The 271,573-nt window shown below is 43.1% G+C and overlaps 5 protein-coding genes across 10 annotated transcripts; 4 read left to right on the top strand and 1 right to left on the bottom strand.

Moving 5' to 3' along the window:
• The first annotated feature begins 28,146 nt into the window (after positions 1-28,146).
• Positions 28,147-114,067, top strand: AIFM3 (apoptosis inducing factor mitochondria associated 3). 4 transcript variants are annotated; one of them, XM_066603171.1, is made up of 21 exons: positions 28,147-28,380; positions 58,157-58,371; positions 62,045-62,255; positions 62,568-62,677; positions 66,045-66,154; positions 70,103-70,147; positions 72,452-72,548; positions 72,636-72,748; positions 76,533-76,619; positions 76,774-76,865; positions 80,504-80,634; positions 82,524-82,639; positions 89,276-89,347; positions 90,640-90,703; positions 93,952-94,028; positions 95,400-95,517; positions 96,364-96,462; positions 98,329-98,404; positions 99,423-99,482; positions 105,610-105,714; positions 111,916-114,067. In XM_066603171.1, exons 2-21 carry the CDS (start codon positions 58,341-58,343, stop codon positions 111,953-111,955), a joined length of 1,854 nt encoding a protein of 617 aa, XP_066459268.1. In that variant the 5' UTR covers positions 28,147-28,380; positions 58,157-58,340; the 3' UTR covers positions 111,956-114,067. The 4 variants fall into 4 exon arrangements, with proteins under 4 accessions (XP_066459268.1, XP_066459267.1, XP_066459270.1 ...); XM_066603170.1 differs by having other exon boundaries at positions 62,042-62,255; XM_066603173.1 differs by lacking the exon at positions 111,916-114,067 and adding an exon at positions 102,399-102,452 and having other exon boundaries at positions 62,042-62,255; positions 105,610-105,693.
• A 1,981-nt stretch (positions 114,068-116,048) lies between these two features.
• Positions 116,049-127,032, top strand: LOC136627783 (selenoprotein M-like). 2 transcript variants are annotated; one of them, XR_010792823.1, is made up of 4 exons: positions 116,049-116,468; positions 121,903-121,979; positions 122,573-122,651; positions 126,342-127,032. XR_010792823.1 is itself a non-coding variant. In XM_066603169.1 (4 exons), the coding sequence occupies exons 1-4, from the start codon at positions 118,539-118,541 to the stop codon at positions 126,483-126,485; spliced, it is 420 nt and encodes a 139-aa protein (XP_066459266.1). In that variant the 5' UTR covers positions 116,953-118,538; the 3' UTR covers positions 126,486-127,032. The 2 variants fall into 2 exon arrangements, 1 of the variants encoding a protein (XP_066459266.1); XM_066603169.1 differs by lacking the exon at positions 116,049-116,468 and adding an exon at positions 116,953-118,658.
• Positions 127,033-130,643: 3,611 nt separating this feature from the next.
• On the top strand, positions 130,644-137,162 carry LOC136628810 (transmembrane protein 17B-like). Its single transcript, XM_066604905.1, has 4 exons — positions 130,644-130,761; positions 132,381-132,484; positions 135,622-135,735; positions 136,854-137,162. The coding sequence occupies exons 1-4, from the start codon at positions 130,644-130,646 to the stop codon at positions 137,160-137,162; spliced, it is 645 nt and encodes a 214-aa protein (XP_066461002.1).
• A 23,124-nt stretch (positions 137,163-160,286) lies between these two features.
• LYRM7 (LYR motif containing 7) lies at positions 160,287-167,798 on the bottom strand. 2 transcript variants are annotated; one of them, XM_066601913.1, is made up of 5 exons: positions 167,728-167,798; positions 163,825-163,897; positions 162,319-162,389; positions 160,956-161,037; positions 160,287-160,580 (listed from the first exon to the last, which is right to left on the bottom strand). In XM_066601913.1, exons 1-5 carry the CDS (start codon positions 167,743-167,745, stop codon positions 160,516-160,518), a joined length of 309 nt encoding a protein of 102 aa, XP_066458010.1. In that variant the 5' UTR covers positions 167,746-167,798; the 3' UTR covers positions 160,287-160,515. The 2 variants fall into 2 exon arrangements, with proteins under 2 accessions (XP_066458010.1, XP_066458009.1); XM_066601912.1 differs by lacking the exon at positions 167,728-167,798 and adding an exon at positions 164,003-164,089.
• Positions 167,799-167,954: 156 nt separating this feature from the next.
• Positions 167,955-179,563, top strand: HINT1 (histidine triad nucleotide binding protein 1). The gene is made up of 3 exons (XM_066603168.1): positions 167,955-168,114; positions 177,659-177,763; positions 179,246-179,563. The coding sequence occupies exons 1-3, from the start codon at positions 167,956-167,958 to the stop codon at positions 179,408-179,410; spliced, it is 429 nt and encodes a 142-aa protein (XP_066459265.1). The 5' UTR covers position 167,955; the 3' UTR covers positions 179,411-179,563.
• The last annotated feature ends 92,010 nt before the right edge of the window (positions 179,564-271,573 follow it).

Below are 271,573 nucleotides of genomic sequence, written 5' to 3'. Positions count from 1 at the left end.
CTTTTGCTTTTTTTCCACGTTTTAATTTTTTTTTTTTACATTTTTTTGTGTCCCTGTAGTAGACTTGAACCATAAAAGCTTTGATCTCTATACTTCTGTACTGCAGTGCATTATTGCTCACAATAGCGATCACAGGCCACAGAGTGCCAATGACATGACATAGAAAGCGACTTCCCTTTGTGAACCCTTTACATGCCTCAATGTACATTGATCGCAGCTTGTAAGGGGTTAAGAGCGTGGATCGATGTTCTCATCGATCCGCGCTGTTGCCGCGGGAGGCTGGCTGGCTGCTAGTCACTGTTGACTTCCACTGCTGGATGGCATGGGCTAACTTATGAGCCAACCATATTGGGGTTGGCTGAGATGCTGAATGGCAGTAGTAATGTGGTTGGCAGTGACGCGACCCGTGCACACACGGTCCGCGGGCGATACTCTTCTGACGTTACGTCCGGCCGAGCGCTCATACGGAGGTATAGCGGAACGCTAAGTGGAGCGGTCCAACACATGGATCCAGTCCAGGTTTTTACTTTAATGTTTATGCACTGACAAGTCTGTTTTTTGTGTGTCCATGTCAGCTCTTTGTGTCATGTGTGTTGTGTTAATCGCTGATTAATGAGCTGGAGGAGTGTCCTCCCTATCAGTCTTCACTATAAAATGTATGTGTTAATGGCAATGTATCAGGCTTGAGAAAGACTTGGAACAAGTCAAAACGTCGCCATTTTTTATGGAGCAATAAAAAATGTTTTTCTACTATTTCTACACCGCTGATGCTGCCGCCTTTCTTGTATATCATTGCTTATGCCTGGGGTTAGGTTCATGACCCCATAGGTGGCTGGGCATACTCTTGCTGAAACCTCTGCACAAATGTGCATGTATTAGGTGTGCTGCGGGACTACTCTACAATTTTTAACTTATGAGCCAACGTCATCCACAGGATGTAAATTGACGTCCTGTTGTCTGTGTGTTAAGTGCCATCCACCCAGGATGTAAACTTACATTCTGTGGTTTTAAGGGGTTTAAAGACTGCTACAGCCTCATAATTATTCAACCCCCTGAAAAGAAACCCTCATAAGAGCACACATTTGCAAATCAGGTATTGTCTCAAGCACACCTGATGCAACTAATCAAGGGCTTCACTAGTTGCATCAGGTGTGCTTAAGATAAAATACCTGGACTGTCTAGGGCTTTTTTGACTGTATCGTTTGATTGCATGTTAGAAATACTCAAGACAGTGGTTCAGAAAGTTAAGAGGACATTGCCTTGTACAAGCAAGGAAAAGTATAGAAAAAGGTCGCACATGCACTGAATGTTTCTAAAGATACAGTTGGAAGCATAGTTTGCAAGTTCAAAGTTGAAGGAACACTGGCTACATTTCCTGGATGTGACAGAAGGAGAAAGCCATCACCAGCTGCCATAAGATTGCTGAGAAGGCAGGTAATCAAAAACTGTCTAATGACTACAAAAGACTTGCAGCAATATTTGGTGGCAGCAGGTGCTGGGGTTTCCATTCGCACAGTAATACACATACTAAATGCTGAAGCTCTTCATGCCAGAACTCTAAGACATACAATTCGACTGACCCAAAAGCACAAGAAAGTCAGCTTCAATATTCATGAAACCATATAAATAAGACACAGAAATTATTTTCCTTAGAGCAATGAAAGAAAACTGTAATGTTTTGAGCCTTTTGATCAGCAGTATATCTGGAGTAGAAAGAATGAAGCATACTCTGAAGAGAAGACCCTGCTTACAGTGTAGCATGGTGATGGCTTGGTGATACTTTAGGGCTGCTTTTCTTCCTCTGGCATTGGAAACCTGAAGTGTGCGGATAACAAGATGGATTCAGTTACGTATCAGGAAATCCTAGGACTTTCCAACAGGACAATAATTCCAAGCATCCCTGAAAGCCCACCAAAGCTTAGATTCAGAAGAAGTCATGAAAAATTCCGGAGTGGCCTTCACAATTGACTGACTTGGGTCCCATAGAAAACCTTTGGCGGGATTTGAAGAAGACGGTTGCAGTATGCCTAAGAATATTGGTTAACTGGAGGTCATTGCACATGAGGAATGGGCTAAGATTCCCTAGGAACACTACCAGAGGCTGGCGTTTGGCTGTTCATTACATGCAGCAGGTCATAACAGCAAAAGGGTGGTCTACTAAGTTCTAAAGACTTATCATGAAAGGGTTGAATAATTCTGAGACTGCAGTAGTCCTTAAAAGTGGCATTTTGTGTTGAATTCGGAAAAATCACTTGTTATATTAGTTGTGTTGAGCCACTTAAATTGTTCTTGTGTATTTTCTGCAAACAGCTGAAAGTTTGCAAGTTTGGCAAATAAATCTAATTTACAATTGGGATTGAATAATTTTGATTGTAAGTATTGTCAAGTACCTACACTGCATTCAGGGAACAGATTTTTAACACAATTTGTACGTAATCTACTTTTAAAAATTCCAGTTCGTGTTTCAATTTCAGAATCTCAGACCTGTTTGCAATTCTGGAAAACAAAAGTATACCCAGACAGATTAACCATCTGATTCTGTTCGTGCAGACACCTTAAGAAATTGTTAGGAATTTGTACAGCCCTTTAATCAGTGGAATTAGATTCTGACCTATGAATAAAACCATTCACATTTTCTGCTGTTCCATGCTTAAACGTTTCCCATTGTTATATAAGGAAGGCATTCATTACAGTAAACTGAACTCTTGAGGTTAACAGTCCCTTATTGAACACGGCTTGGTTGAGTGTAGTATATAAATAAAGTATGGCACTAATTAGGTGATACTTGATGACATGGTAAGAATAAGGCCATTCACGAAAGCCAAACCCTTATCTAACACACCATCTGTTAAATAGGTACATGATCTACATAATAGTCCACGGAACGTTGATCAATCACATTAGCATGCAGCATAATATCTTGGTATAGCAACAAATCTCAAAGGTTATTTTTTTTTTACTTTAAGATTGTCAACTCTTCTCATTGGGAAGTAAGCATAAAATGTAACTTTTAATAAAATTACTCAGAAAGTATAACCATAAATACATCATTAGTAAAAAAAAAATATTTAAAGGGATTAGGTCACCAAGGTAATGAAGTTTGACTTGCTGCTGAGCTCTGGGTCACGGAGGCGGGTCGTGCCATCTTGTCCCTGCCTGCATCATGAAGACTGACAGTTCTCTCTTCTGTTGTGTATAAGGAGAGTGCTGTCACTGGCATGCTGTGGGCGGGGGGAGGCCAGGGCGGCTCGCCTCTGTGATTCAGAGTCCGCTCTAAGTCAAACTTCATGAAACTAGTGACTGAATCCCTTTTAATTCTACAAAATAAGCAGCTCCAAACATCCAGGACCATATATAGAGTGTTTTAGGTCTTAAGCGAAAATATGCCCCTTTATATGTGTATATGATTTACCCGCTTAATACGGAGTGAATAGAACCCATTGATTTCAATGGGTTTATTCACATGTGCATATTTTTCACATGATTTTTGGTCACATAAAAAAAAAAAACACAGCCTGTGCTATTTTGGTTCATATTACGGACCAAAATAGCCCAATAATATGAATGGGAATCTGCAAATATACTTTTAAATTCAGTCAGACTCCAAAATAATATCAAATATTATATGTACAATATTATTGACTTTCATATTACCTCAATAATGTTACTGAACAAAACTCACTATACCAACATTACCAATAGTAGTACTATATATAGGCCAAATAATACCGTCACACCATGATCACATAGTGGCTAATACCATCATGCTGTTACTAAATAAAGGCCACTACAAAGATCAGTATTACCAATAATACTGTGTGAAGACTGAATAATACCCAAGATGATGACCATATAATACCACCATACCGTTACTGAATAAAAATCACTAGAAAGATCAGTATTAACAATAATAACACTATATGAATGTCAAATAACACACAAAGACTGTGACCACATAATATCACCATAGCATTACTGAAAAATACTATAGAAAGGCCAACCTTACCCCCATATAGTGGTAGATACCAGCTCTACTCAGGTTCTCTACAGACCTTAAGTGATTATAGTATCATTATATCTAGTGACCACAGGTGTCATCTTCTCTGTTTAGAGTTGTTCACTTTTTCCATCCAGTCCAGTTCGCCATGACAACTTCTCTTGATGGCAGCATCAGAATTTGACATACATTTTTGGCTACTTTCCTTTTTTAATACTCTCCCTACATTTTCCACACATCTACAAATTCTCCCCATCCATAGTGTCTCAGACATATGTAGTGCCCCACACAGTAATAGTATCCTCCCTTTTGCGTTCCCTGTACGTCCCACACAGGAAGTGCCGCTTTTAGTGCCCCCATACAGTAATAGTACCCCCTCATGCTGCAACAAAGTCATAATGCCCCCTTATGCATGCACTGAGGCATAATGAACTCTTTTGTGCTTCCACTCAAAAATAATGCCCCTTTTCATGCCCTATTGAATAATAAAGTCCCGTTTCATGCTCCCACTGTATAATAATGCCCTTTTTCATACTCCGACTGAGTAATTATACCCCCTTTCATGCCCCTGCAGTCTCAGTGGCTAGCAGGCTGCCAAGCAGACCCAGCAGCCCAGGGTTCCCTGAGATGTGGGCTTTGGCTGTTGTTACTACCCTGCCTTACATATTTCACTATTGTATTTTTTTCTTAAATGTGTCAACTCTCCCCATTTCTATTCATATCAGCAGATATCTTATGCCATTTTTTTCAATTTTTCTGCCATGTGCCCCCTAGTCAAAAAGATTACATCAGAGTAGCCGCAAGGCTAAGATTATACACGTGCTCCCACTTAATCACCTGCACTCACTTTATCACTTCCTCTGAAGCCACAGATTTCACATATAAAACCACTGTGCAATGTCCCATTGGCCAAGACACGTAAACATGCACAATCTTACGGGATTTTCACAGCTGTGTGAAAGCAACCTAGGCTCAGTTCAGATTTCTGTTTCTAGGTTTCTGTCCTGGGTTCCATCTGAAATGTTGGAAACATTTGCATGTTTTTGGCAGTCCATTTTTTATTTCTTACAGTGGAAGCCTATAGATAACATATCCCACTATATGCCTATACAGTGAGATACATGACCTCATGTCTTCTCCACTTTAGACACACTTTCATTTTCTTCTCCATTCAGCCCAGACCAAATTCACAGTTTCATGCCTAGAAATCTTTGCCGCCTCACTTGTGCATCTCTCCCCACCCTTTAATACTGCGATCCTGCTCTTACTACCAATATTGTGCACCCGTTACTGTACAGTGCCCTAAATACTATATGTCAGATATAGTGCCTGAACACATGGATAAAGATGAAAGCAGAGACATAACTGCAAGATGATGGGTCCCTAACCAAACTACAAGATGTAATTCAGACCCCAAACCAGGCCCCAAGAATACCGACCAGATCCCTAAATAGATGCAGACACCAAAGCAGAAATGAAAATAAATTCAGAGCCCAGATCAGAAAGAGAAAAATAGACCTCATACCTTTCTACTTACCACTTGCACACACCTTACACAGACTATGTATAACACACCAGTATCCCACAGCTCCCCACGTGCCTTCTGTGTTATCCCCATACCACTAACAACTCAGCCAGCTACTACCGTGTTTCCCCAAAAATAAGACAGTGTCTTATATTAATTTTTGTTCAAAAAGGTTTAACTTTTTTACATGTATAGCTGCCTGGACACTATTTAAATTGACCTTTTTAATTAACTGTTAGCAGGGCTTAATTTTGGAGTAGGGCTTATATTTCAAGCATCCTCAAAAAGCCTGAAAAATCATTTTGCATCCTCAAGAATTCTGGTAAATCATGCTATGTCTTATTTTCAAGGGATGTCTTATTTTCAGGGAAACAGGTATGTTAAAAATGTGAGATTTTAGGATCTTTTTGAATTATAAAAATTCTTCAAAACATGTTTAACATAAAAATTGGATTTATACAAGAGGTTCTTTTTCTGATGGCACATTCCCTCTAAAGGGATTGCCTCATCGCATTAGGACAACAGTAGAACTAGCTGAGAAGAAAACAAATTCTCCCTGTTGGATTAGCTGTGAAGTTGCTGTTTGGGATACCAAAACATGTTTGCCTTGAGGTTTCAGCAGACTTGCTGGGAAATCCTTCCAGTCACTGTTGTTTTTGGGGATAATGTTGTACCGTATGAAAAAGCACCACAAACAATAGGAATACTGTAACCTTTTCCTTTTACAATCATTTATTTATGCTCAGCAAGAGCGGTCAGCACTCTAGAAATAGTATTTTTTTTATTACTGAAGGTCAGGAGATATAAATGTTACAGAAGTCTCCGCTTCAGACAAAACATAGCTTGTGGGATTTGCTTGATATCTTACTCAAAGTTGCTGAAAGCATCAAAAACAGAGGAAACGCAAATAATAAATCTTATTAAGTTCTGACTATGGACAGCTTTATACGGGTGAGAAAATCCCGCAGGATTTGTGTGTTGTGAGACGCACATATCTTGTATGAATATGAAACCTATTCTTTTGATTGGGGTCATACATATAAGCGATGTTTTCCAGTATCGCACCACGATGCGGGAAACAAATCGCAGCACGTCCTATCTTTGAGCGTGCTCTTGCACCACATCTCCCATTGATTTCAATGTGGCTGACAGCAGCATAGGACCGCGTGCGATCCTATGGAAGGTTTTCCCATTGAAAACAATGGGAGAAACTCCGTGATCCTCCGCCGTTGCAAACAGCCATGCCGGAGGATCGCTACTTCCCCCGAAGGGATGCAAGGTAGTTTTGAGATAAAAACGCCTGACATTCGCTGGGAAATCAAATGTTAGGTGCAGTTAGCCTATTGGTGGTATATTTCAATTGCTGAAAGATACATTTTTCTTTGTATCCTGATGCTTGAGTGTATTTAAAAGGAACAATAGTCAGTGTAATTGCTGGTTCACATCAGCACTTTTGGGTTTCATTTGTCTATTCCAATATGGAGCAGGAAAGCGGCACCCAGTGTTTGAATGGAACCATCATATGATGGAACCGAATGGCACAGAACGGACCCCTTTGACTTTATTGGGGTTCATTTAGTTTCCCGGAAGAGGTTCCATCATTTTACAGGATGAAATAGCACAGCATGCACTATTTCATCCTGTTTTTCAACAAACTTCAGCAATGGAGGTGAATGAGCCCAAATACAGATATAGAGCGGTGTCTCTATTCTAGAGCTAATGCCATTTAGGTTGAGAACAGCATTAATGTAGCATGTACAATTGTGTCTAAATAAGGCCTTAGGCCTGCAGCCAGGCTTGGTCTGGTCCACGGGGAAACAGGTGAATCCGCTGGTGGGCTCCGAGCCAGGAGTGGTCTCTAGCTGTCACACAGCACGGTACACTCTCTGCACTACATACAGTAGAACATCTCAGTCTATATGCCCATGTAACTGGCTAGTTCATCTATTTATATAGGCTGACTGAGATGAAATGTAACCAATTCATGTAAACAAACCCACAACATAAGGATAAAAGAGCGAACAATAAGTAGATATGATTTACTCAAGAAGGGGATCTCCTGTCCTCAATACTCCCTTAGTATGAAAGCCTGCAACTAATAGGTGAGGAAACGTTCAAAAGTTTTTTAATGAATAAATCACAGGCAAGCAATGGTAAGGAAGGTGCACATAGCTTAAATAAAATGCATGCAACGCGTTTCGGGGTGAAAAATACCCATTTTTCAAGCATAATTAATGCAAACAGAAGTACCTGCTTAAATACAGGGCTAGATGTAGTTCATTTACATGATAGTTGAATAGAAGGACTGTTCCAGGGACAGTCAGGTGTTGCGGCCGGCCTACATTTTCGGTCTGGCTGCTAACAGCAGGTGAATCCCTTTTCAGTTCATGTATATCCACATTTGTACGCTTTCCAAAGTGCTGTCCCTAATTACTGTTTTTTGAGATGAGATGTAGGTATACTTACAGACCAGTCAGTGTCCTCCACTCCTGGGTCCCATCTCTTCAATGACGCTGTAAGAGCCTCCTTCACCAATCATTTTCCTGCTCCTCGTGGCTTGACGCTGCATGAGCATGTATGTCTGACTCACTAGCCCAAGACAAGAGGCAGGTAGCAGGCACTGAGAGGGTCCTCAGGACAGAAATTGTGCAAAGCAAGGGCCATGCAGCAGGCTACTACTGAAAAAGTATGTGCCCCTGTAGTGGCCCAGTACATCAATTCCTGGCCCCCTCCATAAATGTGATACATGTAATGTCTTGTGTTGGTACACTGTGCAAAAGTGTCTTGTCATTCTGTTATGTGTATTGCAAAGCTGCAGCAAGTGAGGAGTTAAAGGGGTTGTCCCGCGAAACAAAGTTGGGGTATACACTTCTGTATGGCCATATTAATGCACTTTGTAATGTACATTGTGCATTAATTATGAGCCATACAGAAGTTATTCACTTACCTGTTCCGTTGCTAGCGTCCCCGTCTCCATGGTGCCGTCTAATTTTCAGCGTCTAATCGCCCGATTAGACGCGCTTGCGCAGTCCGGTCTTCTCCGTGTTGAATGGGGCTGCTCGTGCTGGAGAGCTGCTCGTAGCTCCGCCCCGTCACGTGTGCCGATTCCAGCCAATCAGGAGGCTGGAATCGGCAATGGACCGCACAGAAGACCTGCGGTCCACCGAGGGTGAAGATCCCGGCGGCCATCTTCGCAAGGTAGGTAAGAAGTCACCGGAGCACGGGGATTCGGGTAAGTACTATCCGTTTTTTTTTTTCAACACATGCATCGGGTTTGTCTCGCGCCGAACGGGGGGGGGGCTATTGAAAAAAAAAAAACCCCGTTTCGGCGCGGGACAACCCCTTTAAGTGTTTGCATGAGCCCGAGAGATGCTAGCAATGTATCAATTTGTCTTGTCACGTGGTGTGAGTGAGAATATAAATAAGAGTTTGTGAGAGCGGATAAAGGTCTTCTGTTCTTCTGGGTTCCTGAGAGAGAGTGCCAGCCACATGGGGGTACCTTCAACTCCCATGTGGTGAAGAATGGAGGAGGAAGAGCAGTTCTTGACTACCTGTGTGACAACAACTGTGGCAGAGTGAGTCCCTTGAAAAGAGAGAGAGGGAGCGTGAGCAAGAGAAGGTGCATACAGCCAGGCATAGTGCAGAAGTACTCAGGGATTATTTTTCCTATGCGGCCGTCCTGAAGTCTGGGATCACTGCGTAGAGGTACACCCATTTGTTTTCACATCCGGCCGTCCTGAAGTCTGGGATCACCAGGTGGAGGTACTCTCAAGTATGCTTCTTTACCTGCACTGCCAATTTTATGTAAATTGTACCATCATCTGGAACTTGTGTTCAGTAAAGTTTTGCCAGGCCCTGACCGTTCCCAAGGACCTGAGGTACGTTACTTTTGACTGCAGCTCCATTATTTACTGCCGAGAGTCATACAGTGGGTAATGCAATGGTGGCGTCACCCGTGACCTCTGCTATCCCTGTCCTCCAGTTTATTGGGCATATCTATCCTAGGGGTGTCCGGAAGAGGCCCAGCACTGCTTTGGCTGAGGCTATGTGTTTCCCTACGGGAGGGAGCCTGGTAAGTGCCACCGTGACAAGTGACCACTCTCCCCTCCCAGCCCAACGTGTGCCTTGTGTCTGGGGTCCCCCTACGGGATGCTGCACCCCCTCTTTTACTAAGTAATTAAAATAAATTCATTTTCAAATTCCTGTTCTTCTTTCTACCTCCATAAGGAGCTATAACTCCCAGCATACCCTGATAGCTGCAGACCGTCAGGACCTTCTGGGAACTGTAATTTTCCCTGCAGATTGCGTCCCTCAAGGAACTTTTGAAATCCACGTTGACTTTCAGTTTTACTGCAGTTGGTCGCAGTTTTCAAATTGATTATTACCAATTAATAATTATTAATACCCATATGATTTGGCAGGGGAAACGTCTGTTCACGTGCAAAACTATGCAGACATTAAATATATATTTAAATAGTGTTCTGTTATAAAACTGCATCTCAGCCCAGTTTTCAACATTGTGGCTATAACATATGGTATAATCCTATATAGCATTTGCCATAAATGCCACCTCTGGGATCCACACCTATCAGGGAAACGGTAGTCCGCCAATTCCCAACCTCTACATTCTCCATAAACTTCAATGGAAACCTGGCCACATGAAAACAGAGCCATCTTTCCATTGAAGTGTATGGAGAATGTGGCAGCCAGGAATAGGCAAACAGGGGTCAGGTAATATTTTACAAGTAGTCGACACTGGGCTCCCAGAATGTATTCTACTGGTGGTCCTTTGGCACCTTAGATGGTACATATAATAAGTAATGCTGCATAAACGATGGACGATGAGCTGATCGCTCAGTGTAAATAGGAGCCGTTCAGTACTGAACGACCGCTATGTTAAGTCAATGGAGAGGGGTGGGGGAGAGCGAGGAGAGAAATCTCCTGCAGCCTCCCCGCCCCCCTGCTGGCCACTCTGTGAGCAGGCCAGTGATACTAGCTCCCGTGCAACAGCACAGGAGCAAGTGTATGCGGGGACGAGTGTCGGGCGTCCCGTCTAAATGGGCCCTTAGAGGTGTCTTGTGGTCAACAAGCTCTACACAAGCAGACAAAGGGATTCACTAAACACAAGTAGTCTCTGAGAGCCTTTTTATAGGCCAAGGGTGGAACCACTTTTATTGCCTCAGGTTGCAAGACCGTTCATCTAATCTCGCCACAACTGTAATCATTTGCATATCTGTCTGAGATGTTACCGCATGCCGAGTTTTGCAGCAAGATGACATCTCCTCCTAGGTGCTTGATTTTTTTTTTACAAGGAATGTATTTCAGACCTTCATTATGAGCAATTCCTGAATATACTGCAGCTGTTTCACATATTGTTTACTTCACTAGGAAGCTATACAAATCCAGAACTGGTGTTCTGCAGGGGAATAGCTATGGGGATAGGGAGGCATGGTAGCTGTGGTGGGAGGCAGCATTGGTGGCACCAAGAACATGACTCAGTAATAACATTTTAATAGTAGCAGTGATACATATTCTTTTGTCAGGTGAATCACTTTGCGTAATAGAAGAGGCACAGCTGCCGCCCAGCCACTAGCCCAAGCTGATGGTTTGGTTATTGAACTATAAGACTGTATTTACATGGGTGAGTGCGATATCGGTCCAAGACACTTGGATTAATATCACACTTGTAAGCCTATGATTTTTTCTGTGATTGCAATGCGTTTTGCAGGAAAAAATGCATTGTATTGCTGTACTTGCAATTTTCACACACATTTTTTCCATGTAAGTGTGATGCAATTTTTTTTTTGGGCCTTTCAATGAAAATAATGGGTTCATCGCCCCAAAATAAGACATGCTACGGTTTTTTGATCTTGCTCTATCGGTGTGAGTGGAAAATCACTCATGTAAATGAACCCATTTAAATCAATGGGTTATTTCCCCTTTAGAGTTCCATCCATATCACCACTGGACGGAACTTACACGGGGGGGGGGGGGGGGGGGGGAATTTGTGTAAATATACCCTACATTGGTCAACTATAATTGTATTTGAGTTTTCATGTATTACTTTACCATTACTGAGCTATACATATAGTTTGGTGACCCTTTCCATAAAGTAATAAATGTTTACCCTGGGTGAAAGAAATCTAAGCCTTGCCCTCACTTCTGGCACCATCAGTATTATATGGTCTATGTCTTCTATGAATAGATGGACTGTTGCTGTGTACCAATGGGAATCATCTACTATCCATTTACAGAATAAAGCTTCCATAAATGAATGTTATATCTTCGCTATATCTTTCTGATTGCCGCAGGACAGAAATTGCAGACAATTGGATTTCTTTGTTGATGCTAATATTTGGTTCAAACTAACTTAAGGTCCATTTACACGCAATGATTACCTTTCAAAATGCGTTCAAACAATGGCTTTTGAGTGATAATCGTTGTGTGTAAATGCTCCCATCTTTCACTCTTTGGCTGAACGATGATATTTCCATCTTTCAGCCGAAGAGAGATAGCAGAGACCGCACACTGTGTTCTCCATGAGAGCAGCTGATTACATTGTATTCAGTTGACAGCCCCTGGCAGCCCATGCAAATACAATGCAGTGGAGGGCACAGTCCAGACCACATGCTTGGATTAGCAAACAGCAGCTTGAGGCTCATTTGCATACAAATGAAGCTGATAAAGTGCTAATGGGCATTAGTGCCCATTAGTACTTTATGCAAAATAATCATTAGAATTGTCAGTCTTTCAATCATTTGAAAGATTGACTTTACGTGTAAATGAACATTTAGAGACACTTACAGTCGCTTATCTCCAGTGTCACCGAGCTTTGATATGAACTCACCAACTGCATCCAAAAGCTCTGAGCATAAGTGACATTTATAATGTATGTCAGTCTTTAAATTGTCATAAGTAAAAGGTAATGTCTGTTTTATTATCCAAACTGTGCATGTGCTTTACAAATGTGCAGACTACCGTAAGTATATGGGTAAAAGGTGATTGAAAAGATCAGGAAAATCAAGTTTTTCAAAGTAAGAAAAAACATAATGGGAGCGGAATGCTGGGGGGTATGGGTAAAATGTCCAGCGCAAAGTTGTGCCATTATATGTTTTCATTGCTGAGATTAAAGGGAACCTGTCATGAACTGTAGGCATCATAAATATGTTATGGTGCTTATAGTTTAGGTGAAGTGGAATCCAGGGAGCTGTATCTCATATTCACCGATCCTCCATTTCTGCAATGTCCCTTGTTGAAGTGAACGCATGTACTGCCAGCGTGACTCTTTTTCAGAAGGCTGTGCATGCTCGCATAGAGATGAACGGGAATGCGCACACACAAAGCCTTCTGAAAAGAGTCACACTGGCTAAGAGCATGCTGACCAACAGCAGACACCGCAGGAGCGGGGGACTGGGTGAGCATGAGATACAGCTCCTCGGAGATCCCCCTCATCTAACGTGTGAGCACTGTGGCACATTCAGCATAGGTTTTGGCTTATATTCCTAGTCATTGTTAAAAGGTCTGTTAAAAGGTCCCACACTGAGTTGCAGAAATGTTGCCTTCTAATAGGTGGCACTGTAAAGGCATTGTTCTATATTTTAATTTGCATAAATTTCCCAGAGCAGCATGTATAGCCTTATAAATCTCTTCACATCTACTAGGTGCTCTCCCTAAAGAGAAACTTTACCCCCTGTCCAGTATAGGTGTAATGGTATATTAAAGGGACATATCTTCCTGCTGCTGCTCTTAAAAGCATATGTACATACAGTACCGTGTAAAGTTTTAGGCAGTTGTGAAAAATGTTGCAAAGCAAAGCCCCATTTACACGCAAAGATGATCGCTCAAAATTCGTTCAAAAGATAGGATGATTGACAGTTTGAGTGATCATTTTGCATAAGCTGCTAATGGGCACTAATGCCCAGTAGCAGCTTATTACCTTCATTTGCATGTCAATGAGCCTCCCTGAGCTGTATGCTGAGAACAGCAGGTGATCTATTATACCATACAACGCCTTTGTTCTGCCATGGGACTGCAGCTGAATTACAATGTTATCAGGGCTCCCATGGAGAATCACAGGGTGTGGTCCTTGCTATCAACTCTCTGGCCAAATGATGGATTTTAACCCCTTAATGACGCGGCCTTTTTTCTTTTACCATTTTCGTTTTTTCCTCCCCCCTTTAAAAAAATCGTAACTCCTTTATTTATCCATCGACGTCACTGTATGAGGGCTTGTTTTTTGCGGGACGAGTTGCATTTTTCAATGGTGCTATTTAAAGTACCATATAATGTACTGAAAAACTTTTAAAAAATTCTAAGTGGAGTAAAATGAAAAAAAAAATGACATTTTGCCATTTTTTAGTGCATCTTGTTTCTACAGCGCACAAACGGCAACAATAACGACATGATAACTTTATTCTATGGGTCGGTACGATTACTACGATACCAAACTTGTATAGTTTATTTTTTACTATACTCCTCTTTTTTTTTTTCAAAGACATTAAGTTTTTTTCAATTATGTTCTGCCGTCATTTTGTGCACGCGATAACTTTTTTATTTTTCCGTCGACGTAGTTGAGCAAGGTCTCATTTTTTGCGTAATGTCCTGTAGTTTCTTATAGTACCAATTTGGAATACATATGACTTTTTGATCGCTTTTTATTGCGGTTTTTCTGGGAGACAGGGTAACTAAAAAAGTGCATTCCTGGCGTTCTTTATTTTTTTTTTCGGATTCCGTTCACCATGTGGGAAAAATAATGCGCTACTTTGATAGTTCGGACTTTTACGGACGCAGCGATACCAAATACATATTTTTAGGTTCAAATAAATTTTATTGAATACAACTTTGTCATGGTTATTTGCTTATATCTTAATCAATTAACAGAAAAGAGGAAAACTTAACAAAGCAGTTCTGTTAACTTCTACTTAGGCAGTTGTAAATATGGGGGATAGAGAGGAAATAGAGAAGGAGGAAGACTGAGCAGATGAGACGTTGAATCATGTAGATTGTGGTTCGTTCCCGGCCGCTCCCTCCCTATGATGATGACTAAGGTTCGGAATTGGGTAATCAACCCGGACCTAGTCTAAATACTCAATAAACCTTTTCCTTTCTTCCAATTGTAATTACTTAACTTAACTTTTCTTATTCTAAGACGTACATAGGAGAAGGGGTGGTGAGGGGGGGGGGGGAAGAGGGGTGGGTGAGGGGAGTGGAGACTCGGTACTTATAGACAGGCGAGACTGTAGCGATTGTTGTCTCGGTACTCGTCAGGGTAGTGGCCGATCAATCAATCGTTCCTTGTTCAATCCAATATTTAAGGGCGTCTGATCCCCTAAAGGCGACCCACGACTGCCACGTCTTATAGTAGATTTCCCACAGTTTTGGCTCGTCTGCTCCCAGCTCGTCAAATCTCATGAGAGTGTGGAGCTCTTCCACCCACATACCTCTAGTCAGGGCAGTCGTGGTGCGCCAGAGTCTTGAGATGAGTCTTTTCACTGCGATAATAAAGTGTTTTAGTAAACTTGTCTTAGCCATTCTCGTAGCACCTGGGAACAGGGAGAGCAGGGCAAATTTAGGGGTCATAGTCACGTCTGAGCGACTGATATGATTATACAGGGTTGTCACTTCCTTCCAGAGGTCGGCCACTAGGTGGCACTCCCACCAGATGTGTATCATTGTACCTCTGCTCCCTCTGCATCGCCAGCATGCCGGGGAGGACTGGGGGAAAATTCTCTGTAATTGGTCTGGGGTCCTATACCACCTTGAGACTATCTTGTAGTTAAGGTCCTGTACTTTGCCTGCTGTGGAAATCTTATATGTAAGGGCCCATATTTTGCTCCAGTCTTCCTCGGTGAGGTTTTCACCCAGTTCCCTTTCCCAAGCCTCTTTATATTTCAGGGCCTCATCCTCCGTCTCCCGACTCAGCAACATTTTGTAGATCCTAGATATCATATGTCTCTGGTTTTGGTCTGACATGCAGAGTTGCTCGAACTCCGTGAGAGGTGCCGTCAGATTCACTCCCGGCCTCAGTGAGCCCACAAAGCCCCTCAGCTGAAGATATTGGAGCCATGATCCTGGCCGTGGGGTGTTCTGGCCCCCGATCTCGGTCAAGGGTTTCAGTCCCGACTGTGTTACTACATCTCTCAGCCTTGGGATTGGGTCAGTAGGGAGGGATAGTAGTCCCTTTTGTCTTGTGGCTATTTTGAATAGAGGGTTTGCTAAGAGAGGTGTTAAAGGACCTGGTACTGTGACTAATCCTAGTCGGGGCGCGAAGCTCGCCCATGTGGTGAATAATTGGAGGCTGAAGGGGGGGATGTTGGGGATGGACTTGACCCATTTAGGGGGAATCCAGGGTGCTCCGTATATCCCGTCTACTTCACCTGAATGCTCTATATCAACCCAGAGCCTGGTATCCCGTCCCTTGATGAGGTCTAGGGCACAATTTGCTATGTTGGCCTTGTGGTATAAAGAAAAGTCTGGCAGGCCCAGTCCTCCCCTTTCTTTGTCTCTAGTCAAGAGTAAATGTCGCAATCGTGGTTTTTTGCCCCTCCAAATGAAGTTTGTGATTATTGATCTGATTTTTAGGAAGAAAGATCTCGGGAGTCCTATTGGGATGGTTTGGCAGAGGTATAGGAATTTGGGCAATATATCCATTTTAATCGCATTGATTCGTCCATTCCACGAAATGTATAAGGGATTCCATTTACCCAGGGTTCTTTCCAGGTTCTCGACAAAGGGAATGAAGTTTAGTTTATAGGCCTGGGAGGAGTCCGCTGAGATGTTGGTTCCCAGGTATTTTATATGTGAGTTGGCCCACCGAAAGGGGAGCGCTGCCTCCAGTTGGGAGACCTCGGCCTGCGGGAGTGAGACGTTCAGGGCTTCAGATTTTTGGGCGTTGATTTTGTAATTGTTTATTCTCCCAAATTTTTCGAATTCTTTAAGGAGCACTGGCATGCCGACTCTGGGATTGGATAAATAAAGTAGCAGATCATCTGCAAATAGTGCCATTTTGTGTTCTGAAGTGTTTATCTTGAATCCTTTTATCGAGTCGTTGCTTCTGATCGAATTGGCTAAAGCCTCCATAGTTAAGATATATAAGAAGGGGGAGAGGGGGCACCCCTGTCTCGTTCCATTACTCACTTTGAAGGGGTCAGACAGTGCCCCGTTCACTCTAATTCTAGCTGTGGGGTCTTGATACAGCGCCATGACCCACTGGAGCATTCGAGGGCCCATTCCAATTTTTTTAAGTGTGGCAGAGAGGAAGGTCCAACTCACCCTGTCAAATGCCTTCTCGGCGTCAATTGCCAGAAGGCACAGCGGGGTATTGGTGGATTTGGCTCTGGCTATCAAGGACAGTGTCTTAATGGTGTTGTCCCTTGCCTCTCTGCCTGGTACGAAGCCCATTTGCTCCAGGTGGATCAGCCTGGGTATTAGATTCTGTAGCCTGTTTGCTATTAATTTAGCAAACATCTTGACGTCTACATTTATTAATGAAGTTGGTCTATAGCTCCCGCAGGCCGAGGGGTCCTTCCCTGGTTTGAGAATGATTGAGATGTGCGCCTGTAGTGCCTGTTTGGGAAACGGGTGTCCTCTATTTACTGTGTTGAAAGCGTCTAATGCTATTGGGGCTAGTTCTTCCATGAACAGTTTATAAAACCTGGCCGTGTACCCGTCTGGTCCTGGGCTTTTGTTTGTCTTTAGATTTTGGATTATGGCAGTCAATTCTTGTGGAGTAAAATCTTGTTCTAGTTCCTCTGCCTCCGTTGACGTCAGGCTCTTTGGGGCATGTGCTAGTAGATATGCTTCTATCTCCTCCTCCCGGGGAGAGGAGGCAGAAGGGGGCTCTGTCGGGATGTTGTAAAGTTTGTTGTAATAAGATTTGAATTCTTCCAGTATATCTTTGGTGCTGTGGGCCATGTGTCCTTTAGATGATTGAATTTTGGAGATATAAGTAAGTGGCAATCTGGGGTGGAGAGTTCTGGCTAGGTGGCTTCCGCATTTATCTCCATATTCAAAGGACCCCTTCCTGAGCTTATCTCTGGAGGTCAGGGAGCGCTGATCTACAATTCCCAGTATTTGTTGACGTATTGACGAAATCTCTGATCTCAGGACTTCGCTTTGCTGTCTTTTATTTGCGCTTTCCCTGTCCCTCAGAGAGGCTAATAGTCCCGTCAGAGTCGCTGATCTCTCTTTTTTAATTCTTGTTCCATGAGAGATTAATACCCCTCTCAAGATGCATTTTAGTGTTTCCCATTTTATTGGAGCCGGAGTCTGATCGGTTTGATGAACCTCTTTGAATGTTTCTATTGCATTCCTGATTGCCACGGTGCATAGTGGGTCTCTTAGGAGATTGTCATTAAGTCTCCAGGACTGGATTCTTGGAGTGGTTCCCCATCCTGCTAAGCCTCCCAGAACCGGAGCATGGTCTGACCACAATATGTCTCCGTGTGAACATGAAGGATATCTATCTAAAAGGCTGTGTGAGATCAGTAAGTAGTCTATCCTGCTATAGGAATTGTGGGCTGCTGAGTGGAAGGTGAAATCTCGGTCCTCTGGATGCAATATTCTCCAGAGATCCACAAGCTGTAGTGTGTCTAATTTTTTCTTAAGTGTCCTAAGTGCTGTTCGGGAGACGGAGGACTTACCCGATGAGGTGTCCATGGTGGGATCCATGACCAGGTTGAGATCGCCTCCCAGGATGATTTCCGATCCATCCGCAAATTTGGCGAGGATGTTTAACACTCTCAGTGCTTGGGATACCTGGTTCTGGTTAGGAAGATAAATATTTGCAAATGTGATTACTTTACCCAGAATTTCAACCTTGAGGAAAATATATCTACCTCCTTCATCGGTCAGTGAGTCAATTTGCTGGTTCTGTAGAGTTCTGTGTAAAGCTATGGAGCCCCCCCCCCCGCCTTTCTCAGGGGGTCGGGGCTGTGCAGCCACGTGGTGTAGAATGAGGAGGAGCAGGCCGGCACACAGCCCACCTTGAAATGGGTTTCTTGTAATAAAGCCACCATCACCTTTTTTTTGTGGAGATGGTAGAGGAGCTGCCTTCTCTTCTGTGGGCTGTTCAACCCTTTAGTGTTGAGTGAACAAAATGTTAGATTCGCCATTTGGAGTCCATTGCAAGAATAGGTGTGTGCCTTTGTCTCCCCTCGATCGGGTTGTTAAGGGGGAAGGGGGACACATGAGGGAAGGAGGAGGATAGGAAACACATAAGGGGATAACGCTTAACTGGGGTACAAACAAAAACTGTTAGGGTGACCCTGCTGGTCCCCTTCAACTAAAAGCCTGCCTAGTTTAGGCAGAGATCGGCAGCTTTAATTAGCTGTCGGCCCTATGTGGGAGAGTGGAAGCCAAGGAGGGGTAAGCTCCTCCCGCTTGCCAACCCCTAGAGGTTCCTTCCCCCTTTCAAAAGGAAAAAAGGCCCAGGACTGGTGGTAATAGGAGTAGATGTTCCCAGACCCGGCTGGGTCTAACTTTGCCCCCCCTCTAATTGGATCTGATGGCGCATTCCGCTAGCGGGGTGATGATTATGAGAGAGAGAAGGGGGGGGGGGTAACCAATGGGTGAGAGAGGATTAGGTTGAAGTAAAGTTAAATCACAGGGTGAGTTAGGATAGATATATTATCCGTCGGATCATTCCGGGGGTTCGCTTCTGGTGTCGATTCTTTCTCCCTGTTGCAGTTCTTTGCGGCGACGTCTGGATTTTGCGGGTGCTGGTTGCCATGTGTTCCTTGGGGGCATCACCGGTAGGGTGCACGGGGTGGGCCAGTCCGGTAACCGGACCGGGGGTAGCTCTAGGGTGCCCAGGAAGTTTGGTAGGTCTCCCAATCCTCTGAATGTTGTAGATTTGCCATTTTTGGATGCATGTAGTTGGAAGGGGAACCCCCAACGATAGGGTATTCCCCTGTCCTGCAGCAGCGTCAGTAGGGGTTTTAAGGCTTTCCGCAGCTGGAGGGTCCTACGAGAGAGGTCTGGGAGAATATGGATCGGTGTTCCCTTAAAGGTCAGTTCTTTAATGGCACGGGTTTTTTGTAATATTAAATCTTTGTCCTTGTAGAAATGGATTCGACAGACCACATCCCTTGGTCTGCCAGGATCCGCGGGTTTCGGGCCTAGTGATCTGTGGATTCTATCAATTTCCAGCATGGTAGATTCGGGTCTTTTCAGGATATTGTTGAAGAAAGACTGGGCCCAGGATTCGAGTTGGGATGGTTCTATTTCCTCTGTGAGACCTCTTATGCGCAAGTTATTTCTTCGGTGGCGATTCTCCAAATCATCTATGTGGGTATAGAGGTCTAGAATCTGCTGGGAGTGTAGGTGGAGTTCTTGATTATGGGACTCGAGGGTCTCTGTAGTCTTCTCCTGGGCCTCCTCCACTGCCTCTACTCTTTGGCCAATCTGTCGAATCTCAAATTGGAGGGACTCCATGTCTTTCTTGCGGGCGGTTTCCAGTTGCTGAAATTGGGCGTCGATATGGTTCTGTGTTGGTAAGGCTCTGAGGTGCTTTTTCCAGTCCCAGCTCTCTTCCTGTGTCAGCGTGGGAAACTCTTCGGGATTCCTCGGGGTGGGGCATCTGGCCTCGGTTGAATGTCTCTCTATATCGCTAGAGTGTTTATGGCTGGGTTGCCTTGAGGTCAACTCCTGTGTTGAGAGTGCATGACTTGCGGACGCAGTTGTGCTCTGGGTGTCAGGTTGTCTGGGTCTTCTTTGGCTCGGGGTTCTTTGAGGCTGCGGGTCGTCCCAGGTTGACTGGGTTACTGTGGCCCCTTTTGCGTCTGTGTATGGGCCTCTTGAGGAGCCCTTGAGGGCACTTCTGGTGCTTTGCTGTGGTTCGGGGGAGCTTTGTGACTCTGGTGAGCTGCGTGATGGGGGGGAACCGCGATTTGGCGGTGGTGTTGAGCCGCTCTGGGGGGGTGAGCATTGAGAGAGTTCTCCCTCTAGATCTGGGGGTTGCAGGGGGCCTGGACTGATGTGGGCTCCTCCAGTTCCCTTATTACTGGTGGGGACTGAGCCTGTTGCCCTTTGTGGGTTGGGGGCCCCCTTATGCATGGGGGTCTGTATTTGGGTGCAGTCCTGGAGCGTGCTCCCTCCTGGCTCCTGTGTCCCTATGGGGCTCGGGGGGGGGGGGAGACTGCGGGGGGCCGCTGGGGCTCTGATGGTTTTAGCCCCTGTAGGTGATGAGGCACCCCCCTCCCAAATACATATTTTTAATTTATTATTTAGATTTTTTTATTATAGATATGGCAAAAGAGGGGTGATTTAAACTTTTACAACTTTTTTTTTTTCAATTAAAAAAAACTTTATTGATTTTTTTTATTACATTACTTTGAAGTCCCCCTGGGGGACTTTAAGATGCGCTGCTTTGATCGCTCCTGCAGTATGACGTAATGCTATAGCATTACGTCATACTGCTTTTTGACAGGCAGTCTATCAAGCCACCCCACGGGGATCGCTATATAGGCAGTCTGTTAAGGCAGCCCTGGGGCCTTTCATTACACTCATGACACCCGCACGGCTCCCCCGATCTCACCGCGGGGGGGGGGGGAGGCCGTGCGGGACCCCCGAACATCGGGGGATTTAAATGCCGTTGTCAGAATTGACAGCGGCATTTAAATGGTTAATAGCCGCGATCGGCCGCGTGGCTATTGCCTGCGGGTGTCAGCTGTTATAAACAGCTGACGCCCGCACTGTATGAAGAGAGGTAGCCACGCAACCTCTCTTCATACATGCCCCGCGGCTCCATGACGTACCGGTACGTCATTGGTCGTTAAGGGGTTAAACTCAACTAAAAATCATCGTTCGGACAAAAAGCAAACAATGGTAGCATTTACATGCAACGATTATCGCTCAAAATACATCATTTGAGCGAATTTTGAGCAATAATCGTTGTGTGTAAGTGGGGCTTAAGAATGCTTTAAAAAATGAATGAACAAAAGAGAAATCTAAATCCAATTAATATTTGGTGTGACCACCCTTTAACTTCAAAACAGCATTCTTTTGGGGTACTTTTGCAACTGCAAAGTGGTTTTTCAAACATCTTGCAGAACCAACCACAGATCTGTGGATGTCGGCTGCTCAAATCCCAGACAGACTCGATGATGATGAGATTAGGGCTCTGTTGGGTCCATATCATCACTTCCAGGACTCCTTGTTCTTCTTTACACTGAAGATAGTTCTTGGTGACATTGTCTTTATGTTTTAGGCTGCTGTCCTGCTGCAAAATAAGTTTGGAGCCAGATGCCTTTTAATAAAAAACCCAAACATCTTACTTTACAGCATTTTGCCACAACTGCCTAAAACCTTTGCAGAGTACTATATATACAAATATACACAATAGATTGTATATAATCTTACCTAGATATTATAGAAAATTGGAATAATTCTGATTAAAGACCAAAGAGAAAAAAAACATTTGTTACAGCTTTATATCAAGGTGACAGATTAAGGCAGAGCAGTGTGAAAACTAGAAGCTTTCATAATGACCCAGTGATCATTGCTTGAGTTCCTTCTCTTTTAGATTAGGGCATTAGTCCTGTGATTCGATGCAGATTAGAAATTGCTATCCCACATCCGAATTATATGCTGTTATAAAAGGTCTAACAAAATCAATCAAAATTGGATCTGTTGGCAATTAGGAGAGATTACAGGAGGAATAAGGGTCAAGGAAATGATTAACGGGAAGAATGGGGGTTATAACTGCTGGCTAAACAACTTTTGGCTAGTAGTTATCTAATATCTATTGTTATAAGCAGATCTGTTTTAATGGTCAGGCAATTCAACATCAGATCTTGAGGTAAAAATACATCCCCTCTGCTGCATTTGCAAATTTGCAAGTTACAGATTCCGTTGTAACGTTGAGGTGTTGAGTAGCAGCTCGGCCTTTCTTCTTCATAGTCTTGTGAGTGTGCTTGCTAATGGGTGGGGGAATCAGTGGCATGAACTATACTTTTCTATATCTAGCCATGCATTAGTATAGTAACTCAGTTACTTGAAGAACAAGTCTTGAATATTCAGTTCAGCATTTAAAGGGATTGTCCAGTTGTAAACTATTAGTGGACTATCCTTAGGATAAGTCATCAATAGTAGATCAGCGAGGGTCCATCTCTTGGGACCCCCAATAATCAGCTGCCCGCCAGGCTGGTGCACTCGTGTACTAAGCAAATTTCTGCAGGAAGCAGACAACTCTGTTCTTACAGTAGTGGTCAGGCTTGGTATTGCAGGCAAAATTCCTGTTGAAGTAATAGTAAGTCCTTGGTCCTGGTTTTCCATTTCCCGTTGTCCTGAGCATTTATGTAGATATAGAACATGGGGATAATCTTAAAATAATTATAACTTTAGGAGAGGACAAACATAATGGCTATTTGGGATGAAAGCAGTATTATACTTTTTCTAAATGAATATTTTAATTCATTTTTATGCATCATTTTTTTCTGAATGTACCTCACCATTGAGATCATCTGTGGTCTCTGGCAGTTGTATAGAGACACATAGAAATGAATACCGTTTTCTCTGTAGGGATGTTCCTGTATGAATGAGAAGATAAAGAGACACTCATAAATTAATCAGCAGTTTGGCTTTTAGCATATAATGTAGTGCTTTCTTTGAAGGGGCAGTTTTAGTTAAGATTTGTATTAGCTTCCAATTGAAAGAGGATATTGAAAATTAAACAAATTATCATCATAGATGAATCTTAAAACATTTTAATTCATCATAAAAAATGTCACCTTCATAGTGAACATAAATTAAGACTAAACATGAACTCAGATCATTATTTATTCAGCATACAAGGAGTTTTTAAAAGGTCAAAAAATAATGAAGTAACATAAAAGCAAGCAAGAAAAAGAAGAATCTACTCCTATGTCCGAGCCAGATGCCCAAAACACCTAGTCTGGATCAGATCTAAGAGTTGTCCAGAAGGACGGATATAGCTATAACTCTGAGAACAAAACGATTAATAATGAAACTAAGCAATGGGGAAAAGGCTGTCCCCAGATGGTAAAGGGGGTTACAATTGATAGATGAAAATATTAATAGTCACAACAGCACAAAGTAACAGATGTACTATACCAAATAATTAGAATTAACCCCTTATCCATGTCAGAGATGGCATCCAGAGGACATGGACTGGACCAAGACTCCACCATAAAAAGGAATAACCAACACCCTCTGAGAGGAGAGGCTGGAATATGTATACTACTATAATGGTTGATTGGCTGATGCATCTACATTTCAGGTCCTATCAAAAAACTGTAAACATTACAAAATCAACCTTAAAGTGACTTTCTGGTTCCAGGATAAAATCCTGTCCCAGGACCTGAGGGAGTGGGGGATATATTGCCTTCACTTGTTCTTCTTTGCCATCTTTCTGATCTGGCACTTCCAGGTCCCATTTTTGGCCATCTGCAATCTTCAGACTACCTAATTCCCATAGTTCATTGGTAGAGTTTGACAACCAATGCACTATACATGCTCTCTTGATTGACCAGCACTGCTCATATTATCAGTGCTTGCCAATCAGAGAGTAGTGCACAGTGTGTATTTGCTAGATGGAAAATTGCGGCGGATGTTTTGATCGTCCGAAACCTGAGACTGGAATCAGTGGTTTGGACAGACAGTAGAAAAGAGCAAATGCAGGTAATATATCCCCAACCTCTACAGTCCCAGAACAGAAATTTGTGCCAAAATCAAAAGGTCACTTTAAAGAGATAAATGTACCCTAAACTGGAGCTGTCATTGCTGAAAACTTTAATACCTCTTTGTTAAAAATGTACCCGAATTATAGGCAGACGCGCAACCCCACCTCCTAATCAGCTAATATTGGCTACCAAGTGGCCATCTTTTCTGCAAAGGAACTTTAATATTACGTTGTTTGAAATCCATGATGCATTACTTGCATGGGCTGAGTGGTTCACTGCTAAAAAGGTGTGTGTGTGTGGAGGGATGGGGGTCTCATGTATAGACTGCAGTTTTCCTTATTTAACATGTCAAAAGGGGCTATATTATCCAGAATCCTTCCATATTTCATGTTATTTCCCAACAGTTACAATAGGCTATCGTTGCTCACAAATCTCAACCTACTTAGAAACATTCATGTCTACTGCAAGAAAGAATGTCACAAGTAGCCTATCAGCTATGTGCAGTATGAATGATTATTGCCCTTGGCCAGATATGAGAGATTACAGTGTGTCAATCTAAGTAAAGGTATACAGAATAAATCATGCACTTCTTTATGACTCCAGGTATATAACCGGTCCTACTTGTACTGGGGCAAAAGTGGGACATACTGTATACTGAAGTTAAAAGTTATGCAAGATAGTCCAGTTTAGTAGCACACGTACAGTATATGGATGTTTTACATACCCTATTAAAAGTTCAATTTCTGTGGCATAAAAATGGTAATAAATTATCTTCTCATGGGTTTAGTAACTCGACAGCCAAAAGACCCAGATAAGTACGTGTTTTAACCTAAATGTTACAGACAGTAGAATGTGATGAATAGACTTGATAATCTCTACAGGAAATCCTTCTTTAGAAACTAAACATTCGATTTCTAAATAGAGGAAACTCAGAAGACTACAGTATTTGTCAGTGTTGTAAATGGAAGACTACAGCAGCCCCACTTTGTAGAAAAACAGCCACTTAACATAATAACCTTGTATTCACCTTGTCTGAAATTCTGATTATATTAAGCAGAACATTGTCATTTTAGACTTGTTCAAATATTATGTTACAGAATACCAATCATTTCTTTATGTCATTTGTAAATACATTTGGAATGTACAAAGACTTGTAATATGACATTCAATATAAATATGAAGAACTCTCTCCCTCCTTAGGTTTTGCTCACATCATAAGATACCTATACCTTAGAGGTAACAGTGTATATTGACAGTATTCTCTGACATATACCTTCAAGTATACTTCCAATGAATGGCTGTGCACTGCCTGTGATTGGCTGAGCGCTCAGCCAATCAGCACAGCCCTTTCAGGAGGCATGGATTTTTAAATCCCCGACTGCTGAAATAGCTTCACAGCAGTGTCGGGGAGCCAGGCAGAGAGGTGAGTATATAATTTGTTTTTTCATCACTTAGGGATGTTTTTTAGGGAAGGGTTTTTTTTTTCAAGCCCTTCCCTGAAAATTATTGCTTTCAATTGGGCCGAAGCGGCACCTACCCCATTGAAAGCAATGGTATAGCATCCTGTACTTCTGCCACCTCTCACATCACAGAAAAAAACATTGCTAGTGGGTAGGCACCCTAAATGTTCAGAAATATACCTATTGTAAAACACTAAATAGAAGACGCAAAGTTTGGGGGGATGCAGCTGCAGTATTGCCTAAATAACCCACAGCCTATAAGTATATTGTCAGGAGCCTGAACTGTGATCTCCTCTATTGTAACTGTGTGACAGGAGCTGTGTAATCATCATCAGTAACTGTAACAACAGTGCATGTCTTCCCCCTCAACACAGTTGCTGTGGTAGATTCATGCAACATCATCACACCGACTGAGAAATTGACTAGAAAACGAACACAGAACTTCAAGCCGATCTGAGCTGATCAAAACTAAGGTTACATGGCCATCTGAGGAAAAGAGAAAGAGGGAGTTTCAGACAGAAAGGAACAACTGAACAAAATAACACTACCCATATATACGGGGGGGGGGGGGGGGGTTAGTTGCATAAAGAATGGATAAAAAAAATAGCCCTTTCACTTTCAAGCATAGTTTTTCGTTCGCTTCTACACAAAGCAATGGTTGTTCATTAGTTGTTTACTGACGTATCGTTCATAGAGGGGATCTGGATGCAAATTTGTTCACAAGTCGTTCAAATATGAATGAGTGTGGCTTTACACCTGATGACTTTTGATCAACCAGCGACTATTTTTTTGGTAAGCTGAGATGACTAGCGACTTGTTGCTCATCAGCCCGTTGTTGGACATGTTTACACCAAACCACTACAGTTTAAATTCCCTCTGTTGAGCGATTACTTGGCCGGTTATGATCTCTTGTAAGAGTATCAGTTTCAGTGTACACAAAAAACTCTTATATCACACCAGCGTGGAGAAAGAAAATGTAAATTTATAGAAACCAGCAGAAGAGAGAAAAAAGTCCAAAATATCGTATTTGAACATATTTATGCCTACACATCTTATATACACATGCAGCTTAGCGAGGGCTCCTTCACACTGACGAGAAAATCGGGCGATTTTCTCAAGATGCGAGAGTGAATGAAAACACATGATGAGGAAACCAATGATTTTTAATTGTTTCATTCTCATTTGTGATGTTTTTACTCCCGCGATGCTGTGTGGAAAAAAAAGAAAATTGCAGCATCTCCTATCTCTTTGTGATATCGCCCATTGTACTTAATGGGAGAACATCGCGATCCCCTGCCGTAGCTGTGAAAGCCACGCAGAGGGATTCCTTCAGCCCCGCAGGGATGTGAGGCGGTCGCATCCAGGGGTTTCCACATGTTTACAATGGGGCGGCAACAGCAGCACTAGCCTCATTGAAAACAATGGGAGAACATCTCGATCTCCTGCCGCGGCTGTGACAACTTTGGCGCGAATGAAGGGAACCCCCACAGGGATGCGAGGCTGTTTCCATGTGAAAACGCCTGGCATCCAGGGGATTTCAGAAGGATTGCGAGTACGATATCGGGGCCATGGATCACGTCCCAATATCGCCCTCGCTAGTGTGTAAGAGCCCTGACTGTGAATTTTTTACGAAAAGAAAGTTATTAGAGATGAGCGAGCCTACTCGCTAAAGGCAATTGCTAGGGCGAGCATTGCCTTTAGCGAGTACCTGCCTGCTCGTGACGAAAGGTTCGAGTGCCCGGTCGGGGGGAGCGGTGAGTAGCGGCTGTCAGCAGGAGGGAGCGGGGGGGGGGGGGGAGAGAGAGATCTCCCCTCCGTTCCGCCCCGCCGCTCCCCGCCCGCCGCTGGCACCCGAACCTTTTCTCTCGAGCGGGCAGGTGCTCGCTAAGGGCAATGCTCACTCGAGCAATTGCCTTTCGCGAGTATACTCGCTCATCTCTAAAAGTTATGCCTTAAAAAGGCAAATGTCCTTTGTATCTCCTGCCCTGACATTACAGAGCAGATATATAGTATTTCCTTCACTGCAAACAACTGATTGCAGGAGTTCCCAGAAGTTAGACTTCTACTTCTATTGCGAGCCCCCAACAGAGCGTGGTTGGAAATTTTTACTTTCTGATTAGATGTTCCCTAACCGCTTTCTTAAGTATATCCGCTTATAATAGGAGTAGTGAACTATTTCTAATACTTAACAGAAAACATGCAATTGTAATAACTATATTACACAATGTGACGGCTCTATCGGCATTATACCCACATGTATTATGTCCAATGCATATCCAGTGTTGACACTGATGTGACATGATACATTTCCAGTTTATATGCAGGTAATCATTGATCAGCACTTCAGGTGAACTGTCTTAGACCAGTCTCCTTCCCTTTGATGAGTGACACCAGGTTTATTACTCTAGGAATGTCTTCCCTTGGCAGTAGGGTTGGCTCAGGCGATGGGATAGACGGGGTGGGAGGGGGCAGAGTGTTTGACAATTCTTGCTGTGCTTGCATCCTGACTTACTTCATCAATACTGCATGCAGCTGTAGGGAGCTGCCTGTGTTCTCTGCTGCAAACCCAGGACTAGCAGTTCTCTCTTTCTTCTTCAGCTAGCCCCTACAAAATTACTTACCCTCCACCCATCATCATCATCAAAGACATAATGCAATGCAATGTAAAGATTTTGCAGCCCTGGTAATGCCAGGCTCTGAATGGTTTAAAGGAACCAGGAGAAGCTTTAACTCTGACATGTCATTCTGTCTTCTGAGGTAAGTGGCTTCCAATTTTACCATCATCTCAGCTAACTTGTAAAGTAGATAGATAGAGCAGCTAGGCTGCGGACTGATTTATATATATATACAGGGCTGCACACTTTCTATTGCAGTGCAGCTTTGGAGTTTGACAGAATGCAGGTGCATGCCATAATAGGTGTCTCTGGGCTGTGCTGCATCCAGTATGAGGACCAATACATTTCAGATCTGATATAATGCGTTCTTCACAAAGCTTTGGAAATACCCAATATGTGTAGTTCTACTACCGGTATAAGAAGCCTGAATGTTAAATCATGTATAGACAATTATCAGTCTTTTGATATCATGCCGGTTTTATAGCACGTAATATGCAGGGAATACATCAATTCTGAATGCCTTTCTTAGAATATTCTTATTATGTAACATTTTAGCACAGCAGGTAGAACAGTCTGTAGAGGCAATACCTATTGCACATGAAATAAAGCAGTGTTTGTCAGATATAGCAGAGCTGAGTTAGGGCACGTTCAAATGAGCGTTTTTACGTAACGTATTTTTTACGTGCATAATACGCAGTGAATAGAACCCGTTAATTTCAATGGGTTTGTTCACCGCTGTGTATTTTCTTACGCAACTTTTAGTTTTGTGGAAATAAAACGCAGTTGGTGTCCTATCTTGGTGTGTATTAAGCACCGTAACAGAATAGACTGCGTAAATATAAAAGCTGCAATGGAATTTTGTTTTCATGCTCGACTGATCTACACGACCATCTAAGGCATTGGTGTCCAATGCATTCGGTCACACGGGCGAATATACAGCACGTAAAAACGTTGCACCGAAAAAGATGGAACATACAAAAAAAAGGGAGGGGGACACATTTTAGCAGCATCCAATGCTGCGAAAAGTTACAGGTGCCTCTATGTAGGCATTAAAAGGCATTTCTAGGATTTATGCCGAGCGAGGGCTTTCCAGGGTGTGACGAATATTTTTCCTAAGAATATCGCACCCGGTCGTGTAGATGGACGAGAAAACAATTAAACACTGGACTTGATCACTGAAAATCATCTATTCATGCAAATTTACAGCGCGGACGAGAGAACGCAAAAATGCATACGCTCGTGTGAAAGAGCTTTAAAGATGTAGCCATAATTGTAATAAGCCATCTAAGTGATGATAATTGTTGCATCTAAAACAATGTCTTCTGATTGCTCAGAGTAAATATACAACTTATTCAGGTTTCTCGTTCATTAGTACCAAATGCTACAATCATAGCTTTTAATTATCTAGCGGACAAGAGAAAATGCATATGTAGTGTAATATACATGACATATATTTGCAGCAGTGCGAACGAATTTCCAATGAAAAGCTTCCCGTTGTTACAGATCTTGCAATGGATGCCCCTTTAATGGTCAGAGGCTTATAGTAAAGACAAACTGCAAATCTGGAAATTGTCCTGTCTGTGGCCAACTTAAAGGGTATTGCCATCTGAGACTTACATGGCATATCAACTTGATGAGCCATAAAAGTCTGTTAGATGGGGATACCGCCTCTGGGACCCGCATCGATCTCTAATTCTAGCCCCACTGGTCCAATTTGCCTGAGTGGTGACCAGGTATGGTCATGACTTGTGAAATGGGTTTTGTGAGTGGGTTTTGCTACGCTATATCTGTTACTAGCATAGGAGTGAATGGGAGTTATGCAAACAGCATAGCACAGCAAGCTACACTTTTTCCATAACTCGGAATCTGCAGAAATAGAGTAGCTCACCATTGTTACTCTGTCTGTGAAAATCCCACTGACTTCTATGGAAGTTACAGAAACAGCAGAGTGAAGCCCACTCACCAGTCTCTATAAGTCCTTACCACCCCCTGCCACCACATTCAGTCGGGTTGGGGGCAATAGGAATCAGAACTAGAGAAAGTTGTGGTTTCTAGAGTTAAGACCCGTATCTAATAGACTCTAATGGCATAAGAAAGTCTCAGGTTGAAATACCTTTTTAAGACTTTCAGTTTGATCCCTTCTAATTACAAAGTAAAATGAAATTATATTTGCTATGTAATTGCCAAGAGAATCCCCATGTAATTAGACTACAGCCATGCTATTAATTTGAAAATAAAAAAGTTAAAGGGGTTGTCCCGCGGCAGCAAGTGGGGTTAAGCACTTCTATATGGCCATATTAATGCACTTTGTAATATACATCGTGCATTAAATATGAGCCATACAGAAGTGATATACTCACCTTCCCTGCGCTGGCGTCCCCGTCTCCAATGTGCCGTCTAATTTCAGCGTCTAATCACCCGATTAGACGCACTTGCGCAGAAGGGTCTTCTCCCTTCTGGTCGGTCCGGGCACGAGCGGCATTCTGGCTCCGCCCCCTTCTACGCGTCATCGCGTAGCTCCGCCCCGTCACGTGTGCCGATTCCAGACAATCAGGAGGCTGGAATCGGCAATGGACCGCACAGAGCCCACGGTGCACCATGGGAGAAGACCCGCGGTGCATCGTGGGTGAAGATCCCGGTGGCCATCTTGGAGGAAAAGAAGGAAGAAGTTGCAGACAGGGGATTTGGGTAAGTAAAATTTTTTTTTTAATTTCAACATATCCCTTGGGTTTGTCCTGCGCTGAACGGGGGGCCTATGCAAAAAAAACCCGTTTCGGCGCGGGACAACCCCTTTAAGTTAAACTATTTTGTAACATTAGTATTTTGGTCATGAATGGTATTAAGTTTCTTTATTTTGTTTGTTTTTTCTTACTGAACTACTTCCCATCATCCTTCCATCATGTGAATAATCTCCAACATCCACTGAAAAGTTATGGTGTCAGGAAAAAATCCAAGATAAAATGAGATATTTACAGTATATCTGTGGATTTGTAAATGTAGAAAATAACTATGTTGAAATTTCTAAGCTGGCACCAACAAGTGTTTGGTGGATTGGTAATTATCAGTAATTTAAATGCCCAATCCTTAATGATAATCATCATGTCAGTGATCCTAAACTGAATGGAACAAATGAAAAAGCTTTCTGATTGAATGTTAGGGGCGCCTGTACACTCTGCAGCCAACCCACAGTTACATCCTTCAGATTACCACTAATTGCCTGACTACTCCACTGGAAACCATGGCAAACCAAAATACAGCCCAGCAATAATCTCAACGATGTTACTGTGGATCAACCATAGCATGTACCGCCACTCTAATGTTTAACCTGCTATCATATGGATAAAAGCAAACAATCCCATTCTACTGCCAATTTAACAAAATATCACTTGGTCTTTTCATTGATTGTTATGAAAAATACACTGGGGTAGAACTATACACAAAACATTTGGCTTTAGAAGTGTATGGGAAAACTCTTAGGCCTCATGTCCACGGGCAAAGGAAGAATTAAAATCCACAGCGGATTTTAATTCTTCTCCTGTACGCGGATCCACATCCCATAGGGATGCATTGACCACCCGCGGGTAGATAAATACCCGCGGATGGTCAATAAAAGTGATTTTAAAAAAAATGAAGCATGAAAAAATCTGGACCATGCTCCATTTTCGTGCGGGTCTCCCGCGGGGACGGCTCCCGCGGGCTTCTATTGAAGCCTATGGAAGGCGTCAGGATCCGCGGGAGACAAAAATAGGAATTTACTCACCCGCTCCGGTTCTTCCCTTCGCCTCGGCTCCATCTTCTCTCCGTCGCGGCCGGATCTTTTTTCTTCGGGCCGGCGCATGCGCGGGGCACGTCACTGACATCATCCTGCGCATCCGCCGGGCCGAAGAAAGAAGATCCGGCTGCGACGCAGAGAAAATGATGCCGCGGCGAAGGGAAGATCCGGAGCGGGCGAGAGGTGAGTTTATTCTTCTTTTTATGCCTCATGTCCGCGGGGCAGGAGGGACCTGCTACGGATTCTCCATGGAGAATCCGCAGCGGGCCTGATTTTCCCCGTGGACATGAGGCCTTAGGGGCATATCCACGTGGAGCAGAATATATCTATTGTGGATGGCATCACAAATTCCATGATAAAACTGGAGCAAAATCTTCATGTTGTACGGGTGGATATTGTTGAGGATTTGCCGGAGATATCACCCTATGTATTGGAAGGATAAAATCCGCAGAAAGAATCGCCGTGCTGCCGATTTAAATTTACGCATGTATATTTTTCCGAAGAGTCTGGACGACATTTGTTAAACTCTTGTGCATTTGGCTGCTGTTGCATTACATTGCAGATTTTCTGCCCGCAAATTTGGACAAAGAATCCACAGCATTTCTGCTATATGTGGATGTAGCCTAATGCTAGCAAAAAATGTGCCACATTAGACAGAGCAACTTAAGGCCCTTTTACATGTTACGATTATTGCTTAAACCAGTGGTTCTCAACCTTTTTCAGCCCAATGCCCCCAAGCCTTACTAGTTTAAACCCAGTCAAAGTTTACCTTGTTTACAAATTTAAAAGTATAAATTAAAATATCAAATACAGATTAGCATTAATTGTGAAAACATGTCTCTAAAAATGACCAAAGAAGTATTTAAGTCAGCTAAATTTGATCTGCTAAAATGTAGGTGATAAATATTTTAAAACAGGTTAATTGTGGATGCAATAACAAATAGATTTTATTGCAGAAGATTTTTTTCTGGGGGGAAGCAAGCAATTATACCGTCTTTAATTCTCATTCGATAGAAACGTACAACGTATAAAGGAAATGCAAAATACAGCTTAATCATTAATGGTCGGAAGACTAATTAAAATGCAAGAACAATGAAATTCGACTAATAATAATAATAATAATAATAATGTTTGCACAATCCATGTGTGTCAATAATGGCTGCCTTGGGCCTGATGAGCGGACGCCAATTTCGCGATATCTGGTTCTAGCTTCATCAACCACAGTCTCAAGTCACTCCTTACACATATCTGAAGTTTGTTTCTCGCTTTTGTCAGGAGCTGCTGAACCGCACTGAAGCCCCTCCCCACTAAGTACGTAGATGGAAAAGCTAACACGAGCAACTTAACTTTCTGCCACTGAATAGGATAGGAATTGTTCACTTTCACCCAAAAACATTTATAGCCACATTGTTGGAAACGTGCTTGGGCTTCGCTATCATGTTTCAAGTCGATCAACTGCTCTTGTAATCTGGGAGGAAATTCTCCTGTGTCTGATGAAAATGGATTGAGTACCCACGTTGGTATTTCAAGGCTATATAGATCATGAATCCTAGTTTTCATGTCTTCTTTGGCTTGTTTGAGGTGTGAGCAAAAAACATCTAAGTCTGCATCTTGAATTTTGTCTCTGTCTTCGCATGCAATTTCTTGAAGACTCGGAAACTGACAGAGCTTGTGTCAACTCAGGTTATTGGTATGAAGGTCCAGTTTGGCAGTGAAGGAAGAAATGATACCTTTAGCTTTAATGAAATTCATTTAGTCTCCTTGTAGCTTTGTGTTGAACTCATTGAGTTTGTCAAATATGTCTGCGAGATAGGCAACGTCAAGACGTCGTAGTTCGATTGCATCACAAAGGCTTGGGTCAATCGGCCGAGGAAACTTGACTACTGTGTCAAAAAGTACGTAGAGCACTTTCCTCTTGACAGCCACCTCACTTCGGTGTGTTGGAGTAGACGTTTGAACTCTTCGTCATAGTCTTGACAGAGCTTGCGGAAAAGACGTTCGTTCAAAGAGTGCGCTTTTATTTTGTTAACAGCATTAATTACATAGCGAAAACGAGGCACAAGGAAAGCTGTCCTTTTGTAGAAGGGATGAATAGTATTTCAAGTATTTATTTAAATATTGACGGCATTTCTTCTTCTCAGCCATTTTTATAAAGTATGCTTCAAGAATGCACTGCATATCATATTTACACGCAACGGTTATTGCTCAAAGTTCGTTCAAACGATGGCATATGACCGATCATCATTGCGTGTAAATACTACCATCGCTCACTCTTCGGCTGAACAATGATTTTAAGGTGAGCTTAAAATCCATTGTTCAGCCAGAGAGAAGATAACAGGGACCGCACGCTGTGTTCTGCACAGGAGTCTGAGATTTTATTGTATTCAGCTGACAGCCCATGCAAGAACAAAGGAGCTGTGTGCAGAGCTCAGACTACATGCTAAGTTCTGCAAACAGCTCTTGGGGGCCCTTTTACACGCAAATGAAGCTGTTAACGTGTTAATGGCGTGTGTTCGTGCGAGAGATTATCTGCCCAGCAGATTCCATTGTCTCTCTCCTATGTATGACTTTCATAACTCCATGACTCCGCTACAGATCAATCTCACTGGATAACCTAAAGAACAACCTAACCCGCTGTATTCCATAATGCCTCTGATTGGCTGGAACTTTCAATTGTGTGGATTTCTGGGAGTTGTAGTTTATATTAGTGTCTGAAAAGATACTTGGCGTCCACTAAGACTACAACTCCCAGAGACCCACACAAGTGAAAGTTTGAAGCAGTTCCAACCAATCATCAGCATTATGAAATAGAGCAGGTTAGGTTGTGCTGTAGGTTATCCAGTGTTATAAAGTGTGATTGATCTGTAGTGGAGTCATGGAGTTATAAAAGTCATACATTATATGATAGAGGTGCGCAGGCTGAACACAACTCCCATTACATGTAGGTGATTCATATGGAAATAATTACTTCAGTTTTCATCGGTTTCAGATTTTACCGATTGTTTTCGGATTTATTATCGACGAAAACCGAGGTATCACTACAAATTTTTAGAAAACTGTAGTTACTAGATTTTAAAAAATCAACAAAGCAAGCACAAAACGCCCCCCTGCCACCCCTTTTCGTTCCACTGCCCCCTTGAGAAGTGAAAACACCCCCACCCCCAGGGGGCAATAACGCTTATGTTGAGAACCATTGGTTTAAAAAAACACACAACTGAACGAACTGACGACATTTTTGAATACAATTACTCGCACCTAATAATCTATATTTTTCCTCATTAGCTGAAGGCACATTTACACGCAACGGTTATTGCTCAAAGTTCGTTCAAACGATGGCATATGACCTATCATCATTGCATGTAAATGCTACCATCACTCACTCTTCAGCTGAACAATGATTTTTAAGGTGAGCTTAAAATCTATCGTTCAGCCAGAGAAAAGATAACAGGGACCGCACGCTGTGTTCTGCACAGGAGTCTGAGATTTTATTGTATTCAGCTGACAGCCCATGCAAGAACAAAGGAGATGTGTGCAGAGCTCAGACTACATGTTAAGTTCTGCAAACAGCTCTTGGAGGCCCTTTTACACGCAAATGAAGCTGATAAAGTGTTAATGGCGTGTGTTCATGCGAGAGATTATCTGGCCTGGCCAGCAGATTCCATTGTCTCTCTCCTATGCATACACATTGAGTACTTTGTCTTCTTCCAGCATGACTAAACACTGCACTCACGTATGTAACAAAACCATCCTTAAGGACCATTTACACTGGACGAACGTCGGGCAAATGATGCCCCACATTTGTCCCCGCATATACTCGCTCCCATGCTGTTACACAGGAGCGAGTATTGCTAGCTTGCTCACAAAGCGGCCAGCAGGGGGCCATGGCGTCTTGAGGGGAGTTCCAGCTCTCCCCAGCTACACTGTCTCCCTGCACCTGACGGCATATATGCCGAGCCCGTGCATCACATGGTAGCGTATATTGGCCAGCCGAGAAAACGCTGGCTGATATACGCTCGTGTGAATAAGCCCCTGGGAGGGGAGAAATAGAACACAGAGAAAGAGGCAATGTAAATAAAATAAAATTAAATCTTCTTAGGCTAGCAATATACTGCTTTTGTGCCCTTAGCCTAAGATATACACTGCTAAAAACTCATGTTTTCATAGGCCCCCTATTCACTACACAAAAGAAAGCTCATTTGACCTCGGTTTTGGCGGTATGCACTGGCGTACCATTTTTTCTACTGTATGCGAATGCCCAGCAAACTGTGCTTTCTTATTCAAAGGCACACTACAAAAAACATGTAAACCATGTGATATTATTTATTTTGTACACAATGAATCCCTATGGGTGACTAGTGCCACTATATGGTCTCCGTTGGGCATATACAATCTGAGCGTAAACACCTGATACGCTTTGCTACAATGTGTACAGAGCCTTATTATTTAAAATACATTTTTAGTTGCTATTAAAAATATAACCAGCACAATTTAGGTTATTATTATAAAATGACCCAAGGGAAAAATTGACTGATAACCATGTTATTAACCAGCGCTGCAACATTATATAATGCATTAGGGTACCGCCACACACAGCATTTCTGGAATGGCAGTCAAGACGCAGCCAATATCTCCTGGTCGTTGTAGTTCAATAATAATTTACCTGGTAATCTCTTGTTTATTGTTAAGGTGCTACTACATGAAGACTATCAGCAGCCGCTAGCACCTGCATTTTCCCGACAATTGCCAGGCAGTTCAGGTGCTGCCCATCAATTAGTGCTATTAACAAGTTGCTCACAGGTGCCGCCTGGCAATTGTCGGGAAGATAGGAGCGCTAGTGGCTACATTAACGATGAACACAGAGTTACAACTTTAATTATTAGTGAGCTACAGTGGCTGGGAGCTTTTGGCAATATCTGAGCATGTTGGGGAATTGAAAAGTCCCAGGATTCTCCTAAATCTGTGCAATAGGCATTGTATTGCAATATTGTAAATCTTCAGTTCTTCACTTGCAAATAAGTGAGTATGGCCTTAGGAAGTTTCTGTTTTTGCATATTTTTTCTTGCCTTTTCCCTCCACATTGTTTTTCTTTTAGTCTCTCTTTTTTTCCTTCTTTTTCTCTTTTTTGTGTGTGCCTGTGTGTATGTGGAGGGGGGGGGGGGGGGATTAGCCTCAGGCTAGGGGCACCCCTGTCTGCTCCCATACCCTTTGACGGTTTGTTCCTGCTGCAATCATTGTCGGTGCACAGGATATTGCGTCTCCATGGGCTCTTAGGTCATGATGCGGATTCCGAGTCAGTTTTTTTTGAGATTCTGAGAAAGGAAGTCAGGACTGAACATATCCAGTACCGTTTGACAAAAGATTTCTTCTTTGCTTACAAGCTACCATTGGCCTGCACTGCTCAGTAATATTTACTAGTGGTGCTATTGCCCTATGAAATGACATGCTACCAGTAGGGTTCATGTTTCAACCATCCTCAAGAAACCTGAAAAATCATGCTGCATCCTGAAAAATCATGCTTGTTCTTATTTTTGGGAAAACAGGGGTATTCCAGGCCTTGAGAATTGTCAGGGCTGTGGCTAGGAATGTCAAAACATTCTATAGCAGTAAGGTTAACCTTTTCTGGGACTCTATAGTTGTAAGAGAGTTGTGAATTCTTCCCAAGTTGCCCTTCTTTACATATTTCCAAGCTCAATTAGAACTCGAAAGATAGGACTTTTAAGACATTGCTTGACTGCAGCAAGAGTGGTCAACCCTAGAACTTCATTCAGACACTCATGTTGAGTTGTCTAGTCTCATTAGGATGAAGGCGTTCACCAGTAAATATTATGACAACAATGATAACTTTGTGATGGTGGCAGAGTCCTGGATAAGCTTTCAGAACTCGTCTTGTAAGGCTTTCTTGGTGGCAGGTACCATGTGCTGTCCTTGTGTTTGATGAGCTATGGATTCTGTGTGGCACAAAATGTGTTGGTATAAACCAGTCTGCTGTTTGCACAGTAGTACCGCTTTGATTTCCTTCTGTGACTCTGCTATGATGTTTTTCAAAAGTACATTTAAGGCCTCAGTCACACGGGTGCATCGGCACCCGTACACCGGCGCCGATGCGCCCGTGTGACTGTCAGTGAGAAGACGGGCGTACCTGAAGCGCTGGAGGAAAGAACACATGACGGGCATGTGCATGAGGCCTAATTGTTATTTCACGAATAAACTAGTCTTCAAAAATAATTACACTCAAGCACTGGATTTTGACATGAATAAAAGGTCCTCCTAAAGGAAGATAGGCGACTGTAAGTAGTATCTGGCAGGTGTCGAGCTCACTCGAGTGTGCATGTTCATTGGGAGGTCAGAGGAGAGCTATGTCCTGATAACTATCTTACATGTGTGGCCAGCTTAAGAGTATGTTCACATGAGGCGGAAATGCTGAGGAATCTTCACAGCAGAAGATTCCATGTCAAATTCCGCAGCACTTCCGCATCCAAAATGGAGTCAAAATTCGCACCATTCATTTCAGCAGATATAGTGATGCGGAAGTGGCATCCATCACCTGACTAGCGTCACTGTGCTCACTAGCGATCACTGGGTGACAAAAGAAAAGCTGCCCTAATAGCACAAAAAATTGAGAGGTGAGGATGATCCATGATTTGACTGGTATGCACATGATTTGACTGGAGTTCCAACCAGTACCGTATTGAACTTCTTTGTGGAAAACTGGAACATCGGGTCAGGAAATATGAACAGCGTCCTTCTTCTTTAAGAAAACTCTCCAGACATTTGAAAGTATGCCACGGAAAGTATCTGATTACATTAGGGCCAAAGGAGCCCCCACTAATTATTAACATATATAAATAAATACTACTTTTAATTTTTGCTCAGGTGCCAAATTACTTTTGGTAGGATAGTGTATTTTTGGCAGATCCATCCATCTTTGATGGAATTTGCTGACTATATACTTGAAATAACTGTCAGCCGAAGACTCATTCCACCAATAGTTATATTTCTTGACTCCCCAATAACATGGGGGGACAGGCAGAGAGGAATACTCCTCTGTCACACACATCTGGCAAGTGGCCTTTACACTGTAGTAACAGGAGATTGGGCATGTTGAAATCCTACATGAGATCCATCTTTCCATTGACCTCTTCCCCTACACTTTTTTTATAGTTGCCTGATACAAACAAAATTGGCAAGTTCAGCTAACATCTATCTAATGTGTATGGCAAGCCATAGACATTTGAGTGTCTGATCTGGATCTGACAACAAATCTCAACAAAATCACTGTAGCAGGACGAACACCTGATGATAAATTCAAACTATTCACTGTAGGGTTCGAGAAGAAAACTAAAATATAACTTTTAATAAATAATATATTAAAAAGGAACTTGAATCTCAAGTTTCCAAATGGACACACAAAAAAAAACATAAACCAGTTGCTTCTTCAGTAGGTAATCCCCACAAGGCTAGTATAATGAGGGATACCGTATCACCTGAAGAGCAGAAAAGAGGGCTCATATCAAGTAAAAGACCATTTTGCGGTCTTTTACTTGATATGAGCCCTCTTTTCTGCTCTTCAGGTGATACGGTATCCCTCATTATACTAGCCTTGTGGGGATTACCTACTGAAGAAGCAACTGGTTTATGTTTTTTGTTTTTTTGTGTGTGTCCCTTTGGAAACTTGAGATTCAAGTTCCTTTTTAATATATTATTTATTAAAAGTTATATTTTAGTTTTCTTCTCGAACCCTACAGTGAATAGTGACAGCAAATCTCATATTTATGATCAACTTTAAGGTGCTCTTGCACTTTAGATTAAATGGGATTGGATGACATTCTTTTAAGCATGGGACCATTTGACTCTTCTCCAACAGCAGATGTCAGAAAAAGAATTATCAGGAATGTTGATTTTCTATATACCCAATCCTTTGCGATATCCTCCTACTAGAGAGCTCTGGAGATGACAAGGGTGTCTGACAATGGGTTATTCCACTCTTTCCATTGAAATAAGTATGCATACTTGGTTGAAAATAGTGTGCATGCTTATTGGGGAGTTGGAAGAAATTACTGTCAGCCAGCCCACAGTTATTTAATATGTTTAGGCTCCCAACAGGGATGAAAAATATTTATGGTGGGAATAAGAACAAATAAAATATATTGAGTCCGTTCCAAAGCATAGAGCTCACAAAACATTTCTAGGTTTTCCCAGTGATTTCCAAGCAGTAAGTAAAAGTTTGTTCTTCTAACTCTCCCACATACAGTACATACTACATATATATTGCGAGAGGGAAATGCTCTTTGGGCATACAGTATATGCAGCTATATTCCTAGATGTTTCCAAGAAAGATCTTACACTGGACACTTGGCTATGTTATTGATTACGGATTGTGGATTCACTGAACCAACCAACCAAGCCTAGACCAGTCCTGGAGTGGTTGACAGCTGACTCCTCAGATACAGGGACTGTTGGCAGGAAAAGCGAGACTAATCCTTGCCTGCAGGGGGAATGGCAGACTCCTACCTGCAAGCAAGGCAATCGCCCTGATAAGGGCGGCCCTGCGCTGGAACCTCAGGTCTGACTATACCTGATGGGGTAGCAAACACAGGGACTGGCAGCAGACAAAGGAGCACACAGACGCAGGACAGAGCAAGGACAAACTATAAACAGGAATGTGAACTGACAAAAACAAACGCACAGACAGATGCAGATCTCAGACAGCATAAATAGAATCCGGACACACTGAGGAATACAGACAGAACTTAGGCTGCATACACAAAACACAGAGAGCGGGACAGAACTGAGACAGCACAAACAGAACTCAGAGAGCAAAGCAGAACTAAGCAACACAGACAGAATCTGGACACAAACTCAGGAATACAGACAGAACTTAGACAGAAAAAGGTGACCAAAGAAAGCTGAGTGTAAGAAGACACACCAATTCTGAGGCCCAGAGGAAGCTCAGCTTAAATAGAGGAGTAAAGCCTGTTTAACCCAACAGGTGAGCTGAGAGCCAGAGAACTGGATAACCCTCTCAGTGCTGGACGAAAGCAGGCAGGGAGAGCAGAGTGATGGTTGCAGCTGCCCAGAACCACATCAGGGAGGCAGACACGAGTAGCGACCTTACAGGCTGTCTATTGATCACACTAATCTCATCATGTGAAACATTTTCCGGCTCTCTATTTCATTCTTGGTGTTGAAAAAAATCTCTTCACCTCAATGCAGAAATGCAGTTATTGTCCTGCTGTGATACTGGTCACACATGGGACAAATATCTCCTGGGTAAATGTGATAAACAGGAATACCTGCCTTTAAGACCAGCTACAAAGAAAACAGCAGAAATACCGGCTTAAGGGTTACTTTCAAAGAATATACAGATGTAAGGGGTGTAAAGCAGATAGACTGCCTCTGGGGGAAAAAACAACAGAGGGAAGATGTACAGGAGCCTTTACTTGTTGATTGATGAACTTTCCCACGGATTCTCTTGTATAAAGCCGTCATATCTAAAAACAAGCTTTTAAGAGGTCATGTGGTCACGAATAGCAAGTAAAGCTGCTAAAGTCCTCCCTGGCATGCTGCATTTCCAATTGTGTGCTTCAGTTTGCAAGAATATACATAGGTTTAGTTGGAAACAAAAGATGGTGTATCTGGCTCCTTGGATGACTGTCACAGGTGACAGTGGTAGAACATGTTTTCTCAGATCGCGATAGTCCCACTTCCTAAGCTTAACAGCTTGGCATTTACCAAGATTTGTCTGTTGCTCTTACATACCTACATTATTTCAAGTTGATAACCCCCCTGAGAATGGTTCTAAACCCAATAGAAAGAACGTTTGATACAATAGGCATGGCTGTACTTGTTGTCCAGGTTTGGAGGGGTGGCCCCAGTTACAGTCAGATAATTATTTATTTGAGCACATCACTCCTTTTGCAGACCCCTGCCTCTTGCTAGATTGAGAAGGTGGAGCAGGGTCTGTGCCGCAGGCTACAGGCACTGCCAGAGAGGGAGAAAAGAACCCGCAGGTAGACTTCTCCACCCTCCACTTTTCTTGTCTCACCGAAGCAGGTGGATGTTGTGTGATGATGCGGTGGTGACAGATGGAGGTGGTGGCAGTTCATTGCAGCAAAATAAGCAGAAAATATTACTTACATCACATCACTCCACAGGAGGGTTCAGTACTAGAGATGAGTGAGCATACTCGATAAGGCAAACTACTCGAGCGAGTAGTGCCTTATTCGAGTACCTGCCCGCTCGTCTCTAAAGATTCGGGTGCCGGCAGGGGGCGGGGAGCGGTGGGGGAGAGCGGGGAGGAACGGAGGGGTGATCTCTCTCTCCACCCTGCTCACCGCCGCAACTCACCTGTCACCCGCGCCGGCAGCCGAATCTTTAGAGACGAGCGGGCAGGTACTCGAATAAGGCACTACTCGCTCGAGTAGTTTGCCTTATCGAGTATGCTCGCTCATCTCTATTCAGTACTTTAGCGTTGCATGACATTCTACGGTAATGTCCACTATATTTAAACATTACATTGATGACTATTTCTCAACACGGACAACTGGGAATTTCAGTAGATTTCTTCTAGGCAATACATCTTACATCGTCGTAAATATCCTTTAAGCAATTACTGTATTATCAACTATCAAGCAATAGTCCTATTTACCTCTTTCTAGCAATCCCCTCTAACTACGATAAACCTGAGTACCATAGTCTTAACACACTAAGATCATGGCCATGAAAGGATACGTCTTTCGTAGACTCTACAACCAGAGTGTTTACAACTCATCAGGCTCTCAGTTCTCGGACGTTCTTTCTCTCTCACTAAGTACGCCTCTTGACTCTTTGACAGTAGGAATTCAAAGTTTTTCTCCACCTTTACAATTGTCTTTTTTCCCCAGCTGTTTTCTCTTCGTCTCCTACCAGCTCTCCTCTGCTTGCACACATGGAGTTCTGGCTTCCCTTCAGTTCTGCATACAGGAGCACTTATCAACCACTTGTGCTTTGGGTAATGGCTCTCCGCATCTGACTTCTCTTTTAGCTCATATCACAGGAGCTCATCTCTCAGCATCTCAGTCTTTCCCAGTATCCACTTTAACCATCAACCATCAACCTGCTACCATACCTCTGTAATGTATGGGGCGAAATATCCAACCAGGTAACCTATGGCAAATGACAGTGTGAGGTAGCAGTGTTACAATGCGATCTTTGGTCACGGAGAAAGTGACCATGTAGCCCTAGCTTTATCCATTGATATGGTTACGGACATTGCTCGATGACTGATATAAAATGGTAGATGGCAAGGTATTAATTCATGAAGATTGCTGAACCCTCTGCTCTGTCCTTCCAAAGCAGACACATTCATAAGCAATCCATTAACATTAAACATATTATGAGGAAATATTGCTTTCACTATTTAATATTACTTTCCAGTGTAACATTGACTTCTGTTCCCATTAGTTTACTACTGCGTATGAATTCATTAGCCTATGGAAATAAGGCATTTAGATAGGTCATAGGTTGTGAATCCTTCTTCTCTCTGGCCTTGATTGCTGTGGATAGAATTTCTCTTACTTTATGGCAAGGCTGTATATTTATTATAAGCTTATAGTGTTTTAACTCTTTCACGGTGAAGTTTATCTCATGGCAGTAAAAGAGCTATGTTTAAATAAAAGCAGCAGAACTTTTCTGGAGCTTTACTTGAGATAATCAAGGAGCCTGGTTGAATATAGAGTAGCAGCTGGGTGTCATCAACATATAGTATACTCTCACTTCCCTATCAGATCTGTTGCCCTGACATTATAATTGCAAGTCTAGAAATTAACAGTGATAACATCAATGAGACGGGTTTTCTAGGACTGTACTATTGATGATGCATGCTATCAGTGGGCTCAGCAAACAGCTGATCAGCAGAAACAGTGGACCCCCGCCGATCCACTACTGATGACCCTTCCTGGGAATAGGTCATCAATAGTAAAGTCGCGGAAAATCTCTTTAGGCTGGGATCACATGGGACTGTAATCCCGTGGAATGACCGCACAGAAATACCGTAAGCTTTCCATGACAGAAATGCAGGTTCAAAACCCGCGACCTTTCACCGCGGATTTTGAAGCAGCTTCGCTGCCTGCATTCCGCTGCGGCCATGCCCCCCCATAGAGAGGAGAGCGGTCGCCGCGGAAACGGGGAAAGAACTGACATGCCGTGGTTTTGAATTCTGCGTGACAGTGCAATTTCAGCGCGGCTTGGCAGCAACGGATCGGCATGTGGACGAGATTTTTGCAAATCACATACACTTTTCTGCTTTATCCTGGGATAAAAAGCCGCGTGCAGATAGTCTGCACAGAAATTCCGCTGCAATTGCACCCAGTGGGAACCCAGCCTTAATGTACAAATGATAGCCCCTTTAGCAAAATCAAGGGATTTCTGTTTTCTAGCATGGTAAGGGTGACTACTCACTAGCATTTGCGAATTTGCTGCCTTTATTTTTCAGGTGTCTATGGGGCCTTCTAATGTTAAAAACGCATCGCAGCAAAATCGCAATTTACTGCGAAATCGCGATTTTGCGCAATGCGATTTTAACATTAACAAGTCCCATAGACCCCTGGGGAAAAAAAACGCTGCGAATTTCGCAGTGAAAAAGAACTGTAGTGGGTGGGCACCCTTAGTAGTGGTGGCTTTCTATGAAAGAGCCACCAACAGATGTGGATGAGATCAAAATATATATAATAAAAGGTATAAATACATAAAAAAAGGAAGTGGCTTTGGAAAGAGATAGTAGAAGACAGTTTATTTCTGCGTAGGGTAGATTGACTTTTTTTAGCCATTCATCAGAACATCCTCTTTAGGTCGCCTGCACATGGCAGAGCCGGATTCCATATGCAGGGGCCCGCCGCGGAATCCGGCTCTGACTGCGATCGGCAACTCCACGTACCTGTCTTCTTTCTTCATTATCTGTACTGTGGATTGTCTGTATGGCGAGCTATCTGACATGTGCAGTACAGATTTTTTTTCAAAATGTTTATTTTTCCTGCACCATCGCTAGGCTATGACGCCATGCGGATCATCCACAGTACAGCAAAAAGACTTCCACGCGGACGCTGACCGGGACTTCGTTGTGGGATTTCGCATGTGGAATTCGACCCACCCGCGTGCAGGCAGCCTCAATGGGAAAAATCTATGTGCAATTTTCCGATGCAGAATCCACGTTAAGAAGTGCCGTGTCACCTCTTTTTTATGTGGATTTCAAGTTCACCTGTGGGAAAAAAATCTATGCCGTATACATTACAATAGGGATCCTTATTAAAACTAATGTGAGACTTCAGATGCAGATTTCACTGTGGATTTGATGTGGAATTGCTGCAGATCCTACTCAAATCTACAGTAAATACACATGTAAACATGGTCTTAAATGACCTGTTGGTGGTGCCAGGGGTGTTCTTAGGGTCTTAAGAGATCAGGGGCACAATCATCAAGACTTACGTTCCTCTTTCTTCTCCCACGTATAATTCCCCTTTGTGTCCCCTGCTGCTGATATAATACTGTATGCTATCCTGAAAATAACACAATAGTGTAGAAAAACAGGCTGAAACACAACCCAGGTCTGTAGAAAAACCCCACAGTAGATAAATTATGCTTTGAAATGTTTAACCCTTTCCAATCCACTGTCTGACATCTAAAGACATTATGATTTAAGGCTGTACAGCTCCGATGTTTGAAGACGTCCGTCGGGGTTCTCTTACTGTATATTGCCAGCCTCTCTGCTGTCAGAGCCTAACCAACGTGTCACCTCATGCAGTACTGGCTTTAGCCAGCATATAGCGCCGTTGTATAACAGCAGAAAAAGAGTAAGCCCCCTAGGAAAACCAGGATACAAATTGGATTGGAAAGGGTTAATCTGCAGTGTGCTCAATCCAAGTTTTCACTACATGATTGGAATTTGAACGAATCATTCCAATGGAAACCTCAAAAAACACATTGCAACTGCAGATTGAAAGGACCATTATCAGGAGTCCTCCCTTTTTTCACTCAGTCAAAGCGCTTCCCCTGTTGTCCGTGCATCAGATTTAGTGCAATCAAAGCTTCTCCTTAGCTGATTGGTGGAACACGTCAGCTGACAGGTTTTCTACCAATTAGAGCTTCTGTTTAGCAAAATTGAAACTCTTCTCTATTGGCGTTGCTTAGAGCATAACATGCAATGTCTGAGCCACCTTTGGACTGCTGTATTAGAGATACTTCACGTCTGCCTCTTCCTCCAGTCAGTAAACAGCTAGGTATCGGGCCCCATCCCCCAATGGCCTAACAGCAATTGTCTACTTTATTTCTATGATAGGTACCCAACTGCCATACAAGCTACAAGCAGCAAGGTCTGGAATACAGCATCCATAAAAATCTTTGGGGCCAAGCATATCTTTCTGTATCTGACAGAAAAGAAATCTTGCCATGTTCTTAGAAAATGTTTTCTGATCAATAAAACACATGGAAACTGGGTGGAAATGATTGATGATTATCTGTTCAGTCGAGGCCAACTTTCAGTCACGTTATGGATCACCGTTCTCCATGCTTTCCTATCCTTTCAGTTCTTCCATGTGCATGTTTGTTTCTGCCTTGATTGCTTCCACTTCTTTGTGACCCACTAACTGTGCCGAGCATCAATGTTGTTTCCAAAGAATTGGCTAAAATGATATGTCCAAAGTATGAGAGATGCTCTTTGGTGATTTTGCCCTCTAGCGATATTTTTGGTTTGCTGCGCTCTCGGACCATCTTGTTTGTGACCATTGCCACCCTTAGTATAGGCAACATTCTTCTCCAGCCCCACAGTTCAAAAGCATTAATTTTCCTTCTATCTGTATTCCTGAGTTTCCCAACTTTTGCCCATGTATATGGAGATCGGGAACACGATTGCATTTATCATTTAGATCTTTGCAGCAGTGCTAATTTCTTTGCTCTTCCATAGCCTTGCCAATCCTTACATTGCACTACGGCCAAGTGCAATTCTTCATTAGATTTCTGGTTCTGATTCTCAATTGCTCTTTAACTGCTTCAATTTCCTCATTGTCGGTTTTTACTTGGTCTGTACCATTACTTGCTATCATCATTACCTTTGCTTTCTTTATGTTGAGGTACAGCCCCCTGCGCTCACTTCCTTTTTTAAAACTTTGGATCAGATATTCCAGGTTTTTTTCACTTTCCGAGAGCAACGTTTACTCATCAGCATAGCAAATAGTACCTGTGCCTGTTTCACATGGGTAAAGAGCTCACAGGTGTGACCTTGCTTGCTTGCATCTTCCAGTTTTGCACACTGCTTATTCCAGTAATGCCCCTTATCTCATTTCGCTTCTCTCTGAAATTCAGCATTTAGAAATCTAAAATCAATGCTGTGGCCAGTGGCTTTGGCTGTTCGTCTCCTGTTGGCTATTTCGATCATTGCATCCGAGAGCCATTTTGGCCTTTTTGTTGGTTTTCTGTATAGAATGAATTATTCTGCTGTGTTTGTTATGGTAAATTTCATTTCTTCCCATGATTCACCTAGAGTTTTTCCAGTTGTGTTGAGTTACTTGAATCTGTTTTCTACCTTTACCACTTATTCTGCTGGGATATTGCTGGTGTCAAAATGTTTCATTGCAGGTGATTAGAGTTGAGTGAACATACTCTGCTGAGCTTGATGCTCGTTCGAGTATTAGCATACTCGATGGTGCTCATTACTCGAACGAGCATCAAGCCGTGTTCGACCCCGCCCCAGTTTTTGGCTCCTCCCCACTGTGATGTGCCTGTTTTGGCCCCTCCCCGCCACGACAGCACGTGTCATTGGCAAATTTTTTGTCTGGCAGGAAGGGGAGAGAGAGAGAGAACGAACCTAGGAAAAAAAAAAAAAGCTCGGCACCCGGCGTCCCACATACATAAATGCTCGAGTCTCCCATTGTAGTCAATGGGGTTCGTTACTCGAGTACAGCTCTCGAATTTTACGAAAAGCTCGACTCAAATAACGCGGACTCGAGCATTTGGGTGCTCGCTCATCTCTACAGGTGATCTTTTCGTGTTGTTGAAACGGAGTTTGACTTTCGCAACGAGTAGGTAGGGGTCACTACCACAATCAGCAATAGGTAACATTTTGAATGCTTATACTGAGCTCCTCCAAAGTTGTTGGCAGGTAAAATAGTCAATCTGGTTGCAGTGCTGTCTATTCAAAGCTGTCCACATGTAGAAATGGCATTTTGGCTGCGCAAACCACATGTTTGCAATCCATAAATGATTTTCTTGACAGCATTGAACCAAATGCTTATCAGCCTTATTCCATTCTCCTGATCTAAACTTGCCCACAACTGGTGGTTCTTCTCCCATTTCACTACTTTTGCGTTAAAGCCCCCCGTAATAAATAAAATGTCTTTGGCGAGGACTTGATTGATTGCTTATTGAAGGACCACATAAAATTTTTTACCATCCTCTTCTATAGAATCAGTTTTGGGTACATAAATCTGCAAAACTGTGTGTTAGTGAGGCTTCCTATGGAAGCATAGGGATGTGATTCTGTCATTTATGGCACTGCATTGAAACATTAAAGGCTTTAGCAATTTTCCTGTTTGTGATTAGAGCTACTCCATTGCATCTAAAACGTGTAGTAAAATGTGTAGTTTTTGCTCTTAAAATAACCACTGCCTATCCAGTGTAACTCCCTAATGCCAAGAATATCGATGTTGAGACGTTCAATTTAATTTTTTTTACGATGCCCAATTTGCCCATACTCATGCCGCAGACGTTCCAAGTTCCACTACTGTGAACCTTTGTGAAATGCAGATGATTTCTTTCGCATGAGGCTACATCGACAGACCAGAGTCCTTGCGGATTTGTCCAGCCTGTGTCACAAATGCCCAAACGACTCAAACGTTTTCCTTGTTCTTCCCTGGTCTTTTGTTGGGTGCTTTCTGGCCCAAGAGGCTCACCCTCCGGCACCATATTTGAAAACGTAATCCATAAAGTATTTGGCAGAAATAGTGGAGTAGTTTGCCATTGCTTTTGCCACCCCTCCCCATTTATCCGGGCTTGGGACCAGCGTATAGCTAGCTGGAAATTATTACTCTGCTGCTATTTCACATAAAACAAATGTTTGTTCATGGGTTGCATTGGCCACATTATTAATTCTTTTATGGCCAGTTTACATCAGAATAGTAAAATCACACTGTTTTCCATTAAACATAGCCCATACCCATGCTGTAATGTAATAAAGGTGAAACAATTTGCTCTACAGCAACATATATTCAGGATTTATATATTGTACTTTGTTTGGTCCTTATTTCACAGCGTGGCACATTCCTATCAGTCCCTGCACCTGCAGAGTTTATAATCTAATGTCTCCATCACGGACCATGTAAAACCGCCGCGCCTCCACAACGTCCATGATTTAGGAGCGACTTGATAAGAAACAATAATGTAGGGCTCTGTGCGTTCGCGATTTACTGTGTGTTACAGGTTATATAATAAAACTCATTTGCATAAATTACTATACAATGGCATACCCCCACTTGTGCCAGTCCTCGGGGAGACTAAATTTATAGCACACTCAGGTTCGCCGGTTTTACAGCTACTGTAGTATAGTTTAATGCAGATTCATCTACTAAGATACTAGAGTAGGCTTAATTCATAACAAACTGATTTATTTTGGGCAATTAATTCTGCAATTATTATAATAATTTGCATGCAGAGAACATGTTATATTATCTCTTTTACTTGGATTAAAAAATATTGCTGATCGGCAATGTTGTGGATACATTTATTTTCCTGCAGTGGCTGTTGCAGTGGAAGTTTAGTATTATGGTAAGGTAAAGTCCCCTGGTGCAAGCACTGAGTCATGACTGACTCCTAGGGTGATGTCACATTGCATCAATCTTGGCAGACTGTTTTTGCGGGGTGGTTTACCGTTGCCTTCCCCAGTCATCTTTTACCCCCACCCCCAGCAAGCTGGGTACTCATCTTATCGACCTCGGAAGGATGGAAGGCTGAGTCAACCTTGAGCCGGCTACCTTGAAGCCACAACCTTCAGGTCATGAGCAAGAGCTTGGGACTGCATTTAACACTGCGCCACACAAGGCTCTTTTTAGTATTATATTGCACCCATTAAAAGGATTGAGAGGGCTTGTAATATATGGTTGCAGCGAATTAGCACAGACCTTTATTCCAGCTCTGTACTGTGCCTTGACTCTATGCATATGCCCTATAAAATCTAAAAGTTTCATTATATTAGATTCCACAAAGAACTGTGTAAAGCTGGGCTCACACGGCTGTAAGTAGATGCACGCCGCAAGTACGTGGTAACATGCGTACTTGCTGCCTGCTGCCAATCTCCATGCACTACCTTAGCGTGCATGCGTGCGTTATATGTGCCAAGATAGAATATATCACAATTTTTTTTATTTCATAGGTGTATGTGACCCAATACAAATCAATTGGCTATTGACATTGCCGTGTTGTGCGCAGGAAAATTGTACACGCCATGTGCAACGACAATACACCCATTTGAGACCGGCCTAAGTGATTAACCAAATACGTCAAAGGGGTTCTCCCACTTTTACCTATTGAAGATCTATTCTCATGATAGGTCTTAATAGAATTCAGCCTGCAAGACCAGACTGTAGATGGAAGATACAATCATGTGATTCATTGTACACGTCTGTATTGGCTTGATAAAGACCGGGTTTTATCCGGTTGAAACGTTGCCTTGGTTTTATGCAAGATGAAATAAAAGTTGGAGTTTTATAACCTAAGAAGATGTTGTTCTGATTGACACTCCTGATGCTGATGCTCTGGTACATAAGTCTCATAACTGGTTGTGCCATCCTTGCCAGTAATATCTACAATCAAACATTTGTGTTAACTTGCGATGAGCATCTTACGAGGGGTGACTGAAAAGTTCTCGGCCCACCCAATAAAGGTTGTCAGTAGTCCAAATGTTTATGGTTACTTTTCAACATAGCCCCCTTTTAGGGCCACACACTTTTGCCACCGGTGCTGCAGGCCCATTATACCCTCCTTGTAGAACGTTTCTTCCTGCATGGCAAAAAAGTCCTCCACCTCAGCCATGACGTCATCATGGGGTCCAGCTAGATGTTCCTTGTGCTTAGGGAAGAGATGAAAGTCAGAGGGGGCCAAATGGGGTGAATGAGGTGGGTGCCGAAGCAGTTCAAAGCCACAGGACTCGTTGGCAGACATCGCAATGGTGGATGTGTGCGTGCGTGCATTGTCCTAATGAAGGAGCGCTCGTTTTGTCAACATCCAGACGCGTTTCACTTAGATGGCCTCCCTCAAACCCGTAAGTTGAGCAGCATACTATGCTATGTTCACTTTTTCACTTTTTTTTAGGTATTCAGCCAGAATAACACCCCTCGAATTCCAAAAAACAGAGACCATCACCTTGCCAGCTGATGGGACTGACTTGAACTTCTTGGGGGTGGGTGAGGAGGGGTGTTTCCACTGTTTTGACTGAATCTTGGTTTCGGGTTGAAAGTGGTGAACCCATGCTTCGTCCATTGTCACAAAACGTTTGAGGAGTGTCACAGGATCTGCCTCAAAAAGGGTCAAGTTTTCGGCGGACATGACGTGTCTCCGGCATTTGTTTTCTGCTGTCAACATTCTTGGGACCCATCAACATGAGACCTTGTGCATGTCAAGTACAACTCTTATGATGTGTCCAATGCGTTCCTGAGATATGCCCACTCTCTCAGGAATGTAGTGTTCTGTCACATGCCAGTCTGCCATGATGATATCCTGGATTGCAATGACGTTTCCACTGTGAGGTGCATCCTGGACAGAGGTGCTGCCCCGCTTGAATTCCGCCACCCTCCTTTTCACAGTGCAATAGGAAGAAGAATCCTCCGCTAATGTTTCCATCTTGTCACTATGGATCTCCTGTGCCGTTATACCCTTTTTCAGCAGGTATTGGATGACCGTACGCTTGCTCTCTTTTTCCATTTTTCAGGATGTGTATACCTTGGACATTTCAAACTCCAATATCTGAAACAACAAAAAAAGATATTAATGAAAAATTTGATATGTAACCTAGCAAAGGAATGTACTATTAGTTGCTAAACTGACCTTCAGCTAGGACAAGTATTTCATGAGTCACCCCTCGTACATTGCTGATTAGGAATTTCAGACTTTCAAGCATGAACTCAATGGCTTTAATTCAGCCACTCAGGAACCTTCATTTTATTTCTTTTGAGGCATTCAGAGATGGACTTGCTTGGGTGCTTTATTTAATTGTCCTATTACATAACCCAGCTGTTCTGGAGCGAATCCACAGCAAATACTGCCCGTTACTTCCTATCTAGATATGCTGCTTCCTACACATGAGCTGAAATCAATTGCGATTTCCACTCGCGGAGGAAAAATCACAGCATGCTCCATTTTCATGCGGGCTCCGCATGACAGTCAATGTAAACCGTCTGACTCGTGGCTCATCAGCAATGAACACTGCGGACAGGTAGTATATTCCGCTCCATCATCTAGCAACGGCATGCGAAAAGAATGTAGAAAAAAATTCTACGGCGCATGTGCGACGGCAAGTCGCCAGGTCCATCCGCAGTGCAGAAAAGACGGCGGCTCTGCCATGTGCAGGAGTTGAAGTCACAAACTTACGGGCAGACATCCTCTTTCAGGATTTTCTGAGTGCAGATTTCTTGGTTACATCAATTACAATAAGATCATTCACTTCCTGCAGAAGCAAAGCAGACTCAAATCAAGTTTAACTGTTGGAATGATCTTATTGTGGAAAGCAGTACTAGCTTTACGCCAAACTTAATAGGACCCACATCTTCTAAAAAGTTGGAACTTTGACTTGTCAGTCCACAGAATAATATTCATAAAGTTTTGGGGTCATCTAGATGTTTTTTGGAAATGCAAGATGAGTCTTTGTGTTCTTTTGGTTAGTAGTGGTTTGTGTCTTGCAACTTTCTCCCATGCATACGCCTTTTTGCCTATTTTGAAATCTGACATTAACTGAGGCGGTGAGGCCTGCAGCTCCTCAAATGTTCAACTAGGTTCTTTTATGACCTCTTTGACATTGCTGTACCCTTTGTGAAATCTTAATATGTTGGTCACTCCTGTGAAGATTTCAATAAATTTGCTTGCATCTATATTTGAACCTGTTTAAAATATTGTATTATTTATTGCTTTTTGAGACCTTCTAGCCTGCTTTACATTGCCAGGCAAGTTCTATATAAGTGATTTTTAGATTAAACAGGTCTGGCAGTAATCATGCCCGGGTGTGCCTAGTGAAATTGAACCCAGTTGTCAATTGAATTTGCTAAACTGGTTGATTTAGTAGCTAATTAGCTACTAGAGGCAATTAGTATTCATATAGCGCCAGGTAGAGTTGAACAGCATTTTTCTCTCAATAAATTCAATTATCATTTAAAAACAGCATTTTGTGTTTACCTTGGCTACCTTTGTCTAATAATAAAAATAGTTTGATGAACTGAATCATTCAAGTGTGACAAATATGTAAACATAAATAACTTTCTCACTTTTGGAGGGATAGCTCCTACTTTTGACCCAAACCCCTCTATCCCTTTTTGCCCCTTAAGGTCGCTTACATACAGATGGATTTGGATTGTGGAATCCAGGGCGGGCGCCCCCCTTTGGATTCCGCAGCAAATACCGTCCATAGCATGCTATGGAAACGTGATTCTTCGTGCACATGAGCAGAAACCAATTGTGTTTTCCGCTTGCGAAGGAAAAATCACAGCATGCTCCATTTTTGTGTCGATGGCTTCCATTGAAGTCAAAGGAAATCGTCTGATCCACGGTCCATCCAAAATTGGCAATGCGGAAAAGACTCAGATTCTGCATTATTGCTATGTGATAACACGTGAAAAGCAGGAGAAAAAGTACTGCGTATGTCCGATGGTGAGCCATGCAGACTATCCACAGTACAGAATAAGAGAAAAGAAAGCAGGTACGCACGGACGCTGCTGCTGCCAGGGCCAGATTCTGTTGCTGGATTCCACATGCAGAATCTGACCCGCCCGTGTGCAGGTGGCCTAAATGTCCCTCCTTTTTACCTTAAAAATAAATGAGCATTAATCAATTTACTATATTGCTCCAGAAACTGTCTGGTTCCTAACTGCGTATTAAACCTAAATTACATATTTATTTCATCATTTGGTGCAGTTTGGACCTTAAAATGTCTCTATTTAGATTTTTATCCTAATATTTAATTTTAAAAAATCAGGCATAAGCTATTTGTGGAATTTGTAGATTCTAAACCCAATGAACCCTAAATGTCCCTCTTTGATCATTCAAAAATTGGAAAGTATGCTTTATTAGAGAATAAATGTTTTTTTCTGCACTTATCTGACTTCTTTCCTCCTCTTCTTTCTGCCTTCCTCCTAAACTATTCACTCACTCAAAATTGCTAAAATCAGCCTTGGTCTCACAACATAGACTATTGGCTCACTGAAGGATCAAATTAGATGCTGCCTGCACATACAGAAGCTGCTGCATCTAATAGTTTTCTAGCTCACCCAAAAAGCTTTATTTACATAATAATCATCATCATCAGTACTATTCAGCATTTCGATAATGTTCGATTAGCAGCATCTTCCTGTTTTCTCCATGTGTTATGTATGGTAAACGTTGTAGCAGTAGTCTCCATTCACCAGCTCAGGAAAAAAACTGAGAATTAGAGATGCAGCCTGCAGAGGGAAAACTGGTGATAAATGCAAAAGTCATATAATGGTCAGAAATACTGCTACTCATCATGTACACACATAGCAGCTTATTCTGAAATGACATGTATAGGGATTCTATCATCAGGTTCATACTGTCTGAACCATAGCATGAGCCCAGGGATATCTGTTGCCTCTGTGGGTGTTTTGTTCTAAAAAACGGTGATATTTCAGAATAAATACACTTTGAAGTCTGACTGGGAGCTGAGCTCTGAGTCACAGGGGTGGGCCATGCTGGCCTCTCTCCACCCACTGCACACCCTTCTTGTGTATAAGGAGAGAGCTGTCAGTCTTCATGCAGTGGCCGGTGCAGCCCACCCCTGTGGCTCAGAGCTCCGTTCCAAGTGAAACCTCAAAGTGTACTTATTCTAAAATGCCATAGAGTTCAGAATAAAACACTTACGGAGGCAACAGGCATCCCTGTCCTGGCTTCAAGCAGCATGAACCTGATGACAGAATCCCTTTAAATCAAGTTTATTGTTTTGTTTCATCATTGGAAATTCAGTGGAGGTAAAAGAAATTGATTTTGTTGGTCTCTGTGTATAAAACAAACTGGTACAATCTGCAGCTCAGACAATAATAGCACTATAGATTGGCTTTATAGTTGTGTCCCTTCGTGAAAGCCCAAGAGGATTAGTATTGGAAATAATACTTTGAAAAATAGTCATTTGTACACAAGGTTTGTTATAAAAAATGCAGAATAAAGCTGGGATTATATTGACACAGTTCCAAGCTTGCCGGCCTATAGCCAAGTATTTTAACACTGGCAACCGCTAGCTATAGTACATGAACCCTCTGGGAGGCAACGTTCTACAAAGTCAAACAATGCTTTGTCAGCTTCCCAGTTTCTTGCTATTGTATTAGGGGAGACAGATAATGTGCGTCTTTCCCCATCATTTCTAGCATTCACATTTCCTTCATTTGTTAAGTTTGCTCTTGTTGACTTTTGTTAGACAATACCGTAGTTTCACTGTAACTGCTACTTTAGGAGTGTGTCCAACTTAAGACGTGTCGAGAGCATCAAGAATATCTCCTTAGGTAAGTGCTGTAAATGTACTGACAGCAGACAAGTCTAGCCTCAGGCCCTTTGACCAGTTTGATCTCACAGAAGATAAAGCAGTGATAAGGGACATGATGTAATAGAACATTCTGTTACGGATCACTCTCCCACTGACCTTTTTTGCCACCTTTTCTCATTAAAAATGAAGTACTTGACTTTTATAGCCTTTGTAATGTGGGAATAATGTAGGAATCATCTCTCGTCTGTCAAAGATTCGGCATCAAAAAGTTAAAGCTGGATGCATTCATGTATATTTGCCGCTAAACTAATTAGTGTTTTGATATTTTCCAGGGCACTGGTCTTTAACCCCTTCCCACTCCATGGCGTAAGGGTACGTCATGGCAGGCTGGTACTTCCCGCAAAATGACGTACCCTTACATCATCGGGATAGTGCGAGATCATGACTGATCTCGTGCTATCCCTCAGCGGGAGGCGGCTGCCAGTGATAGCCGGCCTCCCGCCGCAACAGCGGGGGGGCTTTGGAGATGCCCCCCCCGCTGTTAACCCCTTCCCTGCCGCGATCTAAGTAGATTGTAGTAGGGAAAGAGTTCACAGAGGGAGCGCGCTCCCTCTGTGTCTCCAGCCAGCTTTTGCGATGTTATCGCGAGAGCCCAGCCTGTCGCCATGGCAACAGGATGCCAGACACCGGCGTCCTGTAGTGCCAATGCCTATGATCGCTGTATAACCGATAAGGCATGGCAGGGCTACTGTCCTGCCATGCCTTATCAAAGCGATCATAAGTGCTGTGCTGCAATTGTGTGGAAAAAAAAGAAAAGAAAAATGTAAAAAAAAGAAAAGAAAAGAAAAACAGTTTTTTGTGCTTTTTCTAATATTAGCATAAAAAAGGTAAAAAAAAATTGAAATGGCACATAATTGATATTGACGCGTCTGTAACGACGTGTACAAAAAGTTGAGCATGCTTTTATTTTGTATGGCAAAAAGCGTTAAAAAAAAAAAGCTAAAAAACAGAGGCAAAATGCTAATTTTTAGCATTTTGCCTCCCAAAAAATGCAATAAAAGTGATCAAAAAAGCCGTATATTCCCCAAAATGGTACCAATAAAAACTACAGCTCGTCTCGCAAAAAATAAGCCCTCAAAGAGCTCCGTACATAGAAAAATAAAAACGTTACCGGACTTTGAATGCAGCAATAGAGAAAAAAAAAGTTTTCCAAAAAAAGGGGGTTTTATTGCAAAAACATGTAACAACCTAAAAAAAATATAAGAATTTTGGTATCGTTGTTATCATACTGATCCGCAAAAAAAATGTATTGTGTCATTTATGCTGCATGATTAACGCTGTAAAAAAAAAAATCTATGGCAGAATTGATGCGTTTTCTCTCACTGCTATCATAAAAAAAATAATAAAAGTTTTACAATATAGTCTATGTACTCAAAAATGGCATCGATAAAAACTACAGTTCGCCACACAACAAACAAGCCCTCATACGGCCGCGTCAACGGAAAAATAAAAAAGTTATGGCTTTTGAAAAATGGAGATGAAAATCCGCCAAAAATCGCTGAGTCCTTAAGCCCAAAATAGGCCATATCCTTAAGGGGTTAATGAGGCATACGTTTCAACATATCTGTAATAGGCTGCCTGTCCAAGGCCACAACGGAATATTTCTGGTGATATTCCGCCCCAGGGGAGGAGCACTGTAAGGTCGCCCCAATGAGCTTATCTAATTGATAGGCTCACCGCGGAGAATCGAGGCAAATCGCGGCATGCCGCGATTTTAATCACGCTAGCGGAGAATTGCTATGATTCTCCGTTCGTGGACGTCCGGCCGTGCTTTCCATAGTTATCCTATGGAAAGCGTGTCATGCGAGCTCCGCGGATCTCACTATGACGTCTCGCCCATGGACAGGCAGCCATAGTCAGAGAGTTTTTTCTTTCTGGGAGATTGACTCCCACTGATCTGATTTTGATGACCTTCCCTATGGATAAGTCATCAATATTTAAGGCCGCCTGCACACGGGCAGAAATCCCGCCGCGGGATTTCCCGCGGGATTTCCGCCACTGAAAGTTTGCATAGGAGTGCATTACAATACGCACTCCTATGCAGACGGCCGCGGTTTGGCTGCGTGAAATCTCGCGCGGCAAACAAACCGCGGCATGTCCTATTTTTGTGCGGGGCATGCACTCACCCGGCCGCCGGCTCCGGTCTGTGCATGCGCCGGCTGCGCGGCAGCCGGCACATGAAAGAGCCGGGGCCGCCAGGCGCGGGTGAGTACGCGCTCGTCCCTGCAGGCTCTCGGGTCGGGTCCCGCGGCGAGAATTCTCGCTGCCAGATCCAACCCGCTCGTCTGCAGGCGGCCGTTTTGATTTTAGGAAAGTTTACAGCTTATTCTTCATCTTCTACCTCTCAATATTTTGTTTTGTCTTCTACAGGCAGAAAACTCCAAGATGTACAGATGGGAAATGCCAATCATAAAGATGTCCATTGCCCTTGACTTATTTGCCAAACTCTTGTAGCATCTACCCAACAGAAAATGGTGTAGCATTACATGTGGTCCTTTATGTGTGCGACCATTGTATGTTTTGTATTTTTTCATTTTTCTGCATTTGACTCATAATGGGGGGATGTTTCTCCAAACCTAAGCCAGGTAAGAAACCATTAATGTTCTATTATATGTCTTATGTCCTACTTCCATGTGCAATGAACAAGGTCAGACATAGTGACTGACACTGCAGGGCGACTGCTGGAAGGAATGTTAATTCTGCTCTCTTGCAGGGAGGATTAAAGAACGCTCTAGGTTACAATTAATCCAAGGAAAATTACACTTTGCTTTCTTTCACATACAAAACATTCAGCTGGAATGAGCAGAGAACATTTACTATAATGAGCTTGGACTAATATAGTTTGTACTCGGCAAAACTAGGCTACAATAATGATAATAATTCCAAATCCTTTCACTCTTGCAGCAGTAGGGAGTCGTTTGATAACTGCACAGTTTTGGCAGTTCTGCATACAAGGAATTATTCTTTTAATTGAAAAGGCAGTTAATATGGATTAATAGGTTTTAAGGCAGGTTTTATTATTAAGTAAATGCACATTTCACAAAAGTTAATTAATGTCCTAAAAAAAAGAATTAATTTGCGTGTAAAAAAATCTTGAAATTACATTTAAAATTATTTGGAAAATGTGTTAAATAATTGTGTTTGACGTACAGGGTGAGCGAAAACAGCCCTTGATTTAATTCTTTATCTGATGGAAATCAGGAACCATTTTTGTGCTCTTTCTTTGTTACAAACAGGTTTGTATGGTAAGAGTAAAGCACTCACTCCCTTTAGTGACTTGATGTAATATAGACCAGAGTTCCCCAACATGTTTGAGAGCAACATTTGACTGTAGCAAGTAGTGTGAGACTGAATTAAAGGGGTTTCCATCATTAGAAATAGAGTTTCCTTCTTTGCAGCACCACCCATACATGGAGTGTATCTATGATCCAATGCAGAACTGAAAGGGGTTCAGTTGCAATAATAGTTTAGGCAATACGATCGACCGAGCCGCATTACAAATTCACATCCCAGCGGGGGTCATGTGCTTAATTTTTCTTTATCTTGCAATGTATTTTATTTTTCAGTGTATGAAAGTATATACACCATAATTCTGAAAATCTTTTGAAAGAAGTGCATTTTGGATGTTTGATGTTTTTTTGTACCATAAAATTATATATTGTTGGAAAGATAATTTAATGTAGAATGTAATGTAACAAATTTTATGAAAGATTTCATAGTAGAATATCTTGTTTCCCTGAAAATAAGACACTGTCTTATATTAATTTTTGCCCCAAAAGGGGGGTGTCCTAATACTTACCTAGCAGTCGCTATTAGGGTCCCTATCGCTGGGCTGCGGCTCTTTGGCAGCCTTCCATGTAGTCCTCAGCACTGAGAGAGCATTTTCTTCCTGGTACCAAGGCTTGAATACCCCGCCTCCAGCAAAAGATTGCTGTGATTGGCTCAGGAACACCGTCTCAGCCAATCAGAGCCGGTGCCTAATAAGCCAATCACAGACATTCATTGAATGACATCATCAAATGGCTGTGATTGGTTCATTAAGCACCAGCTCTGATTGGCTCAGGCGGTGTTCCTGAACCAATCACAGCAATCTCTTGCTGGAGGCGGGGTATTCAAGCTCTGTTATCAGAAACAGAATGCTTTCTCAGCACTGAGGACTACACGGAAGACTGCTTGAGCGCCGCAGTCCAGCGAGAGGGACCCGAACAGCAACTGCTAGGTGAGTATTTTTTTTTTCATGTAGTGTAGCTAGGGATTTTCTAAGCCCCCCACACACACACACACTGAAAATCAGGGTAGTGTTTATTATTGAGGTAGGTCTTATTTTCAGGGAAGCACGGTAGCAGTTATAGACAAGAAAATCACATGGACAAGTGAAACACATAGAAAAAATAATTCAAAATGTCCCAGCATGTCACTTTCTATTTAGTTGGGATACCTTTAGCCTTAAGGCCCATTTACATGCAAAGATAATCTTTCAAGCAGTTGAAAGATTGAAAGTTTTAGCGACCTTTTTGCATAAAGTGTTAATGGGCATCTAGGAGCTGTTTGCAGAGCCCAGCGTGTGACTAATCACACATCATGCTTTGCACATAGCTGCATTGTTATCCTCAGGGCTGCAGACAGAATACAGTGTAATCTTGCAGCTCCTGCGGAGAACACAGCATGCACTCTGTTAAGAGATACTTTATCTTATGTGGCTGAACAATGGATTTTAAGTTCACCTTAAAATCATTGTTCAGATGAAAAGTGCACTATAGCAGCATTTACACATAACGATTATCGCTCATTTTCGGTTGTTTGAACGAATTTTGAGCGATAAGCGTTACGTGTAAATGGCCTTACATTACCTTCCTATGGAGTGAACTACATTTTTTAGTTTTCCAGGAATTATAATGTGAAACCAAAATTGTATATTTGCTTCTAGTACTTTCTAGTACTTGTGTTTGTATTTCTCGTTACGTCTGATGAAATATTTTTTCACCCAGCTCCATACATTTTCAATGCTGTTTAAATCAGGGCTATCTCCAGGCCATTCTAGCAGTGTAATATGATTATCCCGAACACAACAACAACATAACATGAGCTGAATCATGTTGAAATATAAAGGCTTCATTATCTTGGAAAGGGTCACATGCAGAGGGTTGCAGTTTGGGCTCAAGTATTTAATTTCTGTATTCCTTGCCATATTCCATCCCATTAATCACACAAATTCTGCCCACACCTTTTGCTGCCATATATATCCAGATTATTACACTAACTGGTTGCTTCATTGTATCTGTAAGGCAATCAGGATGCAAATCTTCACCAATTCTTCTCCTTATTTATTTATGCCATCACTAATGATTCTGTCCCATTGTTCCTCTGTCCAGTTAACATAGGTGTTAGCCCAAAGACATATTTTCATTCTCTGTTTGAAGGATATAAATGGCTTTTTTAGTAGATTTCTAGTATTCAGACCATATTCTTTCAGTCTTCGCTGAACAGTCCTTGCATTCAACTTCATACTACATTGAGATACTCATTCTATAGATTTAGATGATTTTCTTCTGTTACCTAGACAAAATCTTTTAATTCTTCTATCACCACCTGCTGTTTGTGGAACTTTTCCTGTCTTCATCACTTTGGCTTTTAGACCTCTTCAAAAGTTTCACAATACCTCCTCATTTGGTGACATATCCACCAGTTTTTCTTCTAATTTCATCATAAGTGTAGCCTTATTCATGCAAAATTACTAATACAAATTACTTCGCTTTCTGGGTGACGAGTCAAACCTTTTCACAGTTTTTTTTTCATTTTACTAAGGGTGGTTTCACACCTGCATTAGGCCAGTTTCACATCTATGTCGGAACGTCCAGAAGGAAGCACTTTTACTTCTGTCCAAAAGCCGAGCAGCTGTGTGGAAAACAGGCAGATAGTCAATGGGGTCCACCTGATGCTGTTGAGTTCCTTCCAAAGATGGAACTGTTCGGTCGGGGGGGTGGGGGGGGGGGGTGGGGGATTCCCCTTTCCTGCTCCCTTTTCTGGCTATTTAGCTATAACTTTGGACAGAATTCAGATAATTGAACACACTTTGTTGTATTACATTCTACACTAAATCTTTTCAGCAGTATATCATTTTTTAGTAGTATTAAAAAAATAGCAAAAAACTGGTGTTATGAGCCTTCAGACTTTAAAAATGCACTTTTTTTTCAAAAGGTTTCCACAATTTTGGCTATTGATGTACAAGATTATGTTACATATTTTCTTTTACAGTAGAAGTAAAAGTTGAAGTTGTAATACCTGAAAAAGAAAGGGAAAAAGAAGAAATGTCTCCAAATGGGAAAGCCAGTCCTCTTGCCTACAAAGCCAATGGGACAACTCGACACTATCATCATGAAGAAAGGCCTATTGTCCTTAATCCATACACTAATCCCAAAGATATGGTGGAAGCCTCTGTGTGCCATGTTAAAGACCTGGAGAATGGACAGTATGTTTTTCATAAGTCCCTAATAACTTGTTCTGCTGATAAATAGCTGACTTTAAATGTCCCAGTATGCCACTCACTAATTGATAACTGATGTGTATACAAGTAATTTACATGATATATTTTATGATTATGTATGCAGTTCAATTATTAATTATGCATAGGAGACAAATCTTATTGAACACTATAAAAACAAATGCTGCATCTTGCAAAGGATTTTCCTCAGTGAACACGTTGCTCTGGACATGTGGCTGCCACCAGCCGAATGTATTTTATTTACAATTTTCACCTTTTCTTATGATGTTTTCTCTCTAGGATGCGGGAGGTTGACTTAGGGTGTGGTAAAGCTTTGCTGATTAAGCAAAATGGAGAATACTATGCAATTGGACACAAGTGCCCACATTATGGAGCACCACTAGTGAAAGGTTGGAATTGTCATATTACAATGTCTAAAGACTTTCTTTGGTGTTATATATACAGTCGACTGATTAAAGCTGTGAACTATTGATGGCCTTTCCTAAGGATAAGCCATCAGTAGTAAATTTGGAGTCCGCTACCCAGGATTCCTGGTTATGAGTTGTAATACCAAGCCAGACCACTGCAGTGGGTTCAGGGCTCCGGTCAGTAGTGCAGAACCCTGGGCATAGCTGATTGCCAGGGGTTCCAGATGGTGTACTCTGCCTATATGTTACTGAGGATTGGCCATCAATAGTTTACAGCTGGACAAATCCTTTAACTCTGTTTTAAGTCTTTATATTTTTGTTTAATAAATCAATGACTTTGAAGTTTCTCATTTGCAAAATAGGCCTGAATATTTTCTTTGATGTCATCTCTATTTATATCTAACTTAAAGGGATTGTCTGAGAAATAGAAAAAAAAGAAATAGTGAAAAACCCAGTGTATACAATAATATAAATAGATTCCCGAACACTTTTAGTCAATTCTAACTGCTGAAAATGACTGTAAAACAAAGAGCCAGTCCAGCTAGGAAGAGTAGCAGCAGGACAGAGCGCTTAGCACCTATCTAAAGGCCCATTTACACGTAATGATTATTGCTCTAAATTTGTTCAAATGACCGGAAATAAGCGATAATGGTTACATGTAAATACGGACATCTGGCACTTTTTGTTTGAACGATGATTTTAAGGTGAAATTAAAATTAATCCTTCAGACACTGAGAGATAAAGTGTCTCTCAATAGAGCACATGCTGTTCTCTCCATGGGAGTTGGCAGATAACATTGTAATTTGCTGGCAACTACTAGCAGAACAATGCATCTGTGTGCACAGCTGGACTCTGGAAACAGCTCCTGAAGGCCCTTTTACATGCAAATAAAGATGATAAACTGTTAATGGCCAACAGTGTCCATTAACACTTTATGCAAATAGATTGCAAAATCTTTCAATCTTTCAGTTGTTTTAGAGATTATTTTTGAATGTAAATGGGCCTTAAGTAATTTTTGCTCCTCTGCCAGTCAGTAATGATTCCCTGTATTAGTAACCCTTCTGACAGAGAACAAATGATAGTGGTAGGTATTGTTACATCTCAGCAGTGTCAGTGAGCCAGAGGAATGGAACTTTTAACTTACATGTGAAAAGGCAGCGAGTGCTGAGGTGACAGACTGCTGTTGGGGACGTATCTGCTAGCAGCATATAAGGAGCAGCAGCAGCTTAGATAGGTGCTCAGCTCTCTGTCCTGACGCTGTTCATCCTAATAGGACAGGCTCTGTGTTTAGTGTTTATTTTCATTCCCCAATCATCATCCCCCTAAACAAAACGAGCAGTTAGAAATGACTAAAGATATTCAGGGATCTATTTATACTACTTTATACACAGTTTCTTTTCACTATTTATTTTTATTCTATTTCTTAGACAATCCCTTTAACAATTTAGGCTTTGTTCACACAATGCATTTCATAAGTCAGTGATTTGGATTTTCTGTTGTAGTACTTTGAGTACACTTAGGCCGAATAATCCACAGGCGGATTTGATTTGTGGAATCTGGTGGGGGAAACCCATGCGGAGGTTCCGCAATGCAATCTGCCCATAGGGAAGCATGGGCGTCCGCACCTGAATTAAAGCATGCAGATTTGTTTTGCGAATCTTTGAGTCCGGTAAACAAATCACAGCATGCTCTATTTCAGTGCGGTTCCCGCACGGATGGCTTCCATTGAAAGCAATAGAAGCCGTCCGATCTGCGGCCTATTGTATTGCGGACGGGTCGTGGATTTCGCTGGAAGGCAGGAGTTTAAAAAACAAACAAACTGTAATGCGCATGTGCGCCAGCTGGCACTTTTGCACACATCTGCAGTACGGAAAAAAGAAGACCCAGACAGGTACGTGCGGTGGACAGCCACGGGCAGGGTCGGATTGCGCTGTGGGCTCCCACCTGTGGAATCCGACCCCTTCCCCCCGTGGACATAAGGCCTAAATGTTTTAATGTGGTCTTAAAGAACAGTTCCACCTTAAAATATAATGAAGAAGGTGGTTAGTAAGTGAAAATATAAAACATTTTGCGATTTATATAGTGTATTTAACATCAAATGGTTTGTCCCATAATGCCATGTTCTATAACATCATGCGGAACTGAACAGTGCTTCAAATGGAATCATTTGAAAAAAATGCAGTTTCTAGATATTGCTGTAACATACTTGTTACTGTATCTCCTGGTGGTCTTTTAATACCTTAAGGCCTCATGTCCACTGGTTAAATGTGATTAAAAATCTGCAGCGTGATCCGCGCCCCATAGGGATGCACTGGACACCCGCAGGTAGTTAAATACCTGTGGATGTCATTTTCCCTTCAGGCGCGGATTGCATCTGCGGGACAACACCCGTGGCATGCTCCATTTTTAGAGCGGGTCTCCCGCAGGCCCCTATTGAAGCCTATGGAAGCCGTCCGGATCTGCGTAACACCCGTACCTGAATTTCTGCTCTCCGGCGCGGTAGCGCGGGAGAGCAGAAGTTTAAAAAAAAAATTGAGTGCCCGGCGCATGCGCACGGGATGCTGCCGGCGTGCCGAGCACATCCGCCGGGCTAAAGAAAGAAGATCCGGCCGTGACGGAGGGAGGATCCGCAGCGTCCGGACAAGTCAGTTTAATCTTTTTTTAGCCTCATGTCCGCGGGAAAGGAAAGACCCGCTGCGGGATTCTGCATGAAGAATCCACAGCGGGCCTGATTTTCCCCGTGGACATGAGGCCTAAATTAATGGCGATCTCATGAAATGTGGGCAGTGCAAATGAGAAGAAGCCTCTTCAAATGTATTTCTTGTTATTGGAAAAACAACAGGAGGAATCAATTTGCAAGAAGATCTCAGCGCAGACTATTTGCAAAGTTGCTTCATATTTCATTTTATATGGAATGGAATAATAAAAAAAATGGTTGCAAAAGTCTACATAGCCTTTAATTTTAAAAATGGAGGTCACGCTGGAAACACACAGCTACTTCATTCTAAATACAGTGCATGGCTTATGGAACTTTAACTGCCTCATATTGATTACATTTTTCTACTTCTGACACTTGCTTGATTCACTAAAGGTCAGTGACACAATTTTACAAGCTAACAAGATACTATGATCATTACCAAATCAGAGTATAACGAATAATACTACATTATGAGCTGGAAGATTTCATCAGATTGTATAAAAGGAAAGTTTGGCATGGAGCCCAAATCTGATGACGGTGCTCATACTTGTATAAGCTAGGCAGTGATATTGACCCGGTGACATTATAAACCAGTTCTTTATTGTCATCATGTAATACATTGTATACTAACTCACTGTTTTAACTCTGCAGGTGTGCTCACTAGAGGCAGGGTGCGTTGCCCTTGGCATGGAGCATGCTTTAATATCGCCACTGGTGATATTGAAGATTTCCCGGGACTAGATGGTCTGCCAAAGTTTCAGGTATAGCATAAAAATTACTCTGATTACTGTTTTAGCAAAAATTCTGTTTTTATACAATAAAAATAGTTGCAGTGCATGAAAAGATCTGACAGACAGAAGGTTTGGGATATGATACAAGAAACTAGATAGATATTATGAATGGCTAAAAGAAACACTAACACTAAGGTTGGCTATACTTGGCAGAGACAGATTCTGCATGCGGGTTCCCGCAACAGAATCCGGCAGTGACCCTGGCCGGCGACCTCGCGTACCTGATTTTTCTGTGCGGTGGATGTCTGCGGATGCTCGCCATCGGTCATGCTGAGTACAGATTTAAAAAAATATATATATTTGTTTTCCCCATGCCATCATTGGCAATAATGCTGATACCGGAAGCCTATCCTCAATGTCAGTTGCGAATGGGGTTCGGGTTGGATGGCTTCCACTGACTTCAATGGAGGCTGTCCGTGCGGAGTCTGCTGCAAAATAGAGCATGCTGCAATTTTAGCCCTGCTTGTGGAATCTGCAATTTGTTCCCGCGAGTATGAAGGAAAAAGCGGTTTTACATACCTTTCAAAGCATGCTACTATCATCTTGAGTATGGACTACATAAGCTACAGTACATTGTTTGGATTGTTTTAGGTTTTGTTTAAGACATAGCAGAAAATTCCACCACTGAGAAATCCAGACTGAAATTGGCATTTCTTATATGCTGGTTTTAATGTGTATTTGCCACTAAATTCCTGCAGATTTGCTAAGGGTGGAATCCACAGCAATTCTGTGGAAAATCCGTGTCAAAATCCACATAAAGGAAATTCAGATTTTGTTGTGGAATTTTCTTCCATGTGTGAAAGAAAATTTATCCGGCCGGGTTCACACAGGGCAGTTTTGTGTCATTTTTGATGATAGCTTGTACCCAAGGACAGGAATGGATCCTAGAGTAAAGAAAAGAATGAAGGAAATATTTATACTATACTATATATTATTTTAGGATGCATTCGTTTTTGCTAAAAAACTGTGTGAAGTGAAGACAGTGGTGGAAAATACAAACAAATCACGAGGATTAAAGGGGTTTTCCAGGACTTTGATAATGATGGCATATCCCCTTTAAAGGGAGTGTCCAGACTTTTGATTGGCTCTCCTCAGAATAGGTAATCAATTGCAGATCAGCGGGGGCTCCTTCCTGTGACCCTTGGCGATCAGTAGTTCTCTAGGACGCTGCATTTGTGCACCTAGCGGATTTATGCAGGAAGCAGACAACTCCATTCTCACTGCACTGTCTGCTTCTTGCCTAAGGGTGGCTTCACACGAGCGTGTTTTTGCATGTACATAGGTGCACACGCACAAAAACACACGTGTATGAAGGTCCGCAGCTCCATTGTGCATTCCCTTGGTGCATGCATGTCCTATCTTTACAGGCACGCACCTGTAAAACAAGGACATGTGAACACATCATAGGGAATGCATTGGTTCTAATAGAAGCGTATTTTTGTGTGCACATATGAACGACGCTCGTGTAAAGCCACCCTAAATCAGCTCAGTGCACAAATACATCGGCCCAGAGAACAGCTGACAGGTCAAGGTTCCAGGTAATCGACGCCTGGCAGTCTATTATTGATATCTATACCAAGGATAGGCCATCAATTGTTTGCAAATGGACAACCCTTTTAAGGCATTCTTTAACCCCTTAAGGCCTTAGTCAGATGGGCGCTTTTAGCCGCGATTTGCGCATGTGCATGCGTCCGGCGATTTTATAAAACCATTGCTTTGCAATGGTATCGGACACATGAGCGCTTTTTATGCGCTCGTCCGATAAATTATAGAACAGAAATCGCAGATCGCACCTATCTGCGATCTGCGATTCCTGTTCTCTTCTCTATATGCGCTCAATGGGGCCGGCGGCAGCAGTGCCGACCCCATTGAGAACATATAGAAGACAAATCATTCTTCTCTGCCACAGCTGTAACAGCTGTGACAGAGAAGAACGATGTTTGCCCATTGAATTCAATGGAGCCGGCAATACAGCCGGTCCATTGAAAGCAATGGGCTGCCGGCATGCGCGGGGTGAATTGTCAGGAAGGGCTTAAATATATAAGCCCTTCCCTGCAATTCATCCTAAAATGTGTTAAAATAAAAAAAAATTGTATACTCACCTTTCCGCTGCAGCCGGAGTTCTGCCGCGGCCGCTGTCAGTTCTCCTGAACTGCTTCTCGGCACTATTCAGCCGGCGGGGCTTTAAAATCCCCGCCTGCTGAATGATCTGCCTCTGATTGGTCACAGCCCTGACCAATCAGAGGCCGGTTTCACTCACACACCCATTCATGAATTCATGAATGGGTGAGTGACTGCTGCCTCTCAGCGCTGAGCCAATCAGGGGGCAGGTCTGACTCACATCCATTCATGAATTCATGAATGGGTGTGAGTGAGACATGCCTCTGATTGGCTCAGCGCTGAGCTAATCAGGGGGCAGGTCTGACTCACACCCATTCATGAATTCATGAATGGGTGTGAGTGAGACATGCCTCTGATTGGCTCAGCGCTGAGCCAATCAGGGGGCAGGTCTGACTCACACCCCCTTCACACCCACTGCAGGACAGCCGCGCGGAGCTCCGGCTGCCGGGAGAAGGTGAGTATATATATAATTTTTATTTTTACACATTTTAGGATGAATTGCAGGGAAGGGCTTATATATTTAAGCCCTTCCTGACAATTCATCCCGGGCTCGCCCACAGCGCATTGCTTTAAATGGAGCCGGCTCTATTGCCGTCTCCATTGAATGCAATGCGCTGGACAGCTCCGGCCCGTTTCTAATGAAACGCGGCTAGGAGCAGATTTTCGGGCGATTTGCGGGCGACTTGCGCGCACCGGTCACGCGATTTGCGGATGCGCATCCGTCATGCGATCCGCAAATCGCGTGAAAAAACGCCCGTGTGACTAAGGCCTAAGGACCAGGCTGTTTTGTACCTTAAAGACCAGACACTTTTTAGGGATTTTACCCATGGGGTGGTTTAACTGCCCTTTTTTCCCCTCCGGCTGCCAAAATTATTTTTGCTACGTTTTTTTCCCCGTAACATATAGGGCTAATTTTTTAATATATTTTTCAGTGACTTTTTTCCTGTTTTTAAGTTTTATTGGGGGTAAAAAGCTAAGAAATATGATTTTTTTAACATTTATAGTTATTTTTTAAAATTCATAATTTAAACTAAAATAAAGTATAGGAACAGGTTCCTCATTTTGTTTCGGACGTTTTGATATATAATATGTATGGCTCTGGATTACAGGGCGCCAACGGCGATGGTTTTTGTTGGCGTCTGCTTCGTGTTATTTTCTTTCTTATGTATATGTTGTTGTTTTATTCTGTAATTTTATTTTACTGATGTATGTAATTATTTCTTTTACTATCTAAGTCCCCCATGATGTCATATAAGACCTCTGGGGGACATTCTTAGGTTTTATTTGACATTTTTCAATTGTAGCTGGGGCATCTACAGGAGCCCCAGTTACAGGGAAAAACATTCCCTGTAGTGACATTAGTCACTGGCAGAGGTGATCAGGGCTTGCTACGACCCTGTAGCTCTGATGTAGCAGGGAATCCCAGCGGTTGTGTGACTGCCGATTCGTGTAGTGGAAGTTATACTTTCACTTTTTAGTACATTGCACTTATTGAACGCTATGTACTTAGGAAAAGAGAAGGCAGAAGTGTTTAAAAACCCCTCCTGCCTTCTCCTTCAGGTTATCAGCTGTGACTAACAGCTGACAACCCAACATGCTCCTGCTTGATTGTAGAAGCAGGGGCTTTAAACCCACGCTGTATTTTTACAATCAGCTGGGTTTGAAGCCCAATTTACAGTACGTGGTCTTAAATGGGTTAATGTACATGTATGTCTCACTGCGGGTAGGGGTAAAGATATTTGTTGATGTGTAGTTATTCACTATTGTCACTTTCTATTGTTCTTACATGGATTGCAGGTTAAAATAGAAAAAGAAAGAGTATATATTCGTGCAAGCAAACAGGTAAGTAATCTACCTAGTCATAATGTGTATAGACTACATATATAGCTTATTTAGGGCTCCTGCACACTGGCGATCGCGATATCGCTGCTTTTTTTTAACGCAAATGTCAATAGGACTTTCTAATGTTAAAAACACATGGCACGAAAACCGCAAGTTTGTGCTTTGCGATTTTTGGCCGATGTGTTTTTTTAACATTAGAAAGTCCTATTGATATTCTCGTTTAAAAGACCGCAGCAATATCACAATCGCCAGTGTGCAGGAGCCCTTATAGACTTGAATATTTTTAGAAATTGAATATAAGATATTTGGGTTAAAATAGTCTAAAGCAGTGTTTAAAGAAGTGTGAAGGAGGTCACACTGGTGAGGTGCCCCCAGCTGTTGGTGAGGCGGAGCTGGGGAATCAGTTTCGATAGAAGTGATAACATGCTACAAAGGTCTATCTTAGGGCCTTTTGCTTGTGATTTTCACACAGGAGTGATCATTGCTCAGTAAATGGAGGTGGAACACACCAGAGATCATTCCAGCCCACCTCTCTCCATTCACAGTAAACAGCCAGTCGTTCATAGATGAACAACTGCCTGTTTATATGGGCAGATCGTCATTGAGTTTTTATGCTTGCCTAAACTGAGCAAGGAAAGATAAGCGAACAAATAATTGTCAGTCGTTTAGTCGATTATCGTTCAGATTTCCACGATTCCGCGAGAATCTGAATGATTCTGTATAAAAGGGCCCGTAGGCACCAAAAATCCATGCAAAAACATTCCTTTGGTTCTGTGGCTTGTTACTGAAGGAGCTTAAAAGTACACTACTTGTCAAAAAAAAAAAAAAAGAGCACATAGAATGAGTTGTCAGAATCGATTGAAATTTTATGTGTGATAGTAACGTTATAAATGACTGATTACAATATCACAGCAAAAAGGATAATTTATTGCAGAAAACTGAACACTTGATGGGAGGCGCTAGTACCCTGTTGTACCGCCTCCTGCTTGGATACAAGATGGGATATGGGCGGTTAGGGAGGTATACAGGTTCTGCATGGTATTCTGCGGCATATCGGCCCACATTGCAGTAACTGAGCCTCTAGATCATGCAAACCTTTAGGCTGTCGAAGTTGGCATCCCAGATGGTCCCATACATGTTCTATTGGTGATAAATCTGGCAGCATGGCAGATCATGGAAGTGTGACAATGTTGTGGAGGCTTCCTGTGACCCCCTTGCTGTGTGCCGCCGAGCCTTATCCTGTTGGAAAATGCCACTTAGAAGCCGCCATGAAGAAACACATGTAACTGCAGGATGTCTTAAACATATCACTGAGCTGTCCTTGTCTCTCGTACCAGCACTAGGGAAGACCAACTGTTTTATGCAATGGCCCCCCCCAGAACATTACACCATTAGTGGGGGGCTGTGTGCCGCTCCACAGCAAAGGCAGGATTGATGGGCTCACCCCTAGGTCTCCAGACACAAACACAGCCGTCGTCCATGCCCAAACTAAACTTCAGTTCATCACTGAAGACAACCTGGTTCCACTCTGTAGCAGTCCAGTTTCATTGCTCATGACACCACTGCAAACGGAGGCAACGGTGGGTGTTAAAGGCAGTACACGTATTGGGTACCAAATGTCCTTCATTCAAATACCTGCAGATGGTTCCAACAGACACAGGGCCTGTAAACAAGGTGCTACTTGTCTCTGGATAGTGGACAATGAAACAGTTGGAGATGCTTGTGTTTGTTGGACGATCAGACTATCCTGCCTGCTTGTGGTCTGTCGAGGGCGCCTTGAGCCCGGTCACCTTGTGTGTGTGCCCTCATGCATCCACTGGTCCCAACACCCCCTAACAGTCTGGTCAGAACTGCCCGCATGACAGGCAATTTGTCGATACGACCATCCAGCTTCTCACATTCCAATAATGTGCCCCTTCTCAAACTCTAACTGAGTGAAATCTATTTGATTGCGTCGTAGAGGTATGTCTCTGGTCAACAAACTCTACAAAAGTGAAAATGGAGGTCCTCTACACACCAGTAGCCTCTGAGAGCCATTTTATAGGCCAAGGGTAGAACGACTTGTAGGACCTCAGGTAGCAAGGCTAATCACACCACAACTCTGATCATTTACATATCTGCCTACTGAGATGTAACTGCCTGACTAATTTTGCAGCAAAACAACTACTTTTTCTAGGGGTGTGAAAAGTATATGTTTGCTGTGGAGTTGATAATATCAGTCAATCATTCATTCAGTTCACTAATTTGAAACTCTTCATATTTAATGCTAGAATTAAAAATGTATGGGATGTTTGTCTTTTCTAGGCTCTACAGTCACAAAGAAGAACCAAAGTCATGGCAAAATGTATAGCACTCAGCAACTACAGTACAGCGAATACTAACATGCTGATAATTGGAGCAGGTAAAAGCTCATCTGGTACAGAAGGACTCGGATGATCAAAAATAAGAAGAATTTTAAATTATTAAGAGGTTATGCTTCTTCTTATAGGTCCTGCTGGCCTAGTGTGTGCAGAAACGCTGAGGCAAGAGGGCTTTTCAGACAGGATCGTAATGTGCACTTCAGAAAAGTATCTACCATATGATCGATCAAAATTAAGCAAGGTACGTATCTTAAGCACCAGTATATGGTATCTACGATTACTGTGTTTATAGATGACCTTTCAGCTCTCCTGACTAGAGATGAGTGAACGTACTCGGTAAGGGCGATTTCGCAATCGAGCACCGCGATTGTCGAGTACTTCACTACTCGGGTGAAAAGTACTCGGGTGCGCTGTGGGGCGGGGGGTTGCAGAGGGGAGTGGGGGGTAGCAGCGGGGAACAGGGGGGAGCCCTCTCTCTCTCCTTCTCCCCCCCACTCCCCGCTGCAACCCCCCACTCACCCACAGTGCACCCGAGTACTTTTCACCCGAGTAGTGAAGTACTCGAAAATCGCGGTGCTCGATTGTGAAATCGCCCTTACCGAGTACGTTCGCTCATCTCTACTCCTGACACATCTATTTTAGTAAATAATTACTGTATGATCCTCATAATATAATAATTCTGGATTATCTTTTCGGAGAACACTGTGCCGTTCCTCCATTATTCCTCCTCGAATAAATTGACAACTGCGTGTTACCAATCCCTTGTCATAGGGACATATGTCACTGATTAGAAGGTACCAGTCTTTGTAGGGACACACCACCAGCTGATAGCACTCAAAAATTGTCATTTCATGTAGAATACAGTTCTTTACTAAGGGTACTTTTACATGGGCCGACAGTCAGAAGAGTGATTATTGGCGACTGTTGTCTGATGTAAACACATGATCTGACAGGGCAGGTGAGAGGGTCGCTTGGTTTTCAGCTCACCTAAAAAACAAGTGACTGTTGGTCTACGTAAACAGGCGGCCAAAGGTACACAAAAATGGTACCAATAAAAACTACAGCTCGTCATGCAAAAAACAAGCCCTCACAGAGCGCCGTCCATGCAAAAAAAAAAGAGTTATAGGACTTAGAATGCAGTGATTTAGGCCTCATGTCCACGGGGAAAATCGGGCCCGCTACGGATTCTACATGTAGAATCTGCAGCGGGTCCCTCCTGCCCCGCGGACATGAGCGCTGAAAATACAAATAAATGAGAATAAACTTACCTCCCATCCGCTCCGTTTCTTCTCTTCGCGGCGGCGTCATCTTCTCTCGTCGCGGCCGGATCTTCATTCTTCGGCTCGGCGGATGTGCATGATGACGTCGGTGACGTGCCCCGCCCATGCGCCGGGCCGAAGCAAAATGATCCGGCCGCGTCGGAGAGAAGATGGCGCGGCGCCGAAGAGAAGAACCGGAGCGTGTAAGTAAAATATGATTTTTGTGTCCCGCGGATCCGGACGGCTTCCATAGGCTTCAATAGAAGCCCGCGTGAAAATGGAGCATGGTCCAGGTTTTTTCATGCTCCATTTTTTTTTTAATCACTTTTATTGACGATCCGCGGGTATTTATCTACCCGCGGGTGGTCAATGCATCCCTATGGGGTGCGGATCCGCGCGCGGGAGAAGAGTTAAAATCCGCTGCGGATTTTAATTCTTATTTTCCCCGTGGACATGAGGCCTTAGAAAAAAAATTATTTTCAAAAAAAGGATTTTTATTGTGGAAAAGTGGAAAACCTAAAAAAAATATAAGAATTTTGGTATCTTGTAATAGTACCGACCAGCGGAAAAAATGTATTGTGTCATTTATGCTGCATGATTATCGCTGTAAAAAACACCTCAAAAAATGATGGCAGAATTGATGTGTTTTCTCTCCCTGCTATCATTAAAAAATTAATGAAAGTTTTACAATATAGTCTACGTACCCAAAAATGGCAACAATAAAAACTACATTTCTACACGCAAAAAACAAGCCCCTATACGGCCATTTCGACAGAAAAATAAAAAAGTTATGTCCTTATGCCCGAAATAGGCCATGTCCTTAAGGGGTTAAAGGGGTTGTCCAGGATTCTTTTTTTCCTATTGATAACCTTTCCTATTAATAGATGACTGGTGGGGGTCCACTGCTCATGATCCCCACCAATCAGTTTATTCCCGGAACTACTGTCACTATGGATAGAGCAGGAAACTGATTGTGCTGTCCATATTGCAGTGGCCTAGTTTGGTAGAACATCCTAAGGGTAGGTCATCAATAGAAAAACTCTCTAAAGTCATGGACAACCCCTCTAATAGTGCTATGGAAAAAAATTATTATAATGTTCATGCACAAATTTCCTCCTCAGACATATTTGTCTTTTACGGCTACCTTTATTTCTTTTACATAAACATGATAATTGAAAGTTCTGAATTACAGGGTAGTGGTAAGTTAAAGAGATATATTCCTATACAGACCAGACTTCTAAGCAGTAGTCAAACTAAAGTCTCCTTGCACAATAATGTACCAGCAGCACTGCAGACATTAATTTTACACTTTAAAGAATTCTGTAAATCATGTTTCACTATACATAATCCAAAGCATTTTAATACTCAATACCTTGGCACCAAGGGTTTACAAAGATGCCACGCTTAATAGTCCGAAGAAGGAACTGTTTCTGAAATGTTGCTACTAGAGATGAGCGAGCATACTCGCTAAGGGCAATTACTCGAGCGAGCATTGTCCTTAGCGAGTACCTGCCCGCTCGGAAGAAAAGATTCAGGTGCCGGCGGGGGAGAGCGGGGAGAAACGGAGGGGAGATCTCTCTCTCCCTCTCTCCCCCCGCTTCCCCCTGCTCACTCCCGCAATTCACCGCTCACCCACGCCGGCAGCCGAACCTTTTCTTCCGAGCGGGGAGGTACTCGCTAAGGGCAATGCTCGCTCGAGTAATTGACCTTAGCGAGTATGCTCGCTCATCTCTAGTTGCTACAGCTAATATACTATCAATGGATACCAACTCTGGATGATTGACAATAGATAATGGATTGCACATATCTGAAATTCACAGTATTGAAATGCTTTGATTTATGTATATTGAAGCATGAATTAAAGAATTTGTTTTATGACAAAAAAAAAAGAATTTACGGTATATATAATCTATAATAAATTTATAATAAATAGATGAATTTATAATAAAATCTGGAGTGCTGTTGCTTTTACTTCATTGTGTGGATCTTAGGACTCAAGGCAGTAGAGATCAGGAATTGGCACCTAGCAAATCTAACTTCCAATATACAGGGCCACCATGAAATACAATGAGAGGATAGGACTGGTGGTTTGGCGCAACACTCGAAATATAAGTGTTGCGTCAAACTACTGGTTCTTTTAGTTCCTATCCTTTCATTCACTTCCGCCCACTCAAGTGGTGCGTCATCTTGTAGATGGCACCTCTATTTTTTTCAGTGCCATCAGAACCTCCACGTTTCTTGCATTTTCTTTTCAAGTATCACAATTGTACAGGTTTTGTTCCACCTTATTTCTTTCTCCACACACTATAAAATATAATATCTTTGCCCAACAATAAACATCCCTATTAGTCAGAATTGTTCATTCATACAGAGGCTATCTCTAATTCCAGTGTCTAGCTGTTTGACAGCTAAGGGTGGTCATACACATTAGTTATAGTTTGGTGAACCTACCAATCATCTAATGTGTATGGTGCCTCTCGATAAGAACTGGATAGTTGGACTTCAACTGTACGATCCTTTTGTTCTTGGGGAAATAAGCCAGTGCCCTGAGAAAGCAGCTTTCTCTACTACGTACATGGAAAACACGTGTTCGCTGGGGCCAAGGCAAGTCTACACATGTATGGGGGTAGGTGGACATCAACTGCATGCGCAGTATTATTACAATAACCAGTCTAATCAGATATGTTTTAGACAAAATTGGGAAAAATTGGAATCAAACCATTTTTTTGTTATACCTTAACTATCTTCATTTTTAATATTTTTCAGTCAATGGATTCTCAAGCAGAACAGATTTTACTTAGATCCAAAGAATTCTTCCATACGTATAATATTGAAGTTCTTACTGAAACACAGGTAAGAAATCTGGATTATTTACATAGACCAGGTTGTGGTAGATTAATTCTTTAATGTGATAAGGATATACCATCTTAGTTTATTAAACCCTATTTGATAAATTACTTGTACATCAAATTTATTTTAAATTCACATTATGCAGAATTGATTTCAGGTTGTCAATGTTGATACAAAGAGCAAGATGGTTGTATTCAAGGATGGATTTAGAATGGAATACAACAAGCTGCTCATTGCCACTGGAAGCACGTGAGTTCAGCTGTTTTATCTAAATACAGTTTGTGCTATGAATTTAATGTCGATACAAAGAACATAATGGTTGTTTTCAAGGATGGATTTAGAATGGAGTACAACAAGTCATAAATGGTACATAGTAGGTGGGAGGCCTTGTTATTAAATTTGCATTGGGGTCCAAGAGCTTCAATTTATGTCTCTGCATATACTGTATATATTATAGTATCATAAAACAGATATAATACACACTAGTCAGTCATCACATTAAGATCTCATGTCTAATATTGTCCCTCTTGTGCTGCCAAAACAGCCCTAACCCATCAAGGTATGAATTCTACAAAACCTTTGAAGGTGTCTTGTTTTATCTGCCACCAAGATGCAAATCCTTTAGGTCCTATAAGTTCCAGAACATCCCACAGAAGCTTGTTCAGATTGAGATCTGGAGAGTTTGGAGGCAAAGTCAAGAACTAGACCTCTTTGCCAAGTTCTTCAGAACATTCCAGAACAATTTTTTTTAGTGCAGCAGGATGCATTATCCTATTTATAAATGCCGTTGTCATTAGAGAATACCATTGCCTTGAATGGGTGTTTGTGGTCAAAAACAATGAATGCCAGGACCCAAAGATTCCCAGCAGAACATTGACCACAGAATCACACTGCCTCCCTCAGCTTGCCTTCTTTCCATAGTGCATCCTGGTGCTATCTCTTCTTCATGTAAGAGACACACACTCCCTACACAGTTGCCTTTCCTTGGGACATTTTTGGTATGTACAAACTATTACATCCAGGGAACACGTGACAAGACCTGCCATTGTGGAGATGTTTTGAGTTAGCTTTCTAGCCATCATAATTTGGCTGCTATAGTCTTTAACATCTTTAATAGAGATGCACGAATGTGCTCATTTAGAGCAATTACTAGATCGAGCATCGTTTTTTTTCGAGTAACTGCCTAATCAAGCAAAAAGATTCGGGGGGTGGCGGGGGTGAGTGGGAGGTTGCGGGGGGGGGGGGAGCTCCCCCTGTTCCCCCCTGCTTTCCCCCGCTCCACCCCGGCGCCCCCCGAATCTTTTCGTCCGAGTTTGCAGTTACTCGAAAAAACTGATGCTCGATCGAGTATTTGTCCTAAACGAGCACGTTCGTGCATCTCTAATCTTTAAGCTTACTTATTTTTACTTTTTCTAACACAGCAACTTTAGGAACTCACTATTTACTTGCTGTATTATACAACCCCATTCCAAAAAGTTGGGACATTGTAGCATAGTATGTAATGCTGAAAGAAGACACATGTCCATCCAGTTCAGCCTATTAATTCCCAATGTTGATCCAGAGGAAGGCAAAAAAATCCCAATAAAGTAGAGGCCAATTTTCCCCATTTAAGGGACAACAATTCTTTCCTGACGCCAATCTGGCAATCGGAATAATTCCTGTGCAAAATGTGAAGAAAAGCAAAATACAATGATTAGGAAATCTCACATAACCATATTTACTCACAATGCAACATAGAACACATATCAGAAGTTGAAAGTGCGATTTATGCTATAGTTTATCATACTACCGAAGTATTTCATTTTATTCAAGTACCTTGTTTTTAGTTTTATTGCCCATTGTATCTGCTTTTCAGCCCCTTTGAGTGTCTGTTCATTTTTACCTTGATTTATGTAATTTGTTTTTATATGTATCTAATTCTTTGATTTGCTAGTTTCACAGTTTAACTATTTTGTATTGTGTATTGAGGACTATCACCTCCCTATTTTAATTACTTGTCATTATCTGCTGGCCCAACTAATCTGATTTTATTCTCAATGTCATTTTATGCTTTTTTTGTGAATATGTAACTTTTCCTGATCTCTTAGTTGTATTTTTTTTCGTTTTCTCTTCTTCCCCCTTCTTTTACATTCCTTTTATTTCTTGTTACACACTATTTAGTATACTGTAATTATTTCACCAAAATTCTGGTCTGTCAGCACCCTTCAGCATAACTGATGAAGGGGTTCATCCTGAAATACATATCTACTGCAGGTTTTTATACACCTAAATAAGAGAGAAGTCAGATATTTTATCCCTTTGCCTCTTGACTTTTTTCTGGAGTGTTCCGCTGACATACCAGCTTTTTATATTTGTGCGTGCATCATAGGAAACAGGAGTAGAAGTGCTCTAGCTGGCTTGACTCCCATTGAAATCAATGGGAGCTGATACTGCAGCTATTATACCTTTGAGTCTGGCTGCAGTATCAGACATGGAATTACTGGAAGTGTGATAGTTGGCTTCAGCTAAGGCACTTCCCGTCCTGTCCACTGTGACGCACGTCTAGCCTCCTGCACTGACAGCAGGCGGGGGGATCAGATGATTGCTGGAGATCCCAAGCGGAAGGTGCCCTGCAATTAACTATTGATGACCTATCCTGAGGATAGTCTTTGCCCAGAAAACCCATTTAATGTTATAATGCATCGATGAAAATGCTCATTATGCATTCATTGTGAATAACTACAATCATTTAGGAGCATTGATCAAACAACCATTATACAACAATTGCGATGGCTAGCCAATTCATAAATCCTGCCTCCACAACACGACTGCTGTTGATTGGTTGAGCAGTGGTCAAAGAACCAATCAATGCAGCAGTCGATGAACCAATGCGATGGCTGTGATTGGAACAGCGAACACCGCATTGATTGGCTGAGCAGCGGTTAAGGGATCAATCCCTGCCATCGCTTCCTGGAGGCAGGATTTATGAATCCTGTAACCAGGAAGTGCTGTCATATGAGCTCTGAGGACTGCGGGACTCCGGAGCTCCAGAGAGCAATGTGAGGGACCCAAACTGCACCTGCCAGGTAACTGTAAGACATTCCCTGAAAATAAGCCTTAGTTACTGATTACAGGATTCATAAATACCACCTCCAGGAAGCAATGGCTGGGATTGGTTCTTTGACTCCTGCTCAGTCAATCAATGTAGTGCTGAATAAAACAATGCGATGGCAGTGATTGGCCACAGCTCAACCAATTCACAAATCCAGCCTCTACAACGCGATGGCTGTTGATTGGTTCTTCCACTGCTGCTCGGCCAATCAATGCAGTGCCATTGCATTAGTTCATCCAGCGCTGCATTGATTGGCTGAGCAGCGGTTAAAGAACCAATCACAGCCGTTGCTTCCTGGAGGTGGGATTTATGAATCCCATAACCAGGAAGTGATGTATGAGTGGTCAAGGACTGCAGGAAGCACGTCAGAACTGTGGAGACAAATGAGAGAGACCTGGACCTAGACTGCAAGCTAAGTATATTAAGACATCTCCCGAAAATAAGACCTTGTCCCTCTTTTGGGGCAAAAATTAATATAAGACTGTCTTATTTTCAGGGTAACACAATAGTACATGAGAACTAGTAGCATCTTGGACACAAAGGGTTCACATCCAGCATGAATTACTGGGAGGACAGACTCACTCGAGAAAAGTTTGAAACTAAGAGCAAGTTGTAAACTACATACCAGGGGGTCTAGAACTGAATGAAATAATGAAGATTGCAGCCTGAAACATAGTGTAACTTTTTTAAAGTTAAGCACTACCATGTAAAATTATGTTTCTCCATGTCAAAAGTGTCTGTTACCTTTAAGCTGTAAAAAAGATATCTTGGATAGTAACAAGTTGATTTTCCACAGTCCCAAGACTCTTACTTGTAAAGGAAAAGAATTGGATAATGTATTCACGATACGAACGCCTGAAGATGCAAACAGAGTGGTAAAGCTGGCAACTGACAGGAATGCTGTGATTGTGGGAGCATCGTTCTTAGGTAATCCTTCATTACAAAAGCAAAGTGTAATCACATACTATATGAAGTATAGAGACGTGGATGCTTGTGTAACACTGAAAGGGGTATTCCACGATTTAACCCTTTCCAATCCACTGTCTGACATCTAAAGACATTCTGATTGAAGGCTGTACAGCTCTGATGTCGGAAGACGTCTGGCAGGGTATTCTTACTGTAGATTACTGGCCGCTCTGTTGTAGGGGGGTCTCTCCAGCATGTCCCATACCGCAGCACTGGCTCTAGCAAGCAGATGGCGCCATTGTATAATGGCAGAAAGAGAAAGCCCCCTAGAAAACCCTGAATCCAAAATTGGATTGCAAAGGGTTAAAAAAAAAGAAAGCTGGCAGCGAAATATGTAAGAAAATTAAAAATATACTTGGCAAAATCCATGCTGCTCCAGCATCATCATTCCCATGGACCCTGACAGTTTTACCAGCACAATACCAATGCTCTCACCCATTGGCCTCAATGGGGACTGACTGCAGTGGTGACTTGTAGATAAGGGACATTATTACTGCCACTGAAATGAAATCATAGACTGGCGGGAAGCTACGGGAGCATTGTGACTGGAGCGGCGGAATATTTTATATTTATTTTATTATGTATTCTGCTGCCAGTGTCAGTGTCGCAAGAAACTATAATTATGCAAATATTTGCTGCTGAAGATCTACAGCTTCTCTACTCATATCGCACAGTGTGTATTCTGAAGAAGTAATAGATGCCTAGTATCTCTGCCTTTTTTGTCTTACCTGCCCCTTCTTGCCAATGTCAGAAAAAAATAGTCTCTGCTAGGGCTCATGCAGAAGACTATATTACAGATCTGTGTTGCACAAATCCCATAATAATCTATGGTCACATACTGTATCTTCACAAGCATTAAATTTCATATCTTCATAACAGTTGATATAGAGGCATATAGAATTTTTTCATGATTCCTACCAAATCAATGGAAAAAAAGTGTCTTGCTCCATCACATGCTGTATTATGGAGGTATTTTCTTCTTGCTTCTAGCAGAAAATATAGTGTGTTATGGAGGCACCATAAAGTTATGCACAAAGTGCATCTGGCAGCATAACTTGGAAATGTAGGAACTTCTAAGTGCCATCCTAGAGGCTCTGTGCACATGAGTTTGCAGTATGCATGAGTACATAAGGATAGAAGTAGGGCAATGGGATAGAAAGTTTGAACTTCAGCCAAAACTTATTTTTCAACTTTTTGCCGAAGATTGCTGTTAACTACAGTGCATTGAACGCTCTCCTTCATTGTGCTAAGTGCACATCAAATATATTGTCCATTATCATCTAACCATCTGTCAGATATATTTATAGTCCTGTATAGAGATGAGCGAGCATACACGCTAAGGACAATTGCTCGATAGAGCATTGTCCTTAGTGAGTACCTGCCCGCTCGGAAGAAAAGGTTCGGCTGCCGGCGCGGGTGAGAGGTGAGTTGCGGCAGTGAGCAGGGGGGAGAGAGGGAGAGAGAGATCTCCCCTCCGTTCCTCCCCGCTCTCCCCCGCTGCTCCCTGCCCGCCACCGGCAGCCGAATCTTTTCTTCCGAGCGGGCAGGTACTCCCTAAGGGCAATGCTCGATCGAGTAATTGCCCTTAGCGAGTATGCTCGCTCATCTCTAGTCCTGTATAATTTAGTAAGGGTTAAAGGGTTGTTCTCTTTTCTACCCATATAGTGAATTTTTGTTATTTCAGAGCAATGTATCAAGTATCGTATTCAATCCACTGACACTCACGTTAATAGACTTATTTTTCACATGATCTAGTAGTTCAGTGGCAAGTAATTCAGAAGATCGTCTAGTATTGCAACTTGAATAAGTGTAATCTTGTAGCTAGTGAGTTTTTTTCAATGTGTCTCTAGGCATGGAAGTGGCGGCCTATCTATGTGAAAAAGCTCACTCTGTCTCTGTGGTAGAACTGGAGAACATTCCCTTTAAGAAATTTTTAGGGGAAAAGGTTGGACTTGCAATCATGAAGGTAAAGTAATAATAATTAAGGGTCAAAGGGAGAAATGAAAAAAAGAGAAAAATGTTAACAAATGTAACAACTTCATGACTGTTGTCTGTACTTTTTGATAAAATAAAAGGGATAACATGCTTTGCTATATATTTACAAACTATTGATTTCCCAGTCAGACTGCACTAGTTTCTCTTACTTGTTACAATGGAAATGGGATCTGGGCATGCCCCTTACAGCAGAACAGGAAAACAAAATAATAAGGTATTCATACTCACACTCAAATCCTCCATCACAAGTTAGATTCAGGAGACTGGCTTTAAGATTGTTTCCTGTTGGTATAGGGTGCCCTTCCGGTTAAATTCTTTTATACCTGCGGTGTCTCCCTTGTGTTGGAGATGTGGAGGAGATCAGAGCTCTATGCTTCATATTATCTGGGAGTCCCGATTCTAAATAGCTTTTAGACCGAAGTCTAGTGCATAACTTCTGAGCCTGCCACAATGTTCCTGTTGCATCTCAGTGATATTTCCCTTTCCACTTATAAACTCTGGGTTGTGTGCCATCTGATTAACGCAGCCAGAGTATGTATTTCCAAGTTATAGAGACAAACCTCTCCTCTCTCGGTCGCAATGTGGTTCTCTATTGTACAGGGGATTAGGAGGATGGAGGACCATACAGCTTCCATTAAAGTTACACAAGACAAATTTCAAAAATCATGGTCTTATTGGCTAGAATTTAAAAACACCCCCGAATATAAATCTCTTGTCACTCTCTGATTCCCTTTGTTATTCTTGATTTAGCTATATTTTGTGTGTGTGTTTGTTTTGTCTCCTCCTTCTCCATTTCCCTATCAAAAAATATTGTAGTACTAGGCTAGATAACACAATATCCACATTGTTCCGTGTGATCTCCTTTATGTGCATTATACTAGAGATGCAGCCTGAGTGCTGGTACTACAGCCTGTCCAAGATTTCATCTATGCAAATTATTCAGCTTTTTGCATTATTGCTTAAGGCCCATTTAGACACAACGATTATCGCTCAAAAGATGTCTTTTGAGTGATAATCGTTGTGTCCATTTACACCGCAAGGTGATCGCTCAAACGTTGAGTGATCACCTTGCGCTCCCAGCGGGCGATACAGAAGACAAGCGGGGCCGTTTGTCTTCTGTTTCCAGCTGTTCCCCGCTGGGAGCGCCCGGCTGTCATTCAGCTTAGCGCTCCCAGCGGAGGGTGCAGAGGACAAGCGGGTGGCCGCTTGTTTTCTGCAGCCAGCTGTTCCCCGCTGGGAGCACTCTGGCTGTTATATAGCCAAGCGCTCCATGCGGGGTATGGAAAACACTGCTGGACCACTCTGTTCCTTATAACCTGTCATCAGGGAGTGGGATACAGCTGAAACAATAGTATCAGCTGTATCCCGCTGTGAATCCCTGATAAGGCTCATCACTGTCTTTCAGCATGCTGAAAGACAGTAATGAGTGGCAGCTTAACAAAAACTGCACGATGTAAGTGCAGTTAGACGCAATAATTATCGCTCAAAAGACGGCTTTTGAGCAACTTTTGAGCGATATTCGTTGTGTCTAAATGGGCCTTTAGTCTTATACAGTAGCTGGTGGTAGGAGTCATTCCTGATCCTTTCTATGGGGCTGTATAAATTCCAGTTTTGCCATTGGCTGCCCCCTAGATTATATGAATGGGGGTCCCTTGTCACCCATTTTCTGTAATGAGGCTAGTAGAAACGGAAGAAATGAATGGAGTTGAAGCTGTCCATGTGCACAGCCTGCTCCTTACAAGTCACTGGCAGATATAATGGATAGGCTAGAGAAACTCCACCACTCAATTTATTTCTTCTTAGCCTAATTATAAAAAAACTTATGACATAGAAGCCCCATTTTCATGATTACTGGATGTCATGGCACATGACCTGCTACAAATCTAACACTGTACCTAGCCTATGGGATACCCCTTTAGAGGAGTTGACTAAGTTTAAAAAAGAAAATATAAAAGTCCTCACTGTGAGGGGCAAACACCACGAAACAGCTATCTGTCCACATTACAGGCCTCTCACTAGCAACTCCAGAAACCTTCTGCACACTGATGAGGGGCAAATACCCCAAAACAGCTATCTGTGCATGGAATCTGGCTTGGTTTTCAATTCCTAGTCATTGTTACAAGGCTTCTATAAAGAGTCTAACTTTGATTTGAAGGAATGCTGCCTTCCAATAGGTGGCGCTGTGGAGGTATTGTTCCATCTCCCTAATTTGAAAATTACAAAAGAAGCAGTACTTACCTCTCCTCTCTTTCAAGGAAACAGCAGATCCGCTCTGGGGAAGATCCCGTGGTTTGCCCAGACCGGAAGTAAGTTGACCACTGCAGACAATCAGAAGTCAAACTCCTGGCATCAAGCCTCCTAGCATGTGAGCGTTGATGCCAGGAGAAAGTACTGTGATTCTGCAATGGTCACCTAACTTCTGTCTGTGCTGACAGTGGGATCTTCACCAGAGCCGCATACCCAATAGTTTAATTTAGTTTTTTTTTTTTTAATACTCGTTCAACCCCTTTAAGGATATATTTTTCTTGATGAATTAATGGGTGTTCATCTTCTTTTGCTAATCTGTCTGCAATGCAATTTGTTTTTCAGACAGACAGTAACAATACAACAATGACAATAATGATGGTCACAAATTATTGTTTACTTTGTGTTATTATCATGCTTGTAACATCAGTAGATTATTGAAGAGATCCAGGACAAAGCTGTGACCTCTCCACTTGTGATTATGTTAATGACAGAGCTGAATGTGACAGGAGCTGGGTCACAATGTTAAAAAGAGAAGAGAAGCAAACAGGAAGGCAAAAACTTAGAGGCATTGAAAGGGACTGAAGAGAGAGGGGACATCAGGCTTTCAGTGTTCTCGGGGAGAATGATCAGTTTGTTAAATTTAAAGGGGTTGTCCCGCGCCGAAACGGGGTTTTTTTTTTTCCAACCCCCCCCCCCCCCCCCCGTTCTACGCGAGACAACCCCGATGCAGGGGTTAAAAGAGAACACCGGACAGCGCTTACCTTAATCCCCGCGCTCCAGTGACTTCTTACTTACCCGGTGAAGATGGCCGCCAGCATCTTCTCCCTCCGTGGACCGCAGCTCTTCTGTGCGGTCCATTGCCGATTCCAGCCTCCTGATTGGCTGGAATCGGCACGTGACGGGGCGGAGCTACACCGAGCCCCATTGAGAAGAGCAGAAGACCCGGACTGCGCAAGCGCGTCTAATTTGGCCATTAGACGGCGAAAATTAGACGGCAACCATGGAGACGAGGACGCCAGCAACGGAGCAGGTAAGTGAAAAACTTTTGATAACTTCTGTATGGCTCATAATTAATGCACAATGTACATTACAAAGTGCATTAATATGGCCATACAGAAGTGTATAGACCCACTTTCTGCCGCGGGACAACCCCTTTAAGAGCTATACGAAACAAAGTTCTATACCGCTTCTAAAAACAGAACATTACTAAATCCCTGCGAGCAAAATTATCTTGAACCTTAACCTGTCACTGTACTTGGAGACAGCTTGTGTTAATATGGGAGCCAATGTAATCACTGGCAAAAGTGCAAATCACTTTATTTAGCTAAAAATACTTTTTTTGTGCTGGAGAATCACTGCAAAGTGTTCACCACTAGGGGTCGCCCTTCATTCTAATTTGCTGTTTACTGTCTGTTGTCAAGTAATAACAAGCTGGACAAACAAAAAGTGGAGGAGGGTAATGAGTCTTGCTGCCCATAGATGTTAATGAAAAGTGGAGGGGAGGAAGAAGCTGTTGCAGAGGCAGCGATATTCACATAGAGGTGGCTGCTGCTAATAAATAGTAAGTGATTTACAGCTACTGAAATTACATCTACACAGTCTGATACTGCTGTAAAATGTTTTTCAGGATGCAGTTATTTATGAGCGTGTGCTACAGAGAGTTAGAGAGCAGAATCTGCCGTTTTATCCATGTGCAGTGTATAGAAGACATTATAGCAGCTAGTCTCCACCCACGAGCTTAAGGTACAATAAAATTTGAGAAAAAAGCCTGCAGAAGGAAAAACTGGTGAAACATCCATATAAAAAGTCATATAATGGCTGGAAATAGTGTTATTTCTCATGTACATACACATGGCAGCGTATTCTGAGTAGTCATCTGACAGTGCGGGTATGTTTTAAATATCCATCAGGGCCAGCGGCTGAAAAACCGCATCAACCAAACCCTCTTAAACGAGAGGCTCATCGCCATACGTCAGGACATGGTCCAGCAATTTGAAAAGGTGTGGAAACCATGGTTAACCTACATTAATATACCAAACTTAAAGGGGTTGTCCCGCGCCGAAACGTTTTTTTTTTTTTTTCAACAGCCCCCCCGTTCGGCGCGAGACAAACCCGATGCAGGGACTTAAAAAAAAAACCGCACAGCGCTTACCTGAATCCCCGCGCTCCGGTGACTTCTTACTTACCTGGTGAAGATGGCCGCCGGGATCTTCTCCCTCGGTGGACCGCAGGTCTTCTGTGCGGTCCATTGCCGATTCCAGCCTCCTGATTGGCTGGAATCGGCACGTGACGGGGCGGAGCTACACGGAGCCGCTCTCCGGCACGAGCGGCCCCATTCAGAAAAGAAGAAGACCGGACTGCGCAAGCGCGTCTAATCCGGCGATTAGACGCTGAAAATTAGACGGCACCATGGAGACGAGGACGCTAGCAACGGAACAGGTAAGTGAATAACTTCTGTATGGCTCATAATTAATGCACAATGTACATTACAAAGTGCATTAATATGGCCATACAGAAGTGTATAGACCCACTTGCTTTCGCGGGACAACCCCTTTAAACTACGTGGTAAGATTGTAGACGAAAAATGGAAAGGTCACAGCTCAAAAACAATAAAATAGACCCCAATCCCACCCCACAAATCCACCCAGCCATTAAAGGGGTTCTGACATGAATAATTTTTTTATGCTTTAGCAGCCATTGTCCCCTGGTGTGCCTAATGGACCCAGGGAACCCATGGTTTAATGGCTGCTAAAGCATAAAAATATAACACTTACCTGTTCTTCTGTTGTTGTTGACATCGGGGGGTCAGCTCCCGGCAGGCAGTCTTCTTCCTCCAGCAGCCGCGCCGCTCCGGGATCGCGCGCATGCGCAGTAGAGAGGTGCCCTCTGACAGGAGTCAGGACGGGCTGCGTCTCCACTGCGCATGCGCAGCACTCCGGAGTTCAGCCGGACGGACGGGCCGCCCACAGCAAGCACTGCTTGTGACGTGCTTGCTGTGAGCGGTCCGTCCGTTGACCTCGGAAGTGCCTGACGGACGGAGCAGAGCCAGGAAGCGGTCTTTTTGACCGCTCCTGCTCTGCTTTAAAGGCACAGAAGATGATGCCGGCTGGAGGGGACATGCCTGGCGATCGGGCCAGGCCAGGCAAGGTGAGTACAATTTTTTTTTCTTCATGTCAGAACCCCTTTAAGGCACAATATAACAATGGGTGGAGGACATCGAGGTCAGCTCCCCCCCTCTCTAAAAACAAGGTAAAATGAGATGGCGTTAAACTTAAACATGAGCATATATCCGAAAATCGTACCCTGTATATTTGTTTTGTTAATGTTTATTGTTCCCCTTTTAACGTTTTACCCTTTCTCTCCTCCCTTTCCCAGCCCCCCCACCTTACCACCCCCTCCTCCCCTGCTGTTAAGACCACTAAACTACCAAGAAACCTCAACCTTTCTCCTACCCCTCTCTCTACCCTAACACCTTCCCAATATTAATGATACACATTCGCCTGAGATGCGAGATCTCTGTACTGCAAACCACATTTAGGGCTCCTGCACACTTGTGTTTTTTTCACACGTCATAGCTTGCCTTTTTTTCATGCTATATTGCTGCTTTTTTTTCACGCGATTGTCAATGGGACTTTCTAATGTTAAAAATGCACCAACTTGCAAAGCTTTTTTAACATTAGAAAGTCCCATTGACAATCGCGTGAAAAAAAGCAGCAATATAGCATGAAAAAAGGCAAGCTATAACGCGTGAAAAAAAACGCAAGTGTGCAGGAGCCCATAGCCCCCTGCGCGGGGACACTGAGGCAGAGTGTTGCCAACTGTAAATTTAATTTCAATAAAACCTTTTGAAACATAAATATCCATCAGGGCCAAGTTCATAGGTATAAAGGGTGCATATAAGAAGGCAGCAGTAGGTGTGTCTAGCACAGATCTGGCATAAAATCCCAGATAAAATAGTGTTATTTGGAAAATGCTCAGCAGCATGGTGGAGGCCAGACGGACCTCATTATAATCAATGGGGTCCACTCAGTTGCATTCATGTTCAGCACGTGCTGGATCTGTCACTAGTATTTTTTGTTGTTCAATTTCGAGGACAACGCTGAACAACAAAAGTGAAAATGGCAATGTGAAAGGGACCTCAGTGGTTAGCACTGTTGACTTGCAATGTGGGGTTCTACTGTAGGTTCAAATCTAATCAATGGCAACCTCTGCATGGAATTTGCATGTTCTCCCATGCTTGTGTGGGTTTACTCTATATTATAACCACAAATAACTCCGTAATGAATTTGTATAATACAGTATAAATGCAGCGTTTTATGCAAAATATGTTAAAAATATTCCAAAATATTTTTTATCTAAGATGTTTGAAAGCAACAGAGTGAAGTTTTACATGCAGACAGAAGTTTCTGAACTCAGGGAACAAGAAGGAAAGGTAACTGAACCATCTATCTATCTATCTATTTATCTCCTAAATGAGGGCATACTTATTATAGAGGCAGACCATGTGACTGCTATGGAGCCCATGGAGGTAGGGGGCCCCAACTTTGATTGCATCATTCATTTGGCAGCTGGGTAGTAAGGACATACATGACCGGGACCTTACTCTAAAGAAGTGCATTGTTGGCAAACAAGGAGGTAGAAAATTGTCCCAAGGGTCATTTTAAAGGGCCTAAAATGGGAAACAAATACTAGACCATCCTGTCATGGATGAGATGACAGAAATGGGCACCATAATGGGGGAGGGGGTCCATTTAGGTTTTTGCTTCAGGAGTCTGGCAGTCTTTTTGAGGTGTCGACTTTTGTTCCTTTTACTGCACATAGCTAATGTTTAAGCTTTATCTTCTACAAGCAGAAATATGTGGCTACAACACTACTAGCAAGCATTTACTATTAGAGTTCACATTGTATAACTGTTCTATTTACTAACCACGTAGAAATGTAAGGTTCTTAGAGCACATTTTGATCAAAATATGTAAGCCCATCTGCCACATCAAGATGACTTTATGTAGATTGGACTCTATATGGCAAAGCATACAACATTTTAGTCAGCTATACACAATTATATGACATAAATTCTTGAAACATTTCACATGAGGAAAAACTGAGAGTAGCATGTGTATGGAGCCCCTGTATTCAGACTTCTTATCGTGGAGCCATAGGCAAGATTATGTTCTATTACATTTGAGCTTTATGGCATTCTCAATGTATGCATTGAGTGTAAAACCCCTACAAATGCCACCGTTGACTGTATAATGGCACTTATTGCCCATAGGATCACATGCAGAAGAAACATATACTGTGTAGTGTATGTTTTGTTTGTAAGGTCTCTCTGCACTCAAAAGCATTATCCACTACACTTTTCAGAACAGTTTAAAAATGGTATGTCAACGTCAATTCCCCAAATGTATAACCAAAGGACCTTTTTTTAGCATATCTTTGGTCAATGTAGCCCTATGACCCATTTCCTGGTACAAACTCAGAACCTTGAGTAAAGACACTATGTGAACACAGTCTTCTAAAGTGTGCTGGAATGGGGCATGACTCAATTTCTTTTCCTTACAGATTACATAAGAATTAACTTGAATTGTAAATTCATCACTTCTGTTTTCTATTACTTTTTCTATGTAGAGAAGCGCTCACATACAGGTTTGCGGAATTATTTTGCCCTGGTATTTTCTCCTTATATTTCGTTTGGCTTCACTTATTGAATATTATGCTTTTCAGCTGAAAGAAGTGGTGCTGAAGAGCGGAAAAGTTTTACGAGCTGATGTTTGTGTCATAGGAATAGGTAAGATATATATATATATTTCATAGAAAGTAACACCACTAAACTGCCTCAAATCAATTCCCAACTTCTGTATTTAGTATTCAGAGACATTAACTGCATTAGTTACATTATATACTGTATACACTTCTAGAATGTTCTCTTAGTAAAAGGCACACACATTTGTTTCATTTTTAAAATTCCATTTATTGCAAACATTTTTAACCCTTTGCAATCCAATTTTGGATTTAGGTTTTCCTAGGAGGCTTTCTCTTTCTGCCATTGTACAATGGCGCCATCTGCTGGCTAGAGCCAGTACTGCAGTATGGGACATGCTGGAGAGGCCCCCCGACAATAGAGCAGCCAGTAATCTACAGTAAGAATACCCTGCCGGGCGTCTTCCGACATCAGAGCTGTACAGCCTTTAATCAGAATGTCTTTAGACGTCAGACAGTGGATTGGAAAGGGTTTATCGTCTTTTTTAGCAAGCGGTTTTGGGGGCCCTTTTCTCCCTTGTAATAGATTATACATGCATTTTTTCTACCATTTTTGAAACTCTGAAAAGAAGCTTGTTACAAAAAAGAACAGAAAAAGTCGCCATACCTAGAGCATACTGCATTTTGAAAAAAGAAAAAGCCAGTGACCCTCAGAAATTCTGCAAAAACATCTAAACGCTTTACATGTAGACTTTACAATATTTTACTATAAACTTTAAAGTAACATTTGGCTGCAGCAATGTTTTTAAAAAACAATTATACTGTAAAAAGTGCTATGTGTAACTCCAGTCTATTGGGATGTTAACGCTTGGCATTTTGTTGCAAAAATCCACTTTATACATTTTATTGAGATCTCATCGCATACATTAAATTTTGTAAACCCCATTTAGATGTAAAAATTAGTTACAGAAATTTCTGCAACACATAAATGTGAACATACTGTAAAACACTTAAAGGGGTATTCCCAGCTCCGACTTTTATGGCAGATGTATCAACAGGATATGTCATAAAAGTATGATAGATGCTGGTCCTATCTCAGGGACACTCATCTATTTCCAGAATTGGAACTTTAGGACTCCATGTAGGTGGTGGCCAGGATTACAGAAACAGCTGAACAGGGCTGTCTTACGCTGTTTCCATAACTCCATGATTGGCCGAAATGGGAACACCCCTTTAATAAAATAAATTTGGAACAAATTAAAAATGTAAAAACAGTTTTGTAATTAACCTATTCAATCCTTTTTTATTTACGATTTTAAACTATATTACCCATATTTTAATGTACCATAAAGGGTCTTTCACAAATGTATTTTTTATATTAGGTCTCCTTTGACATTGTAGCTCATTTTAAAATGTTATTTGGCTTCTTCATCTAATGTGAATGTGAGTACAGTATGTGATTATACAGTACAGCCTTGTACTTTTAATTTTGGCAGTGAATCATTTAACTCATTCACAGGACAGTATTTAGCTCAGAATCTTGCATTAATATTTATAAGCTAAATCAGGAGGTAAACCTAAACACAGAAAAAGTAGAAATCTTTGCATTGCAGAATTTTCTTGGTTCATGTTTTGCTTCTGGTTTTAGCTTACAAGTATTGATGCAATATACTGACCAAATCAGACAAGTGTGAATCAGGCCATAAGTAGTAGAAAAAGGCAAGAGGCACCTCTGGTCAGTGAAGGAAACAATTAAAATTATCCTGTACAAACATGCAATAGTAATTTACAAAGTTAATGAAGTGCACACACTTTGTAAAAATGTTCCTTTTACTAACATTTTGAAACTGAGAGTCGCTACAGAGTAGGAAACAGTAAGAAACTCTTCCCTATAAGTCACTGCAATAAAAATCAATATCCCAGAATGGGATAATGAGATTTGTTTAATGAACTTAAATGAACGCTGCTTTTTAAACAACCTGTGCCTATATGATAGACAGTGGGATAACTAGCTAAATAGAAATATACTTTATTTACTTAATATAACTTTGTTGTGCTGAAAATTCCCTCTAAAGGGTTGCAGATTACAGGTCCCACTTCCTCCTAACTGGCTGCCCATTGCTTGCGGTCAAATGATTGTCAGGAGATGAAACAATGTTAGAATCATTGGGTACATTTAACTGTATAGAGAGTAAAGTAGAGGGGGGAGGAGGAAGGAAGGAGAGATTTACACAGATACAGCCTGCAGCTAATAATAAGTCACTTTTTACTGTGTTTTAGCTGCAGAAATCACATCTCCACTGCTCACTCTTACTGTACACTGTCCTACATGAAGATGTTATGTTCTCTGTGTACAGTCTATAGAACACAACACAGCAGCAGGCTCCTCTCACCAGACCTGAGAGAACTGAGAATCAGGTGTTCACCCTGCTAAGTAGAAAATAGAGAATAATACAGGATACAAGTTATATAATAGCCAGAAAGATTTACAGTAGTAAATTCTAAATGTAAATGTACTCAAATGGCAGCTTATTAAGAAAAGTCACCTGAAAGTTAAATGCGCTTTAAATTAAATATGTTTGACAAGATGTGGAAAAACTGGAGTACTAAGAATCTGTTGCATTCAACATCACTTTACAGTCAACTTAACAGTAACACGCCTTTCCCAGGTTTCCATCTCCAAGACAGTTAGGGTTTTAGGTAATTCCTTGCTGTCATCTCTTAGGTGGATTTTATACCTCATTTATAACTTAGGCGTTAATAATTCATGTGTTATTCCCGCTTTCTTTTTGTACCCCCTTACCTTCAATTCAAACCATAAATAAAGAATTTACTGTAAAAAATGAAATCCATATAAGCAGGCTTGTTCTGGCAGCCGCTCACATGAACATATAACCTCTAGAACATATTCCCTGTATGTGCTTGAATACGCAGAACATATCCATCGGTCCCCAGAGCATCATTTTATACTTGGCCAGTATGCACCATGATGTCTTTTTTTACTGTATAGCAAAGCATAGCCTGCAGTTCTTTCCTATACAGAAAGATACAGTAATAAAAATGTTTACCACACTGTATGCTTTTTTTGCAATGGAAGTCAATTGGCAACATATGCCATTGTATGTATATACTTTTGCATACATTGTAGCCTTTTGTTGGACATATGTGTTGGGAAATACTCCTAACATATATCTCCAATGGAAGGAAAAAGCAAGATGGAAACAGAGCCATTCTACTCCCTCCTTATACAGAATTCCTTAAATACAACTGTGTACTTCCTATATGGTGGCTAAAGCCAAAAGAACAACCTAATTGCAAAGAAATATTTTATTTTAGGAGCAAGTCCAACTACAGGTTTTCTAAAACAGAGTGGTGTAACTATTGATTCCAAAGGATACATTCCTGTTAATAAGGTAAAGTTGCATGCTTCAGTAAAGATTTTACTTAACAAGTTGTAATGAAGTGTACAATTATTTCGATGATAAAGATGGAAATAATATCAAACGTGATTAAAGGGGTTGTCCCGCGAAAGCAAGTGGGGGTATACACTTCTGTATGGCCATATTAATGCACTTTGTAATGTACATTGTGCATTAATTATGAGCCATACAGAAGTTATCAGAAATTATTCACTTACCTGTTCCGTTGCTAGCATCCTCGTCTCCATGGTGCCGTCTAATTTTCAGCGTCTAATCGCCGGATTAGACGCGCTTGCGCAGTCCGGTCTTCTTCTTTTCTGAATGGGGCCGCTCGTGCCGGAGAGCGGCTCCTCATAGCTCCGCCCCGTCACGTGCCGATTCCAGCCAATCAGGAGGCTGGAATCGGCAATGGACCGCACAGAAGCCCTGCGGTCCACCGAGGGTGAAGATCCCGGCGGCCATCTTCACCAGGTAAGTAAGAAGTCACCGGAGCGCGGGGATTCAGGTAAGCACTATCCGGTTTTCTTTTTTAACCCCTGCATCGGGTTTGTCTCGCGCCGAACGGGGGGGCTATTGAAAAAAAAAAAACCTGTTTCGGCGCGGGACAACCCCTTTAAGTACATCAACAAGCCCTACTTTGCATTTACATTAGCAAACAGTTGCCATCAGCTGTGGTCTACATGTAAAAAGGCCAAGAACGATATGTGGTCCCCAAGCCATATCTAGATAATATTGCTTTAATTTTCCTATCTAAAATCGGATATTGCATCACATTTTTTTCTTATCAGTTTTTATTTTCTAATTGTATATTTTTTATCCTTTTTCTGTATATGTCTACTGCACTTCCAGCTCTAACCACCGATGCGGACTACTGGCCCGCCAATCAACTATTAATATCCTATGCTAAGAATAGGGAGAAAGATGGAATGTGGCCATTACCTGTTACATAGATGTTACCATTGTCATCCTGTCTGTGATGATAAAGAGATGACTTCTGAAAAGTTTTTACATAGAACAGGAAGTGTCAGGATATTAGGCTTAGTGGCCAATGGGAAATCTGCAAGATTACAGGATTTTTTTAACATGGTAAATGACATGGAGAATAAAAAAAATATCCCCCAAAACTTTTAGAAACGATGTTAAATATTAAGAACATTTTAAACAATGGGTCATTTTCTCCCTTTGTGGCTACAACCCTAATTATTCCTTCAGTTGCGATATAGATGAGACATTGTACATAGTAGGTAATGTATAGAAATCTAATATTTGTATGTGTAAGAAATGATAATACTTGACAATTAATGCAATCTGATAAGTTGTTATGGTGCATACTGACATTATACAACATAATTGCCTTTTCTCTAGATGATGCAGACTAATGTTCCCGGAGTTTTTGCTGCAGGAGATGTTGTAACGTTCCCACTAGCTTTTCGAAATAACAAAAAAGTCAACGTTCCTCACTGGCAGATGGCACATATGCAGGGTAATTGTAACTATAAAGTGACAAATGATCCCCAAATCACCCCAAATAAGGTATCCAGGAACTACCACTGATATAGCTATTCAGTGGGTATGAAAAAGTACATTTTTAGTTTTGAACATAGCGATTTAATCTGTAACCCTCATTCCTTTTTACCAAATCCGTCTCTTTAAGTCTAGTTTCATATAAGTATATTTGTAAACAATAATACGGATCCACATTACAGATGTATGATGGAAGCGGGTACAATAAGTATTCCATCAGTATTTGCGTTCATTGGTATTATTTTCTGTTAGACAAAAACAGATCCGTCTATGCCCAATAGAAAATTATACAAATTAATGTAAATGCAGAAGCAAATACTGATGTATCCGTATTTTAAACACTTTCTATAGACTTCACTGGGTGTTTTCCAATGAAAATAGTGCATGGTGCATTTCTATAATATGCACATATTTTAGATGCCCATTCAATACTTGGATTAACCATACGTTACCAGTAGCATCGTTTTATGGACACAAAGGTACGGATGAAATACTGATAAAAAAATATGTGTTACGTTTGCTGCTGGGATCTGTAGTTCTAAGCTTTCTAGCCACACAGCCCTCACAGGGTTAATTGATTGAGCTGGCTGGGTGTGGTACTTCCTGCTAGCCAATCACCTGGGTCTGTGCTCACATATAAACCCAGCTCCTAGTCAGTCTCTGTATGGCCCCCTAGGGTGAGCAATCAGTTAACCCTGTGAGGGCTGTGCTGCTAGGAAGCTTAGAACTACAGATCCCAGCAGCACACGTAACAATATGCTTGTATGAAAGAGGTCTAAATCTTACTGCCTTCTTCTTTCATCAGGACGTATAGCAGCACTAAATATGTTAGCTCAAGGAACAGAAATCAATACAATTCCTTATCTGTGGACTGCAATGTTTGGGAAAAGCATACGATATGCAGGTATGAAGATAATTTTGTACTTTTCTGCTTTTAATATTTGTATTAACATCAAATTATATGATGATGGAAATAAATACATCTACAGTATAGGTGGCATGTGAAGGGTATTGATTATGACTACTTAGTAGTCTGCATAGTCAAAATATAAATAACACTATATTGTCCTGCATCTCAATTATTAAAAGGGGTTATCCAGGCAGCCAAAATGTTTACCCAGTCCAGTCCCACTAACAGTCCCAATCCTAACAGTAGGTCAAGAAATTGCGAGTCATACTCCACCTTCCAACTGTTTGATGTCCTCGCAGGGGAGCCGGCTGTTTGAATCATTTTAATAACTAAGACACTCTCTTTTGCATAGTGGGCTGGCTTAGTTATTAAAATGATCTGAAAAACCATCCTCTTGTGAGGATATCACTGACGAGGAAGACTCTCATCCACATGACTCGGTATGAGGGTCAGGCCAGAAATGGCGGTTTTGGCACCACTGGATCGGGTAAGTATTTTGGTGCATGGACAACCCCTTTAATGCCATAAATAAATAACAGCTTAATTACTACTACTGCCTACTAAACTGAACTAATTATCATGACTAAGTAGTAAAAATCGAATATGAAAAGCAAAAGTTAAAACTAATGGAAAGATTACCAATATGGGTGGAAATTTTATTTCATGGTTGTTTACTGATTGTCTTTTTAGAGGTTATGTTCACTATTCCCAACCACGTTGCTTTTATTGCCCCAGTGCAACTAAACTAAAGAGGCAATTTTGCAATAGGTCTTGAATAAAAATTCCCTATGGTTTGGTGTGTGCTATACAAATATAACGGTCTCCATGGTAACAGACAGCAAACACTTTGTAGTCTGAACCTGCAGTTATACTCTCCCCCATCTGTACACTGCTTCTTGCTAACATTCTTGCATGGGAAGAAGTATGACTGCAAACCAATTGCAAAACAGCTTTTTCGATTTAAGATGCATTAAGACAACAAATCACAGACAGTTGGACAAAATCTACTTGCAAAACACAGAAAAAGGCCATATTTACTGATACAAGAGTGCATGGGCAAGTAGAAATCCTAGCATGCAGAAAGGACAAAATGTTATATAGGGGAAGAGCACAGGGGCAAAAACTGATGGACAGCCCAACTACTCACACACGCTTTTTAGGGAAGGGGCGGTGGCGGCTCCTTAGTATCCTTGCCAAAACGTAAAAACGAAAGGGGAGATAACGTGCTATGATAGTTAGTGATATACAGACTAAGGAAAGTTAGAAGAAAACTAGATTTCACTCACATGACCTAGTTGTGCATAGGAAGACACAATTCTCACAAAGGCAAATAATATGCAGGTGAAGGTGAAGCAGCCGGGCAGAACACGGTATCCAGAGTGTAGTCTGTTAAAAATACAAAGATGAAAGAAAAAGATTCCCTTATGGTGGCTTTGGACCTCCGGAGTAGAAAAGATGTTCTCATCTGCTCCAGTCACGCCATTGTGAAATCCTTTTCCTTTGATCCTAGTATTATACTTGCATGTAGATAAGGTTTCTATAATATGCCAGTCCAACAGTTATATGTAATGCACCAGGCAGTCTTACAGCCTATTAGTTACCCTCATACTGGTAGATCAGGCGGGCCGCCGCACACTCTCTAAGTGGACCACACAAAGTACTAACAGCTTCCCCTAACATTTCAAGGTCGAACTGCTTCCTCCAAAAATCGTAAGATACATGAGGTATTAGTTGATATTTTGCTCAAAATACGCTTACGTTAGGACAGTGAAAGTGAACATAATGTGTGAAGGGTTATGAAAGTACATACAGACCAAGATATAAAACAGCCCCACACCCAAAGTGCCTTCTGTTTTTCAGGTAATGGGGAAGGATTTGATGATGTCATCATTCAAGGAGATATTGAAGAATTAAAATTTGTGGCATTTTATACGAGGTATGGAAACTGAGTTTTATCAAAAAGCATTTATTAAAAGTATTAGAAGTGTATTTATGAAAAAAAAACTTTAAAAGAAGAAAAGCACAAAACACATCAAACCAACAGAAAATGATTGCACTTCACTTTTGATGAAGCTACATAATAATTTGCTTTTGGGAATCATCACTTACCAATTTTTAAAAAAATTATCTATTGGTGATGGAAGCCGTTTTAATAGTAGCCTTAAGAAATGCCAAGTTAAGGAGACTTCATTGAGCTAAAGCATGACTATTTGTTATTAAAACCTAATAAATATCAAGCAGACACCGGTTAGTAATGATTTAGTGTCCTGTACAACCTAATGACTGCGTTAAAGCCAATAAATACTGTTTTTGGACACCGCAAAATCTGTTCACACCCTGGGAAATGTCCAATTTCCAATAAGCCATATTCAACTATCTATGACTTATTTAGTTATCTTCATGGTTATTCAGTAACATGGCATAATTTAAAAGTGGACCTCCCAACCATCATGACTTTTACGGGACATTTATAGCCTTCCAACTAGATGCATTGTGTCTTGGACATACGGCTATACTTTATAAGGTGGGTTTAGATGAAATTTAGCTGTGTACCAAGTTTCAAAATAGTATTTTCTTTGTAGAAACCACTGATGAGCAGGATTGATTGGCATATAGGTTTTATGCATTGAAAACTACTTGGCGCATTATGTTGACATGCTTGCATTCTGCCTTGTGGGATTTCAGACCCATCTAATTCAGTACAGAATACTCAATTTCTAGATCCAGTTTAATCATAGATCTGAGAACCTACTCGACTTGGTTCATGCTGTTTTCCCTGACTCTCATAAATACTCTATGTCATAAAAAGTGAATGTTTATAATAATTACTGGTATAGTTTTTATAACTGTTTTTCTACTCTTTTTCTGATGAAAACTGAGTGGTGCTTGAGCACTGGTTATTACCTAAACTTGTAAAATTTTTGTGTAAAGATATACATTATTTTACTATTTAGGCGCTCCGTAAGGACCTTGTATCCCAATAGTAAGATGACATCCCTCGTAGATCAATGGAGGTAATACTTAGGAACACTCACGTCTCCAGGTTGAAGGTTACTCTCTCTGGTGTCTCATAGACTAAACAACAGAGCTAACTGCTTGATTTTATTATCTTAGTGCCACTGAACATTCATATCATAGACTATACAATACTTTTGTATAATTTAAAAGTAACACGTTGAAGTGGTTGTGCAGGATTGAAAAGAGGGTCATCCAGAAACCGTGCCACTCCTGTCCTTGGCACTGCAGTTCAGTCTTAAGGTCCTTTTACATGCAAAAATCTTTCAAACTGCTGAAAGGTTGAAAGATTTAGTGATTTATTTGCATAATGGCCATTAACACTTTATCATCTTCATTTGCATGTAAAAGTACCTCTGCGAGTTGTTTGCAGAGCCCAGTGTGTGTTTAAACACACGCCTAGCTGTGTAAACAACTGCTGCACATTCCATTGTTCCCCTCACGGCTAGTATAAATATTCCATGGGGAGAACATTCTGCAGTCTTTTGAAAGATGAGCGAAATGCATTCAAATAGAATTTATTTGCTCAGTCTTTCAGCAGCTGAACGATGGATTTTATGTAAAGTAAAATGCATCGCTCAAACAAAAAATGCACGATGCCCGCGTTTACATGTAACAATTATCGCTCATTTTCTGCTGTTTGGATAAATTTTGAGCGATAATCGTTGCGTGTAAAAGGGCTTTTATTCGCAAAGCAAATGGACAAAAGTGATGCCTTTTCTAGTAAAACAATCAGACCCTGTTTTCTGATCTTAGAGAACCCTTTTAATTATTCCCAATCTAAGTTTTGGTGACTTGAAAGACTTCACCCATTTCCACATGTGAAAGTAAACATTCCTTGGCTCTGAAATATAGATTTTTGGTCTTGTTTGACAGACCTCTGCAAGAAAAAGCTTGATTTTCTCATAAAAGCTATTTTATTTTTAGTTATCTTTTATAACTATGTGGCTGTTCATGGCAATTAAGGGAGATGGAATAAATCCTCCACAGTGCCACCTATTGAAAGGCAGCATTCCTTCGAGTCAAAGTGGGACTTTTTATACAAGTCTTCTTACAATGACTGGGAATCAAAAGCAAAGCCAGACTCCATGTACATACAGCTGTTTACGGGTTATTGCCCATCATCAGTGTACAGTAGGAGTCTGGCTTTTGCTAGTGAGAGGCCTGGGACAGGGGTCAGAAACGCTCTTTTCTCCTTAGGGAGAGCAACTATATACTATAAACTAAGTGAGGAGACTCAAATGGCCATGCACGCTCCTCTGGGTAATATGCAAATAAGGGAGATGGAATAAATCCTCCACAGTGCCACCTATTGAAAGGCAGCATTCCTTCGAGTCAAAGTGGGACTTTTTATACAAGTCTTCTTACAATGACTGGGAATCAAAACAGCTGTATGTACATGGAGTCTGGCTTTGCTTTTGATTCCCAGTCATTGTAATAAGACTTGTATAAAAAGTCCCACTTTGACTCGAAGGAATGCTGCCTTTCAATAGGTGGCACTGTGGAGGATTTATTCCATCTCCCTTATTTGCATATTACCCAGAGGAGCGTGCGTGGCCATTTGAGTCTCCTCACTTAGTTTATAGTATATAGTTGCTCTCCCTAAGGAGAAAAGAGCGTTTCTCACCGCTGTTCATGGCTACACAGTCAGACCTCATTATGTCACTAGTTAAAGCATAAGAGTATAGTTAAACTGTCCTCTAGCTATGGATTTATAATAAGGCACTTGGTAAAAGTTTACAGAATAACAATATCCCAGCTGCTACAAACTAATTCATTATAATAAACAGTATATATATATCTTAACATAATGGTATGTTTATAGTATACTGTATACCCTTTATATAAGACTGATGTGGCGGCATTATATGTGACGCGCTATGTTGACATCATCTAGATAATGAAGAATAATAATAACAATATTCTATGAATATCAAATGAGAACCACATCCATAGATCTTTAGAAATCTATGATCTTTATGCTAAATGTGGCTCAGTGATCAATTAAGCACTGGCCTAAACCCCCAAAAGCACCGTTCTAGATAATATTTTAGAAATGTAATATAGTTATTCTCTCATTAGCCCCTGGAAATTCCTGCATTTAATTTCTTGCGCCACTCTGAAAACCCAACTATGAATATAGATAGTTATACTTATAAAAGTTGTGAATGCTCAGATTTGTGATGCTGATTGCCAGGGTTTTCAAACTGGAAATTCTTAAGACCTCTCTCTTTATTGATGTGGGTCCCAGCATTCCAACCCCCAGTGATCAGACACTCAGTCTCTGATCTCTAGTTAGGGCACAAGTTTTAAACTTGTTGCAACCCCTTTAAGGCATAGACAGTGATTGGGATAAACTTCAGTGGTTCCTTATTTTTAAGTGGAGACAGGCTTTAATTTTATTCTCATATGGTAATTTTAACTGATCAAGTCTTTCCATGTCACCTGAACTTAATTGAATGTAGTTTATCAAGAGCTACTTGCTTGATTTGTAACTTGGAACATGTGGCCAAGTTTTTGATATGTCTGTGTCAGTTGGTAGCTCTGTTGTTCAGTCTAAGCTGGTGGGATCTACATTAAAACTATATGGCATTTCTTTCTGATATTGTGTCTGTAAACGTTACAAATTTGCCAATTCTGGGGACATGAAAGAAATAGAATGTCACACTTTGCAGGAAATATTTTTCCAGTTTTGCATGATATACTTGTAATTGCTGTATTTTATGGACTACAGTAAAACATAATGCACAGATAGCTCAAAACGTAATTAGCCAGTTTGGATCATCTGGGACTAAAATTATAGCAATTCATAAATACAGTAATTAGAACTACTTTTCAATTAAATCTTTCTTTATGAACAATATGATACAAATCAGTATTTTGTGGCTAATTTATAATTCACGAAAATATTCAAGGATGTGAGAATCACTGCAGCTAAACTACATAAAATGGAGAAATGTTGCCATTTGGTAAGTTCTGTCAGATACTAATGTTTCAATAATGTAAAGACGTAACTGTAAGAATTCTGTAAAATGTTATTGGAAAAGAAATGTTAAATATATTTTTGTCACTGTTTTGTATGTTTTTTCAACTAAGAATGAGGTATATTTCAGACATTTTTAGTAAAAGGGCTCGGTCAGACGAGCGTTTTTTATGTGCGCTCAAAAAGAGCACTTCTAAAAGAACCATGGGTTCCCATAGAAGCGCTCACATGAGAGAATGTAGGCACGCAAAACGGTGCACACCTAACAAAGACAGGACAGCGTGGTGCTGTGCAGTAGTTTCCATTGACTCCTATGGGAGCAGGAGTTAATGGAGACTCCTGCGCTGGGAATATATTCCTCACTGATTATAGCAGGACATTTAAAATGTGCTGCCCAGAAAGCACATTTTAAATGTCCCGCTGTAAACTCCTGTTAGTCCCCGCGGGGGTGAGGGGACTCCCCAAGGGTTCCCCAATAATCCCCACGGGGACTAACAGGAATTTACAATGGGACATTTGAAAAGTGCTTCTGGGCAGCACCTTTTAAATGCCCTGCTGTCAGCAGCGGGGTATTCCTCCTGCCTTGCTGATGGGCAATCGCTGATGGGACTCCCCAAGGGTTCCACAATAATCCCCACGGGGACTAACAGGAATTTACAACAGGACATTTGAAAAGTGCTTCTGGGCAGCACCTTTTAAATGCCCTGCTGTAAGCAGTGGGGTATTCCTCCTGCCTTGCTGATGGGCAATCGCCCAGCAGCAAGAGCAGTAGGGGATTCCCTCCCCCTTTCTCCTCAAGGGAATCCCCTATAGCAGTAAGAGAGAAGCGGCAGAGGTACAGGGCTTCCCCCGAAAGTGCGGGATGAGGGGGCAGAGCTATAGGGATCTGACCCGTAGCTCCACCCATCTGTGAGAATCCATATAGCCCTGCCCACTCTCTTTGCACTATGGGGATATCCCTTGGGACTTTCCCAGAGCAGGGAGATAGAGTGGACCTATGGGGGATTTCCTCATAGCAAGGGAGAGTGGAGCAATGGGAGATTAACCTCGTAGCCCTGCTCCATCCCTCCCTGCTATCGGGAAATACCCCATAGGTCCGCTGTCTCTACCTGCTCTGGGGAAATCCTAAAGCCCTGTGGGGCTTCTCTCTCCTCCTGGAGCAGCTGTGCTTCTCCAAGTGCAGCTGCTCCAGGGAATGAGCGATTTTTAGGCGCATGAACCTCGGGTCTTCTGCTCTTAAAATATTTGCCCGTTCACACGATTTGCAGACATGCGACAGGCGTTTTTTTTAGAGCACCTATTCATGCGCTACAAAATTGGCATAATAGATTCAATCATGATAATGGATTTTTACTTTTAGATAATCATGAAGGTATCTGCACCAAGACATCAATCACCCTGGTGCTGCAGCTGAATAATGTCTTCTACCTAGCTATTAACATGTGAAAAACTGATCACAACTTAAAAGACTCTATTACAACAACAATTCAGAGCACAACAGGTGAAAGAAGCGAGTAATTATCAACAGCAACACTGCTAGTCCTAAACTTAGGAGAATATTATAAATGCCACATTTACTACTAGAGATGAGCGAACGTACTCGTTAAGGGCAATTTCACAATCGAGCATCGCTATTTTCGAGTACCTGACTACTCGGGTGAAAAGATTTGGGGGTTGCAGAGGGGAGTGGGGGGGAAGAGAGCTCCCCCCTGTTCCCCACTGCTACCCCCTGCTCCACCACGGCGCCCCCCGAATCTTTTCACCCGAGTACTCAGTTACTCGAAAATAGCGATGCGAAATTGCCCTTACGAGTACGTTCGCTCATCTCTATTTACTACGCATAAGCATCCATAATAACAATGCCATAGCGTAAAATCATGAAAAGGTGCCCTGAGCCGGTAAAATAATAAGAAAAGCAATTATAAGTTTAGGACTAGCAGTGTTGATGTTGATAATTCGCTTCTTTTACCTGTTTGCGAACTGAATTGCTGTTTTTAATGGATTTTTATTTTATTATTTAGTCTTTTTTTAAATTATATTTCGGATGTTAATTCTTTACTCCATACAAAGACATCTAAGGGCCGCTCCGGTTGACATGCTGGATGAAGAACAGGGCTTAAAAGGATTGTCTCATCAAAGACATCCCCTTTCATATAGAAGTTGTGCGTTGCAACATGAAACAGCTGGTTTAGTTGGTGGAAGCAATGATCAGTAAGGAATTTCCCATTGCAGCTACTGCGGAGGAAATGTAGTTGTACACGGTAGCCATGCAGATGAATGGCTGTTTATGCAATACATAGAAGGCTCATGGATGGGGAGAAAGACGTTCTGGCTCATGGAGGGGGATCCTGAGTAGGGGAACCCCTCTATAATGTTCATATGTCCTATTAGGGAATATATACAGCCCAAATAAACGGTTTCTTTCTTGGTACAATCCCTGCTTGTTAGAAGGGTCCTTTGATAATAAGCTGATCAGAAAGTGTTCTCCTGTTTGGATCCCCAGCAATCAACTCTAATATGAAAGAAGACATGGCAGTAAGTGTTCAATTTCTATGCAGTGCTGCCATAGGAAAAATGAAGGATTATATAGTGCTCGTACAGGTTGCCTGTATAATACAGGAAAGGTTCCCCAGAGCCAGAGAAGCTTTGTAACCACTCTAATTTATTAACTCAGATATCCCTAACTAGGTGTATGAAAATAGTTACTAAACTGGTCAACTCCTTTAATATAGATATTATGGGCACGCTCTATTTATTTGAAGATTTATGGATCAAACCTTTAAAATACAGAAATATAACACTGACATTGGTCATGGATCTCTGACAGATGATCACTGGAATCCATTCAGTAGGGAGAGATGAAGACAAAATAATTTGTAATTTGTATAATCGAGTTTGTGCTTTCAAAGTATAAAAAGTTATTTTATTGAATACCTGTTGCTCAATGAAGCAACTTTATAACAGATATTAACATAAAAGTCATTAAACTAGGGGGAATGCAGGCAAAAATCTTTCCAGGTGAAGACTTCATGGAGGGTTACGCGTTCATTCTTGGCCATCTGTTCACTATTATTGTCTTCATATACCGAAGTTAGCATGCACATACTAAAAGGTGGATTGTACTCTCCTATTGTATATTCTAGGAATGATGAAGTCATTGCAGTTGCCAGTATGAATTATGACCCTATTGTGTCCAAGGTAGCAGAAGTCATGTCATCAGGAAAATCTATACGAAAACGGGATGTTGAGTAAGTAGTTATTGATGAAAATATGTATGTCTATAGATTGAAAGTTACTGAACATCTACTGTTGGTAATATGAACACTAGGGGTTAATCTAAAAACTAAGGCAAAAAGTGGACATTTTACTTATAACATTCAATTAGAATCCTGCTGTGATTTTTCTAGATCAAGGTTAGACAATTAAAGAAATTACCTGTTTGTTATTATTATTCTTATGGTCCCATCATCTGTAATCAATTTGCAAAGTACAATATTAAAGTAACACATTGTAGCAATTACAAAAGACAGTGTGAGGCCTTAGTCAGACGGGCGTTTTTTCGCGCGATTTACGCATGCGCATGCGTCTGGCAATTTTATAAAACCATTGCTTTGCAATGGTATCGGACACATGAGCGCTTTTTATGCGCTCGTCCGATAAATTATAGAACAGAAATCGCAGATCGCACCTATCTGCGATTCCTGTTCTCTTCTCTATATGCGCTCAATGGGGCCGGCGGCAGCAGTGCCGACCCCATTGAGAGCATATACTAGACAAATCATTCTTCTCTGCCACAGCTGTAACAGCTGTGGCAGAGAAGAATGATGTTTGCCCATTGAATTCAATGGAGCCGGCAATACAGCCGGCTCCATTGAAAGCAATGGGCTGCCGGCGATCGCGGGATGAATTTTTGGGAAGGGCTTAAATATATAAGCCCTTCCCTGCAATTCATCCAGAAATGTGTAAAAATAAAAAAAATATATATACTCACCCGGTCCCGGCAGACGGAGTTCAGCCGCGGCCGGCGGCAGTTCTCTGAACTGCTCTCTGTAGTATTCAGCAGCCGGGGATTTAAAATCCCCGCCTGCTGAATGAGCTGCCTCTGATTGGTCACAGCCTGACCAATCAGAGGCAGCTCTCACTCACACCCATTCATGAATTCATGAATGGGTGTGAGTGAGAGCTGCCTCTGATTGGTCAGGCTGTGACCAATCAGAGGCAGCTCATTCAGCAGGTGGGGATTTTAAATCCCCGGCTGCTGAATACTACAGAGAGCAGTTCAGAGAAGTGCCGCTGGCCGCGGCTGAACTTCGTCTGCCGCGACCGGGTGAGTTTATAGATTTTTTTTATTTTTACACATTTCTGGATGAATTGCAGGGAAGGGCTTATATATTTAAGCCCTTCCCGAAAATTCATCCCGCGATCGCCCGCAGCGCATTGCTTTCAATGGAGCCGGCTGTATTGCCGGCTCCATTGAATTCAATTCGCTGGACAGCTCCGGCCCGTTTCTACTGAAACGCGGCTAGGAGCAGTATTTTCGGCCGATTTTTCGGCCCCGGTCACACGATTTGCGGATGCGCATCCGTCATGCGATCCGCAAATCGCGGGAAAAAACGCCCGTGTGACTAAGGCCTGATATAGACCAGTAAAAACAGTGTTACACTAGATACATTAGTTAGGAACTGATATAAGCTTACATTGAGCAAAGCTTTAGTGTAATATTTATTTTATCAGCCATAACATAAACATGCACACTCATACCTCCCCAAATTTGCCCCCATGAAATGGACGTTAAAGAGGTGCTACATATGCCAGTGTTAAAACTCAATAAAAAAGAGAATGCTTAAAAAAAAACAAACAACAAAACACACTTATTAGATCTACTTACATCCACTTTTTTCTGCATATCCCTACTCTATCTCATAGAATGGGATTTAACCCCTTAAAGGGGTTTTGTCATTAAAAAAAAAAATTGTCTAAACTTACCTATTCCTTCCCTGTCAGTCTCCTTATCACATCTTCTCCTGGTTGAGCTTCTCCAGTGCCCCAGGTCAGCTCACTGCAGGCTGGGACCAGCTTGTTATGAGGGCTGGTTATCACAAATTCCTTCCGGTTGGCTCATTGAAGGTCACATCCCTGTGCTGTAGTTTCACTGCTTAGGAAGGAATTGTAATCTACTTTTTTTAATTTGACACTTTCCCACTGTAGCTGGGGCATCCATAGGAGCCCCAGTTACAGGGGAAAGCAACACCTGTAGTCACATTAGTCACTGGCAGAGCTGCCCAGGGTCTAGTATGACCCTCCAGCTCTGCTGTAGCAGGGAACCCCGGCGGTCACATGACCCCCGGCTCCCCAAGTGGAAAACACTCTTCCATTTTCACTTTGAGTACACAGTGCTCAATTAGCACTGTGTACTCTGCAAAGGAAAAGGCAGAATGAGTTAAAAACCCCTCCTGCCTTCTTCTCCGGGTTATCAGCCGTTACTAACAGCTGACAACCTGTTCTGTCCTCTAATTGATTTCAGAGACAGAAGGCTTAAAGCACCGCCGTAATTTTACTATCGGTGGGGTTCTAAGCCCAAGACCAGGCGGTGTATATTTACCGCACCTACTCCTTAAAGTGAGGACCCCCCCCCCTTTATAATATCCATTTATCTAATGTGATATGCTAATACGAAACGTAAAATCTGAGCCGCCTGTTTACCACACTTCGCGTTTTCAGGTTTAAACATTACAAATGTGGGAAGTGCCATCCACTCACGTATGGGGTGAGCAACACTGACCAGTCAGAGCAGCATGGCCGTCGTTCATAGATGACACGGGCTGATCGTTGTTTGATATTTGTATCTGTAGAAACTGAATGACGAACCAATTATCGTTTGTTGTGCAGTTGCTGCAAACATTTACACAGCCTTATTGTTCAGATCTCTGCAATCTAGCAAAAGTCTGAATGATGATCGAGCAGTGTAAAAGGGCCCCGGCTATGTCCACATGTAGTGGATTTGATGTGTAAAAGCCGTCTTTTGAGCGATAATCGTGGTGTCTAACTGCACTGACATCGTGCAGTTTCCGTTAATCCGTCGCTCATCGTTATCTTTCAGCGTGCTGAAAGACAATGATGAGCCTTATCAGGAATTCACAGCGGGATACAGCTGATACTATTGTTTCAGCTGTATGCCCCTCCCTGAACACAGGCAGGGTATGAAGAACAGAGCGGTCCAGCTGTGTTCTTCTTAACCCGCTCGGAGTGCTCAGCTGTATGCCACTTATTTGATGGCAGCATTCCTTCAAATCAAAGTATGAGTTTTTACTAAGTTTGTAAAACAATGATTAAGACTAGCGACCCTTCTGGGTGCTCTCCTTCGGGAGAGACGTTGCCATCCCCCAACCCACTCACTCCGCAGGTGTCTCCACACACCTCCTGGGTGCTCTCCTTAAGGACACCCCTCTTGACCTTCTTCAGACTTTCCATATTCTCTACTGATGCAAGAACCTCATTCCGTTCTTGCGGGTATCCAAAATGGCCATAAATTTATACTCCCAAATTGTTCTGTGACGCTGCGACTTGAAGTTGCCCTTCAGTATGATAACTCTCATCTGTCCCATGTTGTGTCCATGACCACAAAATTGTTTTGCCACATGTAATTCAGTCTTTTCATCTCTAATGACACATTAATATATAATAAAGGTGTTAATAAAGCAAATCTCAGTAAAAGTAAAGTTATATAATCTGAAATGGTTTCTTAATCTTTTAATGCTTCCACCTGTATAGGATGTTTGTTCGTCATTGCAAGTAAGTTAATAGATAATAATGAGATGTTTATGAGTAGGCAATAGTATGTGCTTTGTTATTGCATGCTACAGGGGATGACCTACTGTATACAAGCTGATGTCTTATTAAACTTAAATGCACACAACTGTATAAAAGTTAATCCTCGTTCTGTCCATAAAAAGCTGACGTTTTTTTTCATCTGAGTGCAGTTGTGTATGCCATCCGCATGTAAACCATGTGTCTGTCCACAAAAAAAGAAAAACTGAATCAGGCTCAGTTCTTTTTTTTCTGCATTTCTTAAGGCCCATTTAGAGGGGATGAATGTCGGGCAAACGATGCCTGACACTCTTCCATGCATGTACTTGCTCCCGTGCTATTGCACGGGAGCTAGTATTGCTGGCTCGCTCACAGAGTGGCCAGCATGGGAGCAGGGAGGCTGCAGGAGATTTCACTCCTTGCGTTCCCTCGCCCCTCTACATTGACGTAACATAGCGGCTGTTCAATACTGAGCGGCTGCTATTTACAGTGAATGATGATCGTTCAGCTCATCGTCCATCGTTTATGCAGCATAAACAGTGGACAATGAGCTGATCGCTCAGTGTAAATAGCAGTTGTTCAATATTAAACGGCCGCTATGTTATGTCAACGGACAGGGGCGGGGGAGCACGAGGAGAGAAATCTCCTCCAGCCTCCCCGCTGTGAGCCAGCGATACACAAGAGCGAATATGTACAGGGACAAGTGTTGGGCATCGTTTGCCCGACATTCGTCCCATGTTAATTGAGCTTTAGCAATAGATTCAGGGAATAAGGACAGTCTTTTTTGCATCCCCATTGACGTGAATGGGTAAGTCCTATCAGCAAATCGGATCAAAATAGTGCATGTTGCATTTTTTCTACGTGATCAATGTTCATGTGAAAAAAAACTGTGTGAATTGGCACATTGACTACTATGGGTCACCTCTTAATCAGTTGTAGACATGGACCGCACACACACTGAAAATACAGTCTTGCTCATTGGTCTAACACTGAGGGTCAGTGGGGCATCTATCAAGGGCAGGTAATCATGCACAAAGCTGGGAAAATATTGGAATCATATTGTGTGATACTGAATATTTCCATTTTGTTACAAAGGCTTAGTACTCTATCTGCCCCCTACACAGACTGATTAACAACATGTAATTGGGCAGCGTATGCCCAGCTTAATTCAGTATATCTCTTTGAACCTATATTTGACTTTATCAGTAGTATTCTCATAAATATATTTACAAAAACGTTTATTAATGGTGGCTGCCTACAAGCTGTTAAGCTTCCTTCACACTGTCACAAACTTTTTCACAAACCTTTTGTGGTCACACATACGTTTCTTCTAGTGTTTCTTTCCCTCTAGCGTGTATCAGAAAATACTCCATACTTAGAGCATGCTGTAATTTGCAAAAAAAAAAAAGCCATAAACCCAAAAATGCACCAAAAGTACGTAAAAATGCAGAAGAAAATCCATAATGTTTTTGGATGTTTCATAATTCCCTATGTACCTACAGCTGACATCAGGACGCAGCACTTTTGCTGTAAACAAATGCAAAAACTGCCAGCGTCAAAATTAAAAACTAGGTTTTTGGGTAATAAGACTGTACTACGCTGGCTCTAATTCAGTTGAAATAGCAAGTAGAGTTTTCTTAAGCTCATTACAGTAAAGTGTATTGCACAAAAGTTTTTGACTAGTATGCCATTTTGATATGGGCATATTTTGGTTACTATTTTACATCAGTACATGTAAGCCAATTGTAGAAGTGCATTTAAAATATGACACTTTTTAGAGATGAGCGTGCATACTTGCTAAGGGCAATTACTCGAGCAAGCATTGCCCTTAGCGAGTACCTGCCTGCTCGGAAGAAAAGATTCGGCTGCCGGCGTGGGTGAGTGGTGAGTTGCGGGAGTGAGCAGGGGGGAGTGGGGGGGGGGGGAGAGGGAGAGAGAGATCTCCCCTCCGTTCCCCCACTCTCCCCCGCTGCTCCCCGCCCCCCTCCAGCCCCCGAATCTTTTCTTCCGAGCGGGCAGGTACTCGCTAAGGACAATGCTCGCTCGAGTAATTGCCCTTAGCGAGTATGCTCGCTCATCTCTAATACTCTTTATATGATACTTTTTCACTTTGTTTCGCTGCTAGTTTCTAGAATCATAGAATGGTAGAGTTGGAAGGCACCACCAGGGTGATCTATTCCAACCCCCTGCTCAATGCAAGATTCACTAAATCATCCCAGGCAGATGTCTGTCCAGCCTCTGTTTGAACACTTCCATTGAAGGAGAATGAAACTCTTGACTTACAACTGCTTATACAAAATGCTGAGTAAAATACTGCCGTATGAAACTGGCCAAAGCGATCTGGGCTCAGCTAGCAAAAAGAATCTCTTCTAATGATGTATTACACCATATAACCTAGGAAGCATAATATAATATGTACTGTAGATTCTGTATGAATATGATAAAATTAACATTCTACCAGGTCAGGACAGATGCCTTAATATTGTTAAATTAGAGGGAGAACTGAAGACAAGTGCCAATAACGGGTCTGCAAAATAGCGTGTTTCATATGACCCTACCGCCTTCTGACTCCTTCATCTGCACTGCAGAACTGGGATGGATCATATGATTTTTTTTTTCATTTTAATCTGTTTTTCTCCTAGAACTGGTGACATCTCCTGGCTAACCGGGAAAGGCTCATAGTCAAGGATGGAACTATATCTCAGAGAATATGCATGTGGAATGGTGATCCTCAACATATTAACACTTTGATTGCTTCCAGACACATCTTGATGCACATTCATATTTTGACTCAATAGCTAGTATATGGTAAATCCATTCTATGCTCCAGTCTATGAAGGAATGAAAATGATACTCCAAACGTGATTCATTATTACAATATTGAACCTTGCCGGAACATTGAAACTTCACATTGGCAGAGGATGTCAAATTTGACTGAAGACTCTACTTTGGTTACTTTGGGTTGAAGGTTTTCTTTTGTTACTTAATTTCAAGAGTGTTCTGTCACACAAACTTTATTTAAATGTCAAGTGTCAAAAAGGTTGTTAGGCTTAGAGGGGGAAATTGATTTTACATGTAACATCTACTAATTGTACACATTCAGTCTTTTTTAAGATGCTGCTCCTGACCAGAATAATGTAATCCTGGTTTAGACCTTATGGCAGTAAAAGATTACCTATAACTTTGTTATATTGTTCTACCTTTAAAGTAGGTTCAGTAGCAACAATGGTAACTAGATCTTGGTGACCAAGAAAAGAAAAATGACTTGGTAACCTTGGTTGATGAGACATTTTTCAATCTTTGGACATCCAAATTGTATCTAAGCTTTCCTTAATAAACACTTAGTCAAGATTATGTTCCATGCCTTAGTCCTGTATGTAAATACCCTGGCCAAGGCGGAGGGTCTTGTTGGTGTCCACCTGGACAGCCGGTGCCCTTCTCACCCCTTAGCCATGCTCCTGGGATGCCCTATGCAGTGAGGTTGATTGTGGTCACCTCCCGCGGTGCTATAGTGAGTGCTTCTATTCATCATAAGCACTTTATCAAGTTATGTCATGCGCATGATCGTTTTTATTCTTACTAAGGGTACATACACACAGATGTGTTTTCCATTCAATTTTTGTAGCGGGTGTTTGCACTCAGGTTTCTTTTTACTTGGGCTGCTTGCCCGAGTAAAAAAAAAATCATGTGCTGTCCAATCCGAGTTGAGCCCAACAATCTAAGGCACAACTTTTTTACAATCCATGTGCATGTACCTAGAGTGTAAGTAGAAATTAGATCACCAATTTCCAAAAAAATAAGATTCTTGTGTATAGCTGCTTTGTGTAATACTTGAAGACTGATATAAGGAATAGACTTGTTCCATGATGATCCTTGAATCACAGTTTGACTATATAATTGTTTTCCATTCTCAATTGAGCATATGAATTGCCCTGACAACTCTCCTAGACAATAATATATTTTTAGTACAACTTCTTAGAGGGGATTTGAATACTGGCAATTTGTATGCATTAAAATGCATAAAGGGAAGAACAATGTAATAAAGCAATGGAAATAAGTTATATCGTAGATACTTGTACAGTATTACTTCATACAGTAGTACACCCGTCATTCAATTATAAATGGCAGTTCTATTTTTACACATTATACATAAAAGAATTTAATATGTAAAATAAGAAAAATATATAATTCCCTTTAACATCCATATGTATTGTACATAGTTCCACTTCCTAGTATGTAAAAAGAAGCCAAAACCTTATTGATGTTAGCTATACAGATTGTAATTTATTGTTCTGGGTTAAAAGGAAATATATTGTATATCTACATATGGAAAAGTTAAGATAGAGTTTATATTAGCCTGTTATAAAGGAAAATTACTTTTTTTACACTGACTTTTTGTAAAATTTATTGAGTATATGGCAAGTAATTGTAATTTAGAGGACAGATGATTTGATAGGTTAATTTGCAGACATAAGAAATGGGTTGCAATTTTGCTCTGTTGAAGGTTTCTACAGATGTTAAGTGTACTTGTTTAGTAACTTAATCCTGGTTTTATTACTATTATTTTTGTCTTCCTGTTCCTTAATTGTTGGAAACACATTTTGCTATCGATCTTAAAGGGGTTGTCCACTTGACAACATATGATGCTGTATTCTCAGGATAGACCATCAATAGTAGATCAGCAGGGGTCAGTTGCCAATCAGCTGTTCATTGGGTCAGTGCGTTAATGCACTGAAATAATTAATGTAGGAAGCACACAGGTCTATTCCCACTGCAGTGGTAAGCCCTGGCATTACAGGTAAAGTTCACATTCACTCCAATGAGAACTTTGCCTGCAATACCAAGTCTGGCCACTGCAGTGGGAACAGAGCTGTCTGCTTCCTGCAGAAATTAGCTCAGTGCATGAGTGCACTGGCCAGCTAACAGCAGGTGGGCGGGGATCCTAGGTGGCCAACCCTTGCCAATCTATTATTGATGAAGTCAACCTGTCAATGTCCCACAATCCCATACTGTCTACTAGGTTACCAAGTGAATGTCCATCTTTTAATACTATGTTGTTTTTATGTCCAACAGTCTTAATATATCTTTGGAGTGAACAGGGCTTTTTCAAAGTAATCCAAGTCCTCTGCTTGAACATAGAATTAAATTATAAAATTCTGTCTGTCTGTCGCCACCACTAGGGGGACTTTAGAAGCTTATGTTATGTTCAAATCATCACCGGATGCAGCATAAAATCCCAAATGAATTAGCGCAGCATGCTGTGTTATGTCATCCAGGTGACATGCCAGAAGCTGGTAGGACTGCTCCATAGTCAGTAGGGTCAGTTTGGTACCATTCAGGTTCAATATGTGGCACTTCCAAGGATATATCTGAACAACAGAAAGACGTAGCGTTGATGTGAATCCAGACTTACTGCATACTGTAAAAAAATAAAACCATATGCATTAAGCTCTTAAGCACCCCCTATTGGTAGTTGCAGACTGTCAAAATTGTCATATTTAACGTTACATATGTGCAGGAGACTTGAACTCTATATTGGAAAATGTGAGCTCTTACGGATTTAATAATATATAATGAAATTAATTAGCACACAATTTTGGACCTATTTAGACTTAAAAAAAACAAAAATGATGCTCATGGGTGGACATTCACTTTAAATATTGATTCTGAACCTTGTCAAGAGGCAAAATGGGAAACTATGCCTTATATGGAGGAAATTAGCTGCCTTTTTATACCTATTTGCTATGTCTTGAACTTCCCCCATCTCCTTCCAGCAGGAGGCTTGTCTTAGCCTTTCCCAGGAATTGTGATATTTGATGTCTGGACTTTTGCATACTGGTTTATATGTGCTGCACATTTCAAGAATTAACCTACGATGTGGGACTTGATTTTGGCTTCCCCTTTCATTTCTAATGCAGCAAACTATTAATCACCCTGTATTCTATTTCTATTCCAAGTTTTTCAATCTCTGTTAGCATATTTCGTGACAATATGTACTGTATATTCTTGAGAACATGTTCTTTGTTTCCAACTGTATCATCTCAATCCTAACATTGTAAGGCTCTGTTCACATGTGCAGTCATCATTTCCATTGTTTTGCTCTGTTATACGAACATCACCAACACAAATGGAGCCCAACAGACTCCATTGACTACATTTTACTGGACAAAAAATTCAGGAGGTTGCACTATTTTGTCTGAGATTTTGTACCATATGTGCCCTGGGCACTCCAATCAGAGCCTTCAATGTACATGTGCATACAGCCTTATACAGGAGGGATGCAATAGATGCAGGGGGAAAAATGCAAAGAAAAATAGTTAAAAAATTTTGTTCAACTGATGACTTTTATCAAAAAACATTCAGTGAATATTTTCAGTCTTGCAAGATACTAGTAGCATTTTCGATTTCATTCAAAATCTAATGTTGGGTATAAGTTTGGTTCCTACATTGGAATATACATGATTGGATATCTGAATTTATTTTTGAAGTTCAATAAACTATTGCATTGCCAACCGCTGTGCATTACGTGTTATCTTGTCTCACCTTCTTTAGTATGAAAGATACAGCTATACAGCCCTGCATTTCTAACAGAAATAACCACGTGATCATTTTGTGACATGTTATAACTCACTAATATGCTAATATCACATTGACATTACTTTGAATATAACATTTCAAATATTTAAAAGCACAATGATTGAATTTATTATATCCCATAAACATCCAGTAATTGCATTGATGAGTATCTGTCTTCTGCTCCATTTTGTAGATCTTCACAAAAAATTGATCCAGCTCAGAGACCCTACAATTACATGACTACATTACAGAGTGGACAAAATCACTGGAAAGGTACCGCCACATAAGGCGGTCCGTGGCTATTTTCATCAGTCACATAGAGATGAGTGGCGCTGTATTCATATAGGAACATTTGTCAGGATCAGCGGATATGGACCTGCTGTGCCACACACTGATTTGAGTTTGGGCCAAATCTAGAGGTGCCATTTGAGGAACTTGGTCTTCACCCTTTCATCCCAGCAGTTAGGATTTGAACTTTTCTGTGGAGCCCACAGGCCGTTACACTAAAAGTGACCTCAGTAATTTGCCATCTGATGTTTGAATAGACTAAGACGTGGCATCGGAGCATGTGCACAGAGGCACAGTCAGAGAGTTTCAGAGATCATAGCACACAAAGCAGGTAAAGCCTATGCAACGGCCGAGCCGAGTGCACCAAAGTGCGGGAGACCACAGGGTTTGCAGAAGGGTCGTTACGGGTGGCTCTATGATCCCTCCCGACAGTGGCGGTAAGGGTGTTCTGCTCTGGGGTTGTGCAGTTGCCCAAAGAACGTACCGTTTTGTCACAGGTGACACCAGTACTCCAACGGGGACTCTGGGGATGAAATACCAATGAAATAATTGAGATGAGTCCAGTAGCTTGTGCTGGTAATCTGGGCATACACAGATTTACTAAGCAGTAGTTTGTAACAGTTGAAAATACAGAATCTCCAATGCGGTACTTGGTAATGGTACAAGTAGATACAGCAGTATACAGTGAACAGAACACGATATAAAATACAGTAATATTGACTCTAATATAAAACTGACTTCAATGCTATCTCCTTTGCTTTCTTTGTCACTGATTTGCAAGACAATTTCCCCCCTAGTTGCTCTAGTATAGCTGAAGGAATAATTAAGATTTAACGAAGTGTAGGTGAAGCAGAGTGCAAGGGGGTCACAAGACTAATCCTGGCTTTGAGTTTCACCGGGTAGTTTTGGACTCACTGTTTTAGTGGAAGAACGACCTCAGAAAGATCCTCCTCTCTGCTGTGGATCACCAAGGGAGCAGAATGAGGCCTCACTCAACCTTGGGAAGAACGTGTGATAACTGCTTGTGCTCTTGTACGGGTAACTCCTCCATCTCCGACACAACCTCTCTTCTCCAATGTCTAACGACCACTGAAGTCCCTTCTCTAACTGCTCACTCTCTCCTCCTTATATCTTCTCTTACTCATTCCTGCATTTTCTCTACTCCTCCCACTCTGCATACGGACTTGTGCTGCTGTTTTCCCGGCCCCTTGTACTCTGTATCAGTGAATTCGAAGCTGACTATCAGCCAATAGGGCACCAGCTGACATCAGGGCTAAGCTCTAGGCTTAGGGGAAAAACAGGGTCTCTCCTACAGACAGGACCTTCTATGTCCAAGTATGGCACTTAGACAGATGTGACAGGACAGGAGTTGCTGTGAGTGTTCTGTAGGACCCGCTGGGCCACTACACCTAGAATAATAGATCAAGATTCGAGACAGACAGGAGAATGGCCCCTTAAATGGCTCCCATTGCAGTAATAATGCGCCTTTACTGGCCCCCCCAATAACAGTAATAATGCCCCTCTACTGCCCCCTCAATAGTAATACTGCCTGTATTTGTTCCGGTTTAAATAAAAACCTTGTATACTCACCTGTTACACACTTCCCAAGCCGCTCTGGACTGTATGTTTTTACTTCCAGGTAGTGCTGGAAGGTCATGTGCCTGCCACTGGCAAATCCCTGAGTCTGAGACCAGGGATTGGCCAGTGCCGGTCACGTGTCATGGTATGTAGACATTCTAATGCAGACCCAAAAGTAAGGAGGAGCAGTCCAGAGAGGCTTTGGGGAGCAGACAACAGGTGAGTTTTTATGCAAGATTTTTTTTTTGCCGAACCAGTGAGAACCAGTGTTGGAAGCCCCTCTGAATGGTCAATATTGCAGGGCCTGGAGCCAGTGCTCTAATAATAATCCAGCCCTGTTGAATCATCACAGCTTGGAATTCCTCATTCCAATGATCAGTGGGATGTCAACGGTTGGACCCTCAGTGATCAGACCCTTATCACCCATTCTGTAGATAAGAGATAGGGTTTTTTTTTGTTGGAAAATCTCTCTAATTACTTAAAAAAGTAACGAAATGTAATCATTTGAATTTATTGTTAACTGTTCATTGCTAACAATCGCCCATTTGTGAAGTTGGCATAAAATCTGAATACTTTTGTAATATTTAACTAAGATTGCACAATATCTTTAAATAGACCCTGACAAGGAGCCTTATTCCATCTGAGAAAAAGTGATTGTGGAACACCTGCCTAATCTAATGACAATCACATGGTACATGTTGTGTCCCAGTGTGATTGCTAGCAATATAGAAACGCCCCTGCCTACATAATGGTGCATGCTTACGGTATTTTAGAGCTGCCGTGGAACTCTTCATTTTCAGTATAGTCAGTGACATTTAGCAGGATGGTTCTTAAAGCAGCGCTGTGCGTCCTCGCCATCTGTCTTTACGTCAATGCAAACGACAGTGACACAATAGAAAGGGTACTAATTGAAGACACTGAAATAGCCAGGGGCACTGTTATTGTAAGTATATCCGATTTAGCAGATTTTATTTTCAATTTATACTGAAACGTCTGTAGTATGTCGAAATTGGTGTAAACTGTTGAAAATTGCTTAGCAAACAGATTCATTTTTTACATTTAAAATGCAAATTACGATGCTTAAGTGACCATATGATTCAACATTTATTCTCCTGCTCCCCATATCTATACAGAGGTATTATCCCATAATATGATACTAGCATGCGTTTGGTGATACTGGAAATACTTGATGTCACTAAAAGTACTTTTGATGATAGATAGGTGCTAGAACTTTCTAAATGACTCATTTATAGTCACACACCTACCACACAGGCATGAAATATAGTTGCTTTACTTCCTGTAGTGCGAGCCGTTTTCCATGTTTGACTTGACATTATCATAGCAGCTATCACAAAAGATAGATTTCTGCATACACAATTATACAGCTCCCATTGAGTTTAATGCTAGCTTTTTAGATATATGTGTAGTTATTTCCTCCTGCATGCTGTCCGAATGTCATTTGTCATAAATGTTAGATCCAATCTAGTACACAAGCAGCACTCTCTATTAATCATCATATGATGGATGGTGCATGTCATGGTGAACACACTGCCAGGGGCCCAAGGTAGTCCAGGAATTCAGCATGCTTCTCAAGTGTCCCTTTTTTTGGAGAAAAGGTCTCTATTTTTGACTCGTGTCTCTCTCTCTCTTTTTTTGACCTGGGAAATATATTTGTATTAATGTATGAACTATATTGTTCTGAGAGGTATGAAAGAGTTAAGGCCCATTTAGACACAACGATTATCACTCAAAGCCACATCTTGAGCGATAACCATTGGGTCTAAATGCAGGGAAATCGTGCAGTTTTCGTGCACGATTCGTTCCTCGCTCAATTCTAGTTTTCTAGAACTGAGTGATGAACTCTTATCAGTGGTGCAGGCTGTTATCACAGTCGGCAACGCTGATAAGATTCTTTCAGCTCGTGTCCCACTGGTAGTTCACAGCAGGACACGAGCTGTAAGCACACAGAACAATGCAGCTATTTGCTTATGCAAAACAGCTGTATTGTTCTCATAGGGATCACGGAGGTGTCCTGCTTCACCTGCATAGCTCTTTACTAGCTAATTAGCAACCTTAAACTATGCAAAGACGATAGCTCAAAACTGTCACTCAAACTGTCGTTTGAGCGATCAATCATCTTTCAGTGTAAATGGGGCTTTAGACAACAAATGAAAAATGGTATGCAATTAAGGTGTAAGCCTTTATTGTAGCTCTAGTGTCACAAACAGGGAGCAATGTTTTATATATGATCTTTTCACAGGTTGATGGGTGCAGTGCCTTCAAGCGATGTGTTCCCTGTTACACTGCACCCTTCAGCTTGATAAAGTCCAGTTGGGTCTGAAACATCGCTTCCTATCTGTGACAATAGAGCTGTAACAAGGTATGCACCTAAATTGCATACCATTTTCTGTGTACTGTCCTACTCTTTACCATTTTTGGTTATTTATCATAAAGTCAGAAAAAGGGAGCTCCCATACATAAGTACAGGGTTATTCAAAACAAAGGAGATTTGCGGATTTAATTACAAACTACAAAAGAGGGGTACACAATCCACACATTACTGAAAAGAGGAAGATTCAAATTTTCTTATGACATAACAGTAAGTTCTATTTTCTGCCACATCTCAGCGCTGGGTGTCTCATTTACAGTTTTGTGGTCCCTGAGGGGGTATGCATTCAACATGTGTACGCTATGTCACATGACAAACATCAATTTCAATTTTCTGCCACACCACAGAGCTGTTTCTCGTACTTTACAGTTTATAGGAAAATGGCGACAACACAGGAGAAATAGTTTTCTGTGTTTGAGTTTGCTGAGTGTGAATCTCTTGTTCAAGTGCAACGTGAATTCTGGGACCATAAAACTGTATTCTGAGTTGATATACAGTTGAATACTGTCATGAAGGGCTGCAATTAATACTAAAGTAACATCCATGTGAATGCCAGGACCCAAGGTTTCTTGGAAGAACATTTCCCAAAACATCACACTGCCATTGCCAACTTTGCTTTTTGTCATAGTGTATCTTGGTGCCATCTCCTCCCAGGATAGAGAAGAACACACACTGGGCCATTCACATGATATCAAAGATGTGGCTCATCAAAAAAGGCCACTTACTTCCATTGCTCCATTGTCCTCTTCTGATGTTCATCCCCTCATTGTAGGTACTTTTACCAGTGGACAAGGATCAGCATGGTCATTGTGACCAGTCTGCCGTTCTGCAGCCTCATATTCAGGAAGCCATGATGCTTTGTGTGTTCTAACACCTTTCTATAAGAGCCAGCATTAACATTTCTGATAGATTTCTAGAGTAGCTCTTCTGTGGAATCAGACTAGATAGACTAGCTTTTCTTTGCATGCGCATTAATGAACCTCGGGCACCCGTGAAACTGCTGCTGGTTCACCAGATGTCTTTCCTTGACAAAATCTTTGGTAGGTACTAACCACTGCCTACTGGGAACAACCCATAAGATCTGCTGTTTTGGAGATACCATGACGCAGTCATCGATTACAATTTGGCCATGGTTGTCTATTAAAATGTGGTCCTTGTCAAAGTCACTCAGATCCTTACCCCGACACACTTTTCCTTCTTCCAACACATCAACTTCAAGAAATGGCTGTTCACTTGTCACCTAATATATCCCACTCCTGCCTGATTTCAGTGAGGTCAATGCAAAAAAAATGCACAAAATTGGTGAATACTGCAGCCTCTTCATTGCTTACCAGGCATGGCCCTGTACATTTGTAGTGCTTGGTGCTTGGTTCCATTCATCCTAGGACATAGTACAAAACATCAGGGTGTATTTATGTTGAGACTTTTCAGAATACGACACCCACGGGGGCAACCGGTATCACTGTCTCAGGGTTCATGCTGCTCGTGGTTCAGATCGCATGAACCTGATGACTGATCCTTGTAAGACTAGTGTTGTGGTTTCAGTGCATAGCAGAAGCCACAAAGCTCCGCTGGATTTGTCATACCTGGTTAACATCCAATGAACCCCACTGCAATACTAGACAAAACCCACAGACAAGAGCGTCTGTTTCTAAAAAGATCATAGACAAACCTATTCATAAAAAAACAGGAATCAAAACATTTGCAGGCAGTGTCTTCTCTTCAGGTTACAGGTCAGTGTTGTTCATACTCATTGAGCGTCATTTTGCTATGATCTCAGTGTATTTTTTTTCTGCAGGCACCGAGTGTCGTAGGATGTGCTATTAAGAGCAAACCAGGGCTTTACAAATTTATGCTGCACATCTGGGGACTATAGTATCCTTTTATTTGCAATGTTATGGTGACCGTATCTACAGTCCATTTCCCATTCTATAGATTGCATAAACAGCATTTATATATAAATACAACATTTTAGGGTGAATTTTAACTATTTCTGCTAACTGTATTCTTGATCTAAATTAGTTGAGCTTTGGCCTTCTTCACTGATACAGTATGCAGAACCTAGGAAGCAATTTTCAAATAAACGTTTCTTACAGCCAGACAACCAATCTATGATATAATTATGCTTCTTCCTATAGAAATCTAGAATAACATACCTTAAAATATGTCTGGTGGGCGTTAAAGGGAACCCGTCACCTGCCTAAAACACCATGAACTAACTTATGCTGTTGTTAGGTGAGGTGACAGGGTAGCCGGTTGCTGTATTTTTTGTACTCCCCCGCTTCCTGGTTCCCACAACTGAAGTCCACACGCCACACAAAAATCTGATTCTTTTCAGAGTCCCGTGTGCACACTTTCCTATATAAATCTATGGGGGATCATGGGCATGGGACTCTGAAAAGGGTCAGGTTTACCATGTAAATATCATAAATGACGTAACTTGTGTTTCCCTTAACAACATTGTCCAGCCATAATCTTGAATATGACTCCAACGATGATATTGAACCACAGATCATCTTCTACAATTATAAAAATGAGGTTCTTAAGGTGTGTATATGATTTATTGCAAGTGACAAATTGCTGGGTTAGCACTATAGTGTTCTAACTTCCAATTTGCAAAATTTTCATTGTGGCACCCTAAATGTTTGAACACTTGTACAGTCGAACATATCTGATTAATCTGGAAATTTACAGTATACACTTCTTCCTTGAAAAAATGTTTTTTAAATTATTTGCAATGTTAACATAGTAGTTCCCTTGGAGTTAGAACACTATTCTAACTGCATGAATTGTTACCGAACAAAATATATTCTAACTCCTGGTCTTAGCTTACCATTCAATATGATAACTTCATATTCCCTTCATAACATTCCCTTCAGTTCTGAAATAGATCTAAATCTGAAAACAATAACTTTACATACAAAGACACTGTTTATACCCCAGTTATAGATAGTTTCACAAGTATTACAAGGGATGTCAACTGATAAGTAACATTAAGGGTGCATTCACACGAGCATGTTTTTGTGCGTACTTAGGTGTCTACATATGTCCTCACCTAGTTATGAGCAAAAACATGCGTGAACACAGCTGCATGCTTGTTGTCAATGGAGCCGCGGCTGCTGCTGGCGGCTCCATTGAAAACTATGCTCTGCCGGCCCTCTGCATTCTTTTTCAGGGGAGGGCTTTACATATAAGCCCTTCCCTGAAAAAGAAACATTTTAGTGCAAAAAAAACCCCAAAAACTTACCTCTCCGCCGCTGCCGTGACCCCCGTGGGCATGAAGAAAACATCTGCCGCATGCGGCAGATGTTTCCTTCACCCCCGCTGGTTAAAAGAATTCCCTGCTGTTACATCTGCCACATCTGTGGCAGATGCAGCAAAGGGAATTCTTCAATACATGACAGCTGCGGTAGAGAATCCTGCTGCCGGCATCCCGTCAATGGCTTTTCAGGGAAGGGCTTCGTAAGCCCTTCCCTGAAAAGCCATTTAAAAAAGTGTATTAAAAAAAAATACTCACCTGTCTTCAGCTGCCGGGGCTCAGCCGTGACTTCTGGCGCTGTCCCCGACTCTGTAGTTATGAGCTGTCAGCAGCCGGGGATTTAAAATCCCCGCCTGCTGGTAGCTCTGATTGTGATTGGCTGAAGCACTTCAGCCAATCACAATCAGAGCTACTAGCAGGCGGGGATTTTAAATCCCCGGCTGCTTATAACACAAAACAGCAGTGCAGAGCCCGGGACAGCAGCAGAAGTCGCCGCTAAGCCCCGACAGAAGTCGCCGCTGAGCCCTGGCATCCGTCAATGGCTTTTTAGGGAAGGGCTTCATGAGCTCTTCCCTGAAAAGCCTGTTAAATAGTGTCCAAAAAAAGAAAAAATACTCACCTGCTGGGGCTCATGTGGCAGATGCAGCAAAGGGAATTCTTCAATACATGACAGCTGCGGTAGAGAATCCTGCTGCCGGCATCCCGTCAATGGCTTTTCAGGGAAGGGCTTCGTAAGCCCTTCCCTGAAAAGCCATTTAAAAAAGTGTATTAAAAAAAAATACTCACCTCCCTTCAGCTGCCGGGGCTCAGCTGCGTCTTCTGGCGCTGTCCCCGGCTCTGTAGTTATGAGCTATCAGCAGCAGGGGATTTAAAATCCCCGCCTGCTGGTAGCTCTGATTGTTATTGGCTGAAGCACTTCAGCCAATCACAATCAGAGCTACTAGCACGCGGGGATTTTAAATCCCCGGCTGCTGATAGCTCAAAACAGCAGTGCAGAGCCCTGGACAGCGGCAGCCCGGCAGCCGTCAATGGCTTTTCAGGGAAGGGCTTCATAAGCTCTTCCCTGAAAAGCCTGATAAATAGTGTCCAACAAAAAAAAATACTCACCTGCCGGGGCTCATGTGGCGGATGTAACAGCAGGTAATTCTTTTAACTAGCGGGGGTGAAGGAAATATCTGCCGCATGTGTTCTTCATGCCTGCGGGGGTCATGGCAGCGGCGGAGAGAGGTAAGTTTTTTTATTTTTATTTTTGCACTAAAATGGTTTTTTTTTTTTTCAGGGAAGGGCTTATATGTAAAGCTCTTCCCTGAAAAACAATTCAGGTGTGCTAGCAGACCATTGTTTTCAGCTGCTGCCGGTGGCTCCATTGAAAACAATGTGTCCTCGGCCATGGGCAGGGTCAAATTCCGCTGCGGGCTCCTGCACGTGGACTCCAATTTGCCTGTGGACATGAGACCTATCTCATGAGACCTAACTAATCAGTGTTCACTTTAGAGAAGCCTCCCAACATGCCTGGTGCTCTCTTGAAAAGTGTTTATACAGTTTCTTATGCCACTTTTACACAGTATGATTATCTGTCAGATAATCATTCAAACAAACAAAACTGAACCATAATCATTCAGTTTAAACACAGCCAACGAATGAACGATGAGTGAGAATCATGAGGTTCTCGCTCTTCATTTAGTTTTAGCTGGCATAGAAATCATCGCTGGTTCCGGCACTTATCATGTAGTTTAACCCTTTCCAATCCACTGTCTGACGTCTGAAGACATTCTGATTGAAGGCTGTACAGCTCTGATGTCGGAAGACATCCGGAAAGGTATTCTTACTGTACATTACTGGCCGCTCTGTTGTTGGGGGGCCTCTCCAGCATGTCCCATACCGCAATGCTGGCTCTAGCCAGCAGATGGCACCATTGTATAATAGCAGAAAGAGAAAGCCCCCTAGGAAACCCTGAATCCAAAATTGGATTGCAAAGGGTTAAACACTGCTCATTCAATGTTTCACATAGGAATGTGATAACTGTCAGAAGACTGCACGATTCTCAGCGAGAATCGTGCAATCTAAACGGGCTACCCGAGCATGAATGAGCTGGTGATAACTTCACCAGTTTGTTCCATTGGCCAAAAGAGAATTCTGAGAATCTCAGCCCATGTAAAAGGGCCATTAGTGTCTCTCAGTTTTAGCTTATTGACTTTTGGTTTGTTAAGTCCTGTTAAGATGGAACGATATTCGTTCAGAAAATCATTCAGTCAAGTGAAACTGAATGATAATCATTCAGTTTAAACGCAGGCAAACGATTAAATGACAAACGAGAATTGTGAGGTCCTCGCTTGTCGTTCAGTTTCAGCCGGCATAAAATTCAGCGCCGACTCATGCACTTCTTGTGCAGTTTAAACACTCATCATTCGGTGTTTCACATAGGAATGTGAAACACTGAACAACTAGTGCACAAGAACTGCAGAACTCTCAACCAGAAGCGTGCGGTTTAAACAGGCAGCATCAGGGCGAACGAGCTGGTGATGATGTCATTAGCTTGTTTGTTTGGGCAAATGAGAATTGTGAGATTCCTGGCCCGTGTAAAAGGGCCACTAGTGTTCAGCTTTGTAATTGGAAGAATGTTTTCTATCACTCCACGTCTAGTTATTATTTGATTCACAAAGCTGACATAATAAAAGTCGGCTATTGGTCAGAGGAGTTAGAACACTACGGCTCTGACAATACGGTATCCCTTGGAGTTAGAATAAAATGGAATGATCAGTATCTCTTGTAGACATACAATCCGAGCCTACGTAATACTGTCTCCTCATGAATACCATGACTTAGAACAGAGATGTGTATTTAACACACAATTGGTGCTAATACTATACCTGCTTGTTCAGCACATACTGTGATTTTGGGCCACGACATGCATATTCAAATGTTATGATTTCTCAAACTCTATTTCAGTTTTTACATCTTGTGAGCATATGTTCTAGGTGACTAAAATTAAGAACAAGACAGCTGATGAAATTAGTGCAATACTAGATGAAGCAGGATTTTACAAAAGATCACAAAAAGGAGAAGAAGTGCCAAAGGAGTTTCAACACTATCCACTGAAAGCACCAAGGGACGAGCTGTGAAACTCCACAGAGGATAGTGCACTAATAACTTCAATCAAGAAATCCGCAGATTGTATTTTCAAGCCCATAACACAAAGTAAATGAAATGCTCTTGTTGGAAAGTAAAATTCTGTGGAATTTTCCCTTTTTTTTAAAAAAAAATAAACTATTATAGTCACTACTTTTTGGCTCTTTTTTTATTTTATTTTTTACATAGGCAAAACATACCATATATGCTTGAGTATAAGGCCAAGTTTTTTAGACCATTTTTTTGAGCTGAAAAAGCCCCCTTCGGCTTATACTCGAGTCAGCGAAGGGTTTAAAAAAACCCTCCATACTCACCTCTCAGCCGACGTCTGTGTCCCCGGCGGCGGTGCGGCAAGCTGTTTGAATTCCTGTGTTCCCGTCGGTGGTGTGGAAAACTGCTTGAATTCTCCTCGCTGTCATCCCCCGCTGCCCTCTCTGCTTGGCTCTGTCATCCCCTGCTGTCAGGCTGTGAATGATCGAGCGCCGGCTTTGATTGGCCAGTGCTCGATCCAATCACAGCGCTTACTTACACAGTGCTGATGGTGGGGATTTGAAAGCCAAGCAGGGAGATGACAGTGGGGAGAATTCTAAAGCAGCTTGCGTGTGGCAAGCTGCTTTAGAATTCTCACTGCCGTCATCTCCCTGCTTGGCTTTCAAATCCTCCGCCGTCAGCGTTGTGATTGGATCGAGTGGCGGCCAATCACAGCCGGCGCACGATCATTCACAGCCTGACAGCGGGGCATGACAGAGCTGAGCAGAGAGGACGGTGGGGAGAATTCAAGCAGCTTGCTGCAACGCCGCCGGGAACACAGCATATACCCAGTATTTTTACCCAGTCTATACTCGAGTCTAGCTAGGCTTATACTCGAGTCAGTAAATTTTCCCAGTTTTTTTGTGGTAAAACTTATTGACTCGGCTTATACTCGAGTCCGCTAATACTCGAGTATATACGGTAATTTGAAATCTTAAGAATATCAAAAATACCATGCCAAATGGAAAATGAAAAAAAAGCTTTCTTAAAGATATGGAAAGATGATTTTGGAGAGAGTCTTATCTTTTCATAGTTTGTACAATATATGTACAAAGCTACCGTAATTGGATATAGAAGTCAATGCTCTCTTTTGGATACATCGTTATGGGGGCTTCTAGGCAAGTGGAATATTTTTGCAATACGTACAATTCTACAGTATTGTACAGTACATTGTAAGTCAATGAATTTTAACAAACCCCATTCACCTACAGCAAAAACAAATCTGCAGCAGAAGATAGTAATGCTGAAGATTTTTAAATCCGTAGCACGCTCTATTTGTTAGGGAAATCGCTGATTTTCACAACGGAAACCATTCACTACAAAGAAATAAATGAATTCCACCATGAAAATCCGCGCATGGATAAATCCGTTAGGATTTCCTCTACAATATGTGATCATACCAGAGACTGTTTACACGTTCCTAAACCAATAATGAAAAACATTTATTTAGGCCGGGCAATTCGTGATAACTCGCGGGCAATCAATTACTTTGCCTTACGCAGTTCAACTTCCATTAGCAAGTCGTAATTGCATGATATACAAAAAAGAACACAGCATATTCTATTTTGACGCATACATACGCGAGATAGAGCCCATTGCCATGTATATACAGGCGCCCATACGCAATGTAATTGCATATGGGCTGTGTTAGTGATGGTATGGGAAATATAAACAAAAAACCCAACAGCTGTACTGTGCATAACATTGTGCGCGAGTCCGCAGTCATGTGCAGTACAATTTTGTGTTCAATCATTTTTTATTTGCATTTTCTATCAATTACAAACATTGAGTTCAGACCAGCAAATGTACATGTACCTTTAAGTCTTGTAAAGCACAATAAAAATCGAACATTCTTCAAACCTCTGGAAAGTGTTTTTCTTCATTGCTATTCCAGCCTAGAACTTTAACTAAAATACGTTTACTAAAAACATATAACTAAATTTGGACACATTAGGGGGGGGGGGAGGGGAGTAGCGGGGAGGGGAGGGAGGGATGGAGCAGGGGAGGGGGGTGCATGGGCTTGAACTATTTATGGGGTGTTGACGAGGGCAGGGTTCCCACTTTTCTTCTTGACCTTCTGGGCAACTATTTTGTGGTATTAGTTTTCACAATTGGCCTGTGTCTATCCAGGTTGTGAACCTTCTCGAGGATTGAAAAGAGATCTATGCCTGCCACACTCCGTAGAATTTACTCAACGCTCCGCCCTTGTCAGCACCCATTTCATCAAATCTCATTAGTTCATTTAACTCCTCCACCCACATAATCCTCGTCGGAGGGGTAGTGGTCTGCCACATTCTTGGAATAATTCTTCTAACAGCTAGAATGAAGAAGCGCAAAATTCCTCTTTTAATTGTTTTAATTGAGCCTGGGAGGATTGAGAGAAGGGCCATTTCTATGGTTAGTGATATCTGTGGGAAGCAGATTGTATTGTGGATCTCCATCACTTCCTTCCACAAAGTGGCAACTGGTGGGCAGCTCCACCAGATGTGGGACATATCACCTCTGCCTGTATTGCATCTCCAGCATGTAGGTGGGGTGAGGGGGTAGCTCTTGTGCAGGGTCTCCGGGGTCCTATACCACCGGGACATTATCTTAAAATTAAGGTCCTGTAATTTGCATGCAGATGATATTTTATCGCATATGGTCCACGCTTTCTCCCAATCCTCCTGTGGGATGCTTCGTCCCAGCTCCCTCTCCCAGCTGGACACGTATACAGGTGTTTGGGACTCCGACCCCTGAGCCAGCAACATTTCGTAGGTCCTGGATATTGTATGTTTCTGGGAGCCTGCGGACATGCATCGTTGCTCAAAGGCTGTGAGCATTCTGGTGAGGTTCACCCAAGGGACAAGGGACCCCACAAACCCCCTGAGCTGGAAATACTGCAGCCACGAGCCCGGTTTTGCACCCTTGTCTCCTAAGATTTCCAGTAGCGACTTCATTCCTGTGGGGTTCAGCACGTCCCTAAGGCGTGGGGTTGGGGAGATCGGCATTCCCAGAACCGGGGGCCCCCGTAGGGTTGTCTTGAATTGCGGCTTAAAAGTCAATGGGGTGAGCGGGCCCAGGACCGTTATAAGACCTGCGTTTGGCGCGAACTCTGCCCACGTTCGTAGGAGTTGTTCCATGAACGGAGATATCTTGGGGATATCCTTTATGTATCTGGGCAGAATCCAAATTGCTCCCTGCAGGGATCCCGGGGCTGGCTCATTCTCCATTTCCACCCAAATTTTCGTGTTTTCATTTTTAAGGATATCAACTATACAGTCCCCCTTTTCCCTTGGCTTAGTAAGCAGGGAGTAGCGCATCCGGGGCTTCCTTCCCCTCCATACAAATGCTGTAAGTAATGACCTTAGCTTTTTAAGGAAAGTGTTCGGGAGTCTCACAGGCACTGTCTGGCAGATATACAAAAATTTTGGGACAGAGTCCATTTTTAAAGCGTTGATTCTACCCCCACATGAGAGGAGTAATGTGCAGTACAATTTTGACGCCATATGTGGCTGTACACAAGTTCACGGCTGGCTCCACAGCTTACGGCTGTGTAAACCCAACCAAATTCTGTACTGGCCAATGCTGTTGGACTCATCATTCTTTATACAGTATATCTGAGCAGCTCACCTAATGAAACAGCATTATGCCACTGTCCTTTGTAGGATAATATGTTGCAGTCCTCTTACTTTACAGACACTATAGTGTGTGCACGTCTCTGAAAACTTGATGTGACAATACTGATGTGCCATCATTACTCAACATATTACTGCAAGATACACAAGCTGCAGGGAGTGAAGAGACGCAAGGGATAAAAAAATCTGCAGTCTGCTGTCTCTAGGCAGTACTAAACAGAAAACCTCAATCTCGACAAAAAAGAAAATAATTAAAAATGTTAAATGACTGAAAAAATCTGCATGATATTTTTGGTTTTCATTCACCATCTGTAACCTTATAAATACAAATCCATTTCTAAATTAAATCATTTAATAAATTGCATCTGAAGTCTCTAAACAACAGTTGGCTAATCCCAGTTGTGTAGGAGGTTGAAATCCCATTAAGGCATAACAATTAGCATCCTGGATTAATCCCATCTGTTAAGAAGAGAATGACTGTGTTGACCAGCGTGAGTTCTGACCATGTCTGTTCATACTCCCCTGCCAAGTAATGTCCGCCATGGTCTTGCAAGCATCAGTGGATCTTTCTTCATCCAGAACAAAACTAGGGATTGCGGAGAAAGTCATTCTTATCATACCGGTAATGTTTTATGTTTCTGCTTATACTGTATGGTCAACTGCTCAAATCCAAAACTGACCCCCACGGTAATGATCTTTTGAAGAGCTGTTATTACTCTTACATTCTTGTTTGCTGCCACTAATGATTGTGATACCTCTGCATATTTCTGCAAATACTCCATGTTTGTGCATTTGTTCACCAGTTAGAGTGCCAATAGCATACAGACATCTTGTGATTCATAGCAGCAACAACGGTGTATCCAAATAAAACCAGAAACTTTATTGCTCCATGTTAAAAAAGAGCAGGCAACGTTTCGACCTTGCGGTCTTTCTCAAGCCTGAGAAAGACCGCAAGGTCGAAACGTTGCCTGCTCTTTTTTAACATGGAGCAATAAAGTTTCTGGTTTTATTTGGATACACCATTGTTGCTGCCATTGCCTAACTCTGTAGGAATTTGGAAGGAGTTGGAAGTCCATGACTCCTGATATTTGGCTCTGCAACTTATATTTTCTCCTTATATGAGAGATGTGCAAGTGAGTGCTGCTGGATTTCTACCTCTTTTCTCATCTTGTGATTCATAGTGATAATAATAATCTGTGTGCTAGAAGTTAAAAAACTAACTTTAAAAAAAGTTAAAAGATGAACCTTAAAAATGTAATCCACCTCTGTTGAGTTGAAACGTGTTCCCCGTGTACCTGATTATGTAAAGCACAATCTTCAATAAAGCAAAGAAAATACTCTGCATGTGTCCACATTCCCACAATTATAATTTTATCAGCAAGTATAACCATTTGATCGAGTGATTTTGGACGTGAGTATACCTCTCCTTGCCATTGAAAGTAAACAGACTTGCACAGGAGGAGCAAGGTGAGACTTTTTTCATTTATGCTTAATAATACATTGATGGCTTATTCTTAGGCTAGCCCATCAATGTTTGATCATGGAGCTCCAATCTCCAGGACTCCTGCATTCCTTACTCCATTGCCATTCAAATTAATTTGTAACCCTGGAGATTGGACCTCCAACTATCAAACATTGATGGCCTATTTAAGGGTTGTTCCATGAAAGCAAGTTATCCCTCATCCACAGGAAGTGATGGTTGCACGTGTGTACTGCCGCTCTATTAATTTTAATGGGACTTCCATAGATAGTCCAGCACCAGACTGCCATTCTAAGGATTGGATGGGTCCCACTGGCCAGACCCCCATTGATTTATAAGTTATATCCTATCCTGTGCAGAGGGAATAACTTATCTTCATGGGTCTGCCCCTTTAAAGATAAGGCATCAATGATATAGGATGAAATCAGAGATATACAAAGCAATAGTATGGCCCCATACAATGTTATAAATGCTGTAATATGGCTCTGTACAACTTGGCATTTATGGACATGGGGTCTAAAGCATAATATTAATTTTTTAACTACTAGTGACTGACAAACTTACAGGTCCAGTAATTTTCCAGACCGATGGAAGCAATGTACCATAGTCTTTTATGTGAATTTCTCTATTTTACATTGCTACAACTGAAGATAACAGTAAAACAATTCTATTGTAATACTTATCCCAAATGACAGGTATGTTGACTGCATATCCAATAAATATGCTGCTATAAAAGAGGTTGGATTCTTGTGTTTCGGCAGGACATGAAGCAGTGTCAAGCCTTCCTCTACAGATGGCCTTGTATTTTAATGTGCTTTTCTTTCCTATATGGTTTGTATCCGAGATCATCATGCTGGAGTTGAAGGTGAGGAGACAAGTCAGTGCTTCCAGGAAATAGAAAGATACAAGCCTTCAATAAAGAGTAGTTTTTGCCCCAACGCTCAAAAGAAAAATGATGATATCTTGCAGTCAACAATATCCAAGTACAAATAAAAATTGCTAAAATAAGTGAAACCAACAATACTCGGTCTGCTCAGAGAAAACTAATTGCATTCAAGTATAGAAATTCTGCAGATACTTTATTACTAGAGGTGAGCGAACATGCTCGTCCGAGCTTGACGGTCGTTCGAGTATTAACATACTGGATAGTGCTCGTTACTCGAGCGAATGCCACACTGTGTTCGACCCCTCCCTGCATTACCACTTCCTGCTGTGACATGCCAGTGTCCGCACGCCCAAAGCAGTATGTGGCTGGGCGCCGGGGGGGGGGGGGGGGGGGAGGAGAGAGAGACAGAAAAAAAAGAGCTCGGCACCCAGCGGGTGAATTGCAAAAGTGCTCGGGTCTCCCATTGACTTCAATGGGGTTCGTTACTCGAATAGAGCTCTCGAATATTACGAAAAGCTCGACTCGAATAACGAGCACCCGAGCATTCTGGTGCTCGCTCATCTCTATTTATTACTATACTTTTGATCTGTTAGAATACTCAATGACTGTGTAGAGTAGTAATTCCAGTCCCTATATAAAGAGTATCCAATTTGGAGTACAGCAACCGCACCACTGCTTTATTAACTCATCAAGGTTTCCAAGATGCACAAATAGTAGCAACGTTTCAGACTTCTGGCCTTCTTCAGGATTAGAGCAGAGAAATATAACGGCAGATAATAAAGAATATTCATCCAAAGAGATAACAGATAACAAGGTTTTCTCATCCCATGTTGGGCACGTACACAATGCTGTTTTTTCTCTGCATATGAGTCAGGGCGGGCTCACACGGCTGTAACCGTAAAACGCTGCGGTGCTCCCACAGCGTTTTACATCTGTTAAGCTAGCCATGACTCTGCATACGGCCATGTATGGCGTTGAAATTGTACTGTGCATGACCACATACTCACGTTCTCTGTCATGCGCAGTGCATCTGTTTTTTTTTTGTTTAGATTTCCCGTGCCGTCGCTTAGTAATGATGCGTATACCCACGGCCCATATGTAATGTCATGAATATACGCAACAATAGAGAACAGTGGGCTCTATCTCACGTATATACTCTGCAAACTTTTTTGCTCTCACTTATTACGCAATTCCGATATGCTAATGTAAGTGGAACTGCGTAAGAAATTAATTGATTATCTGTGAGTTATTGCGCACCACACGGGTGTACAGAGCCCGCTTAATACATGGTAAACATACGGTCGTGTGAGCCCAGCTGGACTCCGACTATTCTGTTCTCACTGTGGATGAATAATCTTAATGATCTGCAGTTATATTTCTCTACCTGAAGAAGAACAGACATCTGAAACGTTGCTGCTATTTGTGCATCTTGGAAACACTGATAAATTAATAAAGTCTACCTATTTTTAGGTGCATCTAAACTCCTAGACTGTGGTGCGATTCCTTCTTTTTGGCCTTTATAAAGAATAACCCTTTAGACCAGTATTTCTCCCACTGTGAAGCACCCCCTAGTCAATGGCAATGTGTCCACTGATAGGCAGTTTTACAAGAGGGAATATATGCTGATTGCACAGCCCTTTCACCGTCCCCACCAATATCTGGGGTAGGCCTTAGTCAGACGGGCGTTTTTAGCCGCGATTTGCGCATGCGTCCGGCGATTTTATAAAACCATTGCTTTGCAATGGTATCGGACACATGAGCGCTTTTTATGCGCTCGTCCGATAAATTATAGAACAGAAATCGCAGATCGCACCTATCTGCGATCTGCGATTCCTGTTCTCTTCTGTATATGCGCTCAATGGGGCCGGCAGCAGCAGCGCCGACCCCATTGAGAACATATAGAAGACAAATCATTCTTCTCTGCCACAGCTGTAACAGCTGTGACAGAGAAGAACGATGTTTGCCCATTGAATTCAATGGAGCCGGCAATACAGCCGCTCCATTGAAAGCAATGGGCTGCCGGCGTGCGCGGGGTGAATTGTCGGGAAGGGCTTAAATATATAAGCCCTTCCCTGCAATTCATCCTAAAATGTGTTAAAATAAAAAAATTGTATACTCACCTTTCCGCTGCAGCCGGAGTCCAGCCGCGGCCGCTGTCAGTTCTCCTGAACTGCTTCTTGGCACTATTCAGTCGGCGGGGCTTTAAAATCCCCGCCTGCTGAATGATCTGCCTCTGATTGGTCACAGCCCTGACCAATCAGAGGCTGAAAACACTCACACACCCATTCATGAATTCATGAATGGGTGAGTGACTGCTGCCTCTCAGCGCTGAGCCAATCAGGGGCAGGTCTGACTCACATCCATTCATGAATTCATGAATGGGTGTGAGTGAGACATGCCTCTGATTGGCTCAGCGCTGAGCCAATCAGGGGGCAGGTCTGACTCACACCCCCTTCACACCCACTGCAGGACGGCCGTGCGGAGCTCCGGCTGCCGGGAGAAGGTGAGTATATATATATTTTTTATTTTTACACATTTTAGGATGAATTGCAGGGAAGGGCTTATATATTTAAGCCCTTCCCGACAATTCATCCCGGGCTCGCCCGCAGCGCATTGCTTTAAATGGAGCCGGCTCTATTGCCGTCTCCATTGAATGCAATGCGCTGGACAGCTCCGGCCCGTTTCTAATAAAACGCGGCTAGGAGCAGATTTTCGGGCGATTTGCGGGCGACTTGCGCGCACCGGTCACGCGTTTTGCGGATGCGCATCCGTCATGCGATCCGCAAATCGCGTGAAAAAACGCCCGTGTGACTAAGGCCGTAGAGACTTTTCTTGTAAATGATTGGTTAGATTTACAGGCTTCCATAAATTCTGCTCAAATAAAAAGAAAATGTGGAGTTATGCAACTTTGGCATTGACGTTTTCTAACCTGTGTCAGATATAAACTACAAATTCTTAGTCCGTTCTTCTATGTCATAGCCCTTGTGGTCATATGATATACCCCAAATTTTGGTCATTCCACTTCCTTATCTGATCACAACACTCTGGCAAGTCCTTCCGATTCCTTGTACAATGTGGGAAAATTTCAGATTTCCTTTCTTTTTGTGTGTTCGCAGTATCACTTGCTGCCTGGATACTATCAGTTCCTTTTAATAACAGCTGTCACCATTCTCACATTAATAGAAGTTCTGAGACTCTACTTGGGGTATATTGGAAATTTACATGAAAAGGTAAGCTATAATTGAAGGAACATGTGAAATAGTTCTTGATAAAACAAACTCCAGATAAGTAATAGCACATTTATATATGTGTAGAAGCCAAGTATAACAATGACTCCCGTGGAAGCAGTGAAGACATTACGACAGATTTTTAAAAAGTTTGAATTGCTAATCCATCAAATAAGATAAAACCAGAACCCATCATCATTCACATAAGAACGTGCTGCATGTCTGAAAGAGTATAATATAATTATATAATCTTATGTAAATGTAAAAATATGGGGGAAATTCATTATGTGAAATATGCTAATTCTCTGACGAGACTCAGAGGTAGGGGGCAAGGTCACCACTTACCCATCAAATGTACAATAATTTACAGCAGAAACAGTCATAAATTTTAGCGTATATACATGTCAGTTCATAGCTGCTGCATAATTCCTTTTGTGGCACACTGGCAGTCAAGGATGTGCCTAAGGGTTTGTCCAAAAATGGCAGCCTGTAGAAACCTAACCTAGGAAGGGAGAATACACGTGCAGATCAGAGAGGGAAGAGAGAGAGAGAGAGAGAAAGAAAAAAAAGAGCTCGCCACTTGGCGGGTGAATTGCAAAAGTGCTCGGATCTCCCATTGACTTCAATGGGGTTCGTTATTCGAATAGAGCTCTCGAATATTACGAAAAGCTCGACTCGAATAACGAGCGCTCGAGTATTTTGGTGCTCGCTCATATCTAATCATGCCATAAGAGTGCAAGAATCAACTCTGCACACTCACTTCCCTTGGTCTGATATTAGCTCCGTCCACAGGGGGCAATGCCAATATCAATTTTAATAATTTCGATGAAAGTCAGAATCATTCCTCAGCAGAAATAATTTGATTAATTGCCAAGCACTACTACCATAAATTTCTGGCAAGCATGGGTATTACTGTTAATGACAATACTATAACTGATGTAATAATATAACTACTTCCTGGGCCCAGATAGCAGACAAGGTCATAAGCATTACTGTCTGGCATTGTAGGAAACAAGGAGGATTCTCAGTACAGCTGCTTGAATCGTTGTTTTGAGATGTGCTTTAATAATTGTATGGTGGCACTGTACCTTTACTTTTTCTCCTATTAATTGCTCCTTTAGGTTCCAGAGTTGGCCGGGTTTCTGCTCTTGACTTTCCTCATACAGATGCCACTCATCCTATTCCTTTTAACAGATGAAAAAATTATGATTTTGCCCCTGGAGTTTGCAGTTCATTCAATTTACATAATTTTCCTCAAGGCGGAACTGCTGGTGTCATTCTTTGTTCTGAAAATCATGACAAGACAACTTGCTACTCAGTTTTATTTACAACGGACTGATGATTTAGAAAACTTACCTACCATGGTCAAAATGCAACACAACAGAGGCGGCCTGACAGAACAGCAGGAGAGGGATGTGCTCATGTACTGATCTCATATTGTTAACCTGCCTTGAGGTATATGTTTATAAAGAAAACCCGTGAACATATGTGTTTTAAGGAATACATTTACAATTTTTTCGAGGGTTTTAATGAAAGCGTAGGAGAAATGAAATCCTTTTAAAAGGACAATTCTTAAAGGGGGGGACCTTTTCACATCGTTTGCTGTGATTTGGGATTCTCATTCTCTCTGAATCTACCAATAGGTAAGTTATTTTTGTGTGAATGTTCATTCCACATATTTGGCATATATCCTAGGGCAGTGGTGGCGAACCTATGGCATGCGTGTCAGAGGCAGCATGCAGAGCCCTACCTGCTGGCACGCACTGCAGTCAGCTGCTCACCACAATAGTGATTACAGGTTGGGGTGCCGCAGCTCTCCGCCGGTAACCACGCAGTGGCGCTGTGGGCAGCGTTGATCCCGATGCACACTCTGACATCAATGTGCACCCGGGATCCTCCTGCCCTGAGACCTCTCCTACTTAGTTCCACAGGAGAGGACAAGGGAGTAATTGTTCCAGGTGTCCACACTGCTGTCAGTGTGCACCCGGGCTCAGCACCAAGGAGGAGTGGTGCTAACTACAAGGAGGAGGTAAGTATATGGGATGGGGTGGACTATTAATACTGGGGCTACTGAAAGGGTTAATATTATTAGGGCTGCTGAGGGAGTTACTATTACAACTGGGGCTACTGAGAGGGGTTAATCTTACTACTGGGGCTACTGTTGGGAGTAATATTACTACCGAGGGGGTTAATATTATTACTGGGGCTACTGAATGAGTTAATATTACTGGGGCTGCTGAGGCAGTTACTATTATAACTGGGGCTACTGTGTGGTTATTATTACTCAGGCTACTGAAGGTGTTAATATTATTACTGAGGGGCTTACTATTGTAACTAGGGCTACTGTGGGAAATACTATTAATACTGAGGGGGTTACTATTGTTACTGGGGCTACTGAAAGGGTTAATATTACTTGGGCTGCTAAGGAAGTTACTATTATTATTGGGGCTACTGTGGGGAATACTATTACTACTGAGGGGATTACTATTATTACTGGGGCCATTGAAAGGGTTAATATTACTTAAGCTGCTGAGGGAGTTACTATTATTACTGGGGCTACTGTGGGGTTATTATTATTACTCTAGCTACTGAGGGTGTTAATATTATTACTGGAGCTAATAAAAAGGGTTAATATTATTACTGGGGCTGCTGAGGGGGTTGCTATTATTACTGGGGCTACTGTGGGGATTACAATTACTACTGCGGGAGTTAATATTATTACTGGGGCTGCTGAGGGGGTTGCTGTTTTTACTGGGGCTACTGAGAAGGGTTAATATTACTACTGCTTCCACTATGGGGAATAATATTACTACTGAAGGGGTTAATATTATTACTGGGGCTGCTGAGGGGTTACTATTATAACTGGGGCTGCTGTCGGTTATTTTTATTACTCAGGCTACTGAGGGAGTTAATATTACTACTGGGGCTACTGTTGGGTTAATATTACTACGGGGAGGGGGGTTATTATTAGTTTGGCTACTGTGGGGGACATTATTGTTACTGAGGCCACTGTGGGGGTCACAATTGTTACTGAGGCTACTGTGGAGGACACTATTACTACTGAGGCCACTGTGAGGGACACTATTACTACTGAGGCTACTGTGGTGGACCCTATTACTATTGAGGCCACTGTGGGGGGTCACTGTTACTGAGGCTTATGTGGCGGACACTATTACTACTGAAGTCACTGTAGGGGACACTATTGTTACTTGGGCCACTGTGGGGGACACTATTGTTACTGAGGCCACTGTGTCGGACACTATTACTACTGAGGCCACTGTGGGGGGACACTATTGTTACTGAGGCCACTGTGGGGGACACTATTACTACTGAGGCCACTGTGGGGGGTCACTAATACTACTGAGGCCACTCTGCATGTGGCAGCATACCTTAAAGGGGTTGTCCTGTGAAAGCAAGTGGGATTAAGCACTTCTGTATGGCCATATTAATGCACTTTGTAATATACATCGTGCATTAAATATTGGCCATACAGAAGTTATACACTTACCCCCTCCGGTGCTGGTGTCCCCGTCTCCATGGCGCCGACCGAAGCCTTCTTCTGCCCTCTTCTGTCCAGCTCCGGCGAGCTCGCGCTGCAGAAGACCTCTGCAGCGCGAGGCCGCCGGAGCTGGACAGAAGAGGGCAGACAGCGCAAGCGCGTCTAATCCTGGCAGAAGAAGGCTTCGGTCGGCGCCATGGAGATGGGGACGCCAGCACCGGAGGGGGTAAGTGTATAACTTCTGTATGGCTAATATTTAATGCACGATGTATATTACAAAGTGCATTAATATGGCCATACAGAAGTGCTTAACCCCACTTGCTTTCACAGGACAACCCCTTTAAGCTGACTCAGGCTATGTTTACATATGGTGGAAATGCTTTGGAACATCCGCAGCAAAAATTTCCGTTGCAATTTTTGCATCAACAATACAGTCAAAGTCCGCACTATTGCTATGGATTTTGACAAGAAATCAGTTACGTATCAACAGCTTATTTCATACTATGTGGCACTTCTCCCCACCTCCTTCAAAGGCTTCCTGATGTCTGAGGTCCCTGGCTTCCGGTTCCCAGCGGCCTGGTCAGGTGCGGCCACAACAGGCTGAGAACCAGAAGCCGAGGAGTTCTGACAGCGGTAAGCCTACTGAGGAAGTGAGGGGGAGCGCCACATAGTATGAAATCAGCAGCAGGTATGCAACTGATTTCCAGTCAAAATCCGCACTAATGGTACTCCAAAGCTCTAGCTAGGAAATAAAAAAAAACGTAATTCAGGGACTATAAAACTTTCACTGCCTTATCAGTGTCTAGTTAAAAATGGTTATGTTTCTATTGCAGTATTCCTTTAAATGCAAACCCATCACATCCATGTCTGTGCCTTGTCATAAGTATGTGTGTCATAAGTGTGTATAAATATTCATGCCTCTTCGGATCTATTTCATTTTAGCCTGAAGAAGAACCCTCTGTAGGTTGGAAAGCTTGCTATAACATCATGTCTTTTTGTTAGCCAATAAAATGTATCATATCTACAAGATTACTTGGTTTCTCTTGCTGGGAACAATCACATTGTACTCTACTGGCTAACACAGTACCAAACATTTGTTTTCACTACACAATATCATTACATACGGTTGTATGCCCCCCTTCCTCATAAAGGGTGGGACATCTCCTCACAGACCCCCATATGAATATGCCAACTGCTTGTTTCTTCCCCTGCTCTGGTCCATCAGCGTGCCGCTTATGTTATCTTGGCCAGCACCAAGAGCTTCCAGTACCTGGAAGAATTACTGCAAATGTTGCCCTAAAAGCTCCTGGTGGGCAGTGTGTCAGGGGGCTTGGCAAGCGATGCCGAAGAGGAGGAGTCCCAGGACCTAAAAGCAGCACCTTTGTTGCACTTTCAGCTCTTGACTAGTAGTGTTACGTTCAGGGGATGGGCCATCTGGCTATGTAGCAAACGTGCCTGCTAGGTTCCAAAAAAAGCACTTATATTCAAACAGCAGGACAAGTTGCAAATGGCGACTACAGAGAAATATTCTGTTGCCATCTGCAAAATTATAGGTGCATTGGCAACCATGTTGGTCGTCATCTGAAGCCCTGTTGTACAGAGTATCAGTCAAGCATGCACACTACTGCTCCATACATTTCTATGAGAGGAACCAAGGGACCAGTAATAGATATGATTAGAGATGAGCGAGCGTACTCGTCCGAGCTTGATGCTCGTTCGAGTATTAGGGTGTTCGAGATGCTCGTTACTCGAGACGAGTACCACGCGATGTTCGAGTTACTTTCACTTTCATCTCTAAGACATTAGCGCGCTTTGCTGGCCAATAGAAAGACATGGAAGGCATTACAACTTCCTCCTGTGACGTTCCAGCCCTATACCACCCCCCTGCAGTGAGTGGCTGGGGAGATCAGGTGACACCCGAGTATTAAAATCTGCCCCGGCCGCGGCTCGCCACAGATGCATTCTGACAGAGATCAGGGACAGTGCTGCTGATGCTGCTGCTGCTATAGGGAGAGCGTTAGGAGTTATATTAGGCTTCAAGAACCCCAACGGTCCTTCTTAGGGCCACATCTAACCGTGTGCAGTACTGTTGAGGCTGCTGTGAGCAGTGTTGCACTTTTTTTTTTTCTGTATATCGGGCGTGCAGAGCATTGCGTCCTGAGTCTGCAGTCATTATACAGAGTATAGGGCCAGTACTGGTGAGGCAGGGACAGTGGTACAGGGAAAGAGATATACTGTCTATATAGGCAGTAGGCTTTTTCAAAAAAATTGGGGAAAAATAGTATATTTGGGCTGCCTGTGACCGTCTTCAGTGTACTGCGTGTCTGCTGGGGGTAGTAGTCCTAATTAATATGCAGCTAAGCGTTACAGCAGGCTTGACTGCTTCTGCGCTGTGAATTCCACTAGCTGAGTCATACGCACCTACGTCACAGTGCAGTCGTGCGCAAAATTGTTTGCTGGCTCTGCTGTCTCCGTTACCTCACCGCCGTCATCCCGCCAGAGGGAAACAGTATACATAATATACGCTGCCTACAGTATCTGTCTGCTGTACCAGCTCTGCATTTAAAAAAGGAGAAGCAAAATACTTAGGACCTAGTAGTGGCCTTTGGCCACTTGACTGCTTCTGCGCTGTGAATTCCACTAGCTGAGTCATACGCACCTACGTCACAGTGCAGGCGTGCGCAAAATTGTTTGCTGGTTCTGCTGTGCGTTCTGTAAGTGAAGTCAGCCTCCAACCACAGGCCAATAAGCGGCACATTTAATTACAGCGTTCTGTTTCTGCTCTACTCGTAATACACCATGCTGAGGGGTAGGGGTAGGCCTAGAGGACGTGGACGCGGGCGAGGACGCGGAGGCCCAAGTCAGGGTGTGGGCACAGGCCGAGCTCCTGATCCAGGTGTATCGCAGCCGACTGCTGCGGGATTAGGAGAGAGGCAAATTTCAGGGTTCCCCAGATTCATCTCACAATTAATGGGTCCACGCGGTAGACCTTTAGTAGAAAATGAGCAGTGTGAGCACGTCCTGTCGTGGATGGCAGAAAGTGCATCCAGCAATCTATCGACCACACAGACTTCTACGCCGTCCACTGCTGCAACTCTGAATCCTCTGGCTGCTGCTCCTCCTTCCTCCCAGCCTCCTCACTCCATTACAATGACACATTCTGAGGAGCAGGCAGACTCCCAGGAACTGTTCTCGGGCCCCTGCCCAGAATGGGCAGCAATGGTTCCTCTCCCACCGCAGGAGTTTGTCGTGACCGATGCCCAACCTTTGGAAAGTTCCCGGGGTCCGGGGGATGAGGCTGGGGACTTCCGGCAACTGTCTCAAGAGCTTTCAGTGGGTGAGGAGGACGATGACGATGAGACACAGTTGTCTATCAGTCAGGTAGTAGTAATTGCAGTAAGTCCGAGGGAGGAGCGCACAGAGGATTCGGAGGAAGAGCAGCTGGACGATGAGATGACTGACCCCACCTGGTTTGCTAAGCCTACTGAGGACAGGTCTTCAGAGGGGGAGGCAAGTGCAGCAGCAGGGCAGGTTGGAAGAGGCAGTGCGGTGGCCAGGGGTAGAGGCAGGGCCAGACCGAATAATCCACCAACTGTTTCCCAAAGCGCCCCCTCGCGCCATGCCACCCTGCAGAGGCCGAGGTGCTCAAAGGTCTGGCAGTTTTTCACTGAGAGTGCAGACGACCGACGAACTGTGGTGTGCAAGGTTTGTCGTGCCAAGATCAGCCGGGGAGCCACCACCACCACCAGCATGCGCAGGCATATGATGGCCAAGCACCCCACAAGGTGGGACGAAGGCCGTTCGCCGCCTCCGGTTTGCACCACTGACTCTCCCCCTGTGCCCCAACCTGCCACTGAGATCCAACCCCCCTCTCAGGACACAGGCACTACCGTCTCCCGGCATGCACCCACACCCTCACCTCCGCTGTCCGCGGCCCCATCCAGCAATGTCTCTCAGCGCAGCGTCCAGCCGTCACTAGCGCAACTGTTTGAGCGCAAGCGCAAGTACGCCGCCACTCACCCGCACGCTCAAGCGTTAAACGTGCACATAGCCAAATTAATCAGCCTGGAGATGCTGCCGTATAGGCTTGTGGAAACGGAGGCTTTCAAAAACATGATGGCAGCGGCGGCCCCACACTACTCGGTTCCCAGTCGCGACTACTTTTCCCGATCTGCCGTCCCAGCCCTGCACGACCACGTCTCCCGCAACATTGTACGCGCCCTCACCAACGCGGTTACTGCCAAGGTCCACTTAACAACGAACACGTGGACAAGCACAGGCGGGCAGGGCCACTATATCTCCCTGACGGCACATTGGGTGAATTTAGTGGAGGCTGGGACCGAGTCAGAGCCTGGGAACGCTCACGTCCTACCCACCACCAGAATTGCTGGCCTCAGCTCGGTGCTGGTATCAGCGGCGGTGTATGCTTCCTCCACTAAACCACCCTCCTCCTCCTCCTCCTACGCAACCTCTGTCTCGCAATCAAGATGTGTCAGCAGCAGCATGTCGCCACCAGTCGGTGTCGCGCGGGGTGGCAGCACAGCGGTGGGCAAGCGCCAGCAGGCCGTGCTGAAACTACTCAGCTTAGGAGAGAAGAGGCACACGGCCCACGAACTGCTGCAGGGTCTGACAGAGCAGACCGATTGCTGGCTTGCGCCGCTCAGCCTCCAACCGGGCATGGTCGTGTGTGACAACGGCCGTAACCTGGTGGCGGATCTGCAGCTCCGCAGCCTCGTGCACGTGCCATGCCTGGCCCACGTCTTTAATTTGGTGGTTCAGCGCTTTCTGAAAAGCTACCCACGCTTGTCAGACCTGCTTGGAAAGGTGCGCCGGCTCAGCGCACATTTCCGCAAGTCCAAGACGGACGCTGCCACCCTGCGGACCCTGCAACATCGGTTTAATCTGCCAGTGCAGCGACTGCTGTGCGACATGCCCACTCGGTGGAACTCTACGCTCCACATGTTGGCCAGGCTCTATGAGCAGCGTAGAGCTATAGTGGAATACCAACTCCAACATGGGCAGCGTAGTGGGAGTCAGCCTCCTCAATTCTTTACAGAAGAGTGGGCCTGGTTGGCAGACATCTGCCAGGTCCTTGGAAACTTTGAGGAGTCTACCCAGATGGTGAGCGGCGATGCTGCAAACATTAGCGTCACCATTCCTCTGCTATGCCTCTTGAGAAGTTCCCTGCAAAGCATAAAGTCAGACGCTTTGCGCTCGGAAACGGAGGCAGGGGAAGACAGTATGTCGCTGGATAGTCAGAGCACCCTCATGTCTATATCTCAGTGCGTTGAGGAGGAGGAGGAGGGGGAGGAGCATGAGGAGGAGGGGGAAGAGACAGCTTGGCCCACTGCTGAGGGTACCCATGCTGCTTGCCTGTCATCCTTTCAGCGTGTATGGCCTGAGGAGGAGGAGGATCCTGAAAGTGATCTTCCTAGTGAGGACAGCCATGTGTTGCGTACAGGTACCCTGGCACACATGGCGGACTTCATGTTAGGATGCCTTTTTCCCGTGACCCTCGCGTTACATGCATTCTGGCCACTACGGATTACTGGGTGTACACACTGCTCGACCCACGGTATAAGGAGAACCTCTCCACTCTCATACCCGAAGAGGAAAGGGGTTCGAGAGTGATGCTATACCACAGGACCCTGGCGGACAAACTGATGGTAAAATTCCCGTCCGACAGTGCTAGTGGCAGAAGGCGCAGTTCCGAGGGCCAGGTAGCAGGGGAGGCGCGGAGATCAGGCAGCATGTACAGTGCAGGCAGGGGAACACTCTCCAAGGCCTTTGACAGCTTTATGGCTCCCCAGCAAGACTGTGTCACCGCTCTCCAGTCAAGGCTGAGTCGGCGGGAGCACTGTAAAAGGATGGTGAGGGAGTACGTAGCCGATCGCACGACTGTCCTCCGTGACGCCTCTGCCCCCTACAACTACTGGGTGTTGAAGCTGGACATGTGGCCTGAACTAGCGCTGTATGCCCTGGAGGTGCTTGCTTGTCCTGCGGCTAGCGTCTTGTCAGAGAGGGTGTTTAGTGCGGCTGGGGGAATCATCACAGATAAGCGTACCCGCCTGTCAACCGACAGTGCCGACAGGCTTACACTCATCAAGATGAACAAAGCCTGGATTTCCCTAGACTTCTCTTCTACACCAGCGGACAGCAGCGGTACCTAAACAATACGTAGGCTGCACCCACGGATGGAAGCATCGTTCTCTATCACCATCAAAAACGGGGACCTTTTAGCTTCATCAATCTGTGTATTATATTCATCCTCCTCCTCCTACTCCTCCTCCTGAAACCTCACGTAATCACGCCGAACGGGCAATTTTTCTTAGGCCCACAAGGCTCAGTCATATTACTTTTGTAAACAATGTTTATACGTTTCAATTCTCATTAAAGCGTTGAAACTTGCACCTGAACCAATTTTTATTTTAACTGGGCTGCCTCCAGGCCTAGGTACAAATTAAGCCACATTAACCAAAGCGATTAATGGGTTTCACCTGCCCTCTTGGTTGGGCATGGGCAATTTTTCTGAGGTACATTAGTGCTGTTTGTACACCAATTTTTTTGGGCCCTCACCTACAGTGTAATCCTAATAATTTTTATGGGCTTCGCCTGCACTCATGGTACAGCAAGGTGTGTGGGGTTGGCCTATACTTTTGCTACATAAATGTAACTGGGGCCTTGTCTATACTGCAACTACTGAAATGTGCAAGAGACTGTTATCACCCTAAACTGCTGCAACGGGAATGTTACTGTGGCCTGTCTTGACTGCTACTACTACTGAAATGGAACTAATACTGTGCTCCCCCTATACTGCTGCTTCGGAATGGTTACTGGGGCCTGTCTTGACTGCTACTACTACTGAAATGGAACTAATACTGTGCTCCCCCTGTACTGCTGCTTCGGAATTGTTACTGGGGCCTGTCTGGCCTGCCACTACTACTGAAATGGAACTAATACTGTGATCCCCCTATACTGCTGCTAGTGATATGTTACTGGGGCCTGTCCCTAATGCTACCGCTGAAATGTTACTAATTCTGGGCTCTACCTATACCGCGGCTAATGCTATGTCACTGGGGTGAGGAAACGGAGGCTTCCCAAAGACATGATGGTGGCGAGGCCATTTCCCACCAACGCGGTTACTGTTAAGGTGCATATAATCACGGACACGTGGAGAGGACACGTAGTGCCTCTAAAACATCCCCCTCCTCCTCCAACAATGAAAACATTCTTGGCAAATACCTTTGCATAGGTCCGTCTGGTGGCAGTCCAAGAATTTCACCTTTACCGACACAACAAGAGAGCCCCCCCACCATCCCCCCGCCACGGCCCACTTAATCCTGGCCGCATTCCGAAAACCAACTAAATAAAACCGCGCTACTAGGTCTGCAGTCGCCACCACATTCCCACCAACGCGGTTACTGTTAAGGTACATATTACCACTCTGACTGGGGCATGCACTGTGGGCCGAAGCACACCTGTATTGTATGTGACGTTAGCGCTGCTGAGCAGGGCACTGCAATGGGATACATTAATGTACTGCCGAAGCCCACCTGCATTTAATCTGACGTTAGCTTTGCTGTCCAGGGCACTGCAATGGGATATATTTATGTACCGCCGGTGGCTTCCTGGGACCCACCCATGCTGTCGGTCCACACGAAGTTGTGACTGCATGTGTCTATTTCTAAAGAACCCCAGTCTGACTGGGGCATGCAGTGTGGGCCGAAGCCCACCTGCATTAAACCTGACGTTACCTCAGCTGTGAATGGCAATGCAATGGGATACATTTATGTACCGCCGGTGGGTTCCAGGGAGCCACCCATGCCGTGGGTCCACAGGGACTTCACATTAGGGAGTTGTACCTGCCAGTGTCTATGTATTAAAAACCCCAGTCTGACTGGGGCATGCAGTGTGGGCCGAAGACCACCTGCATTTAATCGGACGTTACCTCAGCTGTGATGGGCAATGCAATGGGATATATTTATGTACCGCCGGTAGCTTCCTGGAACCCACCCATGCTGTCGGTCCACACAGAGTTGTAACTGCATGTGTCTACTTTTAAAGAACCCCAGTCTGACTGGGGCATGCAGTGTGGGCCGAAGCCCACCTGCATTAAACCTGACGTTACCTCAGCTGTGATGGGCAATGCAATGGGATATATTTATGTACCGCCGGTGGGTTCCAGGGAGCCACCCACGCCGTGGGTCCACAGGGACTTCACATTAGGGAGTTGTACCTGCCAGTGTCTATGTATTAACAACCCTGGTCAGACTGGGGCATGCAGTGTGGGCCGAAGACCACCTGCATTTAATCGGACGTTACCTCAGCTGTGATGGGCAATGCAATGGGATATATTTATGTACCGCCGGTGGCTTCCTGGAACCCACTCATGCTATCGGTCCACACAGAGTTGTAACTGCATGGGTCCACTTCTAAAGAACCCCAGTCTGACTGGGGCATGCAGTGTGGGCCGAAGCCCACCTGCATTAAACCTGACGTTACCTCAGCTGTGATGGGCAATGCAATGGGATATATTTATGTACCGCCGGTGGGTTCCAGGGAGCCACCCATGCCGTGGGTCCACAGGGACTTCACATTAGGGAGTTGTACCTGCCAATGTCTATGTATTAACAACCCTGGTCAGACTGGGGCATGCAGTGTGGGCCGAAGACCACCTGCATTTAATCGGACGTTACCTCAGCTGTGATGGGCAATGCAATGGGATATATTTATGTACCGCCGGTGGCTTCCTGGAACCCACTCATGCTATCGGTCCACACAGAGTTGTAACTGCATGGGTCTACTTCTAAAGAACCCCAGTCTGACTGGGGCATGCAGTGTGGGCCGAAGCCCACCTGCATTAAACCTGACGTTACCTCAGCTGTGATGGGCAATGCAATGGGATATATTTATGTACCGCCGGTGGGTTCCAGGGAGCCACCCATGCCGTGGGTCCACAGGGACTTCACATTAGGGAGTTGTACCTGCCAGTGTCTATGTATTAAAAACCCCGGTCAGACTGGGGCATGCAGTGTGGACCAAAGCCCACCTGCATTAAACCTGACGTTACCTCAGCTGTGATGGGCAATGCAATGGGATATATTTATGTACCGCCGGTGGGTTCCAGGGAGCCACCCATGCTGTGGGTGCACACAGAATTCCCATTGCGGAGTTGTACCTGCCTATTGTACGTGACTATTTATAAAAAACCCCGGTCTGACTGGGGTGTGCAGACACCTTGACAGAATGAATAGTGTGTGGCACATGGGTTCCCACGTGTGCAGCTCCTGATGGAGGTGGCACAGGATTGGATTTCTCATTGCTTCTGTACAGCATTGTGGGCTATCGCCTCGCCCCTTTTAAAGAGGGTCGCTGCCTGGCCGTGCCAACCCTCTGCAGTGTGTGCCTGCGGTTCCTCCTCATGGCAGACGCACTTATAAATAGACATGAGGGTGGTGTGGCTATGAGGCCAGCGTGTGGCATGAGTGCAGCTGAAGGCTGCGCAGGGACACTTTGGTGTGCGCTGTGGACACTGGGTCATGCGGGGGGGTTGGGCAGCATGCTACCCAGGAGAAGTGGCAGCAAAGTGTCATGCAGGCAGTGATTGTGCTTTGTTGGAGGTAGTGTGGTGCTTAGTAGAGATGAGCGAGCACCAAAATGCTCGGGTGCTCGTTACTCGGGACGAAATTTTCGCGATGCTCGAGGGTTCGTTTCGAGTAATGAACCCCATTAAAGTCAATGGGCGACCCGAGCATTTTTGTATATCGCTGATGCTCGCTAAGGTTTCCATTTGTGAAAATCTGGGCAATTCAAGAAAGTGATGGGAACGACACAGCAACGGATAGGGCAGGCGAGGGGCTACATGTTGGGCTGCATCTCAAGTTCCCAGGTCCCACTATTAAGCCACAATAGCGGCAAGAGTGCCCCCCCCCCCAACAATTTTTACTTCTGAAAAGCCCTCATTAGCAATGCATACCTTAGCTAAGCAGCACACTACCTCCAACAAAGCACAATCACTGCCTGCATGACACTCCGCTGCCACTTCTCCTGGGTTACATGCTGCCCAACACCCCCCCCCCCACACGACCCAGTGTCCACAGCGCACACCAAAGTGTCCCTGCGCAGCCTTCAGCTGCCCTCATGTCACACCACCCTCATGTCTATTTATAAGTGCATCTGCCATGAGGAGGAACCGCAAGAACACACTGCAGAGGGTTGGCACGGCTAGGCAGCGACCCTCTTTAAAAGGGGTGGGGTGATAGCCCACAGTGCTGTACAGAAGCAATGAGAAATATAATCCTGTGCCACCGCCATCAGGAGCTGCACACGTGGGCATAGCAATGGGGAACCTATGTGCCACACACAATTCATTCTGTCAAGGTGTCTGCATGCCCCAGTCAGACCGCGGTTTTTTATAAATAGTCACAGGCAGGTACAACTCCGCAATGGGAATTCCGTGTGCACCCACAGCATGGGTGGCTCCCTGGAACCCACTGGCTGTACATAAATGTATCCCATTGCAGTGCCCTGGACAGCAGAGCTAACGTCACATTAAATGCAGGTGGGCTTCGGCCCACACTGCATGCCCCAACCTGACCGGGGTTTTTAATTCATAGATACAGGCAGGTACAACTCCCTATTGTGAAGTCCCTGTGGACCGACAGCATGGGTGGGTACCAGGAAGCCACCGGCGGTACATAAATATATCCCATTGCATTGCCCATCACAGCTGAGGTAATGTCATGTTTAATGCAGGTGGGCTTCGGCCCACACTGCATGCCCCAGTCAGACTGGGGTTCTTTAGAAGTGGAGACATGCAGTTACAACTCTGTGTGGACCGACAGCATGGGTGGCTCCCTGGAACCCACCGGCGGTACATAAATATATCCCATTGCATTGCCCATCACAGCTGAGGTAATGTCATGTTTAATGCAGGTGGGCTTCGGCCCACACTGCATGCCCCAGTCAGACTGGGGTTCTTTAGAAGTGGACACATGCAGTTACAACTCCGTGTGGACCGACAGCATGGGTGGGTGCCAGGAAGCCACCGGCGGTACATAAATATATCCCATTGCAGTGCCCAGCACAGCTGATGTAACGTCAGCTTTAATGCAGGTGGGCAAAAAATGTATTGGATTACACTGTAGGCGAGGGCTCCAAAAAATTTGTGTACCAACAGTACTAATGTACGTCAGAAAAATTGCCCATGCCCAACCAAGAGGGCAGGTGAAACCCATTAATCGCTTTGGTTAATGTGGCTTAATTTGTAACTAGGCCTGGAGGCAGCCCAGTTAAAATAAAAATTGGTTCAGGTGCAAGTTTCAACGCTTTAATGAGCATTGAAACGTATAAAAATTGTTTACAAAAATTATATGACTGAGCCTTGTAGGCCTAAGAAAAATTGCCCGTTCGGCGTGATTACATGAGGTTTCAGGAGGAGGAGCAGGAGGAGGAGGATGAATATTATACACAAATTGATGAAGCTAAAAAATCCACGTTTTTGATGGTGATAGAGAACAATGCTTCCATCCGTGGGGGCAGCCTACGTATTGTTTAGGTATCGCTGCTGTCCGCTGGTGGAGAAGAGAAGTCTGGGGAAATCCAGACTTTGTTCATCTTGATGAGTGTAAGCCTGTCGGCACTGTCGGTTGACAGGCGGGTACGCTTATCTGTGATGATTCCCCCAGCCGCACTAAACACCCTCTCTGACAAGACGCTAGCCGCAGGACAAGCAAGCACCTCCAGGGCATACAGCGCGAGTTCAGGCCACGTGTCCAGCTTCGACACCCAGTAGTGTTAGGGGGCAGAGGCGTCACGGAGGACGGTCGTGCGATCGGCTACGTACTCCCTCACCATCCTTTTACAGTGCTCCCGCCGACTCAGCCTTGACTGGGGAGCGGTGACACAGTCTTGCTGGGGAGCCAGAAAGCTGTCAAAGGCCTTAGAGAGTGTTCCCCTGCCTGTGCTGTACATGCTGCCTGATCTCCGCGCCTCCCCTGCTACCTGGCCCTCGGAACTGCGCCTTCGGCCACTAGTGCTGTCGGATGGGAATTTTACCATCAGTTTGTCCGCCAGGGTCCTGTGGTATAGCATCACTCTCGAACCCCTTTCCTCTTCGGGTATGAGAGTGGAAAGGTTCTCCTTATACCGTGGGTCGAGCAGTGTGTACGCCCAGTAATCCGTAGTGGCCAGAATGCGTGTAACGCGAGGGTCACGAGAAAGGCATCCTAACATGAAGTCAGCCATGTGTGCCAGGGTACCTGTACGCAACACATGGCTGTCCTCACTAGGAAGATCACTTTCAGGATCCTCCTCCTCCTCCTCCTCCTCCTGCTCAGGCCATACACGCTGAAAGGATGACAGGCAAGCAGCATGGGTACCCTCAGCAGTGGGCCAAGCTGTCTCTTTCCCCTCCTCCTCATCCTCCTCATGCTCCTCCTCCTCAACGCGCTGAGATATAGACAGGTGGGTGGTCTGACTATCCAGCGACATACTGTCTTCCCCCGCCTCTGTTTCTGAGCACAAAGCATCTGCCTTTATGCTTTGCAGGGAATTTCTCAAGAGGTATAGCAGAGGAATGGTGACGCTAATGATTGCAGCATCGCTGCTCACCATCTGGGTAGACTCCTCAAAGTTTCCAAGGACCTGGCAGATGTCTGCCAACCAGGCCCACTCTTCTGTAAAGAATTGAGGAGGCTGACTCCCACTGCGCCGCCCATGTTGGAGTTGGTATTCCACTATAGCTCTACGCTGCTCATAGAGCCTGGCCAACATGTGGAGCGTAGAGTTCCACAGTGTGGGCACGTCGCACAGCAGTCGGTGCACTGGCAGATGAAACCGATGTTGCAGGGTGTGCAGGGTGGCAGCGTCCGTGTGGGACTTGCGGAAAGGTGCGCAGAGCCGGCGCACCTTTCCGAGCAGGTCTGACAAGCGTGGGTAGCTTTTCAGAAAGCGCTGAACCACCAAATTAAAGACGTGGGCCAGGCATGGCACGTGCGTGAGGCTGCGGAGCTGCAGAGCCGCCACCAGGTTACGGCCGTTGTCACACACGACCATGCCCGGTTGGAGGCTCAGCGGCGCAAGCCAGCGGTCGGTCTGCTCTGTCAGACCCTGCAGCAGTTCGTGGGCCGTGTGCCTCTTCTCTCCTAAGCTAAGTAGTTTCAGCACGGCCTGCTGATGCTTGCCCACCGCTGTGCTGCCGTGCCGCGCGACACCGACTGCTGGCGACGTGCTGCTGCTGACACATCTTGATTGCGAGACAGAGGTTGCGTAGGAGGTGGAGGTGGAGGAGGAGGGTGGTTTAGTGGAGGAAGCATACACCGCCGCAGTTACCACCACCGAGCTGGGGCCCGCAATTCTGGGGGTGGGTAGGACGTGAGCGTTCCCAGGCTCTGACTCGGTCCCAGCCTCCACTAAATTCACCCAATGTGCCGTCAGGGAGATATAGTGGCCCTGCCCGCCTGTGCTTGTCCACGTGTCCGTTGTTAAGTGGACCTTGGCAGTAACCGCGTTGGTGAGGGCGCGTACAATGTTGCGGGAGACGTGGTCGTGCAGGGCTGGGACGGCACATCGGGAAAAGTAGTGGCGACTGGGAACTGAGTAGCGCCGCCATCATACCTTTGAAAGCCTCCGTTTCCACAACCCTATACGGCAGCATCTCCAGGCTGATTAATTTGGCTATGTGCACGTTTAACGCTTGAGCGTGCGGGTGCGTGGCGGCGTACTTGCGCTCCAACACTTGCGCTAGCGACGGCTGGACGGTGCGCTGAGAGACATTGGTGGATGGGGCCGAGGTCAGCGGAGTTGAGGGTGTGGGTGCAGGCCAGGAGATGGTAGTGCCTGTGTCCTGACAGGGGGGTTGGATCTCAGTGGCAGGTTGGGGCACAGGGGGAGAGGCAGCGGTGCAAACCGGAGGCGGTGAACGGCCTTCGTCCCACCTTGTGGGGTGCTTGGCCATCATATGTCTGCGCATGCTGGTGGTGGTGAGGCTGGTGGTGGTGGCTCCCCGGCTGATCTTGTTGCGACAAAGGTTGCACACCACTGTTCGTCGGTCGTCTGCACTCTCAGTGAAAAACTGCCAGACCTTTGAGCACCTCGGCCTCTGCAGGGTGGCATGGCGCGAGGGGGCGCTTTGGGAAACAGTTGGTGGATTATTTGGTCTGGCCCTGCCTCTACCCCTGGCCACCGCACTGCCTCTTCCAACCTGCCCTGCTGCTGCACTTGCCTCCCCCTCTGAAGACCTGTCCTCAGTAGGCGTAGCAAACCAGGTGGGGTCAGTCACCTCATCATCCTGCTGCTCTTCCTCCGAATCCTCTGTGCGCTCCTCCCTCGGACTTACTCCAATTACTACTACCTGAGTGATAGACAACTGTGTCTCATCGTCATCGTCCTCCTCACCCACTGAAAGCTCTTGAAACAGTTGCCGGAAGTCCCCAGCCTCATCCCCCGGACACCGGGAACTTTCCAAAGGTTGGGCATCGGTCACGACAAACTCCTCCAGTGGGAGAGGATTCGGAACCACTGCTGCCCTTTCTGGGCAGGGGCCCGAGAACAGTTCCTGGGAGTCTGCCTGCTCCTCAGAATGTGTCATTGTAATGGAGTGAGGAGGCTGGGAGGAAGGAGGAGCAGCAGCCAGAGGATTCAGAGTTGCAGCAGTGGACGGCGCAGAATTCTGGGTGGTCGATAGATTGCTGGATGCACTTTCTGCCATCCACGACAGGACGTGCTCACACTGCTCATTTTCTACTAAAGGTCTACCGCGTGGACCCATTAATTGTGAGATGAATGTGGGGAAGCCAGAAACGTGCCTCTCTCCTAATCCCGCAGCAGTCGGCTGCGATACACCTGGATCAGGAGCTCGGCCTGTGCCCACACCCTGACTTGGGCCTCCGCGTCCTCTAGGCCTACCCCTACCCCTCAGCATGCTGTATTAACAGTAGTGCAGAAACAGAACGCTGTAATTAAATGTGCCGCTTATTGGCCTGTGGTTGGAGGCTGACTTCCCTTACGGAACGGACAGCAGAGCCAGGAAACAATTTTGCGCACGCCTGTAGTGAGACGTAGGTGTGTATGACTGAGCTAGTGGAATTCACAGCGCAGAAGCAGTCAAGTGGCCAAAGGCCAGTAGTAGGCCTTAAGTATTTTGCTTCTATTTTTTTAAAATGCTGAGCTGATACAGCAGACAGATACTCTAGGCAGCGTATACTATTATGTATACTGTTTCCCTCTGGCGGGATGACGGCAGTGATGTAACGGAGACAGCAGAGCCAGGAAACAATTTTGCGCAAGTCTGCTGAAACGCTTAGCTGCGTATTAATTTGGACTACTACCCCCAGCAGACAGATACTGTAGGCAGCGTATAATATTATGTATACTGTTTCCCTCTGGCGGGATGACGGCGATGTAACAGAGACAGCAGAGCCAGGAAACAATTTTGCGCAAGCCTGCTGAAACGCTTAGCTGCGTATTAATTTGGACTACTACCCCCAGCAGACAGATACTGTAGGCAGCGTATAATATTATGTATACTGTTTCCCTCTGGCGGGATGACGGCGGTGATGTAACGGAGACAGCAGAGCCAGGAAACTATTTTGTGCAAGGCTGCTGTAACGCTTAGCTGCGTATTAATTAGGACTACTACCCCCAGCAGACAGATACTGTAGGCAGCGTATAATATTATGTATACTGTTTCCCTCTGGCGGGATGACGGCGGTGATGTAACAGAGACAGCAGAGCCAGGAAACAATTTTGCGCAAGCCTGCTGAAACGCTTAGCTGCGTATTAATTTGGACTACTACCCCCAGAAGACAGATACTGTAGGCAGCGTATAATATTATGTATACTGTTTCCCTCTGGCGGGATGACGGCGGTGATGTAACGGAGACAGCAGAGCCAGGAAACAATTTTGTGCAAGCCTGCTGTAACGCTTAGCTGCGTATTAATTAGGACTACTACCCCCAGCAGATAGATACTGTAGGCAGCGTATAATATTATGTATACTGTTTCCCTCTGGCGGGATGACGGCGGTGATGTAACGGAGACAGCAGAGCCAGGAAACAATTTTGCGCAAGCCTGCTGTAACGCTTAGCTGCGTATTAATTAGGACTACTACCCCCAGCAGACACGCAGTAAACTGAAGACGGTCACAGGCAGCCCAAATATAGTATTTTTCCCCAATTTTTTTGAAAAAGACCACTGCCTATATAGCCTGTATATCTCTTTCCCTGCCTCACCAGTACTAGCCCTATACTCTGTACAATGACTGCAGACTGAGGACGCAATGCTCTGCACGCCCGATATACAAAAAAAAAAATTGTGCAACACTGCTAAAAGCAGCCTCAACAGTACTGCACACGGTCAGATGTGGCCCTAAGAAGGACCGTTGGGGTTCTTGAAGCCTAAAATCACTCCTAACGCTCTCCCTATAGCAGCTCCGGCATTAGCAGCACTTTCTCTGATCTCTGTCAGAATGCATCTGTGGCGAGCCGTGGGAGGGGCCGATTTATATATTCGGGTGACACCTGATCTCGCCAGCCACTCACTGCAGGGGGATGGTATAGGGCTTGAACGTCGCAGGGGGAAGTTGTAATGCCTTCCTTGTCTTTCTATTGGCCAGAAAAGCATGCTAACGTCTCAGAGATGAAAGTGAAAGTAACTCGAACATCGCGTGGTACTCGCCTCTAGTAACGAACATCTCGAACACGCTAATACTCGAACGAGTATCAAGCTCGGACGAGTACGTTCGCTCATCTCTAGTGCTTAGCTAAGGTATGCCTTGCTAATGAGGGTTTTTCAGAAGTAAAAATTGTTGGGAGGGGGGGGGGGGGCACTCTTGCCGCTATTGTGGCTTAATAGGGGGACCTGGGAACTTGAGATGCAGCCCAACATGTAGCCCCTCGCCTGCCCTATCCGTTTCTGTGTCGTTCCCATCACTTTCTTGAATTGCCCAGATTTTCACACATGAAAACCTTAGCGAGCATCGGCGATATACAAAAATGCTCGACTCGCCCATTGACTCCAATGGGGTTCGTTACTCGAAACGAACCCTCGAGCATCGCGAAAAGTTCGTATCGAGTAACGAGCAGCTGATCTCTAGATATGATCCTTTTGTAATTGATCCCAAGGGCATGGCAGGTTTTTCTTATCTAATACACAATTTTCTGCTGCTAATCAAGTGCCAACTTACTCTGCAGTGTTATAACGAGATTGTCAGCGTTCACATCAGTCCTGCGGGAACTATTTGTAACAGTAGAATCATGCAGTATTTTGTTACAATAGACATATAGATACCTATAGACACCGGTGAGAATAGAACCTAAATAATGACGCCAACTCAGCTTTTAACTGAAAAACTTGAAAATGCTTGGCTTTTTGTGTTAGAGTGCCACCTTGTGGTTACATTGTATACTTAGCTGCAAAAGTATAAACTTGTATGGTTTAAAGGCTGATAGACATTTCTTTTTTACTAATGACAGTAATGTTAGATGGTAATGTAGTTCCTTGGATATGACAGAAATGCTAAGTGTCAATAAAAGCAACTTCAAAAGTGAAAATTTGACTGTACAGAGCAAATTTATTGTCAACACAGACAATGCCCTTCTCTTGAGCAATCCTGCCTCAATTCTAGTCCAGTATTCTTAACTAGAGATGAGCGAGTATACTCGCTAAAGGCAACTGCTCAAGCGAGCATTGCCTTTAGCGAGTATCTCCCCCGCTTGAGACTAAAGGTTCGGGTGCCGGCGGCGGGCAGGGAGCTGTAGGGGAGAGCGGGGAGGAACGAAGGAGACATCTCTCTCTCCCTCTCCCCCCCCGCTCCCTCCTGCTGACTGCCGCCACTCACCGCTCCCCCGCGCCGGCAACCGAATCTTTCATCTCGAGCGGGCAGGTACTCGCTAAAGGCAATTCTTGCTCGAGCAATTGCCTTTAGCGAGTATACTCGCTCATCTATATTCTTAACCCTTTAATACACTGGAAGACTTAAAAAAATTCTAAGTGGGCTCGAATGGGAAAAAAAATGCAATTGCACCATTCGAAGGTGGTTATTTTTTCGGCATTCATGGTGCAGTAAAAATGATATGTCTTTATTCTGTAGGCCACTACAATCGCAGTGATACCAAATATATATAGTTTTTTTTATACAGTTAGGCTTAATAATACCTTTTTTTATTTGTAAAAATTGCTCTCTTTCGCCATGTTGACAGAGTGAGTAAAAACGCAAAGTTATGAAACCAATGATTTTCAATGGTGTTCTTCACATTTGCAATGTTTTCACTCATGCGATGTTTTGATTTAAAAAAAAAAAAAAATCGCAGCATGTCCTATCTTTCTGCGTTTTGCGATTTTTTTTATCACCCATGTTTCCCTATGGAGCCTCCTTTTATCGCGTGGCAATGCACAAACTTGTGATTTTTGTGCGATACGATGCATTTTTAACATTAGAATGTCCTATTAAATTTTGCGCGCAAAAAAAGCAGCAATGCTTTTGTGAGATAAAGTAGCGCTGACGCTCAAAAATCGCAGGAACAAAGAAACAATTTTACCATGATAATCTTACAGCGATTTCGCGATCGTCTGTGTGAAACTAAGGATGTAAATAGCCATATGTGTGACACGAACAGATTAGGTGCCCTCCACACTGGCATTTTTTAAGTGTTTCTGTACGTATAAACACCTGTTATAAAATATCAACCATCAAGTGTTACTGTATTCACTGCTCCAAAAATTTAAGTAAACACTTAAATCACACATTGGATCCTAGTGATGCAGTGAAGGTGTCATGGATGTAAAAAAATGTGCATTCATGAGTGTAACAGTTAAAAGGTGGCCGAAAGTCATGCGATAGCGAATCACAAGAGCATCAGTCGCACAGCAGCCGGTCCGACAACATGATTGTGTGACTGGAGCAAGTGGTTATGTAGGTCCACTGAATGACTAAGAGATTGCCAGCAGAGTTGGTGCTTCCATAGGTTCTGTGCACACCATCAGGCTTGAAGAACTAAAGATGCGGAAGGTTTCCTCCAGGTGAGTGCTGCGAACAATGACTGATGATACCAAGGCTGTGCGCGTGGTAATGTATCAGGGGATCTTGACACGTGATGATGGCATGAATGGTGTGGTGCCTTCTTTTTGTTACTTGCCACAATGGATGAGACGTGGATGAAGGACGCTCTCCATGGCTGCACATTTTGCAGACGTGCTGCTCTTGCATCAGGGATTTTCCAGCGGTGAAAATAGACCCCTAAGGAAGAGTTTGCAGAGGTAATGAAATCAATCGATGTTGTGAAAAATGTGTATGTCAAGTGCGAGATTATGTTGAGAAGTGACAATACTTTAAGCTTTCTCGGATAAGTAGTTTTTTAGAAAAAAAATTAGGAGATCTTGCAACTTGAACGCAGTTGTTGATACATCAGTTGGTTCTCAACAAATTACAGTCAAAGGAACCCAAAATCATCAAAGTACCCAGAAATCCATTTCTCTGACGAACGCCAATTGTGTTGCACGGTACTGGGCTGTGAGCACAGGTTGCACTACAGGATGTCGGGCCCTCATGAAGTCTGTTTCTGACAAAATGTAAACCAGTAGTGGGCAGTGCTCCTCCCTGCACAAAGGAGCAGACGGCGGTACCGATGCTGGGTTGATGCCCTTCTAGGCCCTGCCCAGCTCACCTTGTATAATGTCCCGTGTCCTGCCATCTGCTCCAGGTTCTTGAGACTGTGTTCTCTTTTGGGGGTTGCCTTGCTCTTACTTCTCCAGTGCCTCTGTTGTCAAATTCATTTGCACCAAAGCAGGTGAAATTGATTTACAATTGCTTCTGCTTCCCAAGTGGACAGACTGATATCCCTGACGTTTAGGTGACTTGTAGTTATACTGCGATGCTTAAGTGTTCCTTTACTTTGTGTGAGCGGTGTATATTCTTACAAAGTTCAGTGTAAAAATTCCCCCTCTAGAAACTGCTACAACATCTACAAGAAAATGAGGAGCATTCAGAGCAGCTGCAGGTTTGTCCTTTTTGAGCTGTAGCCATGACAAAAAAATAGACCGATTGTTGGATATGGGTCAAATTAATATGTATATCACCAGAATTGATTTATTTCATGTTTCCTACAAAGCCACTCTGATACAGCAGTATTTTGGTCATTATTTGTAAGCCAAAACATGGAGCAGGCACAACTATTTCCACTATACTTGTTCTCGGTTTATGTTCCTCTCTGGTTTTGGCTTACAAATACTGATATGACCAAATACTGCCATGTTAAAATGGCCTAAAGGTTGTCTGGTTACCAAACCCATTTTCATATGTCCTATTTCTGCATTCTGAGTCAACAGCGGGGACCTTCACCAATTACTTCAGACAAAGAATAAAAAACAAAAAAAAAATTTTTTGGGAGGGATGACTATGGCGCAAACTTCAGACAAAGATGACTGTCGTATTCCACTCCATCCCTTTTTTCCCCCCTATTTCTATATTAACCAGTTACCTGGAAGGGGGAAGAGCCACAAATTGTGTCTCTCACTACAGAGGATCCTGCCAATCCACTACAGAAAAAATGAACACTAGCTGCCAGGTTCCACCACATAGACCAGAGGCGTCACTGGAGCTGTACAGAGTACCAATACCAGGAAGGTGAGCAGAAACTTCTTCATTTTGACTAACAAGGATAACCGGGTCTATGCGTTTCCCCGTTGGAGCAATGGCTTCCTCAGGCTAGGTCAAGGAAGTCATCAGTCTGATGGAGAAACGTGTATCCCTGTTATCTTTGCCAGTCAAAATAAAGAAGTTTATGTTTACCTTTCTGGTGCATGGCATTGGCGCCATGTACTGTTCCAGTATATCGTATCCAGTGACCACCTCCCAGCGGACAGAGGAATTATCAGCCGCCAGATATCGGTGTCTGTTTATTGCTGCATTCTTCACAGTGACACCATGTGAGCAGCTTACGCACCGTGAATACTGGCAATCGGCTTTTCAGATACACACAAGATGCTTTGTTTCTTTATTTTCATACAATGCAACTAAAAAGAACCAAAATAAAAATACTACAAAGTAACAGAAAAACAGGTCTGAAATGAATATTTTATTCATGAAACAATAATTTACAGAAATTTCCTGGTGATTTAAAAGTTAAAAAAAATAAAATAAAGACCAAGTGTTGAGTAGAAAGCAGACATAAAAGTTGTTCTTTCCGCTAAATCAAATTTACAATTTTTCCTGCTGTGCTTTTAAGAAACAAGGGTAAAGCGCACACAAGAAGCTGATAAACCAGTGATAAAGCCAAGAGGGAGTGTCATTTATTTGGTGCATCACAGTATGGAGTATTGTCTAGAAGGAGTTCTTTCCTTGGCTGCAGAACTGGAACAAAATGTAAATTAGGTCAAGTTAATTATGTATTTTCCAAATAGAAAAAAAATCTAATTTTCAATTATTTTTTATAAAAACAGGCTTAACAGAAAGCCTGTGGGCTTGTCCATGAGTGGTGACCATGCTTTGATAAATGCTTTGCTCCAGTGTTTGGTGAGGGTATCAACAGCTGGACCCCCGGTGATCAAAGCATTTGACATGACCCTAAAAACATGTCACTTTCAATATGCAGACTATAGTCCTGAAAACAGAAGCTAGGTCACCAGAGAGCATGATGCCTAGAATCCACTGCAGTTTATGTATCATTTGTTATAACCTCATTTATTTGCATTCTTGGATACCCTAGAATGGACATAGAACTCATACCTATTGTATTAGAATCAGTGTGAACACCTTGGATAACTGTTGTCCTCAGCAAAATTTCAACATCTTGTCCAATTTTTAGCAGCTATTTAAGAAAAAAAAAGTTAAACATTGTCATCAAAGAACATAAGACACGAAATTGGCTGCCTGCAGTTATGTCGTTTCCCTGAGGACTGCATGCTGTGTGGATATGATAGTGGCTATAAATGACCTTTCACCTTATAAATCAGGCTGCTTGCATAATACCTTTATTAACTCACACTTTTATATCATACCCTTTCAGCTTGCCTAGCTAACATACACTTAGTTCCTCTTTGGACATACTCCAGATCTAGTTCAGCCACCTACTCCTTTATTTTAAAGTGGCGTTTCCCTTTTTTGAGCACATATATGTTAATAAAGTATACAATTTATTATTTTGTGTCTGGGAGGGTATAGCCATTAGGCTATTCTCTTGCTTCTGGCAATTTTATTGGTAATCACTAAAATGACCAGACAGAAGCGCTCAGCTGAGTGCAATGCCTTTCTGGGCTGTTATCAGCAAATGGTGTGCCGACTCCATAGACTTTCTATGGAGACCATACACTCCTCTGAGCAAAGCGAAAACAGTTAAAACAGACATGGCACTCTGATGAGCGCTTTTACCCATTTGTTTTTGCTACACTTTAACTCTGAAGCTGTGTGGCACATGACAATGTGACAACGAAATAGGTCACACATTATCTGAAAGTCCATAGGGACAAAATGACAAATTCCTGGAAGGTGAAGCTGCTTAGCAGTCATGGCCAGCATTGGCTTAATTTGTGGCATAGAACAGTGTTCCTAAGTCAGGTACCACCCATAGACCGTCAGTCACTAAGAGGCCTTAAACCTGCACAATCACCTTTTTACGGCAGTGCAGATTTAAAAGGGATCAGTCAGTTTAAACATACTGTTCAAACAGCAGGAAGAGCTGAGCAGACTGATATATAGTTTTATGGAGAAAGATTCGGTATAACTTGTACTTTATTATTTTATATCTCTGCTCATTCTCAGCTGAACAGTCCAATTGGGGGTCCTATCATAAACCTATATACAATCTGCTCAGCTCCTGCTGCTCTATACCATGATGCCTGCAGTTTGCACAGCATACTGAAGCAGACAGACTCCCTTTAAACTAGCATAGGTCTCTCATACGCCTGAAAATCGCCTTGCACCCGCGGGTAAATCACACGCTCATGAGCGTGATATTGGGCAGGGTTTCATGGCCGCAGTTTCTGCCCATATTAACATAGCCAAAGGCAGGGCCCACAAGACCCGGTTACAATAATATTTGAAAATCCAGCACCCGAATAATCTTAATGATGCCAAGATAAGAAGTGCTCACCTCAGATATCTTTTCAGGAGCACTTTCATTTTTATTTTTCTGGAATTCTTCATTGATTTTCTGTCTGGCAGCTAAAATTTAAAACGGCATATCTATAAACTGAAGGGGTATACGTAAGACATTTTATATATTTTGAAGCTGATGTATCCAATTAGAGCATATGGGCACCATAGAAGGAGGTCTCCCATGTGACATCTATTCTCCAGAGATGAGAGAACTTCTAGACATATGGGCTCCCGCATGCGGAATCTGATCCAGACATGTACAGCCGAGTTAAGGAGTCGGCTATTCTCCTTTGTTGTTAGTATTTAAGCCGTTTGATTCGCGGTCAGCCGGAGCACCTGAGAACCTTCAAGCTACAGCGGGGTAAATACTACTTACTAACCAGATGAAGAGAACGTTGTGTTATGTATTTTGGAATTGATTGTTTTTAATATAGGGATTCATTTGCAATGACTCGATTTGACATTTTGATCTCCATAGTGTATATTTTGGTGTGCAGCGAACTTTAACTTCTACATCCAACTAAATAAGTTAAAGACCATAAGTATAGAGTCTGGAAGATGAACTATCATCTGCTTCATTATAACTGTGAGACAAGAGCCACTAATCATCAGCAGTAACTGTAATAGGAGAGTGTCTCTCTCCCCTCCCATGAAGAGCCTGTGTGGTACAGTCCATGCAGTTTCTTCATACATTCTGATGAATGAAATAGTAATCCGCAATGAAACTAAGAAACTCTCTACTTGCAGAAGTGCTAATGGGGAATGCAATCGCATTCTAAGTTACTGTTCCCAGATTACTGGAGATAGATTTGTGATCCAGAGTGTTACGCTGATTGTCAGATTTGAAAGGACAGAATTTTTGTTGTGCACTCCATTTACCCATCTGTCCCGGGTGCTTTAGTGAGAGTATATAATCAGGGATCCAGCTTTCCCATTTATTGGAGGCTTTTTCTATACAGTTAAAAACCCATCCAATAAGGTTCACCTGCATGTGGTGGATGGGCCCACATGTTATGATCAAAATGTGTGCCAAGAAACTTGCACTCTTTGTGGTTAGTAAAAGTAACAGTTGTGCAATTTTATTCAGATAGTAAATGTGTATGAGTGCTGAAGGACATGCTTCTGTTACTGAATCCAAGCAAAACTCCATTTTGAGAAACAAAAGCTACAAGTCCCATGGAGTCAACAAAATACAAAGGGGGTCTAATTGTTGTAGGATCCCGCAAAGAAATGTTTTACCAATTAATAGTCCGTACACAGAGAAAATAATTCTCCCAGACTGCACTCAGGAGCAATATAGACTCAAGCGAGAGCAGAAACAGCTGATGCTGGGTACCCAAACCGAATCATTATGAGGGATGATTTTTGGTAATGCCAACCCCACATGGCAATTACCCCATTTGTCTACGCTATAATTTGGCCCTGACATAACAGCTTATTTACTATGTGAACAACCACAGGGAATATTTTACACAGATGTCGTACATTCAGTAATTCTTACCTTCTAATGCCCGCAGATCATTTTGGAAGACGTTTAGTCTTGTTCTATGTAAGGCTTTGAAAAGGTTCAGAACCTACGAGAATTACAGAAAAGAACACACCTGATTATTTTAGCCACAAATATGTATAAGACATGCAGTAAGCTTAACCCATTAGTAAAAAACAATCAATAGACATACTGCAAAAAATAATTCAACACAAACTACAGTCCTGTTCCGGTCCAGCATCCAGAACGGTTGTGGAGAGCCTGGCAAAAAACAACAAAACGGACACGATTCAAGGCTATGGACACTTTTGTGCACTTTTTTTTCCATCAACATATTTTTTTATTAACTCTTTTTATTAAGTTTTATATGTAGTCTAAAGTCCAACGTACAACAGGGCATTTCACAGCATATTGAAAAAAAAGTATGCGAAAATCGGTATCACTTTCTTGTATGATCATACAAATCTCCATCATTGTATCGAGCCGAATAGGACTGGTGCATTGTATTAGACTGTAGAGAGACTTGTAAGTGGAAGTAGGTTATATCCTGTCACTCCTGTTAACATCTCATGTTGCTAAGAAATAGCAGCAAACTTAAACTAACGTTCTGGGCACCAAGGTCCCTCCATCGCTCCCTGCACTCAATAATATACATGAATATTGGTGCTCCAAATCGAGAATTTACCTGTTCTTGGTATGAAGTGTGTATTACAACCTGCAGCATGTGATCTATTGTTCGTTGCTTATTTTCTCCCTTTTCTTAATCTATTCTTGCTCTACCCAACTGCTTTGCGTCATGTAGTTTAAAGTACCATGAGGTATCCTTGAATGACTTCATACATTCTACCATTTCTTGTGTGCTGAAACATTCTTCAATGAACGCACGCCATTTTTTAAAGAAGCCCGGAGCCCGTGCCTCCACCCTATGTTCTAATTCCAATCTTTCCATATACAAAATTTGCTTTAGTTAGGGTGTTATGTCTGCTTTTTGGACTTAGCGGCAGCAGCCATTGTGTTAATAGGCAACGTTTGCTTACTATAAGAGCAGCATGGATCAAATGCCTTGATTGTAGTTCAGCAGGGAGAAAATGAAATATAAACACTTGTCAATGGTAGTAAGATATTTTCGACCTTGTGTCTTAGTAGTCTTATCTCTGTCCAATATCTTTGAGCTTTGGGACAGCTCCATAAACCAGCGATTCCCAACTGGGGTGCCACTGCTCTCAGGCTGGAAAACCCATCACTGGAAGCTAGGGGTGTGACATCTGTCACCATGAGTGAAAACCCCTGTCACACCCCTAGCTTCGCATTGGCAGGGCCACAGGGAGGAAGGTGGTAGTGTAGAAGGGAGGTCGGGGGCGGTGTCAAAAGAGTCACCAGTGTCCTGGCTCCCTGATACAGTATTGTGAAAATCACTTTGGGGCACAACAGTGACTATTTTGGAGCTTACATACTATGAGTAAGGATTTGTCCTCATGTATTAATTCATTGTATTTATCTGGAATGTCACATGGTATAAGGCGTCGTTCACACAGGCGACAAAGTCACGCAATTTTGTCACGTTGCTACAAATCGCATGTATGTGAAGCCCATGCTTTCCTATGGGTTCCTTCACACATGCAATGTTTTGTAGCATGCAACAACCCGACACATAAACCTCGCGGGACCGGCGATATGCCCCCGACATGAAAGGTTTTGTAGCCCATGTTTCCCTATGGAGACTTCCTCTCTGTTGCATTGCATGAAAACGTGATTTTAGTGCGGTGCGATGCAATTTTGGCAGTAGGAAATCCTACTATCAAAGCTATAATCTAAGCCCTAGCTGCAGAAACAAAATTTAAAAAAGACATACATCACCTTAGAAGCGCTCTCCACCGCTGCTGCAGCTTCTCTCTGGGTCCCGACACTGCTCCTCTTTTCATCTCCTGGAAGCGCTGGCTGTGATTGACTGACGCTTAGCCAATCACAGCGAGTGCTTGATGAATGGCAGTGATTGAACTAACCACAGCCATTCATCGAGCACTGGCTGTGATTGGCTAAACGTCAGCCAATCACAGCCAGTGCTTCCAGGAGCCGGGGATTTTTCAATCCCCAGCCAGAAGATGAAGCGAAGCAGTGCCGGGACCCGAGGAGAAGCTGCGGCGGCACCCCAGACAGTGCAGGAGAGGTGATGTATACCTTTTTTTTTCTTCAGCTACAGCTTATTTTCGGGGTAGGGCTTATATTTCAAGCCAACACCCCCCCACTCCTACCCCTGAAAATCCTGGCATGTGATGCTATAAAGTCAGGCGACTTTGTAGCGCTGCAAAATTGCGGCATTGCCACGAGAAGACGCAGCGATATTGCACGGACCAGCGATCGTGTGAAGGAGGCCTAAGGCTGTTATTACATGAATGCTATTGGCTGCAGCTAGCTTGCATTATTTTCCAACAACTGTCAAGCTGACCGGCAATTACCGCTATTACACATGCATTAGCGGTGCTTGTCTAATAGCACCCTTGGGCCATGTTCACACGGGGCTGCAGATTTTCCTTCCGGACCCTGCTCACTGAAAATCCACAGCAATGACAGTAGCAGCAATGTGGATGAGACTTTCAAAATATCATCCGCACGCTGTGAAAAAAACCTGCGGTGCGGAATTTAAATTTCCAGTATATCAATTTAAGCAGCAGATCGTTGCAAATCGATTTCTTCAAACGACGGGATTGAATTCTGCTCCGTATTCCAAGTCAAAAATGGTGCGGATTTAGTGCTGCTGATGTGATACAGAATGTTTGCTGCGGACACTCTCGGCAAATCCTGCCCCGTGTAAACAAAGCCTTAGGCCGGGTTCACATCTGTCTGAACGCTCCGTTTGGACCCTCTGCTGCAGATCCGGCAGAAAATGCCGGACAAAACAGCACAGCATGCAGCGCCACTTCATCCGCTGCAGTGCCTCCATTATAGTCAACGGTGTGTTCTGTACTGCCCGGCTTCGGTGGCTCCTGAATTTTCATTATTTGGCTCGGAGGATGGAGCCGAACAATGGAAATCACCCAGAGCCCAGATGTGAGGGCTTCTTTACGTGACCGTGTTTACACGCGTATTTGCACATGCAAAATCTGTGCACGCAAAACACAGAGAGCAGAACCCAATGAGTTTGATGGATTTGTTCTCATGAGTGTTTTTGCACACGCAGAAAAAAGTAGGATCTGCTCTATCTTTCAGCATTTTGCGCAGTTAAGGCCCCCATAGAAGTCTATGGGAGGTGTGCAATTATGCAAGGGGAGGCGTGAAACACTGCGCAAAACTTGGGGAAAAGAACACATCTGGACTTCATATGGCTAGATAGCCTTTTACTCTGCAGGGAGGGTGTGCTGGGCATGTGTGCACTACCCTGCGGGCACAAAAACTACATTACTATGCGGAGATACCCTCACAAATATACCTCATACAGCCTCATTCATGTGCAAATACGTTGCGCTGCAGAGAGCGTATTTGCGCATACGGTTGTGTGAATAAGCACCTAATGTGGCTTTTATCTGCAATCACATTCTATCATATAGATGTACTGAGATACTGCATGGTATAGGCTTCTGTATGTAGTGTATATTACTTATTATCTTTATATCCACTTTACGGGTCCAGTACACGGACATACATGACACGATGCCACTTATTGTCAGCATATCCTTACATGTCACTGCCGCGTACATTCCACTCCCCTTCATGCCTCTATGCAGGATTTTATTATTACTTTTGTGTTGTGCCATTACTGGTTTATAAATACATATTTTAGCATATAAGTGCAGTGCTCTGTGGTGTTGCTATGGTTACAGTCCGTCTAGGTTACTACAGTCTCTGCTGGGACAACAGTGATAAACTAACCATAGAGCATGCACGACCCTAAAACCCAGCACCCTGCTGCAAGCCTCTCACCTTCATCCTGCCATCCATGCCCCTCACATCCCTTCACCGGCTCACAAATCAGCATGTTTCTTCCTTTCTGACCAATCACAGTACAATATTATAGCCACACCCCTTTCGTGGCCATTTTTTAAGTGGGAAAAGGTGATAGCAATTTGCATTAGTTGTTCCCAATTCCAAGATGGCCGACACGTGAGCTGTTAGTGACATCATTAGGCAGCGCAGACAAGTCGCCTCGTTATGACCGCCTGTCAAAGTCCTTACTGTATCACTCACCCGGCTGCAGCTATGGCGGATGAGATCAGCAAAGCCCGGGAGGCTCGTCCTGGTGGGGACACCATATTTGGGAAAATAATCCGTAAGGAAATCCCGGCCAACATCATCTATGAGGATGAGCAAGTACGAGGAGCGCTGGTTCTAACACGTGGCCAGCCTGTGGCTTGTATGCATGGAGAGGGGCTGCAGATTATTACCCTGATGGGTTACTAATCTGTGTGTCCAGTAACAATCCTCTGAGCCAGTGCGTTTATTAGATGGGATTACATCATTACTAATTGCCTTAATTGGTCTGGAATATTGTAGATTGCAGTATGCAAAGTGTTTGCAGTCCTCCCTCATTACCTTGCTGGCATCCCTATGCAGCTGGCTGAGCTGATCCATGTTGGGATGCTTGTAAAGTAATATATATGGGGGCTAGTTGTGCAGAGTATTTCAGGAATGTATAGATGATGGCCGGTTACACTATACAACTACTTACAGCTCCGGGCAGGTAGGTGCTCACTAATGCCAGCAGTAATACTGGAGAGCTCTGCATGTGCCAGATTACAGCTCTGGAGGCAGTGACAGCAGATGACCAAGGAGACTTTATGTACAATAGATGGAGAGGTGTGGGGCAGGGATTATGGCCGTGATTGGGGGGGGGGGGGGGCTCCTCCTAGGCACCTGGTACACTGCCAACATGCCACTCAGCGCGTTCTACAGCCATCCTCATGTAATTGTGCTTCAAAGCGTACATTTTCATTAAATAAATTGCTAAATTGATGATGGTGGTTTAGTGTTATCCAAGGAGGAAATTAGATGTGCGGTATCTCACAAAAAGTCAGGTTTCATACAATCCATATATTCTGCAGCATATAGTACAAGCCATGGGGAGGAGATTAGTCTTCACATGGAGCTGGAAAAGTGCGATGAATTCACAGCATTTTTCAAAAATGCTGCAGATTCTAAATGGTCAGTGTGCAAATTTATACTGCGGATTTCAACCCTTGGAAAACAAAGGTTAAGACTAGAGATGAGCGAACGTACTCGGATAAGCACTACTCGTCCGAGTAATGTGCTTTATTCGAGTATCTCTCCGCTCGTCCTGAAAGATTCGGGGCGCTCCGCTGCTGACAGGTGAGTTGCAGCGGGGAGCGGGGCAGAGCGGGCGGGAGAGAAGGAGAGAAAGATCTCCCCTCCGTTCCTCCCCGCTCTCCCCTGCAGCTCCGCGGCGCTCCCCGAATCTTTCAGGACGAGCAGAGAGGTACTCGGATAAAGTACATTACTCGGACGAGTAGTGCTTTACTGAGTACGTTCGCTCATCTCTAGTTAAGACATCTTTTGCAAAAATAGTGTCCGGATCAGCAGCATTAAAGGGGTTGTCCCGCGGCAGCAAGTGGGGTTATACACTTCTGTATGGCCATATACATGCACTTTGTAATGTACATCGAGCATTAATTATGAGCCATACAGAAGTTATTCACTTACCTGCTCCGTTGCTAGCGTCCCCGTCGCCATGGCTCCGTCTAATTCTGATGTCTTCTAGCGTTTTTAGACGCGCTTGCGCTGTGCGGTCTTCTGCCTGGTGAATGGGGCCGCTCGTGCCGGAGAGCTGGTCACCGCGTTGTCATCGTAGCTCCGCCCCGTCACGTGTGCCGATTCCAGCCAATCAGGAGGCTGGAATCGGCAATGGAACGCACAGAGCCCATGGTGCACCATGGGAGAAGACCCGCTGTGCACCATAGGAGAAAACCGCAGTGCATCCCTGGGAAAGGACCGGCGGCCATCTTAGGGAGAAGATTTTTTAAACTCTTTATTTCGTCGGATCGGTGAGTAGCAAGCGGTTTAAAAACCGCTTTAATTTGCTATTTTATGCCAGGGGGGTGACAGGGGGAATGGGGTAATGTTAAATTTTGATGCTTGCCGCGAGACAACCCCTTTAAGTGCAGGTTTTGCCTCTAGTTTTCCAGTATATTTGCTGCATGTTTTCTGTAGCAGAAAGCACACCACAGACTTGGTATGTGTGAAGGTACCCTTTAGATTCAACATGTGCATGCAGACATATCCCTGAGTGGTATGCACGTCTTCATAAATTCAGCAGAACTGGAAAGGCCAAAAGCCTGGCTCTAAACTAAAAGTAAAAAAAAAAAGGAGCCTATAACCTAGTATGTTGGGTTGAATGAAGACAGTGTCCATCTAGTTCAGCCTGTTTTCACCCCCCTTGTTGATCCAGAGGAAGGCAAAAAGACCCCAATGAGGCCAAAGCTAATTTAGGCCATTCAGGGGGCAAAAATCCCTTCCTGAATCAACGTTTGATAGTTCCTACCTAAATGTAAGACCCGGATCAACAACCCGCTGGTCACCTAATGTCTATATCCTGTAATATCATAGCGATCTAGAAAGACATCTAGTCCTCTCTTAAACTCCTCTATGGATTTTGCCATCACCACGTCCTCGGGTAGAGAGCTCCACAGTCTCAGTGCTCTTACAGTAAAGAACCCCTTTCTGTGTTGGTGATGAAACCTGCTTTGTTCTAGACGTAGAGGATGCCCTCTTGTTACCGTTGCAGTCCTGGGTATAAACAGGTCATGGGAGAGATCCTTGTATTGTCCCCTCATGTATTTATACATAGTTATTTGGTTGCCCCTTAGCCGTCTTTTTCTCAGGGTGAAGAGTCCCAATTTGGATAGCCTCTCTGGGTATTCCAGTCCTTGCATTCTGTTTATTAATTTAGTTGCCCTTCTTTAAACCCCCTCCAGACCTACAACATCTTCCCTGAGCACTGGTGACCAGAACTGTACACAGTATTCCATGTGGGGCCTGACAAGTGCCTTATATAGTGGAAGAATAATGGTCTCATTCTTCGCCCCTATGCCTCTTTTAATGCCGCCTGCAGACGGCCAGGTTGGATTTCTCGCAGCAGGACCCGACCTGAGCGACTGCAGAGAGCACCGCGGACTCACCCGCTCCCGCAGCTCCGGCTCTTTCATGTGCCAGCGGCCGGTGAGTGACATTTCTGTGCGGGGCTCGCAGAGCCCCGCACAGAATTAGAGCATGCCGCGGTTTGTTTTCTGCACGTGATTTAGCGCAGACAAACCGCAGCTGTCTGCATAGGATTGCATGCTGTAATGCAATCCTATGCAAGCGTGCAAGGGTGGAAATTCTGCGGGGAATCCCGCCGCGGAATTTCCGCCCGTCTGCAGGCGGCCTAATGCACCCCAAGACTTTATTAGCTTTTGCAAAAGTTACCTTGAAAAGTGAGTGCACCCTTAAAGGGGTTGTCTCGCGAAAGAAAGTGGGGTTAAGCACTTCTGTATGGCCATATTAATGCACTTTGTAATATACATCGTGCATTAAATATGAGCCATACAGAAGTTATTCACTTACCTGCTCCGTTGCTAGCGTCCTCGTCGCCATGGTTCCGTCTAATTTCGGGGTCTTCTTGCTTCTTTAGACGCGCTTGCGCAGATCCGTCTTCTCCCTTCGGCTCCGCTCGGCAGCATCGGCGATTTGGCTCCGCCCTCTTGTACGCATCATCGCGTAGCTCCGCCCCATGATGTGTGCCGGTTCCAGCCTCCTGATTGGCTGGAATCGGCACGTGACGGGGGCGGAGCTACGCGATGACGCATACAAGGGGGCGGAGCCAAATCGCCGATGCTGCCGAGCGGAGCCGAAGGGAGAAGACGGATCTGCGCAAGCGCGTCTAAAGCAGCAAGAAGACCCCGAAATTAGACGGAACCATGGCGACGAGGACGCCAGCAACGGAGCAGGTAAGTGAATAACTTCTGTATGGCTCATATTTAATGCACGATGTATATTACAAAGTGCATTAATATGGCCATACAGAAGTGTATAACCCCACTTGCTGCCGCGAGACAACCCCTTTAAGCCCCATTATTTCCTGAAGCAGGCAGCCATGTCCACCTCTCATGTAATAAACAGGAATTATTTTAACAAAATGCACTAAAATATACATTTGTGCCTAAAACTGAGCCTGTCAGCATGTCTTCCCTCGTTTCTCCTTCCTTCCTCTTCCACGACTGAAGAGATGGGAACAAATTTCAACTTGCTCTCTCTGCTAGATCACTGCCAAGAATCTTGGCGTTACAAGAAGACTGGAATCTCTTTTCCAGCCATGTCACAGTTTGAGGGCTCGTTCCGACGAGGGCAGTGGGTGCGCAGTATAGCCGCGCACAGAAAGCGCTTCTACAGGAACCAGTGGTTAGACGCGCTGAATTTGCGCACCTAACAAAGATGGGACATGTGACTGCAAGGTCACATCTAAGCTCTGTGGTGCCGCAAAGATAGGACCTGACCTATCCTTGCGTATGCTTTCCATAGACTCCTATGGGAGGTGGAAAGCACGTACCTCGAATCATGTGAACAGGCTAACTTAAGTAACTGGAATTAACCCGTTCACGTGATCTTTAGTGCAGTATAGCCGCGATCTTTGCACGCGGCTATACTGCACACCCACAGCGCTCGTGTGAATAAGCTCTGAGATAGAGGACGTTGCAATAGGGTAGCTCTCAGGCTAGATTGAAGCTTAAACTTGTTTTAAAACTGAGAATCTCAGCTTTAAAAGACAACTGAGATACATATTCTAGCTGCTGTACAGTCTGAGATACAGTCATTAGTAGCAAGGATGTATTTTGTACGTTCCCGGCTACCAAATTGCCTCCCTGAAAGAATATACAAGATACGTCTTTGGTAAGGTGCAGCAGGACAATTAGTGCTATTACATGAGTGTTAATGGTGCAGCCCAGCAGTTGTTGGGGAAAATCCAAGCACTGGTAGTAGCCACTCGCGCTTGTGTAATAGTACCCTAAACGTATGTTTGCTAATGCCTATCGCACCTCTACCTGGTGCTATAATTTAATTTTATGTAAATGGCTCTGACTCCTTTTAAAGGCTCGGTCTCATCACGACAATCCCTGTCCATATGGATGTAATGGGAGATCTCCTGTAATCTGGAGCCACTTTATTGGCCACATTAGAGAGTCTCTGCAAACAGTGCGTCTCTGGTAGAATCGGTCCTCCAGATGGTGACTGAAACGATCACAGATATGATCCTCCAGCTCCTAAATTTTTGGTTACAGTCCAATTTCATAAGCTCATAATATGGGTGCAAGTCCTGGCTGACCGAGCCTCTCATGACCCGACTACAGCACACAGATCCCTATCAGCAGGCTGACTACATGCTCGTGCTTCCACGTCTCCACTGACTTTAGTGCCATTTCGTTTGTTCTACACCTCCATTCACCCTCATCGACTCCCGTTGTTTACTAAGCCCAGCACTTTCATTCTGCCATGTGAGTGGTCTCTACTGCTCAATATCAATGTCTGATGTCATGTTTAATGGACTCTAAGCAATGGAGACCCCCTACATGACAGAATACTGGTGCTGACCTTCATAGGTAATGTGGACCAGGAGTGTTGGGGCCCGATCACGCAGGCATATTTTCTGTCCGTATATTTTACAGACCGCATACACCGCCATTGCTTTTCACTGCTATATTCAGATGATGGTGTGTTTTTGTTCTTTTCATGGACCAATTGTTTGTGGGGGGGAAAAAAAGGCCTATTTTCATACATATTTAACAGACCGAAATTGCCCGTCAAAGTCTAGGAAATCATACCAAGTTAAATGTGTATTCCCTGCCTTTTTTTTTGTATGTTGCCAGGAGTTGGTGGGAGAAAAGTGACATCAATTGCGTTGCCTGGCATTTTTTTTTCTTTTGGACATGTGAAAAGCTCAGTTGATGCAATATAGACTTAAAACATGTATCAAAAACACATACAGTGAAGACATTGCATTCTTCATGGACTCAAATTGCATGCGCCCGAATGCATAAGTTCTTAGTCAGCTGTATGTAACAGCCATCTTATATTTACAACCCTCACTAGTTGACTTCATTCTTGCTTGGGCCGGTAACTTATTGATCACGGCCGATGGACTGTAAAATGCATCAGCCGTCCTCCTATAATTGGAATGGCGCTATTCTGTGCGAATACAGTTTTCTTTCTTTTTTTTAATGTGACCAATTTTTTTTTCGTGCCCTTACACTGACAATTTGGGTAATCTGTGTGCCTGTAATATATATACAGGCCATACTTGAGTTGCCCAGACTAGGACAGATGTCCAGTTATTAATTACTTTTACATTCAGTGACCTGAAATGCACTCAGCGCCTGTCATAGGGATCTGCTTCCAGAAGCATGAAAGCTGCCAGCGTCTAAAACCAGCAGATGTCGTGGCACTCCACATATTACTTGGGGATAAAATATGGATTTACATAACCAATTTAGAAGGCCATTATATTAAAATGACTGCCAGGGAAGGGAATAGCATTGACTATCTAGAAGAATGCACCCGTGAGAGCGGGGGTATATCGGGCAGCAAGTGATGAGTAAAGGCCCATTTACACGGGACGACTGTCGGGCAAACCATGCCAGACACTCGTCCCTGTAGCTCCGTGCTCCTGTGTTTCTGCACTGGAGCTAGCACAGCTGGCACGGAGACACAGGGATGAGAGTCTGGCATTGTTTGCCCCTCAGTCGTCCTGTGTAAAAGGACATTAAGTTCTGGAGGTTGAGGTGTTGGAATTAGGAAAAATAGGCGCCATTTAAATCAATGGGTGAGGATCGCGATCCTCTGCCACTGCTGTGACAGCAGTAGCAGGGGACTCTCCGCAACGAGAATTTTCAGGGGGAGCTTGAAACATTGAATGACAGCTGAGTGCTGCCTCTGATTGGTCACAGCTCTCAGCCAATCAGAGGCAGCGCTTCGGGAGGCGAGGATTTTTCAGTCCCCGGCCAGAAGAGTACCGGGACCTGCCTGAAGACGCGCTGGGGAGGACAGCGCTACTAAGGTGATGTATTCTTCCTTTTAATTTTTCTACAGTTATTGTTTATTTTCGGGATAGGGCTTATATTTCAAGCTCCCCTTCCCCCGAAAATCCTTGTTGTGGAGAGTCCCCTTCCACTGCTGTCACAGCAGTGGCAGAGGATCGCGAGCATCTCCCATTGATTTCAATGGGACTGGCGCTGCTGCCGCCGGCCCCATTGTAATCAATGGGAGAAGATCACTATTACCTCCCGCGGCTGTGACAGCCACAGCAGGAGATTCCTTCAGCCCTGCTAGGATGGGAGGCTGTTTCCCTGTGGAAACGCCTCACATCCAGGGCTTCAAAAAGGATTGCGAGAGCGATATCAGGACGTCAATCACATCCCGATATTGCGCTCGCCAGTGTGCAGGAGCCCTTAAAGGGAACCTGTCAGCAACTATGAGCACCATGCACTAAGCTTATGGCGCTCGTAGGACAGGTCTCGTCACTCCTGGAAGTCGGCACATAGACAGTGTTCTCTATGGGAGTGCGCACACAGCCTGCAGAGATGAGTTAGATGCACTGTCCATGTACCGACTGGAAGGGGTGATGGTGCGGGAATGGAGAGCTGGGACTCTTCCCCGGACTCTTCCCCACCAGCCCTTTGAGCACAATAACTTAGTTTGTGAATGCAGCAGAAAATCCACATCAAAATGCGCCCCATTTGGAGTGGACTTTGTGGTTCCACAGCAGACTTCACCGCTTCAATTGAAAGTGTGAAATCTGCTGTTGATCTGTATCAAATCGTCCGCCAGGTGTGAACACAACCTTTTTTAAATCTTTTTTTTTTTTTTTTTTTCCCCATTTAACTGCAGCTATAGCTTGAAAAATCTACATGCATGAACATGGGCATTGCACCTCAGAACAAGATTTGTAAAATCCGCATGCCTTGAAATCTGCAGAGATAATGGAGCAATATAAACCCCGTGTGCGGTCATTATACGGTACTATGCTGCCGGTGTCCTCTATACATTGTTCTCTCTGCACTCCTACGTTTGGGTGTTATTACACTCCTCAGCGTTCGCTCGCATATCACATCCAAAGTCCAGAGTCTCCTAACCTTGTAAAACATTTACAGATAGGACAGAGCAGACGCTTTTTAGGGCTCATTCACACGGAGATATTATATATATGTGTAATACGCAGTGAAGTCATTGATTTCAATAGGTTCATTCATAGCTTCATGTTTTTGATGTGACTAAAAAAAACGCAGACATGTCCTATTTTGTAGCATATTACGCACCCAAATAGTCCATTGAAATCAATCGACTTGCGTAAATACGTAGTAAATATGCAGGAAACCTGCGTATTGGTGTTTGAAATCAAGGGAGTTTCGGGCATTTTTTTTACACATGACAATGCGCAGTGACAAAACACTGTCGCACAGAGAACACGCAATGAATGCTGCAGGTTTTGGCCCATAAAACTGAAACCGAAACCCGCATACGGCTGGGTGAATGAGCCCTCGCTGCTGTGGACACACATGACTTGTCTGCTTGCCTGTCTGTTTTAGTATGTTACCAGCCTTTTTTTAGTCTATATGAGGCCTTTTTCTTGTTCCTCCTACTGCTCGGGTTATTCAATAGCAAATTTCAAGTCACATGACCAAAAACCTTTATGCAACCTGCCTTTGACTTGCTATTTTTTAACCCCTTAACGCTCCAAGACATACATTTCCGTCATACAGCGTCGAGGTATGTATGAAGAAAGACCACGAGGCCACCTCTCTTCATACAGCGCGGGCGTCATCACGTGTCAGGAAATCTGGATTAGCCTTACTAGACTACTCTACGGAGCCGAGGCTTCTTCAGATACAACTCCGCAGCAGAATCGTGAGGCTCAGCCTCGGGTATCTGCAGTGGATTATGAGGTGAAACCGCACCAGATTTTTTTCAATGTGGATCTACTGTGTTTCCCCGAAAATAAGACAGTGTCTTATATTAATTTTTGTTCAAAAAGGTTTAACTTTTTTACATGTATAGCTGCCTGGACACTATTTAAATTGCCTTTTTTAAATTTACTGTTAGCAGGGCTTAATTTTGGAGTAGGGCTTATATTTCAAGCATCCTCAAAAAGCTTGAAAAATCATTTTGCATCCTCAAATTCTGGAAAATCATGCTATGTCTTATTTTCAGGGTATGTCTTATTTTCAGGGAAACAGGGTAGATTGTGTGTATGAGATCTTAAATGTCTCTATAGGAGAAAAAAAACTTGTGTGGATAAAAAAAAAATGCCACCCCAAAAACCGCTTGCAAAAAGTGCATAATGTTTCTGGCATCTTTTACACATCTCAAAAAAGGCAACAAAAAATTTTGTGCGATGGAATCGTTACCAGCCGTGCTTTCGTCTGTGTTAAACGAGTATGGAAAGCGGGCACTATTGTGAGGGGCGACTGTACTATAGAGCTTGAAAGGGAGATTTGGGGATGGTAACAGAAACATTGTTAAGATTCTCTCTGTCCGGTGTCATATCTGTGGTGGAGCCTTCAGTTGGAGGTTCTGTCCAAAAGCCGGGCAATTGGGCAGAAGGCGTGCCCCTCCCATTATAGTCAATTGTGTCTGTCCGGCGCTGTTGGGTTCCGTCTAGAGATTGAACCGTTCGGCCAGGGGTTTCCAATTTCCTGCTCCTCGAACGGAGCAGGTGTGAAAGCACCCTCTGTATATGCGATGATCTTTCCCGATCTTGGACCTATCTCTTATCTTCTTACTACATGCATAGTGTTGTATGGCGGTATTATCTGAGCACTTGGCACCTTGGGTTTAACATCCTCCTTTAATGTATCTTGATTTTCCTTTCTAGTGTATCGTTTTCCATGATGTATCTCCACAAGCGCCAACGCATTTCCTCGTGGTGCCTAAGAAAGCCATTAGCGCTGTTTCAGTAGTGGATCCTGCTGATGAAGCTGTAAGTGAACGCTTGTTGTATATTGATTAATAACCGGTCTCTTTCAGCCCACGGAGGATGCATCGCCTCCAGCCGTACAGATTGCAAAGGGACAGATTTACTTTGATGTGTTCTGCTTAAACCAGGAGCAGAACAGAAACCCACAGCTAGAAAGACTGTTTGTTTTTAACTTGAGTGTAAATCCTACTGTGCCTCAGCTGGAGAGAAGAGGAGGAAATGTGATTTGTTACACCAAGATAAGTGGTGGTTACAAAAGTCAAGCGCAAATAAAGCAAATCGCGTCTATTCTCTGTACCTAATGGGATCAGAGCTACATGACGGGTACTGCTGGAGCTGCAGTTGTAGTAGAGCTGAAATAGTTACCCCTTAAAAGGTGACTTTTTTGTGCATTATGACTCATTAAAAGGGGTTTTATTCTTAAAAATAAGTAATATACAGCTGTCCTGTATCTGCCAATTCACACACAGAATGGTGCTAGCAGGATGAGCGTGTCTGAGACTCAGGATAAGTCTTCTGCGTATCCCCCTCCCCATTAAAGCATGGTTTGTTTTTTTTCCGTGTACGTGAGAAATCTGCACATCTCCAATGGGTTGTATTCTGTGTATTGTGCACGCCAAACTGCTTCCAAATATGCCTGTGTGAAAGAGACCTAACTTGTCTATTATTCATTTACCTCTCTGCTCACACTTGGCTTAGAGGTCCAATGGGCGGTCCTATCAGTGATTGACACTGTACATTTATACACAGATAGCTTTCAATCACTGATAGGACCGCCCATCGGACCTCTAAGCTCAGTGTGAGCAGAGGGGTAAAATACAAGTTAGTGAATCCCCATAAAACTACATATTCTTCTCAGCTCCTCCTGCTCTATAACATGATGCCTGCAGTTTGGACAGCATATTCAACTGAAAGGTTTCCTTTTAAGATCATGTTAAAAAAATTATATTTATCAGAAAAAGAAGAAACAGACTAGAAGAAAAAAGTTTGACTTTGATTTTGTAAAGTGACAGACCAATAGCACCCTCGCTGCTCGCCATGTTTTATTAAGTATCCTCTTTGATGTTGTAATAAGCATGCTGCAGACCAGGCATCACTAGTGCTGTTTGTGTATATTTTTTAAATCTCTATAGCATATAAAAAACGTAATCGACATGATGAGATAAAGGATAGGAGCCCTGGTTATTGTTTATTACATGGTAGGAATTATTTGATCATGCTTTATATTGTACAAGGTACCTTTTTATAATGCCAACTGAGGCTTTGCCCTATGCTTGGATCTGTATTGACTAACACTAGTTGGATTAGGAGGTCTATGAATGGTGGGAATTTGCTTGCAAGTCCCGTAGACAAGCTTTCTGTCCATATGGTAGCATCTTTGCCTCTTGACACTGTCATATTATACAGTATTGGGAAGTATTTCTATTACTAGGTTAATTCAGCTGCATTTTAACTGTCTACCTATTTCATTTTTCTCTTTTTCAGCTCCTAGGACATCTTATGATCATTGCCAAAAAATGTGCTGCTGATATGGGCTTGACGAATGGCTATCGTCTGGTCATAAATGACGGACCAGATGGTGGCCAATCTGTGTACCACCTTCACCTGCATGTTCTTGGAGGACGTCAGCTGGGTTGGCCTCCAGGCTAATGGCCCTTAGTGTACAAAACAAGCAGAGCTGTCTCAGTCTGTCCTGTCAGATGATATTAATTCTCTAAATGTCAGCACTAATAGTCATTTGTTTAGACAAGACTTCATCTAATGCCTGTTACATGGAATAAATAAATTGATCTTGTTTATTCACTTGGTGTGGAGCTGGTCGTCTTATCTCATTCAGAATCTAGACTTTATTCCGTAGACCTCAAGGTACCTGGTATATGGAGGTTTAGTCTTTATCTACCTCCTTCCAGCTGCTTCCATAGAGACCTTGTAATTCTGTCTAGCATCCTAGCAGCAGCTGTTGCTTTGAGAAATAATTAGTAGATTTTATTCTGCAAATGATTGCAATTGATGCCATAATGCACGTTCTGACTGGCTGTATTAAACAGAACTTGTACGCAGGTCACATCCTAAAATGGACCAATTGTAATTGGCGTTACAGTGGATATAAAGCCTACACACTCCTGTTAAAACGCCATGTTTTTGTCATGTTAAAAAATCCAACAAAGATAAATCATTTCAGAATTACTACCACCTTCAAAGTGACCCATTATCTGTACAATTCTATTGAAAAAGAAATTAGGGCTCCTTCCCACGGACGGATTTCCGCCGCGTAATATGCGGTGGAAATCCGCTGCGTTGCCTGCAGCTATTAGGTTCTATTGCACCTAATAGCTGAATGCTTACGGTGCGGAATTCTACCGCAGAATTCCGCACAGTGAAATCACCCGACCTCACCCGCGGCATGCTCTATTTGCCGTGGGTTTACGCGTGGACGGCTTCCATTGCAGTCAATGGAAGCCGTCTGTCACGCTATTTTCTGCTGTAGCACAGCGGAAGATAGCGTGAAACCGCTTCCCTGTCCCGATTGGCTAATTCTGAACACAACCACATCATGTGATGATGATGTGGGTGTGTCATGTGGTGATGTGGGTGTGTCATGTGACGCTGTGGGTGTGTCATGTGACGCTGTGGGTGTGTCATGTGATGTGGCCGGTGTGTCACGTGACGCTGCGGCACGTCGCGCCGAAGCGTCTTGCAGGACGCCGAATCCGCAGGTAAGTATTGGGGCCTCTGGGGGCGCCGTGACGGGCCATGTGCAGCCGGCCTTGGGGTTGCAAAAAAAAGGTAAAGTAAAAAAACTGTGGTTACATATGTGTGAACACCCTCTTATATTCAGGGATGTGGTTGTGTTCAGAATTAGCCAATCACATTAAACTCATGGTAAATAGTAGTCAGTACTCCGCTGCCATTATTTACCATGATTCTGATTTTGCCCCATATAAAGTTCAGCTCTTCTAGTAGGATTTTACTGATATTTTTATAGTTGCATTTTTCAGCAAAAGTGTTAGAGCTTACAGCACATCAAAGGGATCTGATTGTCAAAAGTATCAGTCAGGAGAAGGGGACCAAAACATTGCAGTCAATGGAAGCCGTCCGTCACGCTATCTTCCGCTGTAGCACAGCGGAAGATAGCGTGAAACTGCTTCCCCGCCAGCCGCGTCATATGACGCTGTGGGTATGTCATATGACGCGGCTGGCGCATCACGCGCTCTATTGCGCATGCGCGGCGAAGCGTCATGCGGGATTGAAGATGCCGGATCCGCAGGTAAGTATTGGGGTCTCTGGGGGGCGCCGTGACGGGCTCCGCCGCGGAATTCCGCGGCGGAGCCCGTCACGGCCTTGTGCAGCCGGCCTAAAGAGTGGTCGCCTTCGATTTAACTATCAGGAGGTCATTTGACATTTTTAGTAAGAGCCGTTTCTGTAGAATGTAAAGTGAAAGTCACACTGTAAGGCCCCCTGCACACGGGCGGAAATTCTGCGGTGGGATTACCCGCAGAATTTCCCCCCCTGGACGCCTGCATAGGATTGCGTGAAAATACTCGCGGAAAACAAATCGCGGCATGCTCTATTTCTGTGCGGGTCTCGCACATGTCCGCACAGAAATGTCTCTCCCGGCGCCCCGGGTCCACTCTGCACGTGCGCTGGCTGGCCGGCAACCGGCACATCAAAGAGCCGGAGCAGCGGGAGAGGTGAACGCTGCACTGGTCCCTGCGAGAATTCTTGCAGTGGGAAGGAAAGCCAGCATAAGAAAGAGGACTGGAGAGTTATTTTCTGCTGGATTTTGTCAAGGGCTTCACAGCTCTTTCTTCTGACTGTATACTTATGGTCTGTAGCCTATTTAGATGTACAAAGAAAATTATAGTGTCCTTCCAGCAAGCAGAGATGATACAAGTTCTAGCTGTTCAAGTGATACTGTGCTGATGTGTCATGGGACTGATGGCACAGAATAGTGAAACAGAGAGCAGGGACAAATCTCAGATTCAAGTTCGTGCCTGGTACGTATCAGACAGGAGTCTGCAATGCATGGAAATTATTACAATATGCATAGGAGACATCTAGAGTGAGACAGACAATCAAGTTAGAGGGGCAGGGATGAGATGGAAAAAAAAAGTATTTTCCCCAGTGGCATAAAAAAAAAAAAGTGTGTGAATGAAAACTAAAATTATTCAAATAATTGTTACTTTGGAGACTCTGTTGAAAGGGTTTTGGTTGTGTTACCAAACCATGCTGCCTCTCCAACTAGTGTCATAGTGCCCGCAGAGGTAAGTAAAAACATCAAAATATGTCTAACAAGTGAAATTCATCCTGAAATGTATCATTTTCTGAATTCTACAAATTGTAAACAAAATATTAAATGGAAGACCTATATAATTTTTGTATATAAGCAAATAAATCTTCAACCTTAAAATGTGGACAAAATGTATACAACAGCCCTGAAGTTGAGAAACGTGTGGGTGTATGTCTCGCAAGGTGCTTCATCCAAAGCTCCAAAGAGTCCTAATCCAATAAAGTAGGCGGAAACAGCACATGCAACAATTAAAGACCCCTTTTATTGCACCAGTGGAGACTGTCTGTGGGAACTCTTGGTGAAAGAGGTAAAGACAGAGTAACTGATGGGGAAAAAAAAGTCCCAGAGCTCTAGAGGTTCAGTAAAACAATACACTGATGTAGTTCTAGATAAAGCCAAAGGATGTTAGCACTTGTGTTCTGTGGTGGAGGGTCTTAGACAGAGAACCCCCCACCCCACCTAAAATCCAGATGTGCTTTGAACCAACCGATGGTTTGGAAATTAGGTCCGGGGTGATCATTTCAGGGCTAACATCACCACAACTAAAACAAAGGGGAAGTTGACGTTTTACATAAAGGTCTTTCCTATAGCCCTTCTAAAGGTCCTAACCTCCTATTCAACCTCTTTGTGGACCTCAATAAGTTTATATAAAAGATGACATTAACCAGCCACTTTGCACTGAAGAAACCTGAAGGTTCCCCCAATCTCATTCCTATCCTAAATAATTACCTTGGCTGTCAATTAATAGTCCCATTTATAGAACTGGAAGATGCGTGAAAATACTGCTGGAACAACCAATCACCACTGGGTTGAAACTATCCAGTCACTTTTATCTAATGGAGAACAGAGGCCCTTTTATTAAAACCTCTTATAACAAGATTTTAAATGATTTTAAAAATAAGTCCAGGCAAAATAGGAGATTCCACCAAAATTTAAATCAACACAGCTTAATATGGCTAGAAGATTATCAAAGAATGATGAAATTGTCACCAAAAGCACCCACAAGGGAGGCAGAATAGTCATCATGGACAGGAGTTTTTACAACACAATAGCTTTGCGAATATTGGGGGACTCTGAATATTATAAGATCCTTGAGAATAACCTTACTATACGGATAAAAGAGGCTCCATTTGAATTTGTGGACAAAGCCTCTGGAAAATTGCTTGACCAAGGACAAAAGAGATTTTATCTGTCAGAAAAATCCTGAGGTTCCCTACTTTTACTACTTAGCGAAGATTCATAAGTCTATTACCCCCCTAGCTGAGCAAGTCTATCTTATTACGGAACCAAAGCATCCGAATGGAACCCATTGACGATAATGGAATCCAATCAGTTTTCTCTCAGCTGCCCGGCATTTTACCGGAAGAAAAAGTAGAATAATATGGATTGTGTAATATTCACTCAAACACCGACAGACTAGAAATGTTGATGTTACAGCTTACAAAGCAGGATAATGCTTATTCTTCTCTCAGTATTGATTCTGGCTTGTGTGCTTATAGGACAATTATTATTCTGTCTGGTGGAGATTTCATTTATATTTATCTTGTGACAGCATTGTTCTCTCCTGCTATGGTCATATGTATATTTTTGTCCTGGAATTAAATGTTCGGCTGTTGTATTCTTATCTTGCAGGAATCACCCAGACATCAGCGGCTCTACTTTATTTCCTTGGCAAGCTGCTACACTGCAATTCAGGAAACCACACTAGAATATTTATCTCGGCAAATTCAGGCAGCTAAATGAATACGCATTTCTTGTACTGATTAATGTTGTCTAGCTGGTTCCACTGTATGGTTATAATGGGTAACACTGATATGGAAAGACTTTGTTATAGAGTATGTATCTTTTGCTTTAAAGTCATTTTCCAATAATAGTATCACCCAGCAAACCACATGCAGAATGTAAAGTCCAGAAACTGATGCATCTTCCTACATTTGCTTGCTTGTATGAGGTTGATTAAACTAGTAATAGAGTGTTGTACCGCATTAGCCACCTATAAGAATTCTAGTTGCATGATACTTTTATTACTAGTTATCTAAGTAAATTACAGATGGAAGCTTGCAAGACCATTTAACCCTTTGCAATCCAATTTTGGATTCATGGTTTCCTAGGGGGCTTTCTCTTTCTGCCATTATACAATAGCACCATCTGCTGGTTAGAGCCAGTACTGTGGTATATGACATACTGGAGAGGTCCCCAACCACAGAGTGGCCAGAAATCTACAGTAAGAATACCCTGCCGGACGTCTTCCAACATCGGAGCTGTACAGCCTTCAATCAGAATGTCTTTAGACGTCAGACAGTGGATTGGAAAGGGTTAAATGCTATGGACATCTTTGGGGACAATATTTTCTCTTAAATGCATGTAATTTTTGCTGACAATCATTTTTGCAATAGAGTTTAATTAAATATGTTGCACAGTTTGTCTTCTGCAGCTTCTACATATCAGTGTATATAGAAACTGCAGTCTAAGTCTCAATAGGAGATCCGTCAGTGTGCTGGACTGTAGTCCGTGTGAAAAAAATCATTACATGTTCTATTCTTGTCCAGAAGAGAATGGGACATGCAATGTCCAAAGTCTGTGCAGATTAGACAGCATACGGACACCGATTTTTGGGCATTGGCGTGGTTGGTGGTAGGCGACACAGGTTACAGGATACGATGTGGAGCTACAAAATGGAAACTTTTCAGTTCATGCAAACAACTGGAAAAAGAACAAAGTTATGTAATATAGGAGGCAGTTTAAGAACTAAATAACTTTCTTGGTACAGGAAACAATCCCTACTGCCAGTAACTAAGAATAACTATTATTATATACACCTGGAGAATAATAATACTCCCCCCCCTCTGCCATTACCGTATATACTCGAGTATTAGCCGACCCGAGTATAAGCCGAGACAATAAGTTTCACCACAAAAAACTGGGAAAACTTATTGACTCGAGTATAAGCCGAGCTATATTCAAGTATATACTGGGTAAAAAAACCCTCCATACTCAACTCTCAGATGGCATCTGTGTTCGTGCGACAAGATGCTTGAATTCTCCCCGCTGTCATCCCCTGCCATCCTCTCTGCTTGGCTCTGTCAGTGCTGTGTAATTAAGCGCAGTGATTGAATTGAGCACCAGCCAATCACAGCTGGCGCTCGATCCAATCACAGCGCTTACTTACACAGCACTGAGGGCAGGGGATTTGAAAGCCGAGCAGGGAGATGACAGCAGGGAGAATTCTAAAGCAGCTTGATTGGCTGTGAATGATCGAGCACCGGCTGTAATTGGCTGACGCTCGATCCAATCACAGCTCTTACTTACACAGCGCTGACAGCGGGGGATGACAGCGGAGAGAATTCAAGCAGCCTGCAGCACCGCCGCCGGAGACACAGATGCCGGCTGGGAGGGGAGTATGGAGGTTTTTTTCTTAAGCCTTGCCTGACTCGAGTAGAAGCCGAGGGGGGCTTTTCAGCACAAAAAAATGTGCTGGAAAAACTAGGCATATATTCAAGTATATACAGTATTCACAATGTAGCAATGCAAAATATTTATATGCCAGCTGGTAGCTTACAACAAGAACAAACTAACTTGAATTTGAACACTAGTCCATAGAAAATCAAACTGCGGATTTCCAGAGTCTTTATCACTCCAAGACTCCTTCGCGCTTTGTGGGAGCGGAAAGTACTTTACTTGAGTCTTACGTGTACTTATGTCTAGGCTTGACCTTGGGCTCAGTCCCAATAACAGTACAGCCCTATATGGTAGAACTCTGGGTGAATTCCACTTACAGGTCTGCTGATTAGCTAACTCTTCCTCGCCAGTGTGCATACTGCTGTTTACTAAGACCGGCCTCACTTACAAAATGTGTTGTAATCAAGAATCCTGGAATTCCAGACAGTGATCCCCATATCCTCTTGCAGGTTATTGTTCCTCTAGGATGTTCTTTTTCATTCACACAGTTTATTGAACCCACACCGGAGACTCCAACTGTAGCTTAAACAGTCTCCTAGTCCTCGCTCGATGCTGAGCAGCTTCTGCTTCACCTCTTAAAGGCCCCTGTAACTTCTGCAGACTATCACACGCGGCCTCCTTCCGAGCCACACAGCTCCTATACACTGTAATCTCAGCTCCTTCTACCTGTGCCGCAGCAATCGGCCAGGAAACTGCCAGCCACAGAATGTCTGACTTTCTAGGCATGCTCAGCCAAATTTTCACATGCAACCACTTTTTCGCAAACTCTGTTTTATTTCTGCCCATACCATGGCAACCCATTGACTTTTTAGGGGAAGCCTCTTACATGCCCATATAATAAGTACAGAAGATAGCAGTTTTCCTCTTCAGATCCCCTACTGTTAACTGCAGTGCCTACCAATAATCACATCAGTGTCCCCCCTCTTGTCCCAATTTCCCCCATAGTGTATTTCCTGTAAGTAGTCAAGTGAACTGAATATAGCCAAAGAATAATCAGTGCTCTAGATTCACTTTAATTGGCCAGATACCTTTGTTGAGATTTGTACGCTGCAGCTCTAACTTCTGATTTATTTCACATTTTAGGAGAATATATTCTTTGTTTATTCGTTATTGTGTGATGATTAAAGATCCTTTCCCTTCAAAGCATGTGTATCCGGGCCTCAAGTCTTTTCTAGCCATTTACAAACTTTTGACAGATCCTTATACAGTGCTCTGATAGATATATACACATTAATTATGTGGCTTCTAAATTGCTTATTTTCTAAGTAAACAGTTTCTGTAGCTTTTTCCTTCTTTTTATTAATGAGGTTGGTCTGGCCAACAATAAACACATTTTCATGTGACATCTAAATGTCATATTCTAAAGCACACAAGCTCATTATAAATTATATCAGAGGACTGGAGATGCAGATTTAGACACCATAGACATTTTCTTAATTATCTTTTACACTTCAGGGCTTAGTCACATGAGCGCATCGGCTCCCGTGTTACTGTAGGTAGAAGACGGCTGCACTTCAGGACGGACGTCTCTCTGCAGCGCCGGAAGAAAGAACATGTGACCGGCTTCATTGCAGCTCAGTGCATCTGTATCTTTGAAGAAGTGAAATATAATTTCACTGTGAAAGTACCCCAGAAGTATTAGATTGGATAATCTGTTCTATGATGTCAGTATGGGCTAAGACGCTGTGAAGTGCAGACATAGAGGTGTTTGAGGAGTGCAGGGCTCTTGCTGGAGGCTACAATCAAGTATAGTTTCTACCAACTCTAGGGCGTGAATGCACGTCCGGACTTCCAACTAGATAAGCACAGATTGCCCAAAACTGAGACATATGTTATCTGAATTTCTTAGGGCTTTATCTGTACTATCTTAAGTGGATGCTCTGATGACTATCAGTCCTCCTAGCCTAAAAACAGAGCACTCTTACACTGATATATTAAACAATGCGATCTTTAGCCATTGGGCATAAACACTTTGGGGATGTGTGTATAAGCATCAAATACCACATCATCCACATATTTGAAGCAAGTGCCAACATCGGCTCTGATCGCAAAAAGAGGTGATATACCCATATACTTGAGTTACACTCTTTAACCCTCTCAATTACTCCATCACAAGTACTAGAAACACTTCAGGCAATTCTGTGCCCAGGCAGATATACCACTATGTTAAATACAGTATAAACCAGTGGTATTATCGGTCGCAGGCGCCGACCACCTGTACCTCTAGAAGGACAATAGAAATAATCACGAACTAACTACATATAAGTGTTATAAGCCCTACAAACCATTCTTCATTTGGGGCATTTGAGTACAAAAGACAGAGGCTATTCGTCTTGATCCTGATGAATCGGCTCACTTATTACATTAGGGCCGTAGAAACGCGTCGATTAAATATTATTTGTCTATCATCCTTAGCCTTCTGAAATAAAATTTATACCGTTATTACCACTGTATAAATAGCAATATAACCGTACCTGTAAATCTATTAAGGGAACGGCAATTAACATCGGTATAGCGGATCACCACGATAAGGTGATATACCTATCCCCTGTCCTGTATGTTCTTTGGGTGTTTGTATGTTTATGTTCGTCTAGTTTTCTGATGTGTGCTGGGCCATTTGGTGGTGTGATTTAGTGTATTTTAAATAAAGTCCTATAATAAAAGTTATATTTTAATAATAGAACAGATTATCCAATCTAATACTTCTGGGGTACTTTCACAGTGAAATTGTATTTCATTTAAAGGACCCCACCTGTCCCAGTGACGACAAGAAGTGAAATATACTTTTATTTTCTCTAATACAACACGTCTGTAAGATGGAAAAACGCTTGTGCCAGCTATATAATATGTTAAGATACATATATATGAATGCTGTAAATATCCCTTGTATTAAACAATACGGTACAGGGATTTACATTGCCTGTATAATTTAATAAAATGCTCTCATAACTTAGGATGGAAGGCAGTCGGTACCCAGCTCGATTCAGGTGTAGGCCGTAGGGGGACCTGACTAGACCCACTTACCCCTCCTTTAGTATTATCCGGACCTCTTAAGTGCTCCGAACAGTGAATAACAAGGGCCAGAACTCCATATGGCTGGATCAGACCTTTTTTTGGAGCATAGTTTTAGAAAAACTCCCTATTTCAGGGTTGGTGCTGCTCCAGTTGTCACACTGGGAGACCGTCACGGCAATTCCACATAATGCTTCAAACTTCTTTTAGGGTCCATTTAGATGGGACGAATGTCGGGCTTTAAGGTATTAATGGACTATCCTCAGGATAAGCCATCAGTATTAGATCAGTGGGGCTTAGCACCAACCAATCAGATGTTTGCTGGGCTGCTGAACTTGTGGAAAGAGCTAATTTCTGAAGGTAGCATCTCTATTTTCACTGCAGTGGTCTGGCTTGGTATTACCGGCAAGGTTTCCATTGAAGTGAATTGGAACTTTGCCTAAATTACCAAGCTGAGCCACTGCAGAGGAAGTGGAACTGTCTACTTCGTGCAGAAATCAGCTGCATGCATGAACATTAACCCAGCGCTCCAAATGTTATACTTCTAGATTGCGATACTAAAAAGATTAAGTTACTGAGTAATTCTCTAAATCCCCATCAATCCAATGACAATAGCCAAGTGCAAAATATAGACGATTTGTATAATGTGTTGTGTTCTTTTATATATCTGCAATGTTATAAAATGTATTGATGGATAGTCCACAGCGCATACTGCATATGCAAACTTTTTGGAAAGTCAGTACATTTTGTCTAGTTGCTTTGTTCTTGCTTTTAATGTTGTACAGATATTTTATCTTGACATGGCAGATAAATCTTATATGACAGCTCAATTTTCTGTTATTAAGTGCAAAAATCTGAACAGTAACATTTGAGAATAATAAAGTCGGCTTGTTTTCCTCAGTATTGTAGGAAAAAAATAAGCTCATACCTTTATGACCTGCTTTTAAACTAGTGTATCGTGAACAACTAAGGTATTTCAGAAAGTTAGAACATTTCCATATACAGTCACAAGAAAAAGTAAGTGAATCTGTTGTAATTAGTGAATTTCTGCATTGATCACTAATAAACTGTGGCCTGATTGTTATCAAAGTCACAATTATAGACAGACATAATCTAACTACACTAGTAACACAACTATAATGTTCATTTCTTTTAGAGAGCACATAGAATGAATATCCCTAGAGCGGGAAGAAAAAGTAAGTCAACCTCTGTGTGACTTTTTCAAGAACTAATTGGCAAATTAAGGACATGAGATTGTAAGTGTAGGTTTCACAGGTGCTTTGCCCATTAAATAAATTCCCACAATGCCTGGTTACTAGCAAATCACAAAAAAGGACATATCAATTCAAAAATCACTGCCAGTGGCCATACTTCTAATATACTGATATAAAATACAAAGGCAGGCATAGACCCAAATCCCTCAGCATGCAGACAGGCAGAAGTATATGGAGAAGTATTACACAGCTGCACTCTACCTACCACATAATGAGGGGAGTGGCTGCTTAGTATTATACTTGCACATAGATAGAGCATATGCAGTGGCCCGAAATTGTGGTGTGAATGTATGTGACTGGCTGTTGTAGTTGAGTCCTGTGTGTGTGTCCCTTTAACAGCAATTAAAGCCAGCCTGTCTGCTTGCTGCACAAAATAATGATAAATGCCTATAAATACAAGGTATTGGTTATTGTTTTGGCCAAAATACGCAAACCAACAACTTGTGTGTTCATGGAAGCAAAAATGGTGTAAACGGAAGGAAAGCATAAAGGAAGCAACAGTTGTCCAGAAATCCTATTATGACCCATCTTAAGTTTGTCTAAGATCACCTAGATGATCCACAATGCTTCTTGGAAAATATCCAATGGATACATCAGAAAACGTGGAACTTTTTATCACAAATGTACATCAAGAACACTGATATCGAGGCTAAAACTTCATCCTAATAGGGGAGTATGGTGGAAGGAGCATCATGATTTAGGGAGGCTTTGCTGCCTTAAAGGGGTTGTCCCGCGCCGAAACGTTTTTTTTTTTTTTTCAATAGCCCCCCTGTTCGGCGCGAGACAAACCCGATGCAGGGATAAAAACAAACAAACGGGTAGTACTTACCCAAATCCCCACGCTCCGGTGACTTTTTACTTACCTTGTGAAGATGGCCGCCGGGATCTTCACCCTCGGTGGACCGCAGGTCTTCTGTGCGGTCCATTGCCGATTCCAGCCTCCTGATTGGCTGGAATCGGCACATGTGACGAGGCGGAGCTACGAGGAGCCGCTCTCTGGCACCAGCGGCCCCATTCAGAAGACAGGACTGCGCAAGCGCGTCTAATCGGGCGATTAGACGCTGAAGATTAGACGGCACCATGGAGACGAGGACGCTAGCAACGGAACAGGTAAGTGAATAACTTCTGTATGGCTCATAATTAATGCACAATGTACATTACAAAGTGCATTAATATGGCCATACAGAAGTGTATACCCCCACTTGCTTTCGCGGGACAACCGCTTTAAGACTTGGACGCCTTGTGATGACTAAGGAAACAATGAATTATAAGGTGTATCAAAATGTTGTCCAGAAGAATATAAAGGCAACAGTCCATGACGTCAAGCTAAATAGATGTTGGGTAATGCAACAAGACAATGACCCAAAGCACACAAGTAAATCAAGTAAAGAATGTTGAAAAAGGAAATTTTAGTTTTTGAAATGGCCAAGTCAGAGTCCTATCCTTAAAGGGGCTGTTCACTGTTTATGGAGGGGCATGTGACCAGAAACGTCACTCAGCCTCCTCCACCAAAAGTAGTACAGCAAAAAAAAAAAAAAAGCTATGTTTGGTATTGTAGTAATCGTACTGACCCATAGAATAAAGTTATGTCATTTTTGTAACAGTTTGTGCACTGTAGAAACAAGACGCACCAGAAGATGGCGGAATTTCATTTTTTTACCGTTTCTCTCCACTAAGAATTTTTTAAAAGTTTTTTTCAGTACATTGTATGGTACATTAAATAGTACCATTGAAAAATACAACCTATCTTGCAAAAAACAAGCCCCATACAGCTACATCTATGGATAATTAAAGGAGTTCTGATTTTGAAAAGGGGGGAGGAAAAAAAAGGAAAAAAAAATGTTTTTAAATTCCCCGCTCTGTCTCATGGCGTGGTTGTGTATGTATTGCGTATGGCCAGCATTGCATATGTTACCCACACAAAAGAATAGGGCTCACGCTGCGTTATAGGCGATAAATAGAGCATGCTGCGATCTTTTCACATGTGTATCTACACGCAGTGTTTACACGCTAATTTGAACGGATTAATGGAAGTCCATGCGCTTTCATTGACTCCATTCACTGCATGTCACGCGGTATAATACGCGCTAAAATCACGGTCGAGTGTATGAGCCCTTTCTCTCCCTGCAATGTTGATGTTTACTCAGTTTGCTCAATAAAAGATGTGAATGATACAACTCTTTGTGTGTTTCTTAGTTTAGCTAACTTTCATTTGTCTATTGTGACTTCTAAACGGTAATTTCAAAGAGTTCGCTTACTTTTTCTTGAAATTATATATTACACAGTTAATAAGCTTTATTGGCCAAAACCATCTTACCCCTATAAGCTCGTATTTACATAAAATTCAAGTATCTGACAAGACAGGATTAGGAAAATAATAAATTGCATAAGTAATGTTGACCTTGTAAGAACTTGCCAATAGTATTTCTAGAAAACAAGCTGGATATGATGAGTTATAACCGCACAGTAAATTGGCCTGACTGCAAGTTGTCATGTTAATTTTTTTTCTATATATTCTGTCATGTCCTTGAAGAAAAAGCATTAATGTCAACATGATAAATAACAAATAGAAACCTTACGTTATTATACAGCAAAATGAAGCTGCAGCCATTTGTTTTACAAGGACTCGTCATTTCTAGACCATATTATATTACCCATCTAAAATAAGATTTACTTTGGGCACATTTCAAGTATAAGATATATTTTTTTAGAGCTCCGTTGGCATAATTTGGTTGCCAATTTCCTTTTACATTTGATGTGTATATTTTGAAAGAGTTGTCATATATGACAGCCATTTTAAGAATGCTCCTACCTGGGTTTCAATGTATAGCTGACTTTGCAGGGGTAAACCACAGAGAGGCGGGCAGTTCTCCTGCAGTGGCTGTAAATTAATGGACATCCATATAATACTAAGATGACTCTAGTCCACCAGTACAGGAGGCACTGTCATTGAGCAGCTTGGTTCTAGCTCTTGGCGGGGACCCCAAGTAAGGGGACTCCCTTCTACCGTGTTTTCTTGAAACTAAGACCTACCCTGAAAATAAGCCCTAGCTACACTAGATGAAAAAAAACAGCAATACTCACCTACCCTCACGCTGGTCTTCGGTGCTTTGGCAGGCACCAGTGTAATTCTCAGTGTTGACAGAGCACTCTCTTTTCTGGTGACGGGGCTTTGAATACCCTGCCTCTAACAAGCGAGTGCTGTGATTGGATCACAAGCGCTGTTGCTCAGCGAATGAGAGACGGTGCTCGATCATTCGCAGCTATTCAGTAAATGACATCACTGAATGGCTGTGATTGGTTCATCGAGCACCTCGAGCGCCAGCTCTGATTGGCTGAGCAATGGTGCTTGTGATCCAGTCACAGCAATCGCTTGCTGGAGGCAGGGTATTCAAAGCCCCGTCACCAGGAAGAGAGTGCTCAGGATTACAATGCAGCCTGCTGCAGCGCCAGAGACCAGCGCGAGGGACCAGATGCTGCCGCCGGCTTAGTTAGTATAAGAACCCCCCAAAAATAAGACACTATACCTCTTTTGGTGCCAAAATTAATATAAGACAGTGTCTTATTTTCAGGGAAACACGGTATGATGTCCATATGTCCTAATAGGTCTTATAGACATGGGTTGACTTCATGACAACCCCTTTAATTCATAATTGAAACTCATCATCACCTATGCCAATGCATTCTTCTTATAAACACCAATTTTGACTAGCTTTGAAAGCAACTTTTTGGGTGATTTGAAATTGATGAAAAATATATTTTCTGAATGCAAATTAGTTGCTAAAATAAATAAAAAAAAACATACGACATGAATTGTTCCCTATACTAATACATTCCCAGCACATGCCTTTTGACTCTTACTACCTGCCTGGGTAGAACTATTTAGCTTACTACAGAGAATGACCTCTAGCTTTCTTTCTCCATGCCATAATGAGAAGGTTGTCCAGTGTTCCTAAATGCCCAATGGATATCATTGCATCCACACCACATGTACAAAATGAATGTATAGCTCTGTCTACATAGTCATGTGTCCAGGAGAAATGCCTTGGTCTCGAAGTGTAACTATATCATCACACAGGCCTACTGAACATAGACCTTGCCTATTGACAGAGTAGGGATATATAATGATGTATTATATACTGGTGGGTCCACAACATAAGTATTTAGGAGACTACAAACCCATCTCAATAGATTTAAAACAAAAGTCAAGATGTGATTGAAGTGTATTTATAATTGATCTGGAAGAACCTCAGATCTCTAAATATGTCTTGCCCCAAAAATATCTCATGTGAAATACAGTTGTAAACCAGAACCCTAATGAGTAATAGTTGAAAGCACAATACCTCTAATAGCAATATTAGTACATTTCATGTATCTACTGCTGTTAGGCGACAAAACTGAAAACAGAAAAACCCACAAAGTAGCAGCAGCTGAAGGCAATGGCAGTATAGGCCTGGCAAAGCATTCCAAGGGAGGATATTTAGCATTTCTTGGTGTCTGGGCATTCCAGACTTTAGTCGTTGACTGCAAAGTATTTGCATCTAGGTATAAAAAATAGTCCTTAAAAAGTAATCTGACAATCTAATATAATCGAAGTCTGTGAAAATGGAGGCCAATGTAAAAAATGGCTGTAATTCATAGATGACTTTACTTCAATTGTGTCAGTGTCTAAGTAGGTCTGGACTAGAGATGAGCGAGCATACTCGCTAAGGACAATTGCTCAAGCGAGCATTGTCCTTAGTGAGTACCTGCCCGCTCGGAAGAAAAGGTTCAGCTGCCGGATCTCTCCTCCGTTCCCCCCTGCTCTCCCCCGCTGCTCCCCACCTGCACCCGAACCTTTTCTTCCAAGCGGGCAGGTACTCGCTAAGGACAATGCTCGCTCGAGTAATTGTCCTTAGCGAGTATGCTCGCTCATCTCTAGTCTGGACCCAATTGTGTGTGTATGTGTATATTTATGTAATCTATCTACCCACACTCATTACTTCTTGTCAGAGATGAACAACATGGAAACATGGAGCATGTTTATGTTGTTTTTTTTCAGTGACGTGGCTTAGCATAAAAGTGTCATGTCTACATTTGAAAAAAAATTGTAGTGGTGCACTATGTGTGCCACTATCAGTTGTTCCTCTTTTCATTGTTCAAAAGTTGGGAGGTATGGTTTTTGTGCAGTTTTTGTAAGCCAAAGTTGGAAATTCATCTAGGAATAAGTTTTGAATCTACTCTTGGCTTTGGTGCAAATAACTGCATATGTGATTCCAGGCTTAGGCTGCCTTCACATCTGTGCTGGAACCTATGGTTGGAGGTCCCATCGCAGAATCGGCACAAAATACCAGAAGACGTATCGCTGCATGCAGGGCTTTTTCTTCAGTTAAAATGCCGGGCAGCTGAGCAGAAACTGAACGGACCCCATTATAGTCAATGGAGCAGGAAAATGGAACCCTTGCCGCAGATGTGCAAGCGGCCTTTATCTAATGGTGATAGACATAGCAGAGGCAACTGTGTGTTGCCCAAAGACTGTCTTGCAAGGCTGAAAGTTTGCAAATTTGGCAAATTAACCAAATTTGCAATGGGGGCTGAATAATAATGACTACAACTATATATTACAAATAGCAGGACTGCCAGCTAAGTAAAGGCGTTACACAAACTCTTCAGCAGCAAAATGGTAGGAAGTTTTTAATGAATACTGTCGAGTTAATTTTGCATCTAAAATAATAAAAATTAGAACTGTGGCATGTGTAGGACCAAGATATATGTTTGGGAAAGTGTAGGGTAAGTGCTGCACTCACCTATTGAGGTCATATATTACACAATTTTTAATATACATGATATATAGATATGTATGTCCAGCCACTGCTGATGGTCGTTCTCTCACTTGGGAATGAATCTCTGGTGAAACGTCAAGGAATGGATGTAAAAGGAGACCATTGCTTGTATCGGCACATACCAGAAACACTCAGGAAGTATTCTTAATTTCATAAACACAAACAACTTTGTGTATATGAAATAAAGAAGAATACTTATCTCCCCATATCCTGAGCATTTCATCCAGCATGCACTGATACCAGCAATGCTCTCCTTCTATACCTATTCCCTAACTTTGCATTTATGAGGCAAATGAACCATTAAAAACAATTTCAGTTCAAAGCTCTCCATTTAATTTCTCTATGTTTAAAATAAAGGTCGCTCTTATAATTTATAGCTACACAGTAGAGACAACCAGTGGCGTAGCTATAGGAGTCTGAGTAGTCACAAATGCAATTGAGCCTGTAAGCCAGGGGCTCAAAGACCTCAAATGCCACGGTTGCCAGTCTCCCAAAGTCTCAGCCAGAAACAGACGATCTAATTCCACTACTAATGCAGCTACTGCAGCCTATCATGGCATTGCTCCAAGCGTAGCTTAGTTTAACTCCTCCGCCTCTATTGTTCTCACTCCAATATCTGTATCAGAGAGGGGGAGAAGCTGGGCTATGCTATGCATGACTGTGATAGCGGTGCATGTAGTAAGATGTAAGCTGAGGGGCACAGAGGGGGTCACGATTACTTTCAGGGGCACAGAGTGGGCCTCTATTACTTTAAGGGGCACATAGAGGGCATTATTATCTTCTAGAGGATAACAAATGAAAATCCCTACTACCGTATGTGGGCCACAAAGGGGGCACCACTAATCTGTGAGGCACAAAGGAGGCAATTATTTCTTGAGATGGGCACCATGTAGAGGAACTGTTACGTTGCAGGGCACAAGAGGGGACATTAGTACTGTATGGGGCACAAAGGCAGGGATTATTACTATGGGAAGGCACTGATGATCATTGGGGGTAGCAGCAGTATGGAGAGAGGGTGCAGAGACAATTTGTGGTTGAAAGAAGTCTTAATGGTGATCTGGTACAAGCAGGAACACATGGCAACCGCACTCATACACACTTACTAACTGAATAAAATTGCATAACTCTTGTACATACTAACCACATAAAAATGAAAGGTTCTTGGCACATATTTTGATCAAAGTATATGAGCCCATTCAGGTGACCGGGCTTTCAGACAGGTCCTGACACTAACAGATACCTCTCTTTTGGACCTATGCCTCAAATTGATTCATGGTAGTAGGACACCAGGCTATATGATCTAATTAAAATTACTTGGTAAAGACGAATTTCCTACCTTTGGGTACATTCACATATTGCAGATTTTGGTGTGGATCAACACCAAAAACTGTGTCAAAATCTGCACTGTTTGGTGCGGATCTGCAGCAGAGTTCACTATTTAAATTGAAGGCGTAAATTCTGTTGTGGATCCACATCAAAACCTGCACAAATGGTGCGGACTCTGACACGCTTTTTGATGGAGAGGGTGACGCAGATTTACAACTGCAGAAAATCCTTACCAATTCCACTATGTGTGAACTTACCCTTTAGCAGGCATCGGTCTTTAGGTCTAAGTCTCCAAATGAATTCAGGGAAAGTTGGCTAGCAAGCTATATACTCTAATTCAAAAGGCTTGTGACAGATGGGTAAAAGCAGTGTATGACAAAAGTGGAGGGAGCTATTACTCCACAAATATAAATGCAACAAAAACCAAAAGGTCAGCACTTCCAACAAATAAATTAATGCGCAGGTGCATGTAAACCATGGCTGCGATATCTCTCTTTATCCCTGAGCTTTGACATGAACCCAGGGAAAGTAGGGTACCAAGCTATATAGTCTAATTAAAAAGGCTTGGGACAGATGGTGGTATTGGACAAGATAGAGGGAAAGAACGACACCAATCAGAGGAGATATCACCTGTGATCACTGGAGGTAACTGTACTGTAAAAGCTGAACTTTTGTTGAATGGACCACGAGCCTTTATCTACGCCCTTGGGAACTATTCTATGGTTTAATGGTTACTCTAGTTCTGTAAACAGAAAGTTCCAGAATATCTCACATTTTACATTATAATGGCAATGGTATTGTACCTGACAAAGAAATTAATTTATTGAAAATTTAAACTACCATAGATTATACTTTATTGGATGTACTGGGAGTTTGTCCACTCAGGACATCAATCAGTATCCTATAAAATGAGGAAAAGTAAGACTATTTCTAATTGTTCTGAAGCCTTGCACAGCAGCCTAGGACATAAAACCGTCTATCACTTAAAAGCGTTTTTTGACATACTCAGCTCTTAGGGTCAGTAGATTGACAACCTCCCACATGCATCCAATAAGACTAAAAATACGACTGTGAATTTAAACAACAAGAGTGCTTCAAATCTTTGAGGTTCACTAAACAAGGTTTGATCTTCAATATGACAGCTGCAGGTTGGCTGGAAATGTTACTTTTCTATGAAAAATATGTTTAAAGTCAGTTTGATTGTACTACTTGTATAGCTGTTTGTATGACTGTATAATTATTATTTATTCTGAAATGCTATTAACTCATACATATGTTATGTACTGGAATCTTTTTTATAAGAAAAAAGAGAGCAATAGACATAACTAAACGAGTGACAGACTGTTACAGAGGAAGATAGGACCCTGCCCACGAGGGCTTACAATCTACAAGAGTAGGGGAAAGAGACAGAAGGTAAGAGTAAAAGGTATTCACATGGGAATGTTATTGTAGGTCATAAGCTTTTCTTAAGAGGTAGGTTTTCAGGTTGCTTTTAAGGGTTTTAAAGGTAGTGGTGTAGTGGATATCAGCCATATCTATATTTTCGGGACAATGGACATACATTTCATGTGGACAGGGGACCTGTTTTTATAAATGTAGGCATCCTATATACCAATGATAGTATTATTCCATTTTGTTTATTCTTCTACAAATATAGATATATTCCTTGTGTATCCAATGTATTCACTTCCTTATATGTAAAAATGTTGAAACTTTCCATTCTCTAAACTCCTATAGATGCAAGCAAAAGCTAGCAGTTAGCAAGAACGCTCTATTTCCCGATTCTTAGTAACTTTAGCAGGGGTACATCAGACATAAATAACCGCAGTCTGAAACAGTACCACTTCTAGCTACCGCAATAATAACCCAAGCAGTTTTACTGGAAACTTATGCAAATAACAAGGGAAATTTATGCAATTAATAGTTCAAGCTGTAATCTCCAATCATCGGAGAAACCACACGTGGGTCCAAGACAACCCACTCATCTCGTCCTGCCCTCTCCGGACTGCTACTACGTGACGGCCAATAACAGATGACCGGATGATGGAAGAATTTCAAGATGCTTATCCAATAATTAAACAATACGTTGTATCTATGTAATCTTTGACCTGCCCAGATGGGCAGATATGTTAAACTCTTTAAAAGAGGCTGCGTGCCCACAAATAAAGCAGAAGTAAGGAAGTTTTCATATGCTGAACTTGTGTCAGTGTGATTGCTTCAGACTGTGCGCACAGTCTCATAACTAGAGATGAGCGAGCACCAAAATGCTCGGGTGCTCGTTACTCGAGTCGAACTTCCCGCGATGCTCGAGGGTTCGTTTCGAGTAACGAACCCCATTGAAGTCAATGGGCGACCCGAGCATTTTTGTATGGGACCTATGCTCCGCTAAGGTTTTCATTTATGAAAATCTGGGAAATTCAAGAAAGTGATGGGAACGACACAGAAACGGATAGGGCAGGCGAGGGGCTACATGTTGGGCTGCATCTCAAGTTCCCAGGTCCCACTATTAAGCCACAATAGTGGCAAGAGTGGGCCCCCCCCAACAATTTTTACTTCTGAAAAACCCTCATTAGCAAGGCATGCCTTAGCTAAGCACCACACTACCTCCAACAAAGCACAATCACTGCATGCATAACACTCCGCTGCCACTTCTCCTGGGTAACATGCTGCCCAACCACCCATTTCAGTAATAGTAGCAGTCAAGACAGGCCCCAGTAACAATCCCAAAGCAGCAGTATAGGGGGAGCACAGTATTAGTTCCATTTCAGTAGTAGTAGCAGTCTAGACAGGCCCCAGTAACATATCACTAGCAGCAGTATAGGGGGAGCACAGTATTAGTTCCATTTGAGTAGTAGTAGCAGTCTGGACAGGCCCCAGTAACATATCACTAGCAGCAGTATAGGGGGAGCACAGTATTAGTTCCATTTCAGTAGTAGTTGCAGTCTAGACAGGCCCCAGTAACATATCACTAGCAGCAGTATAGGGGGAGCACAGTATTAGTTCCATTTCAGTAGTAATAGCAGTCTAGACAGGCCCCAGTAACATATCACTAGCAGCAGTATAGGCGGAGCACAGTATTAGTTCCATTTCAGTAATAGTAGCAGTAAAGACAGGCCACAGTAACAATTCCAAAGCAGCAGTATAGGGGGAGCACAGTATTAGTTCCACTCAGTAGTAGTAGCAGTCTAGACAGGCCCCAGTAACATATCACTAGCAGCAGTATAGGGGGAGCACAGTCTTAGTTCCATTTCAGTAATAGTAGCAGTCAAGAGAGGCCCCAGTAACAATTCCGAAGCAGCAGTATAGGGGGAGCACAGTATTAGTTCCATTTCAGTAGTAGTAGCAGTCAAGACAGGCCACAGTAACATTCCCTTTGCAGCAGTTTAGGGAGATAACAGTCTCTTTCACATTTCAGTAGTTGCAGTATAGACAAGGCCCCAGTTACATTTATGTAGCAAAAGTGTAGGCCAACCCCACACACCTTGCTGTACCATGAGTGCAGGCGAAGCCCATAAAAATTACTAGGATTACACTGTAGGCGAGGGCCCAAAAAAATTGGTGTACCAACAGTACTAATGTACCTCAGAAAAATTGCCCATGTCCAACCAAGAGGGCAGGTGAAACCCATTAATCGGTTTGGTTACTGTGGCTTAAAGGGGTTGTCCTGCGCCGAAACGGGGTTTTTTTTTTCAACCCCCCCCCATTCGGCGCGAGACAACCCCGATGCAGGGACTTAAAAAAAAACCCGCTCAGCGCTTACCTGAATCCCCGCGCTCCGGTGACTTCTATACTTACTGGTGAAGATGGCCGCCGGGATCTTCTTCCTCCGTGGACCGCAGCTCATCTGTGCGGTCCATTGCCGATTCCAGCCTCCTGATTGGCTGGAATCAGCACGTGACGGGGCGGAGCTACACGGAGCCCCATTCAGAAAAGCAGAAGACCCGGACTGCGCAAGCGCGTCTAATTTGGCCATTCGACCATTTTAGACGGCGAAAATTAGACGGCAACCATGGAGACGAGGACGCCAGCAGCGGAACAGGTAAGTGAAAAACTTTTTATAACTTCTGTATGGCTCATAATTAATGCACAATGTACATTACAAAGTGCATTATTATGGCCATACAGAAGTGTATAGACCCACTTGCTGCCGCGGGACAACCCCTTTAATTTGTAACTAGGCCTGGAGGCAGCCCAGTTAAAATAAAAATTGGTTCAGGTGCAAGTTTCAACGCTTTAATGAGAATTGAAACGTATAAACATTGTTTACAAAAGTAATATGACTGAGCCTTGTGGGCCTAAGAAAAATTGCCCGTTCGGCGTGATTACGTCAGGTTTCAGGAGCAGGGGCAGGAGGAGGAGGATGAATATAATACACAGATTGATGAAGCTAAAAGGTCCCCGTTTTTTATGGTGATAGAGAACGATGCTTCCATCCGCGGGTGCAGCCTACATATTGTTTAGGTATCGCTGCTGTCCGCTGGTGGAGAAGAGACGTCTGGGGAAATCCAGGCTTTGTTCATCTTTATGAGTGTAAGCCTGTCGGCACTGTCGGTTGACAGGCGGGTACGCTTATCCGTGATGATTCCCCCAGCCACACTAAACACCCTCTGTGACAAGACGCTAGCCGCAGGGCAAGCAAGCACCTCCAGGGCATACAGCGCAAGTTCAGGCCACGTGTCCAGCTTCGACACCCAGTAGTTGTACGGAGCAGAGGCATCACGGAGGACGGTCGTGCGATGTCGGATGTGAATTTTACCATCAGTTTGTCCACCCGGGTCCTGTGGTATAGCATCACTCTCGAACCCCTTTCCTCTTCAGGTATGAGAGTGGAAAGGTTCTCCTTATACCATGGGCCGAGCAGTGTGTACACCCAGTAATCCGTAGTGGCCAGAATGCGTCTAACGCGAGGGTCACGAGAAAGGCATCGTAACATGCAGTCAGCCATGTCTGCCAGGGTACCTGTATGCAACACATGGCTGTCCTCACTAGGAAGATCACTTTCAGGATCTTCCTCCTCCTCCTCCTCCTCCTCCTCCTCCTCCTCAGGCCATACACGCTGAAAGGATGACAGGCAAGCAGCATGGGTACCCTCAGCAGTGGGCCCGGCTGTCTCTCTTCCCCCTGCTCCTCCTCAGGCTCCTCCTCCTCCACCTCCTCTTCCTCCTCCTCAACACACTGAGATATAGACATGAGGGTGCTCTGACTATCCAGCGAAATACTGTCTTCCCCCGCCTCTGTTTCCGAGCGCAAAGCAGTGAAAAACTGCCACACCTTTGAGCACCTCGGCCTCTGCAGGGTGGCATGGCGCGAGGGGGCGCTTTGGGAAACAGATGGTGGATTATTCGGTCTGGCCCTGCCTCTACCCCTGGCCACCGCACTGCCTCTTCCAACCTGCCCTGCTGCTGCACTTGCCTCCCCCTCTGAAGACCTGTCCTCAGTAGGCTTAGCAAACCAGGTGGGGTCAGTCACCTCATCGTCCAGCTGCTCTTCCTCCAAATCCTCTGTGCGCTCCTCCCTCGGACTTACTGCCCTTACTACTACCTCACTGATAGACAACTGTGTCTCATCATCATCGTCCTCCTCACCCACTGAAAGCTCTTGAGACAGTTGCCGGAAGTCCCCAGTCTCCTCACCCAGATCCTGGGAACTTTCCAAAGGTTGGGCATCGGTCATGAGAAACTCCTCAGGTGATAGAGGATAGATTTTTTCGCACTCAAGGCCGGGACCCGAGAACAGTTCCTGGGAGCCTGCCTGCTCTTCTGAATGTGTCATTTGCTGGGAGGGAGGGGGCTGGGAGAAGGGAGGAGCAGCAGCGAGAGGATTCAGGGATGCAGCAGTGGACGGCGTAGAAGACTGGGTGGTGACGGTGGATAGTTTGCTGGATGCACTTTCTGCCATCCACGACAGGACCTGCTCACACTGCTCATTTTCTAATAAAGGTCTACCACGTGGACCCATTAATTGTGAGATGAATCTGGGGACCCCAGAAACTTGCCTCTCTCCTAATCCCGCAGCAGTCGGCTGCGATACACCTGGACCAGGAGCTCGGCCTGTGCCCACACCCTGAGTTGGTCCTCCGCGTCCTCGCCCGTGTCCACGTCCTCTAGGCCTTCCCCTACCCCTCAGCATGGTGTATTACGAGTAGAGCAGAAACAGAACGCTGTAATTAAATGTGCCGCTTATTGGCCTGTGGTTGGAGGCTGACTTCGCTTACGGAACACACAGCAGAGCCAGGAAACAATTATGCGCAAGCCTGTAGTGAGACCTAGGTGCGTATGACTGAGCTACTGGAATTCACAGGGCAGAACCAGTCAAGTGGCCAAAGGCCAGTGGTAGGCCTTAAGTATTTTGCTTCAATTTTTTAAAATGGTGTGGTGAAAAACCAGACAGACACTGTATGCAGCGTATATATGTATACTCTTTCCCTCTGGCGGGATGACGGCGATCATGTAACGGACACAGCAGAGCCAGAAAACAATTATGCGCAAGCCTGCTGTAACGCTTAGCTGGGTAATAATGAGCGACTACTACCCCCAGCAGACACGCAGTAAACTGTACACGGTCACAGGCTTGGCTGGGTAATAATGAGCGACTACTACCCCCAGCAGACACGCAGTAAACTGAAGACGGTCACAGGCAGCCCAAATATAGTATTTTTTTCCAATTTTTGGGAAAAAGCCCACTGCCTATATAGCCTGTATATGGATTTCCCTGTTGGAGGATGACTGTGGTTATTGAAAGCACAGTGCAGCCAGAAAAAATAATGCGCAAGGCTGGGATGAGCGACTACTACCCCCAGCAGACACGCAGTAAACTGTAGACGGTCACAGGCTTAGCTGGGTAATAATGAGCGACTACTACCCCCAGCACACACGCAGTAAACTGAAGACGGTCACAGGCAGCCCAAATATAGTATTTTTTTCCAATTTTTGGGAAAAAGCCCACTGCCTATATAGCCTGTATATGGATTTTCCTGTTGGAGGATGACTGTGGTTATTGAAAGCACAGTGCAGCCAGAAAAAATTATGCGCAAGGCTGGGTAATAATGAGCGACTACTACCCCCAGCAGACACGCAGTAAACTGAAGACGGTCACAGGCAGCCCAAATATAGTATTTTTTTCCAATTTTTGGGAAAAAGCCCACTGCTTATATAGCCAGTATATCTTTTTCCCTGTACCACTGTCCCTGCCTCACCAGTACTGCCCCTATACTCAGTAAAATGACTACAGACTGAGGACGCTATGGTCTGCACCCCCGATATACAAAAACAAAATAAATGTGCAAAACTGCTAAAAGCAGCCTCAACAGTACTGCACACGGTCAGATGTGGCCCTAAGAAGGACCGTTGGGGTTCTTGAAGATGAAGATAACAGCCTAACACTCTCCCTATAGCAGCTACAGCAGGACGGCACTTTACCTAATGTCTCTCAGCGTGCATCTGTGGCGAGCCGCGGCCGGCCCCAGTTTATATACTCGGGTGTCACCTGATCTCCCCAGCCACTCACTGCAGGGGGGTGGGATAGGGCTGGAACTTCACAGGAGGAAGTTGTAATGCCTTCCCTGTGTTTCTATTGGCCAGAAAACGGCACAAACTTTTCTGGGAAGAAAATGGAAGTGACTCGAACACCGCGTGGTGCTCGTCTCGAGTAACGAGCATCTCGAGTACCCTAATACTCGAACGAGCATCAAGCTCGGACGAGTACGCTCACTCATCTCTACTCATAACCAATTAATTAATCTGGAAGGGTGCAAACATTTCCCATTTGAGTAGGCCGTGGACTCACAAAGGAAATCCACGACAGTGGAGAGTTTCATACTTTGGCATACTGAGTTTAAGAGCATGGAGAACACATGGGAAAAATCTTTTAAGACAGTTGTGTGAGGAGCAGACAAGAAGAGGGCAGAAGAGGAAGTCATGACATGACCAAAGTTTACATATAGGGAATTATTTGGAGTTGAGCTTGGAGGTGTATGTAGGGGACAGGTTGTAGACAACCTTGTTTGGGATTGTTAAAGGGGTATTCTGTGCTTTTTTAACTGATGCCCTGTCTTCTGGACAGGTCATCAGTAGCTAATGGATGAAGGTCTGCATCGATTACAATGAGAATGAAGCTGTGGTCTGACTTCCTCCTCCGACCAATGATGATGACATCTGACCCCCTTCACTGACAGCGGGTGAGATGATCAGCTAATGGTTGGGGTCCAAAGGGGCAGACCCCATCCATCAACTACTGATGACTAGAGATGAGCGAACGTACTCAGATAAGCACTACTCGTCCGAGTAATGTGCTTTATCCGAGTACCTCTCTGCTCGTCCTGAAAGATTCGGGACGCGCTGCGGAGCGGCGAGCTGCAGGGGAGAGCTGGGAGGAACAGAGGGGAGATCTTTCTCTCCTTCTCTCCCGCCCGCTCTGCCCCGCTCCCCGCTGCGACTCACCTGTCAGCAGCGGAGCGCCCCGAATCTTTCAGGACGAGCAGAGAGATACTCGGATAAAGCACATTACTCGGACGAGTAGTGCTTATCCGAGTACGTTCGCTCATCTCTACTGATGACCAATCCAAACGATAGGTCATAAGTCAAAAATGCCCGGAATACTGCTTTAATGCTCAAAACTGCATTCTATGGGCAATGGGTATCCAGTGAAGGGATTAGCAGAGCGGAGAGGCAGATGTAGAACGATCAGAGAGGTAGATTATCCAGACAGCAGAATCAAGGGTGGATTGTTGAAATGTAAAACCTCAATCACACGGGTTTTAAACTGTCACTTTGGATTTTTCCAGAGTGAATTTGACAGCTTAATCTATTGCAGAGCTCTAAGGCTGAGCCCATATTTGTTACTAAAGCGGCGAGACCTTTATCTGACAGTAACAATTGAGCAGGTATTCCCTGCATGTGTACGACTGGGATTGCAGTGAAAACAGACATAAAAGATTTATGACGGAGTTGTTTTTAATTCCTTTGTTTTTCAAAGTGGCTACTACAAAGAGAATCCACTAATATGTCCAACCGCCCCAGTGTGGTGCTTGGATAAGTTAAATTCACAAATCGGATTGGGCTGCATTTAATAAAAACTGCTAAGCACGTTGAGTGTACATCATGAGTTGAGAGTTATACCATGTGTCTCAAATCTTGTGAACTTTCTCAAGGCAACCCCTATTTTATATGCAAGTCATTCATATGGAATAATAATGTTAATCATATTTCTCCATTGAAATAAGTTGGAGTTCTCCTATCCACCTATCTTAGTGTTATGGCATTACAAGCCAGAGATAGGGTTTTCCTGGGAAATATAAGGACATGGTGGTGCCATTGCTCCTCAACCTAGAGCCATAGCAGACAGATTCCAGGGGTATGTAGGATTTGAATCCCAACAGCCTGTGTAAGAAGATCTATGACCTCATAGCAAAAAGGCTGGATCGCTGGGCAGCTCTAAATGAAATGTAAAAAATATGTATCGGGAGTAGAGATGAGCGAGCACCCAAATGCTCAGGTCCGCGTTATTAGAGTCGAGCTTTTCGTAAAATTCGAGAGCTCTACTCGAGTAACGAACCCCATTGACTACAATGGGAGACTTGAGCATTTTTGTATGTGGAACGCAGGGTCCCGAGCTTTTTTCCCCCCCTTGGTTCGTGTCTCTCTCTCTCCCTCTCCCTCTCTCTCTCTCTCTCTCTCTCCTTCCCTCTCTCCCTCTCCCTCCTCCTCACCCCCTTCCCCTTCCCCTCCCTGCCAGACCAAAAATTTTTAAATGACGCGTGCTGCGTCATGGCAGGGAGGGGCCAAAACAGGCACGTCACAGCGGGGAGGAGCCAAAAGCTGGGGCAGGGTCGAACGTGATTTGATGCTCGTTCGAGTAATGAGCACCATCGAGTACGCTAATACTCGAACGAGCATCAAGCTCGCCAGAGTATGTTCGCTCAACTCTAATTGAGAGCAAAGCAACGATGACACTGTGAGGCGGAAGTCCTACCCATTATGCACAATCTAACAGTTGTAATGTAGTACGAATGTAAGATGTATAACTGTAGGAGTTTGTTTTTTTTGTTAGCAGCTAGAGAAGCCAAGAGATGAAACTCCATAGCCTTCTCCCACTCAGCCTTGTATTGTCAGTACAAAAGCTTTTTACAATTAAACTTGAAGTCATCTGATGACCATAGATTCAGCTTCACAAACCGAAGCTGGTAGGTTACTATTTATTTTCCTTGCCACAACCATTTCAGTGGAAATGTAGTTTTACATGGCACCCATCCAAACGAATTCGAGTCTGCCAATAGGGGAGCCACTGTGCGCAGTGAGTCTCCACTCCACCTCATACTGAGGGCCTTATGAGACTATTCCTTTAATGTGTCTATTTTCCAGAACGAAAAAAGGAAGTCAGTAGTTAGTATAAAGTTATCTTAAATTTAGTTTTTGTGACAATGCCCATCATAAGTTTTGTTATGAAGCTACAATCTTGCCTTTTGCCTAAAGCATGTATAACACCAAAAAGTCAGCACACTGTCACATATTCACTGTATTAAAAGGGATATAACAAAATAGCTGTTATGTGGACTTTGACATTGTTTCTGCTTTATTCTCAGAAATTGCAGTTATTACGCATACTCCCTAATATACTGCAGTCAGTCCAGACACCATTTACTGCAAATTAATGTTATTATTAGCAGGCAAAGAATTCTGAACAGTTCTCTAACGCAGAATGCACTGTCTGCTCCTTTTGTTGAGCGCACTCTTTTATGTACTATGTCTGGCTGTCTTTGTGCTTCTTCTCTTTACCAAGCATAAAATATGGAAAAGAAAAGACAATGCAGAATTCAACATTCACAGAACAAAGGAAAATACAATGCAGAGCTAGTGGGTGACCTTCAGGGTTATGGCAAATAAGGATATGTTACATTAACCGACAAAGACAACATAAGGTGACAAAAACAGATTAAATAAAATATGTAATATGCAATTAGAATTGTTTTAATGATAAGATATACTTCAAACCCTAAGTTAATGTGACATCTGCAGAATGATGCATATCTGCATTATATTAACAATGTGGCAAATAATAAAAAGACTATTACTTTGTTAATCCTTTGGGTGCACACTGGTTATTTTATTATTATATCAAATTGCTGCTGTGTCTTGGGTAACAGAATTGACTTCTATCATGGGCGTATCGGCAGGGGGTGCCGGGGTCGCAATGGTGACCCGGCCCCTGCGCTTGAGGGGGCCCAGAGGCCGCCCTCCACCATACACTTTCACTTCGCACTGCACTGCATTTAACCATTTCCTTAATAACATCTTCCCGGAATTGCACTTTACCATGTCCTATTCACATACTGACATTCACTTTTTGGATGTCAAAGTGATCCATGAAGGTACTGTATTGAGGACGGATTTATATGTCAAAGAGACTGACAGGAATTCGTTATTGTACTATAATAGCAACCATCCTCGTTCTATGGTGAACTCCCTTCCATGGGCACAACTACTGCGAGTACGGCGGATCACTGACGAAAGGACGGTAGATTTACGGATTGACGATATGTGTAACAAATTCACACAAAGAGGGTATCCTCCCTCTCTATTACAGTCAACGAAGGAAAGGATCAGGCAAGTGGATAAGGGTGAACTATTGAATGATAGGATACGTAAACCAAGTACATCCAGAATGCCCTTTATTTCCACTTATGGCCCTTTAAGTGGAAAAATTAAAAACATCATAATGAAATATTGGCCTATTGATGGTAATTGTTGCAGTAATATTCCGGAATTTACGCAGCCACCGATGTTAGCGTACAAGAGAGGAAAATATCTTAGGGATAGACTTGTGAGACCCCTTATTTCTCCACATGGAGGATTGACTCAGCGAACCTTTGGGCAAGGCAGGAGAGGCAATTTTCCATGCCTCTCCTGCTCTTGCTGTAATAATATGCACAAAGGAGATTCTTTCAGACATCCCACTACTGGCAAGAAGTATATGTTGAGAGATAGATACACCTGTTTAACATCCTTTGCCATTTATTTGATTACTTGCCCTTGTGGCCTTGCATACGTGGTGGAAACAATTATGGAGGTACGAAGCCGCATCACCAGCCATAAAAGCACTATACGTACAAGAAAGACAGATCTACCAATCCCAAAACATTTTGCTGAATTTCACCATACAATCAGTCAGCTCAGGTTTAGGGTCATTGACTCTGTTGCCCCACTACCTCGAGGTGGGGACCGGGAGGGAATCCTCAAACATAAAGAGATCCGTTGGATACACAAACTTGATACCCTTTCCCCCAAGGGTCTTAATATAGAGTACCCCATTATGTCTTGTATATAAATAGGTCCAGTTGATAGTCATCTGTCTGACTAGTGTGCACTTTCTCTATCTGCAAATTATGTATACATGATCTCATCTACAGTATTTGATTTTAATTACCTTTTTATTTTATGTTACAGATACCTGTTTGATGCATGTGCTCCGGACTCCTTTTTGTTCCATTATTTGTTGTTTGGCTTCCAGTATAAACTGTTTCCTTCAAAAAAAAATGTTTTTGTGCATTAATGTGTGCTAATGTGCATAATAAATAAATATAATATCATTCTAAGTATTGACTGCTTTATGAGGTATCACTATAGGTTATGATAATAGAGGAAGCTGTACTCTAATTGTTGGACCCATGAGTTATATGTATGAGATATGAACTATGATTAAAGACTTATTGCTGTGAGATATGGTAGATTATTGATTACTAACATATTAGGGTTATTATTACCCAAGATTATTCTCATTTTGATATTTATCTCAATAATACACATCATTTTCTCCATATCTCACTCTCCAATAAAAAGGTTGTTGCTAAATCTACATATAAATATATGGGGCTGATCAATATTACCACTATTGTTTAATGTGTATATTGCTGTGGAGTATATATATATTTATTTGGTGTGTTGAAGCTAGTTTTCCCTATAAGACTACCTATAAACAGCATTTTATGTATAATTACTGTTTGCCACTATATACAGTCTTCTCCGGGGATCAGTGATACCTCTATTGCTATTAGAACAGTGGAACCTCTAGCGCATGCGCATTTAACTTCTGAAGTCTCTTGTACTAAATGGAGTCTAATGGCTATATCAGCGGCACCGTAGGACTCCAGTCGCATGCGCGATCAGTCTCTCAAGATTCCTCCTGCTCTTCTAAATCTCGCGATAGCGGCTAAATCATGCACAGGCGCACTTGCACAGATGACAAACCGGAAGCATCGGGAGCCATGGAGGACGTGAGCACATGCGGATTAGGTACTGTTCAGCTGTTTCATGTGTGATTTTAATTGTTGTTTCACTATATATAGTCTGTAACTAAGGGTGTATTTGTACTTGACAAAGATCACTGTGTTGATCTAAACGTCGTATGTCGTATGCTGCCACAATATTTTCCTTCTTTAGTGCAGTCCGCCTGACAGCACGAGCCAGAGAGGACAGTAGGAGAAGGGAGGAGGGAGGAGAAAGGACTTCAAGAGAAGACAGGGGAAGAGGAGGGGGGATGGGGGAAGGAGCAGAGAGGACAGAGATACAGACTCATGGGCACAGCACAGCATGGCATTGAGTGGACTAGGTATGATGATGTAATCTCCCTGCTGCTTCCCTCCTGCTGACACAGCTGCTCTCCTCACCAGAAAAGTAGTCCGGGCATTGGGGTATGTATCTATCTATCCATCTGCCTGTCTGTATGTCTTTCTATGTGTCTGTCTATCTATCTTGCCTGGTCTCATATCTATCTATCATCTATCTAATCTCTCTCTCTCTATCTTTATATCTATCTATATCCTATCTCATATCTATCTATCTATCTATCTATCTATCTATCTATCTATCTATCTATCTATCTATCTATCTATCTATCTATCTATCTCTCACCTCTCCAGACGCTGCGGGACTCCCCTCAGTGCTGGCCAGATTTTCTTTCTTCCGGTTGGCGGACGTGCTCAGCTCGCCGGCAGTGGGCCTCATGCATTCGCACCAATATTTTAAAAAAATCTCCCGCGTATCCGTGGCACTGCACAAAAACAGCTGCGGCTGTGCCGCGGATAAGAACAGCTTCCATAGGCTTCAATGGAAGCCACAGGAGCCGTCCGTGCGGCAGATCCGCAGGAAAATGGAGCATGCTGCGATTTCTTCCTGTGCGTGTGACCCGCACGCTGGGAAGGAATCCCATCTGCATGCTTTTAGTTACCCTACTGATGCTAATGCATCCCTATGGGCAGCAAGACGCACGGATCTTTTGTGCGGGTGCCACGCGCAGATTTTATAAATAAAAACTGCACGTGGACATTGGCCGTCAGGCATAGGTACAGGGCGAGGGGGAAAAAGGGCCCGGGGGGGACCCAAGCTGAACTTTTGCACCCGGGCCCCTGAGCCTTTAGGTACGCCCCTGACTTCTATCCATAGCACTGCTCAGTGCTAATGAGCAAACTATTAGATATAATTAGTTGTCAATTACAGTATCTAGATGTGACACCTAATCTGCATCCTTGTCCGAGCACATTTTTGATTATTTTTAAAAACAAAAAAGTATGTATTGATCTACAATTTTGCAGCATGGGTTTTGGTACAACTCTCTGACGCATTATTACTTTCCCAGGGGCTGATGGACAGCAGACAAAGGGAGGCTTCTCCATAGTTCTCAAGATCAGCAAGTGTTGATCTTGGCCGTTAAGAGTAGGAGGATACTCCCTAGAGGTAATCCTGTGTCAATTACCTCCAGGGAGTATCCTCTTACTCTTAACCTGCCTTATCACAGTACTGTGTATTTACTATAGTTTGTGGAAGTACATGTTTGGAAGGCCTTAAAATGGGCTTCAAAACGCCTTCTTTATTGATGGTACCTAAAGGCCTCATGTCTACGGGCAGATTTGATTTGCGGAATTCTCACGGGTCACCCGCGCGAAAGATCCGCAATTCAAAGTGCCCATAGGGAAGCATTGGCATCCGCAACTGTATTTAAGCATGCAGATTTGATTTGCAGACAAATCGCAGCATGCACCATTTCAGTGTGAATTCAATGCTGATGAGCTCAATAGAAGTCAATGGGTGCGGACAATCCGCAGTGCATCTGCAAATACAACTGTGGATTTGAAGGTTGAAATCAATTAGGAAGGTGGGGAAAAGGCTGGGAGGTGGGGTTGCAGATTTGTTTTTGCACGGATGATCTGCAGTGAATCCGCGTACTCCCGTCGGAAAAACCATTACATCCGCAATCTCCTGCAAATGGTTTCTGCAGGTCTCCGGCTGTGGAAATCCGCATGCCATGGACATGAGGCTTTACATGGAGCAAGTATTGTTCAGATAGTCAATCAGAACGTTATTGAAGCGTAAGAATGACAGTCTCTCATTTGCTTTTACACAGAGAGATGATTGTTTATGGGCTGTATGCCGATATATCGTTCTTAGAGGAGATCTCCATGCAAACTCGTTCACAAATTGTTCAAATATGAATGCTGATAGCTTTACACCAGATAATTTTTGATCAACTAGCAACTATTTTTTTGTGCTTTCAGATGAGCGTGTGCATACATAGGTGCACACAAAATCACGCGTCTATTAGAACCATTGGTTCCCTATGGTGTGTTCACATGTCCGTGTTTTACAGGCGTATAAACGCACGTACCTGCAAAATATAGGATATGCATGCACCATAGGTCCGTGGTGCTTGTCAATATTCCTCAGCGGGGAGTCCCCTTGTCACTGAACACTGTGACAGCACTGTCACAGTGTTCAGTGACAAGGGGACTCCCTGCGGAGAGTAAAGAATTCCCTGCCATAGCTGTCACAGAGGATTTCTTCATCTCTGCTGAAAGAGATTCAGAGCAGTGCAGGGAGAAGACACAGCTGGACACACCTGAGCCCCAGCAGCTGCGGAGAGGTGAGTATATATATTTTTTTTATTTTAACACATTCTAGGGATGATTTTCAGGGAAAGGCTTATATTTAAAGCCCTTCCCCGAAAATCCCTGCAGGGCTTGCCAGCAGCCTATTGCTTTCAATGTGGCTGCAGAAGTGCCGGTGCCATTGAAAGAAATGGGAGAATATCGCGATCCTCTGCCACAGCTACGGAAGAGGAATTCTTCAGCCCTGCGGAGCTGAAGAAATTCTCTGCCACAGCTGTCTTTACTCCCCGCAGGGAATATCTACACGGCAGTGGCAGAGAGGTGACTATATATTTTATTTATTTATTTTTTTATGAAAACCACGGATGATTTTCAGGAAAGGGCTTATATTTCAAGCCCTTCCCCAAAAATCACTGCAGGGGTTGCCAGCAACCCATTGTTTTTAATGGGGCCACCGGGAGCAGCCGCTGCCCCATTGAAGGCAATGGTCACTGCATTCACGCATGTTTGTGCACGTGCGTAGGTGTGCGGTTTTTTTGCGCACCTGTGTATGCATACGCACACGCTTGTGTAAATGCACCCTAATGCATGATGAAAGGAGGGATCAGCAGCCGCAGTCTGGTGAGAGAGGAGGTAGATTTTGTCTTAGACAGTTAAGCTAGGTGGTTTCTATCTGTCTCTCTGCACTCAGGGATGATTATAGTCTTTTTGCTGTCTGATGCACAAGGTGAAATAGTAATTTTTGCTTTAATTGTAAATGGCAAAGAATGGCAGGGAGAGGTAGCATTCACTGCATTAGGCCGCCTGCAGACGAGCGGAAATCCCGCCGCGGGATTTCCCGCGGGATTTCCGCCGCTGAAAGTTTGCATAGGAGTGCATTAAAATACGCACTCCTATGCAGACGGCCGCGGTTTGGCCACGCGAAATCTCGCGCAGCAAACAAACCGCGGCATGTTCTAATTTTCTGCGGGGCACGCACTCACCCGGCCGCCGGCTCCTGTCTGCGCATGCGCCGGCTGCGCTGCAGCCGGCACATGAAAGAGCCGGGGCCGCCAGGCGCGGGTGAGTACGCGCTCGTCCCTGCAGGCGCTCGGGTCGGATCGCGCGGCGAAAATTCTCGCTGCCGGATCCGACCCGCTCGTCTGCAGGCGGCCTTATACAGGTGTATCATATTACATTTATTTTTCTATTTGCCACCTTCTTGTATCCAAAATATTTTGACTGATACATTTTTCTAAGATATAATATTACATATTATACTATTTTACAGACGGATTCAATCTCATATTTACTAGAATGAACAATAGGACTATGTTCAGACATTGTCGCTGCAAGACAGCTTTAATAAGAACTCATGGTCTACAGATGAAATCTTGTCTACCCCGTACAAGGCACACTGTGACTGCAACTGTGTGGTAGTCTAAACAGTATAGCTCTGTCCACAATTCCATTCTGGTTGGAAATCCATGAGACAATGGCAGAGTAGTTTGACATATTGATGTGATGTGCAGGAACAGATTAAAGCATGGATCCAAGGAATGAACAAATAACTTTACTGGGCAGATGCTGCAATGTTACAGTCACTTTGCAGAAACCAGTGGTACCATACTTGAAAGTGTCTTTGAAAATATAAATTCTTTCGGTTACAGTGCAGGCCACTGTCTGAAATGTGCAATCGCACTTGTAATGTAATGTTCTTTGAAAAGATAAATGCGGACATTCATAAACTTCTTTACATCAGTTTCTAGCATTAAAAAAGTCAGATTTTTGCGCAAGTGGGGTTTCGTGCAAATATTAGCAAATTTTTTTTTTTTAATTTTTTTTAAATTTTTGCACCAGCCTTGCCAATTTTGTATTTAAAAAACGTAGGTGGGGCTTGTTGGGAGGGGGTTGGGCCGCCTAGACTGACATATTTATGTATAATTTATGCCAGAAGCTGGCGTAAATTATGCCAGAAATGTACACCAGTTTGGACCTAGCGTAAATTTCTATCTAGGTGTGCAGATGCCGAGATGTGCCTAAAACATGAAGAGCTATGTGGTTCTTCATGTATTAGGTGAGTCATGCACTGGGGAAAACCATATTAATACTGTTGTGTGAAATACTGGTCTTTTTTCCCCCAATGTCTTTCAATTATTCTGTAGACCACTGTGCAGTTATAAAAATGCTGGATCCCTGTGTACACTTTGGCCGCTAAGTTATGGCCCTTTTACCTGGGCTGACAGTTGGGTAAATGACTGCTTGAGTGCTGATGTCAATGCTTAGGTTTTAAGCGCTTGTGCAGAGCGTTTACACTGAGAGACTTTACCGCTGGATCGCGGGCTTCTCGCTAGCTTCTTGCTCAGCGCTTCACCTTCTACATAAAGCGCTCAGTGGGGAGCTTTTATATTGAACATTAAGCCCGCGATCCATAGTGGGTTTTTTTGCATTTACACTAACGATTAATGCTCAAATTCATTCATTTAAACAAATCGTTTAGCGATAATCATCCCATCTAAATGGGCAATAACACTCAACTTGTCGAATGTTTATTATGTAGGAAGGCCAGAGAACAATCTCTTTCAATGATTATCAGGGCTCTTGTGGCTTCATGAGCACAACGCACATTAAAGGGGTTGTCCCGCGCCTAAAGTGAATTTTTTTTTTTTGCCCAGTCCCCCAGTACCTGTAAAAGAATACTGCTGCCAGGTGTTATTTAAAAAAAAAAAAATTCCCTTACCTGAATCCCCGTTCAGCAACTTTAAAAAATCTTCTTTCCAAGATGGCTGCCGCTGGTCTTCTCCCACGATGCACCACAGGTCTTCTCCCATGGTGCACTGTGGATGTTCTTCTGCTGTCTGAGCTCCATTGCCGATTCCAGCCACCTCATTGGCTGATCGGCACCATGTGAGGGGGGCGGAGCTATGTGATGATGCTGAGAAGGGGGAGGAGCCAGGACGCAGCTCGTGAGCAAGGACCTTTCAGAAGGGGATTCCTCTCTGCGCAAGCCCGACTGTTTGTGCGACCAGAGAAGAAGTTTGATCGTCGCCATGGAGACGGGGACGCCAGCACCGGAGGGGGTAAGTGTATAACTTCTGTATGGCCAATATTTAATGCACGATGTGTATTACAAAGTGCATTAATATGGCCATACAGAAGTGCTTAACCCCACTTGCTACCGCGGGACAACCCCTTTAAGTACTTGTAATAACGTACAATCTTTGTTTTGGATGTTTCTCATTCACATGAGCAGCGGTATGATCAATACTCTCTTTGATGACCCCTCTTGGACTATTATTCACAGAGTGCCATGTTCGACTGTCTGGACCCACTTGTTCCAAATAGGAGGTTGCCTAACTTTTAATGCACAGGCTTCCTGCCTTGCTCTGCTTGTGCAGTGTTTGAGGAGCGGGCCCACAGCCGAGGAGACAGTGGGGTAGAGAAAGGCCTTGTCACGGGGCTCTACCATCTCTTCCCCTGGGGGTAGCTCGGGACCCAACCACATTACTGCTGGGGGAGATCATAGGGGTTGTAATCGGGGGTTACCTTAAGTCCAATTGTCACTCGTGACGCCACTGTTCCATCCTCTGTGGTGGATCTTCTAGATGAAATAAAGTAGTCCACACACAGGGTAACTTTCTGAACAAGAACTGGGAACAGTTGGTTCTGTCTGTTTACTGTAATCTTTTAAACTCCAATCCAAACAAATAGTCTTGGTACAGATATAACAATCCAGAGTGGTGCAGCAGGGAGGATTCTCAGGGTATTCGGATAATCCACAGTCCAAGTTATCTGTGTTCTCTCTCTCTCTCTCACTCAACACACACTCTCTCTCTCAACACACTCTCTCTCTCAACACTCACTCTCGTTGTCCTCTTCTTGCTGTGCAGCGGCTGGCCCTATTCTCAGTGCTCAGTAGCAGCACCGAGGTCTCCTGGGTAGAATGGACCCAGGCCAAGCACAAGGAAGTCACTCAGCTTCCTCCATTCTATCCACACACAGACCGATGAACGGTGTCTGTGTGGCTCACTCAGTATCAGACCTCACTCTTCCTCTCTGACTGACTTTACTCTGTCTGACAGACTTCCTCCTTCTGTATTCTTGCAAACACATACATATAACATCCTCACGTGACTACAAAACGATACACTAAATACAATACATTTTCTAGACAGGACAGAACATACCAGACATTAACCCTCTCAATCCTGCAACCATCCAATCCAACCATAAATCAAATGCACGCCACAAACAAGAAACTGACAAGACAATAGCACGAGACAGACATATAACACTATGGAGGGGCCCTACTAACTCTGGGCCATTACACTTGCTCGTTCGTCCTTGTGCACATCTCTCTGCACCAGCACCACAATAGCTCTGCAGCAGATCATATCCAAGACAAACCCTTCTGAACATGTGTGCCATAACCTGCTCACGTATGATGTGTCTTTCAATTTACTCACACACGTACAAGCCCATCCGGCACAATGACTAGCTGCTGAGCGTTCACCAATTCTCACTGCGACTAGGTTTGGGGCTTCGTACATTCATCCTCATGACAGATTCTGTTACACGGTTCAACATAATCACCATACAGTGAAATTACATCATCGTTCTACACAAATCTGTCATACATATAGAAACATAGTATCTAGAGATGAACGAGCCTACTTGCTAAGGCAAACTACTCGAGCGAGTAGTACCTTATGCGAGTACCTGCCCGCTCGCCTCTAAAGATTCGGGTGCCGGCAGGGGGCAGGGAGCGGCGGGGGAGAGTGGGGAGGAACAGGGGGGTGGGTGGGAGATCTCTCTCTCACTCTCCCCCCCCACTCCTCCCTGCTCACTCCCACAACTCACCGCTCTCCCCCGCCCGCACCCGAATCTTTAGAGACGAGCGGGCAGGTACTCGCATAAGGCACTACTCGCTCGAGTAGTTTGCCTTAGCGAGTACGCTCGCTCATCTTTAATAGTATCATCCCTACTGTAGCTTTCTGGGTACATTACTATGGTATTGGACTGACAATATTTAAAAGTTGTAAATTAGTTCCCCAAGATGTACGGTATAGTAATATGATGTAGGAAATACACTGTTCCACTCCATTATAGGAGCTCCATTAACCCCTTGAGTGGCAGGTTTCCTACCACCCTGTCGTGCCCACCAGGGCAGGTTTTTTAAAATGGTCTAATCATTGAATTTCAACTAGTTTTGCAGTTGCGTCTCAAGAGCCATAACTTTTTCATTTTTCCATTGACATGGCCATATAAGGGCTTGTTTTTTGCGGGACAAGTTGTGATTTTTTAAACAGGGGGGAGGAAAAAAAGAAATGGGGAAAAAAGAAAAAAGGGGCCATGTCATTAAGGAGTTAAATAATGTATTAACTTCCTTCTCTGGGTCATTACGACGCACATGGATACCACATGTGTGATTGTATTTTTGATTTTTTACAAAGTAAAGGGAGACAAGTGTTTTTTTTATTTTTTTAATAATTTGTTTACTTTTTTTTTTTTAAATTTTTTTAAAATTTTTTATTTTTTTTTGTCCCTTTAGGGGACTTCCACAGGGACCCATCAGGACCCCTGATCACATTCCAGGGGTCCGATGGTGACAGCCCTTTACATGCTGCAGTGACAGCCCTTTACATGCTGCAGTCACATAGACTGCAGCATGTAAAGGGTTAACACAGCAGAGATCGGAGGTTTTCTCTGATCTCTGCTGTAAGAGCTGGTACCTAGCTGTCCTCTGACAGCTAACAACCAGCTCTCCCTGCCACAGAGACCATCGGCTTGCTTCTGACAAGCCGATGGTCTCTATGGCAACCTGTAAACAAAGCAGGACATTGCCGACATGTCGGCAATATCTTCTGCTGGTTTTTCAAAGCCCTTGCTTTGTTCTCTGTGGGTCTGTGCAGGCAGAGCACACTGTCACAGCTTGTGGCATTGTGCTTTGCAGCTCCCATAGTGATACATAGCCCGGAAATCTTCCGGGCAGTATCGCTATGAGCAGTGGAGCTCGTCACGGAACTTTTCCGGGCGTGCCACTTAAGGGGTTAAACTGAGCACATCTGTCAAGCAGCTTTTGACTGCTTCCAAAACTATCCCGCAGCCATCTGAATGCTACAAGCCATGGGCTATAATATTGCTTCGAGCACAGGATCAGTACATGCTAAATAATGTAAGGCATTTGCAAAGTTTTCTACAGGCTATATCTATATATAAATGGTATAATGATTTCCAAGGTGAACATGTGCTTTACGGTTTCCTTGTACTGCATCAAGCAAAAGTCACCTACCTGAAACGTTCACCAGAGGGCAGCATGATACTGTCATGTGTTCTTTTCGTGCCTTTATGTATACTTTCCCACCCAAATGTGTTTTGATTTTAGTCCCTATGCAGTTTGGAATAAACATACTTACAATGAAGCTAAGTGGGAGCTGAAGTCTGTTGCTGAAGTCTAGTGACACTAAATTAACTTCTGATGTCAGATCTATGTTCAGACTAATCTAATGAAAAATGCAGTCAAGCATCAAGAGATAGACACTACATAAGATTGCATATTTGAAAGTGGAGTTTCACTTTTCTTTAATGAAATTGCATAAAAGCAGGTAGAAAAATCTTGAATCTTTATTCATAGTGCAAAGCTGGTTTAGTTTCCATTAGAAAACTATGATTACTAGCATAGCTAACAGAGTATTATAATTCTAAGCATATAAAGGTTATTCGGTGCATAATGAAAAGTTACTTTTTGTATCAATTCCTCACTATTTTCCAGAACTCTGCCAACTGTCATTCCGTAGGATATTGCATTGTTTCCTTTCAGTGGATGGAAATCTGTATTGGTCATGTGATGTAGACACAGGTATTGATTAGTTTTGTAACTGTAGCTAGTAGAGCAATGCTTACAAAAAACAAAAGTCTGCACATCCAAGAAATAAATTAAGTGTGAAGGTACAGAATAAGCTATGGCTGCAACAAATACAATAAAGCCGGGGTCACATGAGCGAATTGGATTCTGCGTGCGAGAGGCCCACAGCAGATTCCATCTGTGGACCCAGCCGGATTCGCCCGCTTGCCCCGCCCCCTCACTTGGCTGGAGAGGGATCACTATGATAACCCCTCTAGCCTCACCCCCCACTCTCGGGGGAAACCCACTAGCCCCGTCCCCTAGCTCTCCAAATATGGGGAGGTATGTCAGAGATCCCCTGTAGTCCTCCCCCCCAGCCTCTCTCTCCTCTCTTGCATTTATTATCTATTATTCACATGCAGTGTGGCTTTAAAAACGACAGGGGGAACCCAGGGTGGCAGTACCAATGTGGTTCACTTTGGTTCACCTTTTAAATACCTTCTAGGGATGTAATAATTTTCCATTGCTTTTATTTCAGTTCTTTCAGATCATTTTGTGGATCTCTGAATGCTTTGCCATGGAATTATCATATGCGATAGTATGATTCCTGTGAAACTGTTACAATCAGCAGGGGAATCTACATTGTTTTCTTTTGCTTTCCAAGTTCTTGTTGGGGCAGTTGCTATGTAATGCTCCAAAATCTGACCTATTGGCATGTATCAGCTGACCACACTGTTCAGCCTCTTGGTAGAGAAGAATGTCTAATTGGTTAGCCTTTCTTTGAAAGACTTTAGCTTCCACAGTGTGGTAAAATTGATAGTTGTGACAACAATATCCAGTATTCAGAGTTCTAGTTCCAAGTACCTAGTTCTTGTCCAGTCTTGTTTAGTCTATCCTATCAATGTGTCTTACTCTTTGGTTTTCTAGTCCAGCATATGTTTCTTATTTGTGGTTTCACTAATCTTTCCTTGCTTGTTTCTGTCTGCCTTCGCTCATTGCAGCATTTGCTTTTTTAGCTTCTTGTCTGGGCTCTAAGCCATTCCATTATCAGGGATAGTGTTAAAGACAGGCTCATTCATAGGGATAACTTCAGGACAGTAGGTTTTGGTGTTGAGTGACAGTGTCAGTGAGATATTAGAGATAGATGTAGGAAGAGCCAGTCTTAGTGTCAGCATTCAACTGATTGTTTACTTTGGTTCCATACCATCTGCTCAATGGGTCAAGTTAATATAAGAATATAGTACTGGGGTAAATGTGTGGTGCAGAGTGCTAAGGCAGCAGAAATGCATGGTTCAGGTAGCCGACTCAAGGTTGACTCAGCCTTCCATCCTTCCAAGAAAAAAGGAGTACGCAGCTTGGTAGGGTGTAATAAATTAAAATTACCTGAGAGCGTTGTTGAATAAGTTGGCGCTATACAAATAACAAAATGTATTTTTATTTATAGAAGGTGTTTGTAGTCACTTAAGTCAAATATCTGCACCATGTTATTCATAAGTAGCTACATATACTGCACAAGTCTATATGTATTTTGTTGTCCTGTCTAAATTTATGAAAGTGAAGAAAAATTACTTCAAGCAATTAGTGCCCTAGTTGATGGCTAGTACTATCCATAAATGGTAGTGGATGATTGCCTGACAAAGCACTGATATCATTATATGACCTGTGAATAATTATAATTGAACAAATATTACTTCCTATCCTTCAGCACCAATGAATCTGAGATATTAAAGATAAAAGCATTACGGCCTGCAGATAGATGAATCCCAAACTGAAGCCTATGTGTTATTCCTTCCTTCCTCTAGCACACACTTTGAGAGGGAAATGTGGACCATAAGGCAAAATTTCAACTGACTTCACACATCTCAGATCTGAATAAGCCCAGTTTTTGAATGATTTTATATTAGGCTGTCTTCACACAATGGCAGAAATGCTGTGGAATTTCTACTGCCAGAATCACTCTATCTATCATGGAGTCAAAAAGTCTTCAGACCCTTTCACTTTTTTTATGTGTCCTTGTACAAGTTAAAAAAAATATTTTATGTTTTTTCCCATCATTCTGCACTCAATACCCCATAACGACAAAGTGAAAAAAGAATATTAGAAATCTTTGTAAATGTAAAAAAAAATGGAAAACTAACATTTTGCATTGACCTAAGTATTCAGACCCTGTACTCGGTAATTAGTTGAAGCACCTTTGGCAGCGATTAGAGCTGCCAGTTTTTTAGGGTATGATGCAACAAGGTTTTCACACCTGGATTTGGGGATTTTCTTTAATCCTTCTCTGCCGATCCTCTTAAGCTCTGCCAGGTAGGATGGGATGTGTTTGTGGACAGCCATTTTCAGGTCTCTTCAGAGATTTGATTGGGTTCAAGTCAGGACTCTGGCTGAGCTACTCAAGGACATTCACAGAGTTGTCTCTAAGGGCCCTTTTACATGGGACGACCTGATGGACGCATATGCCTGACATGTCGTCCAAGGATCTTTGGAGCTCATTCAGTTAGCACTGGGTTCTTGGTCATCTCTTGGCCAGCTCTAGGAAGAGTCCTGGTTGTTCTAGACTTCTTCCATTTAAGAATTTTTGCGGCCATTGTGCTTTTGGGAACTTTCAGTGCAGCAGAAATTTCTTAAAGCCTTCCCCAGATCTGTTTCTCTACACAATCCTGTCCCTGAGCTCTACAGGCAGTTCTTTCCTACTCATGGCTTTGTTTTGGCTCTGATATGCATTGCGAGCTGTGAATCCGTATATAGACAGGGGTGTGTCTTTTAAAATACTGTCCCATCAACTGAATTTACTACAACCCTTAAGATTGGGGACAAAGAGGAGGAACGAAAGGGCTCTGAGGACAAGGTGCTGAAATTAGAGAGCCGACTGGATAAAAGCGATGGGCTGGATACAGAGCATCACATGTGGTCGAAGGCATACCAACACACATAAGAGAGGCCGACTTCAGAAAACACCAGTGTACACACATGACATTGACTATGGGCATGGATATGAGCAGATTGCTGGGACTGTGCTACTCTGGAGGAATCGATCCTGCAATTATAGGAAAATAGCGTTTAAGGCCAAGCAAGTCTGCAGAGTTTTCAAGTCATACGAACTGTGTGCATAAGGCGTGATGATTTCTTAAAGAGTGTGCTATTGTTTTTGTGTTTCTTACATTCGGTTATGCATAGAATGCTATCATTTGTGTAACAGCGCAGCAAGCCACGTGGCATGAGATAAAAAGTTTGAGAAAAGGTAGTCGTGGCAGGACAAACCTTTAGGTAATGTTGGACATTCCTAGTATAAGAACACACCTCTACTGGGTAGAAAGAGGTCTGTGTTATATGAAGTAGACTGGGTAGAGGCCAACGGCCAAGATTTAACGGACGGTTAACTTGCTCTCAGATGTTGAAGGCTGTGTACTCAAAAAAAGTACCAGTTGAGTTTATGCAATGTTTAAAGTACAAGCACTATCCTTTGGAGTGACATGCAAACCATTGTTAAGTAAAGGTCTGTGTTTTTATATGTGTCTGTCACATTTACATCTTTTCCTCATTGATTTCAATGGGTTTTCCAAAATCAGAGAGCTAATGGAAAGCTTTGTTTGCTTCCATTCAATTCCATTTCAGTTTTATTTTACATAAAGAAATTACGCTGTAGACTGCGCCATTTGTTCCTGTAAAAAAATAGAACCCTAACGGAGCAGTAGAAAGCTGAAAGCTTTCCATTTGCTTCCTATTTTTTTGAAAACCCATTGAAATCAACGAGGAAAAAAATAAAACCGCTTATTTCCGTTTTAGTTTTCTGCTTCAAAAATGAAACAGAGAAACACAAATGTGACTGAAAGCCTAAAACGGAGTTGTGATCAGGCTCTAACTCTTGGATGAAAACTAGATGGCAAGCCTACTTTTCTATGGCAGCGCACTACATCATTGTCGCACACCTCGCTATGGTTGTTCCTTTGTTGTGTTGTTGCAGTACTTTATATAAAGGATGAAATGACAACTCATGTTCATTTCTATAGCTTTATATAGCCATGCATGATTCTAGAAGGCAATATTTGTGCAATAAAGGCAGCAATAACCTGGGTTGTTGATCGGTGAATTCTAGCAATGAATACAGGACAAGATCATTTGTACTTTCTTTTTCAGATTTCCTGTATGTGATACATTGTAACAACTTATATAATTAAGGCCCTTTTTACATGGGCTGGTTGTGGGGCATTAAAAATTCACCCAAACATTTGCCTGCCCGAACATCAGACTATCCGATTAGGCTGGCAAACGCTCATTTCTTGGCCGATTTGCTCTCTTCTGCATAAAAAGACATACAGGCCATAGACATAAAAATGGTCATTTCTTGGCAGCACATTGCCCGATGTAAACTGGAGGCTGTGCTGCAAAGGAATGCACTTCACATGGGGATGAACAATCATTGTAACGATTATTTGTCTCCATACAAATGATCCTCTGCTGATGTGAAAACCAGCACGAGCAACATGCAGAATGGCAGAGGATCGACAGGTGTAAAAGGCCTTTAGTCCAAGGGGAATTGGCATTTTTGATGTGCCTCTCCAGTCATGGACACAACCATAGAGGACAAGCCAGTATGCATTGTGGAAATTTTAAGCACATTATAGTTTTTATGAAATGGATGTAAAACACCCCCCAAAAAATGTGAAACGTAAAAAAAAAATACAATGAATCAAAAAAACTAAATGTGAAAAAAATAAAAAGCTGTCTCCTTCCCAAAAAACTGCACACCTCTAATGTACACCACGTACACCAGAGAATGCGCTGAAACCTTAAGAAGGGAGATACATTTAAAGCTAAAAGAGGGGTTGTTGTTTTCTGCGCTATAGCAACGTCATACATTACAAAATGTGCAAATTTTTCATCATGCATGGGAGAATTAAATTATTAATTTTTGGGGTTAATATTATTAATTGAACCAAATACCTTAAAACATGGCATGAGAAGATTTGGAAAAACTGCAATTTCTTCCTCTTTCTAGCTATTTTTCCCTAAAAAAGACCCTTTAAAATGAATTAATATCCACTTCAATTTTAAATAATAAGAAAAGCCTCCTCTCACCAAAAAAAGAGACAAAATCTTTTTAGGTACACTAAAAAAAAACAAACCTTAATGCAGCATATTTAAGGGCTAAGTCAGACGAGTGTTTTTTATTTTGCGCACCTACGTGCACAAAAAACTGCCGCTCCACCCATGTTAAAAATGTGCTTGACCGAAGTTCGTCTACCTTATTGGTCAGACTTCTAGCACTAGTCACTATACAAAGGCTCACAACGCTGGTCATGAAAGGGAATAGTAAGACAATGTAGTTCCATTACAGAACTATTGTGTACATGAACTGTATGTGTAAATTGTAAAATACTTTTAAATAGTGAACAAATAATGTTATTACATTTGAACTATACAAATGATCAAGATCAGTTTCTATCAAGCATATTGTAACACATCATTAATACTGATGTGTAACAGATGACTTTGTAACCGTATGCCATCAATATTTCATCATTTTTTAAAATATGTATTTGGTTCCGTATTTGCTGTAATTATTTTTATTTTCTACTGGCTAAATATGGATCTGTATTTGCCCAATACAGATTAAAATTGTTAGGTCTGTGCATCTAGGACCTGTGGTTCTACAAGTTTCCTTGTGCACACCTTCACAGGTAGGGGTTAATTGAACTGGCTGGGTGTGGTATTCTCTACCAGTGCTAGTGTTTGCATGCTTGTCTGAAGTGTCTGCCTCCTTCCCTGAAGACGGTCTGGACACCTATAGTCCTTGTCTGTATCATATGCAGACCCCCTCTTCCCTTCCCTTGGACAAGTGGGGCCTCCAAACATCTTATGTCTTGTGTGTGTGTGTCAGATGGGTGATGCCTTACACTGTTTCCTATGTCATCACGGTGGCTGACTCTCTATTCCCCTGGTGTGAGGACACTTGGACTGGCTATGGTGTTCCATCTGTATGCATGTGAGCTCTGGGTAGGGTTTCTGTTATATGTTGAATGCACAACCTGGTATGTTGGTGTGAACAGTGATGTGTGGGCTTTGTCTGTGCAAGTGGCCAGACATGTGCTCTATGTGCAGTCCTGTTCTATGTGGTATGTGTAACCTTGTGTGTTGGTGTAAACAGCGACATGCTCTGTTTGTGTAGGATGCCAGACATGAGTGAGGAACTGTCCGGTTCTGTGTTTAGTGTGTGTGAACAGTGTCGTGTCTCGTGTGCTTTGTGCATTTCTCCAGGTTCCTAATCAGGGATAGCCAGGTCCCAGACAAAGACAGTTGGGTCAACCTTATCAGGACGATCACCCCGCTTTTAGGCAGGGGTTCACCAATTTCCCTGGTTACTAAGGGACAGGGGTTCTTTCATCTTGCCTGGAGAGGTGTAGTTTGTCAGTGCAAATGCTGTGTGGGTGTTTGCAGTTTTAAATGGACACAATCTGCGTCCGTACTGAGGCGTAGCGCTTTAGTGCGCCGAGCGGACATAACAAAAATTCAAATTAATGCAAATACAAAGGCAAAAATAGATGAAAGTAGTGCATGCTGCATTTTTAAAATACGACTGTGAAAAATACGGCCATGTAAATTGATACAAACAGTAGACTTGCATTAGCTCCTTATTATGGTCCGCAAAACATGGACCAAAAATGGAGTAAAAATACGCTGCTCTAAACAGGGCCTTAGGGCTCCTACCCACTAGCGATAGGTTTTCTTGCGATGCAAGAGTGAGTGAAAACGCATGATTATGAAACCAATAATTTGCAATATTTTCATACTTATCTGCGATGTTTTCACTCAAGTCTCGCAGTGCTAAGAAAAATCTGTGCTTTTGCCCACTGTGTTCAATGGGGCCGGCGGCAGCAGCGGCAATAATTGTGATCAATACTTTCTGGATGAATCCTATAAGTGCATTGTGAAAAGTACAACTGTTTAGGTAAGATATCATAGAATAAGTACTGTACGTGTTTAAAAATGTGTGATAGTCAGTTTAATGTATTCTGACAATAATAATTCTTATTAAATAGTCAAGCTTTTTAACGTCTTCATGTGTTGCTACAACTACAGTTAAACCATGGTGTACATTCTATCTTACAAACTGCAAGCATCCTTTTTGTATTGGAAATGACTTTTTTCTTATAAATAGTACATTAGAGATTATCTGCACAAAATTCATATGCCCCCCCCCCCTTTGTGAACGTCTCCCAGGCTCTCCAGTTTCCTTCTAGAACCCTTAAAGGAGATGTCTCGAGGAAGCAGTGATTTTTTTTTTTTGCCCAGTCCCCCTAATTAAACATACATTACTAATTACCCCTGTAAATGACTTTCCTAGCTGGTTTGTACTTACCGTTCCAGCGTTTCAGCAACTTATAAAAGTTTCCCCAAGATGGCCGCCGGCTCTTTCCCCGTCGCTCGCTGCAGCCCGACGTGCGCGCTCCCGAGACGCTGCCAGCTGTGTCTCCATGGCAACCGGACGCCGCGCAGCCGCCGACCAGACGCCCCGCAGCCGCCGACCAGTCACCCACCGCCAGGCAGCAGGTAACCGGCGCTAGCCCCCGGCTCCCCAGCGCTACGCTCCCGGCTCCCCAGCGCTAGACCCTCAGCCCAGGTGAAGGCCCCGGAGCCCAGCGCTAGGTTCCGGAGCCCAGCCTAGCGACAGCCCCCCCATCGCAGCGACAGCCCCCCCGGCCTAGCGACAGCCCCCCCATCGCAGCGGCAGCCCCCCCGGCCTAGCGACAGCCCCCCCATCGCAGCGGCAGCCCCCCCATCGCAGCGGCAGCCCCCCCATCGCAGCGGCAGCCCCCCCCGGCCTAGCGACAGCCCCCCCCATCGCAGCGGCAGCCCCCCCCCGGCCTAGCGGCAGCCCCCCCCGGCCCATCACTTACCTGGACGGCAGGACAGCTGGACGGCAGGACAGCTGGGCGGCTTCTCCGGACAGCTGGGCGGCTCTGCACCTTCCTCTAACAGAGGAAGGTACAGAATGGCCGCTCCAGCGCGCTCCCGAGCAGTGACAGCTCATCTGCGCATGCGCAGAAGAGCTGTAGCGGGGAGCACACTGAAGCGGCTCGTGCTGAAAGGAGAAGACCAGACTGCGCAAGCGCGTCTAAAAAAGCAAGCTGCCAGCGAATTTAGACGGAACCATGGAGACGAGGACGCTAGCAACGGAGCAGGTAAGTGGAATAACTTCTGTATGGCTCATATTTAATGCACGATGTATATTACAAAGTGCATTAATATGGCCATACGGAAGTGTATACCCCCACTTGGTTTCGCGAGACCACCCCTTTAACATACCGATAAGTCAATTGGTCTGGGATGATTGAGGTGAGCCCCCGATGTGGACAGAGACTGACTTAAGTGTTAAAGGTGTCATCCATGAAGAAAAAAATATCTTCAAACAGGTCCACAGTGGTGGAATAACATAAAAAACCATACTCACCACCCTTGCTCCCCCGTTGCTCTCATTCTGCCAGTTGGTGGTCCCTGCTGGTTTTCATTTCCAGCTGCAGTGATTGGCTGCATTTGTCTCATGTACCTGGTGTCAACAATGTAATTGTTGCCTCTCTGAGGTAGAAAGTGAAGACCATCTGGGACTGGGCACTGGTGGAATGAGGGTCACTGGGAAGTGAGAGAGATGAGTGTTACTCTTTTTATGTTATTCCACCACTCCGGGCCTGTTTGAAAAATTTGTGCCTGTTGGATAACCCCTTATATAACTTATGCACAGTGATGCAGAATATGCTGTCACAATATAAGCATGAGGAAATAAATATCTACCATATCTCAGCTATGAAGGACAAGACTGAGAGCTAGATTTATTAGCTTAAAGGATTTTTTTTGCAAAAAGAGCATATTGAGTGTATAATGAAAAGTTCTCCAAGTTTCTCATTGTTTTTCAATTCTTTACAATTTTCAGGATCTCTGCTGCTATTACTAAATTATTGAAACATTTGGTTGGTTAATTGGATCCTAAACAGATGAGTAATATAAATGAATGACCAACAATATGCTCTTCTTACTTGTTTAGAGTGAAAAAAGAATCACATTAAATGGCAAAAAAAGTAAAAAAAAAAAACAAACTACATAAACAAATATCCTCTGAAGCAAATTAAAAACTTTATTTTGCCATTGAACCATTCTGAATAAGAGAATGGATTAGTAAGTAGTAGGAAATCAGAAAGTTATTCATTTTCTTAGAGAGATTCATCACCATCTATTCAAACCCCTTTCTGAGAGCAGCACAAGGTAGTGACAGCTTACTGATTACAGTGATATGTCTATCTGTACAGTTGTTTTCAGAGAAATTTGCATTTTATTAGCCAGATACAGAGGATTGAAGTAGTCCTTAATATTCTTGAGCTGCAGGCTATCTCAATCCACTTCACCCTGATTGACAGCTGGCTGGCTACTACTGTACATAGAGATAGCTGTAAATCATTGGCTGGAGGGCGGGGTGTGGGCAGCTAGCTGTAGGTCCTGAATATTGAGGATTTGTTCTCTGTGTCTGGCTGCTACTACGGTAATAAAGTAATACTACAGTAATGCAAGACATCTGCAAAAAGATGGTGATAGAATCCCTTTAATAGCCAAAATTTTGCATTAAATAGCCAAAGAAATAGTAGTGCAGTAAGCGTGCATTCACAAAAGGCAAGAAATGTGCTTACGTTGTAAGATGCGCAAAACTTGCACGGAAATACAACCTGTTATTTGTAATTGGTGTGTTTACAAGGGTGATTTTTCTCTTGCAGCGATGGAAAAATAGCAGCATGTTCTATTTTTCTCCGAGTCTTGCACAAGAATAGAACACGCAGAAGTGCGGTCTCCCATATAGCACATGGACTAAGTGTCCGTGTACTGTACGATGTGAGTCGAACCCAACAATGTCAAGTGCGACTTGTTCTCACTCGTGTAAGTGCATCCATATAAGGAAATTGGTGCTACTTGGTCAGATATAGAGGACCTGTGGTTTTTCCTGTGGATTTAGCGCATGAACACAGGCTGCCCTATTTTTCGCTTGTAGATATAAGAATCTATAGCATGCTTGGAAGACAATTAAATCACCTGTCTCATAGTGGCCTAAGGCAGCAAAGTCTGGTACATGGGACTAACACTGAGCAAATGTTCCCGTTTATGTCCTCTGCTGAATATAATGAGACTGACATGTGCTGGGAAACACTTTACCTTCAGTTAAATGTAATCCAGTAAAAGGGCTCTTGTGTTCCATTAAACAGCAGCTACTGAGACCTGCGTTGTGACATCTGACTTCCTCACTCCACTAACACAATTACTTTGTAAAGCCGCGGTTTGGATATCTCGCCTAGGAGCCTGTTCACTGTACATATCACATCGGGCTCCAACTGAGTGCATGAATACTTTTGCCTATTTTCCCTTAGCAAATATGTGTCTGCTCTGTTCCCTGTTCCATAAACTTTAAATAGTTCTGTGTGTTTTAACACCATCCATTGGTGTAAAAATATTCCATAAATGCGAATTGCTGCCTAGACGGCTGAGGTTCAGAGTAGTAATGTGTAAAAGGAAGATTAATCTGACACATATAAGCGTATTGACCTTCGCTAAAAGTGCTTCACTGACTACTAAGAAATGTCAGACACTTAGGGTGAAGATAAATGTCCTGCGAGCACTTATGGCTAAGAAAGATTTGTGCAGATTATCTGAAATCCGGAATTTTTGAGAAGTAAAATATACTTTTCTGTCCACAAGCAGCTAAGCTGTTCTATATTTACAGAAAAATGACAAGTATCCATGGGAGCTAAAGAAGGGATTTATTATTATCTCTGGCGTAATAATGAGTATAATCAAAGGGAATTTTGATATGTTTTGCGAAGTTTCATTCCTGTTCTCAAACACTGAAATGTGAGTGATATAGGGCTCATACACAAATGTGTAACGTGCTGGCATATGAAGTAATATTCAGAGCATCTTCAGTGCCACGTGGTGCCAAAACCATTGCCGGTTGTAGTGTTTATAAGCTGTCAGCACTATTAGCCCATTCACTTAAATTGCACCCTAGTGTGTGGTCAACGTGGTGAAGACTTTCCAGTGCTAGGCTATCATTTACCAAGCGTTAACAAACTAGGCTTTTTAATACTTGGTAGGCAAGGACTCTAAGGGGGTTTCCATCTTCTTAATATAGACAATTCTTAATGCACAGCATCATACAGTTCAGCCACAGGGGACTCAAATCTTGACTTACCCCTATTATTGAATGAAGGGCCTCCCTTTGTCACCATATTGTCAGCCCTGACCACACAGTTTAAATAGTGTTTTTATGAGGTTTTATAATGTGTACAAAAATAATTTTCTATTATGGGGATGTATTTGTTGCATTTAAGTGAATGTAAGCTGAAACCAGAAAAAAGTACAAGCAGCATTGTTTCATTTCAATTAGGCCTCTTTTACATAAACGATATAGTCACACAGTTTTCTCGCATTACGATAATGCTCCAAATCTCATGTATTTGCAATGTTTTGCAATAATAAATGCAAGGCATTGGTTGGACGTTGGCCAAGATACTGCATAGGTGTTATTGTGATTGTTTTTAATTTTTTAATTTCCCCTTCTGTGATGCATTTATATTAGTGTAGGGACCCACTACAACGCAAGGAACCGTGAAGTGGTTAGTGGGCTCATGTATCTTGGCCAACATCCAACCATTGCCTTGCATTTATTATCTATCATTCACATGCAGTGTGGCATTAAGACTCCAGGGGGAGCCCAGGGTGGAAGTACCAATGTGGCTCACTGATGGAAATGCAGGGCAACCCGCCGAATTATCATGGCGTCATTAATAGGTTGCTGGTCTGCATGGTGAACTACATATATCTGAATAGTCTGGCACCCTGTATCCACTATGTGTGGGAGTGAACACCAAGCAGCCACCCCCCTCATTATCAGGAGGCAGTGTGAGTGGCTGTCTTATCGGTGTCCTGCACAGGTGTTATTGGCTCCTCCATTTGGTTGTCAGTTACCTGCATGGTGAGAGGAGGATGCATCTATATGCACTCCTCAGTCAGTAAGTAACGGCCATTTTCTGTGATTGCTTGTTTCTTAGGCAAGTTAAAAACCAAATAACTCCGACAAGTGAGTGATTCTTGCTCACTTGCTCTGTTGGGTCTCGTGTTCACATGGTGTGACAATAAATTTTGTTATTTGTAAAGCGCTAACTTATTTTGCAGCACTTTCAAGTAATTTAATCACTACCCCCCAGCTGGGTACTCATTTTACCGACATCGGAAGGATGGAAGGCTGAGTCAACCTTGAGCCGGCTACCTGAACCATACGGGGATTGTACCTGCAGCCTTCAGGTCGTGAGGGAGAGCTTAGGACTGCATTTCTGCTGCCTTAACACTCTGCGCCAAATCGTAGCTCTTTTGAGCAATTGTTCAGAAGAGTAATTGCCCCTACCTTCTTCCCTCACAGGCTTCTCTTCAGCTTGAGGTACCATCGCACACAGGGTCCTAACACTTGCAGTATCTATATGCCATACTTTATTCTACTTCCCCAGTTATAAGCGTTATATAATAAAGATGCTTCATAGAAGGTAGGGCTTATATTCACCGCTCTTTCTCTTGATCCCCCTTCAGTTCCACGTGACACTGTATATAGTATTCATATTAAATACCTTATTCTACTTCCACAGTTATAACTGTTACAGAATGGTGCTTTAGGTAACCTAAAAAGTTTCCAGATTGTATCAAGTAAAAATGGTGTAAAGAATTAAATACTGGCTACACAATTAGTATTCAGCAAAATGGCCGTCTTCTAGCATTGATATCTAATTAATCATTGCTTATGGCAGATTGACACAATGTGATATGGCAGGAATATTATCTAATTTAATGCTTCCTATACTTATGCAAAGGTTATGTGATGATCAGCAGTACATTGTAAGACTCTATATAGAGAGTCATTTAAATAAGTCACTTGTAAATAGGAAGACATATCAAGGTCACCTCTATGCACCAATAACAAAAGAATATACATATTCATGCTGCTACATGATGGAATTGCTAACAACAGATCCACCCCTTTGAGCCAAGAGCCTTTGTTTTCAAGGTTATAAATATAATAAAGTATATTAAAAAAACAAGATAGTTTCAGCTGGTACTTTTATTAACCCCTTAAGGACACGGCCTATTTTGGGCATAAGGACGCAACGATTTTTGGCGGATTTTCATCTCCATTTTTCAAGAGCTATAACTTTTTTATTTTTCCGTCGACGCGGCCATATAAGGGCTTGTGTTTTGCGTGGTGAACTGTACTTTTTATTAATGCCATTTTTGGGTGCATAAGACTATATTGTAAAACTTTTATACAGTTTTTTTATGATAGCAGAAAACACATCAATTTTTCCATGGAATTTTTAGTTTTTTTTTACAGCGTTAATCACGCAGTATAAATGACACACTACATTTTTTCTGCAGTTGGTATGATTACAACGATACCAAAATTCTTATATTTTTTCTAGGTTTTTCCAATTTTCCACAATAAAAATTATTTTAAATTATAATTTTTTTCTAAATCACTTCATTCAAAGCCGTATAACTTTTTAATTTTTCCATGAATGGAGCTTTGTGAGGGCTTGTTTTTTGAAGGACGAGCTGTAATTTTTATTGGTACCATTTTTAGGTAGATCTGGCTTTTTTGATAAATTTTATTGTGTTGTTTGGGAGGCAAAATGAAAAAAATAAGCCTTTTAGTTTTTTTTCACGCTTTTTTCACCCATTTTTCTTTTCTTTACATTATTTTTATTTATTTTTTTTACACTTTTTATGTCCCTGTAGGGGACTTGTACAATTACACCTATGATCATTATTATAAAGCATTGCAGTACTTCTGTCCCGCAATGCCTTATCACTTGTTATAGCGATCATAGGCACTGGCAATGCAGGACCCTTTATCTGGCGTCCTGTTGCTATGGCAACCAGTCGGGCTCTCAGCGATTACATTGTGAGAGTCTGATGATGCACAGAGGGAGTGTACTGCCTCTGTGAACACTTTACATGCCGCTATCAGGCAGGGAAGGGGTCAATAGCAGGGGTTGCTGTCCCGATGCACCCCCGCTGTTGCAGGAGGAGGCCGGCTAAGTGTACATCGTATTGCGTTAAGTACCCCGTAGCCAGGATGTATATTTACGTTCTGCGGTGTTAATGAATTAAAGAGCATTTTGTCTCAAAAATAAAAAATGACCAATAAATGTAACAGAGATAAATTTATCAACATGCACTCAAAGTGTCAACTTGATCACAGATTAGTAAATTAGTTTTAAACTGATTCAAAGTTACTTCCACCCAAAGTGTAAAATTTGCTTTCTATTACTAAGGCTACCATCACACACAGTTTTTTTCTACCTTGTAAAAATGCCATGAAATTCAAGCTTCTTTCACAAGCAATTTCTTGTAGTATGTTTTGGCATTTTCTTCTGTATAGAAGCCTATGGGAAAATGCCAGATAAAACATCATACCCAGAGTGTCATGTCTGCTCAGACCTGTCAGCGGAAAAGATGGTGAAATCCCAAGGAACAAAACTCTGAGGCAGACTGAGAGACATATATATGAGAAAACACCAAGCAAATGTAGGACACAAATAGATACCACAATAGTAAATTACTACATAAATAGCAACACGTTACCCCTAAAGCTTCTCTGACTGAACCTGCCCCTAAGTGGAGCACCCTGAAAAGGGCGACCCCACTGCTTCAAAGGAGCAAAGTCCAAGCCAGAGAGGAACAAAGGCAACTAATAACAAATCACAGAACACAAAACAAACACTGAGAATCGAACAGTGAACACAGAGCACTGAGCATAGAGCACTAAGTACAATGAACTGAGCACAGAGTACAATTCAGAAAGTATAACCTCTGTATGGAAGAGCCAGACTTATTGCCAGGTGTCTAGCATAGAATAACACATACATGTGGCGACAGCAGACATCATGACATCATCCCAGTCCCATGGCTGGAGCAGAACTTCGTTGACTTTGATGGCGTGACACAGAGCACACTAGAAAAATGTTGTAGTGCATTTAAATTCCCTACTGATCAGCAGCTAAGATGACATTTTATGAAGTAAAACAGTGACAAAAATGTTAAAGTTGAGACTAGAAAACGACTACAAAAACACAGCATTTTTGACAAAAAGACAAAGTGTGACATCACTGTGACAGAAGGGTTTACAACAAATATGTCAGCTCAAACTTGCTGTCCAAACTTCAGTGTGAATACACAAGGCCATCATAAATGCAGTATTTAGTTAAGCAGTTAGAAAAAAAGGCCAATCACTGATAGCTCCGCCCATTGGACTGTTCAACTCAGAAGGAGCAGAGATATAAAAGAATAAAGTACAAGTCATACTGAATCTTTCCCCATGAAACTATATATCAGTCTGCTCAGCTCTTCCTGCTCTATAACATGATGCTTGCAGTTTGGACAGCATGTTCTAGCCTATGGGTACCCTATAATCTCAGTTTCTAAGAAGATTAATAGTGACAACCAATATGACAGAACCAATTGCATTAATTGAAATCATCTATAAGTTTTTTATGCCTTTTTGCCATTTTTAGTTACTTTCATTTCAGGTGAATGAGTGTAAGGCAGTCGCCACAGGACGCAGCCATATCCGCAGCTGCAGAATTGCACACTAAAATTCGCAGGTCTAACTGCAGATTTTGATGCAGAAGTGCAAGTAGGTTTTCAAGCCGTTTTCAATTTTGCATCAAAATCCGCAGTAGCCTGCAGATTTTGTAGTAAAATTTACCATGGCTTATGGTTCATCATATTCCGTTCTCTGTAAAAGGTCCCTTAAGTGCCATCTTGTATTTGAATGAGTCTACAGGCTGAAGATACAGTGAGGACTCCAACCAATCAGACTCAATAGAGTATATCAAGTGACATGATCAACCATTCAGTGGCTACAATAATAGATTTGAGGAACCCCTCATCTCCTCCTAAGGGGAACATAAAATGTATTGTGCTGGTCTGAAGAAAAGTAGGGTACACTCTTTGGGTCTGTATCATATATTACTGTTCATTTACCCTCCTAGTTGAAAGTAGGACCCTTTTTTTCTAACTGATTAAAGGGTTTTTTCAGGGAGAATTCCACTGATGACTTATCTTTAGGATAGGTTATCAATAGTTGATTGGCTATGATCCATCGCTCAGGACCCCCGACCGATCAGCTGAGCAGGCACATGCGGTCAGCTCTGCAAATACATAGAGGTCAAAGCGGAAGCAACGGAGGTCTCCTTGTTGACCTCTGTGTAGTGGCAGGCACTTGAAACTGCAGGCACAGCTCGTGTTTATTTCAATGAGAGCCGTGCCTGCAGTTACAAGCGCTGGCCACTACACAGAAGTCGACGCAGAGACTTCCGTTGCTTCTGCTCCAACCTCTGAGTATTTGTGGCAGTGACAGCATGTGCCCGCTCAGCTAATCGATTGGGATCACGAGTGACAGACCCCAGCCGATCAACTATTGATGGTCTATCCTAAGGATAGGTCATCAATAGTATTCTCCCTGGAAAACCCCTTTAACTAAATACTGCACTAATGATGCCCCTGTATATTTACACTGAAATTCCAAATTCCTTTACTCTGCTAATCCACAATGTCTTATTGTTTGGGAAAATTCTACTTATTGATGAAAACATAATATTGGAGGGAATTTTATAGGGAAAACGTGCACCAGAATTCTAGTGCAAACCAAACAATTACTATTTATTTTGTGCTAGCCTTACTTGAGCAAAAATGTGCCACTTTTATCTCTTTTCAACATCCTGGCTAGTTGCCTAAAAAGTGGATGGGGCTTATCAAAAGAGTATTGATTCACTCACAAACCTACAAATTGACTATAATTTACACCAGGAACGGGCATAGATTTGACTTTCTAGTACATGGGATGTCCAGATATACATAAAATGAATTGATAGGTGTGTACCTCCCAATAAATTTGGTGCATCTTACTTCCATGAGCATTGCACCAATATTGGAGTATGAAATGTACATATGACGCTGTTACGATCAGCAAGAATGTTCTTGCTTTTTCGTCATTTCCTGTCTAGTAGTTTGCTTTTGGGGCAGTTGCTATGCAGCGTTCTCACAGCTAATCCACGAAAGTCAGCTGACCATGTCAGGTTCGTAGTCTAGCTTTGTTTCTTGTTAATGTAACTTTGTTCCCATGGTTATTTCTGCTCCAGTTCTTGCTACTTTGCCTTGTAGTCTGTTTGCTTTTTCCCTGTTTGTATTTGTCCTTGCCTTGCTCCTTCTTAGTTTTGCTATGCTCAGTTTAGTTTTTTTTGTCTCTGGATTTTAATGTTCTCCCAGTGCTTGTTAGTGTTTAGATAGGGTTTCCATTATGAATAAGTTTAGGGATACCAAGGGACAGTGGTGCCTGGTGCTAGAGTAAGGGATACATTAGGAGAAGACTTAGAGAAAGCTATATTTAGAGTCAATTAGTGTCAGTTTATTATTATCCCATCACCATTGCCTGTCTGCTCCATCACCCACCTCCTAACATCACATCAATGATTTGTACCATTCTGATTATCATCACCATTCAATTTTTGTCATCTATTGGTGAATTCCTATTCTTGCATTGTCATGGGTGGTGGTATTGCAATGCAGATTCAGGATGTGATGCAGTAGAAGGAGTTACAAAAATATGCAATGTTTATTTACAAACAAAGGAATGAAGTGAAACTACTGAAAAATAAGTAGATTTACTTAATGCTAACTATAGCTTACTAAATCCTAGAATTAATCCTATAGTTAATATCTCTGCTATTATAAATTTGGTCTATTATAAAGATAGCATTTGAACACAAGGTTCTTATGTAAGCTTGCACCTCTGTAATCTTGTCTCAGTACGTAACTTTGAGCAATAAGAATTTACTAGTAGAGATGAGCGAGTATATTCGCTAAGGGCAATTGCTCGAGAGAGCATTGCCCTTAACGAGTAACTGCCCGCTTGAGAGGAAAGGTTCGGGTGCCGGTGGCGGGCAGGGAGCTGCGGGGGAGAGCGGGGAGGAACGGAGGGGAGATCTCTCAAGCAATTGCCCTTAGCGAGTATACTCGCTCATCTCTATTTACTAGCAGTCCAAGTTCTTAGGGGTATAGCACCCTCCTATTTAACAGCATTGTTTACTGCCTACTAGTATCCCTAGCAATGCACAAACCTAATGTGGAAATCAGCCTTACTTATGATTTGTCACATAGGAATCATTGCTGCCACCAGCCTAGGCTAGTTCTGAGCCTGGAGGATGACTCTACCATGGTTTCATTGGCCCCTTGTAACAGCTCCGATGCTTTCACCAGGTTGGGGCAGTAGCATAAACTCTCTACCTCTTTACAGCTCTAGACAGTTTTTGGTCTCTCGGCTCAGCAGCTTCCTGTCTCTGGATCCCAGTGTCTTATGAACCAGTCAGGCAGCAGCTCTTTCAACCTCTCAGACTCAGTCTCTGTGCTCCTTGCAGACTATTGTACTACTAGTATACAGTGCTCCAATAGCACCTCCAGCTCACTGATATAGTCCCCGTACTCTCTCCTGTAGTGTAGCAAAAATTGTCTTTTATATAGCTAGAGCTCCAGCCACCATAAAGTTGGTTATGCCAAAATTTACGTGTACAGGATAATTTTGGCACAATTTTTAGAGAATTTTCAGTCTTTTATCCATGCCAACATTTTAATCTTTTAGGTTATCTCCTTAATCTTCTTTGTTTCCTACTAGTTTTGATACGTGCCTTGTATTATTGCTCATCCGACTGTCCGGTTGTAATATAATTCAGCCCTACTATAAGTCCTGGGAGTATTTAAGTATTGGCAGACACCGTTAGAATCTGAGAAAAGGGACTGCAATAGGCAAAGTGACAAAGTCTTGTTCTGTTGTTTTGTGTATTGTCGCCGTCATTACAGTCTCATTCTATCCATTTTGACTACATTCTCCAGAATAACAAGTTACTTGCTGGGTCTAAAAGCCAAGAAAAACCAATTATGATAATATTTTTTGTGTGGATGTGAATATTTCATTGAAAATGTCCAAGTTTTCAAGTACTTCCGATTTCTCTTCCTTTGAACAATAGGATACTAACTCTGAAATCAATCAAGTGGAAATGAGATCTGCTTTACAGAGACAAGGATTGCTGCAAGCCTCACACAAAAAATATATGTAGTCGTGTTGAATCAGAAATAACAGAATGCAACACCGAATTGCCTCGCTACACCTCTGATTGCCATTCACATAGTATTTAAATCTGTTGCACAAGGAAAAGCTTCCAAATACTTACCAAATGAAATGCAGATTGGAGGATTTGACTAATGGTGAATTTCATTTTCCTTTCATTATATTGTTAATATATAAAATGAAATACAAAGACATTATTTGCCTGAGGCTTTAGGTCTTAATTACACAATGCAAAAATGTGGAATTGCTCTTCAGCATTTTTACAACAGCAGAATATGAAGTGCGTGTGTGTCCTGCTTGACAATCAGTGTATTATTTGCTTTGAATATTTTAGGCTACGTCTACAGATTCACATGTGAGAAATAATAAAGAATAACATTTTTCTACTACTCACTACTTATTTACTCGCAAAAAGTTTAGTTGAGATCTAACATGAGATACTTAAGCCACAACTTAATGGGCGCTGTTCGCCAGCATTGGCCACTGCTATATTGCTGGAATGGCTATGATCAATGACTGCAGCTTAGGTTGCAATGGAACAAAGGACGTCAAAGGTCATTTGAAACACACCTCTGATCTAATAAGGTTGCTAAACAGTAGATGACAATTTTATACTCAATAGTTGATTTACCTTTAACGAATCTGTAGGCCAAGGTTCCACAGGGAACACAAAAAAAGCTGGAATCCCAGTTTTTTCTTTTGCTTCCTGTTGCATGTTGACAACAGCTTTGGTTGTCGGACAATGAACAGTTTTGGGTTGGCAGCACCTCATTGTCTGTAATAGATTATGCCTGACTTAAAATTATCTCAGGTAAGTATATGTCCTTTGGGTCCCACCAATTTCTAGTCCATTGTCACTACTTGCTTCCCTATGGAATGCTCTGACCTTGTTTTCTTATGTAGGCAAAGATTATTTCCTAAGAGGGGGTCCAGGCTCTTCTACTGCTGATTTTACATTGTTTTTGTAGCTTTTTCACAATATTCTCAACATCCACTATATCGGCAGCATGCTCTTACTTCTATATGGCAATTTTTACTAGACATGGATAGGATTTCGAAAACCCCATCTACTCGTACTGTACTGTAATTCACAACGCAAGTCTGCCAAGTCTGAACCCACTCTTAGACTTTATCCATTCCATAGGTCCCACCTGAAGCCATACATGACTTTATAGTATATCCTTATGTTGTACTTTCCACAACATTGTGCACTACAACATGGGGCTGAAGAAGTCTTCCCATGTATATTGTGTGATTGTCCTGTGAAATAGATCTCAATAGTGGCAGAGTTTATTCAAATGTGCCTCAAAATGGGCATTTTTGGGAGGTGTTGTGAATATGCATCATTTACATCAGAACACACATTTGGACACATTTCTGAAAACTTTTACCTCACTTTGTGGCATAAAAGAGTGCAAATTTTTGTGCAATCGGGTATTTGTACAAAAATTTTCAACTTTTTAGCTTTTGTTCACCAGCCCCACTACTGTTTCAAAAAGTGGGCAGGACTTATCACGAGTGTGTGATGCCTGGACCAACAGATTTATGTATAATTTATGCCAAAAATTGGTGATGTAGATGAACAGATATGCAGAGTGCTAAGGCAACAGAAATGCAGTCCCAAACTCTTACTCATGACCTGAAGGTTGCGAGTTCAATCCCTGCTTGGTTCAGGTAGCCGACTCAAGGTCAACTCATCCTTCCATCCTTCTGAGGTCGGTATGAGTATCCAGTTTGGTGGATACTTGAAAGCATTGCGGAATAAGTTGGCGCTATACAAATAACAAGATTTATTATATGTCTGTGAAATCACAAAGCGTATGACAGAGGCATATATTGTAACATGCATCATGATATGTACAAAAGAATGGATGTCCATGCTCACAAGAACAAGGCGAGACAACATATAAGAATATAGCATTTTTATGAGGGTTTTTTTTTTTTTTGCAAAAGACATAAAGTATTTCCAAACATGCTTTTTTTCCCTATATGAACAGTTTTTTAAACATTTCTTATAGCCGCTTCTTTAATTCTTCAATTAAGAAAATGTTCTGACAATCTCAGCGTTCAAAACATTTTCTGTCATTTCCATTGTGGTAGCTAGCGGCTTAGTTCTAAATTGGCTGAAGACAGTTTCTTGTAAACCTGGTTAAACCAAATTGGTCTAATTTTTTTTGTTCAAATTTGCAGCAACAACTATTTCCTAAGAGAGCCGCCTGAAGAGCAAATAACCTCTATTTATTTTCTATGGTAATTCTAAAATTATCATTTGCAAAAGTGTCTGCAAATTTCCACTGCTTCTGTTGACCTTTTCCAATTACCAACTTTTATAAAACTTCTTAAAAATAAATTTATCTAAATTGGTTTGAGTGTCTACATTATATCTGACCTATTTTTATTAGTAGTTCTGGAATCCATTAGCAAAGGACTGATTGTAGAAATATTATTGCCTGTTATGCAATTAACTGTCACCCTGTATAACCTGATGAAGCGTTACTAAATATGTCCTAAGAAAACGTGCATAGTTTTGCTATTTCTTGCACTTTTTGCATGTTCAGGAATTTATGAAATCATCTATGTCTGTGTAACTTTTGACTTTGGCCATAGAGAAAACATTGTTTGAGATGGAACATGATTGATTGTGTTTGTAACCATATTGCAGTTGCTAAGTAATTTTTTTTCACCTTTAATCTAAAGCAATTGCCCACGACCATACCTTTTAGGGATGCTTTCCTCTGGATTAACACTATAGAATAATACATTATGTGAACTTGATGGGCTTTTTTCATCCTTGTTATGTTTCTACGTGGGGCGTTCATTAAAGATTTCCCCTGACCCATTTCTATTTATTGTAGGATGCTAAAACTGCACATGTGTAATGATACAAGTCTCTATACGTTATGTGCCAATTTGCAACTCTAAACTGATAACAGGTGTGAAGGGTGTGAGGTCTGATAATGGACCCAGTGGAATACAGAGCAGTTATCAAGTTCCTTTACTTGAAACGCCGCACACCAAGGGAGACCTTCGATGAGATGAAAGAAGTTTATGAGGAAGAGTCTCCATCATATGATGTAGTTAAGAATTGGCATCGTCAATTCAAATGTGGTTGGACTTCAGAGGAAATGGCTCTATCTCCCTTATGGATGAACACACCATCCAGCAAGTGGAGACTGCCATTTTGGAAAATCACCGTGTAACCATTCCCAACCTAGCACAAAGTGTCAAGATTAGTGTGTGATCCATGGAAAAAAATCATCCGAGACAATCTTCTTATGCATAAGGTATCTGCTCGCTGGGTTTCCCAGCTGCTCACAGCTTTCTGAAGCAAGTACAAGTCGAATGCTCCCAGGCTCTTTTGACAATGTGCCATGGAAACAGAAGGACTTTTTCAACAGACTAGTCTCTGGATCATAGTGATTGACCCAGCCTTCTTCCTGTGTGATCAAAGTCCAGCTGATGCAATGGGACCATCCAGACTCACTGCCTCCAAAGAAGGCATGTGCCCAACCCTCCACAGGCAAGGTCATGCTCACATTCTTTTGGGACCAGCACAGAGTAGTCTTGATGGATTTCCTAGCAATCCATCAAGGGGCATACTATGCTTCCCTGCTGCGGAAATTGTAGGAGGCAATCAAAACCAAGAGATGTAGCATGCTTACTAAAAGTCTCCACCTTCTACAAGACGTTCACAACTCACTTGTTGCCCAGATGGAAGCATGCTGCTGTGAGTATGAAATTCTACTGCATCCCCCTCATTCACACAATCTGGCACCATCGGACTTCCACCTCTTTCCAACAATGATTAATCTTTGAAGGGCAAGCATTTTCCAGATGATGAGACTCTGAAGCCACAACATGGCTTTTGGAGCAACCTGCCGACTTCTACAAGCGAGATACTTACAATTGCATAAAGAGATGGAAGAAGTGCGTCCCCCTAGGTGGCACCTATGTAAAGAAGGATTAATAACTGTGCCAAGTTTTGTTGCTCTCAGTCCTCAGGAAGTGGGTCAAGGGAAATCTTTAATGAACGCCCCTCGTATGTCCCATTTTACAAGGTGATGTATTGATAATTTCATGATTCATGGATTTCTGCAATCTAGGACTCCTATTGATCACACCAGCGAGGTGGTAAAAACGACTATGGTGGTTTCTCTGTACAGTTGCAGCCAAGTCTATTGGCTGTGGAGGGAACGCCAACAAATCTTCATTCAAGTGAATGGTTCCGTATTCCAGTCCTCTTCAGGTGATTCAAACCTCTACCGATCAGGAAGCAATGGCATGTCCTAACATTATGCCTTCAGTTCTCTCTACATTATCTAGGGTGTACTTTTGAATTTTCTTTTTTAGATTTTATTGAAGCCCGATTCACATGTCTGTATTATGCTTATAGTTGATCTTGTGTAGTCGATTACTCAATCCATCACTTTATATTACGCAGATTTAATCTTTTCTGCTGAAAGAAAACATTTCTTTTGTCATATACACATATTTACTCTCATAGAAGATAGCATAGTACCTGTATCAATCATCATTATGGCAGCTAATAGTCAGCTCAAAATAATATGAAAGGTGTTTTTGACACTTTGATTTCACAAGGGAAGTGTTTTACCAAAACTGATAACTGAATAAATGAATAGACAAAAGTAAAATGACAAAGGTTATTGTATATTTTTCCAACACTGCTAAATGAAGATTTAGTCTAACACTTATAAAGACATACTATTAGAAACATTTACTGTCATACGCTCGACACTTTACTAAGGAGAAATGCCCAAATGTTTAAAATGATACTTGTTAGATAACATACAGTATGGCTTACTAAATACGCTTCTCTTTTTTTACATGTTTTTTCCCTATGTTGTCACTCTTTTTTTCTCATGATTGTCGAACATGTATGCCAGGAGTTTGCACAAAAAAATAGTAAAAGTCTATTATAAATTTAGTACAACCTTTGGTTACCCACATCTGTTTGACACTTAAATAAAAAAATTTGTTCTATGTCTCCAAGAAAGGTTGAATACTGGGGCGTAACTATAGGGGGTGCAAAGGGTGCGGTCACACATGGACCCAGGAGCCTTAGGGGGCCCATAAAGTCTCTCTTCCCCATATTGCAAACCAATACTCTCAATGAAGCTTTATAGTTGGGGGCCCAGTTCCAGATTTTGCACTGGGGCCCAGCAGCTTTAAGTTACACCTCTGGTTGAACATGTTCTATATCTTTCCAAAATATGATGCATTACACTTACTTGTAAGACATATTACAAGACTTTTTTTGTAATACATTCTGTGTTATAAATGTAAAATTATGTAATTGTGGCTTAAAGCACCAATGTCATGACACACAGTTTCTTTAAATAGAGGCTTCCTGATGTTGCCCATAACAGCTTAAATGTCTGGGGGAAAAGTTTGCGCCCAAAAACAGTGTATGTGTATATATATAGATATATATGAAGCCCAGGACTGAAAATCTTCAAGGAGGGTAATAAGTTATATTTAGTGGAGGTACTGACAACCAGTTTGTCCCACCAAAGGTGGGCAAATAGGTATGCAAGTATAGGAAAGTGGTATGTTTCACTCTCCAGTGAAAATTGTGAGATAGTAAGATAAAATATCCAACTTCTCTTTTGTTTAGTGAGTTAAAAGCCAGCAATAGATATGCATTTAGGAGTGGACCACTTCATCAGTCATGCTGGGGGGTACTGACATACAAGAAGATTGATGAAGCAGTGACAATATACAGAGTGTGTGGTAAGGAAGTGGAAGGGAGTATGAAATAAAGAGGAGAGAGATAAAATGAGAATATAAAACAAACAGTAAATGATCATGTTACATTGTGTATGCATACATAAAATAAAAAGTAAAATCAAGAATAAAATCAATATAGGAATGCAGTAAATACCTTTAACAGATGAGTCATTTTTAACAGCACACAATACAATAAATGACAGAAAAATGTAACTCATAAGGACAGAAGCCATGAGGGCAAGGTAAAATGGAATAAAATGAACAAATGAAAATGAGGTAAGAATACGCAGCCATCCAAAAAGCCCAAACAAAAGAAATTACAATAACAATAGCATCAGGGTGTATCAAAAGAATGGAATGTTTCGAGGAGTACACCGAGTAATCATAAAACAGATCATTATTATAAATCACATCGTAGTACAATGTAGTAATATAAATGGCAATGAATTATCAAGGTTAATACAACAAAACAATTATACATACTGTATAAACCCATAAAAAAATGAGAGGTAACGATCAGAGCAGAGCATTCTGAACCCCTCAGACGGAACCTACCAAACAGCGGAGCACTCGTCTCGAAAGGTATGACCCTACTACTTCCATGAGGACAGGTCGGGGGTCCGAAGGGAACCAGATTACAGAAAACCAAGGAACAAAGACAGACAAGACAAGACAAGAACAAGACAAGAACAATAGAATACCAGATAAACAGATACAACTGAGAACAAACCAAAACGCAGGAACCAGACACACAGGAGCACTGAGCAAGCTGACTAGATCAGGGAACACTGAAAACCATTGACAACTTCCAGCCAGTAAGAACTGATTATATAGGGAAAAGGGAGAAGCTGATTGGCTGAGAGAAATGTCAATCACCAACCACTACCTAAACTAACAGCTGCAGGACTAATTAACCTGAACTAGTAAGCACAGAAGATGTTAACTGTAGCTAGTCAGCATAGAACCCACAGTAGCAAAGGTCTGCTGGCAGAGACATGACAATGTGTTGGCTGTAACGTGACAGGTCGTTAAGAAATGAGTCTAAAGCTAATGCTTCTTCTCTGCTTAGGTTGCTAGCACTTGCCTTATTTATTTTTCTAAATTCTGTGGATAACAAAGAAAAAAAGGCATCCCTGTGGCTTTCTCTTTGGTGTGTAGGGTAGAAGATGGATTTAGGTTTGAGATTTGTATGAAACAGCTCCGGTGTAGGAGGGGTGGTGGGCAGAATGAATGTTATTTGTTCCAACTCCTGTAGAATGGAGAAATGTCAGGTGAGTGTTAGCTTCCTAATAAAAGTATTAATGTCCATGAAAAGATCAAATTCAGGGACAAATCATTCATGACGTTACCCAAGATAATGATCTCAGTTTAGGACAGATTGTGTCTGGAAAGATTAATAATCTTCACTGTATCAATTTGCTTCTCTTTGCCACAGGCCTGGCGGGTTTTCCAGGTTCATCTTTTGCCCGTTCTTGTCCTTCTTTTTGGATGTAATTTTCTTTTCTGACTATTTTGATTCCTTTGGATTGTGGGATTGAAGTATTTTGTAATATGAATGGTCTTTGGGCTGTGCCAGACATGATAGGACAGAGGCCAAATGATTTAGTAGTAGGGAAATTGAGAGGTTGTGGGAAGGGATTTCTTCTAGATCAGGAGCTGCCTTGCCGTCGATCATAGTTAAAGAGTCATCAAGGGAGGAAGAGGGGGTAAAGGTAACGGGGGGTTGCGTGGGTGGTCAGTGCCTGCAGCACGGAGATCATTTGGGTTGTAAAAGTTGTCCGGGGGATCTATAATATTAATAAATGTTGTAGGTGGTAGGAAAAGAAAGGACAAGGCCTTTGCTTTCTCTATGAGTGTGTTGAGGAGTCTCTCACTGTCTTCATTTTGGAAAGACGTTTTTGATGGAAGTATGTGCTTTGGGGGTCAAAGGGATTATGGAAACCCAATTGCTTACCCCTGATGTAATGGTATTAACAATTTGGGATGCAGTTTTTGGGGGATGGTTTTTGTATCAGGTAGAGTTTAAGAGGTAATGGTCCCTGCAGTCAGACCCCATCAATCTATCAGTTTTCACTCATTCAGTTGATGGGTGAAAACTATAAAAAAATGTCCCATAATTGGAATACCCTTTAATAGGCATAATAAAGCATCAATGTGAAAAACGTACATCTACAATATATCCTGCCTGAAAGCCATTCTGTTGAAAGCATTACATTCAGGAATTAGACTGCCAACACATTCTAGATAGCTGTGGGGTAGCAGCTTTCGCACCCAACACCAAATACACATGCATGTTCACAAGGTCTCTATACACATTAGATGATCAAGGGATGTGGCCGATCTACATCTAATGTGTATGGCTACCCTAAGTCCATAATACAGTATAATAGTCAAAGTGGGTCTAAACCTGAGCCACATTTGAAGTCAATCACAGGCTATGATGTAATTGCAATTTAAGCAAACACTTTTTTTTATCAATAAGCCATGAGATACGATTTAGCTTTAGCAATCTGCTGGTCCCCTGAAAACAATAAACTTAATTTGTTTGAATAGATTCAATAGAGCATTGATCCTCCTCTGGCAGAAAGTAATTATCCTGTGCATGACTTTGTAGATAAATTTAATGGTCAAGAAAACCTGAACTGTAAGATTCTTTGATGATGACATTTTTACATTATTTTTCTATATGGAAACGCACAGCAGTTTGCTCAATCTAATCCTTTCTCATTTTCTTTTTTAATGGTTTTACATAAGAAGCTTGCAGTGGAATAATAAGCCAAGTAATTTTTTTTTTTATTTTCGTGTAATCTCTTTTAACAAATTCTCAATGCTTTCCTCTCTGCTATGTACCTGTCACAACATGGAGCCAAGGTTAGTAAACCTACTTTTATTCTAGCAATAATAATTCTACTTTAAGACACGTCTTACTGAATTGTCTAAGATTGTTCACTGGGAACATACATAGGAAATAAATAACTCTTTTGGGCAAGGTTGGCAAATAAAAGTAATTTTATCCTTCTGTGGTGTGTCAGAGAAGCAGAAGAAATAATGGGATCTTTACTGTTTAAAAGTCACTCAGCCCAGTTCTTCATGTCATTTCTTTGTACTGGGAATTAAAGGCACCAGATGATGCATAGTTACTACTCAGCATTCCAGCATATGTAGTCACTATCTGGAAATTAAAATCACAAGAGCTGTCTTTGAAAAGTTATATCAACTATAAAAAAGGAGATGACGAATTGGACAACTACACCATTCGGTATTACATAGATTATAGAGTATAGACTAAATCCAAATGGAAGATTCTTGGATTGTTAAAGTTTATAATCTAATTTGCCCAAAGGATTTTTTATTATTTCAAATAAAACAGCAAGATGTCCAGGATGGTGGTGTGGAACAGTATTATTGATATCAGCTATTTGCTACTATCATAGTCTTGTATTGTTTAAGTTCTAGAACTAGAGGGAATGGAAAGTCTCTCTTAAAAGGAATGTGTCATCAAAGAATGACCTATTGTAGAGAGCAGGTTTTTATGCTAAACATATTTTAAATAAAAAAGCTAACCAAAAAATTAATTTTCAATGTCACAATCTGAATAAAAACACTCCTAAAATCCTACACTTTTCACATTGACTACTAAACTGGTATTCTAGGCTTTTTAAACTGATGACCTATCCCCTAGAATAGGTCATCACTAGTTGATGGATCGAAAACCGCCACTCAAGACCCTATCCATCAGCTGATCGTCTGGCCCTCTGCACTGGCAGCGGGCTGGACGGTGTTGTCAGTGGTCAGAGGAGGAAGTCCAGTTGAAATCAATTAGAGTGCCACACTGCTTTTACTCTTTCTGTTTAAGACAGGATGTGACATCCTCACCATGGACCTCACCAAAGGGACAAAAGGTTTCAATAAGGACTTAGGAAAAACCTTATGAACCCTCCATGTAGCTGGCAAATCAAGTTAATAAGCAAGCCAATTTACCACACATGTGATGACAAAGGGTGCCACGTAATGCGGCGCCAGTTTCAAAGACCGAACCTTCAATTTGAGATTTCTAGAAGACAAATATACCTTCTGTCCCATCCTGTAAGGTTCAGATACTAACAGACTCTTCCCACTACGCAACTGCATACGAGCCCCCATTGCTTCCAGATTCTTTTGTACTTCTTGCCATACTTTCTGCAATGCATCTGTGGCGACATCAGCTGCAGGACAGGCAGACGGAGTAGAAATAGCTGTAAGGAAGTGAGGATGCTGACCATATACGCACAGGAATGGAGATACCCCAGTGGAAGAACAGTACGGTTGTTTAGCGCAAACTCTGCCAACGGCAGGAATCCTGCCCATTGATGAGCCTTTTCGCTATCAAACAACCGTAAATATTGCACTAAATCCTGGTTCTTCTGCTCAGTCTGATCATTAGTTTGCGGGTGGAGCGCTGAAGAGAAGGAAAGCGACATTTCCAGTTTTCTTCAGAAAACTCGCTATCTCCCTTTTGGATGTGAATTAAATTGTAAGCCCCCCTTAAGTCCAATTTGGAAAACCAGTGGGCCCCCACCACCTGATTCAGTAAATCAGGAATCAGGGGCAAGGAGCACTGGTTCTTCACTGTAATTTTATTCATAGCCCGATAATCCACACAAGCCCTCAAGGTCCCATCAGTCTTCTCTACAAAGAAGAGACCTGCCCTGGCAGGGGAACTGGACGGCCTGATATGTCGTTTGGCCAGAGACTCCGAAATATAGGACTTAAGGGCTTTGTGCTCACGCCCAGACAAATTGAAAATGGCTCCCTTAGGGATTGGACTGTCGGGGATCAAATCAATACCACAGTCCACTCCCTATGGGGAGGCAAAGTCTCAGACAGTTTCTTGGATAATACATCATGAAAATCAGACATATACTCAGGAATAAGTATGGTATCTGCTGAACAATTGGATATAGTAGCTAAGTGACTATGACAGGACAACCCCCAATGTGTCAATTCCCGAATGGACCAATCAAATCGGGGATGGTGCAGTGCCAACCAGGGCATACCAAGCACTACATCAACAGACATCCTTTCCATTACCAAGAATGACAGATTCTCAGAATGGAGAACACCCACAGTGAACTGTAACAAAAACACTCTGTACTAAAGACATACCTTCTGATATATATCACTATTCAAATTGATCGGTATTGGGAATATTTCACTCAGCAGTTGAATGCCAGCCATGATGAATTTCCCCTAGATGATGTTGAGATAACTTACTTTGGTTCAATTGATATTGATACTACTACAGTACATGATATATGTGACTGGCAGATAATACTACATTTAAAAATGTTAAAAACATGACTTTCGAATTACTTTGTGTAATCTTTTTGTTTAAAAGAAGACCTGCATTTTCTGTAGATTTCTATTTTACTTTTCATCACTCTTGGATTACTAGTTTTGTGCTGTTTTGCTCTTACGCAGTCTACATGACAAATTGTTTTCATTTTTATTGTCATTACAGTATTGCTTGCGCAGCTGCACACCTGACTGCATTTCTTAATGCTATTTTTTAGCCTACGGCACAAATAATGCCTGCTTAAAATATCAAGTATGCCTGAAAATCATTAAAATAATTATGTACATTAAAGCTTAGCAAGTGAAGGAAGAGGCTGTCGGGCTTTGTCTGTAGTTTTCATCTTGCCGCTGTCCAGCCTTCCAGCTGTGATGGATAATTCATCCTAGGAGCGATGCCATTTGCTGTATTGAGAATATGCTGTTTCTCATGCAAAGCTTCCATTGCAGATTACATTTCTTTATCATCGGTGTCTGTATATGTTAGGCTGCTGGTTTGGCCGCATTGTATTATCATGTCATGGTGTGGACATGCAGATACACCATTTAACTGTTCTACACTTTGAACTCTACTTGATACAAATGACATCACCTGGATGATAAACAGCAAATCACTTCCTTGGCTTTCAGAGTTTTGAGCTCAACTGGACACATGCTGTTCTTGTGGAAATGATTAATAAATGAAGAGTAGGACTTGAAAAGAGCTTTCCAGAATATTAATGAATATTTTCTAAAAAGATATGCAGCAAAATTTGTAAGAAGCAGGATACATTAATAACAGCAGATGATTAGTCTGGTCCGTAATCCAATAATGTACAGTACAATAAGTTTTTATTCCAGCCTTAAATATACAGAATCCTATGTACTGTATTTTATGGAAGCATTGTGATGCATTCATAAAAAAATTCATTCCTACAGCTAAACAGTGGCATAGCTATAAGTGTCGCAGTTGCAATCAGGCCCCTTAGCTAGGGGGGGGGGGGGGGGGGGGGCCCGTAGGCCCCTCACCACGCTAGTAAATCTGACTGCTGTATTTTACTTTTAATATTGGGCTTACATCCCCTGATCATCTGTTGCAGATTGCCTGAGCAGTTCCAACTTCCTGATAGTCATAGTGCGATGTCTGAGAGGCTCAATGAATCCTCCTACCGACCCTGCCTTGTCCACTCTGGTGCCACAGAACATCAGGGAGGTAGAGACCGGGCTGGGAAGTATTCTTTGAGATACTCAGACATCACACTGTGACCATCAGGATGCTACAGCAGCCGCATGGGTCAATGATTAGCCGATGTAAGCCAAATATTAAAAGTAGAAACCCAACTCAGCAGATGGAGCTTTTTTTGTGGGGGCACAAAGGTGGCAGCATGGGCATGAGGGCAACCATTACTGTGTGAGGGGCACTATTGTAGGCATTATTACTTTGTGAGGGGCATGAAGGGGCTGAGAGGCACTATTGGGGCAGTATTTTGTGGAGGCACAATTGGGAGCATTACTACTTTGTGAGAGGCACTAAGGGGGCTGAGTGGCACTATTGGGGCAGCATTGCTTTGTGGAGGGCACTAAGAGGGCATCATTACTTTGTGGAGAGCTCTATTTTGTGTGAGCACTATAACTTTGTCAGAGGCACTAAAGCAATACTGTAACTTTATAAGGGACACAGAGAAGGGCACTAAGTAAATGTGGGGCACTAAGATAACACTTTACTTTGTTGGGGGCACTATGACTGTTAAAGGAACATATTATTTTGCTGGTGCCCAAAGGGGGACGTTTTAATGTGTGGGGGCACAATGGAGGTATTATTATTTTGTGGTGAGCACAATAGGATAATTGTTACTGTGTGAAGAAACTATATGATCTGGGGCACAAAGGGGGACACTGTGAGAAGCAGAGATAGCAGCAAGACAGCAGGATGGTGAGTTTGTGTGCATATACTGGCTAAAGGAGTGGCTGAAAGAAATCTTCATGTTGGTTTGGCCCTACATAGAGAAAACAAAAAAAGTGGATAATGCCAATCAGAGAAGATGCCACTGCATCACTGATGGTAACTGCACTGTAATCACTACTACTATGTAGAATATAGTCACTATCTATTATATAGGGACTGTATTATTTAGAGGTTATTAATGCTGAGCCTCGTTGTCTGAGCCCACCATGTTCTAAAAGTTGTATTATGGTGATTTCAATGTGTAGAGAAGCTCATGTCCAGGACAGTCTTTTCACTGCATATTGCAAATGCGTTGCATGAACATGGGATATGTGGTGAATGGAGTCAATGAAAGTCAATGAACTTTCATTGATCCATGCACATGTGCGTGTGTAGTCTGCGAATGAAATGCTGTCCATACGCAATCCATTGCAAAACAGAGCGGGAAATTTAAAAAAAAGAGTCAAGCGCATGCCCCGTGTGTGTGTGATGCGGGGGCATGTGCCATGCATACACGGTCTCTGCCAGTAGTGTTTTGTGCATACGCCTGTGGGCATGAGCACTAATTATTTTTTGAACTCACGGAGACGTATGTTTTGAGACTTGTGGCTCTGATATTTTAGACTTTACAAAAAGCACCACGGTTGTTAGCCATGAAGGTAAGTTGTATGTACATGGGATGGGGGTGGGGTGCAGACTAAACTTTTGCACCTGGACCCATGTGAGTCTTTAGCTATGGCTCTGCAGCTAAAACATCATGTAGCTTTGTATCCTAGGTTCACAGTAAGTCAGAATTGGATGGAATAAGCGGGCCCGCTTTAGGGTTAAATGACATTTTCTGTTGAAGTTGTTTCATAGTTATATACTTCTCTTTCTGGTAGTTGACAACCAATATAACTTCATTAGAGCTACTATAAGGGTTTATATCATGGATTCCTGTAATCCTGGAAAATAAATCTGCATAATTATGCAGTGACACTTCCCCTCCTCCCTTATTAACTGTAATTAGGCATACATTATGTGTCCTTCAGGATACTTGAAAGGCTCAGTGACATTACAAGAGGAAAATGTTATGGCAGCCATCAAACTGGATATTAATAGTGATGCTTACAAGTTGTTGTTTAGGTCACTGGTTTCATTTCCTTATCTTCTCCAGAAGAAAAATACATGAGCCGTTTGTTACAAATAAAGCGTGCACTTCTCCGGGAAATATGAACAATCTTATGCAATTTACAATTCTAGCTTGCTATTTGAATTTTCGATTTTACGTTTTTTTTTAGAAGAAGCCCGGAGATAGAAGACAAGTTATCTTACATATAAGAAAATAGCATATGGATGACTGTCCAGTCCTTAAAGGGACTTTAAACCTAACATTTGTCTTATCTCCATTTGCTGTACTTAAAATTTTTCTATTGTTCTGTGTATCAAGCCATTTTATGCTGATGAGAGTCTGAATGTAGTACTATTCAGTCAGATTACAGAAGGCAAGTCCAGAAAATGTCTACTCATGTGAACACTATTTTACTTTAATTATTAGAACCTTTAGAAACATTTACATGCTTATTTGCAAATTTTATTAGCATTTGTTTAACAGTCTGCACTTTTATAATTTATTGATATTAGGTTAAAGGGCCCTTTAAATGTAAGCTTTTGTCAGTAATTAAACGTTATATGGGGAGTCTAAAACTATGATGCCATCTAATGTGCTTTTAAAATTATAATCTACAATTGAAACACTTTACAGGACATCACAACCTCCTCCATTAATGTATCTCATTTTTGCACTGATCTACTAAAATCATCACCTTGTTGGTCCATACATCATTGCACACAGATTATGTACTAATGCTCTGATACTGCAACAGCTGGAGCGAAAAGATGAATGATAAATGTGGTGTAGTACAACTATATAAAACATGATAGCACAGCTCCACACTATAGATTTCTAGCAATAGCTTACACTCAGCAATAGTTTTGTTCCTATGAAAATGAACATTGATGCTTAGAATGATACTTACGCTGAAAGTTTTTAGGAGACTTTTAAGAGCCTCTTTCTGCCTCCACCTGTTACCCCTTGAGGCCTTATCTCACTAATCATCTATTTGGACTTTCAACATCATATACTGTATATACAGCTAAACTGGCCATACTACGTTGTAGATACCTGTTGACTTAGCGCTCGTACAGTCAACAGCTATCCCTATCGACCCGCATACACATGCTTGACCAAGCTTGCATTGTTCTTAGTGGTGAGAGGGTGTAAGCCTGGTGACAGTTTAGCTCCCCTGATAACAAAAGGATTACACATGTTGAGATTGAACTGACAATCCTTTTCTCCCAGGACATCCTCTGTCAGGAAAGAGTTGGGAGATCGCCATACACAATAGATGGTTGGACAATCCTGCTGAAATCATTGAGTTGGATTAATATTAATTTAACGTGTATGGTCAGCTTAAAGAAGCACTCTTGAGTATTTTTTTGGGAATGGGTGGGATCCATCACTGTATCACTGATCTCTGCTGTGAAGAATCCAGTTCTGTAGCTCATCTGCTCCAGGCTGTGTATTCTGCACTTTTCTTCCTCCACAAGGTCACATGACCAGAACTCTGAAGACATTCTGTACCCTGCAGTTTATTGGGAAGATTTACAACTGTATCAAGGAAACCTGTTTTTCTTGCTCATAGCAACCAATCACAATATACAACTTTCATTTAGCATTCTGCTCTTGAAAAAAATGAAAACAGCGCTGTGGTTGGCGCTATCGACTAGGAAAAAAGTATTTTTTTAGGACAGTTGTCATGAATCTGCCTCATTAGCTGCAGTACACAGAGCGTTTTCAGAATGCTGGTAATGTGATCTGGAAGCCGGAAGACAAGTGCAGAATACACAGTCTCTAGCGGATAAGCTACAATTGGATTCTTCATAGCAGAGGTCAATGATACTGTGATGGATTGCCCCCTCTTCCTCCAGTAGAAATCACAGATCGAACAAGTCTTTTAAGGAAAAAAAGCATTTACCATTCAAAATTAGACAAGGCACATGTTCTTTAGGTCTTTACAAGGCAAAGGTCAGACAACAAGTGTTTTCATCACAAAGAGAATACTGTACACATATCTTATACCTTCTTCTCTACATGGAAACCAGTCTATGTAAAGACACCAGGTATTCGTAGGCACCTCAGATTAAACAATAAACCACCGATAAGGGGTTTTCCAAGGCGAATAGTATTGATGACCTATCCCTAGGATAGATCATCAATAATTGATCGGCTTGTGTCTGTGACTCAGGACCCCGACTGATCGGATGAGCGGGGGCACATGCTGTCAGGGCCACAAATACACAGAGGTTGGAGCGGAAGCAGCGAAAGTCTCTACGTCGACCTCTGTGTAGTGGTCGGCTCTAGTAACTGCAGGCATAGCTCACATTGATTTCAATGAGAGCCGTTCCTGCAGTCACAAAACCTGGCCACTACACAGAAGTCAGTGCAGAGACTTCTGCTGCTTCTGCTCCAACCTCTGTGTATTTGCAGTGCTGACAGCATGCGGCCTCAGAGTTGATCAGTCGGGGTCCCGAACGACGGACCCCAGCCGCTCAATTATTGATGACCTGTCCTGATGATAAGTCATAAGTAATATTCGCCCTGGAAAACCTCTTTAATCTCTGTCCAGTTCTTCTGCCTGGTGGGAAGCTATAAATCTATCATAGTTGGATATATGATAGATTCATAGATATTATATATATATAATAAGTAACTATGAGACTTATTAGATGGACGATATCACAGTTGATCTAGGCTCACATAGATAATTATTAACAGAAAAAGGATATATTTTGAATGCAGTCTGCAGAGAGGTGTATATACAGACATCCACAACGTAGGTGGGAGTATTTGTGTGGACCTCTGGAGCCTAGAATAAGAATTAGGATGAACAGAATCTTAACATTACACTTTTTCTCAATCTGGTCCCAACCAGGTCAGGTAGAGTATCATGCAAGTTAGACTATTAGTTACAATATACTAGTAAGGATGGCCGATTGAAAACAATATGACTGATTTAGGCCAAGACTGATTCCTTTACACCCCTCCCCTTAAAAAAACAAACTCAGAGTGAAGAAGAGGAAAGCATTAATGGCAAAAGCAACCATTATAAAGTAGTTCTCATATTTATTGTTTGCTATCATTTATGTCGGGACTTAAACCCAGGACCTCTTACGTTCCAGACAGCAGCTTTCTCCACTGAGTCATCCAGGCCTTTGGACAAATTCCTGCCTCCCTGTCCTAGCTCCACCCTGCTCCTGATTAAGCTCTATATATAAACCTGTCCCAGTCCCTTCATGCATTGCGGAATTATTTTGCTCCACAGCATTGACTGATCAAGCTCCACTTCCACCTGCTCCTCTGCTATTGACCTCCTAAGACCGACTTCTGGCTTTTCATCTGGCTATGTTACCCACCTCATCCGTTGTACTGCAAACCGAGACTTCCTGTTGCTGATTCCTGGCTTTTTCCTGACTACTCTCCAGACCTGCCGCTGCTACACATATGGCTCCCCCCTAGTGCCTGAACTGCTACAATCTAGCTACAAGAGAAAATAAAAGTACAGCTTTATAATATATATGTTTCTGATATTTTTAGAAGTGCTAGCAAGGAAATGGTTAGAAATTATGCTCTTGTAGAGCGTTTGATTATCTAGGATTTGATTTTCTCCATTATCTATATTCAAAGTGATTCAGAAGGTTTTGTACTCTGGATTGATTTGCAGTCTAATTTTTTGCAGAATGCTAGTTTTTGCAGCTTATGGAAAAAACAGAAATGCAATCCATCTTACATAAGGCCATTCTGTTGAAGACAAAGTGTAATTGATTCTGTTGAACACATATTTGGGTTTTGATTGTTTCAGAAATGTTACATTACATACATTCTTTTGACTATTCATTGGGGTTATATTCCAAAGAAATAGTCTTTTAAATACAGGTTCTTGGCATATATTTCACTTTTACATTATACAGACAAATACGGTACGCCTGTTTCTTTTGGAACTACACAGCTACACAAAGACTCCACTGTTGAATGTCATTGATGAAGGTGAATTACTATTCCACAGGTTACTACAACATGGGGTTGATGTTTTAGATAGTTATATTCAGATTTTCTACATATTCAAGAGGGCTTTGTCAGTAGGTCTCAAAATTTAAAGGAGGTCTACAACAATATGTTAATAACCTTTATTATACATAAATAATAGAAAAACAGTAGTTTTAATCGGTTACTTCTCTGGGGAATATTCCATGCTTAAAGCTACCGGCCTGAAGACTGTACCTGCTCTCATTACAAACCTAGTACACATTAAAAAGTTTTGCCTACGGTAACTAGATTCCAACTTTAAATTCCAGTGACATTTACAGAATGAATGACACGGTCTGACTGACTGCACTCGGTTGTATTGACATTTTGTATCTATATTAGTGTTTATGCACAAGGCCCATTAAGTGGATTCCAATTACCTTCCACATCAATGTGCACATATAAAGCTGAAACTTTACAAACCACTTAGGTTGTGGATATTGATGTGAATGGTGATTTGGATCAATTCAATGAGTAGCATTTATCTATGTACTTGCACCCGAATTCTGACAGAAAAGTTATATCTTTTGAAACATGCCACATTTGCACAAACATGTGCAACTTTTTAAGTTTTACACGTGCTTGGCAATTTTTGGAAAAATGTGCATGGTTTAGTAGAGGAACGCATAGGCTCTATTGGCCTGACAGATATACTATTATTTACAGTTAGGGCCAGAAATATTTGGACAGTAACACAATTTTCGCGAGTTGGGCTCTGCATGCCACCGCATTGGATTTGAAATGAAGCCTCTACAACAGAATTCAAGTGCAGATTGTAACGTTTAATTTAAAGGGTTGAACAAAAATATCTGATAGAAAATGTAGGAATTGTACACATTTCTTTACAAACACTCCACATTTTAGGAGCTCAAAAGTAATTGGACAAATAAACATAACCCAAACAAAATATTTTTTTTTCAATATTTTGTTGCGAATCCTTTGGAGGCAATCACTGCCTTAAGTCTGGAACCCATGGACATCACCAAACGCTGGGTTTCCTCCTTCTTAATGCTTTGCCAGGCCTTTACAGCCGCAGCCTTCAGGTCTCGCTTGTTTGTGGGTCTTTCCGTCTGAAGTCTGGATTTGAGCAAGTGAAATGCATGCTCAATTGGGTTAAGATCTGGTGATTGACTTGGCCATTGCAGAATGTTCCACTTTTTTGCACTCATGAACTCCTGGGTAGCTTTGGCTGTATGCTTGGGGTCATTGTCCATCTGTACTGTGAAGCGCCGTCCGATCAACTTTGCAGCATTTGGCTGAATCTGGGCTGAAAGTATATCCCGGTACACTTCAGAATTCATGCTGAATTCTGCTGTTATGTCATCAATAAACACAAGTGACCCAGTGCCATTGAAAGCCATGCATGCCCATGCCATCACGTTGCCTCCACCATGTTTTACAGAGGATGTGGTGTGCCTTGGATCATGTGCCGTTCCCTTTCTTCTCCAAACTTTTTTCTTCCCATCATTCTGGTACAGGTTGATCTTTGTCTCATCTGTCCATAGAATACTTTTCCAGAACTGGGCTGGCTTCTTGAGGTGTTTTTCGGCAAATTTAACTCTGGCCTGTCTATTTTTGGAATTGATGAATGGTTTGCATCTAGATGTGAACCCTTTGTATTTACTTTCATGGAGTCTTCTCTTTACTGTTGACTTAGAGACAGATACACCTACTTCCCTGAGAGTGTTCTGGACTTCAGTTGATGTTGTGAACGGGTTCTTCTTCACCAAAGAAAGTATGCGGCGATCATCCACCACCGTTGTCTTCCGTGGACGCCCAGGCCTTTTTGAGTTCCCAAGCTCACCAGTGAATTCCTTTTTTCTCAGAATGTACCCGACTGTTGATTTTGCTACTCCAAGCATGTCTGCTATCTCTCTGATGGATTTTTTCTTTTTTTTCAGCCTCAGGATGTTCTGCTTCACCTCAATTGAGAGTTCCTTTGACCGCATGTTGTCTGGTCACAGCAACAGCTTCCAAATCCAAAACCACACACCTGGAATCAACCCCAGACCTTTTAACTACTTAATTGATTACAGGTTAACGAGGGAGACGCCTTCTGAGTTAATTGCAGCCCTTAGAGTCCATTGTCCAATTACTTTTGGTCCCTTGAAAAAGAGGAGGCTATGCATTACAGAGCTATGATTCCTAAACCCTTTCTCCGATTTGGATGTGGAAACTCTCATATTGCAGCTGGGAGTGTGCACTTTCAGCCCATATTATATATATAATTGTATTTCTGAACATGTTTTTGTAAACAGCTAAAATAACAAAACTTGTGTCACTGTCCAAATATTTCTGGCCCTAACTGTATGCCAGAGTCTAGTAGTAATTATAGGGCATATCTATGCCAGTTCATAGCTGAACTGGCATAGATACACTTGGTTTTTTGGTGCATGGACTGGCCAAAGATGCACCTCATTTATAAAGAAGTGTACGCCTCTTAATACATTTGGCACATTTTACTCACTGCTTCTAAGAACTGGTATAAGATCACAAGTCAAAAGGCATGCTCTGAATTTTGGCATACGCCACCTTTGCAATATATTTCTTTTTTGCACCTTGCTTAACCAAATTTCCCCTGATGTCCCCCAGACAAAGCAAAACATGGCCATAAAGCAGAACAGGAAGTGTTGTTAATGAATATCCAAGGCTTTTTACAATTAGTATAGAATAGAGCTCATTTATTTCACTTTGTTAGGAGGTGCTGACCAACTTTATCTTTTTGGATTGTACATGTTTGGGTGATGTCTGCCTCCAGCTTTGTCGTGACCTCCTCCAAGGAAGAGTTTGTCATAAGGATACAGAATAGTGTAGCTTCAGGCATGGGACTTGTACATTGAAGCCTTTAGTCAGCTTTCACATTTCTGTCACATCAACTGTTGCTGTGCAATGATGTCAACCATTCTAATTGCCTAATCTTGTGAAAAATAATAAAGCAAGAAAGGCAACAAGATGGACAAGATGTCAACAAGAAGAACAGGTGGAAAGGGTGGGGAAATGAATAAAGGAAGTAATGATGTTTTTTTCAATGTGGATATGAAATTAATATTATTAATCTATATATGCTGCTGTACTTAAGGCCAATTTAAGAAGTGTTGCGGCTCAGAGGTTGTGCTACTACCTTTCAGAGCTGGAGAACATCATCTGTATGGAGTTTGTATGGTCATTTTGTGTTGTAGTCTAGAGGAAAGAAGGAGGAAGGAGGACATGATTGAAACCATTAAATATTGTTTCCTGCACTGAGCAGGGGGTTGGACCAGATGACCCTGGAGGTCCCTTCCAACTCTACCATTCTATGAAATATGTTAAAGGTATAAATAAGGTTCAGGAGGGAAGTATTTGTATTTGGAAGCTAAACACTAGAACAAGGGGACACAATCAAAGATTAGTTAGGGAGGAAATCAGAAGCGAAGTCAGAAATTTTTATATTACTGAAAGAGCAGTAGAGTAGCAGACGTGGTTGGAAAATCAACAAACAAAGGAATTCAAGCTGCCTGGGATAAGCATAGAACTATCCTAAGGGAGAAATAAAGACGAAATAATATAAAGGCAGACTAGATGGACCATCTGGTCTTTTTCTGCCATCTATTTACTATCTTTCTTTGACCTCATTAAAAGGCTAATCATGCTAAATTGAGCATGTGCAATAGATATCATGTATAGCATTTGGTGCTATAGGAACCCAGAACCTAAGAAACATATAATGTGAAAGGAGCAGTATTATAATAATAATCAAAAGGTTCTGTTCACATAACACTGTGCTAGATGCATCATGTGATGGATCCTAACAACTCCGGGCAGACCCTACTGATGTACAGAACAGTCCCTCAGGCTAACATTGGAGGTGTTCATCATTTTGAATGGAATAATGCCCCATTCAGCTCTATACTTCTCATCAAATGGGATGGAATTTGTGATAGAGGCTCTGAGTAGAGACTCAAATTCAAATGTGAATAGAGCTTAATAGCGTAACGCTGATAGATTTGTGTAAGAGCCAATTTTGCTAGAAATCATCTTGCAGAAAATTTGTTCCAGTGTCATTACTTTTAACCCAATTTTATGCTCTTATAAAGACCTTCAAAATTTCATTTTGCCAACTATCAAAAGTTTCAGACTAGTAGCTGATATTATTAGTCAGGGAATTTCAGTAGTCAGTAATATGGTTTTACGTTTTTCCTAAAGGTAACATACAATTTAACCATTCAAATATAGTTCTCTGAATGAATCAAAGAGCTTAAATTGGAGCAATGACATTTTACTATGATCCCACATGACTTTTTCCTCACAATAGGGCATAAAAGATCACCAGGTGGTTAAAGGGGTTGTCTCACGCCGAAACGGGTTTTTTTTTTTCAATAGGCCCCCCCGTTCGGCGCGAGACAAACCCAATGCATGTGTTAAAAAAAAAACCCGTTTAGTACTTACCCGAATCCCCGCGCTGCGGCGACTTCTTCCTTACCTTACTAAGATGGCCGCCGGGATCTTCACCCACGATGCACCGCGGGTCTTCTCCCATGGTGCACCGTGGGCTCTGTGCGGTCCATTGCCGATTCCAGCCTCCTGATTGGCTGGAATTGGCACACGTGATGGGGCGGAGCTACGAGGACCAGCTCTCCGGCACGAGCGGCCCCATTCACCACACAGAAGACCGCACAGCGCAAGCGCGTCTAAAATCGCCAGAAGACGGCGATTTTAGACGGATCCATGGCGACGGGGACGCTAGCAACGGAACAGGTAAGTGAATAACTTCTGTATGGCTCATAATTAATGCACAATGTATATTACAAAGTGCATTAATATGGCCATACAGAAGTGTATAACCCCACTTGATTTCATGAGACAACCCCTTTAAGAGTATTATAGTATAAGGAACTTTTTGCCCACCTCCCAGTGTGTTCTCTTTCTAAGCAGATGTCCAGAAAGTTGTTCTTCCTTGTAGAGAGCACAGTTTGTGACACAAGATTATTTTTTGAACTCAGCAGTACTCGCTCTCATTACTCTTTTTGACAAGCCTATAGTACAGCAATCAAAGCAGCACAACATGCAAGATAGAAACCTTGGGTAGCTAAATCTGTAAGACACGATCAAGTTAAAATGGCCTTCATACTCTCACTACTGCGAAGCTTTTAAATACTATTTATGTTGTATGTCATACAGAAAATATACAAAAATGTAGTAGTATAGCCGTATATAGTAATTCTATACAGTGGCGTAACAATCGGAGAGTATGCAACCATGACTAGGCCTTGACTGAAAGGAAGTCTGTACCTCACTCCTTGAAGTCAGTTACAAAGCTAGTGCTTATTTAGTTAATGCAAATTCAGCACTGAGGGTTTCAATAGGGCGAGGTCTGCAGTTTTCCATAACTTTATGTAACCAAAAAGAAATCCTAATTTCTTTGGTGATTAATGTATCTTTGGAGCTCTATATTCCTTTTTTTTTACAATTCATAGCTTAACAGAGTTAAATTATACAATTCTGGTCACCAGAGGTTGCTTACTGAAGATGGATACATACAACATTTATTGAACTCCATAATAAATCTGTCTAGTCTTCATGCAATGAATATTTTAGAAATGTAATCAGGACACAATATTAGATCTGCTTTGTTTAACCTTTTCATAAAACCCTTTCATGGAAGATTTTAAAGGAGATGTCTCGAGGAAGCAGTGAATTTTTTTTTTTGCCCAGTCCCCCTAATTAAACATACATTACTAATTACCCCTGTAAATTACTTTCCTAGCTGGTTTCTACTTACCGTTCCAGCGTTTCAGCAACTTATAAAACTTTTTCCCAAGATGGCCGCCAGCTCTTTTTGCATCGCTTGCTGCAGCCCGACGTGCGCGCTCCCGAGACGCTACCAGCTGTGTCTCCATGGCAACCAGACGCCCCGCAGCCGCCGACCGGACCCCTGGAGTGAACACCGCCGACCTGTCACCCACTGCCAGGCACAAGGTAACCGGCGCAGTCCCCCCCCCCCATCACAGCCCCCCCGGCCCAGCGACAGCCCCCCCCGGCCCAGCGCTAGTTCCCCCATCACAGCGGCAGCCCCCCCGGCCCAGCGGCAGCCCCCCCGGCCTAGCGACAGCCCCCCCCATCGCAGCAGCAGCCCCCCCGGCCTAGCGACAGCCTCCCCCATCGCAGCGGCAGCCCCCCCGGCCTAGCGACAGCCCCCCCGGCCTAGCGACAGCCCCCCCCGGCCCAGCGCTAGTTCCCCCATCACAGCGGCAGCCCCCCCGGCCCAGCGCTAGTTCCCCCGGCGCAGCGGCAGCCCCCCCGGCCTAGCGACAGCCCCCCCCCATTGCAGCGGCAGCCCCCCTGGCCTAGCGACAGCCCCCCCCATCGCAGCGGCAGCCCGGCAGCCCCCCCCCCCCCGGCGCAGCCCGGCGCAGCGGCAGCCCCCCCGGCCCATCACTTACCAGGACAGCTGGGCGGCTTCTCCGGACAGCTCGGCAGCTCTGCACCTTCCTCTAACAGAGGAAGGTACAGAATGGCCGCTCCAGCGCGCTCCCGAGCAGTGACAGCTCGTCTGCGCATGCGCAGAAGAGCTGTAGCGGGGAGCACACTGAAGCGGCTCGTGCTGAAAGGAGAAGACCGGACTGCGCAAGCGCGTCTAAAAAAGCAAGCTGCCGGCGAATTTAGACGGAACCATGGAGACGAGGACGCTAGCAACGGAGCAGGTAAGTGGAATAACTTCTGTATGGCTCATATTTAATGCACGTTGTATATTACAAAGTGCATTAATATGGCCATACGGAAGTGTATACCCCCACTTGGTTTCGCGAGACCACCCCTTTAAAATATTTTTAAGTGTGGCAAAGTGGGAAAACCCCCACAATTGAACCATGTTTTTATTTTTACAAATTTAGGGTGCGTTCAGATGAGCGTGTTTTGGTGCGTGCTGCTGGCTCCCTGCATTCCTTTTTAGGGAGAAGGACTTTACATATAAGCCCTTCCCTGAAAAAGAAAGATTTTAGTGTAAAAAAAAATAAAAATGCAGGCATTCTCTTCAATGGAGCCGCTTCTGCTGCCAGCGGCTCCATTGAAGACAACGGTCTGCTGGCACACCTGAATTCTTTTTCAGGGAAGAGCTTAACATATAGGCTCTTAACTGAAAAGGAAAAATTTTGGTGGAAAAAAAAAAAAAATGCAGCCATTCACTTCAATGGAGCCGCTGCTGCTGGTGGCGGCTCCATTGAAGACAACGGTCTGCTGGCACACCTGAATTCTTTTTCAGGGAAGAGCTTAACATATAGGCTCTTAACTGAAAAGGAAAAATTTTGGTGAAAAAAAAAAAAATACAGCCATTCACTTCAATGGAGCAGCTGCTGCTGGCGGCGGCTCCATTGAAGACAATGGTCTGTGGCACACCTGAATTGTTTTTCAGGGAAGGGCTTTACATATAAGTCCTTCCCTGGAAATCAATTAAAAGTGATTTAAAAAACAAAAAAAATAGATACTCACCTCCCTTCAGCTTCCGGGGCACAGCAGCGTCTTCTCCTGCTGTCCACTGCACTGTGGTGCTGAACTGCTGATCTATCAGCAGCCGGGGATTTAAAATCCCCGCCTGCTGAAAGAGCTGAATGTGATTGGCTGAGGTGCTCAGCCAATCACAGGCAGCTCTCCCCGAATGAATGTGCCCCGGCAGCTGAAGGGAGGTGAGTACCTATTTTTTAAATTTTTTTTTACTATTTTAAAAGGCTTTTCAGGAAAGGGCTTATGAAGCCCTTTCCTGCAAAGCCACTAACAGCTGCCGGGGCTCAGCGGGGACTTCTGCCGCTGTCCCGGACTCTGTAGCGCTGCTGAGCTATCAGCACCTGGGGATTTAAAATCCCCTCCTGCTGGTAGCTCTGATTGTGATTGGCTGAAGCAATTCAGCTAACCACAATCAGAGCTACCAGCAGGCAGGGATTTTAAATCCCCGGCTGCTGATAGCTCAGAACTACAGAGCCTGGGACAGCGCTAGAAGTCGCGGCTGAGCTCCGGCAGCTGAAGGGAGGTGAGAATTGTTTTTTTAATATTTTTTGCACTATTTTAAATGGCTTATGAAGCCCTTCCCTGAAAAGCCATTGACAGGATGCCGGCAGCAGGATTCTTTACCGCAGCTGTCATGTGTGACAGCTGCGGTAGAGAATTGAAGAATTCCTTTTGCTGCATCTGCCACAGATGTGGCAGATGTAGCAGCAGGGAATTCTTTTAACTAGTGGGGTGAAGGATACATCTGCCGCATGCGGCAGATGTGTTCTTCATGCCCGCGGGGGTCACAGCAGCGGCGGAGAGGTAAGTTTTTTTTAATTCTTTTTTTGTTTTGCACTAAAATGTTTCTTTTTCAGGGAAGGGCTTATATGTAAAGCCCTTCCCTGGAAAAGAATGCAGGGGACCAGCAGAGCATTGTTTTCAATGGAGCCGCCGGCAGCAGCCGCGGCTCCATTGACAACAAGCACGCAGCTGTGTTCACGCGTGCTTTTGCTTGTACCTAGATGCGGACGTATGTACACACCGAAGTACGCACCAAAACACGCTCATCTGAACGCACCCTAATAAAGTTTTTCTTACATAGAAATACTTAAAAAATACCTTCTTTAAAAAAAAAAATAATTGCTTTCTGTAGCCATCTTTTGAACTCCTTAATAGAGATGAGCGAGCACCAAAATGCTCAGGTGCTCGTTACTCGAGACGAACTTTTCGCGATGCTCGAGGGTTCGTTTCGAATAACGAACCCCATTGAAGTCAATGGGCGACCCGAGCATTTTTGTATATCGCCGATGCTCGCTAAGGTTTTCGTTTGTGAAAATCTGGGCAATTCAAGAAAGTGATGGGAACGACACAGCAACAGATAGGGCAGGCGAGGGGCTACATGTTGGGCTGCATCTCAAGTTCCCAGGTCCCACTATTAAGCCACAATAGCGGCAAGAGTGGGCTCCCCCCCCTCTTAACAACTTTTACTTCTGAAAAGCCCTCATTAGCAATGCATACCTTAGCTAAGCACCACACTACCTCCAACAAAGCACAATCACTGCCTGCATGACACTCCGCTGCCACTTCTCCTGGGTTACATGCTGACCAACCCCCCCCCCCACAACCCAGTGTCCACAGCGCACACCAAACTGTCCCTGCCCAGCCTTCAGCTGCCCTCATGCCACGCCACCCTCATGTCTATTTATAAGTGCGTCTGCCAGAGGAAAAGCAGGCACACACTGCAGAGGGTTGGCACGGCTAGGCAGCGACCCTCTTTAAAAGGGGCGGGGCGATAGTCCACAATGCTGTACATAAGCAATGAGAAATCCAATCCTGTGCCACCTCCATCTGGAGCTGCACACGTGGGCATAGCAATGGGGAACCTATGTGCCATACACTATTCATTCTGTCAAGGTGTCTGCATGCCCCAGTCAGACCGCGTTTTTTTATAAATAGTCACAGGCAGGTACAACTCCGCAATGGGAATTCTGTGTGCACCCACAGCATGGGTGGCTCCCTGGAATCCACTGGCTGTACATAAATGTATCCCATTGCAGTGCCCTGGACAGCAGAGCTAACGTCAGATTAAATGCAGGTGGGCTTCGGCCCACACTGCATGCCCCAGTCAGACTGGGGTTCTTTAGAAGTGGACAGATGCAGTTACAACTCCCTGTGGACCCACAGCATGGGTGGGTGGCAGGAAGCCACCGGCGGTACATAAATATATCCCATTGCATTGCCCATCACAGCTGAGGTAATAATGTCATATTTAATGCAGGTGGGCTTCGGCCCACACTGCATGCCCCAGTCAGACTGGGGTTCTTTAGAAGTGGACACATGCAGTTACAACTCCCTGTGGACCCACAGCATGGGTGGCTCCCTGGAACCCACTGGCGGTACATAAATATATCCCATTGCATTGCCCATCACAGCTGAGGTAATAATGTCATGTTTAATGGAGGTGGGCTTCGGCCCACACTGCATGCTTCAGTCAGACTGGGGTTCTTTAGAAGTGGACACATGCAGTTACAACTCCCTGTGGACCCACAGCATGGGTGGGTGCCAGGAAGCCACTGGCGGTACATAAGTATATCCCATTGCAGTGCCCAACACAGCTGATGTAACGTCAGCTGTAATGCAGGTGGGCTAAAAATTCATTTGATTACACTGTAGGCGAGGGCCCCCAAAAATTGGTGTACCAACAGTACTAATGTACCTGAGAAAAATTGCCCATGCCCAACCAAGAGGGCAGGTGAAACCCATTAATCGCTTTGGTTAATGTGGCTTAATTGGTAACTAGGCCTGGAGGCAGCCCAGTAAAAATAAAAATTGGTTGAGGTGAAAGTTTCAACGCTTTAATGAAAATGAAAAATTATGTGACTGAGCTTTGTGGGCCTAAGAAAAATTGCCCGTTCGGCGTGATTATGTGAGGTTTCAGGAGGAGGAGCAGGAGGAGGAGGAATATTATACACAGATTGATGAAGCAAAAAGGTCCCCGTTTTGGATGGTGATAGAGAACGATGCTTCCATCCGCGGGTGCAGCCTACGTATTGTTTAGGTATCGCTGCTGTCCGCTGGTGGAGAAGAGAAGTCTGGGGAAATCCAGGCTTTGTTCATCTTGATGAGTGTAAGCCTGTCGGCACTGTCGGTTGACAGGTGGGTACGCTTATCCGTGATGATTCCCCCAGCCACACTAAAAACAGTCTCTGCCAAGATGCTAGCCGCAGGACAAGCAAGCACCTCCAGGGCATACAGCGCGAGTTCAGGCCACGTGTCCAGCTTCGACACCCAGTAATTGTAGGGGGCAGAGGCGTCACCGAGGACGTTCGTGCGATCGGCTACGTACTCTCTCACCATCCTTTTACAGTGCTCCCGCCAACTCAGCCTTGACTGGGGACCGGTGACACAGTCTTGCTGGGGAGCCATAAAGCTGGCAAAGGTCTTGGATAATGTTCCCCTGCCTGCGCTGTACATGCTGCCTGATCTCTGCGCCTCCCCTGCTACCTGGGCCGCGGAAATGCGCCTTCGGCCACTAGCGCTGTCGGATGGGAAGTTTACCATCAGTTTGTCCACCAGCGCCCTGTGGTATAGCATTATTCTCAAACCCCTTTCCTCTTCGGGAATGAGAGTGGAAAGGCTCTCCTTATACCGTGGGTCGAGCAGTGTGTACACCCAGTAATCCGTAGTGGCCAGAATGCGTGTAACGCGAGGGTCACGAGAAAGGCATCCTAACATGAAGTCAGCCATGTGTGCCAGGGTACCTGTACGCAACACATGGCTGTCCTCACTCGGAAGATCACTTTCAGGATCCTCCTCCTCCTCTTCCTCTGGCCATACACGCTGAAAGGATGACAGGCAAGCAGCATCTGTACCCTCAGCAGTGGGCCAAGCTGTCTCTTCCCCCTCCTCCTCATGCTCCTCCCCCTCCTCCTCCTCCTCCTCCTCTGGCCATACACACTGAAAGGATGACAGGCAAGCAGCATGTGTACCCTCAGCAGTGGGCCAAGCTGTCTCTTCCCCCTCCTCCTCATGCTCCTCCCCCTCCTCCTCAACGCGCTGGGATATAGACATGAGGGTGCTCTTACTATCCAGCGACATACTGTCTTCCCCCGCCTCCGTTTCCGATTGCAAAGCGTCTGCCTTTATGCTTTGCAGGGAACTTCTCAAGAGGCATAGCAGAGGAATGGTGACGCTAATGATTGCAGCATCCCCGCTCAGCATCTGAGTAGACTCCTCAAAGTTTCCAAGGACCTGGCAGATGGCTGCCAACCAGGCCCACTCTTCTGTAAATAATTGAGGAGGCTGACTCCCACTATGCCGCCCATGTTGGAGTTGTTATTCCGCAATAGCTGTATGCTGCTCATAGAGCCTGGCCAACATGTGGAGCGTAGAGTTCCACTGAGGTTGCGAAGGAGGAGGAGGGTGGTTTAGTGGAGGAAGCATACACCGCCGCAGAAACCACCACCGAGCTGGGGCATGCAATTCGGGGGGTGGGTAGGACGTGAGCGGTCCCAGGCTCTGACTCTGTCCCAGCCTGCACTAAATTCACCCAATGTGCCGTCAGGGAGATATAGTGGCCCTGCCCGCCTGTGCTTGTCCACGTGTCCGTTGTTAAGTGGACCTTGGCAGTAACCGCGTTGGTGAGGGCGCGTACAATGTTGCAGGAGACGTGGTCGTGCAGGGCTGGGACAGCACATCGGGAAAAGTAGTAGCGACTGGGAACCGAGTAGCGCGGGGCCGCCGCCGCCATCATGCTTTTGAAAGCCTCCGTTTCCACAAGCCTATACGGCAGCATCTCCAGGCTGATCAATTTGGCAATGTGCACGTTTAACGCTTTAGCGTGCGGGTGCGTGGCGGTGTACTTGCGCTCGCGCTCAAACAGTGGCGCTAGCGACGTCTGGACGCTGCGCTGAGAGACATTGCTGGATGGGGCCGAGGACAGCGGAGGTGAGGGTGTGGGTGCAGGCCAGGAGACGGTAGTGCCTGTGTCCTCAGAGGGGGGTTGGATCTCAGTGGCAGATTGGGGCACAGGGGGAGAGGCTGTGGTGCAAACCGGAGGCGGTGAACGGCCTTCGTCCCACCTTGTGGTGTGCTTGGCCATCATATGCCTGCGCATGCTGGTGGTGGTGCCTCCCCAGCTGATCTTGGCGCGAAAAAGGTTGCACACCACTGTTCGTCGGTCGTCAGGCGTCTCTGTGAAAAACTGCCACACCGTAGAGCACCTTGACCTCTGCAGGGTGGCATGGCGCGAGGGGGCGCTTTGGGAAACAGTTGGTGGATTATTTGGTCTGGCCCTGCCTCTACCCCTGGCCACCGCACTGGCTCGGCCTGTGCCCACACCCTGACTTGGGCCTCCGCGTCCTCGCCCGCATCCACGTCCTCTAGGCCTACCCCTACCCCTCAGCATGGTGTATTACCAGTAGTGCAGAAACAGAACCCTGTAATTAAATGTGCCGCTTATTGGCCTGTGGTTGGAGGCTGACTTCGCTTACGGAATGCCAGGAAATAATTTTGCGCAAGCCTGCTGTAACACTTAGCTGGCTGCCTATGAATGTGGAGAACTCCTACACCCAGCACAGACCCAGAACACTGAGGACAGTCACAGGCAGCCCAGATAGATTTTTTTCTCCAAATTTTTTTGCAAAGGCCCACTGCCTATATTCAATCAATATGTCTTCTGTCCCTGCCTAAACGCTTCTGGCCCTGGGGTATGTCACAGAACTGCAGAGGGTTGCACTGTGAACTGCAATACAGCGGTGATTTCACAGCCCAGACAGAGCCAGGAAATAATTTTGCGCAAGCCTGCTGTAACACTTAGCTGGCTGCGTATGAATGTGGAGAACTACTACACCCAGCACAGACCCAGAACACTGAGGACAGTCACAGGCAGCCCAGATAGATTTTTTTCCCCAAATTTTTTTGCAAAGGCCCACTGCCTATATTCAATCAATATGTCTTCTGTCCCTGCCTAAGTGCTTCTGGCCCTGGAGTATTACTGCAGGGCGCAATGCTCTGCACGCCCGATATACCAAAAAAAAGAAATGTGCAACACTACAAAAAGCAGCCTCCACAGTACTGCACACGGTTAGATGTGGCCCTAAGAAGGACCGTTGGGGTTCTTGAAGCCTCAAATACTCCTAACACTCTCCCTATAGCAGCTCCAACAGGATAGCACTTTCCCTCCTCTATGTCAGAACGCATCTGTGGCGAGCCGCGGGTGGGGCCGATTTTTATACTCGGGTGACACCTGATCTCGCCAGCCACTCACTGCAGGGGGGTGGTATAGGGCTTGAACGTCGCAGGGGGAAGTTGTAATGCCTTCCCTGTCTTTCAATTGGCCAGAAAAGCGCGCTAACGTCTCAGAGATGAAAGTGAAAGTAACCCGAACATCGCGTGGTACTCGTTACGAGTAACGAGCATCTCGAACATGCTAATACTCGAACGAGTATCAAGCTCGGCGAGTACGTTCGCTCATCTCTACTCCTTAACTTTTTTAATCTTTCCATTGTTTAGATTGGTATCATTTTGGGGAACGTAGAACTTTTTGATCGCTTTTCATTCAATTTTTATCTTGAAAACAGAATGACCAAAAAAATACAATTCTGCCATTTTTTATTATGTGGGATTATCAATGTGATATTTTTAAAATGGACATTTGCAGATGAAGTGGTACTAATTTTTTGATTTTTTTTAATATTTATTTTTTTAGATGCAACGACTGGAAAAAGTTTTATTTTAACTTTTAAGATTTAAAATTTTTATAATAATTAAAATATTTATTTTATCTTTATTTTACTCTTTTTTCTTAGTCCCCATAGGGTACTTGAACTGTGATTGTTTGATTGCTTATATAGTATAATGCAATACTCTGGTATTGCATTATACTACATTTTTTACAGGCTGACCATTAAAAAACATGCAACAGGCCACAGACACATCTTTAAAAGGCAAACAATGGGGCTATTCAGGACATCTACATCCCAATCTGGATATTTTAATGAGAGCGGTATTTAATCCCTTAATGACGCGGCCCCTTTTTCTTTTTCCATTTCGTTTTTTCCTCCCCCTTTCAAAAAAAAAAGTAACTACTTTATTTATCCATCGACGTCGCAGTATGAGGGCTTGTTTTTTGCCGGACA

Source organism: Eleutherodactylus coqui, chromosome 5, assembly GCF_035609145.1.
Source record: "Eleutherodactylus coqui strain aEleCoq1 chromosome 5, aEleCoq1.hap1, whole genome shotgun sequence".
In the NCBI taxonomy this organism is placed as follows: domain Eukaryota; kingdom Metazoa; phylum Chordata; class Amphibia; order Anura; family Eleutherodactylidae; genus Eleutherodactylus; species Eleutherodactylus coqui.
Note: the sequence above shows the minus strand (reverse complement) of the source record. Positions and strands in the feature narration are given on the sequence as shown.

What these genes read in the sequence shown, in the direction of transcription:
- AIFM3 (XM_066603170.1), top strand. Translation starts at nt 58,341, where the DNA reads ATGGGGGGATGTTTCTCCAAACCTAAGCCAG. An exon ending in ATCGATCAAAATTAAGCAAG is followed by an intron (nt 72,749 to 76,532) that starts GTACGTATCTTA and finishes AATATTTTTCAG; the next exon opens with TCAATGGATTCTCAAGCAGA. An exon ending in CTCATTGCCACTGGAAGCAC is followed by an intron (nt 76,866 to 80,503) that starts GTGAGTTCAGCT and finishes GATTTTCCACAG; the next exon opens with TCCCAAGACTCTTACTTGTA.
- LOC136627783 (XM_066603169.1), top strand. Translation starts at nt 118,539, where the DNA reads ATGGTTCTTAAAGCAGCGCTGTGCGTCCTCGCCATCTGTCTTTACGTC. An exon ending in TAGCCAGGGGCACTGTTATT is followed by an intron (nt 118,659 to 121,902) that starts GTAAGTATATCC and finishes TTTTTTCTGCAG; the next exon opens with GCACCGAGTGTCGTAGGATG. An exon ending in ATAAAAATGAGGTTCTTAAG is followed by an intron (nt 122,652 to 126,341) that starts GTGTGTATATGA and finishes CATATGTTCTAG; the next exon opens with GTGACTAAAATTAAGAACAA.
- LOC136628810 (XM_066604905.1), top strand. Translation starts at nt 130,644, where the DNA reads ATGTCTGTTCATACTCCCCTGCCAAGTAATGTCCGCCATGGTCTTGCA. An exon ending in AAGTCATTCTTATCATACCG is followed by an intron (nt 130,762 to 132,380) that starts GTAATGTTTTAT and finishes GTGTTTCGGCAG; the next exon opens with GACATGAAGCAGTGTCAAGC. An exon ending in TCATCATGCTGGAGTTGAAG is followed by an intron (nt 132,485 to 135,621) that starts GTGAGGAGACAA and finishes GTGTGTTCGCAG; the next exon opens with TATCACTTGCTGCCTGGATA.
- LYRM7 (XM_066601912.1), bottom strand. Translation starts at nt 164,050, where the DNA reads ATGCTGGACCGGAACAGGACTGTAGTTTGTGTTGAATTATTTTTTGCA. An exon ending in GTGTTGAATTATTTTTTGCA is followed by an intron (nt 163,898 to 164,002) that starts GTATGTCTATTG and finishes TAATTCTCGTAG; the next exon opens with GTTCTGAACCTTTTCAAAGC. An exon ending in CACTGATTCTAATACAATAG is followed by an intron (nt 160,581 to 160,955) that starts GTATGAGTTCTA and finishes ATTTTGTTCCAG; the next exon opens with TTCTGCAGCCAAGGAAAGAA.
- HINT1 (XM_066603168.1), top strand. Translation starts at nt 167,956, where the DNA reads ATGACCGCCTGTCAAAGTCCTTACTGTATCACTCACCCGGCTGCAGCT. An exon ending in TCATCTATGAGGATGAGCAA is followed by an intron (nt 168,115 to 177,658) that starts GTACGAGGAGCG and finishes TTTCCTTTCTAG; the next exon opens with TGTATCGTTTTCCATGATGT. An exon ending in TGGATCCTGCTGATGAAGCT is followed by an intron (nt 177,764 to 179,245) that starts GTAAGTGAACGC and finishes TCTCTTTTTCAG; the next exon opens with CTCCTAGGACATCTTATGAT.